General features: G+C 43.8%; 1 protein-coding gene and 1 pseudogene across 1 annotated transcript; one reads left to right on the forward strand and one right to left on the reverse strand.

Annotated features, from left to right (window-relative positions):
- Positions 1 to 1,669: 1,669 nt before the first annotated feature.
- On the forward strand, positions 1,670 to 129,768 carry LOC124777245. Its single transcript, XM_047252572.1, has 3 exons — positions 1,670 to 1,812; positions 110,517 to 110,672; positions 127,850 to 129,768. Exons 1-3 carry the CDS (start codon positions 1,743 to 1,745, stop codon positions 128,053 to 128,055), a joined length of 432 nt encoding a protein of 143 aa, XP_047108528.1. The 5' UTR covers positions 1,670 to 1,742; the 3' UTR covers positions 128,056 to 129,768.
- Positions 95,726 to 95,843, reverse strand: LOC124778186 (annotated as a pseudogene).
- Positions 129,769 to 288,358: the final 158,590 nt, after the last annotated feature.

Raw genomic sequence — 288,358 nt, forward strand, 5'->3', positions numbered from 1 at the left:
GCCATTGGTTACACGCCTCTGTCACCTCTTGTTCGCATTGATGGCACATTGAACAGTGGACGTTACACTTCAGATGTGTTACGACCCGTGGCTCTACCCTTCATTCGATCCCTACGAAACCCTACATTTCAGCAGGATAAAGTCCGACCGCATGTTGCAGATCCTGTACGGGCCTTTCTTGGTACAGAAAAAGTTCGACTGCTGCCGTGGCCAGCATATTACCCAGATCTCTCACCAACGGAAAACTCTGGTCAATGGTGGCCGAGCAACTGGCTCGTCCCAATACGCCAGTCACTACTCTTGATGAACTGCGGTATCGCGTTGAAGCTGCATGGGCAGCTGTACCTGTACACGCCATCCAAGCTCTGTTTGACTCAATGCCCAGGCGTAACTAGGCCGTTATTACGGCCAAAAGTGGTCGTTCTGGGTACTGATTCGTTAGGGTCTATGCACCCAAATTGCGTGAAAATGTAATCACATGTCGGTCTAGTATAGTATATTTGTCCAATAAAATGGAAATGTCGTGTGGCTAGGGCCTCCCGTCGGGTAGACCGTTCGCCTGGTGCAGGTCTTTCGATTTGACGCCACTTCGGCGACCTGCGCGTCGAATTTGTCCAATGAATACCCGTTTATCATCTGCATTTCTTCTTGGTGTAGCAATTTTAATGGCCACTAGTGTATCAAGCAGATGGATGTGTACGGGTATGGAGAGAACCTCATGAATCCGTGGACCCTGCATGTCAGCAGGGGACTGTTCAACGTGGTGAAGGCTCTGGGACGTGTGCGGTTAGAGTGGTATGGGACCCCTAATAACGCCTAAATACGACTCTGACACGTGACACATACATACGCATCCTGTCTGATCACCTACATCCATTCGTGACCATTGTGCATTCCGACGGACTTGGTCGATTCCAACAGGAGAGCCGGCCGTGTGGCCGAGCGGTTCTAGGCGCGTCAGTCTGGAACCGCGCGACCGCTACGGTCGCCGGTTCGAATCCTGCCTCGGGCATGGAAGTGTGTGATGTCCTTAGGTTAGTTAGGTGTAAGTAGTCCTAAGTTCTAGCGGACTGATGACCAAAGAAGTTAAGTCCCATAGTGCTCAGAGCCATTTAAACCATTTGAGCCAACAGGAGAATGCGACACCCCACAAATCCAGAATTGCTGCAGAGTGGCTGCAGGATCACTGTTCTGAGTTTAAACACTTCCGCTGCCCACCAGACTCCCCAGACATGTATTGAAAACATCTGGAATGCTTTGCGACGTGATGTTCAAAAGAGATCTCCACCCCCTCGTACTTTCACGGATTTATGGACAGCCATGATTGGTGTCAATTCCCTCCAGCACTATTTCAGACATTAGCTGAGTCCATGCCTTGTCGTATCGTGGCACTACTGCGTGTTTGCGGGGGCCCTACACGGTATTAGGCAGGTGTACCGGCTTCTTTGGTTCTTCAGTGTATGATTTAGCTTTTCAGGTCATTAGTGAATAATGTGATGTGGCGCCCGGTGCAAGGCCCGCGTGTCGTGCGGCCTGACTTTGCGGTATCGCCGCGTCGCAAGCTAACCTGGGCCGTGGTGGTGGTGGTGGCGGAGGAGGATGTGGGTGCGGGGTAGTGCGGCCGGGCGCCGGCAGGGGCCGTTGGGACCGGGAGGGCAGAGCCGGCCAGAGCGTGCAGCCACCAGTAGCAGCGCAGCCGCGTCCCCAGACAGAAACACACTCCGTCCGCCCGCCCGCTCGCCATGGCCGCCGTTGGACCCCGAGTCGCCTTCGCTGCCTTCGCGCTCGTCGCGCTCTTCGTCGCACACGCAGGTCAGTCGCTGCCTTCCGTGTTCTCGTATACCGCCACACGTCGCGGCTGTTGTCTTTATAACAACCGTCGTGCGTTCACCGTGGACTGTAAATGTACCTAGTTTTCTCCTCTTCTTTACGACAAGAGATATCGAATATCACCTCACGTGGTTTTCTTGCTTGCTTCCCAGGTCATTATTTTATCACACACAGTCCCAACTGCTGTCCGACGGACCGCTACATTTAAGTAGCGATAAAAATTGTATTCAGAAAAATCATTGGAACAGTTCAGTTTACTTATGTAAAATGTTACTTTGAAACCCCTCCAAAAATACATTCAAATAAATTTTACAGTTTATTTTTACGAAAAAAACTGCATTTAAGCAGAAATCTGCACAAAATGAACATGATAATATTAATGCTATGAAAAGTCTAATACCCTGTTTTCTAAATTTTACTTTTTCCTGTACTTTTGTTGCTTATTATACATGTAATAATAAAAACAAACTCGAATGAAAGATTAAAAAAATTACACTAGTACTTTTTACGTTTTTAGTTTCCTTCTCGGAGACTCTCTTTGCTCTCGCTGCGAATTTTTGTAGAGAATTCAAATTAGATTGGCTTCTTTCAAAACTGACAAGTACATAGCGTCCTTCTCTTGTTTTGTGGGTAAGTTGTGGAGCATGTTTCGCGTTTTCCCAGTCGTTCTACACCGACTTCCACTCTTGGTTCTGCTAAAGCCAAAACACGGCGAATGGCTGCACGAAGTTCACGGGGAATGTGACAGATGTCGAATCGCTTTTTATCTGTGGTGTCACCAACGAGTTTGTAAGCTTCTACAAAAAATTCGAGTGCTCACATAAGTATACGAATTGTGAAGGACAGACATTTACCCCTCTTATGTCCAACATGCGGAAAAATAATGCCGCTGGCCATCGGTGGAAGAGGCTTCGACGACTAGCGATATTTGTTTCGACCGAATATAACTCTACCAAGAACCTTTAGCTAAAGATTGAACCTCTACACTTCTGTCGTTTTCACTTGTTTTGTTCAAGGAATTCACAGGCGGCAAAGCAAATTCGTCTTCACTTTCGCACTGTTCCTACTTTCAATTAAGTTCACTTTCAATTTTGTTGTTACTATCTGATCCAACATCATTTCCTAGAATGTCCTGAAACAATTTCAAAACAGTATCCTCCAAGTAATGGTCCGTTACACGAACAGTAGACAAAGACCTGGCTACTGTAACTATAACGCACCGTTTTGGGGACGGTCTCAGAGACTGATAGCACGAAAGAAGAATAAAGTAAGTGCAAGTCACATTCATGCGGCTACTGACAAAGGAAGCCACAGCAGCTTCGGGAAAAAACAACTAGACAACGGTGTCATCCACTACCCCAACCCTAAGCATTACCAACTGAGACCTGGAACGTTGAGGGTTAACTAAATTATCCTCTTAATATTGTCCTGCGAGTACAGGGTGAGCATGAAGTGCTTCCTTGATAACACGAACTTATTTCTAAGGAGCTACGCTAGATACAGCAATGCACTTTATTGCAAACGGTAGCTTAACTCTTACAGCTTCTTTTATCGGTAAACTTCTGCAAGAGCTCAGTGCGTTGCCCGTAGAACTAGGTGATACTCAGTTTCTCTCCACTTCTTTGCCAACATCTCACCTATAACTCCTCTACAGTATTTCGTAATACTGGCGGATGTGCTTGCACGTCAGGAACTGGTGAAAAACAGTTTATCCTCTTAACATAGCCCCACTCAAAAGTCAAGTGGGACTATAACTGGGGAATATGACGGCCATGATGTTCGACCGTCTCTGCTGATCCATGTATACGGAAAGTTTTCATCCAAGAACTGGTAAACTAATAACCCCACAGTGGCGGTTCATCTTATTGAAACACTACCAATGACCGAAACTCCTATAACTGAGATAACTGTTCACATATAAGGGTGTACCCATAAAAAATATTTGAATTGAGCTACCATTTTCAAAACAGTGCATAGATATGTGGCATTGTGTCCTTAAATAATTACTAGTGGTACAGGGTACCCTCCGCCACGCACCGTACGGTGTAGATGAAAAACTTTACGAGTTTAGCAATGTTTTGAAAAAAAACTGTGTACCTGTATCTAGTATAGTTCCTTATAAAAAAAAAATTGTAATCAGGGAAAGACTTTATTCTCACCATGTATAACAGCAAGAAATGACAGCCTTTACCCTTGCAACAGCTGCTATTCCCATTTCCACAACCGTAAACTATATCTCATTCCTCGAAAGCTCTTCGACAGTACTAGTAAACGGAAAATGAGATTGTAAATAGTACCTAATAGGCAGTCAGTTTATCTCGTACTATGACCAGTGCTTTAAAGAACCATCACAAGAGAGGTAGCCATTCTGTGAAGTATCTGTCTCGTTGATTCTACAGTGATTTTATGGAGCGGTGACTTCTGTGTGTCCGGCGGATGGCTGTTTTGAACGATGGTTCGTTTCCAGAAAGAGAGAAGTTTGAATTCCTCTCTGGCCCTTTCAGTGGTTTCCATAAATCAGTTTAGGCGAATGTTGGTTTTGTGACTTATGTTCACCTCGGCTCCGTTCGTGACTTCATTCTTCTGCGACTTACTTTTTTCCCCATTCTGAAGAACCCTGCGGTCAGCCTGCAACAAAGAGAAAGAACTCTATCAAGATTAGTTGCAAAATCCTGCACCCTTTGAAATCGTTTAAAGCCTCAGGGAAATGCTACGAAACGATACTGGATGGGACGAGTATGTAAAAACTGTAGTGCGGAAGACGAACTTTGGAAATGCGGAAACTGGGAGTTACTTACAGAGGCAACAAAACTTTGATATTCAGTATTTCATACCATTATTGGCCGAGTTTAAAAATTTAAAATTCAGTCGTAATCTACTCATTAAGAAGTAAAATCTTACGTTAAAGAAATAACACAATAACTCAACTATTTAAATTAGAAAATGTATTTAAAAGAAGTAAAATCTCACGTTAAAGGTTTACCACAGTAACTCAAGTATTAAAATTATAAAATGTTTGTCTTTCGTCAGGCACCGTAACCCACAGCGTCCAGGTTGTATTCGTCCAGTATTTCAGAATGAACACTTAGCAACTTCCTACAAAATTTTCACATAATTACCAACTTTTTCCAGACTGTTTCTCGCTGACAGCCCCAACGTAATAATGAAAGGAAGAAAGCTTATCTCCTACTGCATTTTCGCTGATCATGCCGTAAACATCAGGCATAACATTCTAATGTAATACTCCTTTATTACTGACTCTTTTCGCAACCATTTTGCAGACACTATTCACTTATACCACAGAATATACATGCAAAATTTTATAATTGTACGACATACATTTCGATAGATGTGAGTTTCTTTCTGAAGAGAATCGGGATGATTCTTATTTCAGTTCAGTTCAGCGCATGGATCAGTATTCCAGCCGGTTGGTGTGCCCGTGCCGTTCTAGGCGCTTCAGTCTGGAACCGCGTGACCGCTACGGTCGCAGGTTCGAATCCTGCCTCGGGCATGGATGTGTGTAATGTCCTTAGGTTAGTTAGGTTTAAGTAGTTCTAAGTTCTAGGGGACTGATGACCACAGATGTTAAGTCCCATGATGCTCAGAGCCATTTTGTTTTTAAAAAGGCTGAGTTTTAACAGGTTAACTCGACGGGTAAGTCCAGTATTTCCGTGATCAAACATCAGTCTGTCCGTGGATTTTTTTCTGACACTTGATGCATCTGTCAACCTGGCAAAGACTTTAAATCAGTTCAAAGATCGTAAGAAGGCATCGACGTATCTACTCGGACAGGGTCATGCTTTGTAAAGCACTGTGATAGTCATGCCAACATTCCGTTTAAGAACAACAAATTTTTTTGTTCTTTTTTATAAGTTTTAACATCCTGTCGGTCAAGCGATCATTAGAAACATGAGAAAGGAAGGTTAAGAGTTCCGCGTCTTCGCCCACATATACACCATACAAACCACTCTACAATCTGAGGTGGGGGGGTACTTCGAACCGGTATTAACAACTATGTTGCCGAACGAGGTACAGCAGAGGTAAAACGCAGGACTCGGATACGCGAGGACGCCGTTCAAATCCTCGTTTCGCCGCCTCGGTTGTCCACGGTTTCTCTAAACCACTTAAGATGAATTCCGAGATAGTCCTCTGAAAGGGACATGCTTTCTTTCCCTTTCTCAATCTGAGCTTGTGCCCTGTCTGTAATGAGCTCGTCGTTTAACATAAGATTATACTTCATAATCAGTAGATAATGAGGGCATTTTAAAATTTTAAATTCGGTCAACATTCATACGAAATATTGAAAACCAAATTTTTGTTGCCTTGGATGTCGTTCGGTAGGCAACCTGCAACCGTGATTGAGCGCCTGATTTAGTTGTTTAGTAATATATATTATATTTCCTTCTGGAGCGAGGGAAAATTTTTTTCTCTTGGTGTTTACGCGCAATATACGATGGAAGCAAGAGAATAATTGTACAGCCTTTATCGAATACCGTTTCTCTAAATCTGCCCAACATTTCCCTGAGACTGTTGCAATGTCGTACAGGCTGCATGGATCTGTTGCGCGCCTCAGATTTCTTTCGATGCCCGCTTTCACGCCTGCTTGATAGGAAGTTCAAACAGTAGAACAGCAATCAAGAACTCATCGCACTATTTACTATGCAGATGCACCACATTTTCCTAAAATATCGCCAAAAGATTGTCTTCTTTTGCTTCTCCTCCCACTGATTTCATGTTTCGTCCCGTTTCGTACTGATTCGTAGTATTGCCCCTAAATACTTAAACGATATAATGCGTTCGAGAAGTTTTATATAGAAGCCATTTTCAAGTGGACCTGAGACTGACATTTTAAATTTATGATTTAAGGGGGGTAGGACGTCAAACGGGCCGACTTGGAGCAGGAGAGACACCACAGGACATTTTAATTTCCACTGTCTATACTTTTACAAATAAATTCATAAAACTATGTCAGCATGACCAGGAAGGATTCAGGATTCACACTCGTAGCAGCGGAAGTTCAAAACCTAACAAAATAATTTTTTTTACATGTGAAATTTCATCATTTTTTCACTTATTATTGGCTGCATTTGTTGCTATAGGTACACTTTTCTCCATAAGTAAGAGAGACTGTTCGACGAATTTTGCACAGCATACAAACCATACTTACAGGTGTCTGAAGCTCTAGAATCTATTTAATTTATGAAAAAATGAATGAGCTGTTACGTTTTAAACTTGATGTTGAGAAAAAAATCAAATTTTGTAGTTAATTATCTCAGTTTTTACCACAGTTTTTAATAGATTTGGAAAATTCTAGAGTTTCATACACCTGTAAGTATGGTTTGTATGCTGTGCAAAATTCATCAAAGAATCTCTTACTTGTGAAGAAAAATGTACCTATAGCAACAAATGCAACCAACAATAAGTGAAAAAATGATGAAATTTCGTATCTGAAAAAAAATATTATTTTGTTATGTTTTTGCACTTCCACTGCTATGAGTGTGAATGCTGAATCCTTCCTTGTCATGCTCACAAAGTTTTATGAATTTATTTGTAAAAGTATAGACAGTAGAAAATAAAATACCTGTGGTGCCTCTCCTGCTCCAAGTCGGCCCGTTTGACGTTCTACCCCCCTTAATGGATATTTCAATGGTGATGTGGGTGGATCACGAGTGTTGGCTCCTGGATACCTCGATCAGGACATAACTACATGACGTAACTGCAAGTCCTACAAGAGTTTAAGCAGCTGTATGAGTAAGTCCGGCAACGATAAAAAGGCGCGCCTTATCGGATACAAGGACCTTTGGGTCAATGACGTGATGGCTGGACGGGTTCAGAAGGCAGTAGGCGCGTTCTAAGAGACAGGAACGCGAAGTCAGAAATACTGTGTTGGCCCGAGTAGGCTGCACGGTTTTTCCAGGAGCTGTGGGTAACCGCTATGCTGATTACATGTAATGTTGCGCAGTTACGGACGTAAGCGTCCGTCGGTGAGAAAATACCAGTGGAAACTGAGGGAAAGATGTGCTGCTGGCAAAATCGCGTCACGTACGAAATCACAACCGAATTACGGTGCCGTCAGTAGTTATTACTAGTCGAGGAAGAGCAGCGCAGCCTGGTTGCTACCTAGCACCAGCTATTTTAGAGACCACCTCTCGCTCGCTTGATTTCGCAAGCGGGTGGGCGTGCCCTGCCTACTGCTAGCTGGCCGCACCCTATTCTAGCGCGTCACCCATCCAAACAGAAGAGGCAGGGACCACGCTGTATAGTGTGGCGCACAATTTTCTGTTTCTTAGTAAGGTTCGGGATTTACGTAACGAACAAATCGAACGGTGTGTGTGTGTTTCGAACGCAGTGAGCGTCCGACCGGTTTCAGTTAATATGGTACCTTTCTTACCGGCCTGCTTTGTGTTAATAATGCCGAAATAAACCAGAGAAAACAGTTTCTCGGAAGGCAGTAACAACAGTACTAATCTGTCAGTTCCCGTACGCTTCTTTCCTTTCTCTTGCTCAGGATCGCGTGACAATTTCAGTTCTTTCTCCTTTGCTCCTTGCTTTTCCTCTAATATTCATTCATGTTTTTTCAACTTTTTTTCCTTTCTTCGTATCATTTCACAACTGTATTCGTACTACCTCCTCCGTTGAATACTAAATTTCACTTGCCTTCTGAAGACATCTGTTTCTGCGGTTTCTCTTGCTTTTGTAGGTTTCTAAGTCTTTATTAACTTCTCGGATCAGTTGATGAAAGTTTTTCGGTTTATCAGCCGAGTCGTAGTTCCTTCTCGTAATTTTGGCCTGAAGATGACGAAAAGGAAACTCGTCGAAACTTTACGACAGCACGACACCATGACTCACCCGACAAACCGATAAGATTCTGAGAAAGCCTATATTGCCATATGCTCGGATCCAGCATGTTTATCTCCATTCCCAGAGACGCTTGAAGATTTGCTTTCTTAGTCTATTGTCATACGTGCTGTATGAATGTATAAAAACGTGGGTCTTTTTCCTTTTTTTATACGTTTCGATTTATTTTCGTCAATTTCTTAATTTCCAGGCTTCTTTGCTTCTTGCTGGATCTAAACTTTTCTTCATATTCTAATATTTCTCATTTGTCTATTTATAACTCAATATTGCTCAATAGATGCCTTCATTACCCTGTATTAACACATTTTTCATTTCTTGGTATGCACTTCATCTAGCAAATGAAAGTTGTTATTCAACATGACCTTCCCATTTTATGTATCCTTTCATTAGGGACAGATTTTTCTAACCCATTTTCTTATATTATCTCTCTTAGATGCTTCAACTTTTGACATTTTATATTTGATCAATATCTGTCTGTAAAACCTTTGGTGCATTTTATTCTGTTATTGATAATTTGGTTCTCTCGCAGAGATTATTTTACCTTCTCTGCCGACTATCTGTCAAAGAGACAGAGTTTCATTTCTGCATTGTATCTGTACTTTTCATAAATTAAGTGAAACTATGTGGTTCCAGAGACCTTTTCAAGTCTCAAACATCTATCATAGAGTTGTTCAGTTTCGAGATATGTCATAGTCATAAGAGCTAAACTTCGCAGGTGACATTACAACCAAGAGAATTGATATTTATCCACTCACTATCTGAATAAAAACTCTGTACTGCTGATTCCAAGGGGGGGGGGGGGGGGGAGGGGCGCGAGAGGTGCGCCTCCTCTTGCCCCCCCCCCCCCCCCGCCCCTCATGTAGCTTCCATCAGGCTGGAAACCACTTGAACGATAAGGATGCCATGCTGACTAGGTTGTGAGCGATTTTGCCCACTGAGTTAGGCAACCCGTCAGTACCCTGAGAAAAAAAAATTGGAGCACTAGTAACTCTAGGTGCAATATCGAATCGTTTGATTTGAAATTGCGTCTATTTACATCGCGATTGTGCCCCTCAGTCCCTGACAATGCCAAGCAGTTTCTTCTTGCAGGATATCAGGCACATTTAATTACTTGAACTGCTGGTAACCCATTGAGACTGTAAATAGCTAAATATCCATTACCTGCTTATCGGAGTAAATGTTGAACAAAGGGACACTGAGTAAGACTCTTGACTCGTTGTCGGAACGTATCACTGCAATTTACATTCTCCGCAGTTTCTCGAAATCATTGAAGGCATGTGCTAGGAAAGTTTCCGAGCAGAGGACAACGACTATTACGTGCCACCTCTTGTCCATTCCGAGTGTGTGTTGTGTAGGGCGCTCATCATCGAGTTCGTGCTACGTACCTCACGAGCTCCTCGACTGGATGATAACACGAATCTTTCCCTTTCCTTCTGTGTGCATGTTTAAGAAATGTGATAGCGTTTCATTTCAATTTTTGTTGATTTATTACCGGAACAGAGTGCGCTAAAGCCTTTGAGGGAAAGCTAAGTAGCAGCCCCGTAACGTGAACGTCAAACATGAAAGGCCGCCATCGAACTTCGAGCATACAGACAGTGTCAGTTAACTGAAAGGCACGATTTACTGAAATAACAAATCCACACTGTAGTCTTCAGTTACCGAGAAACCTATTAGATTGTTTAAGCGGCTGCCTGTAATGTACACTCCTGGAAATTGAAATAAGAACACCGTGAATTCATTGTCCCAGGAAGGGGAAACTTTACTGACACATTCCTGGGGTCAGATACATCACATGATCACACTGACAGAACCACAGGCACATAGACACAGGCAACAGAGCATGCACAATGTCGGCACTAGTACAGTGTATATCCACCTTTCAAAGCAATGCAGGCTGCTACTCTCCCATGGAGACGATCGTAGAGATGCTGGATGTAGTCCTGTGGAACGGCTTGCCATGCCATTTCCACCTGGCGCCTCAGTTGGACCAGCGTTCGTGCTGGACGTGCAGACCGCGTGAGACGACGCTTCATCCAGTCCCAAACGTGCTCAATGGGGGACAGATCCGGAGATCTTGCTGGCCAGGGTAGTTGACTTACACCCTCTAGAGCACGTTGGGTGGCACGGGATACATGCGGACGTGCATTGTCCTGTTGGAACAGCAAGTTCCCTTGCCGGTCTGGGAATGGTAGAACGATGGGTTCGATGACGGTTTGGATGTACCGTGCACTATTCAGTGTCCCCTCGACGATCACCAGTGGTGTACGGCCAGTGTAGGAGATCGCTCCCCACACCATGATGCCGGGTGTTGGCCCTGTGTGCCTCGGTCGTATGCAGTCCTGATTGTGGCGCTCACCTGCACGGCGCCAAACACGCATACGACCATCATTGGCACCAAGGCAGAAGCGACTCTCATCGCTGAAGACGACACGTCTCCATTCGTCCCTCCATTCACGCCTGTCGCGACACCACTGGAGGCGGGCTGCACGATGTTGGGGCGTGAGCGGAAGACGGCCTAACGGTGTGCGGGACCGTAGCCCAGCTTCATGGAGACGGTTGCGAATGGTCCTCGCCAATACCCCAGGAGCAACAGTGTCCCTAATTTGCTGGGAAGTGGCGGTGCGGTCCCCTACGGCACTGCGTAGGATCCTACGGTCTTGGCGTGCATCCGTGCGTCGCTGCGGTCCGGTCCCAGGTCGACGGGCACGTGCACCTTCCGCCGACCACTGGCGACAACATCGATGTACTGTGGAGACCTCACGCCCCACGTGTTGAGCAATTCGGCGGTACGTCCACCCGGCCTCCCGCATGCCCACTATACGCCCTCGCTCAAAGTCCGTCAACTGCACATACGGTTCACGTCCACGCTGTCGCGGCATGCTACCAGTGTTAAAGACTGCGATGGAGCTCCGTATGCCACGGCAAACTGGCTAACACTGACGGCGGCGGTGCACAAATGCTGCGCAGCTAGCGCCATTCGACGGCCAACACCGCGGTTCCTGGTGTGTCCGCTGTGCCGTGCGTGTGATCATTGCTTGTACAGCCCTCTCGCAGTGTCCGGAGCAAGTATGGTGGGTCTGACACACCGGTGTCAATGTGTTCTTTTTTCCATTTCCAGGAGTGTATTTAATGGCAACAGTGTTTCGTTTCCAAAGAATTGTTTTGCGAGATCTCCCTCTCATAAATCTTCCTAATGTGTTTTGGACCAGAAATATCTAAAGTCTGAGGACAACACGTCTTCGAAGAACCTGAGAATGGGATATGTCATGGGATCTGAGCGAGATGCTTACAGGACTAGCGTAAAATAATTTAACGCCTTCACGTTTTTATTAAAAAAAGACAATGTAGTACTCCTCAAACAACAGTGGTTCGTAGTTTTGCAGTACATAACAGGTATAGGTGTCCATCTGGGAGCCATTTATCATACACGAGAAAGGTATGATAATGGAATTGAATCCAAACATTAAAAATTAAATTTGCTCTAACAGCTCAGAACAGCTGTTGCATTTTCCTCTTTTTTTTAGCACGACCATGCTTATGTGGAACAGAGGAAGAATACTTGGTCCTCATTGAAACGCCACAAGGAAACGCGTACTTCTTGCCCCACTGAATGTAATAGAAATTACAGATGGAAACAGTTACAAACAGAAAGTACGTCACCCACCGACAAAGGTAACACTAAAGCTTGTATGAAATCACTTAGAAATGTTTTGCAAACGTTTTCCATATTTTTGACTTGGTAACTGTACAGACTCTAGTGTGAAAGTGCTGTTAAAACAAGTTTTCCTCATATCTTTTTTTTTTTTAAATCTGGGAGTCCATTTAGTTTGTGTGAGTTCTGTACATTCTGTTATAATGCACTTCTTTCAACTGAATGTGATGTTAGAGGATGCTCAAATACGATCACCGTACTCTATGTTTAATTGTAAAACGTAGCTACAATTGCTTTCAGTTGAGTGATGCCAAACCCTTCTTCAATGTTAACTTTCTCTTTTCTCTTCAGGACTCAATTTTAACATTTAAGTTGTTTCTAGCCAAGAAAGTGCCCTAACTTCCGTTCTAAGTACTTACTTGTTTCTATCATACTGGGATGCTAATTTATTAATCACGTGTTTTTGGTTAGCTGGGAGGAAATTATGAACTCGAATACTCGACGTCCTAATATCTGCGGACAGGACTGATCACATTGATTAATGTTTTTCTAGCAGAAATGTTGAGTCATTTTCAATTCCTCCAATACGCCTCTAAAACGTGAGACGTGCGTTTTCTGCTGCACTTTGTCTGGAACCGACCTATAAACGCGCGGAAGAAACGTAACGCTTCATTTGACTGATTACACTTCATGAATTTACGTTGACTAGACTTTCGCGTCAATAGTTGGAATAGTTGGCAGCCTAATAGTCAACACGAATGGCGGTCAACTGTTTAGCCAACGTACTCTATGTTTCGAAGGGTCGCACGTACAAATTATCAATGCTCCTCTAACGTAATTAGCAGGTACGAGCCACAACTGCGCACTTCATTAAGCGGCAGCTAACTACGCATAAAGCAGAAGCTGTAGCACCATGTCCCCAGTTGGTGTGGCCTCTCTAACTTCTGTGCAGGTAGTAATCAACCAAGCACTCTATGTATTTTTTCTCATGGGGCTTCCCATTTTCATTAGGAAGATGAAATGCTATATCAAAAGATAGCTGTGAACCGAACCTTATCTCCATATTTTGTCACATTTTTAAAAATTGTACACTCCTTGTTATTCGATTACTAATCAAAAAAATAACTGTTTCTGTATTAAGGTATTGCATAATCAACATTCTGAGGTTTCCAGTGACAAAACATTCAAATTTCGACTTAAGATCTAATGAAATGAATGAATGAAATGAATGAAATGATCGGATGGCATTGTTGGCCGGGAGGCCCCATGCGGGGAAGCTCTTTTTAGTTGACGCCACCTTGGCGACTTGCGAGTCAATGATGATGAAAAACACACAACACCCAGTCATCACGAGGCAGAGTAAACCGCTGACCCCGCCGGGAATCGAACCCGGGACCCCGTGCGCAAGAAGCGAGAACGCAAGACCACGAGCTGTGGACCTCAGACTTAATGCAGTCGACACATTTTCGTTCACCTCTGTGCACCCTGTTCAGTGACATCTGCATCTTCTGAAGCGCGGTCGGCTGCGAGACATGCAGGAAGAATACTTATATGGATATATCCATGTAAGTATTAGTTCTGACAAAATCGGCCATGACCTTCTTCTTCTATGCGGATGCACACATATTCCTCGAACTCTTACAGGACTTGGTAAGAATTTCTTCCACGAGTAATGAGTGTGTTGGGGTGGGACACTACGAATGTAGTGTGTGGAGATACAAGGTGCCCTCGGCGGCCCAGATGGATAGAGCGTCTGCCATGGAAGCAGGAGATCCCGGGTTCGAGTCCCAGTCGGGGCACACATTTTCACCTGTCCCCGTTGATATATTTCAACGCCCGTCAGCAGCTGAAGGTATTAATATAATTCTAATGTAGGAAGAAAGTCAGTAAGGCTCAGGAAGGTACCGACAGGAATGAAACCATGACGACTAGTGCGGTAGCGGGCTGCGCTAGGTTTCTCGGTTGAGGATCCACAGCGCGAACAGCCCGATCAAGGTGGTGCCGCTGATTCTCGACTTGGTTTAGATCTGGGGAGTTCAGAGGCCAGGGGAGTACTGTAAACTCATCACCGTGCTCTTCAAACCAAACAAATACATTGCTAGCTGCCTGAATGTAGCATTGCCCTGCTGGTGGACGCCATGATGTCGTGGTAAAGCAATCGGCTTGTAGTGGTTGACTTGGTCTCCAAGAATAGATGCACACTTGTGTTGATCCATTGCGCCTTCCAGAATGGTGAGATCATCCAAGGAAAGCCACGAAAACATTCCCCAGACCACAACGCTTCCGTTGGTGCAGGGTGTGTGCTTTCAGACGTTTCACGCCGTACACACCAACGGCCATTTGTCCAATGGAGCATAAAACGTGATTCATCCGAAAAGGCCACCTGTCGCCACTCACGTGACGTTCAGATGCGGTACTGACCTGCAGCTTCCAGCCGATGAACTGCAGTCAGCACAGGTGCATGAACCAGACGCCTGCTGCCGACGCCCATAAGCAGCAATGTTCTCTGACCAGTCATTGAGGAGACAGTGTTAGTAGCCCTTTGGTTCACCTGGGCGGTGATTTGCTGAACAGTTGCACTTCTGTACATTTCTCCACAGCTGCCATTCACACCAGTCATCTTTGGCTGTGGCGCAGCACAGTTTCCTCGCCGCCATCTTGCCTTGCACGGTATACTTTAACCACGGCGGTACGCGAACAACGGGCGTTTGAAAAGTCCGTGCAAAGTCCGAGAGATGGCACCACCGGCGCGTATCGAGGTCAAGTTTACTTAGTAGCATCTTTGGAAAGAACGCCCACCACGTTTCAGCCATATTGGTCTATTTCTTTCTGTCTAGCATTCGTGTGAATCAAGGAAGTCGAGTGATTGTCAAAAATGGACGAAGAAGAATGACGTGCGGTGATTAAACATTGTTTTATGAAAGGAAAAACGCCTTAGGAGAGTAAAGAGAAGCTTGATAAACATTACGGTGACTCTGCACCTTCGATTAGAACAGTTTATAAGTGGTTTCAAAATTTTCGGTGTGATCATATGGGCACAAGTGATGCTGAACGTTCTGAACGTCCTGTGGAGGTTACGACATCAAAAATCATTGATAAAATTCATGATGGATGAGAGAAAAGTTTAAGGTGCGTGACATTGCTAGTGCTGTGGGGATCTCGAATGAACGGGTACATAATATTTTGCATAAAAATTTTGACATGAGAATGCTATCCGCAAGATGGGTTCCGCGATTGCTCACACTTGATCAAAAACGGAATCGTGTGAAGTGTTGCAAGGATGGTTTGCAGCTGCTCAGGAAGAATCTGCAGGACTTAAAGCGTCGTTTCCTTACTGTGGATGAAACATGCATACATTACTATAGTCCTGAGACCACACAACAATCTACACAACGGGTTACCAAGGTAGAATCTGCACCAAAAAAAGGCGAAGGCCGGTCAGGGTGGCCGAGCAGTTCTAGGCGCTACAGTCTGGAACCGCGCGACCGCTACGGTCGCAGGTTCGAATCCTGCTTCGGGATTGGATGTGTGTGATGTCCTTAGGTTAGTTAGGTTTAAGTAGTTCTAAGTTCTAGGGGACTGATGACCTCAGAAGTTAAGTCCCATACTGCTCAGCGCCATTTGAACCATTTGAAAGGCGAAGACCAGTCCTTCGGAAGGAAAGGTTGTGGCGACTGTCTTTTGGGATTCGCAAGGGATAATCCTCATCTACTATCTGGAAAAGGGTAAAACTATTACAGGTGCATATTATTCATCGTTAGTGAACCGTGTGAACACCGAGCTGCGAGAAAAACGCCGGCGATTGGACCCCAAAAAAGTACTTTTCCATCACAACAATGCACCAGCACACACCTCAGCAGTTGTGATCGCAAAGTTAATGGAAATAGGAGTCCAACTCGTTTCACATCCTCCCTGTTCTCCAGACTTGGCTCCCTCGGACTACTATTCGTTCCCCAATTTGAAGAAATGGCTAGAGGGACAAAGAGTTTATTCCAACGAGGAGATGATTGCAGCAACTAATAGCTATTTTGCAGACTTGGACAATTCCTATTATTCGGAAGGGATCAACAAATTAGAACAGCGTTGGACGAAGTAAGTCTAAAAGGAGACTATGTCGAAAAATAAAAAAAGGTTTACCCCAAACACATAAGTAGTTTTTATTTTTGCACGGACTTTTCAAACGACCCTCATACACTGAGCTGTTTCGGAAACGCTTCCACCCCTGGTCCAAAAGCCAATGATCATGTCCCTTTGAACGTGAGATAAACCTCTCCTTCGCGCATTACGCCAACGATAGCTGTCATCTTCGCATCTCCCCGACACGGTTCACGTACCCTCCGCTGCTAGCGCTGCAACCTACCGTCTGTGAGTGGTAATTGTACGTTGATGTCTAACAGAGGCGGTGGTCACGTTAATTTGACTGGACGGTGTGTATTTGGAAAAGCCTTTTTGGGAACGTTACTTCGCAAAAATGGAGATACTGGGGTCTTTGCTTTGCTGGTGTCAAGTCAGTCTTTGCCTCATCTCGTCTGGCTGTCTCCTTCTATCGGCAGTCACTGATATGCTTGCCAGTGCTTAAAAAGATTGTTCTTCGGAAGTCAACAAAATGCAAATAGTAAAATTAAATGTAATTTGACTTCCGTTGTAGTTTCCAATCAAAAAACAAATGTTGATTTTTGACTGTACAGCTGTTACTAGAGTATGTAATAATATTTTGCAACTGATAGTGCAAAGGAAACAATTAGATACAATACTATAGTAAATAAAGTACGCATTCAGTATGATACTAACTGATTCCGTGGTATCATGACTCGATCAACAACGATCGAAAAAATCATTTCACACTGGACAGCAGCAGCATTCAAACTGCAGTCGATAACAGCAGAATAGCAGTGCAGCTATCTTGAATCAGAAGATAGGTGATAGACCATATATGAGTATTGGCGGAATAAAGCACCAAGAAGTACGTGGTTGCTGTTATGGTTCGCCAGTCGAATAGTGCAGCCAACAAACGACGTAGTTCAGTCCCTTTTCTGTTTATCCTAATTACAGAATATTAGGCACAGAAGGTTCATATCTGAATGACAGAAAGCAATGTGTATCAGTTCCACGTCAATCACATAAGATAGACACTCAGAATTTGAAGAAATCAGGCGTTGTGTCCCACTAGGTTCGATTTTGAGTCCTCTCTTCTTTCTGATGTACGTAACTGATCTCCCACATACAGTTTCAGAAGATGTAACTTTCTACTCTTTGTAGATGAGACCAGTATGGGAATAAAAAATATCATAGCAGTCCCATTACTGAGAAGGCAGCTTTTGAAATATTCGTAAGCATCAACATGTGGTTCAAGACAAATGGATAATCATTGAATTTTGACAAAAACTCAGTACTTAAAGTTCAATACTTCTCGTGGAACTTCTCAAGCTTTAAAAAGAAGTATCTTTAAAAATAATGCGTAAGAAGTAGGAAGCATTAAGGTTTGGAAGTACAGATCACAATCTTAACCAGAAAACTCACAGCCGGGAATTAACGATGCACCTTGGTTCAGCTGCCTGCAGTACGATTCGTTATCGCCGTAAAAATTAAGAAACTAGTTTTTTCTACATATATCCATTCAATAATGAGTTATGGATTCATATTCTGGGGGGTACTCAAGTTACAGAGGTAGCATCTTCAGAAGACAGAAGCGTCGTATCAGAATTAAGTCTGTTGTTAATATAAGAATATGTTACACAGACCTCTTTAAAAAAAATGTTTTGATAAATACATCACAATTCATATATTCATTAGTGTCCTTTGTCATTACCAATGTCGCACTTTCCACAAAAAAAATAATAATAAAAAGCGTGAAAATACCGTAGGACCAAAAACAACCTCCATTAAGACTTCAGGGTGTTACCTTCAGTTTAAGAAAGGAGTCAGATACATGGGTACACATGTACTCAACTACTTAAAAGAGCACCTTAAATACCATGTGCACAATGTAGTGGAGTATAAGACTGAATTAAATAATATTCTCTTGGGCAACTCCTACACAACTGAGGAATACCTTCACAGAAGCTCAAGCTGCATGTTTTAGATTAATTTATAACAATTTGCACTGTAATAAGGTCACGTAAAGTCATTTACTGTATTGCACTCAAACTAAATGTACATCTTTAACTTCTTTCCACATCTCAGAGATCACTCTCCTTGAGATGCATGGGATACGACTGATGTAAGGTCACAAAATGCCTCACAAATTTTGCAATGGAGGGCGAGTACTTCGGCTAGCTAATTCCGGCTTGGTACTGATAGTTCATGCAAAACTGTTGAGGACCTCACGCAATAGTCAGAGACTAAATTCTGATTAGATATTATGTTTAATATTGACAGTGTGATGAATCTGTCTCGTGATGATTTCGTACAACGTGGAGTTACACTTCCTGTGAACTGTTTTCCCTAAAATGTCTGTCTTATGCAAACGCCCAGGCGTCGTCTATAACGTTTGAGAATAGAAGAACAGAAAACAGATTCAAAACCAGATGAAGGGGTGTCAAATAGGCAATTTATTTACATAAAGTAAAATGACGTGTAGTACTAGAGCAGCTAATGTAACTAAGAAAGCGCAAAATAACTTTGCTAGAACCAGAAAGTATGACAATTACTTTGCAAGGAGACTTGAGAAACGCAAATCCGATTTGGAAATAACAGCAGAAAAAAAATCCTTTCTTGCTCCAAACCTTATAAATCATGAGTTTTGATGAGATCTGTCACCGTATCTCGAAGTGATTGATAAATTATTATCTGTGTTCGTCTTATGTGGCACTGCACAATTCGGGGCACGTCTTCATCAGATGTGTTGACATTAAGATTGTAGTTAAGTTATGAGAAAAAGAGCACAGGATCTTCAAACTAGCAATGCATAGTCGAAATTGGCCCATGGATTGTTAAATTTCAGAATTTATAAGATTTTTCAAATTAAGGGAAGGAATGGACATTAACATCCGTAAAGTTTTCATCACAATTTTGCGTTGCTGTTCAGTTATTGCATGGTTAATTGTCAACGAATACCATTAACAACACTAAAATAACTAAGACGTTATTCTCTACGGCTTGTATTCCAGGTTTTATAGAATGTTCTCCATAGAACACAACGGTAAGTACTTCGTACTGTAGAGATCGTTAGAAATCGACTGTAAACGCACGTCTCTTAGAAAGTTTCCGAACGCGATGAAAGTCCAGTGCTGGTTAAGTTGCTGGAAAGAGCGATAACGCACACGCAAATGTCCTAGTTTCACTTTTAAGTAATTACTCCCCTTGTCCCTAAACTGTCGACCGTTATGGCATTACAAGCAGTTCTCTGTCAGTGTGAGGCAAAGCGAAAGGCAGCACGATAAGAAACCTCAGCCTTTAAAGAATCTTTTGTTGCTGAGTAATAGAGCATTTCCATATCTGTGCTACAAGAGATTGTGCACTTAAATGGAACTTTACTCACTTCACAATTTAACAGCAGGCGCGCTTTTTTCCGCGCTGTACGCTTCAGGGAATTCGGATTAATAGGGCGCGCTGCGTTCACTGCGGTTGTTGCGTAAACTAGGAGCGGACCGCTACCAGTGCGACATCTGTTAACCCTTTGCCGCATTAATCCAGTGCCAGGCGTAGCTTTTTCCTCGCGTCGTCCTAAATGTGTCACGTCAGCGTTAATAACAGCCAGTATACAGCAGCTTCCCATCTTTTGCATTCCATCTTTTTGGTCTACATCTCTGCATTCTTTCTATATATATATATATATATATATATATATATATATATATATATATACCTGTAACTGTTGCTCATATGAATGAATTAATTTCACCGTTTGTGTCTTCGGCGACCAGAGATTGAGGTGGCGTAATGGTTAGCACACTGGACTCGAAATGGGGAGAACCACGTCCACACCCGCCTCCTCCCATCCTGATTTAGGTTTCCCGTGATTTCCCTAAACCGCGTTAGGTACATGCTGGGATGGTTCCTTTGAAAGGGCGCGGTCGATTTCCTTCCCTATGTTTCCGTCGTCCGAGCTTCTGCTCTGTCTCTAATGGCCTCGTTGTCGACAGAATGTTATACACTAATCTCCACCTCCTCCGTCGATCAGTAGTAACGGCTGTCTCCTCGGATAAATTTAATATTTTTTATGTTGCATCCTGTGTTATTCGAATTTTAGCCAAGGGAACAGCAGAGTTTTCGTGACAACAAATACCCTTGTGACAAAATACACGTGAGCGATTTAAGACGAAAAGTGAGCGTTTCAACCCGAGATCTTTCAAAATTTCATCCATATTCCACATTCTAAAGTGGTTTCATAATGCTGTTTGAAATTCCATCATTGCATAAGAGATTCCATGCCTTCAGTTTAACTTGCGGCGCTGCTAATATCAAGAATCCACTTGTTAAAACTTTTTATTTACGCATTTCAGGTGTAGCTCATCAGAATACAAAGTAAAGAACTTAATACACAGCGTCATCTAGTAATATCCATCGTTACACTGGTGTAGCAACACCACGTGACACAATACTCTGTACTCTGAAAGTCGAAACAAGGACCCTGGAGCAAACAATATTCTCTCAGAATTATTGGTTTCCTTGAAATAGCCAGATACGATGAAATCACTTCACCTGGTATGCAAGTATGACACAGGCGACATACCGTTAGACTTCAGGAAGGTTGTAATTATTCCAATCAAAAAAAGGGGTGTGGTGACAAGTGTGAATGTTAACGAACTTTCAGTTTAATACGTCATGGTTGCAAAATGTTGACACGAATTATTTTCTGAAGAAAGTAGAAGCTGGAGGTCGACAACAGGGAAGATCTGTTTGGCTTCCTGAGAAACGTAGGAACACTTAAGGCAATACAGGCCCTACGACATATCTCAGAAGAGAGGCTAGAGAAAGGTAAACTTACGTTGGTAACATTTGTAGATTTAGAGAAAGATTATCACAATGTTCACTGGACTACTCTTATTCTGAACGCAGTAATGATAAAAAGGTTATTCAGAACTCGTACAGAAACCAGATCGCAGAAGGATATGGAAGGGACGCAGTGGCTAAGAAGGAAGGGAGACAAGGTTGTTACATATTCTCGATGTTATTGAATTTGTAAACTGACAATGGTGGGAAGGAAACTACGAGAAATGAAAGGTTGAAGTTCACGGAGAAGAAATGAAAACTGTGTTTGCTGACGACTATGTAATTCTGTCAGAGGTGGCGAAGAACTTGAAAGTGCATTTAAAACCAATGGATAGTATCTTGAAAAGAGCCTGTAAGATGGATAGCAACAATACTAAAACAAGGGCATTGGAATGACGTAAAACAGACTCACATCTCAGCCGCACTCAGTCATTGAAACAAATCCAATGGCCACGAGTGAAAATTCTTGCACTTCTGTCTCTCCTGGTCTTTCCCAATGCTTTAATCATACACTTCATTTCTGCGGCAGTAATCCCCTTTGTACCATTTGTCACAATTGCGTTCTGAATTTCCGTCTCAGTTTTCATGCTGCTCTCTTTCCTCCCTACTACTGCGCTATTCATCTGATAGTACGCTGCGACTGCTTTATTATCGTCAATTCTATTTTGCATCTCCTGTTCTGTTTCCCCATCACTACTAGTTAGTAAGGGAAAAGGATAGGTTAAAGTTATAGTGGGAATTAGTGAAGTCCGGTGGCAGGAGCAACAAGACTTCTCGTCTGGTGAATACAGGAATGATGAAGAGATTGAAGAAATGTACGATGCGATAAAAGAAATTATTCAGATAGTTAAGGGAGACGAAAATTCAATAGTCACGAGGCACTGGAATTCGATAGTACAGAAAGGAAGAGAAGAAAAAGTAGTAGGTTAATATGGACTGGGGGTAAGGAATGAGAGAGGAAGCCGCTTGGTAGAATTTTGCACAGAGCATAACTTAATCATAGCTAACACTTGGTTTAAGAATCGCGAAAAAAGGCTGTATACGTGGAAGAGGCCTGGAGACACTGGAATGTTTCCCATTGATTATACAGGGTGGTCCATTGATTGTGACCGGGTCAAATATCTCACGAAATAAGCGTCAAATGAAAAAACTACAAAGAACGAAACTTGTCTAGCTTGAAGGGGGAAACCAGATGGCGCTATGGTTGGTCCGCTAGATGGCGCTGCAATAGGTCAAACGGATATCAACTGCAATTTTTTAAATGGGAACCCCCATTTTTATAACATATTAGTGTAGTACGTAAAGCAATATGAATGTTTTAGTTGGACCACTATTTTCGCTTTGTGATAGATGGCGCTGTAATAGTCACAAACATGTGGCCCACAATTTTAGACGAACAGTTGGTAAAAGGTAGGTTTTTTAAATTAAAATACAAAACGTAGGAACGTTTGAACATTTTATTTCGGTTGTTCCAATGTGATACATGTAACTTTGTGAACTTATCATTTCTGAGAACGTATGCTGTTACAGCGTGATTACCTGTAAATACCACATTAATGCAATAAATGCTCAAAATGATGTCCGTCAACCTCAGTGCATTTGGCAATACGTGTAACGACATTTCTCTCAACAGCGAGTAGTCCGCCTTCCGTAATGTTCGCACATGCATTGACAATGCGCTGGCGCATGTTGTCAGGCGTTGTCGATGGATCACGATAGCAAATATCCTTCAACTTTCCCCACAGAAAGAAATCCGGGGACGTCAGATCCGGTGAACGTGCTTCGACGACCAATCTACCTGTCATGAAATATGCTATCCAATACCGCTTCAACCGCACGCGAGCTATGTGCCGGACATCCATCATGTTGGAAGTACATCGCCATTCTGTCATGCAGTGAAACATCTTGTAGTAACATCGGTAGAACATTACGTAGGAAATCGGCATACATTGCACCATTTAGATTGCCATCGATAAAATGGGGGCCAATTATCCTTCCTCCCATAATGCCGCACCATACATTAACCCGCCAAGGTCGCTGATGTTCCACTTGTCGCAGCCATCGTGGATGTTCCGTTGCCCAATAGTGCATATTATTCCGGTTTACGTTTCCGCTGTTGGTGAATGACGCTTCGTCGCTAAATAGAACGCGTGCTAAAAATCTGTCATCGTCCCGTAATTTCTCTTGTGTCCAGTGGCAGAACTGTACACGACGTTTAAAGTCGCCGCCATGCAATTCCTGATGCATAGAAACATGGTACGGGTGCAATCGATGTTGATGTAGCATTCTCAACACCGACGTTTTTGAGTTTCCCGAGTCTCGCGCAATTTGTCTGTTACTGATGTGCTGATTAGCCGCGACAGCAGCTAAAACACCTACTTGGGCATCATCATTTGTTGCAGGTCGTGGTTGACGTTTCACATTTGGCTGAACACTTCAGCCGGACGGTGTGGCCGTGCGGTTAAAGGCGCTTCAGTCTCGAACCGCGTGACCGCTACGGTCGCAGGTTCGAATCCTGCCTCGGGCGTGGATGTGTGTGATGTCCTTAGGTTAGTTGGGTTTAAGTAGTTCTAAGTTCTAGGGGACTGATGACCACAGATGTTAAGTCCCATAGTGCTCAGAGCCATTTTTTTGAACACTTCCTGTTTCCTTAAATAACGCAACTATCCGGCGAACGGTCCGGACACTTGGATGATGTCGTCCAGGATACCGAGCAGCATACATAGCACACGCCCGTTGAGCATTTTGATCGCAATAGCCATACATCAACACAATATCGACCTTTCCCGCAATTGGTAAACGGTCCATTTTAACACGGGTAACGTATCACGAAGCAAATACCGTCCGCACTGGAGGAATGTTACGTGATACCACGTACTTATACGTTTGTGACTATTACAGCGCCATCTATCACAAAGCGAAAAAAGTGGTCCAACTAAAACATTCATATTTCTTTACGTACTACACGAATATGTAGGGGTTGCTATTTTAAAAAAAGGCAGTTGATATCCGTTTGACCTACGGCAGCGCCATCTAGCGGGAAACCATATCGCCATCTGGTTTCCGCGTTCAAGCTAGACGAGTTTCGTTCTTTGCAGTTTTTTTCGTTTGATGTTTATTTCGTGAGATATTTGGCCCGGTCACTATCAATGGACCACCTTGAAAAATGGTAAGACAATGACTTAGGAACCCGGTTTTAAATTGTAAGACATTTCTAGGCGCAGATGTGGACTCCGACCACAATTTATTGGTTATGAACTGTAGACTGAAACTGAAGAAACTGCAAAAAGGTAGGAATTTAAGGAGATGGGATCTGGATAAACTGAAAGAACCAGAGGCTGTGGAGAGTTTCAGAGAGAGCATTAGGGAACGATTGACAAGACCAGGGGAAAGAGATGGGTAGCTTTGAGAGATGAAATAGTGAAGGCAACAGAGGATCGGGTAGGTAAAAAGACGAGAGCTAGTAGAAAACCATGGGTAACAGAAGAGATACTGAATTAATTGATTAAAGGAGAAAATATAAAAGTGCAGTAAACGAAGCAGGCGAAAAGGAATACAAACGTCTGAAAAATGAGGAAAGGAAGTGCAAAATGGCTAAGCAGGGATGGCTAGAGGACAAATGCAAGGATGTAGAACCATGTATCACTAAGGGTAAGATATATACTGCCTACAGGAAAATCAAAGAAACCTTTGGAGAAAAGAATGAATATCAAGAGCTCAGATGGATAACCAGTCCTAAGCAAAGAAGGGGAACGGGGAAGGAGTATGTAGACAGTCTATACAAGGGTGATGTACTTCAGGGCAATATTATGGAACTGGAAGAGGACGTATGTGGAGATGAAATGAGAAGTATGATACTGCGTGAAGAATTTGATAGAGCATTGAAAAACCTAAGTCGAAACAAGGCCCCGGGAATAGACAACATACCATTAGAACTATTGATAGCCTTGGGAGAGCCAGCTATGACAAATCTCTTCCATCTGGTAGATGTATGAGACAAGCGAAATACCCTCAGACTTCGAGAAGAATATAATAATTCCAGTCCCAAAGAAAGCAGGTGCTGACAGGTCCGAAAATTACCGAACTATCAGTTTAATAAGTCACTGCTGCAAAATACTAAAAATGGCTCTGAGCACTATGGGACGTAACATCTATGGTCATCAGTCCCCTAGAGCTTAGAACTACTTAAACCTAACTAACCTACGGACATCACACAACACCCAGTCATCACGAGGTAGAGAAAATCCCTGACCCCGACGGGAATCGAACCCGGGAACCCGGGCGTGGGAAGCGAGAACGCTACCGCACGACCACGAGCTACGGACATGCAAAATACTAACACGAATTCTTTACAGAAGAATGGAAAAACCGGTAGGAGCCGACATCGGTGAAGATCAGTTTGGATTCCGTAGAAATATTGCAACACACGAAGCAGTACTGACTCTACGACTTATCTTAGAAGACAGAACAAAGAAAGGCAAACCTACGTTTCTAGCATTTGTAGACTTGGAGAAAGCTTTTGACAATGTTTGACTGGAATACTCTCTTTCAAATCCTGAAGGTGGCAGGGGTAAAATACAAGGAGGGAAACGGTGTTTACAATTTGTACAGAAACCAGATGGCTGTTAGAAGAGTGGACGGGCATGAAAGGGAAGCATTGGTTGAGAAAGGAGGGAGACAGGGTTGTAACCTATAAACGATGTTATTTAATCTGTATATTGAGCTAGCAGTAAAGGAAACAAAAGAAAAATTCGGAGTAGGTATTAAAATTCATGGAGAAGAAGTAAAAACTTTGAGGTTCGCCGATGACACTGTAATTCTGTCAGAAACAGCAAGGGACCTGGAAGAGAAGCTGAACAGAACAGACAGTGTCTTGAAAGAAGGTTATAAGATGAATATCAATAAAAGCAAAACGAGGGTAATGGAATGTAGTCGAATTCAAGCAGGTGATGTTGAGGAAATTAGATTAGGAAATGAGGCACTTAAAGTGGTAGATGAGTTTTGCTATTTGGGAAGCGAAATAACTGATGACTGTCGAAGTAGGGATGATATAAAACGTAGACTGGCTACGGCAAGGAAAGTGTTTCTAAAGAATAGAAATTTGTTACCATCGAGTATAGAGTTAAGCGTTAGGATGTCTTTTCTGAAAGTATTTGTATGGAGCGTAGCCATGTACAGATGTGAAACATGGACAATAACTAGTTTAGGCAAGAAGAGAATAGAAGCTTTCGAAATGTGTTGCTACTGAAGATTAGATGTGTAGATCACGTAACTAACGAGAAGGTACTGAATAGAATTGGGGGGAAGAGAAATTTGTGGCACAACTTGACTAGAAGAAGGAATCTACATCTACATTTATACTCCGCAAGCCACCCAACGGCGTGTGGCGGAGGTCACTTTACGCGTCGCTGTCATTACCTCCCTTTCCTGTTCCAGTTGCGTATGGTTTGCGGGAAGAACGACTGCCGGAAAGCCTCCGTGCGCGCTCAAATCTCTCTAATTTTACATTCGTGATCTCCTCGGGAGGTATAAGTACGGGGAAGCAATACATTCGATACCTCATCCACAAACACACCCTCTCGAAACCTGGACAGCAAGCTACACCGCGATGCAGAGCGCCTCTCTTGCAGAGTCTGCCACTTGAGTTTACTAAACATCTCCGTAACGCTATCACACTTACCAAATAACCCTGTGACGAAACGCGCCGCTTTTCTTTGGATCTTCTCTATCTCCTCTGTCAACCCGACCTGGTACGGATCCCACACTGATGAGCAATACTCAAGTATAGGTCGAACGAGTCTTTTGTAAGCCACCTCCTTTGTTGATGGACTACATTTTCTAAGGACTCTCCCAATGAATCTCAAACTGGCACCCGCCTTACCAACAATTAATGTTATATGATCATTCCACTTCAAATCGTTCCGTACGCATACTCCCAGATATTTTACAGAAGTAACTGCTACCAGTGTTTGTTCCGCTATCATATAATCATACAACTGTTGGTAGACCACGTTCTGAGGCATCAAGGGTTAGTATGGAGGGAAGCGTGGAGGGTAAAAATCGTAGAGGGAGACCAAGAGATGAATACACTAACCAGATTCAGAAGGATGTAGGTTGCAGTAGCTACTCGAAGATGAAGAGGCTTGCACAGGATAGAGCAGCATGGAGAGTTGCATCAAACCAATTTCTGGGCTGAAGACCACAACAACAAAAACTTAGTATGGTGTCAAGATATTCCAAATTGTCTACTTTCTCAAAAGACTTTCCATTACATAGTTCTTCCAGTCGGTTGTGTTTTGAAACATCCATTAGTCTGCTTTTATCTGCGTTCACTATCAGTCCTTTTCTATACAGTTCCACTACGGCCTGCTTGGCGTCCATGCTTTCAAATTACATGAAAATTATTGTTTACGTGTGTGTGTGTGTCTGTGTGTGTGAAGAGAGAGAGAGAGAGAGAGAGAGAGAGACGGACCAAGTCTATCCAAGCAGCAATCGTGGTCTGCTTTCCGCTCGGCGCCTACCTGGCCTAAGCGTTGAGTCCGACCAGGCTGCTCCTGCACAGCGGCGGTTGGACCACGCTAGCCGGCGTCTGCGCTTCGCCGCTCCGTCTGGTCCCGCCCGCGCGCTTAATGGGCTGAGTGCGGCCTTCCGGCCCGGCCACTCGTGTCTGGTACGGGTCCAGCCAGCGCCGGAGCTCAACCGCCTCAGCTGCCGCTCCATTCATCTTTAAAGAACGGCGCGTGCCCCGGAACTAAATCGCAGTACAAAGCACCGCGCTACAAGCGCACCACTGAGCCAGTTACGTCGAACACTGTGCGCATTACAATGGACGTTGGTATCCAACAGCCAGCCCCCTTCCCGCTCCGGATTGGGCTTACACGCTAGGTGCGCTGTATCGGAGGACAGGCTCTGCACATCAGCTTTCAGATGACTCTGGGATCACACTATATGGAGACAAGGCATCAGAACGACTGGCTTAATTATAGTAAAACTTCGGCGGGAAAGCGTGGCCAGTTAAATTGTAGGCCCCTTATACCGTTATCTAAGGCTTCACCGGCTGACCTGAGACATTTCTGGAGGTTCCTTACTACTGGCGGTTCTTGCATATTCTACTTTACTGGCCATTAAAATTGCTACACCACGAAGATGACGTGCTACAGACGCGAAATTTAACCGACAGGAAGAAGATGCTGTGATGTGCAAATGATTAGCTTTTCAGAGCATTATTCACACAAGGCTGGCCGCGGTGGCGACACCTACAACTGGCTGACATGGGGAAAGTTTCCAACCGATTTCTCATACACAAACGGCAGTTGACCGGCGTTGCCTGGTGAAGCGTTGTTTTGATGCCTCGTGTAAGGAGGAGAAATATGTGCCATCACGTTTCCGACTTTGATAAAGGTCGGATTGTACCCCATCGCGATTGTGGTTTATCGAATCGAGACATTGCTGTTCGCGTTGGTCGAGATCCAATGACTGTTAGCAGAATATGGAATCGGTGGGTTCAGGACGGTAATACGGAACGCCGTGCTGGATCCCAACGGTCTCCTATCACTAGCAGTCGAGGTGACAGGCATCTTATCCACTCCGCTGTAACGTATCGTGCAGCCACGTCTCGATCCCTGAGTCAACCGATGGGGACGTTTGCAAGACAACAACCATCTGCACGAACAGTTCGACGACGTTTGCAGCAGCACGGACTATCAGCACGGAGACCATGGCTGCGATTACCCTTGACGCTGCATCACAGACAGGAGCGACTACGAGGGTGTACTCAACGACGAACCTTGGTGCACGAATGGCAAAACGTCATGTTTTCGGATGAATCAAGGTTCTGTTTACAGCATCATAATGGTTCGCATTCGTGTTTGGCGACATCACGGTGAACGCACATTGGAAGCGTGTATTCGTCATCGTCATACTGGCGTATCACCCGGCGTGATGGTATGGGGTACCATTGGTTACACGTTTCGATCACCTCTTGTTCGCATTGACGGCACTTTGAACAGTGGACGTTACATTTCAAATGTGTTACGACCCGTGGCTCTACCCTTCATTCGATCCCTGCGAAACCATACATTTTAGCAGGATAATACACGACTGCACGTTGCAGGTCCTGTACGGGCCTTTCTGGATACAGAAAATGTTCGACTTCTGCCCTGGCCAGCACATTCTCCAGATCTCTCACCAATTGAAAACGTCTGGTCAATGGTGGCCGAGCTACTTGCTCGTCACAATACGTCATTCACTACTCTTGATGAACTGTGGTTTCGTGTTGAAGCTGCATAGGCAGCTGTACCTGAACACGCCATCCAAGCTCTGTTTGACTCAATGCCCAGGCGTATCAAGGCCGTTATAACGGCCAGAGGTGGTTGTTCTGGGTACTGATTTCTCAGGATCTATGCACCCAAATTGCGTGAAAATGTAATCACATGTCAGTTCTAGTATAATATATTTGTCCAATGAATACCCGTTTATCATCTGCATTTCTTCTTGGTGTAGCAATTTTAATGGTCAGTAGTGTATTTTGCACGTCTTGTTCTGTTTTCCCGTCACTACTTAGTATGGTTCTAACGTATTTTTCACTCCCCGCCTCCCTTTCTCCCACCACCATCACCCTTGTCGCTAAACAGCCTCAAATATTTGACGTCTATGCAAATGACTTAATGTGTTAAAATATTTAAATCCTTTACGACTGAAGAGACAAACCGTAAATTGTTTTATTAGTTTCGCATTATTCACTAGATGAGTGTATTGTTGAGTATTTGGGGTCCGTTAAGAAATGCTTGTTTCTCACGCATCTCAGTGTTAAGACGTTGTATCTCCTGAACTACATGCCGTAAAAAAATAATTTTGTAGGTACATTCAGTTGTAAATGCGAATACTCCCTGCAAAATGTGTTACGAATTGGATTTGTAGTGAAGGAGTAATGAATTAATACGTCAGGCCTAATGCTGAAGTTTTGATGCATGAACAGCAAAAATGAAGGAAGCAAATATTTTATTCCTTTCCTTTTTTTGTCGAGGGTGTCAGTGAGAAAGCTTCGAACTGCCTTGAAATGTGAAAAGTTTATTGGAAATCTTTAGGTGCTCTTATTCTCAAACACGGGAAGAACATGGTCTAGGTAGTTAAACGCCGTATGTTACAGTGATACATTATCTGTTCAACAGTATCGGTACGCCACTACCTAATGCAGAACTAACTGCTAGATGTCAACAGAGGTGGACCAGCCAGTATAAAAACAGGCGGTGAGTACCGTCAAGAGATGCAAGAACAGCAAAGTGGGTCGATTAGGAGAGCTCAGCCTCGAAGCGGACTAGTCCTTAGATATTACGGAACAACATATCTCTGGGACATGTCAACTCTTCTAAAGCTACCCAAGTCGACTGTTGGTGATCTGAATGTGAGTTGGAAACGCAAAGGAGTAGCCACAGATAAACCAAAACCAGGCAGCTATCGTGTACTGACAGAAATTTGAGGGTGTGTAAGATGATCAGTTTGGCTTTAGGGAAGGTGAAGGCACCAGAACGACAATACTGACGTTGTGGTTGATAATGGAAGCAAGACTAAAGAAAAACCAAGGCTTTTTCATGGGATTTTTCGACCTGGAAAAAGCGATCGACAGTGTGCAGTGGTGCAAGATTTTAGAAATTCTGAGAAAAATGGTGGTAAGCTATAAGGGGAGATGGGTAACATACAATATGTACAAGAGCCAAGAGGGAATAATAAAAGTGGACGACCAAGAACGAAGTGCTCGGATTAAAAAGGGTGTAAGACAGGGATGTTGTCTTTCACCCTTACTGTTCAATCTGTACATCGAAGAAGCAGTGATGGAAATAAAAGTTCAAGAGTTGAATTAAAATTGAAGGTGAAATGATATCCGTGATACGATTCGCTGATGACATTGCTATTTTGAGTGAAAATGAAAACTTGTAGGTTCTACTAAATGGGGTGAACAATCTAATGTGTACAGAATACGGGTTGAGAGTAAATCGAAGAGAAACGAAAGTAATGAGAAGTAGCAGAAATGAGAACAGCGAGGAACTTATCAGGATTGACTTTCACGAAGTAGATGAAGTTAGGGAATTCTAATACCTATACTCTCTTTCAAATTCTAAAGGTGGCAGGGGTAAAATACAGGGAGCGAAAGGCTATTTACAGTTTGTACAGAAACCAGATGGCAGTTATAAGAGTCAAGGGACATGAAAGGGAAGCAGTGGTTGGGAAGGGAGTAAGACAAGGTTGTAGCCTCTCCCCGATGTTATTCAATCTGTATATTGAGCAAGCAGTAAAGGAAACAAAAGAAAAATTCGGAGTAGGTATTAAAACCCATGGAGAAGAAATAAAAACTTTGAGGTTCGCCGATGACATTGTAATTCTGTCAGAGACAGCAAAGGACTTGGAAGAGCAGCTGAACGGAATGGACAGTGTCTTGAAAGGAGGGTATAAGATGAACATCAACAAAAGCAAAACGAGGATAATGGAATGTAGTCGAATTAAGTCGGGTGATGCTGAGGGAATTAGATTAGGAAATGAGACACTTAAAGTAGTAAAGGAGTTTTGCTATTTGGGGAGCAAAATAACTGATGATAGTCGAAGTAGAGAGGATATAAAATGTAGACTGGCAATGGCAGGGAAAGCGTTTCTGAAGAAGAGAAATTTGTTAACATCGGGTATAGATTTAAGCGTCAGGAAGTCATTTCTGAAAGTATTTGTATGGAGTGTAGCCATGTATGGAAGTGAAACATGGACGATAAATAGTTTGGACAAGAAGAGAATAGAAGCTTTCGAAATGTGGTGCTACAGAAGATTAGATGGGTAGATCACATAACTAATGAGGAAGTATTGAATAGGATTGGGGAGAAGAGAAGTTTGTGGCAGAACTTGACTAGAAGAAGGGATCGGTTGGTAGGACATGTTCTGAGGCATCAAGGGATCACCAATTTAGTTTGGAGGGCAGCGTGGAGGGTAAAAATCGTAGAGGTAGACTAAGAGACGATTACACTAAGCAGATTCAGAAGGATGTAGGTTGTAGTAGGTACTGGGAGATGAGGAAGCTTGCACAGGAAAGAGTAGCATGGAGAGCTGCATCAAACCAGTCTCAGGACTGAAGACCACAACAACAACAACAGGCATCATAATAACCAATGACAGACGTAGCAAGAAGGTCATCAAAAGCAGACCAGCACTAGCATTCCTGGTCAAGAGAAGTCTACTAGTATCAAGGATAGGCCTTAATTTAAGGAAGACTTTTCGGAGAATGCACGTCCGCAGCACAGGATTGCATGGTAGTGAAACATGGACTGTGGGAAAACTGGAACAGAAGAGAATCGAAGTATGTGAGATCTGGTGCTACAGACGAATGCTGAAAATTAGGTGGACTGATTAAGGTAAGGAATGAGGAGGTTCTGCTCAGAATCGGAGAGGAAAATAACATGTGGAAAACACTGACAAAAAGAAGGGGCAGAATGATAGGATATCTGTTAAGGCATCAGGAAATTAGTTCCATAGTACTAGATGGAGCTGCAGAGGGCAAAAACTGTAGAGGAAGACAGAGATTGGAATACGTCCAGCAAATAACTGAGAACGTGGATTGAAAATGCTATTCTGAAATGAAGAGGTTGGCACAGGAGAGTAATTCGTGGCGGTCCGCATCAAACCAGTGAGAAGACTGATGACTGAAAAAAAAATGGCTTCTTCATGGTCTGTTGTCAGTCAGGATGTTTGGACAGGCTTTGAATTCATCTGCTTCTAAACACGGAACTAATATCTCTTGACACGTGCGCCAGGTGGGCAGCTGCCTGTGTACCAGTTGCGTCTGCCTGTGGAGGGTATACGCTCGCAGTTCCTTGCGGCCTTGAGCCGCCCGCTCTAGGTTGTCAGGTGAACCTGCCATTACGACCCATTAACATGTCTGGCTGACGCCATCGTCTCAAATGTTGCTGCTGAGTCAGTGTTTGCAAAAACATCGCCTGCTCTCGGAATATTACACACCGCATGCAATACCAGCTTTCCAGTTCCTGTCCCAATGTGTAGGAGAGTCAGCCACTTTGGATACTAGACTGTTTTCTCATTCTTTCCTACATTTTCTCTCCAGATAAAGGGTGTAAATACGAAAGACTTTCGTAACATCACATTTCAAGGCACTTTCCGTTTTCTTCAGAGATACGCCATGGGATGAATTACTGGTTCTTTTACTCTGCAAGCCAGACAGAATCTAACGCCTCCTGTTTTTTTTCTCCTTCTCTGTTAACTTGGTAACGTAGTTATCAGCCCGCTCGGCTAGCGGCGCAGTGTAACGCGCTGCTTCCCGAGCGGGAAGGCGTGCTGGTCCCCGGTACGAATCCGCCCGGCGGATTAGTGCCGAAGTCCGGTATGCCGGCCAGCCTGTGGATGGTTTTTAGGGCGGTTTTCCATCTACCTCGGCGAATGCGGGCTGGTTAACCTTAATCCGCCTCAGTTACACTGTGTCGGCGATTGCTGTGCAAACACCCTTTGGTTCAAATGGTTCAAATGGCTCTGAGCACTACGGGACTTAACGTCTGAGGTCATCAGTCCCCTAGAACTTAGAACTACTTGAACCTAACTAAACTAAGGACATCACACACATCCATGCCCGAGGCAGGTTCGAACCTGCGACCGTAGCGGTCGCGCGGTTCCAGACCGTAGCGCCTAGAACCGCTCGGCCACAAACACCCTTTCCACGTACGCGTACACTACAATTATTGTACCACGCAAACGTTTGGTGTTACACTTGTCAGGTAAGAGACGCTCCCGGGGGTGTCCTCTGGGGGCCGAACCGCACAGTAACCCTGGGTTCGGTGTGGGGCGGCGGTGGGGTGGGTGGACTGCTGTGGCCTGTTGGGGGTTGTGAACTACTGAGGGCTATTGCTGAACGAAGCCGCTGCATCGTTTCTAGGTCCCAGTTTAATACTCGTACATACATACAATGTAGTAATCATGAATTTGGCGCACTTCCGCAAACCTTCTACAATAAACTACAGTAACAGCGTCCTACTTCAACGGGTGGTAGCTCTATATTAGTTTAGAAAATGGCTGACATTGATCTTTCTTGTAAGACAGCGTTCTGTGATTGAATTCCTTACTGCAGAAGATGAAACGCCCAATCGCAAGCATGAAAGACGAAGACAGATTCCATATTCCTAGATTTTCGAAAGGCGTTTGACACGGTGGCCCCCGCAGACTGTTATCGAAGGTACGAGCATATGGAATAGGTTCCCACGAAGACTCGTAAGTAATGGAATGCAGTACTTTGTCGTCGGTGGCGAGTGTTCGTCAGGCAGAGAGATCGTCAGGAATGCCCCAGTGATGTGTGATAGACCCACCTTACTCTCTATACAGGGTGTCCCAGGAGAAATGGTCAGTGTTCAGCGATATGACAGAAACAATCACTCGAAGAAAACATAGGCCCTAAAATGCATACCTTAAAGAGCTATGAGCACCACTTCATCGATAATGCGAAACAAATGTCTTGTAATGCAAGTTCTTTGCTTCCCATATTTTCAGAGGTCATAGTATGGACCAAAACAGGAAAACATGTCCAGTAAACATGGGCTCTGAAGTGCATACCCTAAGAGCTATGAACACTTGTTCATGTTTACTATTACGAGAGGCCGAGCGCTTCTAGGTGCATCAGTCTGGAACCGCGCTGCTGCTACGGTCGCAGGTTCGAATCCTGCCTCGGGTATGGAGGTTGGTGATGTCCTTAGGTTAGTTAGGTTTAAGTAGTTCTGAGTTCTAGGGGACTGATGACCTCACATGTTAATTCCCATAGTGCTCAGAGCCATTTGAACCATTTTGAACTATTACGAGATACATCTCTTCTACTGAATAAGTGTTGGTTGTTCTTAAGGTACGCATTTAGAGCCCATTTTTACTAGACAATATTTTCCTTTTTGTGGTCCATACTACCTCCTTCCAAAATATGGAAAGCAAAGACCTTGCAGTATAAGAGATTTTTTTCACACTGATCGGAGATGAGCTCATAGTTCTTAAGGCATGCATTTCAGAGCCCATGCTTACTACACTTTTTCCTTCGAATGATCGTTCACGTCATATCCGTGAATATTGACCATTCTTCTTGGGACGCACTGCATACGAAAATGACCTGATGGACAGGGTCAACTGAAATCTGCGGCTGTTTGCTGACGACGCTGTGACGTACGGGAATGGGTCGATTGAGTGCCTGTAGGAGGATGTACGACGAATTACGATTTCTAGTTGGTGTGACGAATGGGAGCTTGTTCTAAATGTAGAGAAACTTAAGCTAATGCAGATGAGAAAATCAATCCCATTATGCTCGAATACAGCATCAGTGGTGTTTTGCTTGATACAGTTATGCAGAATAAATATCTGGGCGTAATTTGCAAAGCAATATGAAATGGAGCGAACACATAAGATCGGTAGTAGGGAAGCCGAATCTTCAACTTCAGTTTACTTGGAGAATTTTAAGAAAAATGGTTCAAGTGGCTCTGAGCACTATCGGACTTAACATCTCAGGTCATGAGACCCCTAGAACTTAGAACTACTTAAACCTAACTAACCTAAGGACATCACACACATCCATGCCCGATGCAGGATTCGAACCTGCGACCGTAGTAGTCGCGCGGTTCCGGACTGAAGCGCCCAGAACCGCTCGGCCACCGAGGCCGGCGACTTTTAAGAAAGTGTGGTTCATCTGTAAAGGAGGCCCCGTGTAGAGCACTTGTGCAACCCGTTCTTGAGTATTATTCGAATGTTTGGGATGCCAGTCAAGTCAGACTCAAGGAAGACATTGATGCAATTCACAGGTGGGCTGCTAAATTTGTTATCATGATGAAAATTGTTAGTTTGGGCTGACTGCAGCTACACAATGCAAAAACTAAACTGCAGATATCTGCTGAAACACCAGAGATAACGCACCTAGCGACTCTTGGGAGAGACGCCTTGTGTCTGTGAATAGAAGACACAATTTGTGGCGATTTTCTGGTTTTCCTATCCACCAAATTCCAGCACCTTAGGCAGCTGTTTAGTTCGCTCGTGAGGTAGGATCGGCGCTGTTCAAGCGCGCTTCTTGCAACTGACGTCATAGTTAACAGAATAGCTCGCTAGGTGCGCCACTGTAGTCTCTTGTCAGCACTTTCCACGTTCGTGGCGTAAAAAAAGAAAAAAAATTACGCTGGGTGGGCACGACGAGTCTGTCTCGCTGTTGTCGTGCTTCAGAAATGGTTTACGGAGCAACTCCAGACAATGCGCGCTCTCAGATCGTGTCGGGTTAAATAATGGCGGAACCGGCACCAGCTGTTGCTGTTGGGATGACACGCGGCCAAATGCAGCGGCGTGCGCTAACTCGCCAGCAGTTGAATCTGTGCCAATTGAGCTAGCGCGTCTAAAATTAGCCTCTGGTGTCAGCGCGCGGCTGCGGGGCGTCCACACACAAGGCGCAACAGAGGTAAACAAGCCGGCCAGCTAACGCCTGGTGTCCGAAAACTGCAACCGGCGTTCCGTGGCTGCAACGGGGCCCTGCGATCCCAAGATACCGAACTGGACAGCAAATCTTCTGGTCCAGACTGTATACCAGTTAGGTTCCTTTCGGAGTATGCTGATGCATTAGCTCCATACTTGACAATCATATACAACCGTTCGCTCGACGAAAGATCCGTACCCAAAGACTGGAAAGTTGCACAGGTCACAGCAGTAGTCAAGAAAGGTAGCAGGAGTAATCCACTAAATTACAGGCCCATATCGTTAACGTCAATATGCAGCAGGATTTTGGAACATATATTGTGTTCGAACGTAATGAATTACCTCGAAGAAAACGGTCTATTGACACACAGTCAACATGGGTCTAGAAAACATTGTTCTTGTGAAACACAACTAGCTCTTTATTCACATGAAGTGCTGAGTGCTATTGACAAGGGATTTCAGATCGATTCCGTATTTCTGGATTTCCGGAAGGCTTTTGACACTGTACCACACGAGCGGCTCGTAGTGAAATTGCGTGCTTATGGAATATCGTCTCAGTTATGTGACTGGATCTGTCATTTCCTGTCAGAGAGGTCACAGTTCGTTGTAATTGACGGAAGTCATCGGGTAAAGCAGAAGTGATTTCTGGCGTTCCCCAAGGTAGTGTTATAGGCCCTTTGCTGTTCCTTATCTATATAAACGATTTGGGAGACAATCTGAGCAGCCGTCATCGGTTGTTTGCAGATGAAGCTGTCGTTTGTCGACTAATGAAGTCGTCAGAAGAGCAAAACAAACTGCAGAACGATTTAGAAGAAATATCGAAATGGTGCGAAAAGTGGCAGTTGACCTTAAACAAAGAAAAGTGTGGGGTCATCCACATGAGTGCTAAAAAGAACGCGTTAAACTTCGGTTATACGATAAATCAGTCTAATCTAAAAGTCGTAAATTCAACTAAATACCTAGGAATTGCAATTACGAACAATTTAAATTGGAAGGAACACATAGAAAATGTTGTGGGGAAAGCTAACCAAAGACTGCGTTTCATTGGCAGGACACTTAGAAAGTGTAACAGATTACTAAGGAGACTGCCTACACTACGCTTGTCCGTCCTCTTTCAGAATACTGTTGCCGTCTCTTTTAGAATACTGTTGCGCAGTGTGGGATCCTCACCAGATAGGACTGACTGAGTACATCGAAAAAGTTCAAAGAAAGGCAGCACGTTTTGTATTATCGCGAAATATGGGAGAGAGTGTCACAGAAATGATACAGGATTTGGGATGGACATCTCACGAAATTCCAATCACCAACTTTCTCCTCCGAATGCGAAAATATTTTGTTGACAACGACTTACATGGGGAGGAACGATCACAAAGATAAAAATAAGGGAAATCAGAGCTCGTACGGAAATATATAGGTGTTCATTCTTCCCGCGCGCTATACGAGATTGGAATAACAGAGAATTGTGAAGGTAGTTCGATGAACCCTCTGCCAGGCACTTAAATGTGATTTGCAGAGTATCCACGTAGATGTAGATGACAGTAGAAAGCCACTGCCAGTCTTTAGCGCCTACATTTTTTTGTCCCTTACATGCTAACTCTGTGTATTCCAGTGCTCCACGACGGACATTATCGTGCGTTTACAGGGGCCATAGAAATTGCAAACTGTTGACAATACACGGAGCGTGCGAACTGTAAGTGCTCCAGCAGATAGCTTTTCAACAATCTTGAAGGGGTAAATACCAGGCCCGGATCTACAGAAAGGGGGGAGGGGAGGAGCCGGGGTATCTGCCCCGAGCGGCAATTTCAGGGGGCTCTACATTCATATTCTTGAAGAAAAAACCTTGTTTCACAAAGCGCCTAGCATACAGCGTACGTTCGTCTATCGATTGTTCACATGATTTCGAAACGCATCCGTGTTGGTTTTTGAACATTTTTGAACATATTCTAAGTTGATTTCTGAACGAATCGTAAGTTGATCTTTGAATGAGTGTGTAGTGTACGTGGTTTCTCTGCCAAGGGTATACCCGTGGCATTTAGAAATAAAAAAAGCTTTTCCGTAGACAAAAGGGAACAGGGCTATACGAGCTGAGCTGAATAAACCCGAACGGGTGAATGCCAGTCGCTGTTTGTTTATGTGGTTGATGGGGTGTGCGAATGATAAGAATTGTTATAATTACTAGCGAAATAGTCAGACCACCAGAGTGGAAATAAACGACTAACCGGAATAACAGGTAAGACCTATTACATATTATATTCTCTTGTAAATAATAGATTTCAGCTATCAGTCGTCCGTTTTAAATTTTATTGGCAGATATAGATTTCAGCTAGAAACTAGCCATTCTCAATGCACTATCATTTTTGATCAATGCATGTAATGCCTGTTGGTCGGGCTTCATCCACAGTTCATTGAATACTACTCAGTAGTCAGACAACGATTACGGTGAGTCTTCTACGAAACATCTGCACTTGCGTACTACGAGCGCGGAAGTACAATCTTTTTCACTGGTCATCTTTTACAGAAGCCTTTTGCACGTCGTGGAAGCGAGTTGTTTCACACCACTGCATTTACTAGATTCCGAACCTGTTTCCTGTGTGCCCTTCCCCAATGGTCCCCTTGATTAATACCAACTATTATTCTCGTCACGTTAAGGTCCATTAAAATTTCGTTTTGGCATTACGTCACCAGTGCGGCTATCAATCTGCTTTGCAAATAATTTCCAAACATGTAGTATGTAAATGTCGGATGCATGCGGCTTAAGAAGCGGTGTATACTAATAGTATTATATGGCGGAATGAAATTGGGAAATAAAAATAAATACGCTTTGAGCCAGTATCGAACTCTGGATCTCCTGTATACGAACCCAAAACAGTATCCTTTGCACCAACTGCACAGCAACTCTCCAATAACCTGACGGAGATAGTTTGTGTATATGTGATTACAGTATTTCTAGACTGCCAATCTTCAACATCCGTTTACTGTCGGAAATATGCGGAGGGCGAAATTTTGTGAGAGACATTATTTTTCTTCGCCCTATATATGAATTATTAAAATGGATTGACTCTTCCGTATTATCATTTAATTTGTCTTCGAAGAAAAAATTATCTGGGCAGTATAGTTTCACATTTCACCTGCAACAAGTCCTCGACAAGCTTTTCATTGATCTAATCAAAACAAAAAAATCACAATAGTAACAAAATACAGCTGTTGTGAGCTCTAATTAAAGATGCCCTGTATGCTTTCTTGTGTATTCGCTACAGAAAGCAATTGCGTTGTTGTACTCGATTCAACTTTTACCTGTACATTCGCTTCCCAATGCGGAAATGTAAACACCCGCACGCGAGTAACGGCTTGTGCGTGCGTTCTGTAGTTCTGTAGGACGCCTCGCCAGGTGTAGTTCTGCGCACTTAGAAGCGCAGGGAGTATTGCGAAACGGAAAGGCGGTGGAGCGGCAGGATTTCGCAATGCGCGGCGTAGCTGGTCATAGCGCCAGCCCGTAGACAGATTGCTGCGTGAGTCGCACAAGGACGGCTAGGCTGAGCACCGCTTACGTCACCAGGCGACAGGGAGAGTGGCAGGTAGCGCTCCGAAGCTTCTCTAGTGCGCAGCGGCTCTCTCCATTAGCGCGCATTTACATTCTTTCGCGTATAGCGCACCTTTCAGTACAGACAGGACTTTTCTTGCAATGGCTGTCATAGTTTCCACGAGAAGAGATCGGAGCAGTAACAAGTGAATGTACTGAGAGATTCTATTTCTCTCGAGCAGTTCAGTTGAGCGATTGATAATACACACAGTGATCCCAGACTATACCGACAAAATTCCGGAGATCATTCGGGGATATTTTCTGAGTGTTTTGGAATGAGAGACCCATGGCTTCCGGTGACTCGTTGCATAACTGAATTTGAAACTTCCTGACAGATTAAAACTGTGTGCCGCACCGAGATTCGAAGTCGGGACCTTTGCCTTTCGCGGGCAAGTGCTCTACCATCTGAGCTACACAAGCACGACTCACGTCCCGTCCTCACAGCTCTACTTCTACCAGTATCTCGTCTCCTACCTTCCAAACTTTACAGAAGCTCTCCTGCGAACCTTGCAGAACTAGCACTCCTGAAAGAAAGGATACTGCGGAGACATGGCTTAGCCACAGCCTAGGGGATGTTTCCAGAGTGGGATTTTCACTCTGCAGCGGAGTGTGCGCTGATATGAAACTTCCTGGCTGTGGCTAAGCCATGCCTCCGCAATATCCTTTCTTTCAGGAGAGCTTCTGTGAAGTTTGGAAGGTTGGAGACGAGATACTGGCAGAAGTAAAGCTGTGGGGACGGGGCGTGAGTCGTGCTTGGGTAGCTCAGATGGTAGAGCACTTGCACACGAAAGGCAGAGGTCCCGAGCTCGAGTCTCAGTCTGGTACACAGTTTTAATCTGCGAGGAAGTTTCATATCAGCGCACAATCCGCTGCAGAGTGAAATCTCATTCTGGATAACTAAATTTCTTTTGATTTATTACCCCTTTTTATCTTTGCATCTTCATTACACTGTAAATATATCTGCACTAGAAAGCAAATGTCGATGGTACGTTCTGTCTCTTGTTTGGAAACAAATTCTTTCCATTCACTCGCGATGTCTTCGGTTAGTAATAGTTATGTCCACTTTGTTCTTCGCTCTCAAGCTCGCTTTCAGTACTGCCAGATTCTGTCTCGGGCTTGTTTTTCCGGCAGTGTTACTCTTATGTTAACTGTGGGACACAACAGTGCGGATAGCTTTAAGGATGAAGTTTTTTATGGAGAACAAAGGGTAGTCTCTTATTACTTTTCTTCTTTTCTTTTATTTGCAATCAGTTTCGTGACAACTACGGTTCATCTTCAGGCACTTTGCCCCTGTTGTCAATGCGACACGCCGTCGCAAGTGCAGAGTGGTTATAGTTAAACTTTCGCACTTGAGGCAGTGTAGGAGGAAAACTATTTACCGTGTGGGTACTCAACTTTATAGAAAAGAGGTTCAGATGTTCGCCGCAGGATTTGTGTTGATAGTAGTGTTAGTGCCATGATTCACCGCTAGGCACGGGTACTGGTACGGCGTCGTAGGGTTGAAACACCAGTATCAACGTGCATTACAGTTGCAGACAGTCAACACGGGTGTGGACTAGGTGAGCAGGGCTTTGCTCGCAAATCTGTTTTATCAAAACAACAGGAATAGCGGCCGGCCGCTGTGGCCGAACGGTTCGAGGCGCTTCAGTCCGGAAGCGCGCTGCTGCTGCGGTCACAGGTTCGAATCCTGCTTCGGGCATGGATGTGTGTGATGTCCTTAGGTTAGTTAGGTTTAAGTAGTTCTAAGTTCTAGGGGACTGATGACCTCAGATGTTAAGTCTCGTAGTGCTTAGAGCCATTTGAACCAAGAATAGCGCTGCTGCTGCTTTTCGTGAGCATCGATGCATTAAAGGAATAAAGAGAGGTTGAAGAGTTGAGAGTTGAAGAAAGCGTTCGAAGTTCGAATTAGCGGCGATTTGGGAATTGCTTCTGGGAGAGGGTCGAACACCAACTGCGCCACAATTTGTTGAAGACTTTATTGTTGCCCTGGCTGAGAATGCTGGACATAATGTGTGATCTTCAAGCAGTGCACGGGCTGACTCACGACAGCGGAAAATTGCAGCGTCCGCTGTTCGAAAAAGTCGTACGAACAATTGTGAAATTGTATCATATTATGGAAATGGAAGAGGGTGTAGATGAAGATGAAATGGGAGATATGATACTGCGTGAAGAGTTTGACAGAGCACTGAAAGACCTGAGTCGAAACAAGGCCCCCGGAGTAGACAACATTCCGTTAGAACTCCTGACAGCCTTGAGAGAGCCAGTCCTGACAAAACTCTAGCATCTAGTGAGCAAGATGTATGAGACAGGCCAAATACCATCAGATTTCAAGAAGAATATAATAATTCCAATTCCAAAGACAGCAGATGTTGACAGATGCGAAAATTACCGAACTATTAGTTTAATAAGTCATAGCTGCAATATACTAACGCGAATTCTTTACAGACGAATGGAAAAACTAATAGAAGCCGACCTCGGGGGAGATCAGTTTGGATTCCGTAGAAATGTTGGAACACGTAAGGCAATACTGACCCTACGACTTATCTTAGAAGAAAGATTAAGGAAAGGCAAACCTACGTTTCTAGCATTTGTAGACTTAGAGAAAGCGTTTGACAATGTTGATTGGAATACTCTCTTTCAAATTCTGAAGGTGGCAGGGGTAAAATACAGGGAGCGAAAGGCTATTTACAATTTGTACAGAAACCAGATGGCAGTTATAAGAGTCGAGAGATATGAAAGGGAAGCAATGGCTGGGAAGGGAGTGAGACAGGGCTGTAGCATATCCCCGATGTTATTCAATCTGTATATTGAGCAAGCAATAAAGGAAACAAAAGAAAAGTTCGGAGTAGGTATTAAAACCCATGGAGAAGAAATAAAAACTTTGAGGTTCGCCGATGACATTGTAATTCTGTCAGAGACAGCAAAGGACTTGGAAGAGCAGCTGAACGGAATGGACAGTGTCTTGAAAGGAGGGTATAAGATGAACATCAACAAAAGCAAAACGAGGATAATGGAATGTAGTCGAATTAAGTCGGGTGATGCTGAGGGAATTAGATTAGGAAATGAGACACTTGCAGTAGTAGATGACTTTTGCTATTTGGGAAGCAAAATAACTGATGATGGTCGAAGTAGAGAGGATGTAAAATGTAGACTTGCAATGGCAAGGAAAGCGTTTCTGAAGAAGAAAAAATTGTTAACATCGAGTATAGATTTAAATGTCAGGAAGTCGTTTCTGAAAGTATTTTTATGGAGTGTAGCCATGTATGGAGGTGAAACGTGAACGATAAATAGTTTAGACAAGAAGAGAATATAAGCTTTCGAAATGTGGTGCTACAGAAGAATGCTGAAGATTAGATGGGTAGATCACATAACTAATGAGGAGGTATTGAATGGAATTGGGGAGAAGAGGAGCTTGCGGCACAACTTGACTAGAAGAAGGGATCGGTTGGTAGGACATGTTCTGAGGCATCAAGGGATCGCCAGTTTAGTATTGGAGGGCAGGGTGGAGGGTAAAAATCATAGAGGGAGACCAAGAGATGAATACACCAAACAGATACAGAAGGATGTAGGTTGCAGTAGGTACTGGGAGATGAAGAAGCTTGCACAGGATAGAGTAGCATGGAGAGCTGCATCAAACCAGACTCAGGACTGAAGACCACAACAACAAAAACATCTGTAGTACGGTTCCAGGCTGTTGTGGATGCCGATAGTTGTCACACTGAGTAACTTTTGTAACCTCAAACATAAACATTGAACGAAATTAACAAATGCTACCCTCTCATGTGGAGATTAAAATATTTTTTCTTTCAACGGTTTATTCGTTATTTCTCTTCGACATATACTTTAAAATGTTTCCACAAAGTTTCTTTGTTCTAGGATCACTCGCTTTTCGTGATGGCCCTTTGAAGTAGCCAAAGTTTAATTATTACCATCCGGTGAACCCCATTAATGTTCCCCAGCACTATCTAGTGTTAAAACTATATGACTCCCATAAGAGTCTCATGAGGGTCCCTCCCCCCCTCTTTTCGTATACTATCCTTTTTTCGTCTCTGTAATCATTGCCTGACCAACTTACACGTTATCCCTGTCCCAAATCCCACGTCTAACCGCCGGCCGCGGTGGCCGAGCGGTTCTGGCTCTGAGTACTATGGGACTTAACTTCTAAGGTCATCAGTCCCCTAGAACTTAGAACTACTTAAACCTAACTAACCTAAGGACATCACACACATCCATGCCCGAGGCAGGATTAGAACCTGCGACCGTAGCGGCCGCGTGGTTCCAGACTGTAGCGCCTTTAACCGCTTGGCCACCGCGGCCGGCCCGAGCGGTTCTATGCGCTTCAGTTCTGAACCGTGCGACTGCTACGGTCGCAGGTTCGAATCCTGCCTCGGGCATGGATGTGTGTGATGTCCTTAGGTTAGTTAGGTTTAAGTAGTTCTAGGTTATATGGGACTGATGACCTCAGATGTTAAGTCCCATAGTGCTCAGAGCCATTTGAACCAGTTTTGGAACCACGTCTAACCGCAATCACACTACGGATCCCCAACATACCAACCTACCAATTGAGTTGCACACTACACTCGACAGAGCTACTTAAATCCCCAACCCCATAGTATGCTCTACCACTGCAGGTGCTGCAAAAAAAAATGGCTCTGAGCACTATGGGACTTAACATCTGTGGTCATCAGTCCCCTAGAACTTAGAACTACTTAAACCTAACTAACCTAAGGACAATGGAATGGACAGTGTCTTGAAAGGAAGATATAAGATGAACATCAACAAAAGCAAAACAAGGATAATGGAATGTAGTCTAATTAAGTCGGGTGATGCTGAGGGAATTAGATTAGGAAATGAGGCACCTAAAGTAGTAAAGGAGTTTTGCTATTTGGGGAGCAAAATAACTGATGATGGTCGAAGTAGAGAGGATATAAAATGTAGGCTGGCAATGGCAAGGAAAGCGTTTCTGAAGAAGAGAAATTTGTTAACATCCAGTATTGATTTGTCAGGAAGTCATTTCTGAAAGTATTCGTATGGAGTGTAGCCATGTATGGAAGTGAAACATGGACGATAAATAGTTTAGACAAGAAGAGAATAGAAGCTTTCGAAATGTGGTGCTACAGAAGAATGCTGAAGATTAGATGGGTAGATCACATAACTAATGAGGAAGTATTGAATAGGATTGGGGAGAAGAGAAGTTTGTGGCACAACTTGACCAGAAGAAGGGATCGGTTGGTAGGACATGTTCTGAGGCATCAAGGGATCACAAATTTAGTATTGGAGGGCAGCGTGGAGGGTAAAAATCGTAGAGGGAGACCAAGAGATGAATACACTAAGCAGATTCAGAAGGATGTAGGTTGCAGTAGGTACTGGGAGATGAAAAAGCTTGCACAGGATAGAGTAGCATGGAGAGCTGCATCAAACCAGTCTCAGGACTGAAGACCACAACAACAACAACAACAACAACCTAAGGACATGACACACATCCATGCCCGAGGCAGGATTCGAACCTGCGACCGTAGCAGTCGCGCAGCTCCGGACTGAGCGCACAGAACCGCGAGACCACCGCGGCCGGCCGCAGGTGCTGCAGCTTAGAGCACTTCAGCGGAGTAGTTAATTGTTATTAATAAAACCGCCATAAATAGTCGAGAGTTTTGTCATCGTTGTACAACATCCTTCTTGCACTATGTGATCAAAAGTATCCGGACTCTCCCAAAACATACGTTTTACATATTAGGTGCATTGTGCTGCCACCTACTGTCAGGTACTCCATATCAGCGACCTCACTACTCATTAGATGTCGTGAGAGAGCAGAATGGGGCGCTCCGCGGAACTCGTGGACTTGGTCAGGTAACTGGGTGTCACTTGTGTCATACATCTATACGCGAGATTTTCAGACTCCTAAACATCCATAGGTCCACTGTTTCCGATGTCATAGAGAAAAGGAATGCGTACAACACAAAATCATACAGGCGGACTTTGTCTGTTGACTGACAGACCGCCGGCAGTTGAAGAGGGTCGTAATGTGTAATAGGCAGACATCTGTCCAGACCATCACACAGGAATTCCATACTGCATCAGGATCCACTGCAAGTACTATGACAGTTAGGCAGCAGGTGAGAAAACTTGGATTTCATAGCCTTACATCACGCCAGTAAATGCCAAACGACGCCTCGCTTTGTGTAAGGAGCGTAAATATTGGATAGTGAAGAGTGTAAAAACGTTGTGTGGAATGACGAATCACGGTACACAACGTGTCGATCCGGTGGCAGGGTGTGGGTATGGCTAATGCCCGGTGAACGTCATTTGCCAGGATATGTAGTAGCAACAGTAGGCTATAATTCGGAGGCGGTGGTGTTATGGTATGGTGGTGTTTTTCATGGAGGGGGCTCACACCCCTTGTTGTTTTGCGTGGTACTGTCACAGCACAGGCCTACATTGATGTTTTAAGCACTTTCTTGCTTCTCACTGTTGAAGAGCAATTCGGGGATGGTGACTCCATCTTTCAACACGATCGAGCACCTGTTCATAATGCACAACCTGTGGCGGAGTGGTTATACGACAATAACATCCTTGTAACGGACTGACCTCCACAAAGTCCTGACCTGAATCCTATAGAACACCTTTGAGATGTTTTGGAACGCCGACTTCGTATCAGGCCTCACCGACCGACATCGATACCTCTCCTCAGTGCAGCACTCCTTGAAGAATGGGCTGCCATTCCCCACGAAACCTTCCCGTACCTGATTGAACGTATGCCTGTGAGAGTGGAAGCTGTTATCAAAGCTAAGGGTGGGCCAACACCACATCGAATACCAGCATTATCGATGGGAGGCGCCACGAACTTGTAAGTCATTTTCAGCCAGGAGTCCGGATACTTTTGATGACATAATGCAGTTATTTTAAAGATCTGTAAATGCTTTTTCATTTTAAAACTAAAAAAAGGTAAAATTGTCGTTTACCCGAAGATTGTCTGAATACTACAGTGCTTCACTAGGAGTCGGTGTACTAGAAGTGATATGTCACTGCCTTGCTCTAATCTTTGAAGTCGCATTTTTCACATTAATAAACGTTGCGAAAGGTGAAAAAAGTGATAAAATCCTAGAATCACCCAGGGATAGAATCCGAGATCTTTAGAGCTGTGATCTGGTCCATTACCACTGTTTTATTCATTTTTCACTTTTTTTTAATTTTTTGCTTGTGTCATGATTTGTCATAATTCATTACAACATGCAAACTAAATAATTTTCTTTTCTTTATAATTAAATTAAGGAACAGAATTTATACTTATCTCTCTCCCCGTCTAGAAAGTGTCCGCTGGGTCTTCTGGCTAAGTTGAATTTGTAGAGCCTTGTAAAAGTAAGGCTTACAATTTTGTGTATGATACAAGAAATCAAGACCTCTTCTCGACGTTAAATGCAGTATTAAGTAAAATAAACACACATAGTAAGAAAATTAATTAATCTGGGTAAGTCGAAAGAAACATTTTTGTATTAAATGTTACAAAAACTGTTTCTTATTATAAAATCCGCTTAGTTCATGTTCAAATATAATTTTCTCTCTTAAAGTTAGTTCCAGAAATTTTGCATAGTTTTCCTCGTTATTTTTGGTCTTTGATGGTAGAGTGGCCAACGGCCTTGCCACAGTGGTAACACCGCTTCCCGTCGGATCACCGGAGTTACGCGCTGTCGGGCTTGGCTAGCACTTCGATGCATCATCACCCGGATCTCCCGAGTACTGTTGGCAAGCGGGGTGCACTCAGCTCTTGTGAGGCCAATTGAGGAGCTACTTGACTCAGAAGTAGTGGCTCTGGTCACGAAAACTGTCAACGGCCGGGAAAGCGATGTGCTGACCACATGCTCCTATGTATCCGTATCCTGTGATGCCTAAGGCTGAGGATGACACGGCGGTTGGTCGGTAACTGGTCGGTACTGTTGGGCGTTCAAGGCCTGTTCCGACGGTGTTCGTTCGTTTTGATAGTAGAGTGAGTCGTGTTGTAATACACATCCATAACTATTTCGTGTTTTTAGTTCCTTCTCGTTTAGTCAGGTGACGGAGTTTGTTTTGGAGTTAAAATACGGAATTGTGTTAGGATGCAGGAAGTCATCAGATGTAATGGCATTTGGGATAATCCTAGTGATTGTTGTCAGGTTTTCTCTGACAATGGTCCAGACATCTCTGACATAGTCGCAGACAAAAGCGGAGCTTTTCATTGTCTATTGAATTACGCACTGTGCACTAGGGCGAGACTGCCTAGTGTACGACATGAAGTTTAGAGTTGGTGCGTATTTTCTGGATGATTGCTCGGTACCACGATATTTCCACGTTAGACGACAGATCTTCGCCATCTGTGATTGGAATGTTTTTTTCTATGATGTGTCTGCTCTTCTTTTCCTTCAGCTTCTTGTTAATTGTCTGCTCCGTCGTAAGCTCCTTTCTTCCTGGGTTGTTGGGCCGGATGTAAATACGAGGGGGGACCCAAAAGTAACCGGAATCGTACTGCTGCACAGCCGGCCGGTGTGGCCGAGCGGTTCTAGGCGCTTCAGTCTGGAACCGCGCGACCGCTACGGTCGCAGGTTCGAATCCTGCCTCGGGCATGGATGTGTGTGATGTCCCTCGGTTAGTTAGGTTTAAGTAGTTCTAAGTTCTAGGGGACTGATGACCTCAGCTGTTAAGTCCCATAGTGCTCAGAGCCATTTGAACCATTTTGAATCAATGCTGCACATCGTGTACTTGTAGTAGCAGGTTCCGCCGCCAGAGGGTTGTAGTAGGACCTCTGCTAAGTCATTCTGCCACGAGGCGTCAGCCAACAGTGAGAAGTGTGGTTTCTTTGGCGGTTCTGTGAGTGTGCGTATGTGTGTACAGTGCAGCCGTGACACGAGGAAATGGCTAGGTCTTACGAACAACGTGCGGCAGTGAAGTTTTGTTTCTTGCTTGGCAAGAAAGCAGCAGAAACTGTTGCGATGATTCAGACTGCTTACAAAGACCATGCTCTTAGTAAAACGCAAGTGTACGAATGGTTTTCTCGGTTTAAAAAGGGAAAAATTGTGGTTGAAGATCAGCCCTGTTACGCTCGACCTTCATCTGCTCGAAGCGAAGACAACATCGACAAAATCCGTGATCTTATCAGTGAAGGTCGACGCAGGACAATCGACCAACTTGAGAAGTTGTCTGGGTTGTCCTGGAGCCCAATTCAGCGCATCTTGACCATCGATTTGGGGATGCGAAGAATGGCAGCAAAATTCGTGCTGAGAAGCTTCTTACTGGAGATCCAAGGGATCGTCACGTTCAAGCCTGTCTCGAAATGAAGGACGCGTTCAAAGATGATCCACATTACAGGTGATGAATTATGGTGCTATGGGTACGATCCAGAAAGTAAACAACAGTCATCACAATGGAAATACCTGGCTCACCTCGACCAAAAAAACACAAGTGAAATCGAATGTGAAAACAATGTTGATCTGTTTTTTTGACATCAAAGGGATCGTACACTCTGAATTTCTCCCTGAAAACCAGACAATAAGCCAACAATTCTATTTGGAGGTTATGAAACAGTTTCGCAGAAGTTTGTCGCGAAAACTTCCGGCTTCGTGGGATTCTGGCGTATGCTTGCTGCATCACGTCAGCCCTCCCGCGCACACGGCTCTCAGCGTTCGCCAATTTTGGCCTCAACGAAGACGACTACCTTGACCCACGCGCCCTATTCGCCGGATTTAGCACCTTCGACTTCTCCCTATTCCCGAGGATGAAAAGAGACTTGAGAGGGAAGCGTTTTGCGGATGTGGTAGACGTAAAACGCAATGTGATGAAAGTGCTAGCAGGTATCAAAGAGGACGAATTTAAAAGGTGCTTCGACACTGCAATGAACGTTTGGACAAGTGTATTAATGCTAATGGAGAGTACTTCGAAGGAGATTAAGGTTGTATTTGAAAACAATAAAGTATTTGCTTTCTAGAATGAAATTCCGGCTATTTTTGGGTCCCCCCTCGTAAATCACTGGATCAGCGAGTCACACTGCTTTAAACTACCGTACCATTTGTACGCTCTCTGGGACAGAACGGCAATTATACCGTTGGCCATTGTATGGTAACAAAGGGAAGAACAGGACAGAGTATTACTGTTGCCGGTGTGCTAATCTCGGATTAATGCATGCGTGGTACGGCCGACGAGACGACAGAGGAAAGCTGGAAGCATTTGCTTTCCTTGGCTACTGGTCGCTGCCGTCCGATTGCTGGCAAGCGGGCCCAACTTCTGTGCCTCGCCTTCGTCTCGCAGCGAGTTTAACGCTGACATCACGGCCGTCAAATATAGCTCTCCGAAAGAGGCTGTGTCTTTCTCCACGGTTCGTAAACAACAGGTCCGTTTAGCCGTTTGCTTAGATTGCGGCCGCAGCGTCATCGTCGGAAATTTATCCCAGAGACAGACAGACGAAAGCAACATCCTTAGAAATAGCTGCTTCACACTGTCTGCGAGGCCAATCACGGACAGAAGCAAAGAAAAAGCCGGGAGATATGTTCACAGTTGTTAATGTGTCACAGGTTTCAGTTGAGCAAGCGACGAAAGTGCCGATTTTGAGATTTATTTTGCAATTTTCATTGTTCTCTTAACATAAGCTTGAGAATGTCTGCAGGTCTCCCATTAATCTTGCCCACCCCAAATAATGTCTTGTTCAGAAGCAAAACAAAAAAGTACCAAGCAAACATCGTTTAGCTACGAGAGAATGTTAACCAGGATGGTTGCCAGTCTTCTAACTTTGTTCATGACGACGACATGAAAAGCAGTATGTCGTTTTAGAATAACATCCTATATTTACGATTCGGTAGTCCAATTCCTCTCCTCAAGACGTAACTTGGTACGTAACAGCACAGGGCAGATTACGATGGAGACTGCTGTTGACGGTGAATTATCCATCACACTTAACAGCTAGACAGCACAACAGTAATGAAGTACAAAATGGTTCAAATGGCCCTGAGCACTATGGGACTCAACTTCTGAGGTCATCAGTCCCCTAGAACGTAGAACTACTTAAACCTAACTAACCTAAGGACATCACACACATCCATGCCCGACGCAGGATTCGAACCTGCGACGGCAGCGGTCGCGCGGTTCCAGACTGTAGTGCCTAGAACCGCTCGGCCACTCTGGCCGGCTAATGAAGTACAGATAAACGTGTTTTTATTTGGAAAGTCTCCAGAGGAAGTGTTACGAAAATCTCTTACGTTATTCTTGCATTCTTGTTCAACAGTTCTTCATATAAAAATTTATCCTCTTTAGTCTGATAACTGCAGCTCTGGTGTATAAATGGGGTGATTCAGCTGCCCCATTGCTGGGTTTTATAGCACCTGCAACGCATTCAAATACGACATGCAGGATTTTCATATTCTCTCGCTCGCTGAGTGCAGGCTATTAGCTGTACAGAAAAAATGAAAACGACCTTTCTGTAAGAAATTTAATGTACTTTTATTCTGCACTGAGATACGTTTTCCCTGGAGGCCACGGTTTTCGAGTTATTCAAGAAAATCGCGTTTGAAGCTCACTTCTGTATGTTTTTCTTGAGTAATTCGAAAACTGCGGCCTCTAGCGAAAATACATCCGAGTACGGAATTTAACTACATTAAAGTCTCGTTCATTTTTTAAAGGCTAACAGTTTGCACGTAGCGAGCGAGAGAATACGACAATCTTGCATGTAGTATTTGAAGGCGTTGCGGGTTACATAAAACCCAGTGGTAGGGGCAGCTGAATCACCTTTCAGGAAGTGGCTCGTGCTATAAGCTAGTCTTCAAGCCACTTTAGATTAATTTCAGTTATTGGCGTTCATTATAACATTACTACCTAGAACTTAACGTACATTATCGCCAAACCTGTGGCAGTGGCATAGAATCCAGAATGTGGTATGAAATTTGGTGATCTGGAACGAGAAAGCACTGTGAGAAAGTATCAGGATCTTGGTCGTTACACACGTACGCTGAAGAATTATGGCTTTTTTTAAATTGCTATTTCATTTTGAGATTACGACATTCCAGACAACCTTCTGATTTGCACGGCACAACACTTGGCACGATCTGTACATAGTGTTTGGTACACTGCCAGACGAAAAGACTCAAACACACAGAAGGGGAGGAGGAAACAAAGTGAAATTCTGCAGTTTCAGACGACATGTGATGTTATTTCAAAATCGAGTCAGATTTTTTTTTAAAACTTGGCAGTATGAGCTCAGCTATCAGTGTGAGGTTGACCCCTTCTGACACAGATGCATAAACCCGTTGTTTCTTCTTCTGAGGCAAACTGGCCCACAACTGTTGTAGCCGGTCCTTCATATCCTTGATGCTGGCACTGGGATAGAGATAACAGGTGAGCTGGTACCACACTTGTTCTGTTGGGGCAGATATGTCCACGGGCAAACCTCAACATCATGAAGACAGTTCATACACACACACACGTGTCATTTGTGGACAAGCATTGTCCTTGTACCACGATACAGCCACGTGAGACGTAACACATTATTACGCAGAATGTACGTGACCTAGCACTGTGGCATCAGAGTTCCCTTAATGACTGCCACAGGTGATTTCAAGTCATACCCGATGGCTCCCCACCACATGACGCCTGTGCTAAAGATTGGAAGAATGGGATCTCTCCACAGGTCGAAGGCTTACTCACCAACGATGATCATCTGGGGCAGTCCATAATACCAATCATCACTGAACACATCATGACATCATTCATCAACAGACAATGCTTCTAGATCAAGTAACCATTCCAAACGCAGCTGTTTAAAGCCTGCACGGGATACGGTGACTGATGCGCAGTGTTCGGAAGGGGTTGACGACAGTGTCTAAAACCATTTGGCCGGTCAGCGATGACAGAATCGAGGCGCACGCCCTGCAATCTTCCTCAAATGATTTTACAAAAACTATTCAATAAAAAAATTCATTTTTGCTCTACTTGTAGCTTTATGTCAGGTTCATGAAGGCGTGCCCATCATTTCGTTAACGGTCATAGTCGTGATATTTATGTGGAAGTAAGTCACCACGCAAAATTCTAAAAAGTTTGCAATGAAAAATAGAGGTCACTATGACTGGGAGTTTGGTGCATATTACATACTGTAATATGTTTCACCATACGAAATGTAGCTAACATATTGAATTTTTCTTTAGACTTTGGAGGATGTCTCTACCTGTCACCAGTCTCGAGAAAACTGATCTGATGTAGCATACGCATTTGTGATCACGCAGCGCCAGCGATAAGGCCAGAGTGAAATATCCAAATATTTCTCATATTTTATAAACGGTTGAGATACTGAATTGAGATTTTGGCAAATGATAGTGTGCAAGGAGGAGAATATTTTTCCATATGGTTATTATGCAAAACTTCATTATCTACCATATTATTCCACTAACTTCAGACTTTTTCGATAAGAGAATGAAATTAAGGGCTATCAATGGTGAAATGAGAAATGCTATACATTTTGGAAAAACTAAGTGAAGACATTACATGTTTATTTTGTACCAACAATGTGTTTTTTTATAACCCATCCTGACCTTTTACTCTTCCTCAGACCCTCACTTAATATATCGCTTTTTCAGAATTCTTTTGCAACTGTGTGTGCACATCATGTTAGTGAGGTGAGACTGTGCAAACTCTGCTGTGTTGTGACGAGCAAATTTTAACGTGGCAACAAGAGAGATGTGTAGGTTTTACGCAAAATTTGCCACTCATAACGCTTCTCTGAAACTACGAACGGTTAACAAGCTAGGCGATAATAGATCGCTGCATTTTCAGCGAAACTCTTTCAGTTAGATACTAAGCAAAGCAGAGGTGACACTAGATCTTTTTGAGTGGATACCATACAAGTGTGGGTGTGGAAGGCCCCCACTTAATATTTACAGGAAATGTGAGCATAGGCTCAGTTTACAATGATACTTCCCCTCCAGCGCTCGGCATTTCCCCTACAGCGCCTGCCTGTAACCCCCACTACTAACGCTCTCCCCTCGTGTGTCCTGCCGTCTGCGGCTATACCAGCCACGGCATTCTGCGCGCACTGTACATTGCGGTGTTAACGGGTGGGCAGCCTCTGCATGGGATGGTAATTCCCTCGTCTGGCTGCTGATCGTCTCTGATCAACGGTGTCGGATGACAGAAAATGTTGTAGGGTTGTCAATTACTTGTTCTGGATGGCAGGCAAAGGTGTGAAGAGGTTACAATGTGCTCGGTGCACAAGACAGCGATCCTCCCTTGTAGTGATTAGACATGGTCGACCAGAATCTTTGCAAAGAATTTGCCTGCCCTCACATTCACATGCAATCCATCTTCAAGACACTGTTACACAATCTTGATACTGCGCAGTCAGACCAGCTGGTCAATTGGAGTTCCATTGGAGTTCTTAAACTCTGTCAATGGAGACAACGCTGTCTTAGACGAATACGAGGCATCTTCATGTTTTTCGAGTGATCACTAAACATGTGAAGGTGTTCATGCCCCTTATATACCTACCAGGCCTGGCAACAGCACTAAACTTGAACAACACTATGCACTCTGGTGGCCGTTCCACCTGATACAGAGAATACACCTGTCGTTCGTGTGTACAAGTAAGAAGTTAAATTGACATATGGCTGTACTTGTTGGCAACGATCATCATACTGGTTAAAACAAGTCGAAAAGGGTTGACTACAGCTGTGTTTCCAGGACCCGTAACAACTTGAAAATGACCTAATGTCAATATTGCAGTAATCGATATTGTATTGAATAGTACAGTCAATGGCGAACATAAAGTCAGTAAAAAATCTACGAGCTTGTGAATCCACAACAAATACAATTGTGCCACGCAAATGTTTGAGTTGATCAGTCCCCACAGTGATTCACTGATACTGTAATCGTAGGCTTCTATGTGTTTTCGTTTTGTGACGTTCAATATTTTACATTTCTGAACATTTCAGGGTTATTGTTGATACAAGTCTGACAATAAAGGGACACTGTAACAGCGTCAGAATAGAAGTCGCATCACGAAACAATAGCTTTGAAAAAAGTTCAAAGCCACAAGATGGCGTGCAAGTCCACGTGTACTTCAGACATTGTCTCCAAATGGTTCAAATGGCTCTGAGCACTATGGGACTTAACATCTGAGGTCATCAGTCCCCTAGAACTTAGAACTACTTAACCTAACTAACATAAGGACATCGCACATATCCATGCCCGAGGCAGGCTTCGAACCTGTGACCGTAGCGGTCGCGCGATTCCAGACTGAAGCGCCTAGAACCGCTCGGCCACACCGGCCGACACATCGGCTCCAACTTTGTGCTACTCGACAGGAGAATCAGCTTCCCCCGTGTGGAACCAACCGCGCCACTCGAAACAGTTTGATATTGCTCTTCACCAAACCTGCCGCCAGGTGACAGGATGCTTTACACCAACTCCAGTCGAGAAGATACAGGCGGAATAGCTCCACCCTGTCAGGCAGATAGTAACGGCGAAATCAGAAACGAGCAAAGTCAACTCTAACAACGGACACCCCTTTCTTGGGCATCAACCTGTCACTAGATGTCTTCGCAGCAGGAAAAGCTTCATCTCGAGAACCTGCCCCGTAGTGAAGTCAAAGGCGGAAGAGAGGCTTCAGCGCTGGAAGGAAAGAGCTAAAAGTGACTGGAGACCACCAAAAGAGGAGTTATCTCCAGGAAACGGCCTGTCATGGCCAACATGAAGACCACTTAATAGGCTTCGTGTGGGCGTTGGCCATGTTAAAATGGGGACTCTGCGATAACGAAAGTGTGTCTCATGTGGGTGGTGATTCCATTTCGTTCACTGCCCTGTCTACATCATTTCCTCAGGCATCGTGACTAAGAGGCTTTGGCATCAGGGAGCCCAAAAGCAGTGCAACTTGCTGAGCACTACGCTTAATTTAAGTGGTTGTCACCGACGCGCTAAGAAGAAGAAGATTTCTGAACATTTATAGCAAAGCTACTTGAGCTTTCTCTTTCGCTGCTCTGTAGACTGAGGTTCGATTAAGCTCCAGCAGTTGGCACCCCTTGTCGCAGGTAGCACGCATTTGCGAAGGCACGCCTGCGTAGCCTTGAGGCTGGTGCGTGGTGGTTGGTGACCGGTGCCCGGGGGCGTGGGTCGACCGCGTAATGAGATGCGAGCGGATGCTGGCACTCCCTCATGACGTCACGCGGCACTCGCTCGCTTTCTGCACGCCGCCTCCTTGCGTGCTGTCAGCGCCGCACCCGCGCAATACGCCCGGCTATGAGGTGCAGACACGGGCCTAAGTTACATGACTGGCGCTGTGTCATAACACCCGATCTGAGTTCTATTAATAAGTAACAAAAAACACCGTCTGAATCACCATTTCTTTTATTGACCACTACCGTTTCAGATCTGCTCTGCAGATTATCTTTAAACTTAGTATGCGTACGCTGGGTCCAATCGACCCGGAAGGAGTTTTAACTTTTAATTACTGAATGAAAAAATTGATCCCCGACTCTTCAGTTATGCTCTCTACCAATATTTAAAACATATTAAAGGTACTATTAGCAATTTGTGTAATTAGTTTTAAGTGTCATATACATTTTCTTTTTTATACCACACATTTACGTAACCTGGGTCCGATGGACCCTTTGGGTTATGTGTAGTGTCATTACATTAGATTGGGTCGTAATCAATTGCTTTTTGTTGGACTCCGAAGAATATACTGGGTGATCAAAAAGTCAGTATAAATTTGAAAACTTGATAAACCACGGAATAATTTAGATAGAGAGGTAAATATTGGCACACATGCCTGGAATGACATGGGGTTTTATTAGTCGCGTGAAAGATCTCTTGCGCGCGTCGTTTGGTGATGATCGTGTGCTCAGCCGCCACTTTCGTCATGCATGGCCTCCCAGGTCCCCAGACATCAGGCCTTGCGATTATTGGCTTTGGTGTTACCTGAAGTCGCAAGTGTATCGTGATCGACCGACATCTCTAGGGATGCTGAAAGACAACATCCGACGCCAATGCCTCACCATAACTCCAGACATGCTTTATAGTACTGTTCACAACGTTATTCCTCGACTACAGCTATTGTTGAGGAATGATGGTGGACATATTGAGCATTTCCTGCAAAGAACATCATCTTTACTTTGTCTTACTTTGTTATGCTAATTATTGCTATTCTGATCAGATGAAGCGCCATCTGTCGGACATTTTTTGAACGTTTGTATTTTTTTGGTTCTAATAAAACCCCATGTCATTCCAAGCATGTGTGTCAATTTGTACCTCTCTATCTACATTATTCCATGATTTATTCAGTTTTCAAATTTATACTGACTTTTTGATCACCCGGTATTATTCTCACACATACGCACTGTTGTAATTTCAGAAAATACAATGTTATAACTCGCAACTCTTTTCATCTCTCAGATAGCATACTCCTGCGTTGTGCGAGAGAGCGAAATATTGCAGTAGATGGTTGCGAGTGTGCAAAGCAAAACAGAAATGTTGTAGGAGTTTGTTATACATCAGTGTTGTGTTTGATATTCGATACTCATTTGGAAGAAAGGCAAGGGTCATTTGCAACATTAAAGAATATCATGAAGAGCAGCCTGTAGAAGAAGAAATTACTTAGATTGTTTCTTCATATTATTTTTTTTTCAGAAAGAATGTCGGAATCTGCATTTAAAAAATGGAGCACTAAAGAAAACATATGTTTTTCCAGCCCAAATTTTGAATCAGTTGTTACTCAAGATGACAACTTCCTGTCAGATATAAATACCGCTTCGGATGAAGGGATAAGTTTGTTCCTCAGGCATCGGTGTACAACTCTTTGGATGAAGAACAAAGTGATGGTGGTGATGAAGTACGTAATGATGTCTCTGGACAAATAAGCAGTGAATCTGCTACCATATGTACTGCCCCAGATGGTACCTTAGGGAGCAAAATCCCCCCCCCCCCCCCACCCCCAAGTGCAAAATAATAGACCTGCACACGAATTGGTGAAATTTATGCCAGGACCAGCAAGGGGTATAATCACTTACACCCCAAAAAATAGTTGGGATTTATTTATACTTCTAGCCATTGTGGATGAAACTATGAGATGCAGAAACACAAAGGCAAGAAGAGTTTCTGTACCAAGAAAAATTATCTGGCTGATATAACTAGAGCAGAAATGTTCACTTTCTGAGGAATTTGTCTTCGTATTGAAGCAGATACAGGCTGTTACATTACAATTAGCGAACTTTTTCCGTTGGAGTTGATACAACCGTTGATGATCAGAAAGTCTAATCCCTTTCCACAGAAATCCATAGACTTGGATGTGAAGAAGATCATTATTGTTCCTCAAACACAAAACAGCAGTAGCAACTGCAACACTACAGTGGGTTTTCATAAGAGAGGGTGTTCAATGTATCGTGCTTCAAAAGACAGAAAAACAGACAGATGAGATTGGTGAGCCATACTACATTAATAAAATTTTTACTGTCACATTATTCATTTTATCTCACCTCTATGTTGATCCCTGTATATAGCACAGTATTTTCATAATACCATGTAATTAGCATTCACAAAAACTGGTTACTGCATCTGTCAACTTCATGTGTAATATTATATGCTCATAATGTAAGGTTTATCCTTGTATTTTAATTGTTCATGATGTTACGTTTATTCTTTATAAACATTCATACTGTGAAATCAAAGTAATCTTTACATTGTAATATCTCTGAGAGAGAACATCTCTGGCATCTTGTGGATCTTGTGAACAGCCGTATGATGATGAAATTGTCAGTTCGAAACCGGTTACGGCGCTATTTACTTAAATAAATAGCATTAGTAATAGTGGCTGGTTGCTGTCTTCTTCTTTGTAAGAGTCAACCTACATTAATGTGATGTTTTTTGTACAATAATTTGTTCTTTGTCAATGCCATAATCATCAATTTGAGAGCAGTTTATGATAAGAAATAATGGTGGCTTACATTTCAGTTTTTACAATGTAATATATAAACCTTGGCGTACTTTTATCAGGTGCCTGGGGAAAACACCTTATCACATCTGGTCTACTGACCAGAGATTTTCACTGTGGATGCGGTGAAGTGCGTTTTCATAGCCCATAAATGCTAGATGTGTTTGCAAATTAAATTCTCGTCTTTTTTGTATAATTTATTTCTGAAAGAAAACATCGTCGGCATAGAATCTTCTTTTTCGGCAGCCTGCTTACTGCTATAATAAAACTGAATTCGAGATTTTGGGTCAATAATAAAAATGTAATAAATCGTTGCTAGGATCAGTCGGTACGGTACTTGCCGCGAAATTCTGATACGAATAGAAATATGCACTGAAAAGTAAAGAAAGTACCCGGTACCAAGAAATCTAGATATTTATTCCTGTTTGAAAGAGAGAGACTGATAACGAAGGTATGAGAACTCGGAATAGGTTCCCAGGTATGTGAATGGCTCGAAGACTTCTTAAGTAAAAGAACCAAGTATGCTGTCCTCGATGACGAGTGTTCATCAGAGACAACGGTATCATCAGGAGTTCCCCAGGGAAGCATGACAGGACCACTATTATTTCTATATGTAAATCATCTGACTGATAGGGTAGGCAGCAACCTGCAGTTGTTTGCTGATGATTCTGTGGTTCACGGGAAAGGGTCGAAGATGAGTGACTGTAGAATGATAAAAGGTGACTTTGACAAAATTTCTAGTTGGTCTGATGACTGGCAGCTGCCTCTAAATGTAGAAAAATGTAAGTTAATGTGGATGACTAGGAAATGCTCGGATACAGCATTAGTAATGTCACATCGTTCAAATATGTGGGAGTAACGTTGCAAAGCGATATGAAATGCAACGCACAGCCGCGCGGAGTGGCCGCGCGGTTTGAGGCGTCATGTCACGGACTGCGCGGCCCCTCCCGCCGGAGGTTCGAGTCCTCCCTCGGGCATGGGTATGTGTGTTGTTCTTAGTTTGTTGTATTCTATTGTATGTGAACCGGGGACCTAGAAACAACGGAGAGGCTCCGTCCCTGCCGCAGCCGCAGTGGTCCACAACCCCACGACGACTACCGCAGTCCACTTCACCCCTCTGCCGCCCCACACCGAACCCAGGGTCATTGTGCGGTTCGGCCCCCGGTGGAGCATTGTCTTCTTGCCGAATCGATCTGGTTTTGCAGTCGATGTTGATGGTTGTCCCGGATTAACCCATGATTTTTCCCGTTTAGGATTCTCAAAATAAATCCATTTTTCATCGCCAGTAACAACTCGATGCAAAATTGATTTTCTTTCATATCTTTGAAGCAAAATTTGACAAAGGGTTTTTCGGTTTTCCATCTTTCATTCAATTCATGTGGCACCCATTTTCCACACTTTTGGATCTTTCCCATAGCTTTCAAACGGTCAGAAATTGTTTGTTGTGCAACATTTAGCATTGCTGCCATTTGCTTCTAACTCAAAGTATCATCTTCATCCAATATTGCGTGCAATTCGGCGTCCTCGAACTTTTTTGGTGGTCTTCCACGTTCTTCATTTCTTACATCAAAATCATTATTTCTGAACCGTTGAAACCGCCTTTTGCATGTTGCTTCTGATAGAGCATGATCACCATACGCCTCGAGAAGCATTCGATTCGACTCTGCAGCACTTTTTTGAAATGAAAACAAAACATTAATGCTTTCCGCAAATCGCCACTTTCTGGTACAAAATTCGACTCGATGAAAACATATGATGTTGTTTGTTCCATGACTTGATGTATACTAAATATCTTTGACAGATGTCATACCAACAAAACAAAACAAAAAATTAAGGCTCGTACACAGCAAATGTTCCCTATCGACACATTTGTATCTTAACGCTCATTTCATACCGGTACACCTGGTACATTTCGCGTAAGGAGCACGAAGATAATATACAAGAAATTGGGACTCATACGGTGGCGTATAGATCGTCGTTTTTCCGTTGTTCCATTTGCGAGTGGAACATGAAGGGAAACGACTTGTAGTACACTACTGGGCGTTAAAATTGCTACACCAAGAAGAAATGCAGATGATAAACGGGTATTCATTGGACAAATATATTATACCAGATCTGACATGTGATTACATTTTCACGCAATTTGGGTGCATAGATCCTGAGAAATCAGTACCCAGAACAACCACCTCTGGCCGTAATAACGACCTTGATAGCCTGGACATTGAGGCAAACAGAGCTTCGATGACGTGTACAGGTACAGCTGCCCATGCAGCTTCAACACAATACCACAGTTCATGAACAGTAGTGACTGGCGTATTGTGACGAGCCAGTTGCTCGGCCACCATTGACCAGACGTTTTCAATTGGTGAGAGATCTGGAGAATGTGCTGGCCAGGGCTGCAGTCAAACACTTTCTGTATCCAGAAAGGCCCGTACAGGACCCGTAACATGCGGTCGTGCATTATCCTGCTGAAATGTAGGGTTTCGCAGGGATCGAATTATGTGTGGAGCCACGGATCGTAACACATCTGAATTCTAACGTCCACTGTTCAAAGTGCCACGGATGCGACCATCATAATGCCGTAAACAGAACCTGGATTCATCCGAAAAAATGACGTTTTGCCATTCGTGCACCTAGGTTCGTCGTTGAGTACACCATCGCAGGCGCTCCTGTCTGTGATGTAGCGTCAAGGGTAACCGCAGCCATGGTCTCCGAGCTGATAGTCCATGCCGCTGCAAACGTCGTCGAACTGTTCGTGCAGATGGTTGTTGTCTTGCAAACGTCCCCGTCTGTTGACTCATGAATCGAGACGTGACTGCACGATCCTTTACAGCCATGCGGTTAAGATGCGTGACATCTCGACTGCTAGAGATACGAGGCCGCTGGGATCCAGCACGGCGTTCCGTATTACTCTCCTGAACCCACCGATTCCGTATTCTGCTTGCAGTCATTGGCTCTCTACCAACGCGAGCAGCAATGTCGCGATACGATAAACCGCAATCGCGATAGGCTACAAGCCGACCTTTAGCAAAGTCGGAAACGTGATGGTACGCATTTCTCCTCCTTACACGAGGCATTACAACAATGTTCCACCAGGCAACGCCGGTCAACTGTTGTTTGTGTATGAGAAATCGGTTGGAAACTTTCCTCATATCAGCACGTTGTAGATGTCGCCACCGGCGCCGACCTTGTGTGAATGCTCTGAAAAGCTAATCATTTGCATATCACAGCATCTTCTTCCTGTCGGTTAAATTTCGCGTCTGTAGCATGTCATCTTCGTGGTGTAGCAATTTTAATGGCCAATAGTGTAGTACAGAATACCGACGGCACGGTGGCTTGCGGGGTATGAATGTAGATGTAGATGTAGAATACTACAGGCACCTCTCACCGGCTGGGAAATGCGTGTTTGTTTGGCAGCGGGAGCGGCGACCTGCTTGGCAACGCCTACAGCGCTGCGAGGGTAGAATCAGTCCAGCTTGCTCGGCGGATTTGCATCGTCGGCCGGGTGGCCTGACCCACTACAAGGGTGACCTTTCATCGCACCACACCAACGCAGCTGTCACGGCACGACGCATGGCCGCGTCTGCAGCTCGCCAGGTCTCGAGCGTAGGGGGTCAAAGTGGGCCGTCCGCTTTCTCCGGCCGATCTAGATACCGGGAAAAAGGATTAGGGCCCTGCCAGAGGTATTTGCATCTGACATCTGAATGCACTGATAAATGTCATTCTCCAGTGAGCTAGGCGTGAGCGGAATAAATCTGTAGGGCAGATAACACACCTCTGTTGACAGGTTCTGTCTCGCAGATTGGAAATGGAACACACTTCCCGCACTCTGCGTTACCTACCATGCTACGTTAACTGAGAGTATTGTTGATCACAGACCACGCATGACGTAATTATGTTGACACCAACATCTCGATCAGGTGACGAGCGGTGGCTTCGACCTCTGGAGTACTGTTGAACTCATTTCTGTCTTAAACGAATTTTTCAGTCAGCGGATTGTGCGCTGATAAGAAACTTCCTGACAGATTAAGTTTGGAAGGTAAGAGATGAAGTACTGGCGGAAATAAAGCTGTGAGGACCAGTCGTGAGTCGTGCTTAGGTAGCTCGTTTGGATAACTTGCCTCCATAGCGCAGGTCACCAACGCAGTCATGTGCGTGGCGCCCGACACCGAGGTAATTCGGTTAGAATACTGTTGGTGGAAGAAATTTGCCGGCGCGGCATCCGCATAGAACTTCTGACGGAAATTACGAAGAAACAGATAGCTAGAACGAAAAGGGGAAGGAAAAAGAACAGTGTAGATCACTTGCCTGCGAAAGGAAAAAGTCTGGATCCTGATTCAGCACGCAGTTTTAATCTGTCTGGAAGTTTTATTTTTATCGCAATTGCAGTATATGCAGCAAATGTTTCTTTAGTACAATGGTGAAATCTTGTGCAGCGTTTGGTTGCATCGGAAGGTATGGGAAAGTAGGTTGGTTCAAATGGTTCTGGCGCTATGGGACTTAACTTCTGAGGTCATCAGTCCCCTAGAATTTAGAATTACTTAAACCTAACTAACCTAAGGACATCACAAACATCCATGCCCGAGGCAGGATTCGTACCTGCGACCGTAGCGGTCGCGCGGTTCCAGACTGCAGCGCCTAGAACCGCTCGGCCACACCGGCCGGCTGCGAAAGTAGGTAATATTGCGTTCCACAGATAAAGTTGTTTTAAGAACACAAAAAAATTTGCAGGCAAATTCTTTGAAAGTAAGGACGTTGCTGACCCTCATATCTAAAACTCCACGAATGACGAATATTTTGAGAAAATAGAACGTTAGTAACTAACTCACTACAAGAATTTTTTTTTCTACAACAGACGTTTCGAAATGTATTCTATTTCTTATCTTGATATTCTTTCGTTATCTACTGCGTTACGCAGAAGTCATAAAGGTAAACGCTTCCTTCATGTAAAAATCGAACAATATTGATACAAATGGATGTTATATATTGGCATGTTATCTTCAGTTAAAAGGGCAAACATGATGATTTTAAAATGCTACGTGAGTTTAATGAGTAGGCAGGTCTCTTTCGGCAGAGATGGTGGTGACTCAAACCGTGAGTCACTGTTTTGCACAGTCAGCTAACTGAAGTGTCCTCGGCTTGATACCAACACAGCTTATTCTGGCGTAGTTCAGAATTATCTTCCGATGTGTCATAGACGTGTAGTTTGTTAGCACTTTGTCGCCTTCTACCACTATCGTGATAAATGAATGAAGAACACAAGGAGTCAATACAAAATAATTACCCTGGAATTAAAATTTGTTAGCGACGTGCATACGTGACTCTAAAGCATTAACTACTACTCACTACACGACTGGCTCTTACTCTGCAACCAGATGATCAAAAAATTCGTCGAGGAAATTAGTTTCTTCTTATTCTTCCTTTAAGATTCTTTGATTGGTTGGTTGATTTGGGGGAAGGGACCAAACAGCGAGGTCATCGGTCCCATCAGATTAGGGAAGCATGGCGAAGGAAGTCGGCTGTGCCCTTTCAAAGGAACCATTCCGGCATTTGCCTGAAGCGATTTAGGGAAATCACGGAAAACCTAAATCAGCATTGCCGGACGCGAGTTTGAACCGTCGTCCTACCGGAGTTCACTGCACCAACCACTGCGCCACCTCGCTCGATAAAGATTCTTTTCTGCCACCGTTAATCTTTCCTTATTCCTCCAATTATTCTAAACTGTCAATCATCCTCGTTGCCCGTTATTATATTGCGTTATGAGAATAAATAATTTGTGGATACCTACCTTCTTATATTAAAAAATTGTTTGGTTCACCGTCTTCAGATGACGTTTCACCAAATTAAACTGATGTGTGATGAATTAAGGCGTACACGTAAAGAGAAACAAAACTGCTGAACTACACAGAAACTATCTACAACGCTGACAACAAAAGACAGTACAACTGCAACGAGTGTAACCGTTTTCTGTGTGAGGCTAAAGTAATATCACCTTCAGGTATGACGACTTGTGACTATGATGTACGTAAACAGAAAAAAAGTGTACGATTCATTATATCCACCGAAAAAAAAACGAACTGTAAATGTGACTTAAATTAGAGGCATATGCGAGTATAATATTCAATCAACTTCTGTCTGAATTTGATACGATTTCCGTTATTTCCACCAGTACCACATGGCACAGAACGTAGTGTTCCTGTAACATCTCCATCTGATGATCAGCCAGCAGTGGTTCGAAAACTAGTTAATGCTACAATAAATCTTATACATTTTATACCTACATAACAGTGAAAAGCGTCTGAATTACACACCAACCGATACTATCTAAATTTAAGCTAAAACACAGCAGAATTGCACTCAGTGTACACATTTTCTATTCGAGAATAAGATAACGTCCTTCGGCTTTAACGTGCTTTAGACCGCAAAAATCTGAATACAAATATGAAAGCGCTCCCGTTTCGCAAATTACGCGTTCTGATTTCCACAGGGAACAAATCCACAAAATATTTTTAAAAATATGGCTGTAAGATGGGGGTTATTTTACAAATTGGTGAACAAATTATGTTGTTAGCCAGTGTGATTGTCACGAACCTGCTTTTTTCAACAGCACTATCAAACCACCACGAAGTATGTGACATATCGTTTTGCGAATAAAAGGAAATGGCCACTGAAGATGGTAAAAAAGTACTGAGATATTTATAGATACCAGAAAAGGAAAAACAAAAATCTGTTTCTTGCAAGAAAACTGGCATCCACTGATTGTATATTTATTGAACCGAAAAGAGACGGAGTGTTATTGAAAAATTCTTGTTCTGATAGTAATTCGAAGAAATTTATTTTGTTTGCAGTTAATCTGGGAAATAGTAGAGGGCCGCAGGGGTTTGATCAGTATGGCACAACCGCACCCTCGAGGATCGCAGGCGTGTAAGGATTTTGTCGATCAACAGCATACAACCGAATAAAGCAGACGGAGCAACGCCTAGGGATTGATGCACACAAACTGGAGATCTGTTTTCTACTTCGTGAATTTCAGTAGAGAGCAGGGAAGTAAAGACATTTTGGATTATAGCTAGCGTGGAGCATGTGACAACCTAAAATTATTACTCAAAATGTTCTCAAACTGCTGCATTGGACTTGTGATGTCGTCAGGGCTAGCAGCAACAAGAATTTTTGATGACTTGGTTTGTACAGCATGATTTACAGTTCGACGGATTCTTGCAGTTAATTTCTGCATAGGAAGGAAGACTGCGTCGTAACGTCTCGTCGACTGCAATGTCATTAGAGACGGAGCACAAGCTCGGATTGCGGAGGAACGGGAAAGGAAACGGCCGTGTATTTTCAAAAGAACCATCCCAGCATTTGCCTTCAGCAATTTAGGGAAACCCCGGAAAACGTAAATTCGGATGACCGAATGCGATCCGAACGGCGTCCTACCGAAAGGAAGGTCCAGTGTCTCACCACTGATCCATCTCGATCCGTTAATTTATCAAGCTGAGCAGAGTGTTGTTTGGGTTTAGTGTATCTCTGGTGCTACTTTTCTCCTGATAACATTGCCGAAACTGGAGACCGCCACGCCGGCCGCGGTGGTCTCGCGGTTCTAGGTGCGCAGTCAGGAACCGCGCGACTGCTACGGTCGCAGGTTCGAATCCTGCCTCGGGCATGGATGTGTGTGATGTCCTTAGGTTAGTTAGGTTTAAGTAGTTCTAAGTTCTAGGGGACTTATGACCACAGCAGTTGAGTCCCATAGCGCTCAGAGCCATTTGAACCATATTTAGCACAGTGAAACGTGCTCCAGGTGTTTGACTGAACCATTGCGCCTCATAAATTCCGGGAACGTCCCCATGGACGTCTGAGATATTACAAGCAAACAGCGAGAAGTGTGGAGAAGCGGCGACCGCCACAGCGGTCAGCGTCCTAGTGTAGCAGATGTCACTTGGCAGCCGCCCGAGTAAGAGGTGGGCGAAAATAACAGAGCACATGTCCGCAATTAGTGAGCGGCGTGTTCCTGAAGCACAGGTTTCGCTCGGGGCCTTAATCGCCGTGTTACGAGATGTGCGGCGACTTTAATTTCGAGACGAAGCAATGATTTGCTAAGGCGAGGTTTCCTCTTGCACTGGCGAATAGTGGGACCTTCTTAAAGCCACAAATGATTACATTTTGCATCTGTGAAATTAGTACAGTGATAAGAAAAAGAATTAAAAATCGCCGTATGTTTGAGAATAGTTCTACTCTCGCTTTACCGAACGAGATAGCGCAGTTGTTAACATATTGGACTCGTGTATGGGAGAAATTGGGACCTAATCCCAGATCGGTCATCTAGATGTAGGATATACATGGTTCAAATGGCTCTGAGCACTACGGGACTTATCTGCAGTGGTCATCAGTCCCCTAGAACTTAGAACTACTTAAACCTAACTAACCTAAGGACATCACACACATCCATGCCCGAGGCAGGATTCGAACCTGCGACCGTAGCGGTCGCGCGGCTCCAGACTGTAGCACCTAGAACCGCTCGGCCACTCCGGCCGGCCGGATATACATGTTTTTGTTCTAAGATCATATCAGGCGAATGCTGGCACGACTCCTTCAATAAGTATACAGTCAATATCTAGCCTTTAGTACAAGCTTGTGCTACATCTCTGATGTCCTAGATGTCGATTGGAAGTTAAGTCCTACATATCGCTCACTACATCAATTTTTCAGTGGTGCTAGGAAGTCATGCGAGTGAATGAACATAAGGTTATTTCTCAGTGAGAAATGATTTTCTGCTACCAGTCACTTTATGGAGGTTGTTCTATTTTGAATACCACAGCGCGTTTCGAGAATTTATCCCCATTTTCATTTTCTTGTTCTTACGTATTTCAATATGTGATCATCTGTCTAGGAGCGAGCTGTTGCATTTTAAGTTTTGTTCTTTCTCTTAACTTTTTAAAAGCATGTAAATCCGCAGATAAATTGTGACAGTATTCACCAGAATGTTTCGGCTTCCTCCTAGAGATGCGAGGTTATTGATTGTCTATCTAGTTTGCTGAACATACAATTTTTTCTACTTGCTTTCATTTCCCTTTGTACTTTGTTAATCATTGTTGCTACAACCGCCTAGCGGTCGCTGACAACAGTTTCAACGTGGACATTTTCAAAGAGATCAGGTCTGTTTGTAGCGATTACATTACATATACACTGCCTGTCAAAAAAAAATAAAGCATGCACAAGACATGGTCGGATGTCAATGTAACTTGGTACACATACACACACTATGTGTGTAAATGATTAGCGTTGCAATCCTCTGTGACAGGTAGAACGGTCACTTGAGTCCATTAGCTTTTTTTCGTGTTTTGTGTTGTTACCAGATCTGGTAGGGTGTAGAAGGGGCGTGAACAGCGTCATATGTTGAGTGATGACTGTGAGGGACATTAAGATGGCGCGTACTCGTGTGAGACACCGTTATCAGCACCTGAAAGATTTGGAAAAGTGCCTTACTGTGGGTCTCCATTTAGCCTGCTGGTCGCATTGTGCAGTATCCAGATCTGTGGGGCAGTCGGATGCGACAGTGGCTCGATGTTAAACTGTATGGAAACTGAGTGCAAGCATACTTATCGCAAACACTCTGGTCGACCACGTCCGACCACTAGAGAATCGTCATATAGTGCACCGACCACATCATAACCAGTTCAATCTGCGCATGCCGTACGAAAACAAGTAATGGACTCGATGCAACATTCTGTGCCGTCCGGTAACACTGATTAGTACTGTTGATATTTTTTAAAAGATATCGGAAATCCGATATATCGATATTTAAAAAAATACCATTATAGGTCTTTCATATATGGAAAAGAAGTATCGTTATACTGATATACCGGCGAGAAAATACCGACGTATCTGCCTATAAAAATATCGGCAGCACATTGTTAATATAGTGCTGGTTTTAGAGCTGTATACTTAAGTATTGATCTGTTATTAGATATTTTGTAAATCAACAAACTAGCAGCCTGCCTATCCCCTTAGAGGAGGAATTGGAAGTAAAACGAGGCACGCTGAAGCTTGGCGATAACCACTTTGCTAACAATAGTAAGTGCACGTAAGTGGCACAATAAAAGAGATCTGATAGGTACATTATTCGGTTTCGTCACATATCGGATTTGTTCGGAACACTTACTGCCGAGCGTCGATTACGTCAGCATTTCCCCTCACATGCGTCCACCCACCGCAACGGCCAATCTTGTGATTTAGATGTTTGTTCATCATTTTCGGCGACTTCTTCTTTGCGCCCCCTGTATTTGCTTCTCACGGTCAAACAGAAAGACAGAACATATTGCAAGCTCCATCACACAGTCAAAGTAAAATTATGTCCTACTACAATTCAAAAGAACAACTACAGATATCTTCCGAAAATTGTTCAAATGGCTCTGAGGCCATTAGTCCCCTAGAACTTAGAACTACACTACTGGCCATTAAAATTGCTACACCACGAAGATGACGTACTACAGACGCGAAATTTAACCGACAGGAAGAAGATGCTGTGGTATGCAAATGATTAGCTTTTCTGAGCATTCACCCAAGGCTGGCGCCTGTGGAGACATCTACAACGTGCTGACATGAGGAAAGTTTCCAACCGATTTCTCATACACAAACAGCAGTTGACCAGCGTTGCCTGGTGAAACGTTGTTGTGATGCCTCGTGTAAGGAGGAGAAATGCGTACCATCACGTTTCCTACTTTGATAAAGGTCGGATTGTAGCCTGTCGCGATTGCGGTTTATCGTATCGCAACATTGCTGCTCGCGTTGGTCGAGATCCAATGACTGTTAGCAGAATATGGAATCGGTGGGTTCACGAGGGTAATACGGAACGCCGTCCTGGATCCCAACGTCCTCGTATCACTAGTAGTCGAGATGACAGGCATCTTATGCGCATGGCTGTAACGGATCGTGCAGACACATCTCGATCCCTGAGTCAACAGATGGGGACGTTTGCAGGACAACAACCATCTGCAGGAATAGTTCGACGACGTTTGCAGCAGCATGGACTATCAGCTCGGAGACCATGGCTATGGTTACCCTTGACGCTGCATCACAGACAGGAGCGCCTGCGATGGTGCACTCAATGACGAACCTGGGTGCACGAATGGCAAAACGTCATTTTTTCGGATGAATTCAGGTTTTGTGTACAGCATCATGATGGTCGCATCCGTGTTTGGCGACAACGCGGTGAACGCACATTGGAAGCGTGTATTCGTCATCGCCATACTGGCGTATCACCCGGCGTGGTGGTATGGGGTGCCATTGTTTACACGTCTCGCTCACCTCTTGTTCGCATTGACGGCACTTTGAACAATGGACGTTACGTTTCAGATGTGTTACGACCCGTGGCTCTTACCTTCATTCGGTCCCGGTGAAACCCTACATTTCAGCAGGATAATGCACGACCGCATGTTGCAGGTCCTGTATGGGCCTTTCAGGATACAGAAAATGTTCGACTTCTGCCCTGGCGAGCACATTCTCCAGAGCTTTCACTAATCGAAAACGTCTGGTCAATGGTGGCCGAGCAACCGGCTCGTCACAATACGCCAGTCACTACTCTTGATGAACTGTGGTATCGTGTTGAAGCTACATGGGCAGCTGTACCTGTACACGCCTTCCAAGCTGTTGGACTCAATGCCCAGGCGTATCAAGGCCGTTATTACGACCAGAGGTGGTTGTTCTGGGTACTGATGTCTCAGGATCTATGCACCCAAATTACTTGAAAATGTAATCACACGTCAGTTCTAGTATAATATATTTGTCCAATGAATACCCGTTTATCATCGGCATTTCTTCTTGGTGTAGCAATTTTAATGGCCAGTAGTGTATTAATACCTATATCCGAATAACTGTGGTGACATTTACATGTTGAGTAAAGTGTGTGCATGCCTTAGTTTGTAAATAATTTACGTTTGGCCGGCCGCGGTGGCCGAGCGTTTCTAGGCGCTATAGTTTGGAACCGCGCGACGGCTACGGTTGCAGGTTCGAATCCTGCGTCGGGCATGGATGTGTGTGATGTCCTTAGGTTGGTTAGGTTTGAGTAGTTCTAAGTTCTAGAGGACTGATGACATCAGAAGTTAAGTCCCATAGTGCTAGGAGCCAATTTAGGTTTTTTTCTTATTGTTCAATATTGTCACACTGTAGATGGGTGATATCTAGCTGAGGTTCTCTGACGGGGAATGGAATCGCCTACGACGTTTGTGAAGACTCTGTCGTCAGATTCACATGAAATGTTTCAGTGAATGCGCGGATATCGTATGTGTGCATGGCTGGACTTGATTTGTTCCTCGTTCGCGCAAGTACGAGTCCAGAGTCATGCCCTCTGTGCTCTCTCGCTTTACAAGGAGATGGCCCAGTTGGCAGTTACCGCCGAAAGTGGAAGCCTCTGGCTCTCTATCGGTGGTGAGCACTGTGGGCATGCGGAGGACCCAGAGAAAGTCCCGGCGACGGCGACGCGATCTCACGCGTGACCGCGACGAGCGGACGCGTAGCGCTTGCTTTGCGAGGTCCCACGCAGGCCGATGAACCTGCGTGTTGCGAGGCCGCTAGCCTACTTGCCGTAGCGCGGGGGAAAGCTGGAGGTGAGGCGCCCGACGCCAGCGGCGACAACCAACCGCGTGGCGCCGCCGCGGGCCTACTGTGCATAGCGCGTGTGGAGTCGAGGTTCATCTCGACACGTCACCAGTCCTGTCTCTTTTCACACCGCAACAGCAAGGTAAATTGGCAGGGAGTGTTATGGCGTCATTATTGTTTACACCATCACCTGAACAAAAGTATGCGGACAGCGATTAGAGGCCATCAGTATAGTTCTTGACGACTTTATAACTCTGCTGGGGACACTCTGAACGCGGTTTCTGAATGACTCAGGAGGAGTGGCAGCCCATTTTTCCTGAAAAGCCCATACCAGAAAAGGTAGTGATGTTGGACACTGGGGTCTTGAACGATGTCGACATACTACACTACTGGCCATTAAAATTGCTACACCAAGAAGAAATGCAGATGATAACTGGGTATTCATTGGACAAATATATTATACTAGAACTGACACGTGATTACATTTTCAAGCAATTTGGGCCGGCCGCGGTGGTCTAGCGGTTCTAGGCGCTCAGTCCGGAACCGCGCGACTGCTACGGTCGCATTTTCGAATCCTGCCTCGGGCATGGATGTGTGTGATGTCCTTAGGTTAGTTAGGTTTAAGTAGTTCTAAGCTCTAGGGGACTGATGACCACAGATGTTAAGTCCCATAGTGCTCAGAGCCAAGCAATTTGGGTGCATAGATCCTGAGAAATCAGTACCCAGAACAACCACCTTTGGCCGTAATAACGGCCTTGATACGCCTGGGCATTGAGTCAAACAGAGCTTCGATGCGTGTACGGGTACAGCTGACCATGCAGCTTCAACACGATACCACAGTTCATCAAGAGTAGTGACCGGCGTATTGTGACGAGCCAGTTGCTGAGAAACGATTGACCAGACTTTTTCAGTTGGTGAGAGATCTGGAGAATGTGCTGGCCAGGGCAGCAGTCGAACATTTTCTGTATCCAGAAAGGCCCGTACAGGACCTGCAACATGCGGTCATGCATTATCCTGCTGAAATGTAGGGTTTCGCAGGGATCGAATGAAGGGTAGAGCCACGTGTCGTAACACATCTGAAATGTAACGCCCACTGTTCAAAGTGCCGTCAATGCGAACAAGAGGTGACCGAGACGTGTAACCAATGGCGCCCCATACCATCACGCCGGATGATAGGCCAGCATGGCGATGACCAATATACGCTTCCAATGTGCGTTCATTGCGATGTCGCTAAACACGGATGCGGATAAGATGCCTGTCATCTCGACTGCTAGTGATACGAGGACGTTGGAACCCAGCACGGCGTTCCGTATTACTCTCCTGAACCCACCAATTCCATATTCTGCTAACAGTCATTGGATCTCGACCAACGCGAGCAGCAATGTCGCGATACGATAAACCGCAATCGCGATATGCTACTATCCGATCTTTATCAAAGTCGGAAACGTGATGGTACTCATTTCTCCTCCTTTCACGAGGCATCACAACAACGTTTTACCAGGCAACGCCGGTCAACTGCTGTTTGTGTATGAGAAATCGGTTGGAAACTTTCCTCATGTCAGCGTGTTGTAGGTGTCGCCATCGGCGCCAACCTTGTGTGAATGCTCTGAAAAGCTAATCGTGTGCATATCACAGCATCTTCTTCCTGTCGGTTAAATTTCGTGTCTGTAGCACGTCATCTTCGTGGTCTACTAATTTTAATGGCCAGTAGTGTAATTCATCCCAATGGTGAGCTGTCGAGGTCAGTTTGGGACTCTGGACAGGACAGTCCATTTCACAGACGCTGCTTTTTTACACGGTGCTTTGTCGTACTGAAACAAAAAAAATCGTCTCTGAACCGTTCCTCTGCTTTGCGTAGTACTCAGTGCAGTAAACTGTGTTCATATGCTTCCACATTCCGCGTTTTCTTAATCTTTTCATGGGTGATGGGACACTATGTCCCAATGAAATAATTCGCAGTTTTGAGCGTTGAGACGTCTATATTTCACATCTATCTAATGCTAGCACGTGGCGAAGTTTTTTCGAAACTTGGAGAAAAATACTACGGACCACGGTGTGGATATATGTATATAGAAGGCTGTAATCGATCCAAAAAATGGGGCGGCGTTTGTTTCGAGATCGCACAGTGCCTCTATTTGCGAAAGTCAGATCAAGTCACCATCTTCTCCATTCCAAGAATGTCTGAAGTAACTATATTTTCTTATATGTCATAGACTGTTTAGAAACATTACTACCCATCCCAGTAATTCTGCTGGTTTGTGTATAATTTGTGTTTATTCCCCAGAAAACTTCATAGAATATAGAAAACATTGGAAGCAGTACCAGCTGAAAAAGACGAAGGAGTAACAGTCAGAAGCGACCTAAAGTGGAACGAGCAACTAAAACAAACTGTAGAAAGAGCAGATGCCAGCCTGAGATGCCAATAAGTGGCACCCGTTTTCCTTCGACGTGTTCACTATTCAGCACCTGACCTGCTTCTCAGTTGATACTAACCAATCTAAAAACAGACTACTCCTAATAGCTGTAATTATTAGTATACAAATGAGGTAAATACTACCCGCCAGATTAGCCGTGAGCGCTAATGTGCTGCTTCTTGGACTCGGGCAGTCGCGCCGGCTCCAGATCGAATCCGCCCGGCGGATTAACGACGAGGGCCAGTGTGCCAACCAGCCTGGATGTGGTTTTTAGGCGGTTTTCCACATCCCACTAGGTGAATAGTGGGCTGGTCCCCATGTCCCGCCGCAGTTACACGACTCGCAGACATTTGAAAACGTTCATACAATTTCGTGGCTTACACTAGACGCAGACAGCTGGGGTACACTACTTCCGTCCAAGGGGGTATGGAGTGGCGACATGAAGGGCATCCAGCCGCGCTCTGACACTAACATTGCCAAATCCATAGTAACAGAGCCGACCCCGCGTTGCCGTGGGCAACGGCCCAAGAAAATAATAATGATGAAATGAGGTAAATATTGACGTAATGTTGTTCAATACACTGTCCTCAGTGCCAGTAAAAATATCAGCACTTACTGTATATCCCTAGCGCTTTGCATATCCTCATGTTCCATCTCCACATTTCACCGAATACTTAAAAAAATGACTCTGAGCGCAATGGGACTTAACTTCTTAGGTCATCAGTCCCCTATAACTTAGAACTACTTAAGCCTAACTAACCTAAGGACATCACACACATCCATGCCCGAGGCAGGATTCGAACCTGTGACCGTAGCGGTCGCGTGGTTCCAGACTGTAGCGCCTAGAACCACTCGGCCACCCCTGCCGGCCCGAATACTTACTCCTCTCGCCTACATCATTAAGTCGGAACGGGTCTTAGTTGTTCGTCCCCTACTTCATCGCTAAAAAACCGAATACATGCCGGACAGGTCGGACTTGTATATATTTGGCCAACTAAAGCCGGCTACCAGGGAACCCCAACCCTATCTAACTTGTTATAGGAGAGTTGTGTTTGTAAATCTCTCGTATTTGCAGATCTTCCAACACATGTTAGCCGCAAATAACACCGATACATACATACGTACGAACCTGCCACGTACAGCGTGTGGCTGTGTCGCAACATAGGTTTTACTGGAAACAGGCCGCATCGCGCAACAGAAATTCTAGTCGCACTGGATAGCGCTGCGAGCTGTGTCGCAACACCTGGATACCTACCTGAACGCAAAAGAAACCGACCGGTCGATCTTGCGTCGCCGCGCCGACCGGTTCGCCAGCCGCTACGCGTCTTTGTGTGCTCGCGTGTGTGTGACGTGTGTTGTGTGCCAGATGACATATATTCGTCGGGCACGTACACCTGTGTCCCATTGAGGCAGCTGGGCCTGTGCTGAATAACTAAAGACAACCTGTCCGCTCGGCTGTCGTCGGCAAGTGACGCAATAGCGCCTTTTAGCGAGCGCCGAGCAGTCCGTCTTCTTTCTCGCCGCCTTGTCGCGAGCGGAACCCACGGCCCTTTTCGGTAGAGTGACGCGTCATGCACGGACTGTTAGCGCCCAAGGCTGCCACTAAGACGACGCCGTCCGTGAAGCGTCGCTCCGCCCTCGCCACTTCCGGTACCGTCTCCGCGGCGCCGCCGCCGTGGGAGGGACACAATCGTTAGCCATCGAGCACAGAGCGCTGGCACACTCGCTCCAATACATACAGAGTGTATCCGCTATGAGCATAAAAAGGTTTCAGCAGTATCTTTCTTCTAAAAATCTTTACATTATTCTTCTCAGCTTCTACACTGAAGCGCCAAAGAAACTGATATACGCAAGCGTATTCAAACTCACAAAATACAGGCAGAAAACGGCGTTGCGGTCGGCGCACGAAATGTGTTACCATTTTGTTTTTGAATATAAACCTTATTGTCAATACAATCTGAAAGGATCATATACTACAATGAAGAGCCGTCCATGGAGATTTGTTCTAACCCAGCACATGCTCAACATGTCCACCATTTCGTTTCCTAACTTCCTTCAAACGAACACTGAAGTTAGTGATTACCCTACGGCACATGTCTTCCGTAATTTCACTGCAAGCTTGAAGAATAAGTCTTCTGAGCTCCAGTAAATCACGTGGACGTTACGAGAAAATTTTGTCCTCCTTTAGGTACCCCCAAAGAAAAAAGTCACATGGATTGAGGTCTGGACTAGGGGGGGGGGGGGGGGGGAGGGGGGGCCAAAGCCGGCCGGTGTGGCCGTGCGGTTAAAGGCGCTTGAGTCTGGAACCGCGTGACCGCTACGGTCGCAGGTTCGAAGCCTGCCTCGGGCATGGATGTGTGTGATGTCCTTAGGTTAGTTAGGTTTAATTAGTTCTAAGTTCTAGGCGACTGATGACCTCAGAAGTTAAGTCGCATAGTGCTCAGAACCATTTGAACCATTTGAGGGGGGCCAATTTTGACCGTCATTGAAGCGACCTGGAAACCTGAGTGAAATGATCCGCATGTCGAAATGCTCGTGTAAAAACTCCAACACAGTGTTTGCAGTATGTGGCCTTGCTCCATCTTTCATGAACCACTGCGTGTTGAAGGGCAAGGCAGTAGCAAGAAGCTGTGGAATGAAGCTGTTGCGAAGCATGCTCAAATAACGCTCGCTGTTCACGGTTTCTTCAAAGAAAAAGGGTCCAATAAGTCCGTGACTGGAAATTGCTGGCCACGCTGTAATCCTCGGAGCATAATGTTGTCGTTCATGAAGCACTTGTGGGTTTTCAGTGACCCAAAAGCGTACATTTTGTTTGTTAACCACACCGTCTAAATGAAAATGCGCCTCGTCTGAAAACCCAACGTTGTTGAGAGTTTCTTCCCTATCCTCCGCCCACTGAGCGAACAGTAGTCTCTGCTGTTTGTGTTCTTCAGTGAGCTTCTGTGCACAGATCATCTGGAGGTTGAATGCGTTGAACGGAGCGTCTGGATATTCCCAGTTGCACTACTGCCTTTCTACACGATTTCCCTGGTCTTCTCTGTACAGCAACTCGTACCGCTTCAATGTTCTTCGGCGAACAAACAGGCTTAGGCCGAGGTCGCTTCGCTTCCAATGCTGTTCCTTCCTGTACAAATTTATCGTACAACCTGTGGATGGTCTTCTTGCAAGGGACCCATCGTGTGTTAAACTGTTGTCGAAAACGCCTCTGAGTCACAACAAAGCTTTTCGTTTCATGAAAAAGTAACACAACTGCCGATCGTTGCTGTGTCGTCAGTCTTCCATTGTCAGCCATTGCTGCTTACTAGTCTCCTAGCGGCAGTATTGTGAATTACACATCATTTCGTAACTCATTTTTTTTCCCAAGCTCTGCTGGTACTGCTGTAGAGATCCCAGCGGGATATCTAATGTGCGTCGTAAATTGTGATAGAAACAACTGGTAACACATTTCGTGCGCCACCCTGTAAGACAAGTGTCTGGAGCAGTAGTTTGATCGGTCACTGCTGCCACAATAGCAGGTTATCAAGATATAAGTGAGTTTGGACGTGGTGTTGTGGTCGGCGCACGAGCGATGGGATACAGCATCTCTGAGGTAGCGATGAAGTGAGGATTTTGCCGTACGACCATTTCACGAGTATACCGCGAATATCACGAATCCGTTAATACATCAAATCTCCGACGTCGCTGCGGCCGGAAAACAGGTCCTGCAAGAACGGGACCAACGACGACTGAAGAGAATCATTCAACGTGATAAAAGTGCAACCCTTACGCAGATTGCTGCAGATTTCCATGATGGACCATCAACAAGTGTCAGCGTGCGAGCCGTTCAACGAAACATTATCGATATGGGCTTTCGGAGCCGAAGGCCCACTCGTGGGCACTTGATGACTGCACGACACAAAACTTAACGCCTCCCCTGGGTCCTTCAACACCTACATTGGACTGTTGCTGACTGGAAACATGTTGCCTGGTCGAATGAGTCTCGTTTCAAATTGTATCGAGCGGACAGACGTGTACGATAATGGACACAACTTCGAGGATCCATGGACACTGCGTATCAGCAGGGAACTGTTCAAGCAGGTGGAGGCTCTGTATTGATGTGGGATGTGTGCAGTTGGAATGATATGGGACTCCTGATAGGTCTAGATACGACTCTGACAGGTGACACGCACGTAAAGATGCTGTCTGATCACCTATATCCATTCATGTCTATTGTGCATTCCGACGGATTTGGGCAATTCCAGCAGAGCAGTGCGCCACCCCACACGTCTAGAATTCCTACAGAGTGGGTCCAGGTACAGTCTTCTGAGTTTAAACACTTCATCTGGCCACCAGACTCCCCAGACATGAACTATACTGTACATATCTGGGATGCCATGCAACGTGTTGGTCAGACTAGATCTCCACCCTGTCGTACTCGTACGGATTTATGGACAGCCCTGCAGGGTTCATGGTGTCAGTTCCCTCCACCACTACCTGAGACATTAGTGGAGTCCATGCCACGTCGTGTTGCGGCACACCTGTGTACTCGCGGAGGCCCTTCGCGATATTAGGCAGGCGTTCCAGTTTGATTGGCTTTTCAGTGTTGAATTAATAAATGCTATAATTTACTTTACAATTAACAAGACACAAAGAAATTAAAGAAATGCCAATGGGGCAAGTTGAAAATTTGTGCCGGGGTTCGAACCTGGGTCTCCGACTTACTAAGGCAGTTGCACTGTCCAGTACGCCATCCAGACACATTGGTCACCCCAACCGCTTGGACTACACTAGCACGCCTCCCGTTAGACCTAAATTCTCAACTTATACCACACATTAATGATGTTGTGCAACTGCTCCTCAGCATCTGTACTCGCCCGATCTCGCCTATTCCCGTAAGATTTCAAGCTTTTTGTGCGTCTGCACTGAAGGGACATGTCCGAAGGAACAGACACCACATTTATAATTAACAAATTTCGGTCTGTTTGCGAAGTAGGCAGTCATGTGGAGTGTTGCGTAATATTTCGTGTATTTCGAAAAGTGTTGTGGCAAGAGTTGCAACAATGAATGAAATAATGGCATCCTTTAAAAGAAACATACGTACTCTTTACTGGAAACCACACCTGCATTTTTCCCCACTAAAGTCGCAGCGCCGGCCGAGGTGGCCGAGCGGTTCTAGGCGCTACAGTCTGGAACCTTAGGTTAGTTAGGTTTAAGTAGTTCTAAGTTTTAGGGGATTGATGACCTCAGAAGTTAAGTCCCATAATGCTCAGAGCCATTTTTTGAGCCAAAGTCGCAGCACCACATAATAAACGGAACCACTTTAGAAGGCGCAAGGTGAGCTATTAGAAACCTATGGCGTGTGACTGACGCTGTACACATACAGCTACAGCCTTCACGTGCATGGCTGGACTGTTACAACCAGGCACCGCGGCACGCCTTTCAGAGAGGACGTGTTGTTGACTTCATACTTGAGTGAAGGTTACCTGCATTCTCATTGCCAGAAATGGAATAGGAAAATCAATTATTAGCGGTGGTACAAGGGACACTGCACACTGTATGGTGGCGTGTGGAGTACGTGTTGTGACTAGCCGAAACCAGTTTTACCCGGCCACAACTGTGGGTTCTTTGATTGGAGTGAGAGAAGGCTCACCAAACAATAACACATGAAATATTAGTGTACTTTTTACATAAATGAGTAAAACATTTACTTAACTTTGACAGACTTCTTTACCACAGGAGTACTGGTTAATTTACAACTGTCATGGACCCATAGTTTGATGCAAAAACCAATAAACTTGATGCGACAATTAATAAACTTCTCTTGAGGTGCAATGTTCAACATTAACAAATTTTAACGACTCCATGACCACCAACGTTATAGCTGGTATGTCACCTTTGGCAGCGATAACAGCGGTGACGCGTCGTGGAATGGAATCAATGAGGTCTTGCTAGGTCGCTGGAGGGAGTTGGCACCACATCTGCGCACACAAGTCAACAGTTGTTGTTGTTGTGGTCTTCAATCCTGAGACTGGTTTGATGCAGCTCTCCATGCTGCTCTATCCTGTGCAAGCTTCTTCATCTCCCAGTACCTACTGCAACTTACATCCTTCTGAATATGCTTAGTGTATTCATCTCTTGGCCTCCCTCTACGATTTCTACCCTGCACGCTGCCCTCCAATACTAAATTGGTGATCCCTTGATGCCTCAGAACATGTCCTACCAACCGAACCCTTCTTCTAGTCAAGTTGTGCCACTAACTCCTCTTCTCCCCAATTCTATTCAATACCTCCTCAGTAGTTATGTAATCAACCCATATAATCTTCAGCATTCTTCTGTAGCGCCACATTTCGAAAGCTTCTATTCTCTTCTTGTCCAAACTATTTATCGTCCATGTTTCACTTCGATATATGGGTACACTCCATACAAATACTTTCAGAAAATACTTCCCAACATTTAAATCTTTACTCGATGTTAACAAATCTCTCTTCTTCAGAAACGCTTTCCTTGCCATTGCCAGTCTACATTTTATATCCTCTCTACTTCGACCATCATCAGTTATTTTGCTCCCCAAATAGCAAAACCCCTTTACTACTTTAAGTGTCTCATTTCCTTATCTAATTCCCTCCGCATCACCCGACTTAATTCGACTACATTCCATTATCCTCGTTTTGCTTTTGTTGATGTTCATCTTATATCCTCCTTTCAAGACACTGTCCATTCCGTTCAACTGCTCTTCCAAGTCCTTTGCTGTCCTTTGTCAACTAATTCCCGTAAATTTCGGAGAGGGTGGCGATGGGCTCTGACGCCAAGTTCAATCACATCCCTGATGTGTTCGATCGGGTTCACATCGGGGGGGGGGGGGGGGGGGACCACATCAATTGGAATTTCCAACTGTGTTCCTCGAAACTCTGCATCACATTCCTGGCCTTGTGACATGGAGCATTATCTTGTTGAAAAACGACACTGCCGTCGGGAAATATGATCGTCGTGAAGCGGTGCACGTGGTCTGCAACCAGTTTGCGATAGTCCTCGACCGTCATGGTGCCCGCACGAGCTCCACTGGACCCATGGATGTCCACGTGAATGTTCCCCAGGGCGTAATGGAGCCGCCACCACCGTACCAAGGTACAGATGTTAAGGAGCTGATGTCCTGAAGACGACTGTTTTGCGCCCTCCCATCGGCATGGTGAAGAAGGTATCAGGATTCATCAGACCACGCAACGCTCTGACACTGTGCCAACGTCCAGTGCTGATGGTCAATTGCCCATTTCAGTCATCGGCTGCGGACGCCCATCGTACACTGTTTGTTCAGGCACACATGTTCTGTGCCCAGCATTAAAGTCTGATGTTAGTTCCGCCACAATTCACCGTCTGTCCTGTTTTAGCAGTCTGACCAGCCAACGACGTCCGACATTTGCAATGAGGCGTGGCCGCCCAACCCCACGACATCGAGACTTGGTTTTTCATCTTGGTTTCACCGCGTATTGAAGACACTCACCACCACCACAGGACTTCTCGAACACCTGACAAGTCGCACAGTTTCCGAAATGCTCGCGCCGAGGCTCTGGGCCATCACAATCTGCCCTCGGTCAAATTCCACACACGGACAGCACGCTCACTGATACTACGAGGGTCACTCCAAAAGAAATGCACACTATTTCTTTTTAAATCCATCTTTTATTCTACACGTTTGAAAGTTTTACAGTGTGTAGATACATCCTCTAGGAACAATATATTCTCATTTCTCCACGTAATTTCCATCCCTCTCTACTGCCTTACGCCATCTCGGAACCAGCGTCTGTATACCTGCACGGTAAAATTCTGGACCAACCTGTTGGAGCCATTGTTTGGTAGCGCGCACAAGGGAGTCATCATCTTCAAACCTTCTTCCACGAAGAGAGTCTTTCAGTTTCCCAAAGAGATGATAGTCACATGGAGTCAGGCCAGGACTGTAAGGTGGGTGTTTCAGAGTTGTCCATCCGAGTTTTGTGATCGCTTCCATGGTTTTTTGACTGACATATGGCCGTGCATTGTCGTGCAACAGCAAAACATCCTGCTTTTGCCGATGTGGTCGAACACGACTCAGTCGAGCTTGAAGTTTCTTCAGTGTCGTCACATATGCATCAGAATTTATGGTGGTTCCACTTGGCATGATGTCCACAAGCAAAAGTCCTTCGGAATCGAAAAACACCGCAGCGATAACTTTTCCAGCAGAAGGTGTGGTTTTGAATTTTTTTTTCTTGGTTGAATTTGCATGATATTCTTATACTGTTCCAAAAGTTCGCTGCATACCTTTTTTCTTGTTTCTTTGTGAACCACTGTCAACATCCTGGGAACCCACCTGGCACAAACCTTTTTTAACGCCAACACTTCCAGTATTCTGCAAACACTTCCTTCCCCTATCTCAAAGTAGCGTGACAATTCGTTCACTGTGATGCGTCTGTCAGCAGTCACCAATTCGTTAACTCTCTGCACATTGTCTGGAGTGGGTGCAGTACGAGGCCTGCCACTGCGAGGACAATCCTCAATATTGCCGTGCCCGCTTTCATCACGTAACCTGCTTGCCCACCGACTAACTGTACTGCGGTCGACAGCAGCATCTCCATACACCTTTTTCAACCTCTTGTGAATGTTTCCCACTGTCTCCTTTTCACAGCACAGGAATTCTATGGCAGCACGTTGCTTCTGGCGAACGTCAAGTGTAGCAGCCATCTTGAAGACATGCTGTGACGGCGCCACTCACGGGAACAGGTTGAACTAAGTTTGAAAACAAGCGGGAAGGATGTATCTACACGCTGTAAAACTTTCACACGTGCAGAATGAAAACTGTATTTTTTAAAAAATAGTGTGCATTTCTTTTGGAGTGAGCGTCGTACACGCACTGTGTGTATGCCTGACTAGGAGTCATTCCTCGCCAAGTAACGCTACTATCGCTTGGACGTGTGTATATCGATAGTAGGTCGATGGTCGTAATGTTCTGTCAGAGTGTATAATCTTAAAACTCTCAGAGAACATGACTCGACTCGCTCGACAGAAAAATTTGCTTTCAGAAAAGGCGCATGTTCTAGTTGCAAGATTAATCATTCCGGCATGCAAAACGGAATGGGCATAATTTTAACGCAGTCCAGCGCTATCTGAGAGAGCGATCAGCGAGGCGAGTGCAGCGAAACTTGCATTTGATTTGGCGGAGCGCCACCAGACACGACATGTCGTCTGTTAAGTGACTCGGCATTGCTAACGAGCGAAGCGGTCTCAAAGTGTTGCGCAAATACGCCAAGGCGGAATGGCATTCGCGCTGAGGACAGACCCTCCTTGTCGGGGCTCGCCTACCCGCCTTAGTGGCGGCCCCAGTTTCTCTCGGCAGGTACACAACGGCTCCTAGGAAATCTTTACTCTACCGCTTCTTTCTTCACAGGCGAAGGTCTGTTACGTTAAAAAAAAACACCTACTCTAATCTACCTTCACCTGTGGTTAGAACTGGAAGCCGCACAGAGCGTGGTCATGAATGTCAGGAGAACTTTCCATTACCATCAGCTACGGACAAACTCATTTTTTAACAAGACGAACGTGTAACGTGCCTTTATTCCTCGTTGCTGTTCAGTTTCGGCGATTAAACTATTACCATTGTTATTGGGGTCAGTGGGCTCCATCACTATATACCATCATAAAAATGCACTGGTCTTGTAGATGAAGATGTTGCTGCTGCTGAGATGCTACTGTTGATGGTGATGATCTGCCCATTAGGCAGGTCTACTACGGCAAGTTCAGCATTCTTCAGTCTTCCCGTCTTCCGCAATTCCTTTCGTGATTCATTTATCTTGATGATCACATATGGGCGCAAAGCATGGGCTTCTTACAGAAGGCACATGCTATGTCTGGAAAAGTACCGTCAGCGCTGCATGAGAAGTGTTCTGGGAGAAGCCAACTCTGCTAGCACTGGAGCCATGATCATCAAGCATCAACTCCGTTGGACGGGCCACACCGTTCATACTCCTTAATCCCGTCCACCAAAACAAATTAAGTATTCCCAACTAAGAGGATGGTCAAAGAAAACTAGAAAGACCACAGAGACGATACAATGGTGTCTTAAATGACAATATCAAAAGATGTTAAATTGAAACAGGTAACTGGGAAACTATTGCACTTAATCGTACAATATGTCGTCGCAATATTTGGGAAGCAATTCAGCTGATGAAGGAAACAGAAACTGACAAGCGCAATGGAACCAGTGCGAAGCCGTGAAGATAAGCAATGCTACGCAGCCAGTCCCCACCAGAACAAACGCGTGTCAACAATGTGGAAACATCTGAAACACCAGTATTGGCCTCTACAGTCACTTAGGATCATATAGAAACCGAATTTCGAAGAAGACATACTTGTCAGCGAGTGATGGTCCATCAATATCTTGATGTCGTCGTGTAGCTGATATCTTCTTCTACCTGTGGTCCTCTTTCCAGTCATCATTCTTTGTGAAGCGTCTTCCATGAAATAACTTTTCTCGTTCAGTGTCCTAGCTAATTACTCTTCTCCTCTTACTCGTTTCCATTATTTGTCTTTTCTCGTTCACCCTTCGTAATACAACTTCATTCCTTATTTTATCTGTCTGTTTCACAAGTTTCGTTCTTCAAATGGTTCAAATGGCTCTGAGCACTATGGGAACTAGCTACTGAGGTCATCAGTCCCCTAGAACTTAGAACTACTTAAACCTAACTAACCTAAGGACATCACACACATCCATGCCCGAGGCAGGATTCGAACCTGCGACCGTAGCGGTCACGCGGTTCCAAACTGAAGCGCTTAGAACCGCGCGGCCACACCGGCCGGCAAGTTTCGTTCTTCTTCATATCGATTTCTGAAAAGTCTCTTTGCTTTACCTGTTTGATGGACCACAGAAAACACTCATCCTTCTGTAAAACAGTTCTGTTGCAATAGCTATCCTTACTTTTATTTCCTTACTACATGTCAGGTTTTTGGTAATTTCGTATTTTAGGTACCTGAAGTTATCAACTTGTTCCACTAACTCTTCAAAAATTTCCATTTTTCATCTTCCATGATTGTCTTTTGCAATCATTGTCTTAGTATTCTTCGCTTTTACCTTTATTCCTTATGCTTCACAGCTGGCGTTCGGTTCTTTAAACGCATTGTTAACTGATTTGTCGTTTTCACTCAGTAACGCTATGTTATCAGCAAATCTTACACATTTTGTTGTCCTTCCTCCTACTGTCACATAATATTTCTCTTCAAAGAAGTTTTTAACTAAATCATCTAAACAGAAATTAAACAGAGAAGGTGAAAAACAACAGCCTTGTCGAATATACCTCCCAATTTTAATTCCTTCTGTCGTTTGATCTCCAATTATTATTTTTACTTATTGTGTGATTCTTCTATATCATCATCGTCTTCTTCTTCTTTCTTGCCTCCCAGTAACACTTAGCCACAATGAACTGTATCAAATGGTTCAAATGGCTCTGAGCACTATGGGACTTATCTGAGGTCATCAGTCCCCTAAAACTTAGAACTACTTAAACCTAACTAACCTAAGAACATCACACACGTCCACGCCCGAGGCAGGATTCAAACCTGCGACCGTAGCAGCAGCGCGGTTCCGGACTGAAGCGCCTAGAACCGCTCGGCCACAGCGGCCGGCTAATGAACTGTATCAAGCCTCAAATTATTTATAACATGCAGTGTTGAAAAAATTATGTAAGTTCATAACATAACAAAAAAAATGTATTAAAAAAATTGACAGGGTCGGCATTGTTGTATGGGTTGTGGCAAGGTTAGTGACTGATGGTACCCGGTTGCCCTTTCTAAGGCCACCAATCTTCTGCAGTGGAATCTGCTTACCCCATCTGCCTGCGTCGAGAGAAAATTTATTCTTCAAGTGGAGAACGTTTTCTAAATGTTTACGTAGAGTGTATCGAAGGCGGAATGTGAGTACCAGGCCGGCTGGGAGCGAGAAACCGCATAAAAACCATATCTACGCAGCGTTAATCCGGGAGGCGGATTTGATTCGGAGTAGGCTCACTTCCCTGACTCCTGGAAACGATGCGTTAATACGCTTGTCCACCTGGGCGGGTTACTTTTTGTGTGATTATAAACTGCTCATTATCCTCCTTTCCTTATAGTCAATTTCGATCCTTTTCAGGACATCTGATAGTTTAATCCACCGAACTCCGTCAAAGGGTTTTTTCGAAATCAACAAAAAATGCACAGACTTCCCTATTTTTTATGTATCTTCCTCCAACTGTTCGTAACAGTCCAATTGTATCTGTAAAAGGATGACTTCTAATTGTTGGGTCGCCTTGACTGGTCTAATGTGTGTGTGTGTGTGTGTGTGTGTGTGTATGTGTGTGTGTGTGTTTGTATGTGTGAGACACCGTTACATTTTTGGACAAAGTTCAAGAAGGCGACGTTCTGAAGTTCTGGTGGTCTAATGTGTGTGTGTGTGTGTGTGTGTGTGTGTGTGTGTGTGTGTGTGTGTGTGAGACACCGTTACATTTTTGGACAAAGTTCAAGAAGGCGACGTTCTGAAGTTCTGGTGTTCTGCATAGTAACGCTGTATCTTTCACGACGATAATGTTCGAAAGAAGCTTTGTGGCCGTTAAGCCAAATGTTAATCTTTCTTCGTTCTGTTTACACACGGTGGCCAGAAACATTCCGAAAGGCTTGTACGGGTGTGGCAGTGTATGTTGTTCAGAGAAATAACTGTTAAGAAAATCGCATATTGCGCCGTTTCCGAGTTTATTAGCAATGAAGTCAGCCGATTAGACCGTTGCGCACGCAAATTCAAGCAGCCTGCGAGTTACAATTGTTCTCATAGTGTAGATGTTATCGTACGGGACTTCTCAGCCTTTGGCTCAGGTTCGATCCATACTTCCTTCCTATGTCCGTTTTTTTAATCGGTCTCTTGTCCGTTTTTCAGAAAACCAAACGAAGAACACGTGTGGTAACACCGTGTCTGATGGGCCGCTGGAATTTGAGCGGGCGACGGTATTATTGGCTAATTTCAATGCTAATTAATCTGGAAACGGTGAAATGTATCGAATTTCGTTCTTAATAATTATTTCTTCTAAGTCCCATCGACCGAACAGAGAGCAGCCACATCTGCACTGTATGCGCCCGCGCATTGTCGTGCAAAATGACGGGTGGATTGCGCAGAAAGTGTCGCCGCTTCTTTCGCAATTCTTTTTTTTTTTTTTTTTTTTTTTTTAGCCTTACCTGCGACCAGCTTTGCGACAGAAGCGGCGACACTTTCTGCGCAATCCACCCATCATTTTGCACGACAATTTGCGGGCGCATACAGAGCAAGCTGTGGCTGCTCTCTGTTCGGTCGGTGGGACTGGGAAGTACTGTACCATCCACCATACTCCCCGGACTTAAGTTCTTGTGACTTTGATTTGATTCCTATGATGAAGGGACCACTTTGTGGCATTTGCTTCAGAATGTTCCTGAGATTCGACAGGCAGTAGACCGCTTCATTCGCACCATCAAGAGAACAGGCTCTGCTAACAGTATACTACGCCTTGCACATCACTGGCAACGGGTTCTGCACAACGCTGATGACTTCTTTGAAGGTGCAAACTTGTAACGCTTTTGAATCGGTTGTAAATAAATAGTTGCCACTATTTAAGTTACAACCCTCGTACCAGCCGGAGCCTTGGAAGACTCTAAGAACTACTCTCTTCTTAAAAATCAATAAATGTCTCCACTTCTCTTCGTAACGCTGAAAGAAAGTAGCGACCCGTGCTCAGTTTCTAATTTGAGAGGTGAATCGGCTTTAAAAATTTCAGACGCTACAGATTTGCTTTTTTCCAGCACTTATATCAATTGCTCTTTGTAAACACTTATACCATTATAAGATGACTGAACTGGTAATTGTTAACAAATTTTAAACGTGTGTGGTCGGAACATTATTCAATCCTTTTGGAAGGAGCGCAGTGAGATACTCTCTAAATTGCGATGAATTTTTTTGAAAATCGATTTTGGTGGAATGGAGGTGGGAGTGTTAGGGGGAGGAGGGGGGGGGGGAGGGAGCGTAGCGAGAATACTCAAAGGCGTGGAAAGGATGTCGTTCTTCCGGGAGATATGCCAATACTGGGGAAAAAAAGGTCGGAGAAGGGCAATGCGACGCAGGCAACCTGCGACATTGACTTTCAACTGTTCATGGCCATGACCGCGTTCTGCGGAAGTTCGTTTCGTTCAGCCGTTCTGGTCGACTACACCGTCGCTAGAACAGCGTCTCCAATCTCAGCCTCTAGAGCGATAAAATCTAAATTATTCAGTACAATCAAACTAACAGAGACAAGCCGTTGTTAAAAACTACTTCTGCTTCCTTAGAAACCGCAATGGCAGAAGGAATAATGAAAGAAACAAACGTCTGTTGTATTGAAATGGTTTGCACTAGACCGAAGAAATGGCGTAGTCTAACTCGTACTTAATATAACGCTTCAAAAGTGGAGAATTTATTACGTCAGCTTTTGTCCTCTACAGTACCCTCGATGTCATATTTGTCATGCCTCGAATTACTTTGCTGTCAAGTCTGGCCATATCCGATTCGAATCTTGCTGATGGAAGACTTGCAATTTTCTGCAGAATCCGAACTTTTTTTAACCAATTAAAAGCATGATAAGTGATTTGGATCCTTGGGAATTACGCGAATTACGTAATCAATAGCTGCACCAGCGGCAACATAAACAGTTTACAAATGTAAGTGGAGACAGTATTTTGGCAAACGAAAAAGTATGGTAATATTGAAACAAAATTACGTAATGTGTTGGAAACTGCGTTTGAGAAAGATGGAACACAGGGTAATGGAGGCTGGAAGAAAACCGTTTTTTGTGGAGAAATATTTCCTATTCAGGAGGGTCCCAGAAATATTGCGACAAACTTCGAAGGGCTGTAGAAGGCGTATTGAGAAACAAATCTAAGAAACGTACCCGTGTTCGGAAACTTCATCCAACGATGTTACAGAGCGTAGAAGTTACAGACACCGGCAACTGCCACTAGGCCCTTCGGCAGGAAACGTGACTTTGTACGGTAAGGGACCGTAGGCGGAACGCGTCTCAATGTCCTTTATTATTCAGTACTCGACAGCGGAGAAGATGGAGCTGGACACTGCGTAGATAGGCCCTGTGTCCAATGAATGCGGTACTCTGTTGCCCCAGTGAAAGACAGTTTCCGACACAGGTTTCCATCTGCACTTTATTTTTCTCCGGTATACCGAAAAAGATTGGAGATTATAGAGGGCTCCGAGAGAATAATACACTGTAGATGGAAACCTGTGTCCGAAACTGTCATCTACCGAGACAACAGACCGCCGCTTAAATAGGAGACAAGGCCTTTCTACGCAGGAGCTAGCTCCATCTTCTCCACTGGCGATCGCGGCAATCAGTCTCGATCACTGAATAACGAACAGCATTGCGAGAAGTTCCGCCTACGGCGCGTCAGCGTGCAAAGTCACATTTGCTGCCGAAGGGGTAGCCTAGTGGCAGGTGCCGGAGCCTGTAAATTTGACGCTCTGTAATGTCGTTGGATAACGTTTCCGGACACGGGTACCTTTCCTCGATTTGTTCCTCAAGACACCCTCTACAGTCCTTCGAAGATCGTAGGAACATTTATGGGACACCCTGTACAATTTTAATCGAACTAGTACTGTATCTCTAATGTGAGTGTCGGTTTTCTACATAGAGCTCGATACACAAAGCAACAAGCACTCGAAATATGCTTTTGTTAGTCGAAAGTGGTTCCCGAATGGATCTTCGTTTACAAGTGTTACCCCCTTTAAAAGAGTCTGCGCAAAATGTACTTCCAAATCCAACATTCATGCTTTCTTTTCTTGTTACTGGATTCTTGACTCAATTACAATGCCTTAACCTGAATGACAACACTGATATCCGTCCGAATAAACTCAGCTGACGACGTATTGGAAACAATGCCACTAAAATTTTGACAGGAGCGCGTGGAAATAACAACCTTAGCCCACTTACGAGGGTCGTTGAATAAGTAATGCCCCATATTTTTTTTAAAAAGCCATTAATATACATTGACAAACGTCCTTGTTCGTGAGTCACATTTAATGTTTCTTCTGTGCACCGGTGAAGTTTCGAACCGTTCTGGCAGATGGCAGAGCCGTAGTACAGCGTCAAAATGGCGTCTACAAACAACTCACGTTAGAAGCAGCATGCTGTTATTGAATTCTTGTGAGCAGAAGAAACCTTGGTGAACATCCATAATATTTGTGTGCAGCGTGTGGCGACGCTGCAGTTAATAGGAGTACAGTTCTTCGATGGATAAAGAAAGTTACAGCCTCAGGAAATGCAGAAACAGAGCTCCATAATCAGCCACGCTCGGGACGTCCTGTCACAGCCACTAGAAATCATTGCCTCATCCACCCTACAGTCCAGACCTGACACCCGCAGACTTCCATCTCTTTGGGCCGCTTAAAGGTTCTCTATCGGGAACACACTTTGAAGATGACGAGAGTGTCAGTCATGGAATAAAAACATGGCTACGCTAACAGGACAAGAGCTTTTACCAGCAGGGAATACGTGCTCTTCCACAACGTTGGCGTACGGCCGCAGAACAAGATGGAGACTACGTAGAAAAATATGTCACGAACAAGACATGATGCTGTATATTGTCACCAAATTCTCTTAACAACAAATATGTTCTGAGAAAAACATGTGGGGCATTACTTACTGAACGACCCTCGTATTATGACGTCACTATAGCTGAACAGGGAAAAATCGCTTAAGCTTTAATATTGTAATTGACGTTTTTTAATGTACTGGTTTTAACGGGCTGTAAGTGTAGATATTTCTCTTCGTGACTGAGGTCGGTCTACCGAGCAACACTACATCAGTAGTTACATCATTTGCAGACTAATGATTACAGCCATTACAAGTCGTATGATTTTAGGTTGGTCAGTACCTTCAACTATATGTGGCAAAGCAAGCTACACTACTCGCCTTTAAAATTGCTACACCAAGAAGAAATGCAGATGATATACGGGTATTCATTGGACAAATATATTATACTAGAACTGACTTTACATTTTCACGCAATTTGGGTGCACAGATCCAGAGAAATCAACCACCTCTGGCTGGATTCATCTGAGTCAAACACAGCTTGGATGGTATCCACAGGCACAGCTGCCCATGCAGCTTCAACACGATACCACAGTTGATCAAGAGTAGTGACTGGCGTATTGTGACGAGCCAGTTGCTCGGCCACCATTGACCAGACGTTTTCAATTGGTAAGAGATCTGGAGAATGTGCTGGCCAGGGCAGCAGCCGAACATTTTGTCTATCCAGAAAGGCCCGTACAGGATCTGCAACATGCGGTAGTGCATTATCCTGTTGAAATGCAGGGTTTCACAGGGCTCGAATGAAGGGTAGAGCTACGGGTCGTAACACATCTGAAATGTAACGTCCACTGTTCAAAGTGCCGTCAGTGCGAACAAGAGGTGACCGAGACGTGTAACCAACGGCACCCCATACCATCACGCCGGGCGATACGCCAGTATGGCGATGACGAATACTCGCTTCCAATGTGCGTTCACCGCCATGTCGCCAAACACGGATGCGACCATCATGATGCTGTAGACAGAACCTGGATCCATCTGAAAAAATGACGCTATGCCATTCGTGCACCCAGGTTCGTCGTTGAGTACACCATCGCAGGCGCTCCTGTCTGTGATGCAGCGTCCATGCTGCTGCAAACGTCGTCGAACTGTTCGTGCAGATGGTTGTTGTCTTGCAAACGTCCCCATCTGTTGACTCAGAGATCGAGACGTGGCTGCACGTTCCGTTACATCCATGGGGCTCAGATGCCTGTTATCTCGACTGCTAGTGATACGAGGCCGTTGGGATCCAGCACGGCGTTCCGTATTACCCTCCTGAACCCACCGATTCCATATTCTGCTAACAGTCATTGGATCCCGACCAACGCGATCAGCAATGTCGCGATACGATAAACGGCAATCGCGATAGGCTACAATGCGATCTTTATCAAAGTCGGATACATGATGATATGCATTTCTCCTCCTTACACGAGGCATCACAACAACGTTTCACCAGGCGACGCCGGTCAACTGCTATTTGTGTATGAGAAATCGGTTGGAAACTTTCCTCATGCCAGCACGTTGTAGGTGTCGCCACCGGCGCCAACCTTGTGTGAATGCTCTGAAAGGCTAATTATGTGCATATCACAGCATCTTCTTCCTGTCGGTTAAAATTCGCATCTGTAGCACGTCATCTTCGTGGTAAAGCAATTTTAATGGCCAGTAGTGTATTAATGTCCCTCTAGCGGACGTCGGGTGTTAAAGTGTGGACCTTTGGACCTGTGTACGCGAAAACAGCAGCTATTGGTTGGTTGGTTTGGGGAAGACCAGACATCGTGGTCATCTGTCTCATCGGTTTATGGAAGGTTGGGGAAGGAAGTCGGCCATGCCCTTTCAGAGGAACCATCCCGGCATTTGCCTGGAGTGATTTAGGGAAATCACGGAAAACCTAAATCAGGATGGCCGGACGCGGGATTGAACCGTCGTTCTTCCGAATGCGAGTCCAGTGTCTAACCACTGCGCCAACTCGCTCGGTGTACTCGAAAAGGTTGGTCTATACCGACAGGTGTAGTCATTTGGTGGTGCAGTACGACCAGGCAGAAAACATCAGGTCGTAAACTTTGTGGGTAGAATGTTTGACACAGTCAAGAAACAACCAAGACTAACGTGTGTACACTGCATATAAACATATGTGTACTTATACCTGTTAGACCCTGAATTTATTACAACTATTCGGTCGCTACTTCCTTGCCTCGTACCTTGAGCGGAGGACCGCGCAGGGAAATGGACGTAGAGCAGGCGGACGCGTGCCGACTAATGGAACACATCCTCTGCGCGAGGAAGCAAGTGGGTGGCCGTCTGCGGCTGGGCTAGGCCGAAGCTTGAAGCAGTGCCAGGAGCTGGGGGCCGCCTGTTGTCATGCGTGAAAATAGAGCAGCCAGCCGCTCTGGAGCCGGCGCTACACGGCGCTCCCAGGCTCGTGCAACGTGCGGGGGCGCCGAGGGATGTCACGGCTGCAGGCGTGTGCCCGAGGTAGCTACCCACGTCGCGCACTTACGGGTTTGTCGAAGAGGACAGGAGCAGATTGTGTCTGACTGGCTGTGGGTCGGGATTTTTGGCTGCTGTCGTGTTGTGCGGCACTAGAGGGAGCCGTAGAGGGAAAAAGCCGTATGGAGGAGCGACTGGAATACAGCATGGCTAAAATAAAGCTGGCCTGGAAAATGCGTTGTCCAGTCACATAAATGTGACCACCTGTCAAAAGTCTGTATAACAACCTTTTACCACTCTCAAACGTGCAGGAAGAGAGTCAGCGTGGTTCTGGAAGGTACCGGCTGGGATGTGGCATGTGGAGGCATGCCGACTTCGGCACTGTGGCCAACTTCACTAGGTTCTCGATTGAGGATTGTTGTGTACATAGTTTCGCGTAGTCAGCGCGTACACAACTTTCCCACTAGAGCGCACCCCGCAAAGCACAACAGCGCAGAAGCAGCGCTCGTCCGTCTCTGCACTACGAGATGGCGCTGCCATAGAGACGGACCAAATTCTGCTTCCGCCGATCCGCGTATTAATATGTAACGCCGCCAACGAGATTGCTGCTAACGTAGAACCTTTTCTCCTCGCGGATCACACTCGCGCAGTGATACATGAACGAGCGAGGTATTATAACGAGTGTACAGACCTCCGATTAGTCAGTCTGCATCAGTCTGTACCAGTCCGCACTTGTCTGCACCAGTCTGTACCAGTCTGCATTAGTCTGTACCAGTCTGCATTTGTCTGCACCAGTCTGTACCAGTCTGCATTAGTCTGTACCAGTCTGTACCAGTCTGCATTAGTCTGTACCAGTCTGTACGAGTTCTACATTTGTCTGTACCAGTCTATAGTCAAGATTCAGTCTGCACCTACTAAGATTATCATATTCCTGTACATAGCCATGAAGAGAAATGTATAGACACTTTGTCAAGTATCAGAGATATGTGAGAATAAGATTAAACGTACCAGGACCAAAGGAACTTCAGATTATCAATTGTAAATAGCATCCAGAACCAAGTTAAGTAATTTTTATGCTTGCTATTATTTTAATAAATGTGTGTGAAAATTAATCAAGTTCTGTTTAAAGTTGGTCACCATCAACCTGCTACTCTAAGCTTGCAAGTGGCATTTCTATCGTCTGACCTAACGGCAGAAGATAAACACGCCACGATAAGACCACAAGACATATTCCTGACATATTCCTGACTCTCGCCAATTTCGTTAGAGCGACAAGTCAAATAATCTGATGGTGTGTGTACTGAAGGTCTTACAGTACGCACACCACAAGGATGCATTGCCGAACAGCCCGATCGAGTTGCTCTCACAGATTCTCGATTGGTTTTAAATCTGGACAGCTTGACTGTTGTCGTGTTCTGTGGTTTTAGAGGAAGCCGCAGAGGGAAGACTGTAGGGGAAGATTGGGGCTGGAGCAATTCCAATAAATAATCAAGGATGTTGGGTGTAAGGGCTACTTTGAGATGAGGAGGTTGGTCGTAGTGCTGGGCTACGTCTAACCAGCCAGAGAACTGACGACTACCCTCCCCCCCCTCCCCTCTGCTCCCCTTCCCCCGCCAAAAAATATTTGTAAAATGAAATAGCACACTACAGTTTAATTAAATGCCCTTAAGGTTGCACCTATAATTATATTTAAATATCCATTCCTTTCTTGTGTGTACTCGGAATGAGACAGACAGCCGCAGTTATTCACTGGAGAAATCTGGTGACGTTTGCCGTAACATTGTAATATTGGCGGAAATTGTGGTGAAAAAGGATCAGTATGACTCCTCTAACAAAACTTTGTGGCGACTCCTTGATTACGTGCGATGGCGTTTAATGGTGATACAGGTATCCAATCGCGCTCCCAGCTCACTACAACTCAGAAAGGGTCAAACATGAAAAATTTTAGTCTAGCATGATAATTGCCTTTCACTTTCACTCTCTGTCCTCCATTCGAACACAAGCTGCAGAGTCGTCTTGGGAGCAGTATTTTGTTTATATTGTCTATGTTATTTTTTATGGCAACCACTTCTAGACAAGCCTTCGACCATCAAGTGTCAGCAGGGTTAAATCCAGCAGGACGTATAAAACGTAAGGTCAGCAGAAAATAAAGCCATGGCACGTATGCTATTGCCGCGCACACTCAAACAGAACCGGTACTGTCTGATGTGCAGATTTGTTTCTCTTGTCAGGACCTGAATAAAGCACTCCTTCTTCAGGCCAGAAGTGGCCCATCGGGACCATCCGACCGCCGTATCACCCTCAGCTGGGGATGCAGATAGGAGAGGCGTGTGGTCAGCACGCCGCTCTCCCGGTCGTTATGATGGTTTTCTTTGACCGGAGCCGCTACTATTCGGTCGAGTAGCTCCTCAATTGGCATCACGAGGCTGAGTGCACCCCGAAAAATGGCAACAGCATATGGCGGCCCAGATGGTCACCCATCCAAATGCCGGCCACACCCGACAGCGCTTAACTTCGGTAATCTGACGGGAATCGGTGTACCCACTGCGGTAAGGCCGTTGCCACCAGGACCTGGATAGCAACTTGTATATTCACAAGACAACGCGCCACTGAATTCGGTCATCAAAGTCGTTCGACAGACTCCATGAAAATAAGGACAGTGAACCAAACCTGAAGGTTACTTTACTTGAAACTTATTGAGCTTTGTTTGGTTATTGTCTAGAGGAATGACCGTACCTTGAGTAGTAGATGAGTTTTGCTATTTTTGGCAGAAAAATAACTGACGATAATCGAAGTCGAGAGGATATTCAATGAGGCGACAAAAGTCGGGGGATCTTCCTAATGTTGTATCGGAGCTCCTTTAGCCCAATGTAGTGCAGCAACTGGACGTGGTATGGACCCAACAAGTCGATAAAAGTTCCCTTCAGAAATTTTGAGCAATGATGCCTCTATAGCCGCCCATAATTCCGGAAGTGTTACGCTGCAGGATTTTGTGTACAAACTAACTTCTCGATTATACCACATATCTGTTCGACGGGATTCATGTTGAGCGAACTGGATGACCAATCATTGTCCAGAATGTTCTTCAAACCAATCGTGAACAATTGTGGCCATGTGACAGGGCGCACTGTCATTCATAAAAATTCCATCATTGTTTGGGAACATGAAGTCCATGAATGGCTGCAAAACGTCTCCAAGTAGCCAAACATAACCCTTTCCAGTCAATAATCGGTTCAGTTGGACCTGAGGACCCAGTTCATTCCGTGTAAACACAGCCAAAGCCATTATGGAGCCACCACTAGCTCGCACAATGCCTTGTTGATAACTTCGGACTATGGCATTGTGGGGTCTGCGCCACGTTCATACCCTACCATCAGCTCTTACCAACTGAAATCGAGACTTAACCGACAAGGTCACAGTTTTCCAGTAGTCTAGGGCTCAAATGGCTCTGAACACCATGGGACTTAACTACTGTGATCATCAGTCCCCTAGAACTTAGAACTACTTAAACCTATGAAACTTCCTGGCAGATTAAAACTGTGTGCCCGAGTTCGAGTCTCGGTCGGGCACACAGTTTTAATCTGCCAGGAAGTTTCATATCAGCGCACACTCCGCTGCAGAGTGAAAATCTCATTCTGCAAACATCCCCCAGGCTCTGGCTAAGCCATGTCTCCGCAATATCCTTTCTTTCAGGAGTGCTAGTTCTGCAGGTTCGCAGGAGAGCTTCTGTAAAGTTTGGAAGGTAGGAGACGAGGTACTGGCAGAAGTAAAGCTGTGAGTACCGGGCGTGAGTCGTGCTTCGGTAGCTCAATTGGTTAGAGCACTTGCCCGCGAAAGGCAAAGGTCCCGAGTTCGAGTCTCGGTTGGGCACACAGTTTTAATCTGCCAGGAAGTTTCATATCAGCGCACACTCCGCTGCAGAGTGAAAATCTCATACTTAAACCTAACTAACCTAAGGACATCACACACATCCATGCCCAAGGCAGGATTCGAACCTGCGACCGTAGCAGTTGCGCGGTTCCGGACTGCGCGCCTAGAACCGCTAGACCACCGAGGCCGGCAGTAGTCTAGGGTCCGACCGATATGGTGACGAGCCCAGGACATGTGCTCCAGGCGATGTTGTGCTGTTAGCAAAGGCATTCGCATCGTTCGTCTGCTGCCATAGCCCTTTAACGCCAAACTTCGCCGCATGATGCGTTCGTTGCACGTCTCAAATTGATTTCTGTGGTTATTTCGCGCAGTGTCAGTGTTGCTTATCTGTTAGCAATGACAACTCTACACAAGGTCATTAAGTGTAGGTCGTCGGCCACTGCGTTGTCAGTGGTGAGAGAGAATGCCAGAAATTTGGTACTCTCGGCACGCTCTTCACATTGTGAATCTCGGAATACTGAATTCCCTAAAAATTTCCGAAATGGAATGTTCCATACGTCTAGCGCCAACTACTATTCCGCGTTCAGAGTCTGTTAATTCCCATCGCGCGACCATAATCACGTGGGACACCTTTTCAAATGAATAACCTGAGTACAAATGACAGCTTCACGAATGCACTGCCCTTTTGTATCTTGTGCGCGCGACACCACCGCCATCTGTATGTGTGCATATCGCTATCCTATGACGTCTGTCACCCCAGTGTGAAACGCATACTGCCAATAACAGGAAAAGCGTTTCTGAAAAAGAGGAATTTGTTAGCATTGAATACAAATTTAAGCGTTAGGAAGTCTTCCCTAGAGGTATTTGCCTGGAAAGTAGCCTTCCGCAGAAGTGAAACGTGGGCGCTAATGCTGAATTTTAGATATATTAAGATAGCTAATCTACATCTACATCTACATGATTACTCTGCAATTCACATTTAAGTGCTTAGCAGAGGATTCATAGAACCACAGTCATACTATCTCTCTACCATTCCACTCCGGAACAGCGCGCGGGAAAAACAAACACCTACACCTTTCTGTTCGAGCTCTGATTTCTCTTATTTTATTTTGTTGATCATTCCTACCTATGTAGCTTGGGCTCAACAAAATATTTTCGATTTCGGAAGAGAAAGTTGGTGACTGAAGTTTCGTAAACAGATCTCGCCGCGACGAAGAACGTCTTTGCTTTAATGACTTCCATCCCAACTCGCGTGTCATATCTGCCACACTCTCTCCCCTATTACGTGATAATACAAAACGAGCTGCCCTTTTTTGCACCCTTTCTATGTCCTCCGTCAATCCCACCTGGTAAGGATCCCACACCGCGCAGCAATATTCTAACAGAGGACGAACGAGTGTAGTGTAAGCTGTCTCTTTAGTGGACTTGTTGCATCTTCAAAGTGTCCTGCCAATGAAACGCAACCTTTGACTCGCCTTCCCCACAATATTATCTATGTGGTCTTTCCAACTGAAGTTGTTCGTAATTTTAACACCCAGGTACTTAGTTGAATTGACAGCCTTGAGAATTGTACTGTTTATCGAGTAATCGAATTCCAACGGATTTCTTTTGGAACTCATGTGGATCACCTCACACTTTTCGTTATTTAGCGTCAACTGCCACCTGCAGGTACAGAATATAATTGGTTAGAATTATGGCACAATTTAACTGAAAGAAGGGACGACTGACACTACACCCTGAGTTTTCAAGGAAACGTCAAACTGATAATGGAGGAGAACGTGGAGAGGGAGGTCAAGGCTTGTTTACAGTAAGCAGTTTAAAATGGATGTAGATCGCAGTAGCTGGGCTATTCAGAGATGAAGTGGCTTGCACAGGGTAGACCAACGATACAGCGAACCCGTCTTGAGACTGAAGACCACAACAACAACATTCCGTCAAAGTCGTTCGATAGACCCTCCGAAAAGCCTACTGACCCATGCCCTGAACTCATTTTGGTCAGACTCTAGAGGAATGACTGTGCCTTGGGTAATGCTTCGTACCATCGCCTTGAATTATTGGCGGTAACTTATAATTCAATTGTCGTCGTCGTGACCAGGGCAAATAACAGAAATGTCTCCTATTGTTCGTCTATGTTAAGAAGTCAAGCGAAGCCTAGTAATTTCTTTCTAGACTCTGCGACCTCGGCGGTTTGCCATGAATCTCAACACTTGGAAAAAAAGCAAAAGCCAGTCGCGCTAAAGCCATAGCGGCACGAACTGTGTCAGAAATACTGCGTCGTTATTTCGAGTGGCTGAGGGCCGGAAGCACGAATAGGCACCGCCGCAACACACTGTGGGCAGGAGCCATGCGGCTCGAAACCACAACAAAGACCGCGGCACGCTCGCCTGTAAACCTGCGTCCCACCTCCTCAAGGCCGAACCGGTTGGCGGGCTTCTTGCGCAATACACTGCCGCGATTACGATTACTCACATCACGAGGGCGCGCAAGGGCCAGAGAAGAGCCACCAGTTGCTCCGAACTCGCCAGGGAAAAGACCACGCATCGAGCATTTTGGTGAGACCCGACCTCAGCAGAAACTATTTCCAGTGATGAAGCGTGTCAGCGCCCTTGTTGGGCAGTTGTTTAATGTTGTGATGCTTCTGCGTAGCTCACTCTTGAAGTTAATTTATGTGGTGATAGATTTGTTGCGTTATTCAACTCCACAAATTTACATCTACATCTACATGCATACTCCGCGAAGGGTACTTCAAGTACCTCTATCGGTTCTCCCATCTATTCCAGTCTCGTATTGTTCGTGGAAAGAAAGATTGTCGGTATGCCTCTGTGTGGGCTCTAATCTCACTGATTTTATCCTTATGATCTCTTCGCGAGATGCACGTAGGAGGGAGCAATATACTACTTGACTCCTCGGTGAAGGTATGTTCTCGAAACTTCAACAAATGCCCGTAGTGTCTCTCCTGCAAAGTCTTCCACTGTAGTTTATCTATCATCTCCGTAACGCTTTCGCGATTACTAAATGACGCTGTAACGAAGCGCGCTGCTCTCCGTTGGGTCTTCTCTATCTCTTCTATCAACCTATCTGGTACGGATCCCACACTGGTGAGCAATACTCAGGCAGTAGGCGAACAAGTGTACCACTTCCTTTGTTTTCGGATTGCATTTCCTTAGGATTCTTCCAATGAATCTCAGTCTGGCATCTGCTTTACCGACGATCAACTTTATATGATCATTCAATTTTAAATCACTCCTAATGCATACTCCCAGATAATTTATGGAATTAACTGCTTCCAGTTACTGACCTGCTATATTGTAGCTAAATGATAAAGGATCTTTCTTTCTATGTATCCGCAGCACATTACACTTGTCTACATTGAGATTCAATTGCCATTCCCTGCACCATGCGTCAATTCGTTGCAGATCCTCCTGCATTTCAGTACAATTTTCAATTGTTAAAACCTCTCCATATACCACAGCATCATCCGTAAAAAGCCTCAGTGAACTTCCGATGTCATCCTCAAGGTCATTTATGTGTATTGTGAATAGCAACGGTCCTACGACACTCCCCTGCGGCGCACTTGAAATCACTCTTACTTCGGAAGACTTCTCTCCATTGAGAATGACGTGCTGCGTTTCATTTATTAATTACAAACAATTCGCGCTTGAGTGCGGCATTTATAGTTAATAAATGATAAGATTACATGTTACAGGTGCAGTAATTTTAACCCTTTCACTATCTAGTTTTCAGAGCGAAGGACATTCATGTATGGTTATTGTAATTAATGCTGTAATCAGAATTATGAAAAAATATTTCTCACCTTTTCGACTTCCATTGTGGGGAGGGGTGTGACGTACATCATTATTGATAAATACGTCTGGGCTTTCAAAGGACGACAATGTGAAAACTACACGCTATTCAGAAAATACAGACGTATTAGTGTATGGAGTATCTCTCCAGGTTTGGAACTCACATTACAGGTCCTCAATAGGGCAACGTTTGAGACGTACAAATATCATTACATTCATGTAATTCATTGACATGAATTAGTTGGGAAGGTGCAACAACAGACTGCTTTTCAAATCTGTTCATTGTATTCACTATCTGCCGGTGCCAACTAATTCATTATATCGCCCGTTATACATGCTCTGACGTGCCTGCCTTTAGTACAAGGACGCCGCGGCAGATATTACGAGTCGAAACTTGACGATATACTCTATCCACTGATATGTGTCATTTTTCTGAGTATTTTGTAGATATCACACAGTTGTCTAATGAAACCCTCTACATGCTTATGAATTACTCTGTATTAGTCCCACTGGTATTTTGACGAGGAATCTACATGTCCAGTGATAATGATATGAATGATCATATTATATTTTCATTTATGATACATATTGTCAGAAAAGCGCTTGGATTGTGTTTGTGATTACAAGTATTTGAAAATCTTGTGTATTATTCTGAATGGGATGCTCTTTATCAATATTTCCAAATTCAACTGTCTCATATGACAGTTTTATCTGCCTAATCGTGATACACTGTGAAACAGTTTTTGTACAAAACAAGCTGACACGTGACATGCAAGTTCATCTCTCTAGTTTCCACCTAGTGGGATAGCGCAGTGGTTAGCACAATGAACTCGCATCCGGAAGGACGACGGTTCGAAACTGCATCTGGCCATCCTAATTTGGGTTTTCCATGATTTCCCTAAATTGCTTAAGAACAAATGCCGGAATGTCTCCTTCGAAAGGGCAGGGCCGCTTTTATTCACCATTCTTTCCTAATCTGAGCTTGTGCTCTGTCTCCAGTGACCTCGTTGTCGACAGGATATTGAACACTAATCTACTCCTTCTCGCCGGCCGCTGTGGCCGAGCGGCTCTAGGCGCTTCAGTCTGGAACCGCGCGACCGCTACAGGGCAGGTTAGAATCCTGCCTCGGGCATGGATATGTGTGGTGTCCTTAGATTAGTTAGGTTTAAGTAATTCTAAGTTCTAGGGGACTGATGACTTCAGATATTAAGTCCCACAGTGCTCAGAGCCATTTGAACCATTTCTCCTCCTTCTCATCCGTTATAGTTTGTTTCATTCTCTTAGCACATCCTGCACTCTTTACTCTTGTTTCAGCTTCAGCTGGTAGATGGTCGCTAACATTCACCAATGATTTGTACGCAGCTTCTCTCTTTCTGTTGACGATCGTTGCTATGCAAGTGGGATAAGAAAATCAGTCATGGGCATTTTTTATGACACTACAGCTAGCGATCAGAGGGTTAACGCTGTAACTTGAAGACAACAGAAACTACCGGTGAAATGTGTAGTTATAAGAATTCTGCGAACAGTTAACAGGCTTCTCTTTGGCACTGGGCCATTCATACACAGCAATTACAAGTAGCATATTCTCACTCGATCTCTGAGAACCTATTATGGGGCACATACAACCTTTTAGTAGTGAAAGGTTTAAATAGAACACGTTACAATTGCTTTTAGTGTCACAATAGCCGGCCGGAGTGACCGAGCGGTTAAAGGCGCTACAGTCTGGAACCGCACAACCGCTACGGTCGCAGGTTCGAATCCTGCCTCGGGCATGGATGGGAGTGATGTCCTTAGGTTAGTTAGGTTTAAGTAGTCCTAAGTTCTAGGGGACTTATGACCACAGCAGTTGAGTCCCATAGTGCTCAGAGCCATTTGAACCATTTTTTGAAGTGTCACAATATTTATGTTATTCTGGACCATAGCTGAACTGATTGAAGTTACCCAGTATAATACTTATTCTGAAACAATAAACATCTTTCGAGTAGACACTAAAGAGGAAAAAAAATCTGCCCAATTGATTAATGATTATCTCTCGGTCACTTTCCTGGCTGTTACTTCGAGGCAAACATACTGTTGACGGGCGGTATACGAATACTATGGAAGCGTAACAATGTATATTTGATTACCAGATAGTGTGTGGCCAGTAAAATGTCATTGTGACATTCACAGTGTTGCATAAATGCGATGGTAACTTTTACACGTGGTTAGCCTGAATGTGGTGATTGTTGCGTGCCTGCAGCTGTGGTTGCGGCTGGATGTAACCTCTAGCCACAGCCGTAATGGTTCCCACTGTTCATCGCTTACACCCTGAACACCCTCATTGGCACCATTCTGGCAAATGTTGAAGTACCTCCCAATGAGAACGATTTTCATAACAAAGATTCTGCAAAATTTGCTACAGACATGTCGCTGCATCTGATTTCCCCGTTGAGATTCTTTTGTCTTACTAATCGAATTATTTGTTAGCAACTTTCGATGGTTCTGTGAAAAGTTGCATTTTCTCGTGCTAAACGAAACGCACACTGGCGTTTTAAAATCATTCCATAGTTGCATAATTTTATCGGCAAAACTCTGGGTCCTACTGAGTAGTAAATCTTGCTGGGACCTTTCGGCTGGCGCCTCCATAATTATCGCTGACGACGCAGGCCAACAACACACTGGATGCCTGTCCTGTCCAGACCACACAGACACTACAGCAGTGCCTACTGTCGTCTTGAGTGTCTCCTCTTTCCAGGGAGCTTGAGACCACCTCGTACAGGAACACTACCATGATTTCTCCAACTTCCTTGTCAAGAAAATAAACCCCCTATTAACGGAGATTACAAAAGATGCCAGAGTAAACATTAACTTAGGAAGATAGTAAAATTTATGTTTATAAGGGACACGACGAGCTTAAAAATAATGGTATAGTTAATGGGGTGGACACAGCTGTACAGAAATAGACACTCACAAATATTAAATGCCCTAATCAGTCTCGAAGACTGTTTCAAGAGTATACACAGGCTTGGTAAAATGAAACTGGCCCGAAAAATATTTCATGCATCTTGAGATAGCAACCACACCTACATAATCTGCACTTGTGGCGAATGATGTACGCTGGGTTCCCTGCCTTAAGGGGCATTAAATATTTTCCGGGTCAGTTTCATTTCACTCACTGTGAAGAGATCAAAGTGACAATCGAAAGACGAAAAGTCACAAAGTAAAGCATTATAGACAGCTATGAATGAACATACAATCGAAATGTAGTTCCTCAAGAAGTAAATAAAAAACTGTAAATTCTGAAATTACTAAGTAAGTCAATCACGATTTATTCATTAGTCTTCTACATTGAATACCTTTGGTAATACATATGGGGTATATGGAAACAAGGAATTACAAGCCTTCTGAGGTAACCATAATTTTTAAGCGTAGGAGGCAAGTAGGTAAACACATATTCCCTACGCGTTTTGCAGCATATTTCATTTAAGCAAGGTAAAATTTTTGCAGGCACCGGCTTTATGATGCAGACCTTTGAAACCATAATATGTACCGAATTCGAACCGCGAACTTTTAAGTTCAAAACCCAACATCTTAGCAGATTTTGCCTCCCGTGTTGTCCAAACACTCTTGAAACACGTTCGCTACTTATGAACTATCGGGGAATAATTTCGGTTAGCTTTTTGCATCGTACTAGGATGTGCAGTTGTTAAGTTGCTGTACTGTATAAGCGGTGGATGCCATTCGGAGTTCAGTTCGCAATGATCTCCGTAAATCAACTCTGACGAATGCCCTCAGCAAATCCAGGGCTAATTACTTCCCACATCCTTGTGTTCATTCAAAACAACATCAATATCGACTGGGCATTACAATCAAACACTTCTTTTATTTCTTATCAACGCATAAGAAGACAATGTCTCCAACCATAAAATTAATTAAGCAAATTCATTAAACTGAAACTTAGGCTAAGGAATGGTATAATCGGAAGTCGTATATCAACCCACGTCTTCGAACATACTATTGCGTCTTAGCGTGGTCTTGCGTCGTTCACTTTGTTTATTCTTTCCTTTTTTTAGAAAGCTAAAGAAGTATAATTCCTCTGAGTCATAAGTGGAGCCATAAAGAGACCGTAAAATGCTGTTAAAGACACGTGTCGTAAAACTGCGGAATAAGCCTTTCAACCACAGACGAAGTATGCGGCAGAACGCTTTTGAGGAAGGTGTAAAAATACGCTGTTTTCAAGGAAGGGACATGATTTTTATTTTTTTACTTTTGAATGCATTACGGGAACAGCTGTGATCAATGTCTTATAAATAATTACTATTAAAAACAGTCTTGATCACGATTTATTTAACAAGGTGACCAGTTTCGACCACTACTGTAGTGATTCTCCAACAGAAAGAGGTTCCTACTCAATGGTCTGAAGATGACCACAGTAGTGGTCGAAACCGGTCACCTTGTTAAATAAATCGTGATCAAGACTGTTTTTAATAGTAATTAATTTTTTATTTTTTTCACCAGTAGAGTACGGCTCGAACCGAACGACGAAACACATACACACACACACACACACACACACACACACACACACACACACACACACACACAAGCTGCGTTTCTTTCACGAGTAATTACATGGCAGGTGTACTACTCGATACATTGACCACATGTTGCATGTGCCCCATCCCCCACAAACTGGAGTACAGAGTTTTTATTCATATATGGAATGGTTAACTCTCAAATTTCTGGAATATAACAAGTTTTTTGTGTCACCTCCAAAATTTAGTTAGTGTGGCGTGACATATCTTGATGCTGATTAACCCATTTATAGCAAAATGGCAATTTGCACAGTTTGCCGTCCTTTCCACACCCTCTGTTATAATTTCTGCGAACGCCCTTGGCCTGGGAGCTCAATGCTTATGAGAATCGGGAGGCTGGTGTTACTTGTTCATAAAGCCACTGCCAAGTTCCCCATGACGTCATCTACTCCCCTAGATGTTTGTCACAAAGACTTTCAAGCAAGGAGAGCAAATATGAATGGGGAACCTTTCGAGAAACATACGGACTGCAAATTGGGTAATCCAGGTAATCCAGCGTGCTGCTGTTGTAAGCATCTATGGAAAGTGGTTGGCGGAGAAACCACGAATAGGCATGTACTCATAATGTTTTTATTAATTGGTGTAGCTCTGTGAACGTGTTTATGGCTTTATGATATTTACCTGTTGTCCGAGACGTATCCACTGTTGCGCTATACAATGAGTACTCAAAACTTCTTTATGTGATGTCAAGAATCTCAACTAAATCGTACAACCATGATTATTGATGCAATGGATCCCTGTGTTTTACCAGTACTTTTGATGTCAAAGAACCGTCCTTCTTTGGTATGTTGATCACTTTTGTCGAACTGATGATTATTCAGGAAAGACAGTAGTAAAAAAATGGCGATTTTAAGAATTCTTTTCCGAAACATTTAGGTGCTCTGAAGTGCTGCTTGTAGAGAATAATGTAATATATTTTATGAATGGTAGTCAGACAATGAGCAGGGACTCACAACGCTTAGTGACATGTTTTGATAGGTAATCAAATACATATAACATGCAGTAATACATATTTTCGGACTAGTATAGGAATTGCAAAAATCTAATATTTGTTTCTGATTTGTTTGAGGTTTGATTCAGAAGGATACAGTTACTTCTTACGCATTCAAAGAATATATCTTTATTATTGTGCTGTGTTTGATATTCCATATATACTGTTTTTAAATTCATTTTGTATTCACATTAAGAAGGTATTTTCTAGCATTTAAAATTTTGAGTTTCCCTCGTAAATACACGCCAATGCTACAGACTAACAGAACCTTATATTATTTTGTGCAGGTTATTACCCACGATGCGGAAATATTTGAAAAAAAGGTAATATTTATGGCCCTCAAAGAGCTACTGATGGAATAATCCATCAACTACCAGGTTCAAGAACCGGCCATCACGAGATACCACAACATTATTTATATCTGCCTATAATTAAACGTTCTTATTGCGGTGTCAAAAAAATAAAATGAGAAAACCTTTCTGCATCACTGACACCAGGGCCAATAGTAAAATATATTAATATTAATACAGCATCAACAAAATGAAAACACCAAAAAGCGGCACTGTAACTGCTGTCAGTAGTACCAGTAAAATGCATTGATGTTAATCTGACACAGGATGGTTTTTTATCTTAATTTTTGACGCTACTGGAATGTAAATAATTTCGTGGTGTTTGAAGAACGTCACGATTACCGCCAAGAGTTGCTGATAAAATGCCTTTATTAACAACCAGTTTCGGTCCCCGGACTATCATCGGCTTCATAAGAGCATTTATAACATGATCTTAGTCAGTGTACACTGAGGTGACAAAAGTCATGGGACACCTCCTAATATCGTGTCGGACCTCCTTATGCCCAGCGCTGTGCAGTAGCTCGACGTGGCATGGTCTCAACAAATCGTCGGAAGTCCCCTGTACAAATATTGAGCCATGCTGCCTCTATTGCCCTCCATAATTGTGAAAGTCTTTCCGGTGCACGATTTTGTGCACGATCTCACCTCTCGATTATGTCCCATAATGTTCGATGGGATTCATGTTGGGCGATCTGGGTGGCCAAATGATTCTGTCGAACTGTCCAGAATGCTCTTGAAACCAACTGCGAACAATCGTGACCCGGTGACATAGCGCATTGTTATCCTTAAATATTCCATCGTTGTTTGGAAACACGAAGTCCGTGAGGATCTTCAGGTGGTCTCCAAATCTCCAGTCAATGACCGGTTCAATTGGAGCGGAGGACCCATTCCACTTCATGTAAACACAGCGAGCACCATTATGTAGCCGCCACCAGCATACACAGTGACTTGTTGACAACTTGAGTCCATGGCTTCGTGGGATCTGCGCCACACTCGAACCCTACCATCAGCTCTTACCAGCTGAAATCGGGAATCATCTGACCAGGCCACGGTTCGGCAGTCGTCTATGGTCCATCCGATATGGTCACGAGCGCAGGAGAGGCGCTGCAAGCGATGCCGTGTTGTTGGCAAAGGCACTCGCGTTGTTCGTCTACATCTACATCTACATGGATACTCTGCAAATCACATTTAAGTGCCTGGCAGAGGGTTCATTGAACCACCTTCACAATTCTCTATTATTCCAATCTCGTATAGCGCGCGGAAAAGACGAACACCTATATCTTTCCGTACGAGCTCTGATTTCCCTTATTTTATCGTGGTGATAGTTCCGCCCTATGTAGGGCGGTGTGAACAAAATATTTTCGCATTCGGAGAAGAAAGTTGGTGATTGGAATTTCGTGAGAAGATTCCATCGCAACGAAAAACGCCTTTCTTTTAATGACTTCCAGCCCAAATCCTGTATCATTTCTGTGACACTCTCTCCCATATTTCGCGATAATACAAAACGTGCTGCCTTTCTTTGAACTTTTTCGACGTACTCCGTCAGTCCTATCTGGTAAGGATGCCACACCGCGCAGCAGTATTCTAAAAGAGGACGGACGTGCGTAGTGTAGGTAGTCTCCTTAGTACGTCTGTTACATTTTCTAAGTGTCCTGCCACTAAAACGCAGTCTTTGGTTAGCCTTCCCCACAAAATTTTCTATGTGTTTCTTCCAATCTAAGTTGTTCGTAATTGTAATACCTAGGTATTTAGATTAGACTGATTTATCGTGTAACCCAAGTTTAACGAGTTCCTTTTAGCACTCATGTGGATGACCTCACACTTTTCGTTATTTAGGGTCATTTGGCACTACTCACATCTTTTCTAAATCGTTTTGCAGTTTGTTTTGATCTTCTGATGACTTTATTAGTCGACAAACGACAGCGTCATCTGCAAACAACCGAAGACGGCTGCTCAGATTGTCTCCCAAATCGTTTATGTAGATAAGGAACAGTAAAGGGCCTATAACACTACCTTGGGGAACGCCAGAAATCACTTCTGTTTTACTCGATGACTTTCCGTCAATTATTACGAACTGTGACCTCTCTGACAGGAAATCGCAAATCCAGTCACATAACTGAGACGATACTCCATAAGCACGCAATTTCACTACGAGCCGCTTGTGTGGTACAGTGTCAAAAGCCTTCCGGAAATACAGGAATACGGAATCGGTCTGAAATCCCTTGTCAATAGCACTCAGCACTTCATGTGAATAAAGATCTAGTTGTCTTTCACAGGAACGATGTTTTCTAAACCCATGTTGACTGTGTGTCAATAGACCGTTTCCTTCGAGGTAATTCATAATGTTCGAACACAATATATGTTCTAAAATCCTGCTGCATATCGACATTAACGATATGGGCCTGTAATTTAGAGGATTACTCCTACTACCTTTCTTGAATAGTGGTCTGACCTGTGCAACTTCCCAGTCTTTAGGTACGGATCTTTCGTCGAGCGAACGGTTGTATATGATTCCTAAGTATGGAGCTGCCACAACCCATTGAAGCCAAATTTCGCCATACTGTTCTAACGAATACATTCGTCGTCTGTCCCACATTTATTTCTGTGGTTATTTCACGCAGTGTTGCTTGTTTGTTAGCACTGACAACTCTACGCAAACGCCGCTGCTCTAGGTCGTTGTCCAAGGTGAGGGGTAATGCCTGAAATTTGGTATTCTCGGTAGACTTTTTTCTCTGTAGATCTAGAAACACTGGACTCCCTACGAGTTCCGAAATGGAATGTCCGCTGCATCTAGCTCCAACTACCACTCAGTGATCAAATCTGTCAGTTCCCGTCGTGTGACCATAATCACGTTGGAAACACTTTCACATGAATCGCCTGAATACAAATGACAGCTCCCCCAATGCACTGCCATTTTATGCCTTGTGCACACGGTACTACTGCAATCTGTATATGTGCATATCGCTCTCCCCTGACTTTTGCCACCTCAGTGTAAAATCATTGGCGCCAGATTGTAACGAATTCATGATTCTATTCTCTGAAGTCAATCGTTTTATATAGCCTAATATGGGCTTATCAATGCTTTTACGAACCTGATGATGGGCCGAAACTGGTAGCAAAAAAAAAAAAAAAAAAAAAAAAAGAGTCATCAGCTCATGAGGTTCTCCAAATATTTACGGGCTGTGGGACACCAACTTCTGAAAATTTATGGTATCTGATGATGACGATGATGACTGGCTGTTATATGTTATAGCCGGCCGGAATGGCCGAGCGGTTCTAGGCGCTACAGTCTGGAACCGCGCGACCGCTGCGGTCGCAGGTTCTAATCCTGCCTCGGACATGTGTGTTTGTGATGTCCTTAGGTTAGTTAGGTTTAAGTAGTTCTAAGTTCTAGGGGACTTATGACCTCAGAAGTTAAGTCCCATAGTGCTCAGAGCCATTTGAACCATTTGAACTGGCTGTTATAAACTGGTAGTTAATAAATATTTGTGGCATATGTATATTCCTTGTAAATCATGGTAACTGCGGATAAATATATATGTTTTTTTCCCTTGGCAACAATGAATACAGTGTACGCCACAGCGAGGTATCGCGGCCAGCGTGAACGTAACGTGTAGCTGACCAGTGTTGTTTTGCTGTGCTTTGCAGACACGCTGCGGTGCTACACGTGCTCGACGGTGGCGAACAAGAACTGCGGCGACCCGTTCAACAAGTCGTACGTGCCGATGACCGACTGTCAGACCGTCGGCGTCACAGGGACTCAGCCCAAGGAGATCCCCGTCTGCAAGAAGGTCAAGCAGAGAGGTACGTGTACGTCCGACCCCCGTCCTAATACAGGGTGGATAAAATAAAACTGGCCGGGTACATATTTCATGCGCTTTAATATAGGCACCACATCTTAACATGAACCTTATCTGGGGTGGGTGATATAAATTAGGTAGCAATACCAACTGTGTACGAAAAGACAGATCGCTACTTACTGTAAAGAAGAAACTTCAAGTTGCCGACAGGCACGATTAAAAGACTCTCACATACAGCTTTCGGCCACGGCCTTCGTCATTAAAGAGGGATACTCACAACACACACACACACACATACACACACACACAAGCAAACACACCTCACTCACACACGACCAACAACTTCAGCATCTCGGGCCCCACTCGACGTGTCTTCTTTACAGTAAATAGTAATCTGTCTTCTCCTACATTGCTGATATTGCTACCTGCAATTTCCGTTGTTTCTACGTTAGGTTGCCTATCACATGGCGCATGAAATTTCTTTCCGGACAGTTATATTCTACACGCCGTGTAGGTGCACACTTTCCACAATGCTGTGGGAAGTTTTGTTGTTGTTGTAGATCCGACACACGTCGCTGTCCTTACTCTATCGCTGTACTACTTTTCCAAAACATTTTTCCAGTCTATTGAAAATATCATTCCTCTGTTTCAGTCTTGGCAATTTGTAAGATAGAATGCACTTCATTAAATTAAAAAAGCTTTTATACTAACTGTTTCAATGGCGGTCACAATTAACCCCTCTCACTTGCTCTGCTTACCTGACCTACCTGTAGATATTCAGTGTGCCCATTCTTTGTCGTCGTTTACAACGACATTTCTCGTATTTCTACCCCGCTGCAGTCCTACGCCAAGATTCTGTTGCGTCCCCTCTATGTACGGATGACCTTCCATGTGCGCCGGTTTTTGTCAAATTTTGTACTTTATTTCTTCAAGTTGTTTTTAACTTATTAAACTGTGTGTTCTTGATGAAACAATGTATGTTGTATTAATTGAAGGTAACACTTTTTTAGCCTTGTTTCACAAATTTCATTATTACTGTAAGTCGTAAGCTTTGTGTTATAAGCCCTTTTTCTGGTACACAACTGATTCTAAAGACGCGAATCAGGCAAGCAAAGAAAAACACGTCAACTTTATAATCTCTCTTGACTTAAACTAAACATACTAGCGAAATACATAGACATTTTTCGCACGTTCCCATTTCAAGTACTGAAAATAATATCTGGAATTTGACCTCGTCTGCTACGCTGATACGCGAGAACTTTGCCCCTGAAATTCGCAATGATTGCTTGACAGGACTCCACTTGCATTTCACCAACAAGACGTCGGATTTCCTGTTTTAACTCGCGGATGATTCAAGATACCCGGAAAAAAATCGCAAGGGTTTAAGTCACATGACTTTGTGACCATTGTTGGCCACAACAACGCGAAATAGGCGGACCGGAAGCCGCTCAACGCAGTGCGACATTCTGCAGAATCCAAAATTCCCGAACGTTCATTCCAATGAAATGAGGCCACAAAAAATCGTTATAATCGCACGGTATGAGTTTCCATTAACTTTAATATCTTGTCCCTTCTTATCTTCAAAAATAATAAGGGCCGATGGTGCCACCTACTCAAAAGCGAGGCTGGACCGTCATTCGCTGTAGGTACATTTCCGTCTCTTGAACCATGCAACGTTTTTTTACCCCCAGACATGGCAGTTCTGCTGATTCACAAAATACATTTAAGTGGAAGTGCACATCGTCACTGAGGACGATGTTCCTCCCAAAGCCGTTGTCTTTTCAGAAACCAGTGAATAAAATGTCGGCATTTTTTAAGAATGGTTTCTTTCGGCTGCTGCGTAAGGGTGGCAATCGAGATCCACAACGGAAAATTCGCCGTAGTTCACTCAATTCTTGCGATCGACGAAGAACCGGTTTCACTGGATTGGACTAACAGCCACACTGTCACGAACCACCAAATGTTTTACAAGGATCAGCCAGAACGAGAGCGCCCAGAATTCTTTAATGTTCATTGTTGAAGCTGTTTTATTGAACTGCAGAATGTTGGTTCATACTGAGCTTCATTGTGCCCTAGAATAGCTCGAAGATGTCCCACTGTTGCTGCATAATTTTGTCCGCTCTGATAAAATATTTTCACTAGTAACACAGGCTGTGCAATAGTAAGTTGCTCCACGGTTAGACACACAATGAAGAAATCCGATAAATTCACACTGAAGCAACAATCGGAATAATTGTGGAAATCGAAATGATAAACAACATTGTAGGCAACCGACGAACAAAAATATATCAGGCGATTCAAAATAGGCGCGCTTTTTGAAGGATCCTTTATGTGGTTCACACTGCCGCTATGCCTAAACCAACTTCTCTTGCCCACCTCCTCCAGTGAGTGAGCAATGCTGATTCTCTAAACGTCCACTCAACCATGCAGGCTTCACTGCAGTCACTTAATTCATTGTGCAAGCAGTGATTTCTTAAAATAAAACTTTTCAAAATTTACAGAAAAGTTACACAGGTTCATTCAGCTGTCCCTGCTGATAACTTTTATGCAACCCACAACGTCTTCAAAAACCACACGCAAGCATTTCATATTCTTTCGAGCACTTTGCACAAACTATTAGTCCTACATAAAAAATGAGCAGGACCTTTTTGTAGGAAATTTAATTAAATTAAATTTTGTGCTGGGATATGTTTTCGCTAGAGGCTGTAGTTTTCGAATTATTCAAGAAAGTTATCTTTAAACTGGTTTTTCTTTAACAAATCGAAAACGGTGGTCTTAAGCGAAAATCTTTCCCAGTACAAGATTTAGCAACATTAAATTTCTGCAGGGCTAATAGTTCGCGCGTAGCGAGCGAGAGAATAATTGTGAAAATCTCACACGTGGTTTTTGAGGGTGTTGCGGGCTGCTTGAATCGTATCAGCAGGGGCAGCTGAATCATAGTGTGTACCAGCCGTACCAGGCCTTCTGCCTCTGTGGTTTCCACTTAACCATGTATGATTGTCCTGTTCAAGAAACGAAATACTAAAATACATCAGTGTAAAAATCGATCATAAAATAATATGGAAACACGAATGATTACTGCATAAGAGACTACGGCTAATTACTGGCCGAACATGGTGGCTGCATCCCTCCATTGCCCTTGTCAATTACACACCACCGATATGGGCAATCCTTCACCTGGATTACTGATCCCCCCAAACTGTGTCACTCCCTCCATGTATTCGAATGTCATCCACTCTTCGTACCTATCGACACTTGTTTACTCTTCACTCCACGAAATGCATACCAAGTCATCACATTCCCTTCCATCCTCAAACGTAATGAACATTTCAATGTGCGTTATACACTCCTGGAAATTGAAATAAGAACACCGTGAATTCATTGTCCCAGAAAGGAGAAACTTTATTGACATATTCCTGGGGTCAGATACATCACATGATCACACTGACAGAACCACAGGCACATAGACACAGGCAACAGAGCATGCACAATGTCGGCACTAGTACAGTGTATAATCCACCTTTCGCAGCAATGCAGGCTGCTATTCTCCCATGGAGACGATCGTAGAGATGCTGGATGTAGTCCTGTGGAACGGCTTGCCATGCCATTTCCACCTGGCGCCTCAGTTGGACCAGCGTTCGTGCTGGACGTGCAGACCGCGTGAGACGGCGCTTCATCCAGTCCCAAACATGCTCAATGGGGGACAGATCCGGAGATCTTGCTGGCCAGGGTAGTTGACTTACACCTTCTAGAGCACGTTGGGTGGCACGGGATACACGCGGACGTGCATTGTCCTGTTGGAACAGCAAGTTCCCTTGCCGGTCTAGGAATGGTAGAACGATGGGTTCGATGACGGTTTGGATGTACCGTGCACTATTCAGTGTCCCCTCGACGATCACCAGTGGTGTACGGCCAGTGTAGGAGATCGCTCCCCACACCATGATGCCGGGTGTTGGCCCTGTGTGCCTCGGTCGTATGCAGTCCTGATTGTGGCGCTCACCTGCACGGCGCCAAACACGCATACGACCATCATTGGCACCAAGGCAGAAGCGACTCTCATCGCTGAAGACGACACGTCTCCATTCGTCCCTCCATTCACGCCTGTCGCGACACCACTGGAGGCGGGCTGCACGATGTTGGGGCGTGAGCGGAAGACGGCCTGACGGTGTGCGGGACCGTAGCCCAGCTTCATGGAGACGGTTGCGAATGGTCCTCGCCGATACCCCAGGAGCAACAGTGTCCCTAATTTGCTGGGAAGTGGCGGTGCGGTCCCCTATGGCACTGCGTAGGATCCTACGGTCTTGGCGTGCATCCGTGCGTAGCTGCGGTCCGGTCCCAGGTCGACGGGCACGTGCACCTTCCGCCGACCACTGGCGACAACATCGATGTACTGTGGAGACCTCACGCCCCACGTGTTGAGCAATTCGGCGGTACGTCCACCCGGCCTCCCGCATGCCCACTATACGCCCTCGCTCAAAGTCCGTCAACTGCACATACGGTTCACGTCCACGCTGTCGCGGCATGCTACCAGTGTTAAAGACTGCGATGGAGCTCCGTATGCCACGGCAAACTGGCTGACACTGACGGCGGCGGTGCACAAATGCTGCGCAGCTAGCGCCATTCGACGGCCAACACCGCGGTTCCTGGTGTGTCCGCTGTGCCGTGCGTGTGATCATTGCTTGTACAGCCCTCTCGCAGTGTCCGGAGCAAGTATGGTGGGTCTGACACACCGGTGTCAATGTGTTCTTTTTTCCATTTCCAGGAGTGTACATCCCACAAACTTCATTCTACCAACCCAGTTGCCCAGTTGCTTGCCTACAAACTCGACTCACCCAAGATAGACGTTTGTGCACCAATTTTCAGACCTGACAGTACTGACACGAAATAAATGAGACTGCTCGCACTGTTAGACAATAATATGTGGCCTGTTAGTTAATTATTATTTTGTGACTTGATATATGTTTTTACGCTACATAGAGTTTTGTCAAAAATCGATCAGTTCAATGACAGACGATAAACTGTTTACTACGGATCCATTGTTGCGTTCCAGTCGAAATGTTTGAGGGCTGAGATCTGATACAAAATAAATGACACTGGCCCAGCATAGCTCTGTAGTCACCCACCAAGCATGTTCGATTCATGAAGATAGTCTTCGAGATATTTCGGTCCGCTGCTCAAAACATTTCTGCGTCATCTTGCTCTAGGCCCCGCAGGAGCTGCGTCGTGTTTGCTTTTCCTTCGTAGAGCAAGAACAAGTCTGTGGTAAACTCCTCCCTTACTACCACTGAGCTGGTCGATGTTGGTAAAATTTTGTTCCAGTTCAGGCTCGAAAAAGCCCAACACGTCCAAGGCAAATAGTGCTCGAGTAATGAGAGTAGTATCGTGTTTTTTGTGTTGTAGTTGTATACCAACACTTATTTCCGACCATACACATACAGTTTCGCAGGAGAGCTTCTGTAAAGTTTGGAAGGTAGGGGACGAGGTACTGGCAGAAGTATAGCTGTGAGGAGGGGCCGTGATTCGTGCTTGGGTAGCTCAGTTGGTAGAGCACTTGCCCGCGAAAGGCAAAGGTTCCGAGTTCGAGTCTCGGTCCGGCACGCAGTTTTAATCTGCCAGGAAGTTTCATACACATACACATTGTCCGTATTTATTTATTTATTTATGCATTTATTTCACCCAACAAGGTTAGGGATTTCAGGCCCTCTCTTACAGCTAACCAGAGATCCTCAGTGAGTATGAGCAATATATAATTACAACATTAATAATATAAGTAGTCATAAAAATGTGGAATTTAATAAATGTCAGTCCTATTGATATTAAGCGACATCCTCATTGCATTCTTGTCGACTGTGAGTAATGTCACTTAACACGTATGATAGCAGTACGGAAAGAATTTGACTGGTCAAAGGAACAACGAGAAACAAAAGAGTAAGATCAGTAGATGGAATGGAAGGAAGAAGAGAGAACTAGAAAGGGATGAGAAAAGCATGGATAACTTACAGTGTGACAGAGATACCGATTTTCTGTTGGACAGAAAGACTGCAAGGTGGTTTTGGATAAGATGCAAGTTACAGGGCAATTTGTTCCACAATCGCATGACTGAAAGGTGCAGCAGATGAACAATAATTATTTTTGAATCATCATTCTCTTGACTGGTTTGATGCGGCCCGCCACGAGTTCCTCTCCTATGCCAACCTCTTCATGTGAGTGTAGCACTTGGAATCTACGTCCTCTATTATTTGCTGGATGTATTCCAATACCTGTCTTCCTCTACAGATTTTATCCTCTGCAGTCATCTCTAGTACCGTGGAAGGTATTCCCTGATGTCTTGACGGATGTCCTACCATCCTGTCCCATCTTCTTGTCAGTGTTTTCCATGTATTCTTTTACTCACCCATTCTCCAGAGAACTTCCTCATACCTTTCCTTACCGGTCCACTTAATTTTCTACATTTTTCTCGCTTGCTTATATAGAATTTGTCGCTTACTACCACCATCAGCGATGACAACTCGCAAGAATATTGACTAAGTAACTCACTTCGATCACGCTTAATACTCGTATTGGCTACGGCATTCACATTCATTTGATTGCTTCTTTTAGAACTATTCTCCTTTTTCTATAATAAACCGTGTTTTAACATTCACAACAGAGCACTCGGAACAGTACTGACCACTTATTGGCTGTGGGTGTATTCATGACATAGTTGCACAGAACAAGAGTAAATTCGACCGCCATCATTCGTGACTCCGTCCATAGTCGCAGTGGCACATGCTGATGCACATCTTCAATGGATCGAACGATAGAAGAACCGGCTGACAGAAGGCAAATAGTCTGGTCCGAAGATGATGATGATTATGATGATGTTTACTTTGTGCGGCGCTCAACTGCGCAGTCATCAGCGCCCGCGATCCCAAGATGCAAGGTGCCCAGTGAGGAGGCATTTTACCCTTAGCGTGTGGAGAGCGTGGTTTATTTCGGAAATGATTTTGTGGTAATTGTGTTTTCAGTACCATGACCTGACCCTATTCGGTCATCTTAATGTGAACATGACATTTATTCCAAAACTCGAGGATGCTCTTAACACTCCTGTTTTCCAAGATGATAATAGCCACATTCATAGGCCTTCACACAAACTTTGTTGAACGAACAACTGGGCACCCTATCCAACATCCTATGGTCTGCTAAATCATCCATTCTTAATTCCATATGAAACGTCTCAGTCTATTTGGAATAGTGGTTTATACATAGCAATCAACGTCCCCACGAATTGGTGCCTCTGTGGGATCCTCATGGGACGTAGGTACAAGGAAGGTAACACCAAAGAAACCTTGGGAACAGAACGAATACTTCAGCTGAGTGACGAAAGGAAGAAGTACAAAAACGTTCAGAGAAAGACAGGAATAAAGCAACACAAATCACTTAGAAATGAAATAAATAGGAAGTGCAGAGCGAGAAAGGCGAAATGACTGCGGGAAAAATGTGAAGATATCGAAAAAGAAATGATCGTCGGAAGGACTGACTCAACATGTAGAAAAGTCTAAACAATCTTTGGTGAATTCAAAAGGAAGAGTGGTAACATTAAGAATGCAGAGGAAATTCGACTTTTAAACGCAGAGGAAAGAGTACGCTGGAGGCCTCTGTGAGGAGGAGGAATTGTCGAGTGGGTTGGTAAAAGAAACGGGAGTCGATAAGGAATACATAGAGTATCCAGTATTACAGCCAGAATTTAAAAGACCTCTGGAATACTTGACGTAAAACGTAGCAGAAGGGATAGATAAATTCCTTCGGAATTCCTACAATCATTGGATGAAATGGCAACCAAACGATTATTCAAGTTCTATGAGACTGGAGGGATAACATCACACTTTCGGAATAATTGCGTCCATACAATTTCGAAGCTAGCAATGGCAGACAGATGTGAAAACTGTCCCACAATCAGGTTAATATCTTTTGGATGCAAGCTGCTGACAATAATAATATGCAGAAGAAAGGAAAAGAAAAGTGTGGCTCTGTTAAATGACAATCAGTTTGGCTTTAGGAAAGATATAGATACCAGAGCGATCTAGAAAAAGCGTTCGACGATGTGAAGTAGTTCAACATGTTCGGTATACTAAGAGAAACAAGAGTAACCTACATGAAAAAACGGGTGATATATAGTATGTACAAGAACCAAGAGGGAAGACCGTGAACTAAGTGCTTGGATTAAAAGAGTGTAAGACAGGGATGCAGTGTTTCGTCCCTACTGTTCAACCTGAGCACCTAAGAAGAGATGATGTAAACAAAAGACAGTTTCAAGATTGGGATTAAAATTCATGGTGAAAATTATTAATGATAAGATTCGCTGATGACATTGCTATCCTTATTGAAACTGAAGAAGAGTTTTTAATGGAATGAACAGTACGTAATATGGACTGAGAGTAATCCAGAAAGAGGAAAAAGTAATGAGATGTTGCAGAATTACAACAGCGATAAACTTAACATCACAATAGATGGTTCCAAAGTAGACGAAGTTAAGGAAGCAAAATATCCCATGACGAACGAAGCAAGGAGGACGGAAGGGGTATTCCTGGCCAAAAGAATTCTACTAGTACTAAACATCGGCCTTAATTTGAAGGAGAAATTTCTGAGAATGTACGTTTGGAGTACAGAACCGTATAGTAGTGAGTCATTGACAGTGGAAAATCGGAGCACAAGGGAATCGAAGAGTTTCAAATGTGGTTTTACAGAAGAATGTTGAAAATTAGGTGGGTTGGTCAGATAGGGACTGAGGAGGTTCTCCGCATAAGCGGCGAATAAGGGAACATATGGGAAACACTGCCAAAAAGGAGGGCTAGGATAACAGAACATCTGTTAAGAAACAGGGAATAACCTTAATGGTACGAGATGGAACTGAAGAGGGTAAAAACTGTAGGGTAAGACAGAGTTCGGAAAACATCCAATAAATAATTCAGGACGTAGCGCGTAAGTACTACGTTGAGATGAAGAGATTGACACAGGAGAGGGATTCGTGTGGGCCGCATTAGACTAGTCAGAAGACTGATGATGGAAAAGAAATGAGTTCTAACCATCAAAGACTGGCCTCGTATGGTTATGGCATACCTGAAAGAAGCTCTTGGACGAACTGAGGCCATTGCAATTGCTGGAGCCGTGCTTACACGGTATCAAAGCGATGTCCCCTTTCTGTTGGGGTGCTTCTAATTTTTTTTTTTACAGTTATGTTTCAGGAAACAGCTGACTTGTCTGCCTAGCAGTCAACCTTTATCTTGATAAACCGGAGTATGTTTCCGGGAGACAGTATTCTAATGTACTGATTGCAACCGAATCAAACAACAAAAGTTCTCAATTTAAAGCGAGATAATCGTGTCCCCAGCCTGCTAGCAACCTATTCCAGCTGGTTGGCCGAATTCCGGCAGTCAATTGTTTATAGGCAGTAATACCAAAGTGTAACATACCCTGTATACCGTCACGACACTCCTGCTCATTTTTGCTATACATCGCGACAGCAGCGGTCCAAGCGGACAGAAAGCTAAACTTCTGAATATGATACTGGACGAGTGTGACTAATATGGCTTATACTGATTCGTAACATAGCTCTTACAATGAGGGAGCGTATGTAGTGCCATAAAGTCGAAACTGACTGTAGAATAACACCTCATTTACCTTCCTTCAGTTTCCTAAAAACCCTGGGAGATTCGAAACGGTACTTTAAAGGACAGTTTATTCACGAGTTTCTTGTAACCTACAGATACTAAACGAAGAATGTCGTTTTCTTTAAAAAACAAAAAAAAAGTCTAGTAAACAGCTAAAGACCTGACTTTTGCAGAGAGAGTCGTGCACCTAACAACAACGTGAAGTTTTCTTCACTGCACTTCCAGTCAAATCAGTGTACATGAAACTTAGATAACTTGTATGGAATGGGAATACCTACATTATTTAAGGTGCCAAATAAGCCACCACAAGTGTGGCTGAAGGGAAAGCTACACAGGTGTAATATTAAAATGTCAAAGGCAATAAAACTATTTCCGAACACAGAAGAAACCGATTCCACAATGGTTGATACATCTGAACTACACTCCTGGAAATGGAATAAAGAACACATTGACACCGGTGTGTCAGATCCACCATACTTGCTCCGGACTCTGCGAGAGGGCTGTACAAGCAATGATCACACGCACGGCACAGCGGACACACCAGGAACCGCGGTGTTGGCCGTCGAATGGCACTAGCTGCGCAGCATTTGTGCACCGCCGCCGTCAGTGTCAGCCAGTTTGCCGTGGCATACGGAGCTCCATCGCAGTCTTTAACACTGGTAGCATGCCGCGACAGCGTGGACGTGAACCGTATGTGCAGTTGACGGACTTTGAGCGAGGGCGTATAGTGGGCATGCGGGAGGCCGGGTGGACGTACCGCCGAATTGCTCAACACGTGGGGCGTGAGGTCTCCACAGTACATCGATGTTGTTGCCAGTGGTCGGCGGAAGGTGCACGTGCCCGTCGACCTGGGACCGGACCGCAGCGACGCACGGATGCACGCCAAGACCGTAGGATCCTACGCAGTGCCGTAGGGGACCGCACCGCCACTTCCCAGCAAATTAGGGACACTGTTGCTCCTGGGGTATCGGCGAGGACCATTCGCAACCGTCTCCATGAAGCTGGGCTACGGTCCCGCACACCGTTAGGCCGTCTTCCGCTCACGCCCCAACATCGTGCAGCCCTCCTCCAGTGGTGTCGCGACAGGCGTGAATGGAGGGACGAATGGAGACGTGTTGTCTTCGGCGATGAGAGTCGCTTCTGCCTTGGTGCCAATGATGGTCGTATGCGTGTTCGGCGCCGTGCAGGTGAGCGCCACAATCAGGACTGCATACGACCGAGGCACACAGGGCCAACACCCGGCATCATGGTGTGGGGAGCGATCTCCTACACTGGCCGTACACCACTGGTAATCGTCGAGGGGACACTGAATAGTGCACGGTACATCCAAACCGTCATCGAACCCATCGTTCTACCATTCCTAGACCGGCAAGGGAACTTGCTGTTCCAACAGGACAATGCACGTCCGCATGTATCCCGTGCCACCCAACGTGCTCTAGAAGGTGTAAGTCAACTACCCTGGCCAGCAAGATCTCCGGATCTGTCCCCCATTGAGCATGTTTGGGACTGGATGTAGCGTCGTCTCACGCGGTCTGCACGTCCAGCACGAACGCTGGTCCAACTGAGGCGCCAGGTGGAAATGGCATGGCAAGCCGTTCCACAGGACTACATCCAGCATCTCTACGATCGTCTCCATGGGAGAATAGCAGCCTGCATTGCTGCGAAAGGTGGATATACACTGTACTAGTGCCGACATTGTGCATGCTCTGTTGCCTGTGTCTATGTGCCTGTGGTTCTGTCAGTGTGATCATGTGATGTATCTGACCCCAGGAATGTGTCAATGAAGTTTCCCCTTCCTGGGACAATGAATTCACGATGTTCTTATTTCAATTTCCAGGAGTGTATAAACGTCAAGAATCTGCAACACATCCGCTTTCGAAGCATAAGTAATTACATGTACAAAAATATTCGTGGAATTAAAAAGTCGAGTGCAGTGTAAGATTATGTGAATCACTGAAGCACAAGCACTCCGTCTTCAGGCCACGAGTGGCCCATCGGGACCATCCGACCGCCGTGTCATCCTCAGGTGAGGAATGTGAATCACTGAGCTCCATGCAAAATTGTTACGTGTCAAGGAATGTGCCTACCAAAATAAGAACGGACAACAAAAGAAACATACTTCTTATGCCTGAAATATTTGTTTTTATTTCCTTGCTTTCAGACGAGTAAGCTGTGATTACAGTCACTGAATCAGAGAAACTCCTCGGTTTTAATATTTACTTCACGATCATTCATGTCTTCTAATCATTTACTAATGCTCGGAACGCAAAAATATAACTATTTCGTTAATTAAGTAGAAAATAATTAAAAACAAACATTCATCTCACGGTTGAGTTTCTCGCCGCTAGGGACATTAGTGTCGTTCCAATTGTCAGGCGGTAACACTTTTCACAGCAGGAGTGTCGCGAATGTATACTCGTATGTTAGACGGTAGTGCTATCTTTAACTGATCCACTAGTGACTCCGCCAAATACGGCAGCGCTTGAAGGCATTTCTGCCGGGCCAGCTGACCCGTTGCTCCTCCGACATCCTGTCGTTTTGAAATCCTGATGAGAAAGACTAGACGCTCGCTTCAATGACGCGTGCTCGCACACGCCAGTGGTGTAGTGTTCCCCGAGACTTGACGAAAATGGTTGCCGAACCTCGGGTTTCGGCCTCAAGTTACAAGAGCCTGAGATCGCCCAGCCCTGTCCGCCGACAAAGGAAAGCAAGCACTGAGGCGAGGCCCCTGTGTCGGTCTCCATCAGCGCCAAAAGGCAACAAGAGCTGCGCGTTACTGATAGATGCAACGGTTCTCCGGAGAGCTTTGGCCACCTTCCTCCGCGAGACATAGGAGAAAGTTGAAAAACCTGCAGACTTCGAGAAGAAATGGAAATGGCTCTGAGCACTATGGGACTTAACAGCTATGGTCATCAGTCCCCTGGAACTTAGAACTACTTAAACCTAACTAACCTATGGACATCACACAACACCCAGTCATCACGAGGCAGAGAAAATCCCTGACCCCACCGGGAATCGAACCCGGGAACCCGGGCGCGGGAAGCGAGAACGCTACCGGACGACCATGAGCTGCGGACACTTCGAGAAGAGCACCACAATTTTGATTCCAAGAGAAGCATCCGTTTAATAAGTCATGATTGCAAAGTAGTGACAGAAATTATTTATGGAAGCATGAGAAACTGTTAAAAGCAGATCTCTGGGAAAATCATTTTGTGTTCCAGAGAAATGTAGGAACACAAAGAATAATGCTAAGAGCTACATTTATATCACAAGTAGATTCAGGGAAGCCTTTTGACAACGTTGATTGGAACCCACTCTTTAAAAGTCTGAAGATAGCAGGGATAAAATGCAACTACACGCACTCCAGACTCCAATCGACTTCTTCTTCCAGACAGTGAAATTCTATCAGCTAAGCTGTCCCACACCAGGGTTCCTCTTTCCCCCTTCACTCTCCATCTTTCTCTATCGTTTTCCTCTTCATAATCCGACCGTGTGCACACCTCAATCTCCCTCCTTTTGTCTCTCAACATCCAATCCAACACGTACCCTAATCTCCACAGATACTACCTAATGGATCCATTTGCTTATACCCAGACCCTACACGCCGCCCTCGCCTCTCACAGTTTAGTATAAGGACATTGCTTCCTTTTTTAAATCGTCACATGCCTGCAGTATTTGGTGACCGGGTGACTGTTTTAGGCTACATCTGCACTGTGTCTGTAACCCTCTCGAACCGATGCTGGGCGACCATCGCACGACATTGGAATGAAAACAAACATCAAGACTACAATATGAGTGCCTACAATGGAAACAGAAGCATGATACGACAACTGATGACTCCCGATTAGCGAGCGACGAGTTGACGGACCAAACATGTATGTTTCCAGTCCGATATCTCAACCCGAAGGAACATAACGACGGCGAATATTGACTATGTGCAGCTCTTACATAATTGCTCGTTAACAGTTCTTTATTGGTAATACCCGACATGAGTATGAAAAAGTTACTGCACGAAGTTAATTTTGTTCACTTGTGATACAAGTTTTTCTTCTGCTCTCTTACATACCATGAAGTTACTGGCCTAGTATATCTTTCTTTTGCGTTCAAAACTGCGATTAAACGCTTCTGTAGCCATACGGTGGTAGCTTTTGAATTTATCTGAGTAATTTAGTAAAGGTCGGAAAGTTTCAGAAAGTTCCCTTCTAGATCTTTTTTCATTACACTGCTGCACTCGTACACTTTTGTTATCCTCTTATTAAGGAGAATGCTGTTCTTCAGCAGAAGACGACACAGAAAAATCATATTCAGTCACTCATGGTACCTCCACAACACAACTGCAACTGCTTTTTAGTGGGGCGTTAACTGGGGCCAATGTAGGCACTCACGATGGACGACGTCGGTCGACAATCGGTCTACATCGGGTCAGGAGAAATAAGAATCCAATATATACACCTCAGCAAAAGTTTGGAATATCACATAGTTTACTACATTGACATCTTATTGCACACTCATTGCATTGAGGTATGACAATGCATTATTAAAAAATAAACATAATTCCTTCTGAAAACAAGAAAGATTTTGGGAAGTTACAAAAAAATCATCACCAAACAAAGCATTACAGCTTCAAACAAAAAACAAAAAAAAGAAAAAGAAAACCCACAGTGAAAATCTTTATCTCCTGATGACGATAATCTGTCTTTAGTAGTGAGTATGTCCTCCACACACTCGGATGAGTTCTTCCACTCTGCGAGGCATGCTCTGGATGAGAACATTAAGTTTACCTTGGGGTATGAAGTCCCACTCCTCAGTGGCGACTTCAGTGAGGTCCTGCAGATTGACAGGTGGATTCGGACGCTGTGCAATGGCCAACAGGTCCTTCACATGCTCAATTGCAGTCAAAGTGCCGTAGGTGGGAATTAGAGGGGTCCGCCGTCCCATCATTATTGCAGCCCAGAACATAACACTTCCACCTGCAAACGGATAGACGTCCTGAACGTATCGGCTTCCTGGTGTTGTTTAGCGTTTCTCCAAACACTGACACGTCAAAATTTCGGCCTGAAACCAATTCTGGTCTCGTCAGCGAGCAAGACATTACTCCATTCTGCAATGGTCCGATGTTGATGCGCGATTGCATCGGTTCTATTGGTTCAGTGCAAAACCTCTGACTGGTCTCCTGGAATGAAGACCATCTTGATGCAACCTTCTACGCACTGTGTGGTCTGAGATACAAATCCCTGTTGCTTGGGAGAAGTCATTTCCAGTACGTTTGGCAATCGATGTTGGGCGCCTGCGAATCGACAGTTAGAGGAAACGACCCTGCATTGGTGTTATACGAGGACGACCACTGCAAGATTTGTCGTTCACATCTCCCGTCTCTCCGTATTTTCTCCACACCTTAGACACACCACTTTGAGTGACATGTAACCGATCGGCAGCATCTTGCTGTATATGACTTTATCAAACTGTTGTATGCCCCAACGTGGCAAATTACACTACTGGCCATTAAAATTGCTACACTACGAAGATAACGTGCCACAGACGAGATATTTAACCGACACGAAGAAGATGCTGTGATAGGCAAATGATTAGCTTTCCAGAGCATTCACACAAGGTTGGCGCCGGTGGCGACACCTACAACGAGCTGACATGAGGAAATTCCAACCGATTTCTCATACGCAAACAGCAATTGACCGGTGTTGCCTGGTGAAACGTTGTTGTGATGCCACGTCTAAGGAGGAGAAATGCGTACCATCACGTTTCCGACTTTGATAAAGGTCGAATTGTAGCCTATCGCGATTGCGGTTTATCGTATCGCGACATTGCTGCTCGCGTTGGTCGAGATCCAATGACTGTTAACAGAATATGGAATCAGTGGGTTCAGGAGGGTAATATGGAACGCAGTCCTGGATCCCAACGGCGTCGTATCACTAGCAGTCGAGAAGACAGGCATCTTATCCGCATGGCTGTAACGAATCGTGCAGCCACGTCTCGATCCCTGAGTCAGCAGATAGGGACGTTTGCAAAACAACAACCATCTGCACGAACAGTTCGACGACGTTTGCAGCAGCATGGGCTATCAGCTCGGAGACCATGGCTGCGGTTACCCTTGACGCTGCAACACAGACAGGAGCGCCTGCGATGGTGTACTCAACGACGAACCTGGGTGCACGAATGGCAAAACGTCATTTTTTCGGATGAATCCAGGTTCTGTTTACAGCATCATGATGGTCGCATCCGTGATTGGCGACATCGCTGTGTAAGCACATTGGAAGCGTGTATTCGTCATCGCCATGCTGGCGTATCACCCGGCGTGATGGTATGGGTTGCCATTGGTTACACGTCTCGGTCACCTATTGATCGCATTGACGGCACTTTGAACAGTGGACGTTACATTTCAGATGTGCTGTGACCCGTGGCTCTACCCATCATTCGATCCCTGCTAAACCCTACATTTCAGCAGGATAATGCACGACCGCTTGTTGCAGGTCCTGTACGGGCCTTTCAGGATACGGAAAATGTTCGACTGCTGCCCTGGCCTGCACATTCTCCAGATCTCTCACCAATTGAAAACGTCTGGTCAATGGTGACCGAGCTACTGGCTCGTCACAATACGCCAGTCACTACTCTTGATGAACTGTGCTATCGTGTCGATCCTGCATGGGCAGCTGTACCTGTACAGGCCACCCAAGCTCTGTTTGACTCAATGCCCAGGCGTATCAAGGTCGTTATTACGGCCAGAGGTGGCTGTTCTGGGTACTGATTTCTCAGGATCTATGTACCCAAATTTTGTGGAAATGTAATCACATGTCAGTTCTAGTATAAGATATTTGTCCAATGAATACCCGTTTATCATCTGCATTTCATCTTGGTGTAGCAATTGTAATGGGTAGTAGTGTACTACAGTGCTGAACACAAACCGAATGCAGCTGTTGTTGACACCGGACTGCTCGCGGTGTGCCGCTGCGGCAGCAGTATGTTTACATGAATGGTTTGTTGGTTGGTTGGTTGATTTGGGGCAGAGGACCAAACAGCGAGGTCATCGGTTCCATCGGATTAGTTAAGGGTGGGGAAGGAAGTCGGCCATGCCCTATCGAAGGCACCATCCCGGCATTTACCTAAGCGACTTAGGGAAATCACGGAAAACCTAAAACAGGATGGCCAGGCGCGGGTTTGAAGCGTCGTCCTCCCAAATGCGAGTCCAGTGAGCTAACCACTGCTCCACCTCGCTCGGTACATGCCTGGGAAATGGTCTCAAAGCATGCCAATAGAAAACACCGTCCAGTGTGTGAGTTCTAACTGGAAAATGCAAGAAGTGCGTAGGTCAGTGAGACCTCTAATATCGTGTATGTCATTTTATTCCAACCTTTTGTTGAACATTGGAGGTATAGCCTTAACCATTTGGTAATAAACGAGATTTCTCCTCTGTTATACAAGTTTTATTACTAGGTCTTTTACCTTTTTGATCCTCTGCTGCCACACGTCACTCTTGTGAAAGATCCCTCGGCCAACAATGTGTGTTTGGTGTTGGCAGTGAACAACGGCGACCTCCAGACGGTGCGCTCCTGTGCGTGGGTGAAGCCCGAGGACCCGTGCCCGCCTTCGCCGTCCGGCGCCTACATCCGCGAGGAGGAGTGCTCTACCTGCACGGGCGACCTCTGCAACGGCGCCGGCGTCGCGACGCCCCTCGTGCTGCCGCTGCTCGGCGTCGCCGCAGTCGCCGCCTACTCGGCGCTGTGATCGCCCACCACGTCTCTCTGGGCGTGGGGCTGCAGGGCTGGTTGGACTCGACTCCTTATAGTTAACCACCGCTTCAGTGCTCGAAACCTTGTGCACACCGACCTCCTTCCCATGATGTTCAAACTCTCCCACCAGCATTCCACCACCGCTGTCGGCGGAACCCAATACCGTATCCCCGTGGGACTCCTGTCACCACACTCTCTCGAGCTTCGATTTTGGAGTTCCACAGTACGAGAAAGGCGCTAAGATCAGAATAATTTATGTCGGTAAACTTCCTTACATAAAATATAGAGCGATACTTAACTTCTCAGCATCTCTCCTGTGCCAATTTGGAGCACAACATGTCACTGCGATCACCATCGGCAATTTTAAAACTCTCGTGTGTTGTGGAGGAGCTCCTCACACCTACAAAATTTTGTTAGGTCACATCACTCCGAGAAACTCCGGGAGAAAATTCTAGGGCAATTCGAATATAAGAAACTATCGGTCGCGAAATGCAAACCACAGTCAAAATCAAAACTGCTTTCTTTACACCAGTTAGCTACGCCTTCCAGCTGCTTCTCTACACAGTCGCCAGTACGACTTAGACATCTGCGGAACGTTAAACCAACTTCACATTACCATCGCCATAGAAAGGAGCCTCCTGTGCTTTCCTACAATTTTCAACTTTTGACTGCAACTGATTGTTTGTGCCACAATTTTGCCTTCGTAACCAGTGGTTCATTTGAACAGAGATAAAAATCATAGGGAGCCAAGTCCAGACTGTGCAGTGGGTGATGAAATACTTCACATCGAAAACGCTGCAGTAGCGTCGTCATTGCCTCTGCAGTGTACGGCCGGGAACTGTCATGAAGTAGGAAACGCACGACAGCTATGTTTGTGGGGTTGCATGAAATCAGGCGAAATCTCTCGGCAGGCACCCGTAGTTGGCGGGAGACACTATTTTTTAGCCATCTTTATGCGCTCACAGTGCGCTCATAACGGAAAAGAGCGATGTGACACTGTCTACGGGCATACTAGAGACACTGCCCAACACATCTGCAAAAGCGTTATTGGATTTTCGGATTTTCACTGTAGTTTCCATTTGGCGATCGATCGTTCCTTACTTTCCGAACAGCCTTCGTAATTTGTAAGCAGTGCGATGTCTGTAAGAGGATACAAAGGTGAATAGCTGAATGACCGGACGTTCGGAACGACTCTGATACCAAGCAATTATTGTACTATTACTTAAGACATATAAACTTCTATGAAAGTACAATATTCATTAAAAAGTATGAAAATCGTATTTCTGGCGGTATTGTCCCAGTCATTTACCTATAGTTCCAAATGGTGAACAATTAGGCATATTTTTTAGGTCGCACTCACTCGACATTTTGCGACTGTATGTAAGAGTACAGAAGTCATTTTTCCCGTTATCACACCCAAAGCACTGAAGCACACACTTTTCTTTGTTTTAAGCACGAGGTTTAGTGTCTAACACTTACATACAGAAAATCATTGGACATAGAGTATAAGGTTTAAGTATTCTGAAATATTTTATTGTGATATTTCAACAAATACAAATATTTCTGTATTATGTATCTTTAAAGATGTATCTAGAGTGTACAAAAGGCTTAAACTTTAAAATACTACGTAACTGTAATTACTTTTTGTAATTAGATTATTTACTAATTCATGTAACAAATTAATAAACTGTACGTGTTGTGAACAAAACACTGAACGTCGTTTTTTTATTTATTACCATGCCAGTGACATGTAGAACATGTGCACACAAAATAGTTACACCAAAAGAATCATTTTAAATGGAATGGGAACTAGGATGAATGAGGAAGGTTCATGGTGTAGCCTGTAAGCCGCCACCTCATCTTGCCATATTTCTTTGGTTATTAACAACCGGAAATATAATTAAAGGCAATCGGAATTTATTTGGTTGTTAGTGAAGAACTAACATACAGGTAATCTAGTGAAAGTTAAGAAATGTGGCTGAGTCACTAGTACCAACTCCATGTCCTTAGTTAAGTTTTTTTATTCTGTACACCAAAAAACCAATCAAAGTTGCAAATTTCACTTTTATTTACTTTATCACCCATTTTCAAATCATCCAGATATCCAAAGTGGTTATTTCCAAAAATAGCATGTCAAAAAAATACATAAGTATTATGAAGTGGAAATGAACAGTTACAGCGCGTACAGCCGCTGAAAGTTCGTTAAGTTTTCTTATTGTTCACCGCGTCTCAGTACATAAGGGTATGCACACAGTTTGTATCTAACAATATACATTGATGATTTATGCAATAGTCACTGCTTATTAAATACAAATTCTAATCTTAACAAGTTACAGTTCTATATCGCTCTAATCGCTACTTTTCCAATACCGTTATCACTATAATTAGTGCGATTCCGAAAAATCTTGCTAAAATTTGGATGAAACATTGTATAGGACAATTACTGTTCCCTGTCTTTCACATACAGTTATTAACCTTACCACATGATACACTTTAAACCCGACTACAACTTCCTCAATAACTCCGTATTGCCATCTTTTCCTCTCAGTTCTCTAACTGAAATTGTTCTTCTAAAAAATGGTTCCAATGGCTCTGAGCACTATGGGACTTAACACCTGTGGTCATCAGTCCCCTAGAACTTGGAACTACGTAAACCTAACTAACCTAAGGACATCACACACATCCATGCCCGAGGCAGGATTCGAACCTGCGACCGTAGCAGTCGCGAAATTTTTCTTCTCATCCAGTTTCCACTGCTTAGCTATTTACATTTATTTCACTTTTAATAATCACCAATGTTCAACACAACGCTGTTCTTCAAAATTCTTCCTTCCTTCACTCACAACATGACCCATTCACTCACTGCCACTTGAAAGAGCATGCGCGCTCTCCAATGAATGTTCCCCTCCGAAGGAATTAGCCCTGGCACTGTATATTGACTTCAAGTTGGCCAGTCGGCTCCCTTGTTCTGAATCAGTAGAAGTCGGTAAAAGTCGGAAGGCTTCGGATAGTGGTCATTTGCTTTCGGCTGCAGCCATCCATTTCTAGCTGACAGTACTGAGTGATATAGCTATTGCTATCTACCATATTATTGTTTTGTACTTCACTTTTTGTACTGTTCCCTTTCTTTCCGATAAGTGTACATAATAGCTGCACTTAGGATCTTTATTAATTATGTCAAGTCGTAAGACTATTTTAGTTTCGCTTTCAAACAACATCTAGGTGATCTTTCCCTCCGTGCCTGAGTAGGACTATTGAGGAAGCTGTAGCAAAGGTTACGGTGCCTGCACTGCAGGAAGTAGGCGAAGCTTGTTCCCCGTATGGTCCGGGCTTGTTTCCTCTGGATCCTGAAGCACCCTCTTGCAATCCGTAAGCATACAGTTTACACATTGTAAACATGAGGTGCTTACTAGATCACAATAGTTCTTGCAATCTGCGTCGACAATCTGAAGCCTTTCAACTTCATAGACAGAACAGTGTAACATCCAGTAAGGACTTGTACATAAATCTCATAATATCCTTTGACAATATGTCACATGCAGCATGATACATTGCAAACAATTCGCAAAGATTCCAGCAGTCACGTTTAGTTTCATCCCATGCATGTTCTGTCGGACAGGGAGAACTAAGTGGTGTGAGCCTTATATGGTGTTTCTAGAGTGAAGTAAAACCTCACGATGTGGCAGCTACATGAGTACAGGTGTTACCTTGCTGGAGCATGGGGCCATACTCCAAGGTCAAGAATGAATGACTGCTAGATCTACGCCACTGAACGCACCATTTTACAATAGCCAGTGCAGTAAGATTATAGTAGGGAATGTTGCTGGAGTCCTTGGAATTTCTTCCGGGGTGCACCATATAAGGTAAGTTTGAAACATATCTACCTATTGAAACATATCTGTCAACTCCTTAGAAACACAATTATTTTATGTACGAGAGTGTAGTATTTGTTAACGATATCTTTACCTCTGAAATTCCTGCATAACACTCGTCAGACATTCGACGTCTTCTTCCTGACGGTTCATGTGCTTCTGGTTTTACCAACCTTTGTGAACAGATAATGCAATGGCTGTTACTGCTCACTGCCATTTCAGAACGTTGTGAGTTACAATACAGAAGTTTCAGTTCGCACCACTACAGTCTAACACTGCAGATGAAAGGTGATGCTTTCATCCTCTGCTCCGTGTCTATTCTGACATCTCCATTATAAAACTTGCACATTTTTCCGTTATCTTATTTTACTCGGTTCATTTGAACACCGCTCACAAGAAGATACCTAAAACGCAATAGATGAAGGGTTGTTAAGGAATGCAGACAGAACAGCTCTTTAGTAGCATGCCTTGTTCCTTTCACACATAGAGTGTATATGGCTCAGTTTAGAGAGAAGCAGACGACGCACACTGACGACAGTGTGAAGTAGCTCTGTTATCTGAGAAAGGAAGCAAAGTTAGAAGTGGTGACAGCCCGCCCCCGCCTAGCCGCGCAGTGTAACGCGCTGCTTCCCGAGTGGACAGGCGTGCCGATCCCCGGCACGAATCCGCCCGACGGATTAGTGTCGAGGTCCGGTGTGCCGGCCAGCCGGTGGATGGTTTTTAAGGCGGTTTCCCATCTACCTCGGCGAATGTGGACTGGTTCCACTTATTCCGCCTCAGTTTCACTATGTCGGCGATTGCTGCACAAACACTGTCTCCATGTACGCATAAACCATAATTACTGTATCGCGGAAACATTTGGGGCACACTCGTCTGGTATGACACATTCCTGGGTGAGGGGTCCACTGGTGGCCGAACTGCAAAATAACCCTGAGTTCGGTGTGGGTCGACGGTGGGGTAGGTGGACTGCTGTGGGGTTGTGAGCCACTGAGGGCTACGGTGGGGTGAAGTCTCTCCATCGTTTCTAGGTCCCCGGTTTAATACACAACACACAATACACAAGCAATGGTGATACATTACTCCCAGTCTAGGTGGAAAACTACCAATACTTGTTATTTATTAGCTTAACGCAATAAGTATTAAAATTGAGATCTCAGGAATACGCTATTTGTTTATTGTGTATACCATACTAACATGTACACATTATTACATCACTATTGCAATGCATCAGCCAGACAAGACACTCAGTCCACCAACTGGATACAAGAGCCGCCTGACACTGAGACCAGTAATCACTAGCTCAGTTTGGAGTCGAACGCCGAGGACAACCAAAGGGCATTCATCCATCGCATAGTGTATGTCCGACAGGTATCAGAGCAGTCGCGGACCCAGACCCATATTATAGGGCAGGAGTAAAAACAAATGTTAGCAAGTATAAAAACTTGAGTAAATTTTAGTGCGTATCTTTGTGTGAGGCGAATTTTCCAGTAGTGCAGACTAGAGGTAGCATAACAGCAGAACTTAGATTGCATCCAGTGACTTCTTGGGTTAGTGTCACATTAACTCTGATATGGACAAAAAAGGAGAAACTTGACCAAAAATCGATAACAACCGCACCTGTTCTGTATGGATGCAGGGGGAAATCCCCACTGTTCGTAAACAGCTGGAAGTTGTGTCGGCCACAGTCGACGGGCTTCAGGCTTCCGCCCTGTACTACGTTGGCCATGGGGCCTCTGAGGCGAATGCTTTGGCACCTATGAAGCCTCTTGCCGCCCGGGTACCTGATCCCGCTGTATCTTCCGATTCGCAGGTCCCTGCTGGTTGACACTTCCCCAGTGGGGATTGGTGAATAGTAGGGGATTCACGAATCTCTGAGCAGTGGATACTGGCAGCACGACTGAATCCTTACACTTCAAAAACAGGTTTGAGGTTCTGCCGACTGCTGAAGGTACATCTGAGTCAGTATGGGACGCCTCGCCTTTTGCATATGGCTGATTTACCTGTTAGGTCTTAGATAGTCCAGAGCGTGAGACAGCATGTCACTGGGAGCTCCAATGTTAAGCAGGTGATGGAGTGTCTCAGGAAAATAGCGGAAAGTTCGGAAAATAAGGCCAGTGCCCATTCTGTTTGCCTGCTGGGGGGGGTGGGGGGAGGGGGGAGGGAGGGGGGGGGGGAGTCTCGACCTAGATGTGGACGAGTCACTGCCGACAGTGATTGAGTGCACTGGATGAACCTGGGTGCAACATCACTGCTCATGTCTGCACGAATCGCCCAGGCCGAATGGGTTCAAGGGCCTTCCTCGATTCCTAGAGGTGGCTGGCAGATTTGGTGAACACAGGCAGCCTCACCCATGGGTTGGACCTACCGTTTTGCTGCATCGCTTCCAGAACCGATGGTGGTCCTCTGATCTGGAGCAGAGTGGGAGGTCTCAACTCCAAGCTCAGACGATTCTGCGATGCAGTTGCAAATTTGTCGACCTCTGATATCGGCTGGAGAAACGTAGGATCCACTTTAATAGGTCTGACGTCCACTACACGCAGGAAGCGGCTACAGGGTATTGGAATACATGTGGAGGGTACATGTGGATGTTTTAGAATAGAGAAATCCCTCTGCAAGCCCGACAAGACGCATTTTGAATGAAATTACTATGAAATCCAGTTCATTAGCTGCTTACAGGTGTTGATAAATATCAACGAGGTCAGTTGAAAATGTGTGCCCCACCTGGGACTCGAACCCGGGATCTCCTGCTTACATTGCAGACTCTCTATCCGACTGAGCCACTAACACATAGGATAGTGCGACGGCAGGGCCTTATCACTGGCAAGCTCCCCGTGAGACTCACATTTCCAAATTACTGTCCAGACATCACATTTGTAGTGCCCCTGCCCACTATACTCATTACTCGCGGCAGTCAATCTACCGATTCCCGTAAGAGTTCAGGCAATGTGAGTGCATCCGCACTGAAGAAGATCATTGGCTGGTAAGCCTTAGCTATATGAAGATGGTACCTGTTCTTTCGGACAGTGATGGAACTGGGTTTACAGCAGTAAAAATACTATTATACCCAGCAGAGATTAGTACAGGTTCATAATTCTAAGTAATTCGGGTAAATGCAAATGTTAAAGATGGATTAAACATCGCCGTTGGATGCTTTTATAGACAACCTGCCTCAGCAGCAGTAGTTGCGGAACATCTGAGAGGAAACTTGGAAAGTATTTCGCGTAAATTTCACGGTCATGTTATAATTTTAGGTGGACATTTCACCATGTATCGTATGAATTTGTTCTGAGACCTTTATTTGAAAACTACCTTGAGCAATTAATCAGAGAACTGACTCGTGAAGGTAATATCTTGACCTGCTGGTGACAAACAGGCCCGAACTTCTCGACTCATCATAGAACAGGGGTCAGTGATCATAAGACCGTTACTACATCACTGAATAGGGCTGTAAATAGGAATGCAAGGAAAGATAGGAAGGTCTTTCTGTTTAGCAAGAACGACGAGAGACAGATTTCTGATTACTTGGCAGATGAACACGAAAATTTCATCTCCGGCACTGACAATGTTGAGCATCAGTGGCAAAAGTTCAAGAGCATCGTACGATACCCTTTAGACAAGTGTGTGCCGACGAGAATTATGAGGGATAGAAAACATCAACCGTAGTTCGACAATGGTGTTAGAAAGCTGTTACGAAAGCAAAGAGAGCTTCACCGAAAATTTAAACGTAACCAAAACCTCTCAGGCAAACAGAAACCAAGCGAAGCCAAAATTAGCGTAAGGAGGGCTTTGCATGAAGCGTTCAACGGATTCGAAAACAAAATTCCGTCCATCGACTTGACCGAAAATCCTGAAAAGTTTTGGACTTACTTTAAATCAGTAAGCGGATCGAAGCCATCTGTCCAGACACTATGTGAACATATAGGCACAGAAACAGAGGACGACACAAAAAAAGGCCGAAATGGTAAATGTCTCTTTCCAAAACTATTTCAGAGGAAGATCACACTGTAGTTCCTCCTTTAAGTAGTCGCACGAATGACAAAGTGACTCATATCGAAACAAGTGACCAAGGAATAAAACAGCAACTGAAATGGCTCAGCAGAGAAAACGCTACTGGACCTGAGCTTACCATTGTTCTAGCAGCAGAATACCGTAGGCCTCTAGAGGAGCAAAATGTTCCGAATGTTTGGAAAAAAAGCAAAAGTTATTCTCATTTTCAAGACGGGGCGCCAAACAGACGCACAAAATGCCTGTATTCCTAGCACAGGTCCGTTGTAGAATTTTATGCTGGCGTATTACGATGTATCTAGAGACCGAAAGTCTCCTCTGTAGGAACCGTCATGGGTTCCAAAAGCAACTATCGTGTGGAACCCAGCTCCCTCTGATCACCCAAGAGAGCAAGAAAGCAGTAGATATCGGCACCCAGACAGATGCCGTGTTCCTTGACTTCCGGAAGGCGTTCAATTCAGTTTCGCACTGCCGCCTAATGAACAAAATACGAGCGTGCGGATTATCAGACCAACTGTGTGATTGGATCAATGAATTTCTAGCAAACAGAACACAGGGTGTCATTCTGAACGGAAGCTAGCCTTCAGAAGTAAAAGTAACTTCGGGTGTGCCCCGAGGGAGTGTTACAGTATAATATTCCTCCTTTTGACTTGTGTGTTATTTACTGTCCTGATATGTAGAACCAGATGTAATACCTGCGTGTATTTTGTATTCTCTGAATTGGTTTACAAAACATACTGTCATGCAAAGCCAACTGTAATATTCTTATACTATACTGTTAATAATAATAATAATAATAAGCAATGTAACAAACATAAATACAGTTACCTATCCGGACAGCAAAACCACAAAAACAAGTTTAATAATCGTGTGTGTTAACCTAAGGAATAAGCATCAGACTTTAACTCGTTTCTTCAAATAAGTCATTAGTTCAGAGGTATGGCAAATAACAGTAGTTACACTACTATTCTGCATGGATAACAATATATGTGATTGGTGGTACACTATTATTCGCCAGTCTAATTAGGCACACGTAATAAAGCTGAGTAGGACAGCAGAAAAGATTGCAACTCCCTACTTACCTAACAGACTTCACTTTAGATTTAGATGAAAGATGGTTCAGCAATACCAGAAAAGTTTAACCACTCGAAACAAAACTACAGCACCCAACTGCTTAAGCAAACAGACTGATTTCATGAAAGCAAAAGTAAATTTGGACAGGGGTGGGGGGGTTTCTACATCAACATATTTGGTACTCAACAGTTCATTGATTCACTATAAACTGTTTAACATTACTATTTATCACCATTAATCATCAGCTTAGTATTTCCTTTCATTAATACGTAATGTGAAAGCAGCAAACAATTTATCTAATGTGGTCTCTAAATCTGGCATAACCTTACATAATCATTCTTAACACAGAAAATAATAGCAATGTTAATTATGAAATTCTCAGTTATTCTTTCCATCAATTATTTCACTGATTAATCACTGATTTGCCAACAATATATTAAAGATTTCACAGTCTTGGCTAAATACAGGTCACTCGGAATTTTCATTTACCAGGTTAGGATCCTGCTTGGTTTATGAGCGGGATAAATTACCAGGTGGACACAATTGTTAATTTGGATGATGGTTATTATTCTTAAAGCACATTTCAACTTCCTGGCACACACTATAATACATATCTAAAATGTCGTACCCTGTAAGCTGTGATCAGCGACGTTGGCGTTGGTGGCAACAACTGCATTAATATCAGAACGGCCAAGAGCAGTTATCCATGTCGGACTTATTTCCTCTTAATAACGATGGTCCATCTTACAATCAACAGCCCGTTTTTCTACGCATACCAGGCCGTGATAAACTGCAGTTTCCAACCGAGGCAAGATGTAACAATACGGCGCACTCCATACTATGCTGTCGCTGTACGTGCTGCCTCTAAGATCACTGGCCACCGACTGTTTACGCCCGCCAAAGCGCGCCAAACGTTTCCGCTCCCACCTATTCATACGCTTACACAGCTTTCCGTTCCTGACGGAACTAATCCATCTTTTATACTACACATATATCATACAGCCCTAAGTGAGTGCCAGTAACTATTACATACATAATTACATTATAGCACCTTTTTACGTTTAATAATTATAACAAATAGATATCTTTACAATATTTTAAGAGTAATTACTACACCCTTTTTCTTAATATGTACATTCATTTTAATCTTATCAAAGAGTTTCAGTATCGATTTCGCTTCAAACAAGATGTCTCTACTTCTGCTTTAACAGTTTCATTAAAATATTTACAATTTTTTTTAAAGAATATGAACAATAATGTCACAACAGGACCCTTATTTTTCACAGTGTATGTAAATCACGTAGTAGATAATGTTAGGAGTTCCATGAGACATTTTGCTGATGACGCTGCTGTATACAGTCAAGTCGCAACCCTGAAAAATAGTAGCCAAATGCAGGAGGGCTGCAGAGAAGTGCTGACTAACCCGCAGTATAAACAAATGAAACGTATTACAAATAGACATACAGAAAGACCCATTACTGATGATTACACGAAACCAGAAGAATTACTGGAAGCAGTTACCTCCATAAAATACCTAGAAGTATGCGTACGGAGTGGAGCGACCACATAAAATTAAGCGCGGATATCGCAGGTGCGAGACAGATTCATTGGAAAAATCCTCAGGAAATGTAGTCCATCAACAAAGGAAGTAGTTTACAAAATACTGATTCAACCAGTAACTGAATACTACTCGTCAGCATGGGATCCGTACCAGATATGATTGACAGAGGAAGTAGAGAAGATCCAAAGAAGAGCCGCACGTTTCGTACAGATTCATTTAGTATGCGGAAAAGCGTCACGAAAATGCTCAACCAATGCAGTGGCAGACGGTGGAAGATGTGTGTTCTGCACTACGGTGTGGTCTACTGTTAAAATTTCGGAACGCGTCCGTTCTTAGATAAGTCAACCAATATACACTCTAAGACAAAAAAAATCGTCGCATCATGAAGGAATTATCTTAATGGGACTGAAACTGGTAGAGGTGATCTACATGGCTCTGAGCACTATGCGACTTAACTTCTAAGGTCATCAGTCGCCTAGAACTTAGAACTAATTAAACCTAACTAACCTAAGGACATCACACACATCCATGCCCGAGGTAGGATTCGAACCTGCGACCGTAACGATCGCTCGGTTCCAGACTGTAGCGCCTAGAACCGCACGGCCACTCCGGCCGGCGTGATCTACATGTACAGACAAACAAATGAGTACAATTTCAGAAAAATTTCGATGATGTATTCTAGAGAAGTGGTTGCCAACAGGTGGTCCGCGTACCCCCGGGGGTCCGCGAGCTATGCCAGAGGCGTCCGCAAGATGCTATCAGAATAAAAAAAAATATATTAAATATATTTCGTATGATAAGATTTTTTGTTTTCGCCTCTTCCTGCATGAGCAGAGCTTTAGCGAACGCTATCTTCTGCGTCTAGCGTCTTCCTAGAGCCAACTGACACTAGCACACTCTAGCGAAATACTAGAATTAGATAGAGGCAAATAGTTCTGCTGTATGCCTTAGACTCCGCGCGCTGCCTCTTTGCAGCTGACAACTGACAGTCACTTTACACAGAAACTCGCATTTCAGACCACAATCGGCCAATATCTTTTAAGGAGTTTGCTATATTAAACACCAGATTTGAAGACAAAGATTTTGAGCAATAATCAAAAATTTAACATAACAATGATGGCTAAATTGAAAAAGTTTTAAGCTCAATATTTTTTTCAATAATGAATGTGTCAATGTTTTTTCTAAGTATCAAAAATAGAAAACGTATAAAAAGGCTCTTAATTTGACTTTTTTAGGTACTTGATACTGTGATATGACAAGGTACCAATCATGCTCGATGAGGGGGCCATCGAGAAAATTTTGTTGGGAACCCCTCTGCAAGAGCAAGCGCTTCACAAATTAAGCAAGTCAATAACGCGTTAGTCTACCTCTGGCCCTTATGCTAGCAGCTATTCGGCTTGGCTTCGATCGACAAAGTTTTTGAGTGACCTCCTCAAGGCTATCGTGCCAAATTCTATCCAACTGACGCGTTACATGGTAAAAATCCCCAGCTGAAGAGATCTGGCGACCGTGCTCGCCAAAGTGTGATGTGGCAAGCATGAAGACAAGCAGTAGAAACTCTCGTTCTTCGGAGGTGCACATTTTCTTACTGAAATGTAAGCCCAGGATGGCTTGCCACGAAGGACAATAAAACAAGGCGTAGAATATCGACGACGTACTGCTGTGCTGTAAGGTCACGGGGATGACAACTAAAGGCGTCCTGCTATGAAATGAAGTGTCACCCCGCCAAGAGAGGTGGCGCAGTGAACTCGCATTCGAGAGAGCGACAGTTCAAACCCGCGTCCGGCGATACAGATTTCGGTTTTCCATATTTCCCTAAATCACTCCAGATAAATGACGAGTTGGTTCCTTTGAAAGGGCACCCTTGCCACAATCCGAGCGTGTGCCCCGTCTCTAATGACCTCGAAGTCGAGGGGACGTTAAACCCAACCTTGCTTACTTCTTCCTTCAAGTGTCACCCCACACCATCACTCCTGGTTGTCAGGTTGGCATCGCATCTCTGTCTGGGGTGTCTACAGACACGTATCCGCTGGTCATCAGCGTTCAATTCGAAGCGGGATTGACCCCTGAAGACTACTCTATCAGCGAGATTCCCGGCTGAAGACATATCTGGGAAAGCCGACGGACAGCGGTGCAATACCGAGGTGACTGTCGCCCAAGAACCAGGGGTGACAGTGTGGGGTGACATTTCATTTCATACCAGGATCCCTTTGGTTGTCATCCGCGGCACACTAACAGAACAGCAGTACGTCGACGATATACTACACACCGTTTCGTTGCCCTTCATGGAAGCCATTCTGGACTTACTTTTCAACATGATACTTCCCACCGGCACACGGCGAGAATTTCTGCTGCTTGTCTTCGTTCGTGCTAAACCCTGCCTTAGCCATTAAGGTCGCCGAATCCCTCCCCAACTGAAAACGCTTGGAGCATTAGTGGCACGGAACTCCAAGCAACTCGAGATTTTGACGATGTAACGCACCAATTGGGCATAAGTTGGCACAATATCCCTCAAGAGGATGCCCAACATCTCTGTGAATCAATGCCAAGCCGGGCAACTGCCTGCATGAGGGCCAGAGGTGGACCAGCGGGTCACTGACGAGTTCAATTTGTCAAGCTCTTTCTCTTGAATAAATCTTCCAATTTCCCTGAAATTGCAATCGTTTGTTTGTTTCTGAATATACATGACATCTACCGATTTCCGCCCCTTTCGCGTAATTCCTTCATAGTCTGTCTTTTTTTTTATCTTGGAGCGTATTGCTTCCTGCTATGCATATCTTGCGAAAGAGCCAAGAAGATAAAATTAGAGAGATTCGAGCCCACACGGAGGTTTACCAGCAATCTTTTTTCCCTCGGAACCATTCGCGACTGGAACAGGAAAAGGAGAAAGTGACATTGGTACACAAAATACTGTCCGCCACTCTTACCGAAGGTGGCTTGCTGAGTATGGATGTAGATGCAGATGTAGAAAAGCAGAGGTGAGAAATGGTCGCATTGACATGACACAGGGCATCGTCGCTTAGCGGAAACACACAACTTGCCAAGTGAGGGAAAGCCATCTAGCAATGACTTTCTTGACGGTTGTGTGCGGTATTTCTGCCGTGAGAATTATGGGCGGTACGCAACAGTTAAGGAAGATGTTGAAAAATATTTTGATACGCCAGAAGAACATGAGCGGGCCAATTGCATGCATAGCCTACCCAGATAGAGAACACTAAGAGAGAGAGAGCGTCCTGGGGAGAGACTTCACTTCGACACTGCAAACGGACTCTTACCGGCGAAACACGATAGTAGACACTTTCCTTGGAGACGCCAGAATAGTGACATCGATTGTGACATTGAACCGACTTGGCGTCTGAGCGTCACTGCCGCTAACGCCAGAAATCCAGCTCTACCCCAGCCGAAAGGTATACTATGTAATCAAAAGTGTCCACTTGCTGCCAGGTACTCCATATTAGCGACCTCAGTAGTCATTAGACGTCGTGAGAGAGCAGAATGGGGCCCTCCGCGGAACTCATGGACTTCGAACGTGGTCAGGTGATTCGGGGTCACTTGTGTCATACGTCTGTACGAGAGATTTCCACACTCCTAAAATCCCTAGGTCTACTGTTTCCGATGTGATAGTGATGTGGAAACGTGAAGGGACACATACAGCACAAAAGCGTACAGGCCGACCTCGTCTGTTGACCGACAGAGACCGCCCACAGTTGAAGAGGGCTGTAATATGTAATAGGCAGACATCTATCCAGACCATCACACAGGAATTACAGACTGCATCAGGATCCACTGCACGTACTATGACACGCAGGAAGTGAGAAAACTTGGATTTCATGGTCGAGCGGCTGCTCATAAGCCACACATCACGCCGGTAAAGGCCATACGACGCTTCGCTTGGTGTAAGGAGCGTAAACATTGGAGGATTGAACAGTGGAGAAACGTTGTGTGGAGTGAAGAATCACGGTACCAATGTGGTGATCCGATGGCTGGGAGTGGGTATGGCGAATGCCCCGTGAACGTCATCTGTCAGTGTGTTTGGCGCCAACAGTAAAATTCGGAGACAGTGGTGTTATGGTGTGTTCGTGTTTTTCGTGGAGGGGGCTTCCACCCCTTGTTGTTTTGCGTGGCACTCTCACAGAATAGGCTTACATTGATGTTTTAATCACCTTCTTGCATCTCACTGTTGAAGAGCAATTCGGGAATGGTGACTGCATCTTTCAACACGATCGAGTACCTGTTCATAATGCACGGTGTGTGGCGGAGTGGTTACACTACAATAACATCCCAGTAATGGACTGGCCTACACAGAGTCCTGACCAGAATCCCATAGAACACCTTTGGGATGTTTTGGAACGCCGACTTCGTGCCAGACCTCACCGACCGACATCGATACCTCTCCTCAGTGCAGCACTCCGTGAAGAACGGGCTGCTATTCCCCAAGAAACCTTCCAGCACCTGATAGGACGTGTGCCTGCGAGAGTGGAAGCTGTCATCAAGACTAAGGGTGAGCCAACCCCATATTGCATTCCAGCATTGCCGATGGAGGGCGCCACGATCTTGTGAGCCATTTTCAGCCAGGTGTCCGGATACTTTTGATCATATAGCGTACGTACCGCCCATCGCAGCCGCACCGCTGCACAGCGGGCATTTCAAAACCTGGACAAAACAGAAATAGCAAACGGTGCCAGTTCCGACTTTAGTCCCGTGAAATCTTGTGTAAACTCCACAGGTGCGTACTTGTCCACTACTGCGGTGGAATTCCAGTCTGAAGTCGATATGATATGTTGTGACATGTGGCAGTAAACAATGTATCGGACAACGACACATTTTACGGATATTGATTGCGCACTCTTCTTAATGTATGACAGCGATCCTGCCCAGTTGTGAGGACAAAATAGGATAGGTAACACTCCTGAAGGTACGTCTACTACGTTTTAAACCTGTGTAATGACGTATATTGACTTAAAACAAAACTACCGATATTATCAAGAATCCTTGGCTACAAAATGTATGGCTCCAATTTTGTAACTAGCTCTTCTACGATCTTAACAGTGTAGCTAACGAGATCAAATATATTTGCGAACGCTTATTTGCGCGTTTTTAATGGATTAGTGCTACACGGTAGAAATGGGTCCTATTATCTGCACAAAAAATGTCATTAGGATTTTCTGCAGAACTCTTGGGGAGCTATTTAGGAGTGTGATCATAATTTGTTTTATTTTTTGCGAACTGGCAAATAATTTTTGTACAAGGTTGATTTTTTACCGAGTACTATTGCTTTTTCTCGCGAAATTCAGTAGAACTATTCAAATCTTGTCCAGAGAACTCTAGAACTACAGGGCACCTATCAAGAAGTGTGAAAAAAAGTGTATTTCCCGAAAGTCAGATACCAACTTCACCGTACTCGCAAGGTTGTGCAAGATGCCAGATGTCGACATCAGTCCACATAGATTTGACGCTCGGATAAGCCATAATCGAAGCTGCTTCGTTGGCGATTGGTAGGCTGCATGGAGATGCGCAGAAAGCTGGATACAAGGATATCCAGTATGACCGAAAAGATTTTACATGCAAATATTCCATTGCCAGAACGAAGCATGCCATCTTGCATCGGCTCCTGGCATCTTCGGATCTACTCATCTGTAGATTCCAGAAAACGAGAACTGAAGAAGATAAACAAATACCACCTGAGGTAAAAGATCTGCTTTTCGAACCTCTCCCAGTGGACAACACGACATGACATTTGTGATATGATAATGAGATAAGCGACGAATGTGTCTACGATGTCGATTGAAAAATGTAACACATGGAATAAAGCATTTCAGTGTGGCGATTTCGATTTCTAATTCGTCATCAGCTACCTCAAAATACTTTATACCCGAAGTTTTACTCGAATCCCCTAAATTTATAATTTTTGATCCGCCAAACTGGGTCCGCCATTTCGAATGCTGTAATTCCGACATCGGATTTCTAATCAGCGACCCAAAGAATCTGGAAAGAACACAAGTCTTGACAGCTGACTCCATTGTGTGTACATCTGTGCCGCCAGCTGCCTGAAAAGTCGCCTAGTAAACGACTTCACTACAGTACTCCCGCCATAGTCTGCCTACCAGTTCCGTTTTGGTCTTAGTAATTACGTTTTAAAATCCTGATAACAACTGAACCATTACTAAAACTTCGATAATGGCCCTGAGTGCTTTATGTTATTGATAATTGGCATAATATTATTTTTTTCATTAGCGATATTGATTTATGTAACCATGGTCCAAAACACTTTTGTTTTTTCAAAATAAAAGTATGTCACAAATCTAATTACAGCCCTGCGACTGGCGCTCCCAATCCTTTTATTTAGTATGCGGATGTCGTACTCAAGTGCATCTACATTCACTTGACCACTCTGCAACTCAAGCTTAAACGTCTGGCACAGGGTTAATCGAACCACCTTCAGACCATTCTCTACGTCCCACTCCCAAAGATGGAAAGGGGGGAGGGGGGTTAACGAACACTTAAATCTTTGTTTGCGACTTCTGATTTCTCTTACATTATTACAATGACTGTTCTCCTTACACAGAATGGCGTCAACAAAACGTTTTCCCAATCGGAGGAGGAAATTCGTGACAGAAATTTCACGAAAAGATATCGCCTAAACAAAAAATGCCTTTATTTTAGTGATTGATACCGCAACTCGCATATCATATCTGTGACACTCTCTCCCCTATTTCATGATAATACAAGATGAGCTCCCCCTCTTTGAACGTTCTCGATACCCTTCGCCAATCCTTTCTGGCATGAATCCCATACCGCGCACAAATACTACAAAGAAGCATAGTCTAGGCAGTCTAGTTAGTAGCCCTATTGCATCTCCTGTAAGACACAGTCTTTGATTCGCTTTCTCCAGGACATTATCTATGTGAACGTTCCGATTTCAGTTGTTTGTAATTGTAATCTCTACGTATTTAGAAGAAAATTAAGATATTTCAGTAGTGCCAGAGTGACACTATTAACAAAAATAATGCGCGCTTGCAACGTGAAACAAATATTCCAAATATAAACGATGACATGCGATCTGTTGTTCGACCTTTAGAGCAGGGATGACGTTTAGAGAAGAGAACAGTCATTGTTCAACAAATCCTTATCGCGTTGAGCATAGTGTGCCAGTAATTAGTATTGAAGTACAAAAGTAAGCATGTAGAAAAAGTATTAAGTTGCACATCAGTGACAGGTCTTGTAAAATGTTTAAATTTTTGTTAGTGTATGTAGTGTTGTGAGCGCAGAAAAACTATTACTGTGGTAGCAGGTTTCACTTAAATTTGTCCATGTTATTTGGAATTGTTTGAGGTCTGCATCTGTATTAATGATTTATGAAATAAATTCTACCGTTCCAATCAATTTTTACTGATATTTATTTGCACGACGCGTTTCGGTAACAGGCTACCATCATCAGGTGCATTACAGTTTTATGTACATTACCGCCGTTAAGAGTATCTGGAACAATGTAAACGTCTGATTGTGGAAGTGGTAATCGATGACGATGTGTTTATTACTGTTCTCTGTGTGTCAGACAAATTTTTAGCAAAAATGGTTGGATTTTGATTCATAACGTCTTTGGCACATCCGACAAATAAACACATAATACTTCTGAAAATTATATTAATCATTGCACTCATTTCGGAATTGTCATGAATGTGGAGGTGATAGCGGTACACAACTTACCCTCCATTACACCAAAAAAACGTGAAAAAATAGTAATAACACGTATCTTTCAGCTGGACTTCCAGAAACATCAGCAGTATAGAGGTTCTAGATTGTAATTTGTTAAAAGCCCCACATTGGGCGCCAATTTCAGTGTGATAGCTCTTACTGTTAGACCAACGTTGGGAAACCGTTCATTTGTGACGGTGTTGGTTCGTATCCCCATTCTATGCAAATAATTTACGTTGGTCGTATTTATTAACTATGAAAATCGAGCTTTAATGCAACATTTTTCAAGTAATAACAAAGGGAAGTATTAGGCGCACCTGCTTTACGAATGTAAATGGAACACATTACAGTCGTTTTATTTCTACAAAATGCATCTGCTTTGTACCACAGAATACGTGGGGTTTTCCTTACAAAACGTATTCTGACGCAATATTCTTCCAACACACAGTATCACTAAGAAAAGCTCATTATGTTAAACCAAGAAATGTGGAAAAAGAGTAATGGAATATAGTCGAATTACAGCAGGCGGTTTTGAAGGAATTAGATCAGGAACTGAGATACTAAAAGTAAAAGCAGTAGATTGAACGATATATATACGATCTGTTCAAAAAATTCCGAAATTTTGTCCACAACTTTTTTCTGCGCTTACCTTTTACTTATTATGCACGGTCTCATTCGAAATACTCTCCTCCACAATTGATACACGGCTCCCAACACCGTTTTCACTTCCGAAAGCAGTCTTGGAACGCCTCTTGCTGGGTCACACGAATCGCTGTCTGTGAATTTTATTTTATCTCGAATATTATTGCAAATATTCGTCCTTTCAACGGGGTTTTCTACTTTGGACGTGAAAAAATCCTCAGGAGCCAGGTCTGGAGAGTACGAAGGTTGAGGCAGTAAAGTTATTTGGTTTTTTGTGCAATACTCGTGCACCTACAGGGATGACTGTGCGGCTGTGTTATCGTGATGCAAGAGCCACGAATTGTCTGGCCACATTTCAGGCAGTTTCCTTCTCACATTTTCTCGCAGACTTTGCAAAATGTCCCGATAGCTCCATTGCTTAACAGTTTATCCTTGTGACACAAATTCATGAACAACTAATCCTTCAAAGTCAAAGAAAACTATCATCGTGGCTTTGACATTTACATGACATGATGAGATTTTTACTGGTCTTGGAGGACCTTTCCCAGCCAATTGGAAATACTGAACCTTGTCTCAACATCATAACCATTGGTTCACGTCTCATCATTAGTTATGATTCTCTTAAGAAACATCTCGTTCTCATTTCCGCGATCCAAAAGCTCTTCACAGATTGCGAATGGAAGATCTTTCTGGTCTTGACTCATGAGCCGTAAGACGTATTTGGCGGCAACACGATGCATTCCAGGATGGTGTATCGGGATTTCATTTCCAATTGAAATGTTACATTCTTCTGCAGTCTCTTGGACAGTCACTCTTCGATTGACACGCACAATTTCGTTGACGTTCCTGACATGAGTGTCGTCAGTAGACGAAAGGCGTTCTGAACGAGAGTCATGTTTAACTTCCTTCCGGCCATTTTTAAACTGTGTGAACCATTCGTAATACCGAGTACGGCACAAACACTCACCACCGTAGGCTTCCTACATCACTTGGTGCGTCTATGTAAAGGTTTGCTTGAGTTTCACGCAAAATGGAATCCAAACGCGTTGCCCCTCTAACTTTGCCATTTCGAAATTCGCAAACTGTGCGACAAAACGTACTACTCAGTACAGCACTGAACGGTAACTAATAGAGATACAACAATGAAACTTCCCGTAGTTACACATTAAACACAGGCGTGTCCAGGGATGACAAACACATTTTGCTCCAATACACCATTGGCGTGAAACTACGAATACCCCTAACTTTGTTGAACAGACATCGCATATATACACTACTGGCCATTAAAATTGCTCCACCAAGAAGAAATGCAGATGATAAACGGGTATCCATTGGACATATACATTATACTAGAACTGACCCGTGATTACATTTTCACGCAATTTGAGAGCATAGATCCTGAGAAATCAGTACCCAGAACAACCACCTCTGGCCGTAACAACGGCCTTGATACGCCTGGGCATTGAGTCAAACAGAACTTGGATGGCGTGCACAGGTACAGCTGCCCATGCAGCTTCAGCACGATACCACAGTTCATCAAGAGTAGTGACTGGCGTATTGTGACGAGCCAGTTGCTCGGCCACCATTGACCAGACGTTTTCGGTTGGTGAGAAATCTGGAGAATGTGCTGGCCAGGGTAGCAGTCGAACATTTCCTGTATCCAGAAAGGCCCGTACAGGACCGCCAATATGCGGTCGTGCATTATCCTGCTGAAATGTAGGGTTTCGCAGGGATCAAATGAAGGGTAGAGCCACGGGTCGTAACACATCTGAAATGTAACGTCCACTGTTCAAAGTGCCGAAAATGCGAACAAGAGGTGACCGAGACGTGGAACCAATGGCACCCCATACCATCATGCCAGGTGATACGCCAGCATGGCGATGACGAATACACGCTTCGAAAGTGCGTTCACCGCGATGTCCCCAAACACGGATGCGACCATCATGATGCTGTAAGCAGAACTTGGATTCATTCGATAAAATGACGTTTTGCCATTCGTGGTCCCAGGTTCGTCGTTGAGTACACCATCGCAGGCGCTCCTGTCTGTGATGCAGCGTCAAGGGTAACCGCAGCCATGGTCTCCGATCTGATAGTCCATGCTGCCGCAGTCTTGCAAACGTCCCCATCTGTTGACCCAGGTATCGAGACATGGCTGCACGATCCGTTACAGCCATGCGGATAAGATGCCTGTCATCTCGACTGCTAGTGATACGAGGCCATTGGGATCCAGCACGGCGTTCCGTATTACCCTCCTGAACCCACCGATTCCATATTCTGCTAACAGTCATTAGATCTAGACCAAAGCGAACAGCAGTGTCGCGATACGATAAACCAATCGCAATAGGCTACAATCCGACCTTTATCAAAGCCGGAAACGTGATGGAACGCATTTCTCCTCCTTACACGAGAAATCACAACAACGTTTCACCAGGCAACACCGGTCAACTGCTGTTTGTATATGAGAAATCGGTTGGAAACTTTCCTCATGTCAGCACGTTGTAGGTGTCGCCACCAGTGCCAACCTTGTGTGAATGCTCTGGAGAGCTAATCATATGCATATCACAGCATCTTCTTCCTGTCGGTCAAATTTCGCGTCTGTAGCACGTCATCTTCGTGGTGTAGCAATTTTAATGGCCAGTAGTGTATATAAGGGACGATTGTTAGGATGTGAAGTTGTAAAAGAAATGGGCTAAGACTTCAGCTAGACTGAAACTTACACGAACTCAGTTACCATATTAAGCTAGTGCAGAAGAGCTCCCACGGGCAACCTCACTCTCACTCGCCAAAATCCCAGGAACGAGTGAAAACCGCCCTAGCAAATTCGGGCTCGAAAGAGTTAACGGAAATGGCCAGAAGAAACTCTTTCCGCATCCTGCGAACTTAAGCACAATAGCTCTACGAAACCCCTTTGCCTCACTCGAAACCCATACAAGAGTTGGCTAAACCGCCACAGTAGCAGACGAGAAGTTTAACCGTCACCGAACACTGTGAAAACCGAATACACAGACGTATTCACTCACTCTCTCATTCAAAGCGGTGAGGAATGGGAAAGAAGGATAGGAGTACAGCATTAAGACATCAAAATAAAGTGTGGTGAAGATAGTATTCCATTTGAGTCCATAGACGTATCACGACACTGCACTGAGCGGATATTTGAATGCTGTGCAGCGGTAGTTGAATTTAGTGAAACTAAACTTCTAGTTGCTGTTGTTTATAGGTCCCCTAACTCCAACTTCAGAGCATTTCTGCTCAAGCTAGAGAGGGTTATTGATTCACTTTGTAGGAAGTACCAGAAACTAATTATATGTGGTTACTTCAATATAAATTTTGTATATGATGGTGCAAGAAAAAGGATGTTGGTAGATCTCCTAAATTCATATCATCTGATGCAAACTGTGTTTTTCCAACTAGGTTGCAGGGCAACAGTAGCACAGCCATGGACAATATTTTGATTCATTCTTCATTACTAGAAGGCCATTCTGTTATTAAAAGCGTGTATGGTCTTTCAGACCATGTTGCACAAATTTTAACACTAAAAAGCTTTTGTACTCAAACCAATGTCATATTTAATTACGAACTATGTGGGAAAGTTAATCCAACAGCAATAGAGAGTTTTTTAAACCTTGTCAAGGAACAAGAGGGGCAAGATGTTTAGTGCCGATAACATAGATGATAAATACAATGCTTTCCTTAACACATTTCTAATGCTCTTTGAGAGTTGCTTTCCATTAGAACATTCTAAACGGTGTAATAGCAGTAATGGGCAGCCTGGGTGGCTGACTAGTGGGGTAAGGAGAACAAAGTGGGAATTATATCAGAATGTTAGAAGTAGTCACAATCAAGCTACAGTAGCCCATTACAAACAATATTGTAAGGTGCTTAAAAATGTTATTAGGAAGGCAAAGAGTATGTGGTATGGAAATAGAATAGCTAATTCACAGGATAAAATTAAAACCATATGGTCAGTTGTGAATGAAGTGTCTGGTCAGCAGCACAACGTCGACGATATAAAGTCAGTTCGCAGCAAAAATATTTCTGTTACTGATAAATCAGACATTTGTACAGTATTTAAACTCATTTTCTGAGCATTGCTGGTGAATCAAATAAAAATTTAGTTTCTACAGGAAATCATATAACTTTCTTGGCAAATGCCTTTCCGAGATTGATGTTGAAATACTCCTCTCTGATACAGACAAGAGGACGATTGAGTCAATAATTAAATCACTGAAGACTAAGGACTCTCATGGTTATGATGGAGTGTCTAGCAGAATATTAAAGTACTGTGCTGCACATGTTAGCCCTGTATTTAGCCATATTTGTAATTTTTCCTTTAGGAATGGTCAGTCGCCTGAGCGATTAAAGTACTCAGTAGTAAAGCCGCTTTATAAAAAGGGAGAAAGTGATAATGTAGTTAATGTTAGACCTATTTCTATGCCACCAGAGTTTGCAAAAGTTATTGAAAAGGCTATGTATGTAAGGATAATTGATCATTTTATATCACGCGATTTGCTATCAAATGTGCAGTTCGGCTTTGTCGTTTAACAACTGAAAATGCTATATTCTCTTTTCTCTGTGAGGTACTGGATGGGTTAAACAAAAGGTTTCGAACGGTTGGCTTGTTTTTTAATTTAACATAGGCATTTTATTGTGTTGATCACAAAATATTGCTCCAGAAGTTGGACCGTTACCGAATACGGGGAGTAGCTCACAACTGGTTCACCTCTTACTTTAGCAACAGGCAGGAAAAGGTCATTATTCACAATGTAATAACGGCTGCGATGTGGGGTCTGAGTGGGGTACTGTCAAGTGAGGGGTGCCCCAGGGATCAGTGTTGGGGCCACTCCTGTTCCTTATTTATATAAATGATATGCCCTCTAGTGTTATGGGTAACTCTAAAATATTTCTTTTTGCTTGGTAGTAAAGGATGTTGTGTGCAACATTGGCTCGGTTTCAAATAGCGCAGTACATGACCTCAGTTCATGGCTTGTAGAAAATATACTAATGCTAAATCACAGTAAGACTCAGTTTTTACAGTTTCTAACACACAATTCAACAAAATCTGACGTTTTAATTTCACAGAACGGGTATATGATAAGTGAAACTGAACAGTTCAAATTTCAAGGTGTTCAGATAGATAGTAAGCTGTCGTGGAAAGCCCACGCTCAGGGTCTTGTTCAAAGAATTAATACTGCCATTTTTACTATTCGAACGGTATCAGAAGTGAGTCATCGTTCGACACGAAAATTAGTCTACTTGGCTTATTTTCATTCCCTATTGTCGTATGGTATTATATTTTGGGGTAATTCCTCCCATTCTAAAAGGATATTTTTGGCTCAGAAACGGGCGGTTCGCGCAATAAGTGGTGTGAGTTCACGAGCCTCTTGTCGGCCTCTCTTCACGAGTCTGGGTATTTTGACATTGGCCTCTCAATACGTATATTCTTATTGTCGTTTCTTGTTACCAATATTAGTTTATTCCCACGAATTCAAAAATCTTAGCAGTAATCCACGCGCTTGCAAATCGAAACTGAAGAGTTTCCTCATGGGTCACTCCTTCTATTCTGTTCCTTGAAAAATTAAGCTGATTTTTATTGTATTGCTGATGGCGTTTACTTAAACATATGGACTGACTTTTTAAGGTTCATGAACATTTATTTTTATCTGTTATTACGTTTATGTTGTAATTTCATGTACTGACGTTCCATGACCCTGGAGATTTGCTCCTCAATTTGGTCCTACGGAACTTGACGAGTAAATTATAAATAATAAATAATATTAAATAGAGGAAACAGAGATACTTAATAAATCGACATACATGCGTGTAAAACAGATCCAGAAAAAAGATGCATTGAGAGAATGTACAAAGTTGTTGCTGGTAAGGACACACTCAGCCAGCTGACTCTTTCTCCCGGCATGATTTATTAAGTGGACTGAGAGTATGAGGGGCTAAAGATGTGGCAAATGAAGAAGAATTTTATCGAAACACTACGAAATGGCTCATGTAGAGACCTTTCAAGATGCATTCTGCTATATGGGTAGAAAGCTGACGAGAGCCAAAGTAGGAAGGCTATTAATTGATAAATAGCAAAAAAGACTTTTATGACTAAGGGAATCTTTTTTGTGTGGAAAATAAACTTAAGTGTCGGACATTAGTCTGGAGCGTAGGCTGGTATTAATATCCAACATGAATGATAAACAGCGCAGACAAAAAGAGAAGTTTTTGAAACGTGGTGTATGGGAGCTGAAGATTATATGGATAGATCAGATAATCAGTGGACAAAAAGCTCAATCAAACTGCGGAGAAAATAAATTTACGGCACTACTTGACTAAAAGAAGTACTTAATAGGACACATACAGTGGGACCAAGGAATAGCCAGTTTGGTAAAACTGTAGAGAGAGACCATGGCTTGACTACTTGTGATGGTGAATTTGACCCAAACTTTGTGTGTGTCTCTACATTGTTTTTTTTAATTTTCATCATTTCTGTATTGTTTTTCTTTACATTATGGGTTTTTTGTCTTGTGATAATTTTGTGTAATGTATATCTTTGAATTTTACATGTACAGGACGTACATAAAGTCTGGGAACACTTTCAATTACTTACTGCACAAGAACCAAACATAGTACGGATATCATACATATGTCATTTAGAAGAGAAGCCCTGAAAGTTTTTTTTTCATTAATAACGCCACAGCGTAGTTTGGTAATTTGCCAAGCCGACCGCGGTGGCCACGCGGTTCTAGGCGCTGCAGTCCGGAACTGCGCTGCTGTTACGGTCGCCGGGTCGAATCCTGCCTCGGGCATGGATGTGTGTGATGTCCTTAGGTTAGTTAGGTTTAAGTAGTTCTAAGTTCTAGGGGACTGATGACCTCAGATGTTAAGTCCCATAGTGCTCAGAGCCATTTGAACCATTAATTTGCCAATAGTGAGCGCTAGTCTTCAACATGGCGAGTTCAAGTGCGGAGCGAGCTTTGTGTGTGTTGGAGTTCGACAAAAACAAGTGTGCTACAGCTGTTCAACGGATGTTTAGAACCAAGTACTGTAAGGAGTCACCAACAAGGAAGGGCATTTACCACTGGCACAACAAATTCGTTACGACGGGTTGCCTGTGCCCGGCAAAAAGAGAAGCGGACGTCCCAGTGTGAGCGAAGTGAATGTGGAGCGCGTATGAGAGACATTCATAAGAAGTCTAAAGAAATCGGACTCTCTGCTCATCTTTCAGCAGGATGGGGCTCCACCCCATTTTCATCGTGAAGTTCGTGGGTAGCTGAACACAGACCTGCCGCATCGATGGATCGGCCGTGCTACAGAAGGGGACAGCTGTTTCATGAAATGGCCTCCGCGATCACCAGATCTCACTCCGTGTGACTTTTTTCTGTGGGGACACATTAAAGATCTGGTGTATGTACCGCCTCTACCACGTGATGTAGCAGAGCTCCGGGAGAAAATACGGGAAGCGACTGCCATAGTCGACGATGCCATGCTGGGACAGGTATGGCAAGAATTCGATTACCGTATTGACGTCTGCCGGGTCACTCATGGTTCGCATATCGAATGTCAATAAAAAATAAATAAAAAAACTTTCAGAGTTTCTCTTCAAAATGCAATGCAATATGCATGACATCTGTACAATGTTTAGTTCCTGTGCAATAAATAATTGAAAGGGTTGAAAGCGTTCCCGAACTTTATGTACACCCTGTATCTGTACTTTCATTGTAATTCTAGACCTCTGCCCGATAGGTGCTTACTGTTGATAACACAGGAAGAGATAGAGAGAGAGAGAGAGAGACAGTTGAAGGGCGGTGTAGGGAGTTCAGCGAAGGACTAAGACGAAAGTCTGTTATGGAAAAAAACTAGCCAATCTTATTGAGAAGAAAACTGTTTAGCGGTAAGGGAAGAAGGAAGAGTTTTGACCAATGTCGTTTGATGAAGATATAAGATGAGGATAGTGGTACTGCGAGGTAAAGCGACATTTGTATTCCCGATATATTTATTCTGTGGCTTTCAATAACCAGTAGTTTAGAGAGAAAGGCGAAATCGCAAGAGGGAAAAAGCGCAAGAGGAAGAAGAGTCAGAAGAGAGAAGATCTGGAAGTGAGAAGAGACTGGGGAAGGTTCAGCGCAGAAGACGACACAGTATACTTCGAACACATTAGAACAGCCTCAGAACGTGTCAGGGACAGCCGGTGCAAAACTGGAATAATGAAACTATGCTGCAAATCATACAGAACATATGAGCGTAATTTACATTCGAAAAGAGACTCTGATCTGTGTTATCGCTGCCGAGACAAGTTCAGTGAACGACTGCCGTTGGTGGGTTCAGTAAACTGTATTGCATGGTTAGATGCAGACATAACTAGTATCTATGAGCCGAGCATCAGATACTGTTTGACTCTGAGAAGTATGAGTAAATGGGCGATTTGCATAATTAAGAGTATGTTAGTCAGCTGCCCAAAGTTAATATTGAGTGATGTTTTCTACGATCAGCGATCGGTTGCGTCTTGTTACCTTCTACGGTGGAGCAGTGAAAATTGGTTCCTTTTTTGTGAGTGTTTTGACAGCGTAGATCTTCGAAGCAGACGTCGCAATATTATTAGGTTCTACAGTCGCTCCATATGATTTATACGATAGCATCGCTGTATTTGCTCCAGACCAGTTATCAACGAGAAAACGAAGCGTCGGCACCAAAGATATCGCAGCAGTCATCCCAGGTAGGGATAAGTTAAAAATACATCTACGCATTCACACCGGCATTTGTCAACACAAAATTCCCGAGCACAAACATTCTAAATATGACACATGGGTTCGGGTCAGTTTTCGATATATCTCTTTCAGAATTCTCTCGCAGTAACACAGTAGATTAAAAGTACATATGTGCTACAAATGACAAGTTCAGTGTAATGAATGTTCACAAATTTCACTTAATGAAGTGTGTTGACATAGTGATTTGCATGGAAGACACTAGTTTGATTACTTGATTACTCTGCAGCTATTGCGAAACTGGAGTGTAAAGAACTTGTTCTTTGTTTTTGCAAAATTATTGGAGGTAGACTCCTTGCTCGCTTCATAGGTATTCTGGAACACTGACTACCCAGGGACATTAATAATCACAACTTACTCTCAAATATTAATATGCAATTTATCTACTTGTGTGAGAAACTTAAATGTAATAATTTTGAGAGTGATGTTTCTGTTCTGCGCCCGTAACCTGGGGCAAACGATTCGACGAAGCGTAGAGCAATGACAGATGTTTGTTTTCTCGTAGGACCCTGTAGGATAGGATGCATAGCTGGGCTACAGAAATATTAACTTTCATAAAAAAAGTCTTGACTGAGTAAGTTCAAAAATGGCTCTGAGCACAATGGGACTCAACTGCTGAGGTCATTAGTCCCCTAGAACTTAGAACTAGTTAAACCTAACTAACCTAAGGACATCACAAACATCCATGCCCGAGGCAGGATTCGAACCTACGACCGTAGCGGTCTTGCGGTTCCAGACTGCAGCGCCTTTAACCGCACGGCCACTTCGGCCGGCACCGAATAAGTAACAGCAATGGGAACCAGTTAAAGGAAATTAGTGGCATGTTACCACCGTTATATACTGTAATTGGGTTCCAGTGGAGGTATGTTGCAGTAGATATGCAGGAATGAAGAGGACTGTACAAGATGCAGTAGTGTAGAGATATGCATCAGACCACAACAATAACATGTGTTAAATAATGTTCATTGTGTCGCTTTACAGAGTTTCAGTTATTAATTTCACAAAAAAGGAATATCGGCAGATAGAATTTCACGGTTGAGCCGTACTGTATATCGTTTCCAGACAGCATACGATCCATATGGGGCGTAGTTATTGAGCAGTCATGCGTGGGAGCTGGTACGCAGCATGTCTGGGCGGTGTGCTTTGTATGACGGTAATGCCTAGGAGTATCGCTTCCCCCTAGGATTCAGCAACGTTTGATACGGGAATGCCCGTACAGCTGACTGAGCAGCTCAGATTCATCCATTCACTAAGCGAATTATTTGTTATGAACTGTCTTTGCTCTTGTGCATTAGCGCCTTCATCTGCGGCCAAAGAAACATTAGCCCAGTACGTTCCTTTCTAAAGGTATTCCTGCTTAATCTTGAGTAACATTTAGTTTGAATTATTGCAAAACTTCGCTTTCCTGTAATTGATTACAATTTATCTTGACTCTGCATGTTATATAATCTTGACCAACAGATGAAGCCAACAGATGGGGGCCAACCTGAACCATCCAACCATACAACAACGCTTAGTGGTCTACCTGGAACGATATCGGCCAGCAACGACTACTCTTACACTAACATCACAAGAGTTTGTGTTATGACACAGAAGAGAGGGAGGATGTAACGTATGTGTGTGTGTGTGTGTGTGTGTGTGTGTGTGTGTGTGTGTGTGTGTGTGTGTATCTGTATACTTAAATCATATGCAGAATGGAAATAGGACATGGCCAGTGGAAGAAAGTTAGTAGCGCGATCTGACTCGAATATACAAGAAATGTAGTTACATACAACACAAATAAATTCACTGAAATGAAATAATGCGCTTCCATGCTGAAAATCATGTTATTACAGGAACAGTTTCATGAAAGCAACAGAATGTTTTGAATATGTGTGTTTTCTTCTAGAGTTCAGCTGTACTACAGAGCAATCTCCCTAGTTTGTGCAAGTATAAATTCAAAATGCAAATATAGTTAACCAACTGAAAGATCAGTTCACTCAGGACGTGCAACTTGAAGTCTCATACCAGCATCCAGCAACACATCATACATAGCCTTACCTTACTCAGTTCCCTGAAACTAACATAAATTGAACTTCTACTGATTATTATTGATAATTGACATTGCCTATCCTTTCCAGAATGAGATTTTCACCCTGCAGCGGAATGTGCGCTGATATGAAACTTCCTGGCAGATTAAAACTGTGTGCCCGACCGAGACTCGAACTCGGGACCTTTGCCTTTCGCGGGCAAGTACTCTACCATCTGAGCTACCGAAGCACGACTCACGGCCGGTCCTCACAGCTTTACTTCTGCCAGTTACCAACAACAGTGAATGAAGTGAGACATCGTATAAGAGCAGCTGTGGAAGTTGTAACTCAAGACATGCTCGCTGCAGTGTGGAAACACTTTGAATACCGCAGTGAATGCCGTGCGTCTGAAGGGGGGCATATTGAACATCTATAAAAGGTATGAAAAAAACTTTTTGAGTTTCCCGTTCATCAAAAAATAAAATTCGTTGTATATGTTTATTAGTTTCAGAAATTTAGATGTGCCAAATGGGATGATTCTTTTTAATACGCGCTGCATAGTATGTAAAACTTTAGTGATTTTTTTATTCTTCCTGATATTCCAATTTAACGACCAGCAGTATATAATAGTGTGTCGCATACATTCCTCCTCAAGCACAACATGCGATTGTGGGTCCACCTTGATGCAAAAGCTTTCGCTATTTGTTTATTTATTCCCAAATTAGTTTCAGCGACAAATATCGCGATCATCAGTGAATTCTTTGATTCTAAAACATGCAGCAATAAAATACTTATAAAACATTGTAAAACATTATTACATATATGCTGTATGGTTCCAAATACATATGTAACAATATTCTACAATGTTTTGTAAGTATGCTATTTCTGCATGTTTTGGAAACAATGACCCGACTGATGATGGTGATGTTTGTCGCTGAAACTAATTTGGGAATAAATAAACAATAAAAGTGTTTTGCGTCAAGGCGGACCCACAATCCCATACTGTTGTTTTGTATGCAAACACTGACCAATGGAAGAGTTTAAAGATAAAATTATTGTTCATTCCTCATCACTGAACCATCACTTGTGGTACTCATTATCTAAGTACAAGGTGACTTAAAAAAAGTAAATAACACATTACTGTATTACACTGGCAGCGTACATAACTTTTACTGAATGCTCCAATACATTTCAAAGTGGCACAGATACATGACACTATTTTTAAACATAACCACCAAGGCTCTGCAAACGACGCTCGGAATGTCCCATCAATCGTTGAGTTCCTCGACAAAAGAAATCTGTTCCTTGAGACATTTTAGAACCGCTATGTGTGCGATCTCATCGTTGCAAATCTATTTCTCCCCCGACATTCTTTCAGCTTGCGAAAAGAAGGAACTCGCACGGTACGAGATCTTCACTGTAGGGCGGAAGCTTCCAGACTTCCCATCGAAAACGCTGAAGCAAAGATTGTGTTGATCCTGCCATGTGGGGTGTTCCATTGCCGTGCGGGAGAACAATACCTTTACTCAGTTTTCCACGCCTCTTGTTCTTTATGAGATTGTGCAGCGATGGCGGTGTTGCACTGTACGAATTGGCATTTATGGGCCCTTTGTCATAAACTCTGAGCACACGACTCCTTCACAGTCGCAGGAAACGTTGGCCATAACCTTCCCTGCTAAAGGCGCAACTTCCGAGGAGGCGAGGAGCTGTCATACCTAACGGCCCGGGCTCGATTCCTGAGTGGTTCGAAGATTTTCTCCGCTCAGGGAATGGGTGTTGTGTTGTCCTAATCATCACCATTTCATCCCCATCGACACGCAAGTCGCCGAAGTGGCGTCAACTCGAAAGACTTGCACCAGGCGAACGGTCTATCCGACGGGAGGCCCTAGCCACACGGCATTTCCATTTACATTGCCTACCGTCCCGCAGTGCTGAAAGAATTCAAGAGTCGGCCTTTGTGTGCAACTGACAGTGAACGCGGTACCAAGTCAGAGCACAATTTACGATACTGCAGACGACCTCGGACAGAATGAGCGCTTCCAATTGCGATACGCATCTGCGGAGTCACGTCAGCGATAGGAACTACGGATTTGCTGCGAATCAGTTCCTCGACTGCAAGGAAATTGTCGTTTGCGGTCAATGTCGATGGCGTTCCATCCCGATCACCATCATACGCATCTGTACGGCCTTGACGCAACTGTTGGCACTATTTCACTACGGCCTGAAGTGACTTGTATTAACTGGTCCGTATACCGCCAGAGGAATACAGCGAATTTGCGAATCGCGCACAAGATTCGTTCTATCTGGCGTAATCCACTCAGGAATTCCGTTTCCATTTGCCACTGTGATATGTCTGTTATCTGTACCGCAGCATAACGGCCTTAACAGGAAATCCGGAACATGGACTCTCTTTGGCAGGGGGCCACAACTCTTGCGCAATAGTTTTAGCTGTAAGTAGGCTGTTTAGGTTTTCTTATTGGTAACGCCACGTAGCGCTCTGTATGAAAATCATTGGCTGTGCTGTGTGCAGTCTGTGGCTGGTTGGCATTGTTGTAATACTCGCCATTGTAGTGTTGGGCAGTTGGCTGTTAACAGCGCGTAGCGTTGCGCAGTTGGAGGTGAGCCGCCAGCAGTGGTGGATGTGGGGAGAGAAATGGCGGAGTTTTGAAATTTGTAGGACTGGATGTCATGAACTGATATATATAGGGAGTTTTGAAAGTCAGATTGCGTTGCGCTAAAAATATTGTGTGTCAGTTTAAGCACAGTCTTGTACAATTGTTCAAAGGAGACGTTTCATATGTCGACCCTTAGCCGAGGATACCTCACTGGAATCTTCTGATTTTTTTCTTGTAGTTTGTGCAATTAGTGCAGCCTTTGTTTATTGCTAGCGCGTAATTGTAGAGAGAATTTCCTTTGTAGTTGTAGTTTTTCATTCTTGTACAGTAAAATAGTTGTGGCATGCATGTAGATTTGCACCAAGTATTTCACAGCTGCGCTTGCAATTAACGAGATATAATTTTCAATGCTATGTTAATGTGTTTTCTTATTTTCCTCTTCAAATTGTGCTTTTCTGTGTTGTCGTGTGAAATATTGTGATAATAATGGCGTGTGAAAAACGTAACACTAGGCTCCAAAGTAAACTGAGAAATAATAGTGACGACGAGCGTAGCTTATCAGCAGCAACGTGTAATGAATTAACAGACATTCGAAGTAGTAATTTGGCAACTGTGCATAGGGAAATGGAGCGGGCGGCAAATAATGGCGTAGGCAGTGAAATAATTAGTGAACAGGGAAGCATTATCGATCGATCGGTCGGCAACAGCTTGCCTCAGGAATCCAAAATGACAGGACACAACCTTGCAAATACTGTAGATTCAGGTTTTGCGTCCTCGCCGTTTTCTCAAATAAGTCAAGACACATTTTCTGCTTTTCAAAATGCGAATATTGCCTGTTCAAATGCATTGCCGAATAGCACTGAGGAACATGTTTCAGACACCAGTGCATTGTTATTACAATTAATGCAACAAATGGGACAAAAGCTTCAAAAGTTGGACGCAATGGAACAACACCAGAGACAAACACAGCAACAGTTAAGACACAATGGAACAAAATCAGAGACAAACACAGCAAAAGCTTCAAAAGTTAGACACCACGCTTGAACAAACACGTGAAGATTTAACTACTGAGTTACATAACATTGAATCGAAATGTCAAAAAGTCTGTAATGACGTAAAAACACAAATTTGTGAGCATTTTCAACCTATTTTTTCGCGGCATGAAAATGCATTACAGCATCACGAAGCAGCCATAAAAGAACTGCAAACCATTGTTCATGAAAATCATGAGACCTTTTCGGCTAAAATTGACTCAGTTGCATCTACCGATTCGGTTACGCTACTTGCAAAAACTCAGGAAAACTTAAAGGACACAGTAGATACGATTTCAACACAAATGGACACTCTGAAACTTGGTTCAGAAAAGCACACTGAGGAAATAATTTCACTATCGGATAAAGTAGCCGAACTTTCAGATCAGTTCACTAACTTATCTACAAAGGTAGATGATGATCTGAATGACACAAGACCTGTAGCCTTCACTGACACTGAAGAGTATGAACAAATTAGAAAATTCAAACAAAATCAAAATCAAATCAATACACAGTACAAAAGAGAAATCCGGGAAGTACAAGATCAGTTGGCACAAGTAATACAAGAATTACATATTTCAGAGGACACTCGCACTCCAACACGGGAAGAGGGACATAGAAATACGGAACAACCACAAAATAATAACACAGGACACTTCGGAAATTATGAAAGAAATTGGCAAGGCGCATTGAATTTTGAGATGGAACCGCCGAAACGAAGTAACAATGAGCGATGTGCGACTCGCCGACACGATGATTTTGACTATAAGCTGTTCTTTACTACACGTAAATTCAAAATATTTAAGAATTCTGGCAACGATATTCATCCAGAAGCGTGGCTCCATCAATTCTCTCATTGTTTTCCTCCCAACTGGTCATTAGAGCACAGATTAGAATTTATGTGTGGCTACTTAGAGAATGAAGCAGCTGAAAGAATGCGATCGGTCATTCACGATTGTCACATTGAAGGAGAATTTTATCATACCTTCCTCTCAGCATATTGGTCTCAAGCTACACAAGACCGAGTAAAACATAGCATCATAATGATGAAACATTTCGAACAATCTGAATTTTCCAGTCTTGTGAAATATTTTGAAGACATGTTGCACAAGAATCAGTACCTGTCAAACCCATACAGCCCCTCAGAACTCATCCGCATTTGCTTAATCAAACTACCTGAACATTTACGACATATTATTTTGGCAGGACGTTGCAAAGATGACATTGAAGCTTTTCAGGGACTCTTACAAGAATTAGAAATTGACACTTACAATCGCGGAACGCGAAAACAGGAACACAACAAATGCAGGTAACATCCGTCGCAATTCCGCGATGAAAGAAACAATAACTGGACACGACAAGGCTATTCTCACAACACAAATCGTGACCAAAACAGACACCACCCGTATGACAACTGTTGGCACACTAGTAAGAGTTACAGAGAAAGATCGCATTTCCGTAGTAATGAATATAACAGAGACAATCATAGAAACAGACAATATGGCAACCAGAACTATTATTATCACGGGAGACAGAATAACTTCAGACGCAACGGTCCACCGTGCAGTGATAATTCAGGGAGAAATTCTCCACCACTTAACCGACAAGAAAGAAACTACAGGAACTACCGACATGACGACAGATGATATAATTATAACGACAGACTTGAATTTTATCAGAACGGGCGGGATTCAAACAGAGCAGGGCACTCTCGACAAGGTGAATTTGTGGTAGTTAGGTCTCCTAATCCCAATAACGACGCGCGCCAACAAAGAAACAGACAATGACTCGCACCGCAGGCGGCAGCCACGTGCGCCGGCTGGCTCAGCGAAAAATAACATAGACGCTAACCTTGAGAAAAATTTTAGCATTGTTTACCGACGTATACCACATGATAATTGCTTTGAAGTTGAAACTCTGCGTACTAGGAAGGGTAAAGGATTGCACCACATTTCACATGTAAAACCGTTTATTGAAAGATAATCTGCTTTTTAACTTTGTCTTTGCCATATAACTTTTCACTTTACATTACTAGTATGCTTTGTCAGACTTAGAATCCGTTAACATGCAACAATGTTTGAAGTTAAATATCCAGCCAAGAACCAAGAGAACTTATTTAAACAGAAATGACGAATGCATTGTTATTGTGAACAGACGACACAGTGTTACTGTGTGTGTACATTCTTGCTTGTTAGTTGCACGATTACGTAACGACTATAAGGCTCACATACTTCGAACATTTACCAGTACTGCTAATGAGATTATAATGCAACATTTTGGTTTACTTGAAAATACATTCTGGATTTAAAGTACTTTCTGTGAGATACCAGATGACACAGTGGTTAGTTTATGTGACAGCTACACGATTTTATCACGACGCTAATAATGAGTGACAATTTACAATGTTGCTTTTGCGGTGTTTCTGTTTTATATCTGCACAGTTTTTCTGAATTATTCTGGAAAGTAAAACATGTTTTAGTAGTAACTTTTGTGGTATAGCTACAATGAGACAGCCTTTTCCGTAGCACAACAATACGTTACAGCACAGTACTTTCTTCGCCACGGCAATAAGCGTAATAACTAAGATATCTATACGCAAAGCATTTCACTTTTGTTTATCATGAGGTAAGTACATTGACTTCTGCAGAACTTAGCTTTCGGAGGGCGATAACTACGACACTTCCACAAAGATTATCTTACAACAAGACGCACAGTTTAGCGCTACAGTACACGTATTTGAGTGATTAATTTTGTACTTAAAACATTTATTTTTGAAGATATTTGAAGTACAATGATACAAAGGTTTTCCGTGATACATTTCATTCCATTGCTGTAATCTGCAACACCTGAGGGTATAATTATATTAATCCTCAGGGGGGTACACGCTTACTTTGTGTAGCATGTGTTTGGCAAGCACAAGGAGCCCTAGCTAATATGGTATTTCCTTATACAACTTTACACATCGGTACCATATTTCTCTAACACAGAATTACGCAGCTATCTGATTATTTAACAGAGAAACAAAATTTTTTTTTACTATGTCGGTGCCACATGTTTACGCAGTTACACAGTTGGATAACTTCACACTTATGAAACGTCCCCATTGAACAATTATACAAGACTGTGCTTAAACTGACACACAATATTTATAGCGCAACGCAATCTGACTTTCAAAACTCCCTACAAAAGAATGGCCCTGACTAACATTAACCTACACGTTTCACAAATCACTTACCTCACAAAAATCTTGGTTACTCGAACTACTGCAATACAGCGAGCGCCACTACTGCCAGCTAAGTAAAAGATTCAAACTACGGAAGGCACTAACTACTGATAGGCATAGTTAGCAAATGAAAGATTTTAATAGAGAACAAACAATGTATTTACCTTACTAGTGTTCAAAAGTCATAATATATATAGCAGTTCATGACATCCAGTCCTACAAATTTCAAAACTCCGCCATTTCTCTCCCCACATCCACCACTGCTGGCGGCTCACCTCCAACTGCGCAACGCTACGCGCTGTTAACAGCCAACTGCCCAACGCTACAATGGCGAGTATTACAACAATGCCAACCAGCCACAGACTGCACACAGTGCAGCCAGTGATTTTCATACAGAGCGCTACGTGGCGTTACCAATAAGAAAACCTAAACAGCCTACTTACATAGCGTGAACGATATGTGCAACTAACTTTCTGAAGGCCCTACGTATCTACCTAAGGCCTCAGAGGACTTCGTACACAAATCATCATTCATCGACGCTTCAGTGTCTCCACTTCCTTTGCTTGTCCAGGAACTAAGTATCGATTTTGTAGAAAATGATGGTGTAAAGTTAAGATGTGTACGCTAGTGCATTACACGTGTATAGTACACTGAAGAGCCAAAGGAAGTGGTACACCTGACTAATATCGTGAAGGTCCACACGAGCACGCAGAAGTGTCACAACTCGACTTGGCATGGACTCGACTGATGTCTGAGTACTGCTTGACGGAATTGACATCACGAATCCTGCAGAGCTGTCCATAAATCCGTAAGAGTACGAGAGGGCGGAGATCTCTTATGAAAAGCACGCTGCAAAGCATCCCAGATATGCTCAATAATCTTGATGTCTAAGGAATTTGGTGACCCGCGGAAGTTTTTAAACTCGGAAGGGTTGGTTCAAATGGCTCTGAGCACTATGGGACTTAACTGCTGAGGTCATCAGTCCCCTAGAACTTAGAACTACTTAAACCTCACTAGCCTAAGGACTTCACACACATCCATGCCCGAGGCAGGATTCGAACCGGCGACCGTAGCGGTCGCGCGGTTCCAGACTGTAGCGCCTAGAACCGCTCGGCCACTCCGGCCGGTCTCATAAGGGTGTTCCTAGAGCCACTCTGTAGCAATTCTAGACGTGTGGGGTATCGGATTGTTCTGCTAGAATTTCCCAAGTGTGTCGGAATGCGTAACTGACATGAATGGACGCAAGTGATCAGACAGGATGCTTACGTACATGTCACCTTGTCAGAGTCCAAGCGCACACGCCCTACACCTTTACAGAGCCTCCACCAGCTTCAACAGTCCTCTGCTGACACGCAGGGTCCATGGATTCTAGGGATTGTCTCCATACTCGTACACGTCCATCCGCTCGATACAATTTCAAACGAGACTCGTCCGACCAGGCAACATGCTTCCAGTCATCAACAGTCCAATGTCGGTGTCGACTGGCCCAGGCGACGCGTAAAGCTTTGTGTCGTGCAGTCATCAAGGGTACACGAGTGGGCCTTCTGCTCCGAAAGCCCATATCGATGATGTTTCGTTGAATGGTTCGCACGCTGACCCTTGTTGATAGCCCAACACAGAAATCTGCAGCAATTTGCGGAAGGGTTGCACTTCTGTTACGTTGAACAATTCTCGTCAATAGTCGTTGGTCCCGTTCTTGCATCACCTTTTTCCTGCCGCAGCGATGGAGGTTTGATGTTTTACCGGATTCCTGATATTCACTTTACACTTGTGAATTGGTCGTACGGGAAAATCCTGACTTCATCGCTACCTCGGAGATGCTGTGTCCCATCGCTCGTCCGCCGACTGTAACACCACGTTCAGACTCACTCAAATCTCGATAACCTGCCATTGTAGCTGCAGTATCCGATCTAACAACTGCGCCAGATATTTGTCTTATATAGGCGTTGCCGACTGCAGCGCCTTACACTGCCTGTTTACGTATTTCTGTATTTGAATGCGCATGCCTATACCAGTTTCTTTGGCGCTTCAGTGTAGATATTAAAGTTCCGGTTGTTGCTGAAAACGATGGATTAGCTTGAAACCTTCCCTTCTATAGTAACCTATGAAACCTTTCCTCAGGATTTCTATCTCTTGCTTAATAATAACAAATGAAATCTTCCCTTTGAAATTAATTCTCTTTCTCAATCTTCGCATACAAATTTAAATGCTGCTTATTAAAAGTGATTTTCTGATTATTTCGATGAAACATAATATGTGTCGTCGTGGCCCTCAGTCGTTATCTCCAATAATCCAAAACTGTTTCTTACCTTTTTTACTGTTACTGGATCGCCATCTGACTGCTACATCGAACTGCGACATGAACGTACTTACTCTGTTTTACGATACTCTATTAGCTGCTGGTGGGCTGTCATAATAAGTGGCTGTATTTATTACCAAAGCTAAAGTTATTCTTTAATAGAAAAGATGACATTCTTTAATTAATTTGGCTGAAGTTACGTAATTCATAGTTAAACTTTTTCTTGACAGCAATAAAATTTTGCAAAGTTTTACGTTGATGGTTTTTGGGATGGATTATAATCAGTAATGAAATATTGCTGGCAAAAATTAATTATATTCTGAATGAAACGATTTTACAAACGTTCAAATGGGACCTACTTTTTACAACAATCTTACAACTAGCACTGCGCAAACATACTTCCAGTAGTCTTGAGTCTCTCTCTCAAAAAAAAAAAAAAAAAAAAAACAATCAATAATATTAGTTCCATACGCGGTCTCTCCTGCCCTTTTTAAAATTATATCAATGTGCGGTCTCTCCTGCCAACAATACTTTGGTGCAGACATTCCCTGCTACCACAATTATTTCCAACATGACAAATATTAATTACTCCTTCTTAATCGTATTAATAAAATATAAACATCTTTCATAAATTGTGGTTTGACAATAGACAATAGAAATATACACGTCTTACAAGCTTTATGGCACTACTAAACACGTATTCTTTTGTTATAGGCACCTGAACAAACGTTGTGTTAACTGTGCAGGAGAGCATAACCATTGTGACGTGGAGGTTGTGGAAGGTTGCGTATGGTAGAATTCCAACGAGATTTGATCGCCGATTCTGTAAACCTTCACCTAATGATCAGCCAATAAAACAGTTAGCGAACATATGAGAAAAAGTGCCACCACAGCAGTGTCTTGAGAACGTCAACTCTCTCACACGATTAGTTTCCACGGCACATAACCGCCATCCTCAGGCCCCACCACTACCCAAAGATTATTAGTATTCCTTGGCACATTTATTGTGGTGCCCTTGAAACTAATACACGTGGGCCAGCCTCCTTCAGGACTCCTGAGGAAGGCTAGTGCACGTGTAGTCGTAACAAGGGCTCCACAATAAATGTGCCAAGGAATTCTAATACTCTTTTGGCTGTGGTCGGGCCTGAGGATGGCGGTAATGTCACTGATCGTGTGAGACAGTAAATTCGTTTTCAAGCTACAGCTGTGGTGGTACTTTTTCTCATATGTATCATCAGCTGAAGGCCTTCGTCCATGCAATACGGCCGGCCGCTGTGGCCGATCTCTTCCAGGCGCTTCAGTCCAGAACTGCGCTGCTGCTATGGTCGCAGGTTCGAATCCTGCCTCGGACATGGATGTGTGTGACGTCCTTAGGTTAGTTAGGTTTAAGTAGTTCTAAGTCTAGGGGACTGATGACCTCAGATGTTAAGTCCCATAGTGGTTAGAGCCATTTGAACCATGCAATAGGATGGAATACCCGTAAAGTTAGCAAACAAGTTTAAGCTCACAGGTACCGTTAGAACGAATCCGTATATGACTGTTCATCAATCTCTGGTGATCGAACTGAGATTATTACAACATCCGTCGCACGCAATCCAAAACTGGCAGAGCGTATGAACATGAGTCAGGATTTGCTTGAAGCAGATGCAAATTGCAACATTGTCAATCAGATACCGTTCAGTAATGAGGCAATATTCCACACTTCTGGAATGGTTAACCCCATAACTGCATCATCTGGGATGACAGGCCACCGGTGGAACATCTGAAACTCCAGTGAGACTCAGCAGAAGTTCATATATGAATAGGAATATCTGTTGACAAAATCTATGCCTCATTCTTCTTTCCAAAATAACCATCAATGCGACGATGTACCTGGATATGCCGCAAAAGTTCCTTTTACCATAGCCCGTGCAGGATGAACGTGTGCATAATGTTAACTTCCAACAGGACGGAGCACCAAACCATTATGCTGCAGATGTGCACACGTTTTTGAATGATGTGTTTCCTAGAAGATGGATTGGGCGCGCAGTATCCACGATCCCTGCGGCATGTTCTCCCGATGTAGCAACAATTGTGGGATTGGGTTCTTGTGTGCTGGGGAACGGTTTTATTGCTTTTGATGTTTTATTTCCTCCTCTGTACGGTTTTCCCTACAGCTACTGTTGTGGTGGCATATTTGGTCAGTTAAATATTGGAGGTATCGGATTCCTCACAAGTTGCCTACGTTCCACGTTGACTGATTTGACTGGAAGCGTAGTTAAGACAACTTCATTTTGTTGAGTAAACAAACGAAGTCTCTGCAAAAGGCCAGGTCTTCTGGTGTTTAGTAGCCATTTTTTTGTTCCTGAAAGAAAACGACATTTTTCAGTGAATAGGTGTAGGTTACAAGAGAATCATGAACAAACTGCTCTGTAATGCACCGTTTCATACCTCACAGGATCCTTAGTAAACGAAGTAGAAAGACAAAGATGTCATCAATTTTTAGGTTGTGACGACTTTTGTGACACAGCATATACGCTCCCTACTGTGAAAACTACGTTTCATATCAGTATGAACACTACAATTTCCACTAAATACCGTGAAAACTGGGTGTGGTAGAACATTACATTTGATCGGCACAGATAATCTTCGTCAGAGATAAATTTAATTATTTATCGCATCGCTATTCATATACAAAGATTACAAACATACACGTCAACAGGCAGGCCGGTGTGGCCGAGCGGTTCTAGGCGCTCCGTCTGCAACCGCGCGTCCGCTTCGGTCGCAGGTTCGAATCCTGCCTCCTTAGGTTAGTTAGGTTTACGTAGTTCTAAGTTCTAGGAGACTGATGACCTCAGATGTTAAGTCCCATAGTGCTCAGAGCCATTTGAACAATTTGAACCATACACGTCAACATTTAAGCACAGCTCTCCAGCATAAAATAATACAAATGACAAAAGCTAATTATGTACTTTATAATATCACTCGTCACTGTGAGGAAATCTTCGAAAGGACCCTTGTAGGCACGTGTAGGACATATCGTTACAACATGAGCACCTGTCTGTCGTTCCGCACCACAGTCATAAGATAGTGATAAAGATTTTTCCCATCTGTAGAGAGTGTCTGCACATCGTGCATGGCCCACTCGGAGGCGGTTCAAGGTAGTCGACCGAGGCTGGTAGAATCCAGGGGGTTTCTTCTGGATGCAAGGCAGCTTCAGGCATTGTGGAGAACAGTTTTGTTGCCAGTAGAGTTTCCATTCTTCGTCTGGGGTTTTTTCAAAGTACGCGTGTTCCGCCGCCACCGTACCATATCATTGACGGAACTCCGAGACAGAATTAGACAAGCTGCTGCAGCTGTAACACCACAAATGCTCCGAAATGTCTCTCGTGTCACAGCCGGCAGATCGGTATTGCGTCGGGAAGTGACCTGTGCTCGTGTTGAATATACACTACTGGCCATTAAAATTGCTACACCAAGAAGAAATGCAGATGATAAACGGGTATTCATTGGACAAATATATTATACTAGAACTGACATGTGATTACATCTTCACGCAGTTTGGGTGCATAGATCCTGAGAAATCAGTACCCAGAACAACCACCTCTGGCCGTAATAACGGCCTTGATACGCCTGGGCATTGAGTCCAACAGCTTGGATAGCGTGTACAGGTACAGCTGCCCATGCAGCTTCAACACGATACCACAGTTCATCAAGAGTAGTGACTGGTGCATTGTGACGACCCAGTCGCTCGGCCACCATTGACCAGGCGTTTTCAGTTGGTAAGAGAACTGGAGAATGTGCTGGCCAGGGCAGCAGTCGAACATTTTCTGTATCCAAAGTGGCCCGTACAGGACCTGCAACATGTGGTCGAGCATTATCCTGCCGAAATGTTGGGTTTCGCAGGGATCGAATGAAGGGTAGAGCCACGGGTCGTAACACATCTGAAATGTAACGTCCACTGTTCAAAGAGACGTCAATACGAACAAGAGTTGACCGAGACGTGTAACCAGTGGCACCTCATACCATGACGCCGGGTGATAAGCTAGTATGGCGACGACGAATACACGCTTCTAATGTGCATTCACCGCGATGTCACCAAACACGGATGCGACCATCATGATGCTGTAAACAGAACATGGATTCATCCGAAAAAATGACGTTTTGTCACTCGTGCACCCAGGTTCGTCGTTGAGTACACCATCCCAGGCGCTCCTGTCTGTGATGCAGCGTCAAGGGTAACAGCAGCCATGGTCTCCGGGCTGATAGTCCATGCTGCTGCAAACGTCGTCGAAGTGTTCGTGCACATGGTTGTTGTCTTGCAAACGTCCCCATCTGTTGGCTCAGGGGTCGAGACGTGGCTGCACGATCCGTTACAGCCATGCGGATAAGATGCCTGTCATCTCGACTGCTAGTGATACGAGGCCGTTGGGATCCAGCACGGCGTTCGGTATTACCCTCCTGAACCCACCGATTCCATATTCTGCTAACAGTCATTGGATCTCGACCAACGCGAGCAGCAACGTCGCGACACGATAAACCGCAATCGCTATAGGCTACAATCCGACCTTTATCAAAGTCGGAAACGTGATGGTACGCATTTCTCCTCCTTACGCGAAGCATCAGAACAACATTTCACCAGGCAACGCCGGTCAACTGCTGTTTGTGTATGAGAAATCGGTTGGAAACTTTCCTCATGTCAGTACGTTGTAGGTGTCGCCACCGGCGCCAACCTCGTGTGAATGCTCTGAAAAGCTAATCATTTGCGTACCACAGCATCTTCCTCCTGTCGGTTAAATTTCGCGTCTGTAGCACGTTATCTTCGTGGTGTAGCAATTTTAATGGCCAGAGTGTACGATGCGATAAACATATGCCACTATAAATAATAAGAATACCATGATTATTTCTACAAAATCGGTGCTCATTTTCTGGATACCCCATATTTATTTTTCCTAACGATTGTCTTAAATTCCAAATTCTTCATCATTACTCATTCTATGGAACGTCAACCAGAGTAATGGGAATTCGCATGCTGCTAACCTACTCTTAAGTGTATGATATAGTGAAAAGGTAGAGGGAAAGATGGGGAACAGAGTTGGTTGGGGGGACGAAGGGGGAAGGGGGGGGGGGGGTCGTTGGGCTGAACAGCGGACGACATAGAGAGCAGAGTCCAGCAGCAGTGCGACGGGACGGAGATGAGTCATCATGTGCCCCCCTGGGCAGACAGACGGAGTCTAATTTTGGCCGCTCCAGCAGGACGCCATCGGTCAGAGGACAGGCGAGTCTCAGCGGCTGTGCAATACATCTGCGCCACGGCCGTTTTTGTGCCACCGGCGACCACTAGCAGCACAATGGTCGGTGTTGAGCTCCGATGAAGAAACTGGGTGAAGGATCCTCTTCCCAATTGGGTAGCATTGATTTCACGCTAGGTGAGGAGAGCCCTACGTCAACGTGACGTTGCCACGCGTCATCACGAGTTTCACGAGTTGTCCTATCGACTGTTGTGTGCGTTCTAATACATCGACTGTTGTGTGCGTCTTAAATCTGCACTGTTCATTGTTCTTAGTTGATTTACAACATGAAGGCAAAATTAAATGGAACTAGATGGCTTAATATTTCCAGCAACATTCGGAATTACTTCGAACTTCAGTTTCTCAGTTTAACGTTTCTGCCCACATGAATTATGTGCAATTCATTGGCTTTTATAAAAATACGAATCACCTTAATTTCTCCCTATTTCACGTTTTTATCCACATAATTTATGCACGATTAATCGGACTAAAATATGCCTAGACACTTTCGTTATGGTTATGATTCCTTCATTCAGATATTCGTTATGTTCATGAAACACACAATAATATCCCACATTCTTTGGATTGCAGCTTAATAATTATTTATTTCACGTTTCTATCCACGCGATTTATGCACGGGTCATCGGATTTTTTTTTTAAATTGACTAAAATCTTTTTTTACTTTCGTTATGGTTCCTTCGTTCAGACATTCATTATGTTTCTGAAACACATAATACCATCCCAAATTGTTGGGATTACAGCTTAATAATTAATTCAACTGGGATGAGCGTAACAGATAACTCCTGTCTCTTCGTTTATACACATGTATTTACATTTAGCTTTGACGTTATCGGTACAACCGCAAAGATCGATATACGCACTCATATAGTCGATTTAGGTCACTTCGTTTGTACACATGTATTTACGTTTAGCTTTGACGTTATTGGTACAACCGCAAAGATCGATATACGCACTCATTTAGTCGATTTAGGTTATTTACGTCACGATGACGTAGTGTTACGTCACTATGACGTAGGATTCTCCTCACCTAGCATGAGATGAATGCTACCCTTCCCAATTCCGGTGCAATCTCCTAAGCTTTGGTCGTTGTTCGAGTGCCGATAAAGTATTTTTCTGTAGTTCAAAGAGAAGCAGGAGGGCACGTAGACGAACCATATGAAAACTAATGGTATATCATTTCTTTGTCGAGGAAATAGATAGTGTGGTTTATTTTTTAGTATCGAATACGGCTAACTGTGGACAGTGCTCCGGCTTCCGCTGAGCCTTGCCGGCTGACGGGTCGAAGGTCGGAGAGTCTAACTTGTACAGACGCGACGTTTACAAGTCACTTGTTACGCTAAAATTCATGTCTGTAACTGTCAGGTTGGTATCTGAAGTAGGTATAAAACTCATTTCGATATAGAAACAGTCGTGACATTTGGGAGTTTCTTGTTACACTTACACCCATGTCTGTAAGTGTCAGGTTGGTATGTGAAGAAAGTGTAAATCTTATTTTGATATCGAAATATGTAAATTTCAGTGCAGGACAACAGAACCGCGCTAAAATTTAATTTTGAATGGATATTGTGGAGCTCACGCTACACGATGTGGAATACAGACTAGCCGAGACGTCAAACAATTCGTCTGCGAGAGAGCAATCCGTTTTCAATGAGATTTACATATGTTGTCTGACTGCAAAACAAATGACTCAGATTAACATATTGGCCCTGAATATTGCTAATCTTTGTCTCAATTTTGTAAACAATCACTGTACCAGAAGTGTTATTGTAATGACAGTGTAAATGAACATAAAAATTAACGCATCTGACCATCTAATAAAACTGCTTCAAAATTCACAAGGTAGCACTTCAGTGAAATCTTTTACCGGTATTAAGCCTCAGAACTGATACTGGTATTTTCACAAAAACACTGACAGTCACTGTGCCGTCAATGGACATGGCCTTCGATGGTAATTAAATTTATTGGCATACTTATGTGCAAGGAAGACTCGTCTGTTCCGCAACCTGTTGCTATCAAGACTGTCAAACATTACATTTTATTTGCCGTACTTGCGACGTGCAGTGCAAGACCGTATCTTTCAATGTTTACAAAATACTTCCCGGTACACAACTCGCGATATGCAATGCGAGTATGCAAACAGTCCTGAAGGTAAATGAAAATAGGGAGCTGGTCTTAAGGATTGGTAAATGAGAACAAGGATTCCAAGTTTACCTATGCTTCATTAAGCCATGAGAACAATACACCTTTTGAAAAATTTCTCACACTTAAACAAGTTAGCAAAATATTTCTTGACAACTTTCTTTGTATAATGGCTCTGAGCACTATGGGACTTAACTTATGAGGTCATCAGTCTCCTAGAACTTAGAACTACTTAAACCTAACGAACCTAAGGACATCACACACATCCATGCCCGAGGCAGGATTCGAACCTGCGACCGTATCGGTCGCGCGGTTCCAGACTGTAGCGCCTAGAACCGCTCGGCCACCTACCATGTATTATGGTCATGTGACGTACGTAGTACAGAGTACAATCATCTGCTGTTTGCGCAGTTGTGCCGTGTAAGCCGCATTGTGTAGTGTATCGGCGACGGATCGGTTATCTGTGTAGTGTATGGTGTTAACTGTGTTCGCACAAGCGCTGCTAACAATGCCAGACGTCTACAGGAATGAGTAATACCCGGGTATGGTGTTTGTTTATGACTTCTGCAACGATAGTGCTACCGCTGCAAGAGAAGAATACCACAGGCGCTTTCCGACTGGACGATTACCTGATCGCAGGGTGTTTACCAAAGTGTTTATCACTTTGCGTGCAACAAGCTCTCTCCCAAGTAGACACTTTTCGTCCGAGCGTGCACGTCAACAAACTTTGCAAGAACAGGAAGAAATTATCGTAAGTGTTGAGCGAAGTCCCGGTACGAGCATACGAAGAATGTCCCTGCGTATGAATATTCCATAGACACGTGTATGGGGAACATTACATGCGGAAAACCTACATCCGTTTCGTATACAGCGTGTCCAAAATCTCCACGTTGGCGACAATGCCCAACGACTTCAATTCTGTCACTGGCTAATTGAGAATAATCATTTGCTTCCATACATACTATTAACTGACGAGCCCAGTTTTCACGACATGGAGTAAACAAGACACGCAACAATCATCTATAGTCATGGGAAAATATACACCCTTCAGTGTACAGCAATTTCCAAGTTCGTTCTGCCATAAATGTTTGGTGCGGCATGATCGGCAACGTTTTGATAGATCCTTTTATTATCAATCAGTGGTTGATGGGAGAGAGCTACCTGCATTGTTTTGGAAAATTCATTTGTGGAACTATTTGAAGACGTTCCTTTAGCCAAGCGAACTGGAATGTACTTTCAATATGTCAGTGCCCCTCCACATGTCACCTTACGTGTGAGGGACCATCTTAACCGCACCTACCCTAATCACTGGATTGGCCTCCAAGATCACCTGACCTTACAACTTTAGGTTTCTGTTTATGGGGATGGATGAAATCAGAGGTGCACAAAGTGAAGCAGAATACACGAGATGAACTGCTTCGTCGCATCATGGACGCTGCTGAATTGATTAGGAACCAACTACAGGCAACTGAACAAGCAACACAACATGTTATCGCTAGAGCGCAAAAGTGCATTGACGTTCATGGTGGGATATTCAAACCTGTTCTGTCAACTGTACAACATCTATACCATAAGTGTTAAAGCCGTCAACTAAATATATGTAACATTCATGCTGTAATGCATTATGTACTAAATGCAAAGTAAATAAACGTTATGTAAAAATGTGTAACATTACTGTATTTCTCTGTAACATTGTTTCAAGAAAATCACGTTATGGACCAGTTGTATTGCGTATACGCTCACGTTGTGCGCTTCAATTTTGCAGAACTGAAGTTCCTTCAATACCCATACCTCCCTAACGAAACATTTGCGGACCTATGTTCATATGACATTTTTTGTTCAGCAATACTTATACTATTAGTGCATAAAATATTGACCTTTCCTTCCCAAACACCCTGTGTATTTCTCTTGTGTCTGTTCTTATTACGATTGGCACTTTCCTAAACACGTAACAGTTTCGAATGGAGTCTACTGATTCGCACGTTCTTACACTGCACTTGACTTTCTAATACACGAATACTTTTGGAGATATAATTACTTTTGCTTCAGAACCGAATGTGTTCAAGATTCTTGCCGTTTGTGGCTGAGACGTAGCAACGATAGTGGGATTGATTCCTTCTGTGTTGGGAAACAGTTTCATTGCTTTTAACATTTTATTACCTCTTCTATGTGATTTTACTTTCAGCTACAAATTGTTGTGGCAAATTTGGTCAGTTAAATATTGTACGTATCGGATTCCTGACATGTTTCCTACGTTTCACGTTGCCTGATTTGACTGGACATGTAGTGAAGATAATTTCGCTTTTGTTGAGTAGACAATCGAAGTCTCTACTGTTTAGTAGCCATTTTTTTTATCTTAAAAGAAAACGAGGTTTTTCAATAAATATTTGTAGGTTACAAGAGAATCGTAAACAAACTGTCCTGTAATGCACCGTTTCATATCTCACAGCATCCTTAGTAAACGAAGTAGAAAGACAAAGGCTGTGTCAATTTTTAGGTTGTGCCGACTTTTGTGACATTATATACGCTTCCTATTGTAAAAACTATGTTTCAAATCAGTATAAACGCTACAATTTTCACGAAATAAAGTGAAAAGTGGGTGTGATCGGTACAGATAATCCTTGTCAGAGATAAAACCACGGTGTTAAAAATTATGGATAAAACTTAATTATCGAGCTGTCGGCACTCAGAGACAAAATTTTTCGAACACTTCTGTGATTTCTTCTTCTCTGTTGAACTATCCCCTTGATTATATATCTCTAGAGCTTCTAGATTTAGCTGTGGATAGTAGTTCGTCATTATAAATAAGGTTCTCGTTCCGGGAGAACTCAACTTCATGATTTCCTGAGAGAAGGGCATGTCCTGCTATAGCTGATTTTTCCACTTTTACTAATCGACAAAGACTTTCATGCCCTTTCAGCCGTCAAATCACGCTTTCCTTGGTACTTCCAACATAGACCGTATCACACGTACTCAGAATTTTATATCTTAATATACCGGCTGATCAAAAAGTCAGTGTAAATTTGAAAACTTAGTAAACCACGGAATAATGTAGATAGAGAGATAAAAATTGACACACATTCTTGGAATGACATGGTGTTTTATTAGAACGAAAACAAACACCCCATATTGCTAGACGTGTGAAAGATCTCTAGCGCGCTTCGTTTGGTGATGATCGTGTGCTCAGCCGCCACTTTCGTCATGCTTGGCGTCCTAGGTCCGCAGACCTCAGTCCGTGTTGCTATGCTATGCTGATCAGGTCTGTCGGACATTTTTTTGAACGTTTGTATTTTTTTGGTTCTAATAAAACCCCATGTCACTCGAAGCATGTGTGTCAATTTGTACCTCTCTATCTACATTATTCCGTGATTTATTCAGTTTTCAAATTTATACTGACTTTTTGATCACCCGGTATGTGAAGCCATTACTCACTCTCTTCTGCTCATTTCTCCTATCGTGACGTATGATCAAAGCAGACATTTCATTTCGGATATCTCTCTCATTTATCCTCTTACCTCCTAGTTTATCTTAAGGTGTTACATGCCGTGACTCAGCCTAGAAACGCTTTCTAGTCGATTGATCTTCTTCCTTTGCACTTGCTTCAGTTCCCTATCCCTGTCTAATAACGGAAAATATACTCTAAACGACATTATTGTAGATAATAAGTTTAGTGTAACTAGTTTAATCTGCTATCGGCAGTACAGGGTTCAGCTGAAATATTTTGTGACTATCGCAAACGTTCGTAGTGTTTGCGCACTGCTACTTTTACCGCTTGATGACAGTCTCAAATGCTTAAACGGTTATTAACCTTCTCTATTTGAATACGCATTTCAAAATAACTGCGACGACTGGCTAATAGGTCCCATTTCCCACACTCCTTTTTTAGCTTTTCAGCTGCTTCCTGGATATGTCCCACAGCGAATACCTTATCTTCATCAAAACTCAAAACATCAGACCTAAATGTTCAAATGTGTGTGAATTGCTAAGGGACCAAACTCCTAAGGTCATCGGTCCCTAGACTTACACACTACTTAAACTAACTTATGCTAAGAACAGCACACACACCCGTGCCCGAGGTAGGACTCGAACCTCCGGCGGAAGAGGTCGCGTAATCCGTGACATGGTGCCTTAGACCGCTCGGCCACTCCTCGCACACCTAACCTAATTAACGTTGATGTTACTATGTGTCCATCAAACAAGCTCACTTGAACAACTGATAGAATTGCAATTACAATTCACACAATGAGTAGGTAACTATTTGCACAAATAAAACATCCAGTGGTTGGACAAAAATATGGAAACACCGCCAGAAATTCGTGCCTGAACATAAAAGCGGGTGCCAGTCAGACCTGCAGGTTGCACTGTTGTGTTTGACCACGAACGGCATCTGTGCAATGTCCTCAATACGTCGCAAGTGTCATTCGTGGTCATAACAGTGCTATGTATAGTTGTGAGTGCATTATGACGGAGCTAAGTGAATTAGAACGTGGGAAGACTGCTGGCGCCCGTATGGTGCGTGCTTTCGTAACGAAGGTAGCCAAAGTGTTTGGTGTTACAAGAGGCACCGTATCGAAGGTTTATAACGCATATAGAGACAGCGGAAAAATATCATCCGCTAAATCACAACACGGACGAAAGTGAGTACTGAGTGATCGTGACGGATGGTTGTTGAAGGTGAAAAAAGTCACTACACAGCCCGTAACAAGAAAACGTGATGTCGAAGCAGTGGCAGAAAATCAGTCTGTCAGATGAGACTTATCGGAAAATTGGAAATTTGTGGTAAGGACTATGGGACCAAACTGCTGAGTTCATCGGTCCCTAGGCTTACGCACTAGTTAATCTAACTAAAACTAACTTACGCTAAGGACAACACACAGACACACATGCCCGAGGGAGGACTCGAACCTCCGACGTGTGGACCCGCGCGAATCGTGACAAGACGCCCTAGACCGCACGGCTGAGACTTACTGCACACGGTTTCAACCGCTGGCTGAGTTTACGTCGCAAGAGTGAAACGTGGCTTGGGTTCATTGGTGATGATTTGCGCAGCTATATTGAGGTATTACACAGGTCCCATGACTACTCACTAGGTCGCATTACTGCCAAGGATTATGTGACCATTTTGATTGATCAGGTCCATCGCATAGTACAACATTTGTTCCCCAATGGTCGCGCTGTGTTCCAAGACGACAGAGCCCTGTTCCACTATTTTTCAGCAAGAATAGTGTAAAATTCCCTCGAAAACCGTACATCGGTGCATTCTGTGATGACCTGAAACTGTTTTGAATGTCAGTGGTTTCCCTACACGCCGGCCGGAGTGGCCGTGCGGTACTAGGCGCTACAGTCTGGAGCCGAGCGACCGCTACGGTCGCAGGTTCGAATCCTGCCTCGGGCATGGATGTGTGTGACGTCCTTAGGTTAGTTAGGTTTAATTAGTTCTAAGTTCTAGGCGACTGATGACCTCAGAAGTTAAGTCGCATAGTGCTCAGAGCCATTTGAACCATTTCCCTACACCGTATTAGGCATGGTAACGGCTTGTATCTTTGGTGTTCCCATATTGTTTGTCCACCTCGGTAATTGGCGGCATGCTCCAGCCTTGAAAATTTCTTCCATGACTTCACTGTTCTGTTTTATAATAGGTACGAGAGTCTCATACAGAAATCTGCGTCCCTCATTTTTGTTTTGCGACAATGGACCAGACTCCCGCATCAGGTGACAATTCAGCCCAAAAACAAGTCCCTACCAGTTTTGGAGATCCCATACCAGTTTGCGACATTTCCGAAATCACCAGCATTTATCTTTTTTTGCTATTAGCATTTCTAATGCAATCAGAACTGGTCAAGTCTTTTTCTCACTTTTTTTCTCCAATAGACGCTTTATTGCTTATCAGAGAGACGCTTGTACAATTAGTTAATGTTTACCGGGAGTGTATTTCTGTGCGCAGTAGCTGACAGAACACCACCCACGAGTATCAGTTGTTGAAATCTACACTGTCAAAGATCTTTTATGTGCTCCTTCAAGTGTGTTTACCTTCCCTGGAACGCATATCCTGCGATATGTCCACTGAACTTTTTTGTTCCTTATCCTGCAGTTTGCTCACACTTAGCAAAATCACTTATATGACGAAGATATGGCGTGAAGTCTAGAAGGTAGGAGACAAGGTGTTGGCGGAAGTAAAGCTGCGAGGAGCAGGCCTGTGGCGTGCTTGGGCAGCTCAGTCGGTAGAGGATTTGCCCGTGAAAGGCGAAGGTCCCGAGTTCGAGTCTCGGCCCAACACACAGTTTTAATCTGCCAGGAAGTTTCATATGGTATACTTCTTGTAGTCAAGTCACGGTCTCGTATCTAGGTGACGTGCTGTTTTAGTAATAAGCCAGGCCATGGTATGTAATCGTCGCTGGGTGAAATCGGCGTTGAAATCCAAGGCGACTGCGTGGGAAAAGGGCAATGGGAACAATTCGCTGCGCCGGTTGCGTCGCGGCCGGCATACGTATTTTCTGGATGGCGGTGGCGCGCTGGCTGTTGCGAACGGGTGCTGGTTCTCAGAGACTCGGCTGGGCTGCGGCGAAGGTGCTGGCCTTGAAGCTGCCGACTCACGCCGGCTGGAAATTCTATATGGGCACGCCCACGTGACCACGCTCGCTGCGGGCTGCACGAACCGCTTGCGTAACCTCTGATTTGCTCTTGGAGCAACAGGAAACAGCTGCCATCCTTAACGTCGCAAACACCAATTGGGATGGTTCAATTTATCTACTAAGCACGCTGCACAGAAAGTAAGACCAGTCCACCAAAAGGACAACATTCACGTGGGCACTTGTGGGTAAGGCCGACATGTTTTGCAAAATAAACACGATACCTGCGGGAAGTATGCTACGTAACATGTGTGTCCTAGGGAAAACAAAAGGTTCCCTTGTGCTCTCACGTAACAAGAAAAGAACTCGTAGCCGAAGGGGTACTACACAATGAGGTGACAAAAGTCATGGGAGAGCCATAGGCCCCTGTAGAGACGGAGGTAGAATCGAGTAAACAAAGGTATACAACGGCAGTGAGTTGGGGGAGCTGTTATTTGTACTCACGTGATTCATGTGAAAAGGTTTCCGATATGACTGTGGCCGCACAGCGGGAAACTGATTTTTGACGCGGAATGGTAATCAATTGTTTGTCTTTACATGTGGATCACATCTACCGATATCCGTTCCATTTGGATAATTCCTCCGTAGCGCGTCTTTTTTTACTCTGGGTGTATTACAAAGAATGAAATTAACATGGAATGGAGGATAAGAAAAACTGAAGAGTTACGAGAACTATACAAACACAATAACATCGTCGAAGTGCTAAAGAAGGGAAGGTTGAACTAGGCTGGTCATACAGCAAGCACGACGGAGAATGGTTTACCTGCTAAATCATTCTCCAGGATAATAGATGAAACAAGAGGTAGAGCCAGAAGAATTTGGCGCGATGATATCTTGGAGAACTCAGCTACGACGAACGTCACCACCAAATGGACAAACAATGCGCTCGGTAGAAAGAAATGGAAGAGGCTCGTAAAGCAGGCGTCTGGTCAATAAGGATATTCCCTCATGAAAGGCAACTCGTTTCGTGACTTGATAGAAGAAGAGACTGAAATCGATGTGGAAGATATAGAGAATCCAGTATCAGAATCAGGACTTAGAAGAGCTTTGGAAGACTTTAAGATCGAATGAAGCAGAAGGGATAGATATTCCTTCGAAATTTTCCGTATCATACTGGGTATATGAAAACCAAATAATTATTCAGCTTGGTTTGTAGAATCTTTGAGTCTAGAGCCATACAATAAGACTTCCAGAAAAACATCATCCACACACTACCGAAGACAGCAAAGAGCAGAAAATGCGGAGACTATCGCACAGTCAGATTACATCTCATGCATCTAAATTACTGACAAGGCTATGTACAGAAGAATTAGAAATAAAATTGGGGGTCTGTTAGAAGACAATCAGTTTGGCTTTAGGAAAGGTAAAGGCATCCGGGAGGTAATTCTATCATTGTGCTTGATAATGGAAGCAAGACTTAATAAAAATCAAGACACGTCCGTAGAATTTGTCGACCCAAAAAAACCGTTAGACAAGGTAAAGTGGTGGACGTTGTTCGAAATTCTCAGGAAAATAGGTGTAAACTGTATGGAAAGGTGGCTAACATACTAAATATACAAGAACCAGGAGAAAAAGTGAGACTGGAAGTCGAGGAAAGAAGTACTCGGATCAGAAAGAGTGTGAGGAGTGTAGTATTTCGCCCCTACTTTTCAGTCTATACAATGACAAAGCAATGTCGGAAATAAAAGAAAGGTTCAAGAGTGGAAATAAAATTCAAGGTGAAAGGAAATCGCTCATAAGAATCGTTTACAATTTTTTGAATGGAATCAACAGACTAATGAGGGCTCACTGTGGATTTAGAGTAAACTGAAGACAGACGAAAATAACGAGTAGTAGGAACGGGCCTGGCAATAAATTTAACATAAAAATGGGAACCATGATGTAGTGGTAATTAAGGAATTCTGCTACGTTGGAAGGAAAACAATGCATGATGGGCAAAGCATGGAGGACATAAAAAGTAAACTAGCACAAGTGAAGAGGGAATTCTTGGTCAAAAGAAGTCTCATTAGTGTCAAATTAATTTGAGGAAGAAATTTCTGAGAATGTACGTTGCAGTACGGCATTTTATGGACTGATAAGATAAGGAATGAAGAAGTTTTCCGCAGAATCGACGAAGGAATAAGGAATATGTGGGGAAAAAAAGCCTCTGAGCATTATGGACCTAACAGCTGAGGTCATCAGTGAGCTACTTAAACCTAACTAACCTAAGGACACCAAACACATCCATTCCCGAGGCAGTATTCGAACCTGCGACCATAGCGGTCGCGCGCTTCCAGACTGAAGCGCCTAGAACCGCTCGGCCACTCTGGCCGGCTGTGGAGAACACTGACAAGAAAACAAGAAGAAGGGCGAGGATAACAGGACATATGTTAAGACATCAGGGAATAACCTCCATGGCACTAGGGTGGAAACTGAAGGCAAGACGGAGACTGGAATACATCCAACAAATAACTGTGCAGCGTAAGGTGCAAGCGTTTCTCTGAGATGAAGAAGTTGGTACAAGAGGGGAATTCTTGGCTGGCCACATCGAACCAGTCTGAAGACAGAAGACTAAAAAAGTAACCTATTATACAGGGCCGGCCAGAAATTCTGCACACGTGCGGTGCTCCTGCACATGTGCAACTTCCGGGTCACAGCGTGCACGCCGCAGCCGTCAGCGTTCATGTAGTGCATGTTTCTACGCAGAGATGTCGCTCCTCTGTTACACAAAGTGCGTTATCGACCTCTCGTATGTATATCACAACCTGGGCTGTATCTGTAAGATCTGTTGCTTCATCGAGCGCAGCAAAGAAAGCAACAAAGTATTTAGCCTTATTTATTAGCTGCCTGTGTAGATCGTCGGCCATAGCACTGATACGTCTTGTCACTGTTTGTTTGGATAGACTGATTTCTTGAAACCTGCTAACGTTCGTGGGACACACAAGTTCTGCAGCATCAACCAGACACCCTTTCACAAACTCCCCTTCGGAAAAGGGTTTCCCAGATTGTGCAATTCTTAATGCGATTTTAAAGCTTGCTCGCAGTGAAGATTTAGTGTGGTTGTCATTCTGGAAAATTGAAAACAGTACATTGTACAGCGTACAGTAAAAAAGACATAAATGTGACACTAAGAGTTCAAGAACTATCAGTTACTTTGACGTACAGTAAAATCGAGTTGATGTGTCTCATTCATTTTCTGAAGGACATTTAATTTTGCTTGTCGTTCTTCACTGTTGAGTACACTACACTCGTCTTTGTGATATGTATTGTAATGTTTTTCAATTGAAAACTTACGCTGGATGCCTACTATTCGGCGGCAAAGCAAACACTGTGAGTTTTCACCAACGGCTACAAAAAAGAATTGCAGCTCCCAGTCATTTTTAAACGACTGGGAACATAGATCTCCCGTCCTTTGCTTTTTCACAGTACTTGCCATTTCTCAGTACTGCTCTGTTAAGGTTACAGTCACCAGGGGTAAACGAGACTGGACATGTTGTGCCGTTGCTTGTACCACAAGGAAGCGGAGCCGCCGCCCTTCATTTAGGACACATGCCTAATAACAGATGTCGCTGTCGCACACGTGCGCACATGTGCAGCACTACCGGACGTCTGCACACTGTGCAGCGTTTGGCCGGCCCTGCTATTATAAGTTTTAAAGCACTTAAGCGCTGAAAATGCATTAGATTCCGAAATCTTGACACGGAAAAGACTCTATTCACAAATCAGCACAGGTTTAGAAAACATCACTCGTGTGAAACTCAAATTGCACTTTTCTAACATGATACCTTGCGAATCAAGACGAAGGGTAACAGGCACATTGCATAATCCTAGATTTCCAGAACACGTTTGACACGATGGCACAGTGCCAGCAGTTTTTAACGAAGGTACGAGTATGCGGCATAGGTTCCTAGATATCTGAATGGCTCGAAGGCTTCTTAAAAATAATACGCAGTAAGCAGTAGGTTGTCCTTGACGGCGAGTGTTCATCATAGACAAGGGTATGGTCAGCAGTGCCTCAGGGAAGTCCGGCTGGATCGCCCTTATTCCTTATGTACACAAATGTCCTGACTGATAGGGTGTACAACAATCTGCCGCTGTTTGCTGATGATGTTGCGGTGTACGGTGAGGTGTCGAAGTTTCGTGACCGTAAAATGATACAAGATGACTTGGACATAATTTCTAGTTTGCGTGAGGAATGGGAGCTTGCTTTAAATGTAGAAAACTGTAAGTTAACAGACATGAAAGTGAAAAACAAACCCGTAATGTTCAAATACAGCATTATCAGTGTGGTGCTTGGTACAGCACGTCGATTAAATTGCGAGGCATAACTTTGTAAAGCGATATGACACAGAACGGCAGGTAAGGACAATAGTAGGGAAGGCAAATGATAAATTTCAATGTATTGCGAGAATTTTAGGAAAGTGTAGGTCAGCTATCAAGGAGACAGAGTGTATAAAATACTAGTGTGAACCATTGTTGAGTACTGCTATTGCGTTTTGCATCCCCACCAGGTCGTATTACTGGTAGAATCGAAACATTTCAGAGGCGTCCTGCTATATTTGTAACCGGTAGGTTCGAGCAACGGGCGAATAGTACGCAGATTGTTCGTCCCTCACATGGGAATGAAATTTCGTAAATACTAGTACAGGCTCTGATCACAAATATTTGTTTATTCAATTACCGGTTTCAGTCATTATGACCACTTTAGATTTATGTAAAAAAATGTGCATATTTATTTAAAAAAATGTCTATCAACTATTACAAGCAGTATCGTAAAATACACCCATTTTAATAATAAATGAAAAGCACCAGTTTGCTTTTGTTCTACAATATTATTTTTATTGCTAACCGGTTTTCGGCTTACAAGGCCATCTTCAGACATTTACTGAGTATTATCACCAAAGAAGTTAAATGTTAGCAGACAACATTTAACTTCTTTGGTGACAATACTCAGTAAATGTCTGAAGATGGCCTTGTAAGCCGAAAACCGGTTAGCAATAAAAATAATATTGTAGAACAAAAGCAAACTGGTGCTTTTCATTTATTATTATAATGTTGTTCTACCAAGAACCGACGGAAGATTCTGTTAATACACCCATTTTCGTAAAAAGCAGAACACTTTGAACAACTAGAGATAGTTCGTTCATATGGTGGTTCAAGTGGCTCTGAGCACTATGGGACTCAACTGCTGTGGTCATAAGTCCCCTAGAACTTAGAACTACTTAAGCCTAACTAACCTAAGGACAGCACACAACACCCAACCATCACGAGGCAGAGAAAATCCCTGACCCCGCCGGGAATCGAACCCGGGAACCCGGGCGTGGGAAGCGAGAACGCTACCACACGACCACGAGATGCGGGCAGTTCGTTCATATTCACAGGATATGTACATTAGTATGTTCGGCAGAAATGATTAGCATTTCAGTCAGCTCGGTTCAGCAGGTGTCCTGTTGCCTAGTAGGCAGAGGGTCCGCCGTGGGCCCCGATAACTTCTTCCATGCGTGATGACATCGACGCGTATCAGGCGCGAATTGCGTCCTGCGGTATAGCCATCCATGCTGCACTCACCTAAGTTCATCTGTGGTGGTTGACACGCTATTTTTTTTCTGTCACTGTGCTCCACTCGTCGCTTCACCATATCCCACACATTTTCGACTGACGACAAGTCTGTGCTGTGGCGGTCCAGGGAAAAGGCTGACACCTTTTGACGACAAGAAGGCAGGTCTTCGTGCAGCAACTGGTGGTCGTGCATTATCTTTCTGGAAAATGGCGTCTGGGCTGTTGTACAGAAAGGGTATGGCTACGGGTCGCAGGATGTCATTCACGGAGGTCACGCTGGTCACAGTACCCTAGACACGCACCACCTGTGATTTGTTGTTGTACCCAGTAACACCGCACACCATAAAGCCTTGAGTTGGCGCTGTATGTCTTGTGCGAATGCAGTCACTGGGACGCTGCTCCCCCTGTCTGCAGCGAATCAAAATGCGACCATAATTTTCAAACAAACATCTGGATTCCTCCAACAACATCTGATGACTTTCCTGTCCCCAGTAACATTGTTCCACGCGTCATTGCCGTCTAGCATCTGTCCGCACATTCGTGAAAGGTAGGCGGATAAGTGGACGACGCGTACATAAATCATGCCGTAATAATCGCTGAGGGACTGTCACCCCTGATAGTGTACTATATGCTCCACTGTTCCACCAGAGCCGAGGAGGACGCAGATCTGTCCTGCAATGCCTTTCGGTTCGAATGGTTCAAATGGCTCTGAGCACTATGGGACTTAACATCTGAGGTCATCAGTCCCCTAGACTTAGAACTACTTCAGGGGCTCCGGAAAGGCTCAAAATCATGAAAAGTTCAATTTTTACTTTTTTGCGTTTTCTGAATCTGCAGACTATTACCTTTTAATAGATATATAATTTATTCAATTCCGAAGACTACAACTATTTTTAAATTTTTTTGAAATGTGTTCTACATGGGCGTGACCCACTGTGGCGCTGTTAAACTGCTGTCAAATGGTGTTATTATTAACGTCCGTGTTCATCAGGTACATTTTAGTGATGTGAGATAAAGTATGTGTTGTGGCTAACCTGTGATGGTTCAATATATATCGCTGGTGTGATTGTCGATTGTTTCATGTTTATTTACTCTGTCGTTATCTCGAAAATATTCGTAATTAATTCTGTTTCTTGAGTCTCTGTCTCGTTGAAGTATAATAATGAGTAAAAGTAAAGTTACTAGAAATCCTCTGAAGGCTTTTAAGAAAAGGAAAAATGTTGGAAAGCCAAAGGTATGTGTTATTACTGTAAACAATAAAGACGATAACCAAGTGAGTGTCCCAAAGAAGTAGACAGTTGGTGTAAATATAACAAAGGATTGCTAACTGGTGAAGTGTACACTCATAAGCATAGTCTGCCTCATGCAATAATGGAGGTGATAAAACCCATTTTCAGAGGCTTAGCAGCACCTGAACTGTTGAAAAAGTGTATTCACAGAAAAACTCAAAACCCCAATGAAAGTGTAAATAGTGTTATATGGTCGAGAATCCCCAAGACTGTATTTGTTGGAATAGAAACACTTCACTTTGGTGTGTATGATGCTGTTGCGACTTTCAATGATGGCAACATTGTAAGGTGCAAGGTATTTAGAAATATGGGAATGAAGATAGGTTCTAACATGGTACGAGCGATGCTTGCTTTAGACAAGGAACGCCTTCGGGCTGCAGACAGGGCTGTAAAGAGTCTAGAAATACAAGCAAGAGTAAACAGGAGGAGGAACAAGAGGAAGCTGGAGGAGGAGTTTGCAGAGGATGAAGATAATCCATTCTATGGACCTGGAATGCACTAAAAAGTTAATCCAATCTTTGTGGCTCGATTCCCAAAACATTTATTTTCTCATACTAATTACATGTTTTCTAAGGATCTTCCGAACATATTTGTTTCATACTTTCAGTAAATGTTACACAGTACCTTCTGCATAATTTAACACAGCCTTTTTCCAAAAAACTGTATATTTTTGAATATATAAATAAAAAATTGCAAAAAAATGTTGTGAATTTTCATTACAATTGAAAAAAAATCATCTTTAATAACTGAACTAAAATTTTGTAAAATCCCTGTGCTAAGTTGTAGCCCATATTCCAATAAATAATCTGTAAAAAGTTCAACTTCCTACCTCAAATACTTTGTGAGGAAAGATGTAATTTATAAGCGTTATTTTAACATTGCAAGTATAGGGCGTTGCGGAGCCCCTTAAACCTAACTAATCTAAGGACATCACACACATCCATGCCCGAGGCAGGATTCGAACCAGCGACCGTAGCAGCAGTGCGGTTCCGTACTAAAGCGCCTAGAACCGCTCGGCCACAACGGCCGGCTATGCCGTTCAGATAAGTTGTCAGTCTTCTCGGGCGCTGGGTTGGGTAATACGACCTGATCCATCTCGACGTGTTCTACGGCCTTCCGTGAACCATTCTGCATACATCCGTTGCACTGCCGAAACACTTCGTTCCACACCAACAGCAGTCTCCCGGATGGATGCATCACATTCTCTCATGCCAGTAATGCGCCCTTTTTCCAACTCTCTGATTTGACGGTTCGGTTCGCACATGCGTCTGCGAGGCATCCTGCACGTCTGCTCAAATCACACTGATCCATTATCTTCGGTTTATAGCGACAACGAGAGCCGAAAATGGTTCAAATGGCTCTGAGCACTATGGGACTTAACATCTATGGTCATCAGTCCCCTAGAACTTAGAACTACTTAAACCTAACTAACCTAAGCACATCACACAACAACCAGTCATCACGAGGCAGAGAAAATCCCTGACCCCGCCGGGAATCGAACCCGGGAACCCGAGCGCGGGAAGCGAGAACGCTACCGCACGACCACGAGCTGCGGACAACGAGAGCCGCAGGGACATTTTATCGGTAGGTGGTGTTGCGGGGCGATATGGATGTTGATCTTGAATCCACGTGCCGACAAGGTTCAAATGCTAATCATTTCTGTAGAACATACTAATGTACGTGTCCTGTGAATATGAACATCCTATCTCTAGTCGTGTTCTGTTTTTTTCTGAACGTGAGTGTACGTGGACTGGAAGGTTCACATATACAGGGTGGTCCATTGATCTTGACCGGGCAAAATATCTCAAGAAATAAGCATCAAACTAAAAAAATACAAAGAACGTAACTCATCTAGCTTGAAGTGGGAAACCAGATGGCGCTATGGTTGACCCGCTAGAAGGCGCTGCCATAGGTAAAACGGATATCAACTGCGTTTTTTAAATAGGAAAACCCCATTTTTATTACATGTTCGTGTAGTACGTAAAGAAATATGAATGTTTTAGTTGGACCACTTTTTTCGCTTTGTGATAGATGGCGCTGTAATAGTCACAAACGTGTAAGTACATGGTATTACGTAACATTCCGCCAGTGCGGACGGTGTTTGCTTCGTGATACATTACCCGTGTTAAAATGGACAGTTTACCAATTGCGGAAAAGGTCAATATCGTGTTGATGTAAGGCTATTGTGATCAAAATGCCCAAAGGGTGTGTGCTATATATGCTGCTCGGTATCCTCGACGACATCATCCAAGTGTCCGGACCGTTCACCGGATAGCTAAGTTATTTAAGGAAACAGGTAGTGTTCAGCCACATGTGAAACGTCAACCACGACTTGCAACAAATGATGATGCCCAAGTAGGTGTTTTAGCTGCTGTCGCGGCTAATCCGCACATCAGTAACAGACAAATTGCGCGAGAATCGAGAATCTCAAAAACGTCGGTTTGGGACTGCTACATCAACATCTATTGCACCCGTACCATGTTCCTATGCATCAGGAATTGCATGGCGACGACTTTAAACGTCGTGTACAGTTCTGCCACTGGATAAAAGAGAAATTACGGGACGATAACAGATTTTTAGCACGCATTCTATTTAGCGACGAAGCGTCATTCACCAACAGCGGAAACGTAAACCGGAATAATATGCACTATTGGGCAACGGAACATCCACGATGGCTGCGACAAGTGGAACATCAGTGACCTTGGCGGGTTAATGTATGGTGCAGCATTATGGGAGGAAGGATAATTGGCCCCCATTTTATCGATGGAAATCTAAATGGTGCAATGTATGCTAATTTCCTACGTAATGTTCCACCGATGTTACTACAAGATGTTTCACTGCATGACAGAATGGCGATGTACTTCCGACATGATGGATGTCCGGCACATAGCTCGCGTGCGGTTGAAGCGGTATTGAGTAGCATATTTCATGGCAGGTGGATTGGTCGTCGAAGCACGTTCACCGGATCTGACGTCCCCGGATTTCTTTCTGTGGGGAAAGTTGAAGGATATTTGCTATCGTGATCCAACGACAATGCCTGACAACATGCGTCAGCGCATTGTCAATGCATGTGCGAACATTACGGAAGGCGAACTACTCGCCTTTGAGAGGAATGTCTTCACACGTATTGCCAAATGCATTGAGGTTCACGGACATCATTCTGAGCATTTATTGCATTAATGTGATATTTACAGGTAATCACGCTGTAACAGCATGCCTTCTCAGAAATGATAAGTTCACAAAGGTACATGTATCACATTGGAACAACCGAAATAGAATGTTCAAACGTACCTACGTTCTGTATTTTAATTTAAAAAAAACCTACCTGTTACCAGCTGTTTGAATAAAATTGTGAGCCGTGTGTTTGTGACTATTACAGCGCCATCGATCACAAAGCGAAAAAAGTGGTCCAACTAAAACAATCACATTTCTTTACGTGCTACACGTATATGCAATAAAAATGGGGGTTCCTTTTTTTAAAAAAAGGCAGTTGATATCCGTTTGACCTATGGCAGCGCCATCTGGTGTGTCAACCATAGCGCCATCTGGGTTCCCCCTTCAAGCTAGACAAGTTTCGTTCTTTGTAGTTTCTTTGTTTGACGCCTATTTCGTGAGATATTTGGCCCGATCACGATCAATGGACCACCCTGTATACGTGTGTTCATGAAGTCAACAATTAAAAAACATTAAATACACTCCTGGAATTTGAAATAAGAACACCGTGAATTCATTGTCCCACGAAGGGGAAACTTTATTGACACATTCCTGGGGTCAGATACATCACATGATCACACTGACAGAACCACAGGCACATAGACACAGGCAACAGAGCATGCACAATGTCGGCACTAGTACAGTGTATATCCACCTTTCGCAGCAATGCAGGCTGCTATTCTCCCATGGAGACGATCGTAGAGATGCTGGATGTAGTCCTGTGGAACGGCTTGCCATGCCATTTCCACCTGGCGCCTCAGTTGGACCAGCGTTCGTGCTGGACGTGCAGACCGCGTGAGACGACGCTTCATCCAGTCCCAAACATGCTCAATGGGGGACAGATCCGGAGATCTTGCTGGCCAGGGTAGTTGACTTACACCTTCTAGAGCACGTTGGGTGGCACGGGATACATGCGGACGTGCATTGTCCTGTTGGAACAGCAAGTTCCCTTGCCGGTCTAGGAATGGTAGAACGATGGGTTCGATGACGGTTTGGATGTACCGTGCACTATTCAGTGTCCCCTCGACGATCACCAGTGGTGTACGGCCAGTGTAGGAGATCGCTCTCCACACCATGATGCCGGGTGTTCGCCCTGTGTGCCTCGGTCGTATGCAGTCCTAATTGTGGCGCTCACCTGCACGGCGCCAAACACGCATACGACCATCATTGGCACCAAGGCAGAAGCGACTCTCATCGCTGAAGACGACACGTCTCCATTCGTCCCTCCATTCACGCCTGTCGCGACACCACTGGAGGCGGGCTGCACGATGTTGGGGCGTGAGCGGAAGACGGCCTAACGGTGTGCGGGACCGTAGCCCAGCTTCATGGAGACGGTTGCGAATGGTCCTCGCCGATACCCCAGGAGCAGCAGTGTCCCTAATTTGCTGGGAAGTGGCGGTGCGGTCCCCTACGGCACTGCGTAGGATCCTACGGTCTTGGCGTGCATCCGTGCGTCGCTGCGGTCCGGTCCCAGGCCGACGGGCACGTGCACCTTCCGCCGACCACTGGCGACAACGTCGATGTCCTGTGGAGACCACACGCCCCACGTGTTGAGCAATTCGGCGGTACGTCCACCCGGCCTCCCGCATGCCCACTATACGCCCTCGCTCAAAGTCCGTCAACTGCACATACGGTTCACGTCCACGCTGTTGCGGCATGCTACCAGTGTTAAAGACTGCGATGGAGCTCCGTATGCCACGGCAAACTGGCTGACACTGACGGCGGCGGTGCACAAATGCTGCGCAGCTAGCGCCATTCGACGGCCAACACCGCGGTTCCTGGTGTGTCCGCTGTGCCGTGCGTGTGATCATTGCTTGTACAGCCCTCTCGCAGTGTCCGGAGCAAGTATGGTGGGTCTGACACACCGGTGTCAATGTGTTCTTTTTTCCATTTCCAGGAGTGTATATAGCATAAATGGCATCGTCACATATAGTAAAATTGTGATGGTGAACACTCATGACCCGTAATGTGTGGTCGTACCTGGCGTACTGTGCTTGTAACTAAGCTGCAAACAGCTTATGGGGCGTGGCCGCTTGATGTTACTGGCTGAAGAGTGTTTCCGACGGCGTAATAAAAAGTTAGAAATAGGATCTTCAGACACAATAAAATGTGCTTTCAGAAACATGGGTCCAAGAAAAAATATTACCTAAAGTCAGAAAAAATAGCTGCAAATAAGTGTCTGTGAAATATGCAGTAGAATGAAGTCGAGTGACAGCAGCGTGTCAAAAGATAAAAAGGCACAGGCACAGCGGGCAGACCAAGGACAGAACTAAGAAACCGCAAGTGGTGCGGGGCCAAGATATAATACAAATGGACAGAATCAGAAATACAAGTAATGAAAGCTCTAAGGCTTAGACAAAAGTATCATAATATGTCATTCAAAATTATAAAAGCTAGTTCTTAGTGGGTGTCTGTGACGTATACAGCGTAGAATCAAGCGAAATGAAAACAGTATAAAATGGCTACTGACACAGAAGGACCGCCGAATCCAAAACAGTTTTTAGACCAGTCTGAAGATCAGCATAATGATTAAAGCTGGTACTTGACTAAACAAATATTTGGGGTCAGAGACTGTTCAAAATGGTTCAAATGGCTCTGAGCACTATGGGACTTAACATCTGAAGTCATCAGTCCCCTAGAAGTTAGAACTGCTTAAACCTAACTAACCTAAGGACACCACACACATCCATGCCCGAGGCAGGATTCGAACCTACGAACCTAGCGGTCGCTCCAGACTGAAGCACCTAGAACTGCTCGGCCACACCGGCCGGCTCGGAGACTGTTGTGTCTAGAAAAGTTGACAACGTTGGATCGTTGTCACTTTCATCATACTGACGACGTCAATCCTCATCAAATGGGAATCCCTGGAGGGACTCTTCTCTTTCGCGAAACAGTACTGAGAAAATTTAGAAAACTAACTTTTGCAGGTCACCACAGAACGATTCTATGGCCGACAACGCACATTTCGCGTGAGGACCACGAAGATAAAGTGAGAGAAATTCAGGCCTCTTCATATACATTGTATGTTTTCCCCTCGCTGTATTTGCCAGTGGACCAGAAAAGAAAGGATTCGTACTGGAACAACTTACCCTCCGCCATGCATCATACGGTTTCTTGCGGGGTATGTATGTAGACATAAATTAAAATTTATAGTGTGTTACATAGATCGTGTAAAGCACTACTGGGGTTAAGGCTCTAGTCAGTCTGATTTGTCACTGTCATGCACCGAGTATCCCCGCTCAAGGTGCAAATCCTCCACTGCGCTGCAGGTACATGTAAAGTAATTTTGTGCAAGGAAACGGAAGAAAAGGGTTGATCCTAACACGTTAACTGTAGCTGTGTGCCTTGATAAATATTAATAGCTGCTAAGCAGTGATAGAAACTATCAGCGACGGTACTGAAACAAAGGTTAAGAATCACGCACTTTTATTGCTTGCAAATTCAGTGATTGCTCATGACAAATAAGGATCGAATACTCGTCATGGGAGAATGAATATACGTGCGCCATGAATGCGTGATAACTGTGGATCTTCTGAAAAGAAAGGATCTGAAAAGCTCTCGCAGAACGTACCGAAACAAACAATAAATCGTGTTAACTGACTACTAATCGTGAAATTAAATTGTTGGTCATGACTGCTTTGGAAAGTACAGGCAAAGAGAATACCACAGAGAAAAATCATGGCCGGTAGTTCACTCTACAGTGACTGATTAATTAATATGAAACAACACGCCCATCATCCATTATGAATTTGGTACGTCATACTGCAGCAAACTCTGTGATCAAAGTATCCGGGTACCTGGCTGAAAATGACTTAGAATTTCGTGGCGCCCTCCATCGGTATTGCTGGAATTCAATATGGTGTTGGCCCAGCCTTAGCCTTGATGACAGCTAACACTCTCGCAAACATACGTACAATCAGGTGCTGGGAGGTTTCTTGGGGAATGGCACCCCATTCTTCACGGAGTGCTGCACTGAGGAGGTCGGTAAGGCCTGGCACGAAGTCGGCGTTCCAAAACATCCCAAAGGTGTTCCATAGGATTCATGTCAGGACTCTGTGCAGGCCATTCCATTACAGGGATGTTATTGTCGTGTAACCACTCCACCACAGGCCGTGCACTATGAACAGGTGCTCGATCGTGTTGAAAGATGCAATCGCCATTCCCGAACTGATCTTCAACAGTGGGAAGCAAGAATGTGCTTAAAACATCATTGGCACTACACACGCTGGCAGATGATGTTCACCGGGCACTCGCCATACCCTGCCATCGGATCGCCACATTGGGTACCGTCATTGTCACTCCACACAACGTTTTTCCACTGTTCAATGGTCCAATGTTTACGCTCCTTACACCAAGCGGGGCGTCGTTTGGCATTTACTGGCGTGATGTGTGGCTTATGAGAAGCCGCTCGACCATGAAATCCAAGTTTTCTCACCTCCCGCCTAACTGTCATAGTACTTGCAGTGGATCCTGCAGTTTGGAATTCCTGTGTGATGGTCTGCGTAGATGTCTGCCTATTATACATTACGACCCTCTTCAACTGTCGGCGTTCTCTGCCAGTAAACAGACGAGGTCGGCCTGTACGTGTCCCTTCACGTTTCCACTTCACCATCACATTGGAAGCAGTTGACCTAAGGATGTTTAGGAGTGTAGAAATCTCGCGTACAGACGTATAGCAAAAGTGACACCCAATCACCTGACCACATTCGAAATCCGTAAGTTCCCCGGAGCACCCGGTTCCGCTCTCTCATGATGTCTAATGACCACTGAGGTCGCTGATATGGAGTACATGGGGGTGTCCAGATACTTTTGATCACATAGTGTACATCAACCGCGCGAGACGAGCCATAGCGAGGTTGCATACGGAGACGGGCGCTGGCATGGCACGGTCCATCCGCTCGCAAATGGCCTGCTGCTCTTCAAGTGCAGACTCAGAATCTGCATCAGCCCTGAGCACTTACTACCTCTCTCCAGCTCCCAACACGAACTGTTCCTTTTTCTACCACTAGCGGCGAAGAAGTGAACCTGGTACTTCGCGCTGCTGCTTTCGTGGTGTGAGCCCGCCAAAACTGCTGTTTTTGGCCAGTCTGAGATCGCATAGTTTATTTCTCCAATCTGAAAACTCGTAAGAATTTTACTCTGACCGCGTGCCATGTCTGGGCTCTTATCCACGTAGTTTTGAGGGTCCAGTCGGTTTTGCCATTTGCCATAATGCCTTATGGCTCAGATTGGATTTTAAAGTATGTGGGGTTGATGTTTACATGTGTTTTTGTTTTGTTTTTCAGTTAGTGTGTGTGCGATTTTGAGTGGCTTAAACCTTGAAATGGCGGGTGATAGCGTTTTTCGCGTATTTGTAGTCGACATGGAATGGGTCAGTGCCTAAGGTGAGATGAGTTGATGAGGTGCATTTTCTGAGTTTGCACAGAGTACGGGAAGGAACTTGCCCCCCTTCTTGCAGCGGTGTACCGTAGGTCTCTAGAAGAGTGTAGCGTTCCAAAAGATTGAAAAAGGGCACAGGTCATCCCCGTTTTCAAGAAGGGATGTCGAACAGATGTGCAGATAGACCCATATCTCTAACGTCGATCGGTTGTAGAATTTTGGATCACGTATTATGTTCGAGTATAATGGCTTTTCTGGGGACTAGAAATCTACTCTGTAGGACTCAGCATGGGTTTCGAAAAAGACGATCGTGTGAAACCCAACTCGCGCTATTCGTCCAAGAGACTCAGAGGGCCATAGACACGGGTTCCCAGGTAGATGCTGTGTTTCTTGACTTCCACAAGGCGTTTGATACAGTTCCCCACAGTCGTTTAATGAACAAGGTAAGAGCGTACGGACTATCAGACCAATTGTGTGATTGGATTGAAGAGATCCTAGATAACAGAACGCAGCATGTCATTCTCAATGGAGGAAGTCTTCCGAAGTGAGAGTGATTTCTTTCCACGAACAATACGAGACTGGAATAGAAAGGAGAACCGATAGAGGTACTCAAGGTACCCTCCGCCACACACCGTCAGGTGGCTTACAGAGTATGGATGTAGATGTAGAATGATGAGATGGTGGGTACATTTGTGTCTTTGATTTGAACTATTTGCACTTTTCTTATGTTAATATCTGCAGCCATGCCCTAGACCTCAAAGCCGTAAAGTTGGAATGACCAGCATCTTCCATATGCTTAACTTAACTTTGGCGGTCAGTTGACTGCCCTTGAACAATGGGTATAACTGCTATAGTATATCCGAACACCGATTACAGGCATCGGACATGTGTGCTCTCGTCAAGAGTTTCTTGTCAAACTTCAGACCTAAGTGTTCGATTGTGTCATTCAGGGGAGGTCCCTACCGTCGGTAGAGATCTGACCGTATGGAGGTCTCCTTCTGATTGTGAACATTATGGCACTGCACTTGGTCGGAGAATTTTAATTTTCCAGGATTTACACCACTGTGTAATCTGGTAGAGGTGCCTTTCGATTTTGAAGACTATGTAATTGGGGTTCGTGTGACCGGCGTAGAAAACTGTCATTCGCAAAGAGGGGGAGATGAGTGCTGTCTCGCATTGACATGACATTCGTAAAAATACTGTATAGAGTGGGCCCCAGAACAGATCCCTGAGGACCTCCTGCCTCGATTGACTTAACATTACATCTGTCTAGGTTTAGATAAAATTTACATTTCACAAGAAGGAGTTCAGCACCTTCAAGAGGTGTTGTGGGTAGTCATATGGTTGACCTTGTAGTTTAGTCCGTCGTTTCAGACACAGTTAAATGCTTTTTCTATGGTTAGAAAGACCGCCTCTGTACTGTGCCCGGTGGCCTTAGTCTTGCATATCTGCTCAGCCCCACGGTGGAGTTGGACATTGCTCCACGCCTGGCACGAAAATCGAACTGTTCCGAGATGGTTATGTTATGTTCTTTCAGGAAGTCTTGAAGTGTGGTGAGGATTAGGCGTTCTAGTGTTCCAGGATGAGTAGTAGGGAGACATATCTCTGATTTTGTGGGAAGAGACGATTTTTGTCTGGTTTAAGGATGATTGTTACTTCCGCAGTTTTCCAGAAGGATGGAAAAAAGGAGTGTTTGCGGAAGGAGTTGTAGGGAAGATTCAGCGTCGCTCTTCGTAAGATTGTGAACACCGATCTATCACAACTCCTCGTTCCAAAAGCTTGCGAGTACCGCTCTATGGCAAATCGCCGCTGCCAAAGATTACGAGTGAAGACCCGTAAGAAGCCGTTCCTCCAAAATTTTCCATAACTTTGCCTTCTCAACCTTTACGTCCTAGGCGCCGGCAGCACAAATGTTCGTCTGTGTAGACATTCCATGGCTACTTCACAACAGTGAGCTGTTATCTTACAGGACACGGCGTTCGTATAGGTGACCTGGCTTCTTCAGAGAAAACTCAGTATTCATATTCGCCATTGTGCGAAGGCTGGGGGAGTTCACTGAACTCATCGTGCAAGTGCTTTCTTCCACGAGCGTTGCCAATGCTGCCAAAGAGCACGGTGCGCTCGACCGCAGTGAATGGGACAGAGGTGGCTGCTCCCAGGGTCTCGGGGAGCCCGTGTTTCTCCCCTGTCACGTGCGTCCATTAACTCACTTCACCCGCTGAGGACAAGACGAGGTGAGCGGAGACTGCAACGGCCATGATTTCACACCCCGCTAACTACCAGAAGAATGAATTCAATCTGCATTTTAAAATTAAAAGAGATCCTCTACAATCATCACACACTCCCACTGATATTATCACTCCTTTGCACATACATCGGAAATTATCGATCAATTAGACCTATCATACTGAGGGATTAAGTATGTTGAGTGAAAAAGTTGATGCATTCAGTCACTGTGTCTCCCTCACCTGATATTGTCAGATCTTACAAAGAGCAGTAACCACAATAAAGGCAGTTTGTTCTAAAATGCACAATTATGCACAAAAATGCGATCTAGACCGCTCCTGATTACAATACTGTGATGCTGTAATGTGTGCATGACATGGACGATAAATAGTTTGGTCAAGAAGAGAATAGAAGCATTCAAAATGTAGTGCTACAGTAGAATGCTCAAGATTAGATGGGTAGATCACATGAGGAGGTATTGAATAGAATTGGAGAGAAGAGGAGTTTGTGGCACAACTTGACTGGAAGAAGGGATCGGTTGGTAGGATATGTTCTGAGGCATCAATGGATCACCAATTTAGTATAGGAGGGCAGCGTGGAGGGTAAAAATCGTAGAGGGAGACCAAGAGATGAATACACTAAGCAGATTCAGAAGGATGTAGGTTGCAGTGGGTACTGGGAGATGAAGAAGCTTGCACAGGATAGAGTAGCATGGAGAGCTGCATCAAACCAGTCTCAAGACTGAAGACCACAACAACAACAACAACAAAATAATGTGTGCATTGTAACACGCTTGGATCATGTTTGGCATGCTGTCCTCGTTGTCACACTGCATTCGTCATCGTTATATGGACTCAGCAGGTGGCGTGATTGTACTGGATGCCAGTGGCTATACAACACGATCTGGTTCACAAAGGCGGTATCTAGATCAGTGGCTGTTAAATTTCTAACCTGAAAACACCGACGGCTATGGCCTGCTTTCAAGGTCTCCGGGATGTTATCTTTCAGCAAGATAACGCTAGAACGCACATTCACCACGCTGTCCTGATCATCTCGATACAGAATGTGTCGGACCGATGCCCTGGCCAGCGCATTCTCTAGATCTGTCATCCACAGAGATCGTCTAGTCATGGGTTGCTGAGGGAGTGGCACACCACAACTTGGCAGCTAGTATGATGGTTGAACTGCAGCATGGAGCTGAAGCAACTTGATGGACGAACAGTAGTGGTATCAGTCACCCAAGTTCAGGCCAATTTTATTTGGTGCCGGGTTGGAGCTGTTCTTACTGCATAAGACGGCAGCTCTTTGCACTTAAGTTCGCACCCTGTATATCTCTGGGATACTTTCTTTCGTCCCTACTGTTGAATCTATATGTAGAAGAAGCCATGACCGAAATAAAAGAAACGTTCAAATGCGAGATTATAATTCATGGGGATAGGATATCAATGACAAGTTTCGCTGGCGACATTACTTCCTCAGTCAAAGAGAAGAAGAATTACAGGATCTGTTGAATGGAGTGAACAGCCCAATGATTACTGCATTTGGATTGAGAGTAAACTTAAGAAAGACGAAATCAAGGAAAAGCAGAGAAATTTAACATCAAAATTGGTGATCATATGTTAAGGAATTCTGTTACTTCGGCAGCAGAAGACAGCAAAACGAAAGGCGAAGTTTTAAATTTCGCATTTACGAAATTGTTCACGGAGGAGAATCGACATACCGTCGTTTCAACATCCTACAGAAACCCGTATGGACGACGTAGTAATCGAAATCCCTGGAGCAGAGAAACAACTGAAATAGTTGAAAACAAACAATTCTCTAGGTCCGGATGGAATCCTATTTCGGTTTTATAAAGAGTACCCTGTAGCATTCGCGCGTTACTTGACTTGCATTCATCGCCAATCTCTCGACAAGCGCAAGGTCCCAAGCGACTGAAAGAAAAAAAGCTCAGGTGACTCCTGTACACAATAATGGTAAAACAACGGACCCGCAAAACGGACCCGCAAAATTACAAACGAATATCCTTAACATCCTTTTACTGCAGAATTCTTGAACATACTCTGAGTTGAAATATATTTCCTAGAGACAGTGAAGCTTACATCCACGAATCAGCACAGTTTTAGAAAACATCGCTCGTGCGAAGTTCGTCTTGCCCTTTCCTCACACGATATACTGCGAATCAGGAATGAAGGGCAACAGGTAGATTCCATATTTCTTGATTTCCGAAAAGTATTTGACACGTTTCCCCTCTGCGGACTTAACGAATGTACGAGCATATGGAATAGGTTCCCAGATCTGTAAGTGGCTCGAAGACCGCTTAAATAATATAGCCCAGTAGGTTGTCCTCGATGATGGGTATTCATCAAGGACGAGAGTATCATCAGAGGTGCCTCATGGAAGTGTGAGGGGACCACTGTTATTTTCTGTGTACATCATGACCTGGTGGAAAGGGTGGGCAGCTGTCTGTGATTGTTTGCTTATGATGCCGTGATGTATGGGAAGGTGCTGACTGACTCTATGAGGATACAAGATGACTTAGACAAAATTTCTACTTGGTGTGATAAATGTTAGCTAATTCTAAATGTAAAAATATGTAAGTTAATGCGGATGAGTAGGAAAAGCAAACATATAACTTTCCGGTACAGCATTAGTAGAGTCCTGCTTGACACAGTCACGTCGTTTAAATATCTGGTCGTATATGTAATGGAACGAGAATGTGAGGATTGTGGTAGTGTTGGGAGGATTTTTGGAAGGTGTGGTTCATCTGCGGAGGAGGCTAGTGCGAACTATTCTTGAGTACTATTCGAGTATTTGGGATGCGCACAAGGTCGGATTAAAGGTAGACATCGACATAATTCAGAGGCGAGCTGCCAGATACGTTACCAGTAGGACTAAACAACACGCAGTTATTACGGAGTTGCTTAGGGAACTCAAATGGGAATCCCTGGAGGCAAGGCGACGTTTCTTTCTAGGTTCATTATTGAGAAAATTTAGAGAACCGGCATTTGAGGCCGACTGTAGAACTATTGTTCTACCGCCAATATACATTTCCAGTAAGGATCACGAAGGTAAGATACGAGAAACTAGGGCTCATAGAGAGGCATATAGACCGTCGTTTTTCCCTCGCTCTACGTATTTGCGAATGGACCGGTACAGGAAATGACTAGTCGTGGTACAGGGTACCCTCCGCCACTTACCGTACGGTGGCTTGCGGAGTGCGTACGTAGATGTAGACGTAGAAGCAAAATAAGCCATGACGGACGAAACAAGGAGGACATAGAAGCAGACTAGCACAGGCAAAAGGGGTATTTCGTCAAGAGAAGTCTGCTGCTACCAAACATAGACTTTACTTTGAGGAAAAATTTCTGAGAATGTATCTTTGGAGAACAGCAGTGTATGGTAGTGAATTATGGACTGTGAGAAAACCAGAAAAGAAGAGAATCGAGAAGCATTTGAGATGAGGTGCTACGGAAGAATGTTGGAAATAAAGTGGAATGATGAGACAAGGAATGAGGAGGTTCTCCGCAGAATCGAGGAAGAAAGGAAGATACGGAAAACGCTGACAAGAAGGGACGGGATGGTAGTACATGTGTTAAGACATAAGGGAATAACTTCCTCAGTATTAGTGGAGCTATAAAGAGTAAGAATTGTAGAGGAAGACAGATGTTGGAATACATCCAGCAAATAACTGAGGACGTAGGGTGCATGCTCTTCTCTGAGATGTAGAGACTGGCACAGGAGAGGCATTTATGTCAGGCCGCATCAAATCCCTCAGAAGTCTGATGAAAAAAAAATCACTTGCAGTTTTAGTCATGTACTCTTCACTCTATACCCGCTATAAGTAACATTTCATTATCTCCATCTTTCCTGGGTGGTTAAGGCAGATCGTGAGTAGTTTCGATAGACTTCAGATCACAAGCTGTCTGCGAGTCTCCAGGTGTTACCCTGTGGATAAAGTGTTTCGCGGAAACGAGGCGCAAATTTTCCGAATCATTGCGAAGGAAGCAAGGAGAAGCTGTGAAGTATAGCGTGACAGATAAGAGGGAAGACGCTTTCAATAATTTTTCTGCACTTTCACAGTGTCGTCACAATCTAATAGCATCCAATAGGAGATAAATGTCAATCTTATGTTATGTTTAGAAAAAAAATACAAAGCATAATAAGCATGAATGCTATTACAGAGAATTTGTAGCCCAGCCCAGGAAGCTCAGCGTTTTGCCACAGTTGACCTCTGGAGCGTGTAACCTACTTAGCGCTGCCCTTGTTTGCCCTGCTTAATCAAGTGCTTCTTCCGTTCGCGTAAATGACACCGAAAGCTTCTACGAGCTGGTAACGCCTCCGGAAAAAGCGTTCTTGCTCAGTAGAATTAGCAACAGAAACAATTAGCACAAAAGAGTAAACACTCGACGGAAAAAAATCTCAAAACTAATTAATGTACAGACATTAAATTTGGGGAATACACCTGTCTAGCTAACATAGGTAATTAACATGGCAAGTGGACAGCTTAATGTAAGTGCGAGACAAGCCATTGAAAATGTGAAATACTGGTCCATTAATAACCGGTGCAACCGCCAGAATATTGAATGTTGAATGCAATCATGAAAATGTGCTTGCATTGTATTCTACAGGTGCCGGATGTCAATTTGTGGCACGTAGTTCCATGTCTGTTGCACAAGGTCAGTCAATACAGAGACGGTTAATGCTGTTTACAGATTACGCCCGAGTTGTCGTGCGATGATGTCCCATATGTGATCGATTGGAGACATATCTGGTGTTTGAGCAGGCCAAGGCAACATGTCGGCCTTCTGTAGAGCGTGTTGGGTCACAACAGCGAAATGTGGGCGTGCGTAATACTGTAGGAAAAACCCTCTGGAATTCTATTCATGAATGGCAGCTCAATAGGTGGAAGACTGACGTAAAAATCTGCGGTCAGGGTGCGTGGGACAACCATGAGGGTGCCCTTTTTGTCATACGATATGCCACTCCACACCAGCTAGGGTATATAGCACGCTGACAGGTTGGTTGCAGGCCAACAACTGACTACCTAACCAACACAGAGCCAGCACTGGCACCGAGGCATAAGCAGCTTTCATCAGAAAACAAAACAGACGTCCACCCTGCCCCGTCTCCCCCAGTGAGCTCTCGCTTGACTCCACTGAAGTCGCAAATGGCCATGGTTTGGGGACAGTGGAATCACGTTTACAGGGGGTTATCCTTGAAGTAACCGATTTGTAGCAGTTCATTGTGTCACTATGGTGGCAACTCCTGCTGAAATTGCTGCTGCAGATACAGTACGATGCGCCTGAGCCATAGCCGAACACGATGGCCTTCCGTCTCGGCAGTGCCCCATAGCCGTCCAAAGCCCGGTGTTCTTGAGACCGCATATCCTCGTGACCACCACTGCCAGCAGTCATGTACAGTGGCTACATTCCGGCCAAGTCTTTCTGCAGGAACATCCAACTTCTCGTAGCCCTATTGCAACACCTCGTCCGAACACAGTGATGTGCTGATAATGGCTTCTTTGGTGCCTTATAGACATTCTTGACTAACATCAACTCACCACATCCAATCTGAAAGGTAACTAAAGCTCACGACCATTACAAAGCTGATTTGCATCTTCATAGTGGCACTACTAGCGCCACTTTTATGCGACTGGTGCAAAATTTGAAATCATCCTGCAGATGTAGACTTTCGTTTAAGTCACACAACTCCTTCTTGGTTGTTATAATTTTTTTTCGTCAATGTACACTACTGGCCATTAAAATTGCTACACCAAGAAGAAATGCAGATGATAAACGGGTATTCATTGGACAAATATATTATACTAGAACTGACATGTGATTACATTTTCAAGCAATTTGGGTGCATACATCCTGAGAAATTAGTACCCAGAACAACCACCTCTGGCCGTAATAACGGTCTTGATACGCCTGGGCATTGAGTCAAACGGAGCTTGGATGGCATGTACAAGTACAGCTGCCCATGCAACTTCAACACGATACCACAGTTCATCAACAGTAGTGACTGGCGTATTGTGACGAGCCAGTTGCTCGGCAACCATTGACCAGACGTTTTCAGTTGGTGAGAGATCTGGAGAATGTGCTGGCCAGGGAAGCAGTCGAACATTTTCTGTATCCAGAAAGGCCCGTACAGGACCTGCAACATACGGTCGTGCATTATCCTGCTGAAATGTAGGGTTTCGCAGGGATCGAATGAAGGGTAGAGCCACGGATCGTAACACATCTGAAATGTAGCGTCCACTGTTCAAAGTGCTGTCAATGCGAACAAGAGGTGACCGAGGCGTGTAACCAATGGCACCCCATACCATCACGCCAGTATGGCGATGACGAATACACGCTTCCAATGTGCGTTAACCGCGATGTCGCCAAACACGGATGCGACCATCATGATGCTGTAAACAGAACCTGGATTCACCCGAAAAACTGACGTTTTGCCATTCGTGCACCCAGGTTCGATGTTGAGTACACCATCGCAGGCGCTCCTGTCTGTGATGCAGCGTCAAGGGTAACCGCAGCCATGGTCTTTGAGCTGATAGTCCATGCTGCTGCAAACGTCGTCGAACTGTTCGTGCAGATGGTTGTTGTCTTGGAAACGTTCCATCTGTTGACTCAGGGATCGAGACGTGGCTGCCGATCTGTTACAGCCATGCGGATAAGATGCCTATCATCTCGACTGCTAGTGATACGAGGCCGATTCCATATTCTTCCTGTCGGTTAAATTTCGCGTCTGTAGCACGTCATCTTCGTGGTGTAGCAATTTTAATGGCAAGTAGTGTATTCCTCACACACGCACACGCACGCACACACACACACACACACACACACACACACACACACACACACTCACACTCACAAGATGAATGTGTGTTATATTCAGATCGGTATGGAAAAGTTTTAATTGCGTGTTATTACTCATTTTCTAGAACTCCTCATACTACATTAGCAACAGTAACAGAACGCACCAGCGCATCACATGAAACTCTTTGCCACATGAATTGTTCAAAATGTCCTCTTAGCCTCATATGGCTTAGCTGTAATTCTTAGCTTCACTACAAGTGTTCTGTTTTCAATTTCGCCAAAGGTAGTGTTGACGGGTTGTAAACACACCTTCCCAGGACAACCACGTGGAGAGACATGCCGCAAACAAAGAGTCGAGCAGGAATTAATGAGCGATCAGTCAGGTGACAGAGACAGGACTCTTTAGTAATGACCAGACCACCGAAGTATCCATAATTTCCTTATAAATTTTTATTTCGAGTTCCTCGAAAATTCAATCGGGGTTTGAATCATTAAAGGAATTTCAGAGAGAAAAAAAAAACTTCTTGGTAATGAATCCTAACCCACAGTGGCTGCAACCGTTAAAAACTATTTAGTTTTGAAATGGTAACTATGCTTTCTGTGGAGGGTTTGGAATACAGTGGGAACACCTTTCCGACGCCAGGATATGAGTCAGAATAGGAAACCTCTGTCGATTGTAAGGCGTAATCAGCTCCTATTTGTCAATAGGCAGACTTCTGCCCCTGCTTCCTACGTAGCTGGCAACGGGTCATTTTTTTTTAAGTCAGGAATTTACAGGAGTGTGGCGCCAGCAAAACCACGAAAAGTCTGGGCGTCGCCACATCCTGCCGATTCAGCTTGAGCTTCGAAACGGACCAGCATCCGCTGCTTCCTCTTCTTCACTAATACATGCACCAGTTTGCAATCCATAGCGGTTTCGTTTTTCATTATCTGGAACAAAACACAACTTTGTTTCTCTCGTATGGTTCCGTACCATTTGTTCGGCGTGCTCAAGTATCTCACTTCACGTCAGGAAACCGGTGGTGCCAGCCACGTGGTGAGCTTCATCAGAATTTGATCTGCTCTCTTGGTTCAGTTCTCTCTCTCTCTTTCTTTCTTTCTCTCTCTGTCTCTCTCTCTCTCTCTCTCTCTTTCAGCCTTCATCGTAGTTCTGTGTACCAACCTAGCTACGCCTTCAATGCATGTGCTCTGTGTCGTTTATCATTGCGTAACGCCAGTGATGGCTGACCTCGACTAACTATTTAGTTTTACACAAATCTAATTTTAGAATATATCAATATTATGCGGATCTGTATGTAAAATTACTTCATGTGTGATTTTTTCGTGTGTATTTCCAGGGGAGATTTATTGCATTACGTTACGAAGATATTTTTGTGTTTAGGGTCATTTCCTCGAGGGGAATTTGTGATAGGGAGAGTTCATTTTATGGCACGCCTTTTGATTTCGCTTATAATCATGGAGAGTGCTAGTTGAACGCGGACTAGAATGGCAAAGAAAATTACTAGGCGAGAGGATTCAATAGATCCAGAAAAAATTGTGTCGGGAGCAACAACAGAAACACCGGAAATTCAAGTTACCGAAGCAACAGTGGGATTCAGCGAAACTAGCAAATTTCGCAACAGGATTGTCAGCAGCACAGAGCAGTGCAAACTTAGAAAATATGGGAGATACTCCACTATAGACAAAGGAAATGTTAGATAGATCGGAAGCAGACGGGGAAAAGGATGTTAGATAGAAAAGCCGAGTATGTCAGGAGAAGAGCTGAAGCAGATAGTAAAATAGCACAGCTTAGAGATGCGAATGCCGAAGGAGATAGGAAATTAGAAGAAGCGGATAGGAAACAAGCCGACGAAGACAGAAAATTTAAGAAGCAGTTGTCAGCATTACGAGAGGATTTCAGTGGCCGTAATTAATCGGTAGACGAAAGCGTGATTGAGGTTTCAAAGGCAGTTGTAATCAATGTGACCAGGCTGGTTCATGACATGGCAACTTTTTTTTAAGTAGAAAAGGCATACACATCGCTTTCTGAGGGTGCAGGCTTTGAAGGAACGAACTGAGTCCTGTGGTACGGAACCAGAACGATTTTTCAGAACTCTGGAGTTTGTATCGTTTAAACAAAGCATGGAGAATATCAAAATGGAAATACAGGATCTGCGAGTCCTCCTAACAGAGAGTAGAATACGAATTAATAATGAGCGGCATGTTTATCAGTCAAGTAGCTTGTCTTTAGTGACTCAAGATAGAGATAATACGAAAGAATCGTGTCGGTCATCGCCGGCCTCGGTAGCCAAGCGGTTCTAGGCGCTTCAGTCCGGAACCGCGCGACTGCTACGGTCGCAGGTTCGAATCCTGCCACGGGCATGGATGTGTGTGATGCCCTTAGGTTAGATAGGTTTAAGTAGTTCTAAGTTCTAGGGGACTGATGACCTCAGATGTTAAGTCCCATAGTGCTCAGAGCCATTTGAACCATTTCTTGTCGGTCATCGAGATCCATGTTGATCAACGGACAAGACTTGATGATAAGCATTTTTTCTCACTGAGGAAATTCCTTACCTATTCTGCATGGGGAGACCTGCACATTAAAACCTGTGTAGACCAATTTAGAGACAGTCTGCCAAACTCTAGACCAGTCGAGAGAAAATTATAGTTCATGAGGAGTCAAAAAGTGTTACCTGTCACAGGACACTGGACCACTCACGTAGAATTTGATTCAGAAATTATTAAATTACACTGGTCGGCCACAGAACAAAACAGGGTACGGTTAAGTATAATAAAAGCCCCACCATTGCCAGCAACATACTTGCATATGTGGCCTGATAATGTTCATTATTTGTGTTACACAACCCACTCTGAACCCTACATACGTAACCCAGATCGCGCTTTTAACCGTCGTATGGACAGACATTTAGTAATGCACCAGTATTATTCGACAGGTTTAAGACTTTTGGAGCTAACAAGATTGTTTAATATGGCTGTAACAATGTTTTTTTTTAAGTTCGAGTAATCAAGGTATCTAAGTCAGGATGAAAACGGTGACTTGTTTGAACTTATTCGGAAAGGAAAGAAGCTAGACACAGGCGACAATATAAAGCAACAATATAAAGCTAAACTAAAAAAAACACATTAAAGTTAAAGTTGAGTTTTCACCTTTTGTAAAAAAGACATTAAATGCGACACACCAGAAGCAAATCAGATACTCTTTAAAGTTTTTACCAAAAATTACAGTTCATCAACATATTAAATTTTAATAATTTACGTTGAACATCATGTCGAGGCCCACCACAACCTGAAAATTACAATAAAGTAATAGAGCAGCCCCACGTCAGGTCAGAGGACAAGGCCGCAGACTGTACGACAGAACCCAGAGGTAGACATCGGGAGCCGGCCACCCCTGTTCCTCTCACCCCTGGCGAAAATAAGCAGAGAGAAGATAGCTAGTCGACTACAACATACACAAAAAAGGTCTTTTAAGCATTGACTAGTTTAAATAAAACCAAAGTCTTCGCCTCAGCTCTAAAATAAATCCAGCAACTAATATGAACTGAAGATTAAAGCGCCACCGATTGTTAACTCACCACGTGATGCTAATTGAAGTCGACAGGTTCAACTAAAATAGACACATTAAAGCCGGAATTGCTACCGGCCGAGGATCAAAGTTATTATTATCTTAAATGTAGAACTAATATAAAATTAATATTTAGGAAAAGAAGAACTTCTTAGATGAAATCGCTAAAAACTTTATTGTAGGTAAACGGTTTCGCTAAAACTAAGTTACCATCTGAGATCTTCGTAAGATTATTACAAATATCTTGTGCCAGCTACACAGAAAATCTGTGTGTAACTGATACAAGATGTTTGTAATAATCTTTATGAAGATCTGGACATGGTAACTTGTTTTACCGAAACCGGTTACATGAGTATGGTTACATGAAAACATTCTGATACAGGCGGCATATCTGGTCCACATGGTTTAACTATGGATCAACCGTGCAGTGTTCTGCAACTTTTGCGGGAATATTTTTGTCCACAGACATAACTTATGGAAAAATATATGTGTCTGCCACGGCGAAAGCAAGGCAGAGAATGAACAATGTCAAATTTGTGACTGCTCTCAACACGCACATGAAAACACAAAGGCCTGCAAAAGGACTGGTAAGGAAAGTATTCAGTGTAGCAAGATGAACTTTAATGTTGTGTGTGTATTTCTGGTAAAAGTGAATTAGCTTCTTTAAGAACATGCGTACCATGTATCCCTTGTTAAGCAGTCGTGCACAATTTGCGAAGATTAATACGAATAATATATTAGTTGCTCTGCCTAATGAAAATTCTTACCGCATAACCTGCTCCTTTATTAAGGTGGCGTGCACAGAGTGTGAAGCTTACACATTCTCGAAATAGCAGGAATTAAGATCCCATCTGGAACTTGTACACGGAAATGAAGTGGTGATAAAACTGGAGTTAGAGTCTATGGCAGGTAAGGAAACATATTTACAGCGTGTTTTATTGTATTTATTTTGGTTTGTTGGTTTGTACCTTTGCGGTAGCAAATTTCGACATTGGGCTACGCAATAAATCATTCCTTTACACATATAGTATTCATAGTTTCGTAAACAAATTGGCACCTATCAGCATAACCTGTATCTCAGAGCACATTACATATCAGTCTGTCAGCTCAGCCAATAATCCATGGGGTCGTGGGGGAACTGTCACTCTCGAGCCATAATTTATAGACTAAAATAAAAGCAAAAACAGTATTAGTAGACATCAATAATGAACCATTTGTCTTCTTGCAGGTGCCTTGTTTCATTGCTTACAATCATGTGTGTTGTAATTTTTTTATGATCCAATATGATACTGACAACGCACCCCACTCTCCCAAAAAGAAATCTTGATTTAGGAATGATTTTTAGGTTAAAGACTCAAACTCATGTCCTCATTGTGGTGAAAGGTCTTTGCCTAGTTAAGAGGTGCGATTAGGTTGGTTTTAGATCAATATTAAACGTGTTTTACTAAGAATGGTGATTCTACAATATTGTTAAGTGACCATTAATTTGTCATAATTGATTTTTATATATTTAGAGCTGTAAAGAGAACCCTGGATTACACCCTTCATGCGATACCAAGAAAATCATCACTATTTTGATTACTTAGAGTCCTTACAATGATTACAATTCCGTGAAGTGTTGTCTTCTACAATAGTGGTCAAGAATTTGGACATAGTAATCATTAAACCTATGCATCCAACTTGTGTTTCATAGGCCCTTTGCGTGTGTTCACAATCACACCGTACCTACATTTTATAGTCAAAAGAAAGGCAGAAACAGTATTATTTTGTAGATACCAGTAGTTAACTGTTTGTCTCTTTGCATGTTGTTTGATTCATTTCTAACAGTCTTGTGAGTTGTAAATTCCCCCCCCCCCCACCCCGCCCCCAATTTTGTGTTAGTGTAATGTTGACACTCCCCAAAAAATAATCATTCAGGAATAGTTGTTAGGCTGAAGAATCAAGCACACATATTCTTGTTAAGGTTAGTGTAATGCTGACACCCCCCAAAAATAATGATTCAGGAATAGTTGTTAGGCTGAAGAATCAAACACACATATTCTTGTTGTGGTGAGAAGGCTTTTTCCGCTTGTGAGGTGCAATTAGGTTGATTTTAGTTGAGGATTAAATGCCTTTTCTTTAGCAAAGCAGTCTTACAAAATTATTAAGTGACGATTAATTTATCGTAATTGATACTCATATAGAGCTGCAATCAGAAATATGGACATTACAAAAGGCAGGATGTGCTCTCGTGGTGGTTACAAGTTTGGTAAGGAGTTTTTGTGGTAGGGCGTTCCATTCCTCCAACAGCACAGTTGACAATTGTAGTAGGGTTATTGGTGCTTATGGCTGTGCTGCAGTACACATGCTGTATGGGAATTATGGCAGGGTAATTGGGAGGCCAGCCTATTCTCCAAATACCTTCTCATTCTGAGAGTTCTTGCACCTCCGCTGTTTGATGCAGCCGTGCATTGTCATTCATAAAAATGAAGTCAGGACCGAATGTACTCCTGGAAAGACGAACATCTGAGAAGAATAGAGTGCCACAATGATGACCTGTAAGTGTATTGTGTTCAAATATTTGAAGGCAGTACGCCCATGCAACAGTATGGCTTCCCACACCATAAAACCTAGACCACCAAGACCATCAGGTTCGACAATATTCCTTGGTGCATTAAGTGTGGCCTCATGGTGAGAACACGTAGTGCACCCAACAACATTGGTGAACACCATTGTTTCGGTGGTCCAGTTGTAATGGTGTGGGGAAACACAGTGTATAGCATGACCACCATCATGAGGTCCTGAAGAGTTTGCAGATGCAAATTCCTCCACACTCTCAAGAACTTGTTGCTGTTACCGACTCACTGCTGTTATCAACTTGCCGTAGTTGTCAACATGAAGCTGTCATCAAGACACTGTACTGCAGTGTAAACTGGGTACCAGAGAGATGCCAGAAGTCGTCCTGTAGTCGGTTTTTAAAGGAAATATTTTCCCAACAATCTGTGGGCGAGTGGCAGGGTGAAGCAGTGTAAAGTTTTGTTTGTCCCTCTCACTCCAGCAAAGTTCAGCTCGAAAGAAATTACCGGCATTCTCAAAAAAAAAAAAATAAATAAATAAATAAAAAAAAACTTGTGTGAAAATTTGTATAAATTCCAAGTATGCAATACACTTATATGTATTGCATAATCGAAACCAATGTTACCATGATGCTAACTGAAACATTATGAACACCTACATTAATTAATACTATGAAACATAACTGTGTTTTTTTTTAAAAAGGATAACTGGAGATTCTTTTATTGTTGAAATTGCTCCCTGCATCAAGCTACAGTTGATTAGACTTGTTAGAAACATCGTCAATGTTCATCAAAGTATCATGATTCAACAATACAGTTGCTAGAAGCAAGGTAATGTCTCATGTAGAAATAAAGTAATAATTGTATGTATATAACTGACATGAAAAATGTTGATACTTATTGACTGAGTCTACGTTTCATCAGCCTTCTTGTTATAATTTTATATTGTAATTGTTGTATGTACAATTATTGATACAATAAATGTCATAGTCATGTAAATAGTGTGAAAATAAAGTTGTGTTGTTTGATAAAGAAGGTTCTATTTGTGCTGAATAAGTGTGATGCATCTCCTTACTTCATTCAGACATAGAGGAATAATAATTTTACAGCTAAAAATCATAAGTGGCACATTGTCGAGAATTGATTTGAGTGTTGTAGTAAACATGGGAATAATATTCCACAGATAACATGTAACCAACGATAACATTCTGCAACAAGTAATATTGATTCATTTGTAATAGCGAATGGTACTTATCAGTTTTCATATGCTTGCAGTATATTGAAATACAAATCTAATAATGCTATCAAGTCGAACTAAAGCGTTAGTGATGCCTTATGACTGACATTATGAGTATAATTAGGTTTCACTAGAGACTAAATTTACGATAGATGCACAGACACACTTGAGAAACCCAAATACTATTATTATTGATGCTGAGCACACAATACACTCTATGTATTCCCATAGTAAAAGTTAGAGAGGAGTTCAGGGAATCGCATATAAGGAACTTCTCTTTTACTCGTATTTACTCACCAATTGAAACCAATACAATATTCGAACTGAGGGCTGTGACTGAACAAACATCTTTAACAAAGTATCTATATGTATACAGTTCCTTAGTCATTTAGGATAGGGAAAACATGAACTATTTAATAAAAGGATGATTAAATGTTTTTTTGGGACTGCTGAATCATTTAAACAGCAGTAAATATTTGCTACATAGAGCATGTTACTATTTGACAAACCTTGTGCTGAAAATATTCTGTCTAATAAGGACTGTAACCGCAGACAGTGATTGTATTAGCCACTATGGTCCTGTGTCATAGAAGAGTGAGGCTATCTACTTGCACAGAAACATTCGATGTACAATCAAATCTGGTCATTATAGTGTTTTTTGGTGGTAATAAGTATGGAAAAAGCCGCGGTACTTGGCAATCTCTGCTGTCTACACCATTTGCACAGTTCTTATAAATAAGTTTACAGCTATTCTACGAGACTTTGATCGTCAAGACTCCAAGGATAATGTAGGTAGACTCCATCATAATTTAGTCATATCTTTGGAGCATTTGGGGCCATTTCAGTCAACTTCATGCATATATCGCTTCCTATTCGAAAAAGCAGTCAATCAATGGTGGTAAGACAATCTTAGGGGTGCAAGTGTGAAAGGTGCAATATGCAAGCACAACTCCGGAGTATCCAAAGAAATTTCTACCACACTTTGTACACGAGAAAATACCGATGGGACAACATGAATACTACTCTTTACAGTCATGTGAAAGAAACTGGATATGCAAGGCATTTTTCTATGCCTTATTCTCCTGGAAAAACACACAAACAAAGTTGTGTGAATAATTTCTTTAGCACATATTACCTAAAACTAAATTCTATCCCCTTGTTCACCTATTACACTCCTGGGAACAAAATACTGTTTTCATACTTTGTATCTCTGGGGACTCTTTGGCACGCAAGGAGAACATCTATACAGTTACTGCGGGTAGGTTCACTTACTTAGCGAATGGCAACCCACGCATTTTCAGATTTATTTTGTGAGCAATAGCATAAAATGGCCTGTCTAATAAACTAACAAGCGCAATCTGTAAAAGCTACATATTCTCTGGCTTTATTGTATATTAAGATAATTTTCTGAAACTGGACATAATTCTGAGCCATCTGTCCATTCAGAGTATTCACTGCTGGCGTTCCTGCATTATTCATCATTCTGTTATTTGCATCAGAAGGGAATTCACTTGCCTACAAGTACACTGCTACAAAAATTGGAACAACACAGTCTAAGGAAAAAACTTAAGAAGCCTTCATCTGTGAGATAAAGAATACAATAATTTCTAGCCAAAGTTTGTAATATACATGCTTTTTCCTATAGAAGACAATATCTGAGGATCTTAAGATCGACTTTTCTGCCAACCAGTTTCTAGAGAAAATCGTGACATCAGGTTTAGGTGAGAGAGCATTACAGTATTTCTTTTATAATCGGAGCTACATAATGAGGGCAAATAATGTCTGCAAAAATTGCCACCAGTTTAAGTACACGCAACACAGACATATTACAACATGTGAACTATTAGAAAAACACTACACTGCAATCTATAAAAACTTTCATTTAAATAGCAGGATACTTTCAAGAGAACGATGTGATCATACTAAACATCAAATATGGTATGAGTTCAGTCTTTATTGTCTAAGCCAGGCCCAGCAAAGCGTGGCTCGCGAAACATCCCCGACGCAGCCACGTCCAACGACAATGAGTCGCCATGGTTCTTAAGATCTTTAATACCAGCTACCTCTAAGCAAACGCAAAAAAAAAAAAAAAATACACCACTAAAGCATTGAGTTTTATTCAGTTTTGTATTGCAAACTCTTATACTTACATTAATGAGATACTTAAATATTGAGGTTACATTGATTTAACTTGATCTTGACAAGTTCGGCAATTCGATTTCAGTTTGCGTTATAGTGAAACGAAGTTGATGTTCCAACGACTCATTCGACACTCCATTACGTTTAGCAGATTTAATGTACTTCACTGAACAAAATGTACTTTCACAAATGTATGTTGACCCAAAAAATATTTTACTTTAAGAGCGAGTTCTGTGATATCTGGATACCGATTTTGTGGCATAATTAAGAAACTTCGGCATATAATTCTATTCTAAGTAACATGAGTGGATCGTTTTGTATCCTGCAAACTTCTTCTTGAAGATATTTCTAAAGCTTCCAAGACTTATTTCTTTGCATTATTAAACAAAATTATATCTGGCTCTGTCCATTTATAAACTTATAAACAACTATGAAACTCTCTGGAGCCTTCACCTATGATGAAAGTAAATGTTAAATTTTACTTCTGCGTATTCTTGTTTCAATTCATAGCAACTGAAGAAATAAGGAAAATTTCCGTTGTTTAGTCGCAAAAAAAAGTAACTTTACGCGTACTCTGTTAACATTTGTAAATACATCATAAACAGAGAGTTCCTTTTCTTACAAACATAAAGTCAAATCATTTAAACGATATGTAATATCTGTTAGAAATGCCAATTCCGATAAAAAAAAAATGTGACTTATTCAGCTCATCTTCAAATTCTGTATTATCCGATTTTACTTCTCTACTAAAAAAGCTTTAAAAGTTATATTCAAACAGCAAAAAAAAAAAGGAGGTTAACATTTTCCTGCAGTTAATCAACGAATTTCGGAATGGTGAAGTATGTCTCCGCATTCTGCGTTAACTTCTTCCATAAATTCTTTAAGTTTTCGATGAGATAGTGATTGATTTCCTCGGCGTATTATAATCGTAATTTTAGTCATACAGTATCTTTCGTAGCGGACAGCACTCTGACTTTTCCATCATAACACTTCTTGATGAATAATGCAATCAAAAATCAAACTGTTCTATCTTTTCTTAACTGACCAACGAAACCATGTTCGCTAATGACCACAACTTGTGGATCATCTGTATGAATTACAGAGCACTTTTGAAAACCATCAGTTTTGTCAGCACACTTTTGAACTGTATTAAAAATATTCAAACTACCTACTTTTCAGCATCGGAAATGAAGTGAGTAACTCTTCATGTACTGAAAATTCGTCCTTTATTACGCAGAACAAAAAAAAAAAATTAGAAATTGACTAATATGTGTTCCAACAGTACTCTCGTCCACAAACAGAAAATAATACCAACAGTTAGCAAATGGTTTCTTTTTTATGTTATGTCCCATATCAAAATTCGCAGTGTCACTTGGCAAAGCAGCTGTTTTAAAATTTGTGGCGGTATCATCGAAAACAAACGCTGTTGCTATTTCTGTTGCCCATTACTCCATTGGTAAGCCATCGCTTAAGCGTTTCTGAGAGCTTCTGCTAATTTTAAATGTGCGGCATACGATGTAGTTAAACTCTTTTCTTTAAGCTTTCTTTACTTATCGACAAAAGGGCATCGTTCGCCATGAGAGTAAAGCCTGTGTACTGCTCCATGGAGCGAAGAGAACTGTCAAGCAGATTACTACCTTTGTTTTTGCTTAAGCGTTTTTTACCTCTTAAACATAGAGGTTCTTATCGAAACTGTGCACAAAAGAAATACTTAATGTACCACTCCTCATAAAAAAACGCGCTTTTCAGTATGCGTTCTTTTCCATACTCTTAAGATTCGTAATATTAAAATAGTCACAGAAATAATCAGAATCAAAATTAGAATGATACCCACAGGAATAAACACAATGACAATTTGAACGACAGCGCAATAGTAACGAGAGTAGATCTGAACAAAACGCCTTGAGCTGGCAGACTTTAAGTTGAAAATACGCTGCTCCACTCGACTGCTGATAAACAAACGAATCGGAGGCTGCAGCCAGCCGTGAGGACACGGCCCGACTAGAGTTGGTGGGGGAAGCGCTCACTGGAGGGGAATATCCCAGGAGCCACTCTTCGCCAGCTATGGTCTAAAATAACACTAATCAGGCTTATGGCATCTGGTAGAGGTTCATAATTGCTTCTAAACCAATGTTTAAATGCCAGGACCCTCAGCCACTGTAAAGCTGTAAGTCATCGATTCTCATCTTTTGGTACAATATGTGAGCTATGATTAGCAAGCTTTCCATTTCACCTCACCTCACGAAACAACTATATATTACACGATCTTTCAAGCGGAGTGACATGGGATCAGCGAAACGTAAGGGCAGCGTACTGATAGCCTACGATTGATGAAATCCTGCAGCTCCAATACACCATTTGACACATAAGAATCATCAGATTTGATTCCTTGTGGATTTTTGTCCTACACATGAATCTACCATCAAGTGGTGTCTCACTTCCAACAGAAAATACAGTGCCCTCAAATATCTGAAAGCATTCATCATCTCCGTCTCTCCTCTACCCGCCATTGCCGTCAACGTGTCCTTATTTTCCAAACATATGCGATGGTTGTTATTTCTGAGTCTGTTACCTAAATGTGCAACCAATTACAAATTACGAGAACCTGACACCAAAAACAAGAAGTGAAGTTATGCAATTACTCATCATTAGATAACTGATATGTGGTGCACAGGTATCTTTAAAAAAGGCATGGTATCTTAAGTTTATGAGCTGTAGATGTTTTTATAGTATGTAGGCTCTTGATGAGATTTACACATGCACACCTAGAGTGAAAAATGAAACAACCTCTTTTGTATCCCAAAAGCAGGAGCAGGGTAGAAGCTGCAAAAAGGCTGGGCACAAGCATCGAACGAAGTTGTCTGTGCCTCAAGTACTGTAAAATTAATTTTTCCTTTTTTTCCTTGCATTAAACCTCAAAGTAGGTGATCGAGGGTGTCATAATCTACACATTTCATCTGGTTCATGCTGTTCTAAATTATATAACATGGCACAGGAAAGATAAAGCTATCTGAAGCAGATTGGCACAGACTGGAACAGTGATTATAGGTCTAATCGTCATACTTTGTGACATACAATTAAACAGTTATTGCTTAGTGACTGTTCCTTTCACTTAATTACAGTTGCAGTAGCAGGTGAACTCACTAATCTAGACTCTTATATTCCTCGACTGTCATCTCTCAAAGACACTTCTTGTTTTGCACACTATAGCCAAAGCTAGAGTTACTGTCATCGAACAGAGTTATAAAACATCAAGACCGATACAGATGACTGAAATGCAACATTTGGGTATACCAATATAAAGGTAATGCTACGAAAAAGCTCCACAATTTTTGCAACGAACCACAGAACTATATAAGTAGCTCCACTGTTGCCCAATCTTTGTAAATGTATTGCTACATCAGATGTTAGTACTCATCCACATTTATCTAGACATGTCTGCATTCTCGACATTTAATGTAGGATCCACATACAATTTCTGTTCATGTCCACATTTTTTTTTTTTACTTTTGTGGCTCAATTCATATGCTTTTTATTTCGGTTATTGAATTGGACTTATGTGGAGGAATCTATCAAATGCTTGTTTGATAAAAATATTGAAACCGAAAATGAAAAGTGTCTTCAGCAAATTTCAAATCTGAAAAAGAAATCATGGCCACTTACGATGGAAAATCTGAACCAAGCCATATGAAATGATGCAAGTACATTGGGTCATGTAGTAGTGAAAAATAGGTTAGTGAATTAATTCAAATTACGCATTTTTTCTTGTGTTGAGAGATTGTTCTCTTTAATACAGGTGCGGTGGACAAAGGAGAGAAACGGTAAAAGGGAATACAATGATAAGATTTAATTTGTGTAAAATTTTTGTTGGTCAACAAAAGAACTTTTAAACAAGATTCACTCCAGTGAAAAATACACAACGGACATGGGCTCTAAAGTGATGTAGGTATGTGTATGCATAGGCTATAATACTTTCATTTCTTCCTCATCTAATATAGCCATTCGACATCTTAACACTGAACTATGCTTCATATGGCTGTCGTAAAGGGTTTAGTACCGATGGCAATAGGAATGTCATAGTCACTGTGTTGCAGCAATCATACCTTATTATTTTAAAAAAATCCCTACCTAGTGCCATTTACCTTGGCTAAGCAATATACAGATAAATGATACCGCAGTCATATTTCATCTAAAAATCTTCTAGATCTGCCGTATATGTTATGCCATCAGCAATCTTTGCCTTATTCTGTTCTCTTATCGTGATCCAGATTAGAACTGTCACAAAACCATGGTGACCAATCCGATAGTGCATGTATCATTTTGGCGTTTCATAATAGGGTAACCCTATCAGAAGTACATAAAAGTATACCAGTGTTACAGATGTCAGGCCTCCATTGAACAATGCACCTTACTGCTGGGCAAACATTAGCTGTTCATTTACCCGTTTCTGAGATTTGTAAAACTTAAAATGGTTCAAATGGCTCTGAGCACTATGGGACTTAACATCTGAGGTCATCAGTCCCCTAGAACTTAAAACTAATTAAACCTAACCAACTTAAGGACATCACACACATCCATGCCCGAGGCAGGATTCGAACCTGCGACCGTAGCGGCCGCGCGGTTCCAGGTTGAAGTGCCTAGAACCGCTCGGCCACAACGGCCGGCTGAAAAACTCCTTTTAGCAATGATTAGGTAGCACACATGTTGAAATAATGATAATTCAATAATTATGCTTTGACTTATTTTCTCTCCATTTTTTAATATTTTTTTCTCTCTGGAGCCATTCCGTGCCAAATCTACATGTACATCTACATCCATACTCCGCAAGCCACCTGACGGTGTGTGGTGGAGGGTATCTTGAGTACCTCTATCGGTTCTCCCTTCTATTCCAGTCTCGTATTGTTCGTGGAAAGAAAGACTGTCGGTATGCCTCTGTGTGGGCTCTAATTTCTCTAATTTTATCCTCATGGTCTCTTCGTGAAATATACGTAGGAGGAAGCAATATACTGCTTGACTCCTCGGTGAAGGTATGTTCTCGAAACTTCAACAAAAGCCCATACCGAGCTACTGAGCGCTTCTCCTGCAGAGTCTTCCACTGGAGTTTATCTATCATCCTTGTAACGCTTTCGCGATTACTAAATGATCCTGTAACGAAGCGCGCTGCTCTCTTCTCTATCTCTTCTATCAATCCTATGTGGTACGGATCCCACACCGGTGAGTAGTATTCAAGCAGTGGTCGAACAAGTGTACTGTAACCTACTTCCTTTGTTTTCGGACTGCATTTCTTCAGGATTATTCCAATGAATCTCATTCTGGCATCTGCTTTACCGACGATTAATTTTATATGATCATTACATTTTAAAACACTCCTAATGCCTACTCCCAGATAATTTATGGAATTAATTGCTTTCAGTTGCTGACCTGCTATATTGTAGCTAAATGATAAAGGATCTTTCTTTCTATGTATTCGCAGCACTTTATACTTGTCTACATTGAGATTCAATTGCCATTCCCTGCACCATGCGTCAATTCCTTGCAGATACTCCGGCATCTCAGTACAATTTTCCGTTGTTAAAACCTCTCGATATACTACAGCATCATCCGCAGAAAGCCTCAGTGAACTTCCGATGTCATCCACAAGGTCATTTATACACTCCTGGAAATTGAAATAAGAACACCGTGAATTCATTGTCCCAGGAAGGGGAAACTTTATTGACACATTCCTGGGGTCAGATACGTCACATGATCACACTGACAGAACCACAGGCACATAGACACAGGCAACAGAGCATGCACAATGTCGGCACTAGTACAGTGTATATCCACCTTTCGCAGCAATGCAGGCTGCTATTCTCCCATGGAGACGATCGTAGAGATGCTGGATGTAGTCCTGTGGAACGGCTTGCCATGCCATTTCCACCTGGCGCCTCAGTTGGACCAGCGTTCGTGCTGGACGTGCAGACAGCGTGAGACGACGCTTCATCCAGTCCCAAACATGCTCAATGGGGAACAGATCCGGAGATCTTGCTGGCCAGGGTAGTTGACTTACACCTTCTAGAGCACGTTGGGTGGCACGGGATACATGCGGACGTGCATTGTCCTGTTGGAACAGCAAGTTCCCTTGCCGGTCTAGGAATGATAGAACGATGGATTCGATGACGGTTTGGATGTACCGTGCACTATTCAGTGTCCCCTCGACGATCACCAGTGGTGTACGGCCAGTGTAGGAGATCGCTCCCCACACCATGATGCCGGGTGTTGGCCCTGTGTGCCTCGGTCGTATGCAGTCCTGATTGTGGCGCTCACCTGCACGGCGCCAAACACGCATACGACCATCATTGGCACCAATGCAGAAGCGACTCTCATCGCTGAAGACGACACGTCTCCATTCGTCCCTCCATTCACGCCTGTCGCGACACCACTGGAGGCGGGCTGCACGATGTTGGGGCGTGAGTGGAAGACGGCCTAACGGTGTGCCGGACCGTAGCCCAGCTTCATGGAGACGGTTGCGAATGGTCCTCGCCGATACCCCAGGAGCAACAGTGTCCCTAACTTGCTGGGAAGTGGCGGTGCGGTCCCCTACGGCACTGCGTAGGATCCTACGGTCTTGGCGTGCATCCGTGCGTCGCTGCGGTCCGGTCCCAGGTCGACGGGCACGTGCACCTTCCGCCGACCACTGGCGACAACATCGATGTACTGTGGAGACCTCACGCCCCACGTGTTGAGCAATTCGGCGGTACGTCCACCCGGCCTCCCGCATGCCCACTATACGCCCTCGCTCAAAGTCCGTCAACTGCACATACGGTTCACGTCCACGCTGTCGCGGCATGCTACCAGTGTTAAAGACTGCGATGGAGCTCCGTATGCCACGGCAAACTGGCTGACACTGACGGCGGCGGTGCACAAATGCTGCGCAGCTAGCGCCATTCGACGGCCAACACCGCGGTTCCTGGTGTGTCCGCTGTGCCGTGCGTGTGATCATTGCTTGTACAGCCCTCTCGCAGTGTCCGGAGCAAGTATGGTGGGTCTGACACACCGGTGTCAATGTGTTCTTTTTTCCATTTCCAGGAGTGTATAAATTGTGAATAGCAACGGTCCTACGACACGCCCCTGCGGCACACCTGAAACCACTCTTACTTTGGAAGACTTCTCTCCATTGAGAATGACGTGCTGCATTCTGTTATCTAGGAACTCTTCAATCCAATCACACAATTGATCTGATAGTCCATATGCTATTACTTTGTTCATTAAACGACTGTGGGGAACTGTGTCAAACCCCTTGCGGAAGTCAAGAAACATGGCATCTACCTGGGAACCTGTGTCTATGGCCCTCTGAGTCTCGTGGACGAATAGCGCGAGCCGGGTTTAACACGATCGTCCTTTTCGAAACCCAAGCTGATTCCTACAGAGCAGATGTCTAGTCTCCAGAAAAGTCATTATACTCGAACACAATAAGTGTTCCAAAATTCTACAACTGATCGACATTAGAGATATAAGTCGATAGTTCTGCACATCTGTTCGACGTCCCTTCTTGAAAACGGGGATGACCTGTGCCCTTTTCCAGTCTTTTGGGACGCTATACTCTTCTAGAGACCTACGGGGCAAGTTCCTTCGCGCACTCTGAGTAAAATCGAACTGGTGTCCCATCAGGCCCAGCGGCCTTTCTTCTTTTGAGCGATTTTAATTGATTTTCTATCCCCCTGTCATCTGTTTCTATATCTACCATTTTGTCATCTGTGCGTCAATCTAGAGAAGGAACTACAGTGCAGTTTTCCTATGTGAGACAGCTTTGGAAAAAGACATTTAGTATTTCGGCATTTAGTCTGTCATCCTTTGTTTCAGTACCATTTTGGTCACAGAGTTTCTGGACAATTTGTTTTGATCCACCTACTGCTTTGACATAAGATCAAAATTTCTTAGGATTTTCTGCCAAGTCAGGACATAGAACTTTACTTTCGAATTTGTTGAACGCCTCTCACATAGCCCTCCTCACACTACATTTCGCTTCGTATAATGTTTGTTTGTCTGCAAGGCTTTTGCTATGTTTATGTTTGATGTGATGTTCCCTTTGCTTCCGTAGCAGTTTTCTAGCCCGGTTGTTGTACCACTATGGCTCTTTTCCATCTCTTACGATCTTGCTTGGCACATACCCATCTAATGCATATTGTAGGATGGTTTTGAACTTTGGCCACTGATCCTCAACACTATCTGTACTTGAGACAAAACTTTGGTGTTGAGCCGTCAAGTACTCTTTCAACACACTTTAAATAAAATTTTTGCCTCATCATTTTAGATTTTCTGTCTAACAAAATGATTTGACTACTTCAACGGATTACAACACTGCACTTCCATATTGACATGGCTAAGCCATGTCTCCGCAATATCCTTTCTTCCAGGAGTGCTAGTTCTGCAAGGTTCGCAGGAGAGCTTCTGTAAAGTTTGGAAGGTAGGAGACGAGGTACTGGCAGAACTAAAGTTGTGAGGACGGAGCGTGAGTCGTGCTCGGGTAGCTCAGATGGTAGAGCACTTGCCCGCGAAAGGCAAAGGTCCCGAGTTCGAGTCTCGGTCCGGCACACAGTTTTGATCTGCCAGGATGTTTCATATCAGCGCACACTCCGCTGCTGAGTGAAAATGTCATTCTGGAAATGGCTTAAACACTTATATAAAAAGTTTAAATATCTACCTTAGAAGGAAACGATACATAATGCATCCTCTCAGCAAAGGCTCTGGCCACTGAATGATTGCAAAGACAGCAAGTGCAGCCTGTGCTTACTTCAACTTATTCACAATTTGCATGCATAGACAGGAACCAATTTGTTCGGTATGCATACACTGGATCAAGTCTGTGGAAACTGAATGTACATTTTAATTAATTTGTTTGGATCAGAACTATTACACCAATGCTTATGCTTCTTTCATACCTTATTTAAATTTGTAGCTGTAGGTCCCATGTTCAATATTTTTGTTTTGCCAATTAATAGACTATTCGTTAAAACTGTATAAAATTAAAATAAACATTCAACTTAATTTAGAGTATGAACTGATTTATTTAAGATGATGATATTTATGATATTTTTAGTTACACCTCTGAATATTTTAATTAAATTCCTGTTTGTTACAGGTAGGTTTGATCAAAGTGAGGCTGTTATTGAAAAGTAAGATTCAGGACTATTTTTTTAACCATGAACTTGTCATCATCCCTTATTTATATTTGCCACGTTATTTACAACAGTTCTAAAAATTTATAGAAATGTTTTGAAAATTTTAAAATATGTACTTTTTGGAAGAAATTTAATCAAAATTTCAGTTTGTATTATTAAAAAAATCTTTGTTTGAATTATGTTGTGTTGTATATCATTAGAAAGAGCATACAAATGATGTGCAATAACATCTTTGCTAGCTCTCTAGCTCAATCAGGACAGCTCCTAGACCAATTGTATAAAAGTTTGTTGATGCTTTTTGGGTTAGTTTTTGAAAAGGTTTCGTTGCCATATTTCAGAAAGGGAGATAAAAAATTGAAATTAGTATTTTTCTTAGTCTCAGTACCAACTATGAATATACCAGATTTTAGCAAAATCTAAAACGGTGGGGTAAATTGGTTTTTTTGATCTGACATGCAACGGCCCTCTGTTTTTGTGTTCTTCTGTCTGTATCTTCTCTTCATGATTGCGCTGTGGTTGGAATTGTGTTAAGGAAAACATTGGCATTACTTATCTAAATACCTGGAAATTTCTAACACTACCAACAACACACATTTTACCACCAGTTGTAATTAACCAAGCATCAACATACGATTTTTTTTATCATCACCTTTTTAGAATTTTTGTCAGAGCCACGCAGAGGCCACAAATTCAAAAGTTTCAGTATGAATTAAGAAAAAATACGCATGTTACAGTGCAACCATATTATATGCAAGGTTTTAATGACTTTCACAACACAAAATCAAACCAAGACTACATACATAAAATATTAAATATCATGGCGAATTTCGGTTTTGCAGGTGTATGAATAATCGTTTCGTTTTTCACTGGTGCACAATGTTTACGCTGCCACAGTCTTCATATTTACAAATTTAATGAATTTCACATTACAAATTGACAACATTAACAAACAGGAAATTTTAAACGCCATGTAGACTCAAGACTTTGTGGGGATAAAAGGTAGCAACACACAAAGTTTCACGGTTTGCCGCAATGGTACGAACTGTGCTTTTGCCACCGCCAGCCGTTTCGTGGCGATTATTTCTTTTCTTTCTCCAATCATTTAGTAGTGGCATACAAATGTTTTGTAAACGTCAGAAGTTAATTTCCAGTCGATTCGAACTGAGCGTTTTATTGGTTGATGGTAAATTCGTTCTCATTGGTTGACTGCACTGTCGAGGCTTATCTTTGCCATGGAATGTATTTTAGGCCGAGGAAATAAGCACACGTAAACACTAGCACCAGAGAAGCGTTGCCGTGGCTGGCTGGCCGGGCAGGAAGAACAGCGTGCCGAAATTCAAATTTACGGCACGCTAATCATGGCTCATGTATAACCTAAAAGGCTGAACAAGTATGTAAGTGAAACCATCACCTGTACAATGGAATGAAGACAGTGAAAATTTGTGACGGACTGAGACTCGAACCCGGATTTCTCGCTTATCGCCAGCAGTCGCCTTGTCATTTGGCTATCCGAGCACAACTCACGGTCAGACTCAAATTCCATATGTAATCAACCTTGCACCTACATCCTGTGCTCGTACATCCATTATACAGGGTGGTGCATTCAATTGATCGTGACCGTGCCAAATATCTCACGAAATAGGCGTCAAACGGAAAAACTACAAAGACCGAAAATAGTCTAGCTTGAAGAGGGAAACCAGATGGTGCTATCGTTGGCCCGCTAGATGTGCGCTGCCGTAGGTCAAACGTTTTTTTTTAAATAGGAACCCCCATTTATTACTACATATACGTATAGTACGTAAAGAAATATGAATCTTTTAGTTGGACCACTTTCGTAACAGGTAGGTTTTTTAAATTAAAATACAGAACGTAGGTACGTTTGAATATTTTATTTCGGTTGTTTCAATGTGATACATGTACCTTTGTGAACTTATCATTTCTGAGAACGCATGCTGTTACAGCGTGATTACCTGTAAATACCACATTAATGCAATAAATGCTCAAAATGATGTCCGTCCTCAATGCATTTGGCAATACGTGTAACGACATTCCTCTCAACAGCGAGTAGTTCGCCTTCCGTAATGTTCGCACATGCATTGACAATGCGCTGACGCATGTTGTCAGGCGTTGTCGGCTGATCACGTTAGCAAATATCCTACAACTTTCCCCACAGAAAGAAATCCAGGGACGTCAGATCAGGTGAACGTGCGAGCCATGGTATGGTGCTTCGACGACCAATCCACCTGTCATGAAATATGCTATTCAATACCGCTTCAACCGCACGCGAGCTATGTGCCTAACATCGATCATGTTGGAAGTACATCGCCATTCTGTCATGGAGTGAGACATCTTGTAGTAACATCGGTAGAACATTACGTAGGAAATCGGCATACATTGCACCATTTAAATTGCCATCCATAAAATGGGGGCCAATTATCCTTCCTCCCATAATGCCGCCCCATACAATAACAAGGTCGCTGATGTTCCACTTGTCGCAGTCATCATGGATTTTCCGTAGCCCAATAGTGCATATTATGCCGGTTTATTTACCGCTGTTGGTGAATGGCGCTTCGTCGCTAAATACACTCCTGGAAATTGAAATAAGAACACCGTGAATTCATTGTCCCAGGAAGGGGAAACTTTATTGACACATTCCTGGGGTCAGATACATCACATGATCACACTGACAGAACCACAGGCACATAGACACAGGCAACAGAGCATGTACAATGTCGGCACTAGTACAGTGTATATCCACCTTTCGCAGCAATGCAGGCTGCTATTCTCCCATGGAGACGATCGTAGAGATGCTGGATGTAGTCCTGTGGAACGGCTTGCCATGCCATTTCCACCTGGCACCTCAGTTGGACCAGCGTTCGTGCTGGACGTGCAGACCGCGTGAGACGACGCTTCATCCAGTCCCAAACATGCTCAATGGGGGACAGATCCGGAGATGTTGCTGGCCAGGGTAGTTGACTTACACCTTCTAGAGCACGTTGGGTGGCACGGGATACAAGCGGACGTGCATTGTCCTGTTGGAACAGCAAGTTCCCTTGCCGATCTAGGAATGGTAGAACGATGGGTTCGATGACGGTTTGGATGTACCGTGCACTATTCAGGGTCCCCTCGACGATCACCAGTGGTGTACGGCCAGTGTAGGGGATCGCTCTCCACACCATGACGCCGGGTGTTGGCCCTGTGTGCCTCGGTCGTATGCAGTCCTGATTGTGGCGCTCACCTGCACGGCGCCAAACACGCATACGACCATCATTGGCACCAAGGCAGAAGCGACTCTCATCGCTGAAGACGACACGTCTCCATTCGTCCCTCCATTCACGCCTGTCGCGACATCACTGGAGGCGGGCTGCACGATGTTGGGGCGTGAGCGGAAGACGGCCTAACGGTGTGCGGGACCGTAGCCCAGCTTCATGGAGACGGTTGCGAATGGTCCTCGCCGATACCCCAGGAGCAACAGTGTCCCTAATTTGCTGGGAAGTGGCGGTGCGGTCCCCTACGGCACTGCGTAGGATCCTACGGTCTTGGCGTGCATCCGTGCGTCGCTGCGGTCCGGTCCCTGGTCGACGGGCACGTGCACAATCCGCCGACCACTGGCGACAACATCGATGTACTGTGGAGACCTCACGCCCCACGTGTTGAGCAATTCGGCGGTACGTCCACCCGGCCTCCCGCATGCCCACTATACGCCCTCGCTCAAAGTCCGTCAACTGCACATACGGTTCACGTCCACGCTGTCGCGGCATGCTACCAGTGTTAAAGACTGCGATGGAGCTCCGTATGCCACGGCAAACTGGCTGACACTGACGGCGGCGGTGCACAAATGCTGCGCAGCTAGCGCCATTCGACGGCCAACACCGCGGTTCCTGGTGTGTCCGCTGTGCCGTGCGTGTGATCATTGCTTGTACAGCCCTCTCGCAGTGTCCGGAGCAAGTATGGTGGGTCTGACACACCGGTGTCAATGTGTTCTTTTTTCCATTTCCAGGAGTGTAGAACGCGTGGAAAAAATCTGTCATCGTCCCGTAATTTCTCTTTTGCCCAGTGGCAGAACTGTACACGACGTTCAAAGTCGTCGCCATGCAATTCCTGGTGCGTAGAAATATGGTACGGGTGCAGTCGATGTTGACGGAATATTCCCAACACCGACAATTTTGAGATTCCCGATTCTCGCGCAATTTGTCTGCTACTGATGTGCGGATTAGCCGCAGCAGCAGCTAAAACACCTACTTGGGGATCATCATCTGTTGCACATGTGGTTGAACACTTCCTGTTTCCTTAAATAGCGTAACTATCCGGTGAACGGTCCGGACACTTGGATGATGTCGTCCAGTATACCGAGCAGCTTACATAGCACACTCCCGTTGGGCATTTTGATCACAATTGCCATACATCAACACGATATCGACCTTTTCCTCAAATGGTAAACGGTCCATTTTAACACGGATAATGTATCACGAAGCAAATACCGTCCACACTGGCGTAATGTTACGTGATACCACGTACTTATACGTTTGTGATTATTACAGCGCCATCGATAACAAAGCGAAAAAAGTGGTCCAACTAAAACATTCATATTTCTTTACGTTCTACACGAATATGTAATAAAAAATGGGGGTTTCTATTGTAAAAAACACAGTTGATATCCGTTTGACCTATGGCAGCGCCATCTAGCGGGCCAACCATAGCGCCATCTGGTTTGTCCCTTCAAGCTGGTCGAGTTTCGTTCTTTGTAGTTTTATCGTTTGATGCTTATTTCGTGAGATATTTGGCCCGGTCACTATCAGTGGACCACCCTGTATATTCCCGTACAGGGGAGACTTTTTACTTAAAATCGTTGGTCTGTCGTCGGCGGATAAATCCGATACTGCAGTGTCTGCATGGATGCATGTCCGAAGGAACTTCGTATCGTAATTCGGAATAACAGAGGCACTGCAAGAACCTAGTCAGTCAATGGGTTCTGCACTTATGGGAAGCAAATAATTACAAAGAACTCACACTATAGTTAGTACTAATTCTAGTTACAAAGTAGAATTTAAAAAGACACTGAACTCAAAGATATCTTCGTAATCCATTTTCTTTTAATTCCGTTATGGAAATGTTATTCGCTTACCAGGGCAATTTGTACAAGTCGATGAAACTTCGACATAAGATGCTAATAAGATTCGCTAGTCTATTGATGAACACGCTGTTCATTCTCTCACTGGTACCTTTGCCTTCTGCTGCTCTAAGTGATTTACGCTGCTGCTGTCGCTCAGTGGCTTGATGGAATCTCACCAGACAAAGTATTATTCATCACTTTAAAATGGCGCACTGGTCAATTTGGAGAGTAGAAGACGCAGAACTTTCCATGTGACTCTCCACCGTTGACGTAAGCCGTGACAGTTAAGTGTGTCTTCATGCTGTAAGTTTTATGGAAACTGTACTGTACTTTGTTGACGCACCCATGACCTCACTGTCAATGAAGCTGCCTAATTTTTTGCCGAACCGGCGTGGATTGTCCAATCTGTATACAGGAAATTATGTACCTCCTCAGTGATGTAACCGAGATGAGCGTGAACCAGTATTCTTATTTCAACAAGACTTTCACAAACTGAGCGAGTCAATAACGCTTTGGTCCACTTCTGGCCCTTAAGCAAGTAGTTGTCCGGCATGACATCGACTGATAGAGTTATTAGTATGTCTTTCTTAGGAGTATCGTACCAAATTTGTCCATTTGGTGCTTGAGATAGTCAAAATCCTGAGCTGGTTGGAAAGCTCTGCCTGTAATGCCCCAAACGTTCTCAATTGGGGAGAGACCCAGCGACTTGTCTAGCTGAGACAGGGTTTTGCAACCACGAAAACAAGCAGTGGAAACTTTCGCCATGTGCGGGTAGGCATTACCTTGCTGAAATATAAGCCCAGGATGGCCTGCCAGAAGGGCAACAAAACAGCATGTAGACTGTCGTCGACGTATCCCAGAGCTGTAAGGGCACTGTAAGTGACAACCAAAGGGGCCCTGCTATGAAAAAAAATAGCGCCCCACACCATCATTCCTGGCAGTCGGGCTGTACGGCAAGCGACAGTCAGGTAGGTATCCGAGCACTGTCCATGGCGGCACCAGACACGTTTCAGCCTGGAATCTAATTGGCTGGAGTGGAATCATCTTCATTGACGAGCTACTCTTTGATCTGAGCCCCCGTGATTAGCGATGACTTGTCTGGAGACGCCCCAGACAGTGGTGGGATACTAACCTGACTGTCACACACTATACAGTCCGATAACCAGGAATGATGGTCTGGGTTTGAATTTCATTTCATAGCAGGAACCCTTTGATTGTCATCCACGGCACCCTTGCAGCACAATGGTACGTCGACAATATTCTATGTCGTGTTCTGTTGCCCTTCATGGCAGGCCATCCTGGGCTTACATTTCAACAAGACAATGCCCACCTGCACACGACAAGAGTTTCTACTGCTTGTCTTCGTGCTTACCAACCCTACTTTGGCCAGCAAAGTTCGTCGGATCTCTCCCAACTGAGAACGTTGCGAGCAGTGCGGTATGGACCTCAAAGGATCAAGGATTTTGACGATCTCACTGCCAGCTGGACAGAGTTTGGCAGGATATCACTCAGAAGGGCGTACAACAACTCTATCAATCAATACATGCATAACGGCCAGAGCTGGACCAATGCATTATTGACTTGCTCAATTTGTGAAGCTCTTTCTCTTGAAGAAATCATCCAATTTTTCTGAAACTGTAATCATTTGTTTGTACATATACAGCACATCTACCGGATAATTCCTTCCTGATGCCTTGTTTTTTGTGTTAGAGTATACATTCCAAACCAGTTTTATTCCCTCAGCGGAATATCGTCGCTATTAATACGTTGGCGACACTCCCATTGCCTAAGATGTCAGCCATCTTCACAAGTTTGCTTGCATACATTCTTTGACAAACAATCAGGCACCACATCATACTTTCACTGCCCGCACCCCCCCCCCCCTAAATAAACCGATTTTAATTCCATAAAAAATGTTGGGTTCTGGTTGACAAAAACGGGTGAAATGTAGCAATCAATATCCCCACAGTTTATTAACTCTGCGGGATGTAATCATCAATAAGTGCGTTCAGCCAGATATCTCATACCCGAATAAACTTGTAGACTGCCTTCTCAGCTGAAATGAGGCAATTATCAAGGCCAGAGGTGTTGCTACTCGGTATTAGCACATAGTCTCCTGTGAATGACCAATTCCTTGCCCTGTGTGCATACTACTGTCGGGAAAAGTTGACCTAACTGTCCGAGATGGGAAATTTTTTAAATAATTAGCAGTACTTAGGACTGAAGTTTGTTGTCTCTATGAGTCAAAAACGTTTCATTTGATCATGTCAGTCTTTTATAGTGGGTTTTCTAAAGTTAAAAAGTGAGTGTTCTGCATTCGCTGAAATATAAAGATACTGGTATCATCAATATACTCGTAACAGTCACTGACAGCAAACAGGTTACAGATATTGGCTCGCTATTATTATTATTGTTGTTATTTCATTTGCCACATTCAAATCGTCCTATATCCTATATTCGCTTCTAGAGCCAGATTGTACTTTAGTCTGCTTAAAATCCAATGTTCTCCTTTCTCTACGTTTGGTAATAAATTTAGTGACCGAGCGAGGTGGCGCAGTGGTTAGCACACTGGACTCACCTTTGGGAGGACGACGGTTCAAACCCGCTTCTGGAGATCCTGATTTACGTTTTCCGTGATTTCCCTAAATCGCTTAAAGCAAAGGCCGGGATGATTACTTTGAAGGGGCATAGTGGACTTCCTTCCCCACCCTTTCCTAATCCGATGGGACCAATGACCTCATTGTTTGGTCCCCTCCTCGAAATCAACCCACCAACCAATCAACCAGATTTAGTGACTGTCTTGGGCATTATGGAGAGGAGGTGGGTCTGATAGTAGGCCAGGGTGGGTACGAGAACAATGGGCCCTTTGTTCCAGTGAAACGTCCCCTTAGAAAAGTTTATGAATTACTCTGGTGCTAAACCCCCTACCGTTATTTGATTTTTAAAGAGCTGAGCAGAACTGAACGTACTCAGACATTTCGCTCTTTACTTATTCTGATCAACACTAAACTGACACACAATATTTTTAGCGCAACGCAATCTGACTTTCAATAATCCCTACAAAAGAATGGCCCTGACTAACGATAACCTATACCTTTCATGAGTCACTTACCTAACAAAAATCTTCGTTACTCAAACTACTGCAAAACAGCGAGCGCCAATACTGCCAGCTAAATAAAAGATTCAAACTACTGAAGGCACTAACTACTGACAGGCATACTAAGCAAATGAAAGATTTCGATAGAGAACAAACAATGTATTTACCTTAATAGTGCTCAAAAGTCATTTTTATATATATATATATATATATATATATATATATGTACCAGTTCATGATATCCAGTCTTACAAATTTACTGTCTCTGATGGACACACGTCCAGATCATCCACTCTCAAAACTCCGCCATCTCTCTCCCCACATCCACCACTGCTGGCGGCTCACTTCCAACTGCACAACGCTACGCGCTGTTCACATCCAACTGCCCAACACTACAATAGAAAATATTTCAACAATGCTAACCAGTCACAGACTGCTCACAGCACAGTCAGTGATTTTCATATAGGGCGTTACGTGGCGTTACGAACCTAAACCGCCTACTTACACAAGATACACCATTATAGTTCAGTAATTTCGCCACATGCCTTTGGGAGGGGAGAGTAGGTGTGGGGGTCTTATTATCTCGAGATACGAAGAGCAATGGACCTTTTGTTCTCGTACTGGCCCTACCCTGCTACTCGCAGAAACAGTGAATCCGTTACCATGGGAAAGTCAAATACCTTGATCCACTTCGCCAACAGGAAATTCACATTAGGCGACGCAACGACAGCAATACAAACACGACGCCGACTAAAGTCAAACAGGCTCTTTCAGCGCTTCGCAAGCAAAGCACATAGCACGGACGGCGGGGATAACCGCGAATACTTGTCAGTCACTCTGCTGCTGGCCGACGTGTTCCGTTTGTACGAGTATACCGCGCGTTATTAGCTTCTGTAGAGCTGCGCCGCACGTGCTGTCTTGCGAGGTAACTACTGCACCGAACTTCGCATGCACACAGCTGTCTCACACGCTTGTCTTCTTTCGAAGTCATCTGAAATGTTTGCGACCGGTATTGTGACGACTACTTCTCTGATATACTGGTTTGGGCACTGCCCATCGCGATACTGAATGCCACCTGGTGACGCAGCTTGTACGTGACGCGGTAAGGAAATAACTTAAGCAGAGCAAAGACAAATAGGTAATCATTCTAGCGACTATAAGGGTCCCAAATCGAGAAATCCACTGACGTAAGTGAGGTCGTCGGCTGTTAGAGAGCTGCTGTCGTGAGCTTCTAAGGAAAATGGCCGAAGTACGGGGAAACTACGTGCAGACGAGAAGGTGTTGAAAGTCCATGTCTCACCAAAGACTAAGACAAGTTCACAGCTACTGGATGGATGCCCACATAAAGAATAAGGCCCGCAGAAAAGTTGTTATTCAGAGAAATAACTGTGGGCGAAATTTAACAATATAGAACCTGAACAGTGTATCTCCTCCATCTCTTTCTGGCTGGTCTATTGCAATCACCAGGACCGCAAAAATCAGGGCACAAAAAGTGTTTTGGGAAGTTACGTTGAGCAGGTGGTTTAACAACGCATTCGTGTAGGAAGCACCTGAGATACGCTGGAAACAAACAGGTTCGAACTTCTCGATTCAATGAAACACTCAGCAAAATGCTATCCTACTATCACTAACAGAGTCACTAAGTTTGGCAGACGACGCAGTCGTTATACTTAATCGTCTTAGAGAAAAAAGAACAGAAGAAATTTTTAAGTATGTATTTCAAAGACTCGTTGAGTGGTTGTCTGGAAATGAGCTTCCTCTCTACATTATGAAAAAAAAGATTTACTCATTTCTGTACAACAAACAGTATACCACCAACAACTAATGCATCACATGAACGAAATTTTACATATTAATGAAAACTTGAAGAGGAGCCGGCCGGTGTGGCCGTGCGGTTAAAGGCGCTTCAGTCTGGAACCGCGTGACCGCTCCGGTCGCAGGTTTGAATCCTGCCTCGGGCATGGATGTGTGTGATGTCCTTAGGTTAGTTAGGTTTAATTAGTTCTAAGTTCTAGGCGAATGATGGCCTCAGCAGTTAAGTCGCATAGTGCTCAGAGCCATTTGAACCATTTGAACTTGAAGAGGAAGAAACATGTAACTGAGTTGCTCAAATAACTAAGTTCAACAACTTTTGGATTTCTCATAAGTACTTGGTTTGGAAACAAACAAGACAACATCTTAAGAATTTTGCGCAATTTCTTACGGCATCATTTTCTGGCGTACACATTCATTAAAAATATTTGGTGTTAACCCAGACTCGACTCGTAGACGTTTTCTTCAAGGAATTAGGGATATTAACCGCTGCTTCACAATACACACACTGAAGCGCCAAAGAAATTGGTATAGGATTGCGTATTCAGATAGAGAGATGTAAACAGGCAGAATACGGCACTGCGGTCGGCAACGCCTGTATAAGACAAGTGTCCGGTGCAGTTGTTAGAACGGTTACAGCTACTACAATGGCAAGTTATCAAGGTTTAAGTGACTTTGAACGTGTTGTTAAAGTTTGCGCACGAGCGATGGGACACAGCATCTCCGAGGTAGCGATTAAATGGAGACTTTCCCCGTGCGACCATTTCACGAGTGTACCGTGAATATCAAGGATCCGCCAAACATCGAATCTCCGACATCGCTGAAGCAGGAAGACGATCCTGCAAGAAAGGGACCAACGACGACTGGAGAGAATCGCTCAACGTGACAGAAGTTAAATCCTTCCGCAAATTGCTGCAGATTTCAATGCTGGGCCATCAACAAGTATCAGCGTGTGAACCATTCAACGAAACATCATCGATATGGGCTTTCGGAGCCAAAGGCCCAGTCGTCTACCCTTGATAACTGCACGACACAAAGCTTTACGCCTCGCCTTGGCCCGTCAACACCGACATTGGACTGTTGATGTCTGGAAACATGTTGCCCGATCGGATGAGTATCGTTTCAAATTGTATCGAGCGGATGAACGTGTACGGGTATGGAGACAAACTCATGAATCCTGCATGTCAGCAGGGGACTGTTCAAGCTGGAGGAGGCTCTGTGATGGCGTGGGGTGTGTGTAGTTCGAGTGATATGGGACGCCTAATACGTTTAGATACGACTTTGACAAGTGACACATCCGTAAGCATCCTGTCTGATCACCTGCATCCGTTCATGTCCATTATGCATTCCGACGGAGTTGGGCAATTCCAGCTGGACCATGCGACACCCCGCACGTCCAGAAATGCTACAGAGTGTCTCCAGGAACACTCTACTGAACTTAAACACTTCCGCTGGCCACCAAACTCCCCAGACATGAACTTATTGAGAATATCTGGCATGCCTTGCAGCGTGCTGTTCAGTAGAGATCTCCATCCTTCGTAATCTTACGGATTTATGGACAGACTGAAAGGTGGCTACACTGAGCCACTGCGCCAGAGATTGTGCCAAAGAGTACTATTAAGCCGCCTCCACAGTGCCTGTTTAGAACTCGTAGTAGTGAGTGCTTGTCGAGAGCTCGTAGAGGACAGTGCCTGTTAAGAACTCGTAGAAGTCAGTGTGTGGGCAGAGCTCGTAGTAGTGAGTGCTTGTCGAGAGCTCGTAGAGGACAGTGCCTGTTAAGAACTCGTAGAAGTCAGTGTGTGGGCAGAGCTCGTAGTAGTGAGTGCTTGTCGAGAGCTCGTAGAGGACAGTGCCTGTTAAGAACTCGTAGAAGTCAGTGTGTGGGCAGAGCTCGTAGTAGTGAGTGCTTGTCGAGAGCTCGTAGAGGACAGTGCCTGTTAAGAACTCGTAGAAGTCAGTGTGTGGGCAGAGCTCGTAGTAGTGAGTGCTTGTCGAGAGCTCGTAGAGGACAGTGCCTGTTAAGAACTCGTAGAAGTCAGTGTGTGGGCAGAGCTCGTAGTAGTGAGTGCTTGTCGAGAGCTCGTAGAGGACAGTGCCTGTTAAGAACTCGTAGAAGTCAGTGTGTGGGCAGAGCTCGTAGTAGTGAGTGCTTGTCGAGAGCTCGTAGAGGACAGTGCCTGTTAAGAACTCGTAGAAGTCAGTGTGTGGGCAGAGCTCGTAGTAGTGAGTGCTTGTCGAGAGCTCGTAGAGGACAGTGCCTGTTAAGAACTCGTAGAAGTCAGTGTGTGGGCAGAGCTCGTAGTAGTGAGTGCTTGTCGAGAGCTCGTAGAGGACAGTGCCTGTTAAGAACTCGTAGAAGTCAGTGTGTGGGCAGAGCTCGTAGTAGTGAGTGCTTGTCGAGAGCTCGTAGAGGACAGTGCCTGTTAAGAACTCGTAGAAGTCAGTGTGTGGGCAGAGCTCGTAGTAGTGAGTGCTTGTCGAGAGCTCGTAGAGGACAGTGCCTGTTAAGAACTCGTAGAAGTCAGTGTGTGGGCAGAGCTCGTAGTAGTGAGTGCTTGTCGAGAGCTCGTAGAGGACAGTGCCTGTTAAGAACTCGTAGAAGTCAGTGTGTGGGCAGAGCTCGTAGTAGTGAGTGCTTGTCGAGAGCTCGTAGAGGACAGTGCCTGTTAAGAACTCGTAGAAGTCAGTGTGTGGGCAGAGCTCGTAGTAGTGAGTGCTTGTCGAGAGCTCGCAGAGGACAGTGCCTGTTAAGAACTCGTAGAAGTCAGTGTGTGGGCAGAGCTCGTAGTAGTGAGTGCTTGTCGAGAGCTCGTAGAGGACAGTGCCTGTTAAGAACTCGTAGAAGTCAGTGTGTGGGCAGAGCTCGTAGTAGTGAGTGCTTGTCGAGAGCTCGTAGAGGACAGTGCCTGTTAAGAACTCGTAGAAGTCAGTGTGTGGGCAGAGCTCGTAGTAGTGAGTGCTTGTCGAGAGCTCGTAGAGGACAGTGCCTGTTAAGAACTCGTAGTAGTCAGTGTGTGGGCAGAGCTCGTAGTAGTGAGTGCTTGTCGAGAGCTCATAGAGGACAGTGCCTGTTAAGAACTCGTAGAAGTCAGTGTGTGGGCAGAGCTCGTAGTAGTGAGTGCTTGTCGAGAGCTCGTAGAGGACAGTGCCTGTTAAGAACTCGTAGAAGTCAGTGTGTGGGCAGAGCTCGTAGTAGTGAGTGCTTGTCGAGAGCTCGTAGAGGACAGTGCCTGTTAAGAACTCGTAGAAGTCAGTGTGTGGGCAGAGCTCGTAGTAGTGAGTGCTTGTCGAGAGCTCGTAGAGGACAGTGCCTGTTAAGAACTCGTAGAAGTCAGTGTGTGGGCAGAGCTCGTAGTAGTGAGTGCTTGTCGAGAGCTCGTAGAGGACAGTGCCTGTTAAGAACTCGTAGAAGTCAGTGTGTGGGCAGAGCTCGTAGTAGTGAGTGCTTGTCGAGAGCTCGTAGAGGACAGTGCCTGTTAAGAACTCGTAGAAGTCAGTGTGTGGGCAGAGCTCGTAGTAGTGAGTGCTTGTCGAGAGCTCGTAGAGGACAGTGCCTGTTAAGAACTCGTAGAAGTCAGTGTGTGGGCAGAGCTCGTAGTAGTGAGTGCTTGTCGAGAGCTCGTAGAGGACAGTGCCTGTTAAGAACTCGTAGAAGTCAGTGTGTGGGCAGAGCTCGTAGTAGTGAGTGCTTGTCGAGAGCTCGTAGAGGACAGTGCCTGTTAAGAACTCGTAGAAGTCAGTGTGTGGGCAGAGCTCGTAGTAGTGAGTGCTTGTCGAGAGCTCGTAGAGGACAGTGCCTGTTAAGAACTCGTAGAAGTCAGTGTGTGGGCAGAGCTCGTAGTAGTGAGTGCTTGTCGAGAGCTCGTAGAGGACAGTGCCTGTTAAGAACTCGTAGAAGTCAGTGTGTGGGCAGAGCTCGTAGTAGTGAGTGCTTGTCGAGAGCTCGTAGAGGACAGTGCCTGTTAAGAACTCGTAGAAGTCAGTGTGTGGGCAGAGCTCGTAGTAGTGAGTGCTTGTCGAGAGCTCGTAGAGGACAGTGCCTGTTAAGAACTCGTAGAAGTCAGTGTGTGGGCAGAGCTCGTAGTAGTGAGTGCTTGTCGAGAGCTCGTAGAGGACAGTGCCTGTTAAGAACTCGTAGAAGTCAGTGTGTGGGCAGAGCTCGTAGTAGTGAGTGCTTGTCGAGAGCTCGTAGAGGACAGTGCCTGTTAAGAACTCGTAGAAGTCAATGTGTGGGCAGAGCTCGTAGTAGTGAGTGCTTGTCGAGAGCTCGTAGAGGACAGTGCCTGTTAAGAACTCGTAGAAGTCAGTGTGTGGGCAGAGCTCGTAGTAGTGAGTGCTTGTCGAGAGCTCGTAGAGGACAGTGCCTGTTAAGAACTCGTAGAAGTCAGTGTGTGGGCAGAGCTCGTAGTAGTGAGTGCTTGTCGAGAGCTCGTAGAGGACAGTGCCTGTTAAGAACTCGTAGAAGTCAGTGTGTGGGCAGAGCTCGTAGTAGTGAGTGCTTGTCGAGAGCTCGTAGAGGACAGTGCCTGTTAAGAACTCGTAGAAGTCAGTGTGTGGGCAGAGCTCGTAGTAGTGAGTGCTTGTCGAGAGCTCGTAGAGGACAGTGCCTGTTAAGAACTCGTAGAAGTCAGTGTGTGGGCAGAGCTCGTAGTAGTGAGTGCTTGTCGAGAGCTCGTAGAGGACAGTGCCTGTTAAGAACTCGTAGAAGTCAGTGTGTGGGCAGAGCTCGTAGTAGTGAGTGCTTGTCGAGAGCTCGTAGAGGACAGTGCCTGTTAAGAACTCGTAGAAGTCAGTGTGTGGGCAGAGCTCGTAGTAGTGAGTGCTTGTCGAGAGCTCGTAGAGGACAGTGCCTGTTAAGAACTCGTAGAAGTCAGTGTGTGGGCAGAGCTCGTAGTAGTGAGTGCTTGTCGAGAGCTCGTAGAGGACAGTGCCTGTTAAGAACTCGTAGAAGTCAGTGTGTGGGCAGAGCTCGTAGTAGTGAGTGCTTGTCGAGAGCTCGTAGAGGACAGTGCCTGTTAAGAACTCGTAGAAGTCAGTGTGTGGGCAGAGCTCGTAGTAGTGAGTGCTTGTCGAGAGCTCGTAGAGGACAGTGCCTGTTAAGAACTCGTAGAAGTCAATGTGTGGGCAGAGCTCGTAGTAGTGAGTGCTTGTCGAGAGCTCGTAGAGGACAGTGCCTGTTAAGAACTCGTAGAAGTCAGTGTGTGGGCAGAGCTCGTAGTAGTGAGTGCTTGTCGAGAGCTCGTAGAGGACAGTGCCTGTTAAGAACTCGTAGAAGTCAGTGTGTGGGCAGAGCTCGTAGTAGTGAGTGCTTGTCGAGAGCTCGTAGAGGACAGTGCCTGTTAAGAACTCGTAGAAGTCAGTGTGTGGGCAGAGCTCGTAGTAGTGAGTGCTTGTCGAGAGCTCGTAGAGGACAGTGCCTGTTAAGAACTCGTAGAAGTCAGTGTGTGGGCAGAGCTCGTAGTAGTGAGTGCTTGTCGAGAGCTCGTAGAGGACAGTGCCTGTTAAGAACTCGTAGAAGTCAGTGTGTGGGCAGAGCTCGTAGTAGTGAGTGCTTGTCGAGAGCTCGTAGAGGACAGTGCCTGTTAAGAACTCGTAGAAGTCAGTGTGTGGGCAGAGCTCGTAGTAGTGAGTGCTTGTCGAGAGCTCGTAGAGGACAGTGCCTGTTAAGAACTCGTAGAAGTCAGTGTGTGGGCAGAGCTCGTAGTAGTGAGTGCTTGTCGAGAGCTCGTAGAGGACAGTGCCTGTTAAGAACTCGTAGAAGTCAGTGTGTGGGCAGAGCTCGTAGTAGTGAGTGCTTGTCGAGAGCTCGTAGAGGACAGTGCCTGTTAAGAACTCGTAGAAGTCAGTGTGTGGGCAGAGCTCGTAGTAGTGAGTGCTTGTCGAGAGCTCGTAGAGGACAGTGCCTGTTAAGAACTCGTAGAAGTCAGTGTGTGGGCAGAGCTCGTAGTAGTGAGTGCTTGTCGAGAGCTCGTAGAGGACAGTGCCTGTTAAGAACTCGTAGAAGTCAGTGTGTGGGCAGAGCTCGTAGTAGTGAGTGCTTGTCGAGAGCTCGCAGAGGACAGTGCCTGTTAAGAACTCGTAGAAGTCAGTGTGTGGGCAGAGCTCGTAGTAGTGAGTGCTTGTCGAGAGCTCGTAGAGGACAGTGCCTGTTAAGAACTCGTAGAAGTCAGTGTGTGGGCAGAGCTCGTAGTAGTGAGTGCTTGTCGAGAGCTCGTAGAGGACAGTGCTAGGAGAGAGCTCGTAGTAGTCAGTGTGTGCGTGGGCAGAGCTCGTTGTAGTCAGTTCGTGCCGAGATGTGTTAGTGGGCACTGCTTGTCGTGAAGTCGGAGTGAGGTGTGATAGTGGAGAGTGTTGTTCCATGTTTTATGCAGTTATTTGATGGGAGAGATAGCAGATGTTATTCTAATGGAAATACTGTAACGATCAGAGTGCTTTTCGTCAATATATATAAAGGTAAAATATTGCGTGTTTTTTCATTAATTCCATGTTTTAAATAATGAGTCATTACAGGTTCAGTCAACAAAGCATCTGGCGTGTGTTCTTGTATTAGAGTTTAATTCTGCTTTCCTTACGCAATTGTAGTATTTGTAATTTTCTTTTATCACGTTAGTATAATTGGTATTTAAAAATTCTTGTCTTGTTGAAGAATAACCGTGCGAGATGTGCGTTGAGTCATACTTCCACATACAGAACAGTTATACTTATGCTTTGGTTTCGTAGGTTTCGTAGTTGCTGGGGACTTAATTAATTAATTGTGTTAACGAAAAATTTCATTTCATTCTTGTTGTTGTTCTTTGCAGTCAGATAGCGTAATAATACTAGTCAGGGCCAACCGATTACGAGACTTACGTAATCGGACAGACAGCTACCAAAAAATATTTTCAAACTATTTAATTAAGCCCCCATGCAAGACCCACTGGATTCATTGTGTTAGTTCCCTCCAGCACTACTTTAGACATTAGTGAGTCAATGTGACGTTGTGTTGCTGCAGTTCTGCATGTTCGCGGGGGCCCTACACGGTATTCGTCAGGTGTACCAGTTTCTTTGGCTTTTCAGTGTAGGTTCAAATGGCTCTGAGCACTATGGGACTTAACATCTGAGGTCATCAGTCCCCTAGAACTTAGAACTACTTAAACCTAACTAACCTAAAGACAGCACACACATCCATGCACGAGGCTGGATTCGAACCTCCGACCGTAGCGGTCGCGGGGTTCCAGAGTGAAGCGCTTAGAACCACTCGGCCACACCGGCCGGCCTTTTCATTGTATATTGGTACGGATATTCTCCATAAATAATTCCTCTCAATTTCGGGAGAGTGGTTATAATCATGCCTAAAGTATTAGACGAAAAAAATGACCGTTTTTTACTCATTACTAATGTTGTCGGTGGCTGAAAAACAGATCAGTATGCAGCCAAAAAGTTCTTGTTCATTTATTCAAATAACATAAAAAGGTCTGACGAATAGCGAAGGAAAATTCATATCTAGCCTAAATTCACTTAGACGAAAAGCGGTAGCATGTGCACATAAAAAATTAGAAGTTAATAAATTTGTCAGTTCCTATGTCCAAGTCCCAGTCCGGCACGCAGTTTTACTATTCCAGGAAGTTTCAAATCAGTCCACACTTCTCTGCAGAGTTAAAATAAATTTTGGAATCAATTCTCTTGGTTATTGCTAAGCCTCGTCTTCGCTTATCCTTTCTTGTAGGAGTTCTGTTACATATACGGGTGAACTTCTTTGAAGTTTGGAAGAGAGATGTGGACTGGCGGAACTATAGATGTGATTGCATCTCGTGAGCCGTGTTTGGATAGTTCAGTTGGTAGAGCACTTGGCTGCGATACGCAAAGGGCACAGGTTCGAGTCCCAGTCTGGCATGCAGTTTTAATTTACCGGGAAATTTCGGTAAATCAAAGTATATCACAAGCTACATAAGTAGTTTTGAAATCTCCCCACTCTTGTTAAATTTACGCGGTGTGCTGTTTACCAAACCTGCTGTAGCCAGTGAGCCAGGTAGCTGCCACCAGCGGCGGCACGACATATGTGCAGCGGGCAGCGAGCACGCCACAGCTGGCCAGACACACGCCCTCCTCCAAGTCACGACACGTCACATGGCCTGATACTCTGGTCTCCGGAGAGGGATAAATCTGCCCGCATAGCGCCAACGAGCTACTGTCGTATCCAGTCTACGTGATTACTACGAATATACAGGGTGGGCCATTGATCGTGACCGGGCCAAATATCTCACGAAATAAGAGTCAAACGAAAAAACTACAAGGAACGAAACTCGTCTAGCTTGAAGGAGCAAACCAGATGGCGCTATGGTCGACCCGCTAGATGGCGCTGTCATAGGTGAAACGGATATCAACTGCGTTTTTTCAAAGAGGAACCTCCATTTTTTATTGCATATTCGTGAACTACGTAAAGAAATATGAATGTTTTAGTACGACCACTTTTTTCGCTTTGTGATAGATGGCGCTATAATAGTCACGAACATATGGCTCACAATTTTAGACGAACAATTTTTTAAATTAAAATACACAACGTAGGTACGTTTGAACATTTTATTTCTGTTGTTCCAATGTGATACATGTACCTTTGTGAACTTATCATTTCTGAGGACGCATGCTGTTACGGCATGATTACCTGTAAATACCACATTAATGCGATAAATGCTCAAAATGATGTCCGTCAACCTCAATGCATTTGGCAATACGTGTAACGACATTCCTCTCAACAGCGAGTAGTTCGCCTTCCGTAATGTTCGCACATGCACTGACAATGCGATGACGCATGTTGTCGGTGGATCACGATAGCAAATATATTTCAACTTTCCCCACAGAAAGAAATCCGGGGACGTCGGAGCCGGTGAACGTGCGGGCCATGGTACGGTGCTTCGACGACCAATCCACCTGTCATGAAGTATGCTATTCAATACCGCTTCAACTGCACTCGAGCTACGTGCCGGACATCCATCATGTTGGAAGTACATCAGAAATGGTTCAAATGGCTCTAAGCCCTATGGGACTTAACATCTGAGGTCATCAGTCCCCTAGACTTAGAAACTACTTAAACCTAACTAACCTAAGGACATCACAAACATCCATGCCCGAGGCAGGATTCGAACCTGCGACCGTAGTAGCAGCGCGGTTGCCGACTGAAGCGCCTAGAGCCGCTCGGCCACAACGGCCGGCGGGAGTACATCGCCATTCTGTCATGCAGTGAAACATCTTGTAGTAACATCGATAGAAGATTACGTAGGAAATCGGCATACATTGCACCATTTAAATTGCCATCTATAAAATGGGGGCCAATTATCCTTCCTCCCATAATGACGCACCATACATTAACCCGCCAAGGTCGCTGATGTTCCACTTGGCGCAGCCATCGTGGATTTTCTGTTGCCCAATAGTGCATATTATGCCGGGTTACGTTACCGCTGTTGGTGAATGACGTTTCGTCGCTAAATAGAACGCGTGCAAAAAATCTTTCATCGTCCCGTAATTTCGCTTGTGCCCAGTGGCAGAAGTGTACACGACGTTCGGAGTCGTCGGCATGCAATTCCTGGTGCATAGAAATATGTTACGCGTGCAATCGATGTTGATGTAGCATTCTCAACACCGACGTTTTTGAGATAGCCGCGACAGCAGCTAAAATACCTACTTGAGCATCATCATTTCTTGCAGGTCGTGGTTGACGTTTCACATGTGGCTGAACACTGCCTGTTTCCTTAAATAGCGTAACTATCCGGTGAACGTTCCGGACGCTTGGATGATGTCGTCCAGGATACCGAGCAGCATACATAGCACACGCCCGTTGGGCATTTTGATCACAATAGTAATACATCAACACGATATCGACCTTTTCCGCAATTGGGAATTGGTTCATTTTAACACGGGTAATGTATCACGAAGCAAATACCGTCTGCACTGGCGGAATGTTACGTGATACCACGCACTTAGACGTTTGTGACTATTATAGTGCGATCTATCACAAAGCGAAAAATGTGGTCCAATTAAAACATTCATATTTCTTTACGTACTACACGATTATGTAATAAAAAAGGGGGTTTCCTATTTAAAAAAAAACGCAGTTGATATCCGTTTGACCCATGGCAGCCCCATCTAGCGGGCCAACCATAGCGCCATCTGGTTTCCCCCTTCAAGCTACACGAGTTTCCTTCTTTGTAGTTTTTCCGTTTGATGCTTACTTCGTGAGATATTTGTCCCGGTCACTATCAATGGACCACCCTGTATATGCGCTATTTGCCCCTGACGATCTACTCCAAGAGCTTGGACTACGTTTGGTATTTGACTGGCTGGGCTTTTCGTAGCTGACTATCTCTATATAACTTCGATTATAAAAATGCGAATGATGTATGGAAAGTTTACCTGGAGTTCAATTTAAAGTTGCGGGGCGTTCAGTAAGTAATGCAAAATATTTTTTGTCTGGAAGCAGGTTGGTTCTATTCACGATTCCGATACATCGTACTATTCCCCATTATTTTAGGTACAAAACCGTGTTTTTCAACATAGTCTCCGTTCGAAGCGTCGGCTTTACGCTACCTTACTAGGACGGTCTGTAAGCCCGGATGGTAGCACCCCACTGGCCGACGTCGGAGCCGACGTCTCACTGCACCAATAACCCGCACGTCACCTGTACTGTATAATGCTTCCCTCATTGGGTCAAACAGATGGAAGTCGGTAGATACGAGATCCGGGCTTTGTGGTGGATGAGGAAGAACAGTCGGATGAAGTTCTGTGAGCTCGTTTCGGGTTCGCAGACTTGTATGAAACCTTGCGTTGTCATGGAGAAGAAGAAGTTCGTTTGCATTTTTGTGGCGACGAACACGCTAAAGTTATTTCTTGAATTTCTTTAGCGTAACGCAATACACTTCAGACATCATGGTGGAGAGCATCAAACAGAATAAACTCTTCAGCCATCTATCGGAACTTCATGAAACTATAGAGGCTGAAACGGAAGTATTTCAAGTTATCCTACAACAAACTGCGCATTTGTTTAACCATAAGTGGTAGAGAAAAAAAAGTGGTGTGTTACTTATTGAACGCCCTTCGTACTAAATGCTGAATCATTTTTCTGGTCGATGAGGGTGAAGAGAAAATGACTAGAAACCACCAGTGTAACCAACACCCAATATTTATTTCAATGGAGAGGAAAGTGGAAAATCTATTACATCATTTCAGTAGAGTTGTGGGCCACGTACTACAAATGTTTGTGTTTTGGAAGATCACGAAGGCTGGGAAGGATCCTCATAGACTCAAACAATACTAGAAAGTTACTGTGATAGTGGGCGTCCTACAAGGCGCATTAAAACCAAACTGAAGCCTTGCAGACGCACAAGATCTGACAAAAGTCAAAAGATGAACAGGGACAATAATGCGAGAACTTTGCAATGAACTCGAAAGCATGACCTTGGTGGCCTTACTGTTAGAGAAAAAGAAAATGCTCTAAAAAGTTTTGGATCTACGTAAAACCAGCCAGTGAATCCAAGTCGTCAGTCCAGAAGCTCGCTGATCATGACGGCGCCGAAACAGCAGATAACAAGCGTCTGACTCGATTCTACTCACAGACTAGAATGAAGCAAATGGCTCTGAGCACTATGGGACTTAACATCTATGGCCATCAGTCCCCTAGAACTTAGACCTACTTAAACCTAACTAACCTATGGACATCACACAACACCCAGTCATCACGAGGCAGAGAAAATCCCTGACCCCGCCGGGAATCGAACCCGGGCTCGGGAAGCGAGAACGCAACCGAACGGCCACGAGCTGCGGACTAGAATGAAGCAATCAGTTAGAATATCGTTCAGTCAAATCTTATCATGGAGCTGCAGAAAGGAGCGTACAACAGTCATAACAATAACAGGGACCCAAATTTGACTCATTAATTAGGCATTTAAGATTTACAAACATGAGAACGAATTAATTCCTTCATATTTGGATCTACAGCCTCGACGTAATTTCTGAATGATGAAACTATTTAAGCAAATCACCAAGTGCTGTCAAATTCTGTTACGCAAGATGACCTTTATTGCACCAAGTATATATGTGAGAATAATCCATCCATATTCGGTACCCATCTGAGACAGAACAGCCACTCCACAATGGATACAAACAAAACATTAAAGATTTTGCATGGAGCTGGAAAGGGAAAGTCCATGGAAATATTAGAGGATACAGAGATATACGAACATCTGAAAATGCAGCCATCGCTCATATTTAGTGAGTAGACAGTTATGCGAAACAGAAATCATTTCGCCAGTTTTTAGTCATATTTTAAAGTACATATGAACCATTGAACGCGTGGGATCACTTTTGTCGTCATGAAATCTAGCAGTGTTGCGGAGTTGTATTTTTATGTTGTAGTGTCTTTTGTATTATTTTAACAGAGACATAAAGTTTAATTTTAATGTACCTTACTAAAATGAAAAGGAGAGACTATTTTATAGAAAAATCTTTAAAAATGACTTTGTACTTAATATAACAAAAACGAATAAAATGATTTTAGCACTGAAATTATAGTAAACAATTTTAACAGTTGACAGATTTGTGTGACATAGGATTTTAGGTCAACTGTAGGAACTGCTTTTTTATCTTAGTGGCGAGAATCGGTGGTATAGAGCCACTTCATGTTTTTTGTAGTGGCAATCAGTGTAGAGACCATTTTCAGCACTAGAACAAAAACAATTTTTTTTAAAATATGTTAATAAAGCCTGCAGCGGCAGTAACGAATGGCTGATTATACTAGTTATGTTACTAAAACTAATTTTATATTCTATCATGTAACAAACATGTCTGAGATGATCGAGCGCAGAATCGCTGTTTGGGGGGAGGAGTCTTGCTGCTCGGTTCTTATTTGAGCTAGGAATGGGGGAAAAAGTTTTTGGTTTAGTCCGGACCGCCGGCCATTTGTATAGCTATTCTAATATCTGTCTTGCTGTAGCTACGTTACAATATACTAAGCAACGATTCAGAGACGAACTGGAGCTGGGTCCCAGGCAAATTGTGCGAATCGATTACTACCTTTTGCAAAACATTTTAACTGGTGTGAAATTAATGCTCAGCTATTAACACGGTTTGTACGTGCATCGTTCGGATTTTAAGTGCAAATATGCAAAAAAAAAGAAAAACGTTTTTCTGGGAGGTTGTTCAAGGGTGCCACTTCTGTGCATTTGTACGTATCGGTACAAATTTTGAACTACACTAGATAAACAGACATACTCAAAATGAAATTTTTTATCCAGTAATCTTTATCTGTTGTCGAGATGCGATTGTTATAGTCGAGCTATACGTAACAAGTAAAATCCATTCTTGCGTGAATTGAATGCGCAGAAACGGTTCGACTGTGATTCAAATACACAAAAAATACATTCTTACCATAAAATTGAAAAGTTACTTTGAAAAATCTAGCTTCATTCGGCTTTTACGTGCAAACAAACACGTTTTTTTGAATTTTTTACTCGTGCCGCATCAGTGTTTCAAACTTGAGCGAATCGGTTCAAATTTCCATTAGGGGTAGACTAACACATGTCTTTAATGACCGTCCCGTTGCTTTGTGAAAGCTTTATTTGTTACCACGATATAAGTAACATCGTTCGAAAGACAATGAAAAAACGTATACAGGTTCAGTCATCGCCCGAGTAAAAAAAAAAAAAAAAAAGGGATCTAGCTTTTCTACTTATGTGGCAGCTTCAGAGACATTTAAATTTCAGAGACATTTAAATCGAAACATCTTCACATATTCATGCTTTTTCGCGAGCTAACCCTACATCCCCATCGCAATGAGCTCTCACAGCTGCAAGGTGTTGGCACACCTGCCTCTTGCAATTTGTTGGCTACAGTCCATGATACTGTGCCCAAAATCCAGAAGATTCGCCAGCCATCGTAAACAATATATAACATCATATGGTCGAAGAGTGTTCATGCAAATGTCCGAAGATGGCCTTGTAAGTCGAAAACCGGTTAACAATTAAAGTAATATTGTAGAACAAAAGCAAACTGGTGCTTTTCATTTATTATAATGTTGTTCTACCAAGAACCGACGGAAGATTCTGTTAATATGTTCATGTAAGAGCTAAAAAGGTTTTTCCGGGGGGATAAAATTTATGGGGACGTATTTTTTTCCTGGAGGAATGACATAATGTATAATGTTACTTCACTTGGCTGGATGCCTCATATTACTTTTTTTTCTTTATTGTTAATTTTCACCTCATACAAAGGTGGGCTGGCAGCGGATAAATCTACTCCGCTCTTCAGCCACAAGCATTACAATAAAAGAGGACATGAAGACAGAAAAGCAACAGATTGGCGGTTAAAAACAGGAGATACAAAAATTAAGAACACGAAGTCGTTCACACTCGACGAAAAAACACGAAAAACTGTCGGCACTGCGCACAAACACTGATGACTCTGACGGTACAATTGAACGAAGATGCCTTATACGAGGGCTGTCCAGAAAGTAAGTTACGATCGGTCGCGAAATGGAAACGACTATGAAAATCCGATAAAGCTTTGCAAAGATGTGATGGGCAGTGTCTTTAGTATGACTCTAGGTAGAATTATGTCGCTATTTTCATTCCTGAGCTCTTAGTGAGCACGTAAAGATGTTATAGAAAATAGTGTCTCCCGCCAAGTACGAGGGCCTGGTGAGAATTTTCCCCTGAAGCTATGCAACCAACATTACATAACTGTCGACAATTCTCAGCCTCATTCTGCAGAGGCAATGAAGATGTTCCTGCATCGTTTCAATTGGAAATGTTTGGTTACCCACAATACAGCCCGTAATTGTCTCCCACTGAGTTTCATCTCTGCTCAAACGAACCACTGGTTATGAAGACAACGTTTTGGCGCAGACAACGAGCTTTAGGCCAGCGTAGAGAATTGGCGGAAAGCACTGGCGGCTGCCTTCTATGATGAGGGTATTGGAAAGTTGGTACAACGCTACGACGAATGTCTGAGTCAGAACGGCGACTGCGTAGAGAAGTAGCTGAAAGGTGTAGCTAACTGTTACAAATGAAACATTTCTGATTTTCACTGTGATTTTCATTTCGCGATCAATCGTAACTTACTTTCTGGACAGCCCTCGTATTACATGACATGGGCACTAATAAGAAAGGTAAAAAGGCGCGAATATGTCAAGATGCTCTGATTAAAATGTCTTTGAAGCTGCCCAGGTAAGTGGGAAAGCTTCTTTTACATCCCTAAATCTGTCCCAGAAATATTCGCCTTTTTTGTGCTATGATACGAGCATGTTTTACTCTCGTGTTTCTTTGTTACGAATAATGATAGACACGCAATACTGTGGTCACATGACTGTAACTCCCTCTGCCGTTACACTCTGATACTCTGCAAAATGTGTGTCATGTCTAAGCATATTCTTTGGGCTCTGCAAGGTCTCGCGATTTTGTAACAAGAGTGTTTATGTGTGAGGAAGCTAAACGACACGTTATGCTGCCTGTTCATATTTAGCACTAAACAGGTTTGAAATATCATACACGCATCACCGACACAAATGTATGTAATATAACAACAACTGTAACATGCAAAGCAGCCGCGCGGGGCAGCCGTGCGGGGTAACCGCGCGGCTGCCCCGTAGGAGGCTCGAGCCCTCCCACGGCCGTGGGTGTGTGTTTTGTCCTTAGCGTAAGTTAGTTTAAGTTAGATTAAGTAGTGCATAAGTCTAAAGACCGATGACCTCAGCAGTTTGGTCCCATAGGAACTTACAGCCTACCATGCAAAGCATAACGATGTTTACTACTTGTCTTACCTTTTTACTGCGTTTGGTGCTGTAACTGTAGACACTTAGAAATGCCAATAGGCCGTAATGTCTTATGCATAAAAGCGGCAATAATAGTCGTCTTGCATAATAGAATTTGACAGCGTACGATGGAGGGAAGAGTGCACTAAAATTCAGCGCCGTGTTGCACATGCGATCAGGCGTCAATTAGCAGTTACGTAATGATATCAAAGAAGTCACCATAGAGAGAAATCAGGGGATCATTTACGCCTCATAAATAGTAAACTTTGTACTCGATTTTCATGGGTTCCCACCTACTCCTAAATTGCTTGTAAGTTAGAGCCAGACTTTCGCCGACCTGGCGCCTGCCACGGGGTCCTCTGTGATGGAGACTTACCACGCCGACGCTAAGGACGCTAGGAGTCGACTGCTCCCGGACACTGACAAATATGAGGCTGAGTGACCCTGCTGGGTCCTATTTAACAACTCGCTCTCAGTAAGAAAACAGCGGACTTTCAGGATGAGCACCGTCATTAACGCTAATTCCTACAAAAGGCTGTCTTACAAGGGAGATCTACTGCAACACTTCAGATCTCTTAGACTGCCATTACCCAGCTGGTTCTAATCGCCAACTACCTCCTAGGAAGGTATCCCTTCGTACCAGGAGTCCTTCTTCAAACCAAAGAGTCTCCTTCTAATTCCATTCAGATCGCCACCCTCCAAGTGCCATCGGACTTCTTTTGTGTCACCTATACTTGCTTCACGCAGTCAAATAGAAAGACTGGATGTGATGAAAGGTCAAAAAGTAGTAAGACTCCTTCACACAGAGAAAGTAAAATTACATGCAATTGCAATTTGAAAAGAACAACTTCAAATATTTACCGACAGTCGTTTTGGTATCGATATATCGATATTTCAAGGAAGGACGTATCGCTGAGTAACATCGATAATTTTTGGATAATTAGATCGATATCTCTCTGACAGCCCTAAATTGTAGGTCACATTTCCCCAGTTGGATGGCTGGAGATAAGGACACTAAAGTGCCGTCCGATAGAAAGACTTGTACCAGGCCATTAGGGCACACATACACACACACACACACACACACACACACACACACACACACACACACAATCTTTCGCTCTCTCTCTCACTCTCACTCTCTCTCTCTCTCTCTCTTCGCGAAAGACCTTGATACAGCCCCGCGCCGTCACATAGTGAACCAAATAGTGACTGTGGAATATTGAACTCATCAGGTAGGAGAACCCAATATGGAATCACTGTAACACTGGAGAGGAAGTTCAGAGTACCGCAGGGAGAGAGAGGAATGACTTATTTCAGATCTCTGGGGCTTTTAGAAGCCAGGGAGGTGCTGATGATGAAAAACTGTTAGGAAACACGGGAGACCTGAAGACAAATAACCCAGAACGAAACTACATGTCTTCAGTAAAACAGGACGTCCACTGCCACATACTCTGTCCATGTTTATATCACTTGGCACAAACGGAGAAGAGTCACGTGGTAACACACGATGACAAATCATTTATTGTTAGAGCGAACGGTCTCATTTTGACGAGGCAATATAGAAGCGAAAGACTTTTTTGGTCCTGCTCTTCAGGAGAAAAATGCTAGCTCTTGTTAGACGTGTGTGACTGTTACATACCTAGAAAGCTTACAAAGACAAATATTTAGATGCCACTTCGCACCACCATCCAACCCAGAAGAAAGAAGTGCTTAACAGTCTCTCTTCACATGCCTTCCGTATCAATGACAATCACAGATTGGAATCAGAGTTGGATCTTATAAAGAAGACAATGAGCCAGCCGTGTTGGCCGAGCGGTTCTAGGTGCTACAGTCTGAAACCGCGTGACCGCTACGGTCGCAGGTTCGAATCCTGCCTCGGGCATGGATGTGTGTGATGTCCTTAGGTTAGTTAGGTTTAAGTAGTTCTAAGTTCTAGGGGACTGATGACCTCAGAAGTTAAGTCCCATAGTGCTCAGCACCATTTGAACCAAGACAATGAACGCCAACGACTATGATGGTTTATCCACAGACAAGGATTTCAAAAGAAATATTATTATGCTAATACGAAGGGCGAGCAACCGCCTTCACACTCTGTAAGGTGACTGCATTGGTAAGATTCTACGAAAAATGGTATACAGACCACATTTTTCAGTTAGAACAAAATGACTTTTCCGACGCAAAGTGGAGGCACATGATTATCTCCACACTGCGGGTGTCTATGATGTGATACATGACTGGGACAAAGTGTACGTTGGTGAAACAGGAGGACAGCAAAAGAAGGTAATAAAAACCACGAAATCTAAGACACTGATTTCAACTACGCACGTGTGCTGGACAAGGAAATCAAAATTTTAAGAATGTAAGTCCGAGAAGTGATTGAGATTTCCAAGAATAAATGCATCTTGAATACAGAAGACAGCTGTAGGCTTTCAGTGTCGTAGATTCCCGCCATCAGTGACATAAATACAAACAACGATCAGGAAACCACCTCTCTGGCACGACAATAATATTTTTTGATACACATTTCCCATCTCGTACTCTGCCACTTTCGCTTTCTATTCGATGACAATGACCCAACGATAGCAGTCAGAAGAATTTTACCCAATAACTCCACTTCTTCAGAATAATCACGGGAGAAACATTTATAAGTGAAAGGGCGAGTAGTCTTCTGATCATTCATTCGACTCTTCTTTACCTACGACAATGTTGCCCGGAACTCCACCTCCCTTAAATTCTCTAAGTCCCTTCAACTTCTGCAAAGATGTGCACTCCGCCTCACCTTCTCCTTCCGCCTACACTCCCCAACTCGCATCCGGATCCAGCTCATCCACTTCCCACACCTTGTTCTCTTCCTAGAGTACCTTTGGATCCAATACATTAATCGCTAAACCCAGTCCCAGCACCCAATTTCCCATCCTCCAATAACCAATCCAAGTAACCTGCTGCGCCACTACATCCATATTCCACCTTCCGTGCACCTCCAAGTCTTATCCATCCACTCCCGACGAAATTTCAACCAACTCCCACTCAATAGCGATGAAATCTGTCCCCTCTTTCAACCAACTCCCGCTCCCGAGCGATGAAATCCGTCCCCTCTTTCCAGCTCCAGTCGCGACGCTCCATCTCACACCATCCTCCCTATACCTCGACGTTGCTGACTCTTAGTCGCTACCTGCGGTTCCACGTGGCCCCGTAATCATCCTCATCATTCCACCTTCGTCATAACCAGGATCATTTTCAACATCATCAGTATCAACATTATACCATAATATCATTCACATCATCACCAGTGACTATATTTTAAGTGTAACACAAAATATTCTCTAAAGTTTTAAAAATCATAAAAATTGTCCACTGAGTTTTCTTTTTTAATCTTCATTTTTTCATCCTAACTGACTACCTGTGGCTTCCCAGACCGCACGAAAGTTTAGAATTCCCTGTACAAGGTCAGTCATAGAGGAATGATTCTATACCTCTTATCCTTCTTAAATCGTCAATCCTATAATATTTTGCTGTTGGTTGCGTTACCGATTTCTTCTTTTGTTGTTGACACGTGTTACTGACAAGCGCTGGAGTCTCCTAGACCGCGCCTAGCGAACTACATACCTGTTGTTTCAGGACAGCACAAGATGTGATCCCAGTACCGCCTCAGTTTTAACTGTCTTAAGTTTGATGAAATTATTAGTCGCTGAATGGAGAAAGATGCCAGTGATATAGATCAAAAAACAGACGATAAAGACGACGATTTCACAATAGCCAGTGATCATAGTTCTGATAGCGAACAAGACGATCATTCCGATGAAGAACTTCAGGACAACTCTGATGAGAACCTTTTTCTTTTTGTAATACAGTAGTTAAAGTGTTAGTTGAAATCAAATGTCGTCCGAGTGGAGATAAAGAAAAACAGATCCCGGCGCTGATTGGCAATTTTGTTCACTTTTTTTGTACCTTTCTAGTGCAATTTCTATGTGTAAGTTTAAGAGCTGGAATTTATATTTTGTGTGAACATTTTTTTGTTACAGAGATTCTGCAATTTTTCAGAAAGTAAAATTCAGTACTCTAAAAGTTCGTTTATGTGTACTATTTTAAAAAGACCGCACAAAGCTATGTTGGGTTGTTTGGGGGAGGAGACCAGACAGCGAGGTAATCGGTCGCATCGGATTAGGGAAGGATGGGGAAGGAAGTCGGCCGTGCCCTTTCAAAGGAACCATCCCGTCATTTGCCTGGAGCGATTCAGGGAAATCACGGAAAACCTAAATCAGGATGGCCAGACCCTGGATTGAACCGTCATCCTCCCGAATGCGAGTCCAATGTGCTAGCCACTGCGCCACCTCGCTCGGTTATGATTTTTTGTGATAAAAACTAAAATACTGCAGGTATTATTTAGTGCAATAAAATGAACAAGAACTATGTAAAAAACATTTAAATAAGTGTAAAAATAATTGTTATTAACTTAAATTAAAACTTTCAGATGATTTGTGCCTTCTATCTCGGATTAAACATAGGGATCCTAGAGACCTCACCTCGTAGTATACCACGTGTATGAGAAAGGTAATGAGAACGACATCAGTGCGAGTGATCTCGCAACGCTGTGTTATTCTACTTGTGTAGACTGGTATGTTCAGCCCTACCAGATGCTCAGTCCGAGCTTCAGTTCCGTACAGCCACCATGTGTCTTCTGAGAGCTCCATCATTGAAGCTGTACTTTTGTTGGTGTGCTACGAAAATGGAACAACGGAATTTAGAGCAAAATTATGTCACTAAGTTTTGTGTTAAACCTGGGGAGTGAGACATTTGAAAATCCTCAAACAGGTCTATGGGGAACATATCTCGTCAAGGGCACAAGGTTTTCGTTGGCATAAATCATTTCTGTAAGACTGAGAAGACTCTGAAGAAGAACCTCGCTCAGAGAGTCATTCGACTTCAAAAACCGATGAAAACATCGAACTTCTGCGTGCTCTTATGGAATCAGACGGACGTTTAACAGTAAGGATGATGGGGGACGTGTTCAACGTAAACACTTTTACCGTACATCAAATTTTGACCGAAGTTTTGCACATGTTAGAAGTTTGTGCCAAAATGGTGCCGATATACCTCACAGCTGAGCAGGACTATCGCAGAAACATGTGCGTTGAGGATTGCCAATAATCAGGAATGGTTCAGTAGTGTAAGCACAGGTGCTCTGAATCCTGTATTTTTAAGTACCAGCCTGAGACAAAGCGGCAAAGGGAGGAGGGACGCACACTGAGATATCTCCTCGACCGGAAAAAGCTCTAATGAGCAAATGAAAGATCAAAACAAGCCAGATTTCCTTTTTTGACAGTAGGGGTATTGTGAATATAGAATTTTTTCCTCCAGGACAAACTGTCAACCGAGTATTTTAAAAAGATGTCAGGAAAGGATGAATTGAGTGAGGTCGGACATTGTGGACAAATCGATGCTGCATCACAATGCCCTACGTCACACGGCCACCTCCATCACGGAATTTTTGGCTTCGGAAGGCATTCCTGCTGTTCCACAGCCCCTCTGTTCACCTGATCTGAGTCCTTGTGATTTTTTCATTCTCCCGAAATTGAAAAATATCTTTAAAGGACGTCATTTTGAGGCTCTGAAGAACATTAAAAATGCTTCACTTCAAGCTGAAGCCTTGCAGCGCTGCTATCAAAACTGCAAACAACCGCTCCCCCTGGTGTATAACTGCCGAAGGAAACTGCTTTGAAGGGGGGATATTGTTGTCAGAAATAAATAAAATCTTTGGCAAATAAAAATTCAGTCTCATTACTTTTCTCGCACACCTCATGCATTACAGAAAAGTCACCTCGTCCGTTAATGTTTAATGTAGAAATCATCAATACCACCCACCTATACGTGTTTCTTAAATCATCACTTATTGTCATCTGTTTTTAAGTATTTTATGCCATGTTTTCAATTTAAAATCATTCCACTCCATAACTATAGCGGTGACGCTGGTACAGCAACCGTAATAAATCTTTAGATGCATAAAAAACAGTCTTGGTTGTACAAGGAAGGTTTATTTAATCTTCAGATGTGTCGCGTTTAGCCTATTCTGGAAATCATCAGACAATCGATAAAAACTCTTGCTAATCCATGAAGTAATGAGTGCTGTCGACAAGGCATCTCAGATCGATTCCATATTCCTAGATTTCCTGAAGGCTTTTGATACCGTTCCTCACAAGTGACTATTAATCAAATTGCGTGCATATAGAGTATCGTCTCAGTTGTGTGACTGGATTCGTGATTTCCTCTCAGAGAAGTCACAGTTCGTAGTGATAAGATGGTAAATCATCGAGTAGAACAGAAGTGATATCTAGCGTTCCGCAAGGTAGTGTCATAGGCCCTCTGCTGTTCCTGATTTACATAAATGATCTAGGAGATAATCTGAGTAGCCACCTTAGATTGCTTGCAGATGACGCTGTAATTTACCATGTAGTAAAATCATCAGACGATCAATTCCAATTGCAAAATTATCTAGAGAGAATTTCTTTATGGTGCGAAAAGCGGCAATTGGCACTAAACATAGAAAAGTGCGAGGTCACCCACATAGATACTAAAAGAAATCCGATACATTTTGGGTACACGATAAATCGCACAAATCTAAGGGCTGTCAATTCGACTAAATAACCAGGAATTACAATTACGAGCATCTTAAATTGGAAAGACCACATAGATATTGTGGGGAAGGTGAAACAAAGACTGCGCTTTGTTGGCAGAACACTTAGATGATGCGACAAACGCACTAAAGAGAAGGCCCTCAATACACTTGTCCGTCCTCGGCTGGAATATTGCTGCACGGTATGGGATCCATAACACGTAAGATTGACGGAGGACATCGAAAAAGTACAAAGAAGGGCAGCTCGTTTCGTGTTATCGGGCAATAGGGGTGAGACTGTCACTGATATGATACGCGAGTTGGGATGGCAGTCTCTGAAACAAAGGCGGTTTTCTTTGCGGCGAGATCTATTTACGAAATTTCAATCACCAACTTTCTCTTCCGAATGCGGAAATATTTTGTTGACACCCACCTACGAAGGGAGGAATGATCATCGTAGTAAAATAAGAGAAATTAGAGCTCGAACGGAAAGATTTAGGCGTTCCTTTTTCCCACATGCCATTCAAGAGTGGAATGGTAGAGAAGTAGTATGAAAATGGTTCGATGAACCGTCCGCGAGGCGCTTGAGTGTGAATTGCAGAGTAACCATGTAGGTGTAGATGAATCGTGACCGAGGCTTCGAACGGAATTTTTGATCTCAATAGACATTTCTGCTGTTCCACAGCCGACCTCTTCACATGATCTGAGTCCTTGTCACTTTTATCTTCTCCCGAAACTGAAAAGTGTCTTAAAAAGACGTCATTTGAGCCAAAATGGTGCCGAGAAACCTCACACTTGAGCAGGAGAATCGCAGAGACGTGTACGTTGAGAACTGCTAATGACCACGAATGGTTCAGTCGCGTAAGTACCAGTGATGAATCCTGGATTTTAAGTACGATCCTGACGCCTCGGTCACGATTAGTAGGAGTTTTTATCGATTGTTTGATGACGCCTAGAACAGGCGAAAAGCTTCATATGTGAATATTAAATAAATCTATCTTGTGCAACCAACACTGTTATCAGTTAATGCAACTTATGGTTGACGAGTGATTTTATCCTATGGCAGCCCGCCCCTTCACGGGGAACTGAAATAACAGTAAATAAAAAATAGCCTTCTGCCACTGTTCCGTTAACCGTGTATCCTGAAGACGGCCCCTGCAGAGGGGTCGAAACGTCGATCGTGCAGAGGAAATTATGATGCGGCCTAACAAGCCAGAAGACTTTAACTTCAGTGATAACGGCCACGAAAGCCTACAGACTTAAGCAAGTAGTAGATTATACAGGGCGCGCGCTGTACGATGGTAGCACGGCGGTTGTGCGCTGTTTTCCAGAGCGGCTGGAGGCAGAGCAAGGACAGGGACGGCAGCCCTGGGCCCTGTATTAACACGGAGCGCTCTTCCCGCAGCTCGAGAGATCGCTGACCTCCGGCACGCTTCGCCCGCGCTCCAGGGGACATTGACCCCTGGTCATAAGTGATGCGGGCTACGGGCCGTAGCTACTGTTAGGCCACCGCAGACCTCGCAGCCAGCCACAGGTGGTCGCTGTTTCGCTTGTAGGGGCACGACGAAGGGTGCGCTGGTCTCTGTGCTTACAAGCCGTCCACGCTGAGAGCACTTACAAGGAATCCCTTGACTACGAGGTCGCAAGTACACTCTTTAGCAAGGCTTATTTGCAAGTGTTGTGTTAACAATTGTGACAGGAAAAATATTAGCTGCTAATGAGACACCATGTGCATCAGGAGGGCGACAGAAAATGAGTGTCCGGGAGGTGCAGAGTTCAACCTTCTAAGGGATGTACGTTTTTCATTTCACAAAATGGACATCGTAACCATTCAAGAAATATTCTAGACAAACCATTAACTTGCACCATGAACACCGAATGAAATATGGGGCGTTGCAGTAACGACAAAGGTTCACACCGTCAAGATCGAAGGCGAACTCCTCAGGAGTGGCAGGCCGGGGTGGCCGAGCGTTTCTAGGCGCTACAGCCTGGAACCGCGCGACAGCTACGGTCGCAGGTTCGAATCCTGACCCGGGCATGGATGTGTGTGATGTCCTTAGGTTAGTTAGGTTTAAGTAGTTCAAAGTTCTAGGGGACTGATGACCTCAGAAGTTAAGTCCCATAGTGCTCAGAGCCATTTGAACCACAGGAGTGTAGGACGTTCAGCTAGGTATCCACTCTTAGAGAATGCAAATAGAATCATTCTACCAGAATGAGGGTTTCACTCTGCAGTGGAGTGTGCGCTGATACGAAATTTCCTGGCAGATTAAAACTATGTGCCGCACCGAGACTCGAAGTCGGGACCTTTGCCATCCGCGGGCAAGTGCTATACCATCTGATCCGAAGGAGAGCTTCTGTGAAGTTCGGAAGGTAGCAGACGAGATACTGCCAACAGTGAAGCTGTGAGGACGGACCGTGAGTCGTGCTTGCTTAGCTCAGATGGTATAGCACTTGCCCGCGGAAGGCAAAGGTCCCGAGTTCGAGTCTCGGTCCGGCTCACAGTTTTAATCTGCCAGGACGTTTCAAATCATACTGGTGTAACGGGATGATGAGAACTGACGGGATGTGATTACATGCAACAGAAAGTGAAACCGTCTGTCGTGGAGCCTATCGTGGAACTGGCTATCTTTTAAAAAAAATGGTTCAAATGGCTCTGAGCACTCTGGGACTCAACTGCTGTGGTCATAAGTCCCCTAGAACTTAGAACTACTTAAACCTAACTAACCTAAGGACAGCACACAACACCCAGCCATCACGAGGCAGAGAAAATCCCTGACCCCGCCGGGAATCGAACCCGGGAACCCGGGCGTGGGGCTATCTTTTAAGGCGTGGCTGCAAATAATGCGATAATATGTTTTATAGGTACGAAAAAAAAATCAGAAGCTGAATTTGTCCAGTGGTTACAAGTGGTATGAACTGCAATGTCACACATTTTTCAGACTGGACAGTTTGCTCTAAATGAATATGATTTTTATACGCAGAGAAGGAATCAAGCACAATCTAGTTATTTTGACCAGCTATTGTCCAAAAGCAATGCTTATACCGTAGTTGCAGTTTTCTTGCGCCCATTTTCCCACGCTTGCTTGTTGTGACGTAAAGAATTGTAGGGGGCAGAGCACCTCCAACTTCTCACAGCACTGTAAATATCATCCAGTTTAACAGTCGGCACAGTTGCATACGAAAGCATTAAGGCATTGATGGGTTGTTGATCTTGATACAACCCACTTGGTACCTTTAATTTCCAGTGTTCCTTTTATAGGCATTTGTTCTTATTTATTTATTATTTTTTTATTTACTCATCAAGTTACGCAGGACCAAATTGAGGAGCAAATCTCCAAGGTCATGGAGCGTGTCAGTACATGAACTTACAACATAAACGTAATAACAGATAAAAATAAATGTTCATGAACCTTAAAAAAGTCAGTCCATAAGTTTAAGTTCAAATGGCTCTGAGCACTATGGGACTCAACTGCTGAGGTCATTAGTCCCCTAGAACTTAGAACTAGTTAAACCTAACTAACCTAAGGACATCACAAACATCCATGCCCGAGGCAGGATTCGAACCTGCGACCGTAGCGGTCTTGCGGTTCCAGACTACAGCGCCTTTAACCGCACGGTCACTTCGGCCGGCCTAAGTTTAAGTAAACGCTATCAGCAATACAATAAAAATCAGCTTAATTTTTCAAGGGATTCCTCGACAGAATAGAAGGAGTGACCCATGAAAGCGAGTGGATTACAGCTAACATTTTTGAATTCGAGTGGCAGCTTATTGAAAATGGATGCAGCAGTATACTGCACACCTTTTCGCACAAGAGTTAAGGAAGTCCGATCCAAATGCAGGTTTTATTTCTGCCGAGTATTAACCGAGATAAAGCTGCTTATTCTTGGGAAAAAACTAATATTGGCATCAAGAAACGACAATAAGGAATATACGTATTGAGAAGCCAATGTCAAAATACCCAGACTCGTGAACAGAGGTCGACAAGAGGTTCGTGAACTAACACCACTTATTGCCCGAACCGCCCGTTTCTGAGTAAAAACTATCCTTTTAGAATGAGAAGAGTTACCCCAAAATATAATACCATACGACAATAGCGAATGAAAATAAGCAAAGTAGAATAATTTTCGTGTCGAACGATCACTCACTTCTGATACCGTTCGAATAGTAAAAAAAGGCAGTATTAAGTCTTTGAACAAGATCCTGAACGTGGGTTTTCCATGACAGCTTACTATCTACACTCCTGGAAATGGAAAAAAGAACACAGTGACACCGGTGTGTCAGACCCACCATACTTGCTCCGGACACTGCGAGAGTGCTGTACAAGCAATGATCACACGCACGGCACAGCGGACACACCAGGAACCGCGGTGTTGGCCGTCGAATGGCGCTAGCTGCGCAGCATTTGTGCACCGCCGCCGTCAGTGTCAGCCAGTTTGCCGTGGCATACGGAGCTCCATCGCAGTCTTTAACACTGGTAGCATGCCGCGACAGCGTGGACGTGAACCGTATGTGCAGTTGACGGACTTTGAGCGAGGGCGTATAGTGGGCATGCGGGAGGCCGGGTGGACGTACCACCGAATTGCTCAACACGTGGGGCGTGAGGTCTCCACAGTACATCGATGTTGTCGCCAGTGGTCGGCGGAAGGTGCACGTGCCCGTCGACCTGGGACCGGACCGCAGCGACGCACGGATGCACGCCAAGACCGTAGGATCCTACGCAGTGCCGTAGGGGACCGCACCGCCACTTCCCAGCAAATTAGGGACACTGTTGCTCCTGGGGTATCGGCGAGGACCATTCGCAACTGTCTCCATGAAGCTGGGCTACGGTCCCGCACACCGTTAGGCCGTCTTCCGCTCACGCCCCAACATCGTGCAGCCCGCCTCCAGTGGTGTCGCGACAGGCGTGAATGGAGGGACGAATGGAGACGTGTCGTCTTCAGCGATGAGAGTCGCTTCTGCCTTGGTGCCAATGATGGTCGTAAGCGTGTTTGGCGCCGTGCAGGTGAGCGCCACAATCAGGACTGCATACGACCGAGGCACACAGGGCCAACACCCGGCATCATGGTGTGGGGAGCGATCTCCTACACTGGCCGTACACCACTGGTGATCGTCGAGGGGACACTGAATAGTGCACGGTACATCCAAACCGTCATCGAACCCATCGTTCTACCATTCCTAGACCGGCAAGGGAACTTGCTGTTCCAACAGGACAATGCACGTCCGCATGTATCCCGTGCCACCCAACGTGCTCTAGAAGGTGTACGTCAACTACCCTGGCCAGCAAGATCTCCGGATCTGTCCCCCATTGAGCATGTTTGGGACTGGATGGAGCGTCGTCTCACGCGGTCTGCACGTCCAGCACGAACGCTGGTCCAACTGAGGCGCCAGGTGGAAATGGCATGGCAAGCCGTTCCACAGGACTACATCCAGCATCTCTACGATCGTCTCCATGGGAGAATAGCAGCCTGCATTGCTGCGAAAGGTGGATATACACTGTACTAGTGCCGACATTGTGCATGCTCTGTTGCCTGATGTCTATGTGCCTGTGGTTCTGTCAGTGTGATCATGTGATGTATCTGACCCCAGGAATGTGTCAATAAAGTTTCCCCTTCCTGGTACAATGAATTCACGGTGTTCTTATTTCAATTTCCAGGAGTGTATTTGAACATCTAGAAATTTGAACTGTTCAGTTTCACTAATCATATGCCCATTCTGTGAAATTAAAACGTCAGGTTTTGTTGAATTGTGTGTTAGAAACTGTAAAAACTGAGTCTTATTGTGATTTAGCGTTAGTTTATTTTCTACAAGCCATGAACTGAGGTCATGTACTGCATTATTTGAAACCGAGCCAATGTTGCACGCAACATCCTTTACTACCAACCTAGTGTCATCAGCAAACAGCCCTCACACACGTTTACGCACTTGAGAGGAACTCTAAAAACTTCATTGGGCTATTCTCCTTCATCCACCCTACAGCCCGGATCTCGCACCGTACGACCTTCATCAGTTCAGCCCAATGAAGGATGCACTCCATGGGAAGCAGTACGTGCATGATGGGGAAGTTTTGAAGTTTTGATGCAGAAAGACGTTGTCTCCGACGTCGAGCAGTGGACAGGTACTATGCGGCCCTCCCAGTAAGGTGCCGTAAGACCGTTGCATTGAACAGAGATTATGTTGGAAAACAGGGTTTTGTAGCCAAAATAGTGGGGAATAATATAATGCACTGAAATCGCGATTACAGAAAAAAATACGTTGTATTACTTACTAAACGCCCCTTTTATATAGATCAGATAGCAGGTAACGTCGGAATTTCCATTAGGCTTTCTGTTGATGACGCCGTTGTATAGAGAGGAGTCGAACGCTGGAAAATTGTAGTGAATTGCAGGAGGACCTGCAGAGGATCTACACTTGCTGGAGTTAGTGGCAGTTGAACTCAATATAAAAAAGTAACACATTGACAATGCGTATACAAAAAGACCCTTTACTATATGATTATACGATTGCAGAACAGTCTCTACGAGTAACTACTTGCATAAAATATATAGCAGTGTAATGTACACAAAATTAACCGTGGGTAAGCAGATGCCAGACTGAGATTCAATGGAAGAATTCCCAGGAAATGTAGTCCACCAACAAAGGAAGTGGTTTATAAAATACTCGTTCGGCGCATATTTGAATATTGTTAGTCAGTCTTGGATCCGTACCAGATAGGATCGATAGAGAAAATACAGAAGATCCAAAGAAAAGGAGACGGAGATGCTGAGGCATTTACAGTGGCAGACGCTGCAAGAGAGGCGTTCTGCATCACGGTGTGCTTTACTGTTAAAGTTTCGACAGTGGACGTTCCTGCAAGAGTCAACCAGTATATTGCTTCCTCCTATGTATATTTGGCGAAAAGACCATGAAGATAACATCAGTGAGGTTCGTACCCAAACGGGGACTTTACAGCAATCATTCTTTCCACGAATAATTCGCGACTGAATCAGTAAAAGGGAGAAGTGACAATGGTACACGAACAACCCGCCAGCATGCAGCCTAAGGCGGCTTTCTGAGTATAGATCGAGATGTGAATGTAGAGCTTTGTGCAGTCAAGAGAAGAAAAAGAAATCATTGAGTAACCAAGTCAGGAGAGTGCTAGGGGTCAATGGATGAGGAAAAATTTCACAACCTCAAGAAGTGACTATGCCCTGGGCAAAATGAGCTGATGCGTTGTCGTGGAAAGAGAAATCTTTGAACAGTTCGAAATTTATCAAAATAAATAAAAATAATATAAGTGAAAATTCTCTTTCGGGTAGTAAGATCTGAGCTGTAGCAATGAATGAACTGTTGTAATGAAACTTGTACTGTCACAATGTGAAAGCAAAGCTGCACTGTAATAATAATTAATTGTCGTAATGTAAAGGGAAGTCTTTCATGCCGTAGAAGTTAAGAATCAGACTCCATGAATTTTGAACAGTACTAACTACCTGAATAATGAACTTTGACATAAAACACACGATAATCAGTTTTGCAAAACTGATCCCAGATCCCAGAGGTAAAAGTGATACACAATACCGAAAATCCGGCCGGGGTGGCCGAGCGATTCTAGGCCGAGCGGTCGCAGGTTCGATTCCTCCCCGGGCATGGATGTGTGTGATGTCCTTAGGTTAGTTAGGTTTAGTAGTTCTAAGTTCTAGGGGACTGATGACCTCAGAAGTTACGTCCAATAGTGCTCAGAGCCATTTGAAACAATACCGAAAATCTAACTGTCTTTGAATGATGTAAATTGGTCCTGATTGAATAAAAGGAAATCAAAATATTGAGTCGTTACCTCTATTATGTGCAAATCTGGATAAGGTGTTGCAGTACTGCTCTGTCTTGCGCGCCGCTATGCTAAAGCCGCAAATTACTGTATCTACATAGAGACGCTTGTGAGGCACAATGAGTTCTCTGTTGGTTGCAAATCGAAGTATACATTTGGAAAAACGATGATCAGTTACAAAATTGTAAGAGAAAGATAAGTGAAAAATGAAATATGGGCATAAATGACAACACTAAGTTTTTTTACATACTGTGAAAAAATTGCTCAAGTCTGATTTTAAATTTAATGAACGTCTTAACATCCAAACAATACACTTTTCTGTCCGTCAAATCTAGAAACTCTCAGTACAATAACCAAGTTAGTCCAATGGCGCAGCAATAGTGAAAAAAAGTAACATTTGAAACATCTCATTACCATTGCTTCATCACTCTAACACAGTTCAACATTATCTTCTCTCTGTGCCTCGGCGCACACCAAAGATATTAACCTAACTTCTGTGATACAGCTTTACAAGATCACTGCTCTCTCACAATCAATTCATATACCAAAATTATACATGACACCTATCAAGTTTTTCGCGGTGCTTCATTCTGACATCCTCCCGTAATCTCGTCAGGAAGTTAGATTAGCGATTCAACTTTGCGTCGGATACGAGTCATTAATCGTAAAAATGAAATACTGTCGAAGAAATTGGCCAGTAGTGTGTAGGGCTCGCTCACTTTGGGTTGTGTACAAAATTATGTGTATAGACAGTTCAATCATTCTGGGCATCGAGATTCTCGACCATTGTCGGCTGTTATTAACATTGACACTGGCAGTATATCGGTCCAGGGATTCCAAGATTTTCGGGAATGTTTTAATTTCAATCATATAAATGTGATATAAAGTCATGCAGGAACCAGGCGACCATTATTGTAATAATCAGTAGCGAATGCCTGTTGCACATACAACTTGAAACACCAACAAAAGTTGTACTTGATGCTCTTGATAAAGATGAGTGTGTCATAGACATATTTTTGGACCTTTCTAAGGTGTTTGATACAGTCGACCACAAGATTCTATTTAGTAAATTACAAGCATTAGGAATAAGAGGGGTAGCTAATGACTGGTTTCGATCATACCTAACAGATAGGGTACAAAGAATAGAGATAAAAGATACTTCAAAAAGATCTGAACATTTAGTAAAACACTTATCAGAACCAAAATAAATTAATATAGGGGTACCACAAGGTAGCGTATTAGGACCAATACTGTTCGTGATGTACATCAATGACTTTCCCAGCAGTGTTACTTATGGTGAAAAAATTCTCTTCGCTGATGACAGCAATATTATAGTCACTGAGAAAACAAGAGAACTCCTTTCCGAGAAAGCAAATGAAACTCTCAAGGAGGTTTATGACTGGTCAATAAGCAATAAAGTGACATTGAACATAAAGAAAACTAATGCCATGAATTTCAGTTTGAAGAGGAAAAGTGACAGTGTTAAATTAAATGTAGATGGCACCTCTATAGACTGTGTAACAAATACGTAATTTCTAGGAATGAATATTGATTCTCAGTTGAAGTTGTGTAAACACACAAAGGTACTTGCAAACAGAATGTCATCAGCATGTTATGCCATTAGAATCCTGTCATGAGTGTGTAACATGCAGTGTATTTTAGTTACCTATTATTCATATGTACAATCAATTCATAGCTATGGCATTCTTTTTTGGTGAACAAATGCACAAAATATGAACACAGGTTTCAAACTCCAGAAAAGAGCCATGAGAATAATAACCAAAAATAGTAGTCGAGCTCATTGTAAAGATCTGGTCAAAACACTGGGGATTTTAACTGCTCTATGTGAATACATTTATCAGTCAGTTATACAAATCAAAAATAACATAGGTAATTACTGCACAAATAGCTCTGACTATGACCATGCAACAAGAGACAGACTCAATTTACATTTACCAAGAAAAAATAAACATAAAACTCAAAACAGCATTTTCTTCCAAGGAATGAAACTGTGCAATAAATTAGCAAAAGAGATTAAGGAAACTGCAAAAAATAGACTTATTTCAAAAGGCACCCAAAAAGTGCCTGTTATGCAATGCATTTTATACATTGAAGGGTTACTTAGCTAAAACAGAGTAGGGGTTTGATAAAAAATTTTATACAAATGAATAATGATTATAAAATATCCAACAGTCCGCATAACACCTTCACTTAATGTTTTTTTACCTTCCTTTTTCCATTCTAGAAATACTTACACCTGAGCTATGCATAGCACAATACTAACATGACTTCCTCTTTCTGAGCTCAACATCTCACTCGTTATGGAGGGATGCTGACTCAGTTTTTCAGGGTAGCAAATGGGAAGTTGCGGTACAGAAAACGGCCCAGAGATCACCTGTGTGTGTGTGTGTGTGTGTGTGTGTGTGTGTGTGTTTGTGTGTAGCGAGTGAAGTGTTATGAAACAATGTGTGTATAGTGTGTGCAGTGACTAATAGTGAGATATGAGCGAACAATGTGGAATTACATTATTTAATAAGTTGTTTGTATAAATAGTATTGTATACGAGGAGTAAATCTAATGATTGTCTGTAACTAGAAGTCTGTATATATATGTTTATACGAATTACCTTTTTTTGTATTGGTTTAAATTTGTAAATACTTTGACATGTCCCATATCCTTGTAAAAAGAGGTCTTTGGATGAATAAAGTTACCACTACTACTACATATCTACGTGCAGTAATCGCTCCGGGATATCTGATGGTGGATAAATTCCGAAATGCGTCATATGAGCAATACAGCCATTCCTGGCCTGATGTTTAACTTCTACCATTCCGACTCAGTCAACCTGAATGTAGAACTACTGACTGTTTTCGATTCATGTTTGACGTCGGATAAAAAACGACAAAAGAAATATTTCTTTGTTTGGTGTAAATACAAAGCAACAATTTCCTTTACTTGTACTGTGAAACCTCGCCTCTTGCCAAATTTCATAATTCTAGATCAACGGGAAGTACCCTATAGGTTCTAGTGTGTGCCTTTGCGAGTGTCAAAATATGTTTTATAAATTGCCGTATCCTTTGACTGCATTGGATTAGAAGCTTGACTTTTTTACACCGCCAAAGGACCACACACTTCAGTATGTGACATGAATTTCAACTTGATCCGTGCACGCGCTCTAGAGAAAAAGGGGTCTTAACAGACGGACGGATAGACAGACAATCCGATAACAAATGACAAAAAAAATCGTGTGATATAATTACAAATTTATAATATATATATATATATATATATGTTGTTGTGATATTCAGTCCTGAGACTGGTTTGATGCAGCTCTCCATGTTACTCTATCCTGTCCAAGCTTCTTCATCTCCCAGTACCTACTGCAGCCTACATCCTTCTGAATCTGCTTAGTGTATTCATCTCTTGGTCTCCCTCTACGATTTTTACCCTCCACGCTGCCCTCCAATACCAAATTGGTGATCCCTCGATGTCTCAGAACATATATATATATATATATATATATATATATATATATATATATGACAAATTTGGTTGTACCGCGAAATCTTGCTTCTCGCCAAATTTCTTGATCCTAAGCCAAAGCCAAAGGGAAACACCCTATAGGTTTTGATGACTGATGAGTATCGAAATATGTTCCATAAATATGGTACTGCAGTGCCTGTGTTATTCTGATTACGATGCAACGTTCCTTTGGACATGCATGCAGCCGCCCGGTGTGCCGAGCGGTTCTAGGCGCTTCAGTCTGGACCGCTAAGGTCGCAGGTTCGAATCCTGCTTCGGGCATGGGCATGGATGTGTGTGGTGTCCTTAGGTTAGTTAGGTTTAAGTAGTTCTAAGTTCTAGGGGACTGATGACCACAGATGTTAAGTCGCATAGTGCTCAGAGCCATTTGAACCATTTGAACATGCATGCATTTCCGTGGGAAAAGGCACTGTGGCGACCACAGCTGTTACAAAACACGTCAAATGAATTCGCAATTGCGAATAAGGGCTACCATCAGCTGACAACAACGAAACTTCGTGCCGGACAGGGACTCGAGCCGGGATTTGCCGCTTATCGCGAGCGGCCGCCATACTATTTGGCTATCCATGCACGACTCACGACCAGACTCATAACTTCCATACGTCGTCAAACATGCGTCTACGACCTGTACTCGTATGTCCACTATGTATATTCCCGTACAGTCAGAAGTTGAACTTGAAAGTCGCTTGCCCGGTAGCGGCAGATAAACACGATATTGCAGTACCTGTGTTATTCTGATTACGATGCATGCAAGGAATTTTGCACAGGACGGACAATAAAGTGATCCGAAAAGAGCTCCGTTTCTACCGACTGAGGTACGGAACCGTAAAAAAAGTAGATATCTTCCACATGATTCAGTCTTACCCCACTTCCGGTATACCTCTTCTCTCTGCTCACTACCTATGTATCTCTGAACGAGTCGCGTGTGTCTAGCGCTAGCGACGTATACACAAGAGCGAAACTGTCATGATCACTGATTACACCAATTACTGTCCTTTGCTTTTATATTGTAGCGTAGCATCCTGACAGTAAGTCTAACTTAGAAATGTCTGCTAGTCGATACACATCTCCATTTCTTCTAATCCTGTTCCAATCTGTTCATCGTAACGTCCCGTATGGTGTTAAGTGTTTCACTAAATTTTGTCACATATTCCAAAATTCTTTGCCCATCACAGTTTATCCTGTCTGCAAGTCCCTCAATTGCTAAGGTAATTATCACTGAGGAATACGGCGATATCAGCAGTCTGTTCCACTTTCTGGAAAGAGTAAATCAGTTCCATTTCCGCATACGCTTTTTAAAACTTTTTCATTTCTAATTTTATCTGCTCACTTGATTTTTAACAACGTGTTCCCACAATCCAAGGGTGTACTATGTCGCCTCTTCGTACACGACGAAACGTCATTAGTGAAGGTTGACTGGGAATAAATTTAACTGTGCCCGACATTGCAGCACTTTACTTGTACATTTAAATATCGCTTTGCAACGAAATCTGTTTTATTAGGTAGGTGTATAAGTTCGCAGCGGTTTCTTTTTTTTTTTTTTGCATGTTGGTATTTCGAGTGCTATGGATTTATTTATGGCTGGTCATTGTTTATTTGGAATTCACAAATGGTTCAAATGGCTCTGAGCGCTATGGGACTTAATTTCTGAGGTCATCAGTCCCCTATAACTTAGACCTACTTAATCTAACTAACCTGAGAACATCACACACATCCATGCCCGAGGCAGGATTCGAACCTGTGACCGTAGCGGTCGCACGGTTCCAGACTGTAGCGCCTAGAACCGCTCGGCCACACCGGCCAGCTGGAATTCACAGCTGCTATTTGAGTTTACATATTGTCATTTTGTCATTTGGAAATAGTGAGTGGGGCAGTGGACGCTGGAAAATGTAGTGTCTAGTGGAGAAATCTGAACATTTCCGACATATTCTTCTGTTTGAATTCAATAGAGGCGTGACAGCGGGGGAGGCAGCCAGAAACATGTGCTCCGTGTATAGGAATAACGCCATTGGACAGAGCACGGCAAGAAAATGGTTTTCTTGTTCTAAGGAGGACCGTTTTCACATAAGTGACCTTCCACGTTCAGAAAGACTTTCGGGGTTTGATGAAGATCCTTTAAAGCCATTGATTCACAATTATCCAAATGACTGTACCGGACAACTGGCAAACGTAATGAACTGTGATCATTCCACCATCGTGCGACATGTGCATCCAATGCGGTAGGTTCAGAAATCGAGTGTACGGGTACTGCATGCTCTAAGCCAAAACCACAAAAATTAGCGGATGCATCTCTGCTTGCTCGTCATCAATTGGCTTGTGAACAAAACCGACCATTCCTATCCCGTATCGTTACTGGTGACGAGAAATGGTGTTTTTATGCTTACACAAGGAAAAGAATGGAATGGTTGAGCCCAAACAAAACAGAAACCCTCCGTACAAAGACCTGCGCGTATCCACAAAAGATAATGTTATGCATCTGGTGGAACAGCGACGATGTGGCGTACTATGAATTGCTTCCCCGAGGTATAACCATCACGGCAGACATTTATCGTCAGCAACTGAGACGCTTACAGACGCAGTCCGAGGATGACTACCAGGAAGAGTGCGTCAAGTGACGATGCTCCACGGTAACGCCTGCCTGGATTCTGCCAGACTGACAAAAGAAATTATACAGGAGTTGGTATGTCTTTCCGCACCCACCTTATTAAGTTGATCTTCCAACCCCGGATTTTCACCTTTCCCGCCGTTTATCGTACAGCCTTCAAGGAACTTCCTTTCCGGATGAAAATACGCTCCAAACATGACTCGACGAAATCTTCGCCTCAAAATCACGTCGTTTCTACAGCGCGGAATCGAAAAGTTACGCCACACTGTTGGCAAACTTTTCTAAATAGTGAAGGAGAATAAATGACTGATGAGTAAAGTCTCTGTTATTTTTATCTGTTGTGTTTTTTTAAGCTTATGCAAAATAGCTACGAACTTATGAACCAACCTAATACATATTTCTCCGAACAACAAAATTACAACGATACGTAATAATTAGCCCAGCAATCACCTACATGTGCAAACAGATCCGTTTGCCTCCAAGTGAAGGACAACAAATGGTACAAATGGCTCTGAGCACTATGGGACTTAACATCTAAGGTCATTAGTCCCCTAGAACTTAGAACTACTTAAACCTAACTAACCTAAGGACGTCGCACACATTCATGCCAGAGGCAGGATTCGAACCTGCGACCGTAGCGGTCGCGCAGTTCCGGACTGAAGCACCTAGAACCGCTCGGCCACAGTGGCCGACGAAGAACAACAGCCTACGATCTTACTTATATAAGAGGAAACCAGCAGCAAGAAAAACTGAAGTAAAGCAAAAAGTCTCTGTCTGTTTTCTTTTTTCTCTCGTAAATACTGCCTATCTCCATATCCTGCGCGAATTTTCTCATCCCGGTCTGCTTGTTTCATTTACCATCCTTATTAACCAGTATCATATAATCCGATCTCTCTCACCCTAGCTTCTCGTAGCTTTTCGTTCCTACATTTTCAAATTAGTTAGTACTGACTGCTTCAAAATGTGTCCAAGCGACCTGCACCTTTAGCTGGAGATCACAATGAATCTTTTTTCTTCGTCCCTTGCATCCGATTTCATTCCAGTGAATATTTCGCTTGTTCATTTAACATTATTTTTAAATATTTCTGTAGAAGAACATTTCAGATGGTCCCGTTTATTTCTTCCGTAGCGTTTTAACGGTTCACGTTTCAGATTCTTGATACCAGTGTTGTGCGTGAGGTGTACACTTTCTATAATTTCTTCCTCAGTTTTACGTCAATTTCGTTCAACACTAGTGCATTTCTTACAGCACATTTCGACCTGTGTCAGTGTGCTTCTGGCATCTACCTTTCGTCGACCATTGAGCGTAATATCGCTTTCTGCACAGCATTAATCTTTTGCTAGTTTTACATATGTTTTCATCTGAATGTTATTCATTTCTGGTAGTCTTGAATACTTTCGTCTTCTTCTCGAAGATAGTAGTGATACTAGTGAGAAATTGATGTTTCAGCTCGCCTACACTCTTGGACCTCTGCACAAATGGTTCAAATGGCTCTGAGCACTATGGAACTTTACTTCTCAGGCATTAGTCCCCTAGAACTACTTAAACCTAACTAATCTAAGGACATCACACACATCCATGCCCGAGGCAGGATTCGAACCTGCGACCGTAGCGGTGCGCGGTTCCAGACTGTAGCGCCTAGAACCGCTCGGCCACTCTGGCCGGCGGACCTCTGCACACTAGAATGTATACTGTCATTAAAAGGATTAAACAAAAACAAGTATAAAAATCGTAGGCAGAGGATGATTTCTTTGGAGGTCCAGCGAGAGCACTTTTACATTAGTTAATTATTTAACTAGTTAAAAGTTTCATAGAGCTTTTGAACGAGTGTTTTATCGAAATTATTTGGAATGAATCAGTTTACCGGATACGTAAGCGTAATTACTATTGACATTAATAAAAAAATTATTTTTTTGTCCTGCTCATACAACACTTAAAAACAAATTTCTTTTCTGGCTACCAGTTTTTTAAGCAGAAATTCATCAATGGAATAGATGTAGTTGTCCAGGAAAAATCATTTTAAGTTACAACTAAAACTTGGTTTTCTACCTATCAGACATTTAATGTTATTGGGCAAGTGAACAAAAATATTTGTTACTGCCTTTCTGACCTACTGACAATTTTAATAATGGATAATGAAGGACATTTTTCCCAGTAGTGTTATAGGTATGGTCATCACCCTTCTTATCAAATTGTGATGGATTATTTATGATGAAGATCATTAGCGAATATGCGTATTGTGACGGCTCAGTTAAAAGGCCTAGCTCGTTGAAGAGGTACCGAAATGATGTCCATGGGTGAACACCACATATTATTTTTAACGTGAATCAACACGATGCCTTGTTGCGTTAACTTTGCGCATGGGCAAAAATTTCCAACATCGCAACAACGCATGCGCATTTACGCATGCATAATTTCCTGGAAATGGTGGCCGTGAGTAAAATGGCCTACTTCCGCCTTCAGTGAAAATCTTTGCGCTTTCTAACAGATGATAAGAGGCTGGGGACCAAGTGTCTTTGATTGTGCAGTCTGCTCGTGTTATGCTGTGAAGACATTATGTGCAGTAATATCTGTTGACTCCAAAGGAAACACGCTTAAATTTATACGAGGGTTGGAACTTTAATAGTGGCAACTATTTATTTACAGCTCGAACAAAATAGGTTTGTGTTTCAAAGTTTTACTGACATTCAAAGTAGTCACCAGCATTGTGTATAACTTGTTGCCAGCGATGTGGAAGTCGTAGGATACGCTTACCAGTACCAGTTGGGTTGACAGTTCGAGCCCGACGAATTTGTAGCAGTTCTGAAGCGAATGCCGTGAAGTGTTTCCCCCAGTTTAGAAATCGAGTTGAACTTACGAGGGCCTAAGTCAGGGGAGAGCAGTAGGTGGTATAGCACTTGGCAGCCCCATCAGTCAAACAAATCAGTAACAACTTGCACTGTACGTGCTTGAGCATTGTCCTGCAAAATGATTGTCAGGTCGTGCAGAAAGTGTCATCACTTCTGTGTCTATGCTGTTCATTTCTGGAACACAACCTACTACCAGGTTAGAGATAAAAGTGATGTCACTTTCTGCAGAACGTTACCATAATTTTGCAGGACAATGCTCAAGCACTTACAGTGCAAGCTGTTATTGATTTGTTTGACTGATGGGGCTGCTAAGTGCTGTACCACCTAGTGCACTATCCTGACTTAAGCCCTCTTGAGTTCAACTCGGTTTCTAAACTGAAGGTAACACTTTACAGCGTTCGCTTCAGAACTGCTGCAAATTCGTCGGGCAACAGACCGCGCCGCTCGAATTGTCAACACAACTGGCACTGCTCAGAGTATCCTACGACTTCCACATCGCTGGCAACGGGTTATACACAATGCTGGTGACTACTTTGTAGGTCAGTAAAACTTTGAAACAGGTATCTATTTTGTACGAGCTGTAAATAAATAGTTGCCACTGTTAAAGTTCCAACCATCGTATATTGTAAGCTCTCTGTACAATTTAACTACATATGAAATACTGAATATTCGTTTTCAAAAAATTTTCTGTTTAAGTACACTTACACTGTTCAGTGTACATTTATCTGCTTGCTAAGTACAACACCTGAAAATCCTAACTATGTACTGTTTGAGCACAAGAATGCAAAATGAGATCTATATTGAAAGAAAAGTAACTCGCTTCATGCTCAGCATGCTATTTTGTGTCTAGTATACTGTTGTTCTCGAAAGCAAATTGATATCAGCAAATTCAACAGCTAAAGAAAAATAATGTACTCGCTACTAATTTTTTTGTTTACCCGTCAGAAGCAATCTTTAGCTGCGTGTGGCGTAAGGTGCAATGCACACACGACAAAATATTTAAAACTTTACTAAGAATGATGGAGTAGAGCTTTACTTTAAAGAAAAGTGTTCTTGAAAAATTAAACTCTGATTATTGTCAAAAACGGCTGTACAAATAAGACTACTCTAACAATTACGAAATTCACTCATTAGAAAAATTACAGACATTTAAACCAACTGCCTTACTTGTGACATAATGTAAACAAAGAGATCAAATTAACACCAATCATGAATATTATTAGTTACCTAAAGGACAAAGATTTCTTTCCGTTAATGGTCCTGACAAAGAAACATTTAATTCTTGCACGTGCATAGCTTACCTTGAAATATTTCTCAAAAAATCATCTGCATCCACTCAGTCAAGAAAATATGTTTAAAAACGAGTTTTCATCTCCGTAAGAAAGCAGTCCAGACAGTTCGGCCAGATTCACAAATATCAGATCTCCTTCCTTGGAACTGAACTGCTTGTTGCTACGCCAGTTATAAGAACCCCCTAACGGTACGCAACTGAGTGGCGACCTAGCGCACCACAGATTACATTAAACACAGAATCAAGGATATTATCCATTTCTCGTGCGGCGTGCTCATGCATCTTTGTCCCAGTACAGGATAGTGGAAATACTTACAACGCCAGAAAACATGCGAAAATTTCACAACTTGATTACAAAAAAAATGGTTCAAATGGCTCTGAGCACTATGGGACTCAACTGCTGAGGTCATTAGTCCCCTAGAACTTAGAACTAGTTAAACCTAACTAACCTAAGAACATCACATACATCCATGCCCGAGGCAGGATTCGAACCTGCGACCGTAGCGGTCTTGCGGTTCCAGACTGCAGCGCCTTTAACCGCACGGCCACTTCGGCCGGCCAAAACTTGATTACAGACAAAGAAACATCGTATGGGACCCGCTTCTGAAAATAACAGAATAAAAATTTGGGGGGGGGGGGTGTCCTGAGCGTAAGATGCAATAAGTTTAGAAGTAGGATAAACAGAAGAATGTTCCATAGATGTATGAAAAATGTATATGAAAACTTCATGCTATGGTGTCTTAATAGCTCAACAACTAAAGAGCTTGACATCTGAACAAAAGATATTATGGGGTATGTGTAGTCCTCGACAAACTATTAGCAACAGAAATGAAAAACATTGACGATGCGAAAATACAAAATTCGTAAACAACCTCCGATGTAGTGGATTCTGGTGTCTTAGAAATTCCCAAATTTGTCGAGTACGGGGATGTTAATCTACGTAATCTTTCATGATTAAAATCGTATAAACAATTTTTTTTATAAAATAAAATACCAGTGACGCATTGAAAGTTAATTAAACCTCCACATAACGACTAAGATCCTCATTTACGTATTTCTCAGTTTCAGGAATACTCACTGAAATGTTTTGTTTCGAAATGCGAAATAAATAATACAAATTGGTACATAAGTCGTCGCTTACTAGATAACGAAATGTTATTGGCAGTCTTTCGCCGCAGTCTGCTAAGCAGAATATCTAAAATCTCTGTGATCTCCTCCTGAAATACGCAAACAAAACGTTGTTGTCATTTTACATTTCTCGTACATCTGTGATATGGATACTTCTATACCTGCAATCGCTTTTGCATTTTCTTTTCCTGTCGCCTTTTCATCGCAACAAGTGCAGCACAAACTTTCAAGCGAAAAAGGCGAATCCATAGCAGACTGCTTGCGCAACGAGGCACAGTGTGGACACGAGAAGGCCCACGTCCAATACTTTCTTTCCACAAATTTTTGTGCCTGCTGTTTTAATCCCGGGCGTCTGTGATTGCGCACGGGTACAAATACATAGTGTGTGGACGTACCTCTACGGTTCGCTTTTGTGCAATGGATACTTTCTTTTTAAGTGATGGGTTACCCCATTAAATGGTTCCACAAGACATTATTCAATGGAAATAGGCAAAATATGTCAGAAGAATGATTCGTTTGATTCCAAGATTAGCAGCTATACGAAGTGCAAAAATTAATTGAACTTTGTTTGAGAAACTCAGTAATATGCTTCTTCTAGTTCAAGTTTTCATCAATATGTACATCCAAGACTTTGGAGCATTTTACCTTATTTACTGACTCCTGTTCATTAGTTACACGAATTGTTGGTCTGACTCTGTTTGTTGCACAGATCTGAACATAGTGAGTTTCTTCAGAATTAATGGAGTGTCCATTTTGAGAACCACTTTATAATTCTTTGAAAAGTATGATTTACCATCTGTTCTGTTACTTTCTCTCTGATGGGATTGATTATGCAGGTATACTAGTATCATCTGCAATAAGGTACCAATTTTGCTTTCGAAATGTTGAGTGGAAGGTCGTTCACATATAAAAGGTTTAGGAGCGGACCGAAAACTGAACCCTGTGGGGTAACCTTTCAGATTTTTTTTTTCCACCAGTCACTAACATTTTCTACCTTTTCAACATGATTTGAGTTATTCTGCAGAACCTTCTGCATCGTGCTTAGTAAGTATGATTCTAGTTGCGCATAAAACCATGAACTCCGTAAAACCGGAGATTTTCTATGAGAGTAAGGTGATCTACACAATCAAACGCCTTGGAAAGATCACAAAAAATTCCAACTGCTGATATTTCATTATTTAAGGCTTATACACTTTGATCAGTGAATGTATAAATAGCATTCCCAGTTGAGCCATTTTCTGGAATCCAAAGCGTGATATGATAAGCAAATTGTTTCCCCTTATGTGTGAGACTACTCTTGAGTACTTTAATTTTTCGAATATTTTGAAAAAAATATATCATTAAGGAAAATGGACGACAGTGGTTTAAGACTGTCTTGTTACCTTTCTTACAAAGTGGTTTAACAACTGCGTATTTTAACCTGCATGAAAAAACCACGTGTGCCAGTGATTAATTGCATATATCACTAAAGACGTTGCTTGTTAAGTCTTGAACAATTTCTCAGAATTATGTTTGAAATTCCATCGACACCACACGAGCTTTAGTATTTTAAAATTTTTATAACTCTTTTAATTTCAGTGAAGCATCTTGGCGTTATTTCTAGTTGCGTAAAGTTTTGTGGAACGACATTTTTAATATATTCTCTTGCTTAATTAACTAAACCATTTAATCCTATTTTCCCTATTGCGTGTAGTGAGCGATTGTTAAAAGTACTCTCAGTTTGTGTATTATCACTCACAACACTGTTATGTAGTTTAATTGTTAAGGCATCTTGTATACTGGCTGACTGCCCCGTCCACCGTTTGACAATATTCTGTATAGTTTTAATTTGCCTCCATTACTTGTTCTGCATTACTTATTTCTGTCAGGAGGTGCATACTTGTCGGAATATTACTGACTGTCTTTAAAATACTACAGTATTTTTTGTAGTATGCAAGAAATGTTGGATCTTGATCGCTTTTCGTCTTACATGAAATTTTAGGTCCCATAGTTATACATGACTTACTTGCTTTTTAATGGATCGCCTGGATATTTTTTTCTGAAAGCAAATTGACACAAATTTACTACTGAATAAATCTCTTTCTGCATACACTCCATCCTACGCCACCTCTTTTAACCGACCCTTCAAACATTGAGTGTAACTGTTGATAGAATGAGCGTCGCATGGAAAGTGAACAACGCTGTAAAAGTGTTACAGAAAAAAAATCTTCTTTGTCTTGAGTATCCAGCGTGATAATGCAGATCTGGAATAAACATGGAAAACTGTCGAATATGTATAGCTTATTTATCGTGGTGATTGCATGTGAATCAGTGACGGAGAAGGTCATTCAACTGAAAGCTCTTCTGGCTATCTGCCCTACGTATCCCACAGGAGAATGAGGACCTACTGTTTAACGTGGAGTACAGTCCAAGTGACATTTCTGGTGACTCCTCCCGTCGTTGAGAGGTGAAGACTACATTAAAAGCAGACTTCCCGTGATGCGACAAGGATTGGCGATCTCCCGGTTTCAAGGCGCGCGCTTTATCGCTAGACCACCAGCCCCGACATCGTCGTGATGCGCATCGCGATTTTCGCCCGTTTCTTGTACCTGAGTAATAGCGGCATCAACGTCGGCGATTTATTTAGCACGAAGCGAGAGTTTCTCACCCAGCCGCTGGGTCAGTTTTATGGCTCAAGTAGGGTCACTCGACGGTGGAATGCCTCCGTACAAAAGATACATGTGGTACGTCTGTATTTGAATGTGAATGGCTACCTCCATGCATTATGTAAGAACGCGCTTCTTTTTCCGTAGAAACTATCGTCTTGGGTAGCTTTCACTACCGAAGTTCCGCAACGCCACCGCGCTTCGGATTCAGCAGTGACGCTCTGTGCGTAGGCGTGGCGCGGTGAGTACGTGGCTGACCGTAAGAGCAGCCAGCTCGTAGCCCTAACTGTAGCTCCGAATCTCATTACTACGCAGCGCGCCGGGCACAGCTGCCGGCTTGGCCCGTGTTAGTCACAGTGACATCAGCTCGTAGAAAAAGATTCTATCCCCATGGACGAGAGCAAAGTACGAGACGGTGCGCTGACTAATTCGAGATGGTACACGGAACTGCAGCCGTGATTACACGCAATAGCTACTACTACGCTTCGACTGCCTCTATTCGAAGCATAGAGCACCGGCGTTACACGCTTGGCCAGTGGAAAAGTTTTACTACTGTGTTAACCAGTCTGGGCCTGCCGGACGCGTTGGCACTTACTCAAGCTTTTTGAGTAATAACGTGACGTAAGCGCTGTGCCAGTGTCGCAAAGTACTGAGCGGACTGCGCAGAGAGGCAGCACCGGCCACAAACAACACGCTACCATCACTACGTGTCAGGGTGTAATTTTCAATTTTCCACTTCATACAAGATTGAAAAACAGCGAGTTATGTCGATATAGGACGATAGGGAGCATCTTCGTCGATATGCCTTTCGCTCGATGACTTTTCGGCTAATAGAATCGAGTACGTGAGTGTTCAATAGTAACGGGAAGTGTCCCACGAGGACAGCAGCAATGTCCTCAATACTAATAAATGGTTTATAAGACAGAGTCAGCAGCATTGTAAGACTGTTCGGTGACGATTATTAAGTAGGCTGTTTAGGTTTTTATGTTGGTAACGCCACGTAGCGCTCTGTATGAAAATCACTGGCTGTGCTGTGTACAGTCTGTGACTGGTCTGCATTGTTGCAATATTGCTATTGTAGTGTTTGACAGTTAGATGCGAACAGCGCGTAGCGTTGCGCAGTTGGAGGTGAGCCGCCAGCAGTGGTGGATGTGGGGAAAGAGATGGCAGAATTTTAAGAGCGGACGATCTGGACGTATGTCCGCCAGAAAGAGTAAATTTGTAATACTGGATACCATGAACTGATATATATCCTTTGAACACTATTGAGGTAAATACATTGTTTGTTCTCTATCAAAATCTTTCATTTGCTAACTGTCCCTATCAGTAGTTAGTGCCTTCAGTAGTTAGAATCTTTTATTTAGCTGGCAGTATTGGCGCTCGCTGTATTGCAGTAGTTGGAGTAACGAAGATTTTTGTGAGGTAAGTGATTCATGAACGGTGTAGGTTATCGTTAGTCAGGGCCATTCTTTTGTAGGGATTATTGAAAGTCAGATTGCGTTGCGCTAAAAATATTGTGTGTCAGTTTATTGATGGTCAGAATAAGTAAAGAGAGAAGTGTCTGAGTACGTTCAGTTCTGCTCAGCTGCTAGAAAATCAAATAACGTAAGGGGTTTATTAGCACAGTAATTCATTAATATTTCTAAGGGAACGTTTCATGATATTATTGTCAAAGGGAAAGTATCGCCTTTGGACTTGCACATATTTTCAGTTTTTGGACTGATTAGAAGTTCATTACAAATGTAGATGTAAAAGAGACAAGCAGTGTACCGATAAACCGCCAAGGGTTGCGTATTATATGATCTATTTGATCAGTTTCGCTAATCAGACGCGAGCACCTTCAATTCGATTATGCAAAGACTACTTGCGGCATTGCCTAGCTTGCATTTATCACGAATCTCTCGCTCAGCACAAAGACCCACGCGATCGGAAAAAAGCGCACGCGACACCAGTATATAAGAAGGGCAAAAGAACGGACCCGCATATTTACAGACCAATGTCCATAATCTGTTTGTTGCAGAGTCCTTGAACATATTCTCAGTTCGAATATACACAGATCAAAAAAAAGTTTTGCATCACCTCGGTTCCTAGGGTTCCGGACCCTGTACAGAAAATTGGAATAGAGATCAACATAAACATCATTTCCGCTCTTTTTATTGCTCATGAAAACCACACATTGGATGTTGTACCACCATACAGTGAGACCTTCAGAGGTGGTGGTCCAGGTTGCTGTACATACCGGTACCTCTAATACCCAGCAGCACGTCCTCTGCATTGATGCATGCCTGTATTTCGTCCTGGCATACTATCCACAAGTTCATCAAGGCACCGTTAGTCCAGATTGCCCCACTCCTCAACGGCGATTCGGCGCAGACCCCTCAGAGTGGTTGGTGGGTCACATCGTCCATAAACAACCCTTTTCAATCTATCCCAGGCATTTTCGCTAGGGTTCATGTCTGGAGACCATGCTGGCCACTCTAGTCGAGCGATGTTGTTATCCTGAAGGAAGTCATTTACAAGATGTGCACGATGGGGGCGCGAATTGTCTTTCATAAAGACGAATGCCTAGCCAATATGCTGCTATATGGTTGCACTATTGGTCGGAGGATAGCATTTATGTATCGTACAGCCGTTACGGTGCCTTCCATGATCACCAGCGGCGTACGTCGTCCCGCATAATGGCACCCCAAAACAGCAGGGAACCTCTACCTTCACTAGACAATGTGTCAACGGCGTTCAGCCTGACCAGGTTGCCTCCAAACACGTCTCCGACGATTGTCTGTTTGAAGGCACATGTGACACTCATCGGTGAAGAGAACGTGATGCCAGTCCTGAACGGTAGATTCGGCATGTTATTTGGGCCCATCTGTAGTGCGTTGCATGGCGTCGTGGTTGTGAAGGTGGACCTCGCCATGGACGTCGGGAGTGAAGTTGCGCATCACGCAGCTTATTGCGCAGCATTTGAGTCGTAACACGACGTCCTGTAGCTGCACGGGAAGCATTATTCAACATGGTGGCATTGGTGTCAGGGTTCCTCCGAGCCATAATCCGTAGGTAGCGGTCATCCACTGCAGTAGTAGCTTATTAGCGGTCTCAGTATGTCATCGACAGTTCCTGTCTCTGTATCTCCTCCATTTCCGAACAACATCGCTCTGGTTCACTACGAGATGCCTGGACACTTCCCTTGTTGAGAGCCCTTCGTGGCACAAGGTAACAATGCGGACACGACCGAACCACGGTATTGACCGTCTAGCCACGGCTGAACTGCAGACAACACGAGCCGTATACCTCCTTCCTGGTGGGATGACTGGAACTGATCGGCTGTCGGACCCCCCTCCCCCCCCCCCCCCCCCCCCCGCCGTATAATAGGCGCTGCTCATGCATGGTTGTTTACATCTTTTCGCGGGTTTAGTGACATCACTGAACAGTCAAAGGGACTGTGTCTGTGATATATTATCCACAGACGCCTATCTTCAGGAGTTCTGGGAACTGGGGTGATGCAAAACTTTTTTTGATGTGTGTAATAAACTTTCTTGAAACTGAGAAGGTTGTTGTTGTTGTGGTCTTCAGTCCTGAGACTGGTTTGATGCAGCTCTCCATGCTACTCTATCCTGTGCAAGCTTCTTCATCTCCCACTACCTACTGCAACCTACATCCTTCTGAATCTGCTTAGTGTATTCATCTCTTGGTCTTCCTCTACGATTTTTACCCTCCACGCTGCCCTCCAATGCTAAATTTGTGATCCCTTGATGCCTCAAAACATGTCCTACCAACCGATCCCTTCTTTTATTCAAGTTGTGCCACAAACTTCTCTTCTCCCCAATCCTATTCAATACCTCCTCATTAGTTACATGATCTACCCACCTTATCTTCAACATTCTTCTGTAGCACCACATTTCGAAAGCTTCTATTCTCTTCTTGTCCAAACTGGTTATCGTCCATGTTTCACTTCCATACATGGCTACACTCCATACAAATACTTTAAGAACGACTTCCTGACACTTAAATCTATACTCGATGTTAACAAATTTCTCTTCTTCAGAAACGATTTCCTTGCCATTGCCAGTCTACATTTTATATCCTCTCTACTTCGACCATCATCAGTTATTTTACTCCCTAAATAGCAAAACTCCTTTACTACTTTAAGTTTCTCATTTCCTAATCTAATCCCCTCAGCATCACCCGATTTAATTTGACTACATTCCATTATCCTCGTTTTGCTTTTGTTGATGGTTATGTCCATGAATCAGTATGGTTTTAGAAAGCATCGCTCGCGCGAAACTCAGCGTGCCCTTTTCTCAAGTGATATACTGAGAACTATGGCAAGAAGAAGATTCCATATTTCTAAATTTCCGGAAAGCATTTGACAAGCTGCCCCACTGCAGGCTGTTAACGAAGGTACGAGTATATGGAATAAGTTCACAGATATATGAGTGGCGCGAAGACTTCTAAAGTTATATACCCCAGTATGTTGTCCTCGACGGCGAGTGTTCATCAGAAATGGTTCAAATGGCTCTGAGCGCTATGGGACTTAAGACCTGAGGTCATTAGTGTCCTAGAACTTAGAACTACTTAAACCTAACTAACCTAAAGACATCACACACATCCATGCCCAAGGCAGGATTCGAACCTGCGACCGGAGCGGTCGCGCGGTTCAATACTGGAGCGCCTAGAACCGCTCGGTCACAGCGGCCGACTGTTCGTCAGAGACAAGGGTATCGCCAGGAGTGCCCCAGGGAAGTATGGTTGGACGCTGTTGTTCACGATATACATAAATGATTTGGCGGACAGGATGGGCAGAGATCTGTGTGTTTTTGCTGATGATGCCATTGTGTACAGTATGGTGTCGAAGCTGAGTGACTGTAGGAAGATACAAGACGACCTACACAAAAGTTGCAGTTGGTCTTATGACCGGCAGCTAGCCCTAAATGTGGAAAAATGTAAGTTAATGCGGATAAGTAGTAAGATCAAACCTGCAATGTTAGGATACAATAATACTAGTGTCCCGCTTGACACAGTCAAGTTGTTTAAATGCCTGGGCGTAACGGCGCACACCGATATCAGGTGGAACGAGCGTGTGGGAACTGTGGCGGAGAAGGCGAATGGTGGACTTTGGTTTACTGGGAGAATTTTAGGAAAGAGTGATTCACCTATAAAGGACACCGCATATAGGACGCTGTTGCGACCTATTCTTGAGTACTGCTCTAGTGTTTGGGGTCCGTTCCGGGTCGGATTGAAGGAAGACATCGAAACAATTCAGAGACGGGCTGCTAGGTTTATTGCCGGTAGGTTCGAACAAAAGGTAAGTCTTACGGAGATGCTTCCGGAACTCAAATGGGAATCTCTGGTGGGAAGGAGACGTTCTTTTCGAGAAGCACTATGTATGGGGGCTTAATTATTTAAAATTATGCAAATATTTTTAGTAGCTGTCTGTTCGGTTACGCTGTCTCGTAAACGGTTGGCCCTGTCTGGTATAGTACGCAATCTGACTGCATAGAATAACAACAAAGAATGAAAGAAAACAACTTCCGTTAACGCAATTAATTAATTAAGTCCCCAGCAACTATAAAACCTAGGAAACAACAAGGCACAAGTGTCGCTGTTCTGTGTGTGAAAGTGTGATTCAACGTACACATCTGGCACAGTTCTTCCTCAATACGACAAGATATTTTAAATACCATTTATACTGAAGTAATAAAAAAATAAACAAATACTATAATTGCCCATAGAAACCAGAAATACAGTCTAATACAAGAACACGAGCCAGATGCTTTGTTGACAGAACCAGTGACCCAGAGGCATTATTGTTTAAGACATTGAAATAATAAAAAAGAAAGAATTTTTTACCTTTATATATATTGACGAAAAGCACACTCTGATCATTACAGCATCCCCAATCCAACAATATCTGGTGTCTAGCCCATCAAAACAATATGACAACATCTGAACAAGCACTCTCCATGGGAACTTCTCAACAACGACTCACCACTGCTACATCTCAATAGCACTCTCCACCACGACTTCTCGACAAGAACTGCCAGTGGTGGCGGCTGAATAATACTCTTTGGCGCAATCTCTGGCGCTGTGGCTCAGTGTAGCCACCTTTCAACTATAAGAGAAAATTTAGGGAACCGGAATTTGAAGCTGGCTGCAGAACAATTCTACTGCCACCAGTATCAGTGCGCGTGAGGACCATGAAGATAAAATACGAGCAATTAGGGCTTTTACGGAGGCATATAGATAGCCGTTTTTCCCTCGCCGTGTTTGCCAGTGGAACAGGAAAGGAAATGACAAATAGTGATACACGGTACCCTGCGCTATGTACAGGGTGATTCAAAAAGAATACCACAACTTTAGGAATTTAAAACTCTGCAACGACAAAAGGCAGAGCTAAGCACTATCTGTCGGCGAATTAAGGCAGCTATAAAGTTTCATTTAGTTGTACATTTGTTCGCCATTTCAGCCAATAAAGTTTTTGGTCCCTTTTTCTTCGAAGGTGCTACTGTAACTGGACTACAGTATCTGGAGATGTTAGAGAATTGGCTGTTCCCTCAGCTCGAACAAGAAGCACAACAATTCATATTTCAGCAGGATGGAGCGCCACCACATTGGCACTTATCTGTCCATAACTACCTGAACGTCAACTACCCGAGGCGATGGATAGGCCGCCAGGCAGCCCGTGACAGAGCACTTCATCACTGGCCTCCAAGAAGCCCAGATCTTACCCCCTGCGATTTTTTCTTATGGGGGTATGTTAAGGATATGGTGTTTCGGCCACCTCTCCCAGCCACCATTGATGATTTGAAACGAGAAATAACAGCAGCTATCCAAACTGTTACACCTGATATGTTACAGAGAGTGTGGAACGAGTTGGAGTATCGGGTTGATATTGCTCGTGTGTCTGGAGGGGGCCATATTGAACATCTCTGAACTTGTTTTTGAGTGAAAAAAAAAACCTTTTTAAATACTCTTTGTAATGATGTATAACAGAAGGTTATATTATGTTTCTTTCATTAAATACACATTTTTAAAGTTGTGGTATTATTTTTGAATCAACCTGTACTGTACGGTGCCTTGCGGAGCATCTATGTAGATGTAGATGTGGATGTAGATATTAATTGCCGTGGTGGCAACGCTTTAGAGGTTCAGAGCACCACTCGGTACCACCTTCAACACGAAGTGGTGTGATTTGTATTAGTGTTGTAGATCCACCTGACAACTCTTTATGTTAACGATGGTGCCGATCAGTGCCTCAAACCGCTAACGTGTTGCCATCCGGTCAATGAGTATCCAGCGAAACTAGCCAGAGAAATCATACAAACCTTTGGAAGTTTATCTGAACAGTAATTACAATGCTCGCTGTATTTCCAGCAAGCAATGGATATACGTGGTATGAAAACTGCTCCCCCGAAACTAGCACCCAGTACAGCATTCCTGGGAACTACATGATCACTCAGTGACGTCCAAACTGCACCTCTAGGATCCTTGCCCACGTGAAACGCCCCCCAACGAGTCATGGTCTACTTACAGCCCAGAAGCCCTTGTCGACTCCAGTGGATCACTAACTGAACAACCGCCCTTGGTACGACTCACAAGGGGAGGGCGCCAATTGTGAAATTCAGATTCGATTCATACTACGCATAATAAAAGCTCATGGCCAGAGGTGTAATGTGGCAAAGCGCCAAGATGCACTTCTCAGCCGTTGTCGAGAAAATCGACAGTTAAAAGAAACCGTTGCGGTGAAATACACTCTACGATTAATAGTTTTCTACAGCGTCGTGGCGCAGCGGTAAGCGCACCGGTTCGTAATCCGAAGGTCGCCGGATCGAATCTCGCGCCATGCATTTTTTATTAGTTTTTTGTAATTCATATATATATATATATATATATATATATATATATATATAATATTAATGAATTACTTACGCATGTTGGTGAAGGCGGATCACTCTCCAATTGTACTGCCTCCATTTTTCCGTTTTTTTAACAGGGTGTACCAAAGCTCTCCCGTCCGCACTGATTTTCGACGATGTTGTAAGTTGCGCTAGGGACCGCATCTACCTCCTTTCGAAGTTAGCAGGCAACTATGCTGTTATGCGGCGGCTCGTTTCGGCCCATTCAACATCTGTCCTTCAAGTGTAACGAGCGAGTAACGGAGTTTATATTTCATACCTGCCACAGCGAATTTGTGTTCGTGGGGTCTCTATTCTAATTCGAACGTTTGACTTACGCTATACGTATTCGTTTCGGAATATCGTTTCTACGTCTTCCGTTAACTATACGTGGTTAACATTATGAAGACAATTAATAACATTTGTGAAATACAACTTTGTTTGCGGAAAACATAATGATGTTCGAAGTCGCCAGTTTTTCCACGACAAACGACTTTCAACTTATTATATGCATAATTGTTGCAGCTGATTGCCATGATATATATATATATATATATATATATATATATATATATATATATATATATATATATCCCGGCAATCAGCTGCAACAATTATGTCGTGGAAAAACTGTCACACACACACACACACACACATATATATATACACTCCTGGAAATGGAAAAAAGAACACATTGACACCGGTGTGTCAGACCCACCATACTTGCTCCGGACACTGCGAGAGGGCTGTACAAGCAATGATCACACGCACGGCACAGCGGACACACCAGGAACCGCGGTGTTGGCCGTCGAATGGCGCTAGCTGCGCAGCATTTGTGCACCGCCGCCGTCAGTGTCAGCCAGTTTGCCGTGGCATACGGAGCTCCATCGCAGTCTTTAACACTGGTAGCATGCCGCGACAGCGTGGACGTGAACCGTATGTGCAGTTGACGGACTTTGAGCGAGGGCGTATAGTGGGCATGCGGGAGGCCGGGTGGACGTACCGCCGAATTGCTCAACACGTGGGGCGTGAGGTCTCCACAGTACATCGATGTTGTCGCCAGTGGTCGGCGGAAGGTGCACGTGCCCGTCGACCTGGGACTGGACCGCAGCGACGCACGGATGCACGCCAAGACCGTAGGATCCTACGCAGTGCCGTAGGGGACCGCACCGCCACTTCCCAGCAAATTAGGGACACTGTTGCTCCTGGGGTATCGGCGAGGACCATTCGCAACCGTCTCCATGAAGCTGGGCTGCGGTCCCGCACACCGTTAGGCCGTCTTCCGCTCACGCCCCAACATCGTGCAGCCCGCCTCCAGTGGTGTCGCGACAGGCGTGAATGGAGGGACGAATGCAGACGTGTCGTCTTCAGCGATGAGAGTCGCTTCTGCCTTGGTGCCAATGATGGTCGTATGCGTGTTTGGCGCCGTGCAGGTGAGCGCCACAATCAGGACTGCATACGACCGAGGCACACAGGGCCAACACCCGGCATCATGGTGTGGGGAGCGATCTCCTACACTGGCCGTACACCACTGGTGATCGTCGAGGGGACACTGAATAGTGCACGGTACATCCAAACCGTCATCGAACCCATCGTTCTACCATTCCTAGACCGGCAAGGGAACTTGCTGTTCCAACAGGACAATGCACGTCCGCATGTATCCCGTGCCACCCAACGTGCTCTAGAAGGTGTAAGTCAACTACCCTGGCCAGCAAGATCTCCGGATCTGTCCCCCATTGAGCATGTTTGGGACTGGATGGAGCGTCGTCTCACGCGGTCTGCACGTCCAGCACGAACGCTGGTCCAACTGAGGCGCCAGGTGGAAATGGCATGGCAAGCCGTTCCACAGGACTACATCCAGCATCTCTACGATCGTCTCCATGGGAGAATAGCAGCCTGCATTGCTGCGAAAGGTAGATACACACTGTACTAGTGCCGACATTGTGCATGCTCTGTTGCCTGTGTCTATGTGCCTGTGGTTCTGTCAGTGTGATCATGTGATGTATCTGACCCCAGGAATGTGTCAATAAAGTTTCCCCTTCCTGGGACAATGAATTCACGGTGTTCTTATTTCAATTTCCAGGAGTATATATATATATATATATATATATATATATATATATATATATATATATATATATATATATAGTGTGTGTGTACACACACAT

The sequence above is a fragment of the Schistocerca piceifrons genome, chromosome 2 (genome assembly GCF_021461385.2).
Source record: "Schistocerca piceifrons isolate TAMUIC-IGC-003096 chromosome 2, iqSchPice1.1, whole genome shotgun sequence".
NCBI lineage: Eukaryota > Metazoa > Arthropoda > Insecta > Orthoptera > Acrididae > Schistocerca > Schistocerca piceifrons.

What these genes read in the sequence shown, in the direction of transcription:
- LOC124777245 (XM_047252572.1), top strand. Translation starts at nt 1,743, where the DNA reads ATGGCCGCCGTTGGACCCCGAGTCGCCTTCGCTGCCTTCGCGCTCGTC. An exon ending in GCTCTTCGTCGCACACGCAG is followed by an intron (nt 1,813 to 110,516) that starts GTCAGTCGCTGC and finishes TGTGCTTTGCAG; the next exon opens with ACACGCTGCGGTGCTACACG. An exon ending in CAAGAAGGTCAAGCAGAGAG is followed by an intron (nt 110,673 to 127,849) that starts GTACGTGTACGT and finishes TGGTGTTGGCAG; the next exon opens with TGAACAACGGCGACCTCCAG.